Genomic DNA, 288358 nt, shown 5'->3' on the forward strand with positions numbered 1-288358 from the left:
TTAACTGGCTTCTCCAGCTGCTGAAAAATAAATGGCTGATTTTTACTTTGCGAAAAAGGAATTTTAATGGTCTTTGCCAGAAATAGCAGGAGCTGAAGTGTCTTGTGCAAAATAATAATTTTTTTAAAAGCACTCAGGATGTGAGTCATTATTAACAGCAGGATAGTTTAAGCATTCTTCATTTTCCTATTGTTACAACATAAAAAATAGAAGTTTTGATACAGAAAAATATAGTTTCTATAGGCTGACCAGAGATCATGTGACACCCCCCCCCTTGTCTTCAAATCAGTGCATTTCATTTTCCACAAATAAGTTGACAATGCAGGAAATAAAAAGATAGAAAACTACACAACACTGTGACAAGTTTACTAATTAACACAGAGAAGGAAAGTGAAACGCACAGATTATAAGCTTTAGTATTTCTTTGGTATCTTCACAGCTCATAATGATCCACAGTAAGAAAAAAAACACATTATCACAGTCTGCATGGAATGGAATTATAACTGAAACTTATCTATCTAGGATTGACTGGAGTATCATCAAAAGTTTGAAGAACTTCCGCACTGGGAAAAAAAAGGTGAACCTGTACTGCTGAAATATTAATGGAGTATTTGCTTGCAAGTTGTATACAACCCATACATAATGTCACATTTTATCAGCTCCTAGTATTTGCAGAAAATATTTTGTTTGCAGTAGAAGGAAGGAAATTGATAATGTTGGGCAAATGAAAATGTGGCACTGTACCCAAAGGCTCACTGTGACACACAAGGAATGTATATGGTGGGGCATCTGCTATCGTGATCATCTCTTGCGAGCTGCTTTGGGGACCCCTTTTAAATGACATTACTGATTTGATGTATAAATAAATCACAGGACAACGAATGTTTTAAATCATTGCATCTTCACAATTAATCCTAAACTAATCTAGCGGTAAGAGTTTAGGTTCCAAAAATAGGGTTGCCAGGTGTCCACTATTTGAGCGGACAGTCCACTTTTTTCACATTATGTTCACTATTTTTTTTTCACAAAATAGTGGACATTTTTTTTATTCAAAAGCTTTATGATGAAATGGTACATAAGTTTTGCGAGTCAGAATTCCATGAAGTTTTGCGCCATGTTCCAACACATTGGTTAAGTTTGTTTAAAGGGGTCGAAAGACTTCTTTTAAACTGGATACCTCTAAAATCGTATTTTATTTCTCTTGGATCTGATGAGTGCCATAAGGTTATCTGAAACCTTATTTCGGATCAGGAAAATGAACTCGCAAAGGACGATGAACCAACAATTTCAGAATTGTATTTATATTTCACGCACTTCTTCATGTCAATAATGCAAGACACCCTACTGAAGCTGGAAAGCAAGAAAATTCTTGCATGTGATCTTCACATTATCATGTGTAAGCTGCGTGATTCTTTGCAAAAAAAATACGATGAGCAGTTTTTTGGAATGAAAGTTTTATTTGCCTTACGTAAAAAACATTGCCTGAGAATGCCGTGCAAAAGTTCAAGAAAGAAGCCATCAACGTGTATCAAAGAGCCACTGCGTACCTAGAAAAGTGGTATAATTTCACCGATTCAGTATATGAGACGCTAAGTTGTTTCAATCTAATTGATCGCAATAATCCTCCAACTTTAGAAGAAATGACGAACATCTGGTTATTATCACCATGGCGAGAAGGACTTCCACCCAACACTCTCTTTGATGAAATTTCTGCCTTAGAAGAAGTTTATGTTCATCTGCAGGGCGATTCATCCCTTGATAAGTGGACGTACTTTTTCAAGAAAGAGCCAACTCCGAGTTTACTGAAACTGTTCCAGTATTGTGCATCAATTCCGGTATCAAATGCAAACGTTGAACGAATTTTCAGCATCATGGGAAATTTGTGGACTGACGAACGTAACCGACTGCTTGTACCATCAGTTTGAAGTGAACTTTGTATATTTTTAAATATTTCTCAACGTTGTATTGAAATTAAAGAATTATTCCTTAAACACAAAGAATTGATCAAAGCTGTGCAGTCAAATAAAAAATACACACGACAGCAAAGTAAAATGTAATTTAATAGTTTACATATTATTATATTTGATGTTTTGAATTTTAAGTAAAGTTTTGAAGTGATTATTTTAATACGTGTGAAAATGTTTGTAAGAAAATTATCCACCACCACCACCCCGCTTGTCCACTATTTTTTGGAAGCAGACCTGGCAACCCTATCCAAAAATGACACAAAGAAGGTAGCAGAAACTGTTTCTTAAGGTAGTTCTTTTGGAAAAATAAAAGATTCGCCTGTGATTCCGTTTTCTTCTTAGCTTGAGAGTACTAAAAAAAAATCCTGTCACATAATGCATTTAAAATATTTAAAACCAATTAAACTAAGGAAAGAAATTAATCAAAGTGCAACAGTAAATTCAGATACAGGTTACTCATCTATTTTTAAGCTTGACTTCTCTCTGAGGATATAAAACAGGCAGCTTTAGGAACTTAGGATAAACTTCTGATTGATATCAGGCTATGCTTTTTAAGCACCTGAGCAGGACTTGTATTTAAAAACAATGTTTAAACTTCATTTGAAAGAGCGTCTGCTAAGGAAAATGGATTATCTGACTGGTGCTGAAGGTCCTGCAAGTGTCAGCTTTTATCTGTAAGCCCTCTTCTATTAGCAGAATTTTGCTTGACAAATCTAAGTAAGTTTCTCCTTTAAGGAGGAGTAACTTCAGTGGTGGGTTTCAAAATTTTTTACTACCGGTTCTGTGGATGTGGCTTGATGGGCGTGGCAGGGGAAGGATACTGTAAAATGTCCATTCCCACCCCAATCCAGGGGAAGGTTACTGCAAAATCCCCATTTCCTCCTGATCAGCTGGGATTTGGGAGGCAGAGAATAGATGGGGATGGGGCCAGTCAGAGGTGGTATTTACCGGTTCTCTGAACTCTAAAATTTCCACTACCAGTTCTCCAGAACTGGTCACAACCTGCTGAAACCCACCTCTGAGTAACTTACTCTACAAATCTCCTTGCTACCACCATTTCTATACTTCATATGCTGCCTCTTGTATTTAAACTTCTCAACTCTCTGCGTACCACACAAATGTGCTCTGGAAAGTTTTTTAGTAGATTTGGGGGGGGTAGAGAGAAAGAAAATGAAATTCTTGCCTAATAAGCAAAAATTGGTTTGTATAACCTGAGCAAGCTGATTAATAGTTGGCAGGAATCCATCAAGACTCTTGGCTGGACTGGACTGGGAAGTTAAAAAAACAACAACAACCCAAAAGAGGCAGTGGCAAAGTTACTTAGATAATGAGATGGTATTGCCTTAATTTAATTAATTAAATAAATACTTTTGTACAGTCATCCAGAAAATTACCCAAATGAATCCTTAAAAGGTTTCAACAGTAGAGTATGAGTCAGAGAAAACTGTACCTGAATTCCTCAGTGATTATGGAGGAGGATGGTCTTAAATCTCTTATTCTAATCTAAGCTAATGTGAATACTTTTAATAAATCTCTCATGATGTTACCTTGCATTCACAAGATTGACAGCTGCTACCCAGATGGGGAATACACATCCTTCTGTCTCAAATATGAACTCCTTAAAGGAGAAACTTTCTCTACAAATCTCCTTGCTACCACCATTTCTATACTTCATGTTGTCGCTTGTCTTTATGAGAAGTTTATTCTCATCTCTCTGTGAGTTTTTCATCAACTCCATTCAATTCAACTTTTTTGCTCTTCCCCTATCCTTCAAGCAATTCATCTAGTGTGTTGGCAAATGTTTAAGAATCAGTTCTGTTGGCTCCATTGTCTCTGCTGTGCCACTAACCATGGAACAACGGATCAACGCAAAGGGTACTGTAGTTTAATTCTGCTTTCAGTTGGCTTGCAAAATTCATGAAAATTGGGAAAAAAATGACACTTTGATTTTGGGTTTTCTCAATTAGACATGTTTGTTGTTATAGAACTGGGTAGTTTATATTATGAAAAAGTAAAAAGCTGAGGTTTGATGCTATTATCTTATTCTACTGCACCAAAGGGACTTAGAAGTCAATGCTTTTTCTTTCTTTTTTTCCCCTTTGCCTTACACTTTCCTCTTCCCCTTTCCCTTATTTTCCTATTTCTTGTGTTTTATATTATAAATTAATAAATAAAATGGAATATGGGGGAAGTATTATTCCAGTGAACAAGGGCAACCATAGAAAAATTCCAATATGATGACAAAATTTAAAGGAAGGAACCTGGAGCAGGCACTCCTGAGGCAGATGTTTTTGGAGAAGGCAGTCTTTCAAATAATTTAATTTTAGGCCACATAAAACTTGTAAGGTACCCTTCAATCACATTCGGAGAGCCTACTTGCAGCCAGTGCAGCTTGCAGAGTGGCAGGGTATATTATGCAAAAGTTCCATAATTCAAATCTATTTCCTTTCTTGTGACCTTTCCATAAATTAATATATGTGTAGTCCACTTTCTTTTTCACAACTATATTTTTTCAATGATCTGTTGAACAGCAAAAAATTGCTCTGCAGAAAGCCATACTGTAGTTTGGCTGAACTTTTGTTTGCATTCTTAAATTTAAATTCTGCTAACACCTTCCCAGGCGTACTTTTAAAAAATCATTTTTAAATGCGCACTTTTTGTAACTTTGTAGAACTTCAAAGAACATGAATGTTTCTAAATGTGTAACATGAAAATGGACCGAACATAAATGCAGATACTAAAACGCTAGAGAAAATATAAAATTAAAGCTAAATTGCTCAATTGTTCAAGTACTGTGTATTGTAGAAGACACTACAATATAAAATGCTAATGTATTTAACTTCCAAACTATTAAATGCTAAAATAGTTGATTGTACTTTTGTGTCATTTGTTAATAATCCAAATCTTTCACCTTTAAATTTAATATATTTGTCTAAAATTCAGAAACTTCAGATAATTAACTAAGAGAAAACATAAAGCTATTGCTATTGCCAAAATACATAGCTGGTTCATGGCTCCCTTTAAATTTTTCCCATTATTATTGCCTATGACTACTGCAGGTGGGATCCAATAAAAAGAATGAATGATACACACCAGAATGAGCAGAGTTTTGTTTTATTTAAGGGATAAATCCAGTACACACACAGGGAGGAGATCATTTCCTGATCGTGATTGACATCAGTGGGGGAAGTTTTGACATTTCTGTTCAAAATTGCTCCATTCTCTTTTCTTCTCCAAGCTGTCCTCTCATAAGGTTGAGGTACAATTGCTACACTCTATGTTTGAATGTTGCTCAAGTAAAAAAATCCCTTCTCGTTTCCCTTTTTGATCTTATATCAAGATCATTTACTTGAAAAAAGAGAACCAGAGGATCTTCTGATTAGAGGAAAATGTAATTTAGACAGTTGCATATCTTTCTTAAGAGGGGAGAAATTAGTAGCTTTACTGTCAGTATTGGAAATGCTTCCGATTGTTAAAGCTGTGAGTGATTTTGTTGGAGAATGTATCACAGGGAACAGAAGAAGTACTGAAATGAAAATGTATTTAAATTCCTATCATTTAATTATAAAATGGATTTGTGTAATAGTGCCGAGAAAGAGCTAACTTTACTTTGCTTGGTGGGATCCTGTTGCTTAAAAACCATTTTATCTCACCCATTTAAATTAGAGAATTATGTGCTCATTATCCCACATTATCCCAAGCCTACACATAAAAATACCTAAGACTTTTTAGTGCTTATATATTTCAAATACCATGAATATTTAGGATTAATGTTGCAGCCTTCAGAAATAGATCAAATGTATTAATATCTCTTGAGCAGCGTTGGTAGGGGCAGATGTCTCAAAAGTTTTTTTTTTTTAACAGAATACCAGTGTTTCTAGCATGTGGTAGCCTAGCAGTTAAGACTGGAAAACTGGAAGGTTGGTAGTTCGAATCCAAGTACTGTGTGATGGGGTGACCTCCCATCCTTGCCGCAGCTTCTGCCCACCTAGCAGTTCAAAAGCATGCAAAAGTGAGTAGATAAATAAGTACCATTTTGGTGGGAAGGTAACAGAATTCCATATGCATCAGTGTATAGTCATGCTGGCCACATAACCATAAAAGCATCTTTGGACAATGCTGGCTTCCTCAGTTAGGAAATGTAGAAGAACACTAAAGTTGGACAAAATTAGAGTCAGACAAAACTTGCTTTTACTTTTTTCTTTTTTTTTTTAACCATAGTTTAAGGTATGGTTTTATATATTATTTCTGGAAACTTTTTTAAAATTCAATTTGGAGCCTGGATATTGTGAGAAATTTAAATCAAGTAAACAACTGAATATATCTGAAAGGAAGATGCTCAGAGGAGAAATTCCTGTATCTGTATCGCCCCTATTTGTAGAGATTATAGCTAACTTTGTGGGCTACTGCTGCATAAACCTGAGGAGGACCATCAGATGATAACTGAAAGCCATAAACATTTGTCTTCCTAAGGAAATAAGGTTCTCCGAACTACTCAAAATTTCCCGGTTCTCCAGAACCTGTCACAACCTGCTGGATTTCACCCCTGCTTCAGACTCTACAGACGTTGAGACAAAATGTCTATAGATATCTGGCCTAAAGCAGGTTGGAGACGTACCAAGAGCATACTGATAATACCTCTTTCAAATCTTATAGATAACCTCTGTTTCAACCAGATGGCGAAACAGGGATAAGGAGACTGAATCCCGCTGCATCATAAATAGGACTGCCTACTGAGTCAACCTCTTTCCACACCATTGACCAATTCTGCTCTTATAAAGGAATGGAACCACTGCAGAACAATTTTCCTACACTTACTTTAGATGGATGCCATAACAAATAATGAAAGGTCAAGAATGGGAGGGCCTATTCCTCTCGTCCAGGTCCTGATGAAAGTCATCCACCTGTTGTGACCTAGGCTTACTGAGTCACTACAAAACACAATTAGTCCTAAACAACCCTATTTTACTGTAACGTTCATGGGAATATTCATTCCCAGTTGAGTCCCAATTAGTTGCAAAACAAGTCCTTTAGAAGAAAAACCTTTATCTTCTTTGACACCCTGCCAAAGGCCTTACTTGGCAAAGCCCCACAAAGTTCAGAAACAAACAAGAGATGTCGACTGGAAACAGAGTTAGCAACATTGCTTTCCTGCAAAAGGCCCAAGTGCCTTTGTTTCTCTTTTAAGCCTTATGGGAGGGGACAATCATCTCCTGGTCTTACTCCCGAGTCGTCCCTTTTGCTTTAGCTGCTCTTGCCTTCTGGCAGCTCTGCACATGCATGCACTAGGAACAGGGTCCTCCTGTTCCTCTGCCTCTCTGCTGTCCGACTCTGGAGCTCCAGAGTCCGTGCATCACTCCCAGATGGCCCTGGCCCCATCTCTGCCTCCGATGCAGAGCCCTCATCCAAGCCTTCCCCAGATTCCAGGACTGGCCCATGTTCCTCCTCAGCCTCCTCACTGTCCGACTCCGCTGCCAGCTCCACAGACTGCTGGCAGACCACAACACCACCAGAGCAACCAACGCCACTTCTGTCCCATGCTCATGCCTGAATCCTAACTGAAAGGGTTCTAGATAATTTATCTGAACTACTTTGTAATTAAAGCCATACCACCTTCTCAATAACCTTTCCTAAAAAGGTTGTATATAAAGCAGTAGTTGTCCAATAGAGGATGGGCCTGAGAGGATGCAGCACTACCTCTTTCCCAGCAAGACTCCATTTCCCAAAGAGGCACAGACCATGTCCCAGATGAATCTATTACCACAGATGCCAACTGAAGAAGCAGGCAGGGACATGGATCCAAGCCACAGATGGCAAAGATTGAATCACAATACTTTTTCTGCTTCATCTGAGATGCCAAAGCAAATCCCAGATCACCCTACAAAGTGCTACCTTAGCAATTCGGGTCCCAACCATGGAGACAAGACTTAAACTAATCTGTCTCTGTAGGCAAAATGCCATGCAATCCCATCAAAGCAGCATGGTGGCAGATATTCCTGCCGCTCATTTCCAACTGGAAGGGTCCCTTAAATAGTGCTACTGGATACTGGATGATGACTCACTGATAAATTTAAGGTTGGAAAAGTACTGATGCTCTTCCAAAGTGTGGACTTGAATATGAGCTTGTACTCTTGTTTGGTTATGATCACTTTTTGTTTTCATTCCCTGGCACTTCAAGCATTTACTTGTCACTTCAACTTCTGGAGCAACTCAGCAAACTAAGGAGCACCTGAGGTCAGAAAATAAGAGAGGCTGCTCAGAGGCAATCATGTCAAATGCAATGCTCACCTTCTAACCATAATTCTTAACCAAGTACACAACAGAAATTCTTTCCCTGCAGACAGACTGTAAGCTTATTTTATGTTGGCTTTCATTTTCATTTGGCTACAAAACTCAGTGCTTCTCTTGTGTGATTCTATAATTTGGGATTATAGTTTGCATTTATCTTAACAAGTGAGACCATGATTAGTTTTATTTCATTAAATTACTAGTTCAATAATAGTTTTAAATAACTGAGACTTCCCTCTGTGGATTTGTTTCAACATATCCAGTTTTCTTACAAGCATATTTGTTCAATTGTAACATGGGATGTTTGATTTTTACCTACCGTGTTTCCCCCAAAATAAGACCCTGTCTTGTTTTTTTTTTGAACCCTGAAATAAGCGCTTGGTCTCATTGCCATGTGCTCAAAAGCCCGATTGGGCTTATTATCAGGGGTTGTCTTATTTTGGGGTAAACAGGGTAGCACGATATATGAACAGAGCTGTGTGGTTGGTTTATGCACTGATGTTTTATATGAACAACAAATCAGATTTTCTGCTCTTTTGTGAAAATGTCAAGGTTGGGGGGAAATCACTGTAGCTTTCTTTTAAGCCATTGCTGTCTTGCTGAATATTCTTCACTGCCTTGATTCAAAGCTTTCTGTCACTTTCTTCAAGCTGAGACAACTTTTTTTAAAAAAATAAATAATTTGCCTACGCAATTTGTACAATTTCAAAAGGCTTTATCTATTCACCATGTTATGTCTTTTCCTTTTTACCTCAACAAAAACATTAATGTTACCAGCTATATTTCAGCTTCAACTGAGACTTAATAGCCAAGTTGTAATATGCAATTTTTATGACATCAAATGGGAATCAGCAATTGCACAATGTGTAGAAAGTTACCATAATTATGAGCCTGTCAGCTATAACCATATGTCCACAGAAACACAGTGTAGGCTTTCAAAGGAAAAAAAGATAAATGGGCTATCAATAATACAAAAAAATTAAAAACATTCAGACAAAAGATGCTTTCAAGTAGAAACAGTATAAAAATTGAAAACCACTGGTGTATGTATTTATAAAAGTACACAATAGTCCTTAAGCATGATTCCCAAGACTACTTTTTCCTAAATGTTCCTTATACTAGACTACAAATATAACAACATATTGGACATGAGTTGCATTTGTTTTGTTGCTTCCTTCTGTCCCACCCCAGCAACAACTCATACTATTTCTGTTTATAAATCTTGGAGAGTTTGAATTAGGAATGTGTCCTGAAAACACAGCAGGCCAATCAGTCACTAAAGACTTGATTTTTATCACTCTCAGCCTTCTGAGACATTACATCATAGTTAAGGAGGTTTTGTTATACTGATCTTTGTTTGTCTTTAGCATGGGAGGAAAATGTCTATGCTTTCACAGTTGGAACATAAAAAATATACAAGAACTTCAGCAAAAAGTTTTTAAAAATGACATTTTGCAACTTTCCTAAAGGGAGGAATAAAAATATTAAGAACAAAATTGCTTCTTCCCAATAACTTAGCACAAATAGTATTTTCAGTCTGAAGTCAAAATTACACTCATTAAAATCTTTGGGAGATTCCGAGACAAGGACAGTTAGCATCAGGCATCTTTGCTCCATTTTCAGAGCCCACTAAACGATATTTGTCAATATTATTTCACTAACATTAAAACAAAAACAACAGATAACCGTGTTTTGTTATTACTAAACTATGTAATGATAAATATTGTGAATTTATTTATTGGATTTATACCCTCCTCTGTAACAAAAAAACCCCATCCTAATCTCTTAAATCCATTCAATTAACATATAAATGACAATTTATGTTTACCATCAAAAGCACCCAATGCCAAGGAAAGCAAGGATAGAGAAGGAAGAGAGGAGTTACTACTGAATCATGGCAAAATCTGTCCATCCAGAGACTGGATTCTGAAGACAGCCAATAAATACATTCCTTCTCTGAAATTCCCTCTTGGATTAATGCATGAAGCATGGAAACGATTGCTTCATCTGGAGCAAATAAAGCAGTGTTTAAAACAATGGTGATGTTCCCCACCCCTCCTCTATTTCTCCAAACTAAAACCATGTTTATTCTCCAGTGCTTGGGAGAGGCAAGATGCCTCGGCAAGCTGAGTGGGGAATCATTCATGCACTCTCCAGTCTAGATGCTTCCCCTTGCTGTGATAGAAATCTTTATAACCAACCTCCACCACTTGTTCTCCAACTTAATAGACCAGTTAGTAGTCTTAGATGTAGGACAATTTCCCCCAAACTACCGTAGTAATTGTGGGAATACTTGTTTTTTAATCTACTCAGTAATGTTACTGGAGGATCACTATCTGTGAGTTTCTCCTGCCCGCCCCCCCCCCCCAAGAAAGTGGTTTTTCTTTATATAGTAAAAAGCCAACAGCATTTGAAATCAATCAATAGCTCAAAAATTATCAAAATTTCCATGCAAATAAACTTTTTAAAAAAAAGGTTGCGGTTACATCTGAATTTATAAAAAATGTTTAGCCACACACACAACTTAACATAGATTGCTGACACGGTGGCACAGTGGTTAGAGTGCAGTACTGCAGGCTACTTCCTCTGACTGCTGGCTGCCTGCAGTTTGGCAGTTCAAATCTCATCAGGCTCAAGGTTGACTCAAGATTGACTCAGCCTTCCATCCTTCCGAGGTGGGTAAAATGAGGACCCAGATTGTTGGGGGCAATATGCTGACTCTGTAAAACTGCTTAGAGAGGGCTGTAAAGCACTGTAAAGCAGTATATAAGTCTAAGTGCTATTGCTATTGCTGTATTTCAACAGTACTGACTTCCTCAAAGGCACATTCACTAAAAACAAATTGGCTCCTTCAATTGAATATGAAAGACAGGGAAATTAATCATGCAAGTCCACCATCCTTTAACCTGATTAGGAGAAGGCTAGCTACTAATACCTTGCTATGTTCTGTCCAAAAGCCTTGATTCTAGAGCAAGTACAGGATTTCTTTTGTTGCCTTTTACGGTTTCCTTTTTGAAGATTAAGCTACAAATGAATGCTCATTTTGAAGAAAGGGTAGAAGCAATTCTGACAATTTCTCACTAAGTCCTCAGAGTATTTATCTGAAGCGGACCGATTAGAGACGAAACAAGGCCATTGAACTCAGAGATATTTACACCTAAATAAATAGATTCAGGATTGTATTGATGCTGAGAGGGAGGATGCAAGTAGTACAAGTGGGAATTCAGCCAAGACTCAAGATATATAACCCTATATATTACAAGTCTTCCACATGTTGCTGAATTGGTATAAATTGCTGGATCCGGTATTAAGAGAGACATAGTTTCTCCAGAATGCTATGAACCTACTTACTTAAAAGAGGCCTTGTTTCTTTTAATATAATTTATTAGCACAGATGTTCTCCAGTTTAGAGTCACAGCAAGGTAGTACAGTTGAGTGTGGGACAATATTTCCTAAACTAATAATTGTGCAAGTGCTTGGTTTTTTTTTAACCCTATTCATTAATATTGTTGGAAGATAATGTGGGTGGGCTTTTTTCTCCCAGGAAGTGATGCTGGGGGCTTTTGTCCATACAGTAGAAAGTCAACAGCATTTGAAAGCAATCAATAGCTCAAAAATGATCAGAACAAAATCCTCATACAGACCACTAAATAAAGAAGTTGCCATTACAACTTCAAATAGCAAAGATGTTTACCCACATATACAATTTAACAGATTGTTGACTCTGTCTGAACATATTTCAAGAGTATTGAGTTCCTGAATGGCACATTTGGCAGAAACAAAGTTGAATGCTTGACTTCACCAAGTTTGATTTCACATTATTTTTAATATTTTCCATTTCATGTTTCTTATATTTTGATTCCGCATATTTTCCTCACATAAGTCAATTTGAAAACATGCACCTATTTTTGTGAGCTTGTCTCCTAATATATGCATAGATATAATATATGCAACTTATTTTCCATAAATATCTATTTTTGTTGCACTTATCTTCAATATTCAGTTTTGTACACTTAATTTGAATTGTGAACTTCATCATAAAATTCAGGTATTTGGACATTTTCTTATAATTGCATACTAGTTTGTTGAACAGATTTTTGGATGTGCAAAATGTATAGGCTTCATAAATATGTTTATAGTACCCATGCTCCTAAGTGGACATATGTGAAATTTAGAGTGTCTAATAAATTATTATGAATTATGTACACATTTTGCAACTATAGGTACCTAAACATATATTGCATATCTGTACTAGTCAGCATGGTAAATGTGCCAAACATGATTTTTTTTTCCATAACTAATGTTCACATGAAAGGATCTAGTATCTTAGATATATATATTTGGTAAAATTTCATTTCATACCTCATAAAAATAAATCTCTCTCCCATCAGAAAACAAATGTGATCAGAGCGCCCTCTTGTGTTTAAGCACTGATATTGTCTAATAAAGAAAATCACTTCCCAGCAAGTTGCACAGTTGAAATGGATTCTTATCTGGGGCTGCCATCTGCACAATGCCATATAAATTACCTATTTAAAAAAGATGAAGTACAGTCTGGTTTGAACTGGATTGGAAAACAAAGTAATTCTCATTGTTAAAAAGAAAAACTGGACTGGAAAAATGCAAACTTGGTAAATGTTCTTAAGATTTGATTTGCTAATATATTTATTTTAAATTTAAGTTTCTTAATTGTTTATTCCTGAATAATGTGTTTAAGGATACTTACATAATTGAAAAAGAAAGAAGGAAAAAAAGCTGATCATTATGTACAATATCTATGCCAAGAGCAGGAATACTTTTTTTTTTTGTCCCAAGAGCTGTTAAATTCTTGAGCAAAGTGAAACAGGCTTTAAACTTTAAAGACACGTAATCATGTTTGGGACTTCTGCTTTGGGTTCCTTACAGCAGAAAGGGCTGAAAATACTATCAAATTGCACTAACTGCTGTTTCCAAATCTTAAGGCTAAAATGTGTAAGGATCTCTTTCGGTAGTTCGGCTTGTCATATTTCCCAAATTAACTTTAATTCTACAGACAAAGACCACAATAGACTTTTCAAGTCTGTGAAAGTTAGCAAGAGTTAGAACTTCTACGCAGAAGAATGCTTTGGCAAAATTTATCCAGCTATGTGATCATTTCACCTGGAATGATATTTTCCTCCAGCATATCTAAGACATGAATGTAACCATCCCACCTTTTCCAGAATATCATGAATATCAGAATATCAATTAAGAAGAGGTCATTACAGGTAGTCCTCGACAACTAACCCCTCAAAAGCTGCATTTAACATCCAGCTGCCTGCAATTACTACGAGTTCGAATCTCCCCAGGCTCAAGGTCGACTCAGCCTTCCATCCTTTCTAAGGTGGGTAAATTGAGGACCCAGTTTGTGGGGGCAATAAGCTGACTTTGTATAAATATACAAAAGTATGAAGGCTATTGCTTAATGCATTGTAAGCCGCCCTGAGTCTCCGGAGAAGGGCGGCATATAAATCAAATTAAAAAAAAAAATTATACTGTTAAGTGAGTCATTTGTTAAATCAATTTTGCCCCATTTTATGACCTTTCTTAGTCTCAGTGAATCACTGTAGTTGATAAATTAGTAAATCTGGGAATCTGGCTTCCCCATTGGCTTTGCTTGTCAGGTGGTCACAAAAGGCGGTCACATGATCTTGAGAACACAGCCATGGTGATAAATATGAACCAGTTGCCAACCATCTGAGTTTTGATCCCATGACCATGGGATTGCTGAAAAGGTAATCGTAACTGTGAAAACTGGTCATCAGACACTTTCTCAGTGCCGTCGTAACTTTGAATGGTCACTAAACGAACTGTTGTAAGTCGAGGGCTACCCGTATATCGCTGGGCTGTCCAAGTCAAAAACCAAATTTAAGGGGCAACGTTACGGTACCCAGCTTATGTTAAAGGAGCAAAAATTCAACACCCGCATTCTTTATTAACTGTCATTGTCCATCCAGACCTTTTCTTTTTCAAGTCAGAATAACACCTGGATTCCCACTGAAGCCTAAGACCAGAGCTCCTCTGCTTCCCTTATGTGGGAGAAAGCCACTTACACCCCTAACCAAGACAGAAGCTATACGAAACGAAGGTCAGCCTCCCTCCCCGGCATTAAAGATGCTTTGCTTTGCGAAGACATCTCCAAACCAAGGAACCTGGCCATGGTGCCAACTTCTCTTTGCGTGTGGGAGTGATGAGCAGTTGTGTGGGATGTTAATGAGCAGGGCTGCAAAAAAAAAAAAAAAAGCCCTCTCTCTTCCCATCCACTAATTCCGACAGCTATTACCAGTAAATAATAATAACAGAAAAAGAAAAAAGAAGGGGGCGAAACATCTCAGACACTTCTCCCCCCCCCCCCATTCCATCCATCCATCCAAACAAACACTTGTTCTGCAGGTTTAGAAGCCAACAGCAACTATCTCTAAGCAAAGACAGCAAAGCTAAACGTAAAGCCAGAAAAGGGGCCATTCATTGCCCAGGTACAAAAGAGGCCGGGGATCTCGCAGCACGGAAGTCGCCATTTTAACCAGTGGAACAGCTCGCCTTCATAAGTAGTGGGTGGCTTCATCCCTGGAGGTTTTTTTAAAGATACTGGACAGTCACTTTTGTCTAAAATGGCATAGGATCTTCCTGTTTGAGCAGGGGCGGGGGGGATGTTGGACTAGAACAGGGGTCAGCAACCTGTGGCTGTCACTCAAAATATGCGTCACAACAGCCAATGTGCGACACCCACCCGCACACAATTTATTGAGCCCTTCAACCCCCAGTTAGGCCAACCATGGATAAATCCAAGAAAAGTTTCAGAAGAAAACAGAATGTTTAATTCAACTACGAATGCTAGTTTTGTGGCCGCTCAAGAAATAGTCAGGCACGGGAAGGGTTTTGTGGCTCCCGGTGTTTTCTTTTTCTGTGGGAAACAGGTCTAAATGCCTCCTTTGAGTGTTTAAGGTTGCAGACCCCTAGACTAGAAGACTGAGCTTGTGGATCAGAAAGGTCGGCGGTTCGAGAATCCCTAGTACAGGTCTCCTGTGTGAGCAGGGGGTTGGACTAGATGACCTCCAAGATCCCCTCCAACTCTGTTACTGTTAAGGTCCCCTTCCAGCTCTATTCGGATTCGGATTCTGGTTTGAGCAACTACTAACTACTTGTTATAAGGACAAAGAAGCCCCCACCTCCCACGCACCTTCCCGGTCAATCGCATCGGGTTTTTGTCAAGTTTACTTCGGAGTAAATGCCGCAAGGAGGCATTTGCTTCGGAAGAAGCGAACCAACGGAAGAGGATTCAATAATAGGGGAGGCCGCGATCTCGCTCCTTAGCGCCGGGGGTTGGCTTCGGAGCAGCCATGCGGAGGGGCCTGCCCTGCACTTCCTCCTCCAAAGCTACTTTTTGTAAGTTTGCGGGGGGGGGGGCAGAAAGCCCCCTCCTCCCTCCCTCACAAGGGGCCCCCACCCTGAGATTTCTTCCCCCCCCCCCACCCGCGCCTCCCCTGGGAGACTCGGCGGTCGGAGCTGCAGCCACGTCAGCCCGTTTTGCCTTTCCCAACCCCGCCCGCCGCCTCCTCCTCCGGCCGCGAACCGGATCCGCCGCCTGGCTTTTCCTCCCGTCTTCGCCACTGCTCCAGGCTGCAGCTCCGGCTCCTCCCCCGCGCCGGCACCAGCAGGCAAGGATCCTCCAGCATCAGGTAAGGACTCCGGCTGCAACTGCAGCTGCAGCTGCCTCCGCTCCACCGCCCGCGGCCTGGGAAAGATAAAAGATAAATAGATAGAGCCACCAAGCACCCCTGGCTTTCCGGCTGCCCCGATTCTCAGTCCGGCTGCTTGCGGGGAAAGTCTCCCGGCTTTCCTTTCTTTAGTTGGAGGGCTCGATTTGTCTCCCGCTTCTTCCACTCCGCTTTCCTTTTCCGCCCACTAGCTCTTCTTCTGAGCGTAGTAGGCCTTCTTTTCTCCCACCGCATCCTCCGCAGCCCGGGCATGCCTTGCTCGTTTTAAATCCCCGCCGCGGCTTCTGCACGGAGGCATTTTCTGGGGGTGTTTTAAAGCCTTTCCCCCATGGTTTTCCAAGCCTTTAGGCCGGGGGAGCCCTTGCATTGTTTCTCCAGACGCTCCTACTCCGCTTCCTATCCGCTATTGATGGCGCCCTCTTTATTTATTTATTATTTTTTTTTGTAGGAATAAGCCAAGAGTTTTGCAATTAGAATGTGATTTTGGCTGGTTTCCCTCGGTCCTCCGCCCCACCCTAACCCCAGTGGGGGTGCCAGCAAGTGCAACTTTCTTCTCTTTAAGGATTATGGAGAGAGAGAGACAGCCAAATTAAAGTTGGAGCTACAGCCAGTCCTCGATTTACGGACTCCCAGTTGAGTCCAACATTTTGGTTGCTAAGCGAGACCAGTTGTTAAGTGAGTTTTGCCCCCATTTTCTTGCCCCAGTTAAGTGAATCGCCGCAGTTAAATTAGTACGACGGATTTATGGACTTAACGTTGCTAAGTGAAACATTTGTTAAGCAAGATGTGACTTTTTTATTGCCACTGTTAAGTGAATCCCTTAAGATGTTAAGTTTAATAACAGTCGTTAAGTGAATCTGACTTCCCCATTGACTTTGCTTGTCAGAAGGTTGCAAAAGGGGGATCACATGACCCCGGGGACGCTGCGACGGTCGTAAATATGCATCAGTTGCCAAGCATCTGAATTTTGATTGCATGCTCATGGAGGTGCTGCAATGCTTGTAACTGTGAAAAACGGTCCAAAGTCACTCTCTTCAGTGCCTTTGTAACTTTGAACCGTCACTAAATGAACTGTTGTAAGTCGAGGACTATCTGTATAGAGAGAGAATTGCTTCGGATGATGGCTTCCATAATCCTTTGCCATTGTCTTTGCTGGCTTGGACCCGTGGGAATTGCCTAAACATGCACCTGGATGGCATCAAATTGCATGCCCAAAAGCAGCGTTTGTATTGTTTCATCAGTCCCCCACAAAGGCAAGGTGGATTATTAGTGCTCTGGAAAGGACTGAAGATCTATTCAGTCTCAAGATGGCAGCTTTATTAATATTTTTAAAGAACCAGGTTTGCAGCGACTTGGCTTTCAAGCCATGATCTAGGATGGAGGAATGTTAATACTTAAAGTATCACATTTATACTTCCCTTAGTTTGTTCAAAAACTTGTTTTTGAAGATTTTAGTATGTAGTCTTTCACTCATACTGCTGTTGATTTCTCCTCAGGATAAACTACATGTGAGTGCATTTGCTCATTTCCTGTAGCCACGCTTCATCTGAATCTTGTAAAGCTGCTTTGCTGGAGTGCTTCTGCCTTTGAAGCACAGGAATAAATAGGTGAGCCTTTTCCTTACTGTGCAGGCATTTATTCTGGCAGGGTGTAGCTTTGTGTGCAAAAGAGCACATGCTCAAAGGCTGAGAAAGTGTCGTGTAGAACTTCTGATAAATTACTGTATTACTGGGCTAGAAGAGCTAATTGCCTCAACCGTCTAACTCCATTAATCCATGTATTGAATGCTTCACAGTTAGATTGTTGTAATGCAGTACAATGTGTGCTTTTGCTCTTGCTGGATCTGGAAATAGATGTGGAATGTAATATTGGAACACCAAATGGCTCATTTGGCCATATCCTCTGTTAAAGCAACTGTATTGAGTACCGGTTAGTTTATCAAGCTAGGATTAAAATTTTGATTCTGGCAAACAAGAGTGTAAACAAACTGGGACCAGGATGTAGATCCTATCAAACATTAGAGAAGTCCTCTTGAAACTGCTGGGTTTGGCAGAATGCCATTTTCTGGTTACTCATAGTCGAGCCTATGGTGGCCCCAGGTTTCTAAAATGATCTTCCCCCTGAAACCTATGGGGCATTTATATTTTGTTAGTAACAGTAACAGAGTTGGAAGGGACCTTGGAGGTCATCTAGGCCAACCCCCTGCTCACGCAGGAGACCTGTACTAGGGATTCGAACTGCCGAACTGCTGACCTTTCTGATCGACAAGCTCAGTGTCTTAGCTACTGAGCCACCTAGATCCTTGTTGAAAACTTATCTCTTCATTCAAGCCTTCACTAAATGAACGTTATACACAAATGGTTTTATTTTCTTCTGTTTTTCATAGTTTTCATTATTTTATTATTGCATTTTAAAAACACAGAAATAACTGATTTAAGATATGGCTAAAGGGGAAACAATATAAAAATCAATTGAATAAATTAAATATAAGGCAGCTTTTTAGGGTTCTTGATAATCCCGGAATCCTTCAAGTTTTGAATTTGATTGACAGATGATTCCTCCCTAATTTATAGCAAACTGCAGGGCTTGAACTGGCCCAAGAAAGAAGATTTGTTTATGCATTTCTACATTTTCTTTGGTTGGTAACACTTTCCTCAAGTTAAAGTACTTAAAGTCCCATCTCTGCCTTTCGGGAATGATTTCTTACGATTTTTTTCTTCCTAGCATTTTTTCTGCAAGTGCAAGGTCTGCTTTTTTCACATCATCGGAGTGCTGATACTTTGGTTGCAACAAGATTTGTTTAGCTGGCTTTTTTTTTTTAATTTGATTTATATGCCACCCTTCTCCGGAGACTCAGAGCGGCTTACAGTGCGTTAAGCAATAGCCTTAATAGTTTTGTATATTTTTATACAAAGTCATCTTATTGCCCCCAAAAACTGGGTCCTCAATTTACCTACCTTAGAAAGGATGGAAGGCTGAGTCAACCTTGAGCCTGGCAAGATTCGAACTTACTTTAATTGCAGACAGCTGGTGTTAAATTACAGTGCTTAGTCTGCAGAGCTATCCAGGCTCTTTTAGGTTAGGCTTGTCTCCTAACCATGAACTGAGAAAGAGTGACTGGCCCAAAGTCTCCCAGCCCGCTTTCGTACCCAAGGCCAGGCTAGAGCCTATAGTTTCCTGGCTTCTAACCTGGTGTCTTAACCAAATTGAATAAAAACTGGTTCTCAATAATTTATTACATGGAGGCCACCTTATTCCAAAACCAATTAATTGTCTTTCTAGGCAAGTGCTGGCAGATTCTTTTGCAATGGACTTTCCTGTCACTTGCTTCATGGTTCCTTAATTACATTCAACTGATTATGTAATTACATTCAACTGATTATGTAAGGAGAGAACCTGGAACTTTCTTCCAGCGCCCAGTATATGCTTTGTCACTAAGGTTATGATTCTTCCTCTTTCTTTCTCTTTTGACTGGGTACTCCTAATATATGGCCTGTTTTACACTCAATGAGAATACAGAATAACAGAGTTGGAAGGGAACTTGGTGGTCTTAGTCCAACTCCCTACTCAAGCAGAAGGCCCTATACCCGTAATGGGGAACCTATGGCACATGTGCCAGAGGTGGCACCCATCACCCTCTTTTATGGCACGTGAGCCGTTGCCCCAGTTCAGCTCCACCGTGCATGCGTGCATGCCTCCCGCTGGCCAGCTGGTCTTTTGGTCTCTGCCGCACCTGCTTGGGGATGGAGCGCATGGGGGGATGCGTGCGTGCATGTGCAGGGGGAGGGAGCATGCAGGGGGGTACTGCACACACTGCATTTTGGGGGTTTCCACGCACACACATTTTGGGCACTCAGTCCGGAAAAGGTTAGCTATCACTGCCCTATACCATTTCAGACAAGTACTTGTCCAGTCTCTTCATAAAAATCTCAAATGATGGAGCACCCACAACTTCTGAAGGCAAGCCATTCCACTAGTTAATTGTTCTCATTGTCAGGAATTTTCTCCTTAGTTCTAGGTTGAATCTCTCTTTGATTAGTTTCCATCAGTTACTTCTTGTCCTATCCTCAGGTGCTTTGGTGAATAGGTTTGACCTCCCTCTTCTCTGTAACAGGTCCTCAAATATTGGAAGACTGCTATCATGTCACCCCTAGTCCTTCTCTTCATTAGGCTAGACATTGCAGTCATAGCTTCTTCTGCTCACTCCAAAAGAAAGGCTCATTTTTGTACTTTTGTTGTACTGTCTATTATCACTATTGCACTATCAGTGCAGGAAATTTTGGGCCAAGAAGGATATGAACAATTTACAGCAACAAAGAAAAGAAATTAAATTTGAGGAAGTTCCAGTTATGTCTCTCTACATGCACAGTTGCAGAACAAGATAGAAACAGCAGAGTTGTGTTGAATGCTTTAGAGAAAACGGGGGGAACCACTGAGGGAACTCATGTCATGAATTTGCTGTAGAACATAAAGAACCTAAAATCTGTTTGTTGTTTCCCCTAGGCCCAGTCTACTTAAGCATACATTTCTATGCTTGGATTATGACAGCAAAAATCCTACAAGAAGCTTCTTCAGAAATATATGCAGTCCAGGTTACATCAGAGTGAGAACTGTTAAATCTGCTGTGAAGTATACTTGACTAAGATATTCATAATGGAGACTTCATTTCCCAAAAAACAATGCGTCAGAGACTTTATAAAAATTGTCTCCTTGTGTTTCCTTTTAATATTGCTTGTAGCTTTAGTTGACCCAACTCAAGATTATTACAGTTTACTTGGAATATCCAAAGAAGCAACAAGTAGGGAAATTAGGCAGGCTTTCAAAAAGTTGGCTCTAAAGCTGCATCCTGATAAGAACCAGGTAGGTTGGCTTGTCAGAAAATATTTTCCTGTTAACTAAGAAATGTAAATGCAAATGTTTAAATATCTTGTTGTAATACATATTTCATGATTAATTGGTATAATTGTTTCAAAAAGTACAATGTGTTACGTTATAGTTGTTCAGTCTTGAGCTTCCTATATAATCGAAAGGGAAAATACCCATGAAACCTACAACTTCCGCAGTTAGCACTTCTCTTTTTTTTTTTTTCTGCTTCCAAGAAACCATTTCTCTTCATTAGCATTAGCCCTTAGACTTATATACCACTTCACAGTGCTTTACAGCCCTCTCTAAGCGGTTTACAAAGTCAGCCTGTTGCCCCTGACAATCTGGGTCCTCATTTTAGCCACCTCAGAAGGAGGGAAGGCTGAGTCAACCTTGAGCCTGGTGAGATTCGAACTGCCAAATTGCAAGCAGCTAGCAGTTAGCAGAAATAGCCTGCAATACTGCACTCTAACCTCTGCACCATCGTGGCTCATATTCATATTCAACCTGATGCTTCTTAATTGTGGACTGCAGTTCCAGAGGTTGTAGTCAAATCTATTTGATTATATAATCTATACCAGTGTTTCTCAACCTTGGCAAGTTTAAGATAAGCGGACTTCAACTCCCAGAATTCCACAGCCAGCATCATAAAGTTGCCATGGTTGAGAAACACTAATCTATAGCTTCAGGGTAAATAATAATAGATCCATGAAATGTAATGCAGCAAACTACAAGGATGCATGATAAATCCATTATTTTTGTAATCAGAGCCCCAGTCAGCCATCAGTAATAATAATCACTGTGACAACACTGTGCATGCGTTTCTATAAAATGAGCAGCTGGTGTTCCTTTTGAAATAGTCAAATCTTGTGCAGGTTTGCTGTGCAATGTGACATTTCTTACTTGAATTACACACCCAACAATAGAATCTGTCTTAATGCTGTGGTATACCCATAGCCATATACCCATAGCTACGTTTGTTCTACTTCAAGCTCAGATCCTGAAAATGTTGGCCAATGAGGAGGAGGAGGTGAGATTTCTGCCAACCTATCCTTAGCTGTCTTTCAAGTTCTCTGAGAAGTTGCCTGTGTGATTTGTGAGCTATAGATAGAGAAATAAATGAAAAGGTTCCGAAAGGAGCAAAATTATACCAACATGTATAGAAACTTGAAAGTCATATCAGCAACTGCTTGTTAATTCTCATGCTACAGTTCACTTAAAAAATTCATCCAGACACACTCACACCCCCTACTGTAACAAAGTTGTGATATTGCTGATGAGGTGGTAATAGGCAAATTATCTTCTGCCTTGTCATAGCCCATCCTGCCTAGCACTTGTCAGAATCCTAGGTAATGTCTTCAGCTGAAAAAATGTAATGAGTTCTCTCGATATGTGTATAAGGCAGTTAAAAATTAATGCAATGCCAGTGTCAGTACATTTTTGAAAATTGAAATGTCCTGAGCAGATTTCAATGTTTTTCCTCAATATTTTAGTTTTAACACCAGTGCTCTTTCTCCAGAACAATCCAGAGGCACATGAAAATTTCTTGAAAATAAACCGAGCATATGAAGTATTAAAAGATGAAGATCTGAGAAAGAAGTATGATAAATATGGTGAAAAAGGTCTGGAAGATCACCAGGAAGGAGGTCGCTATGAAAGCTGGCACTTTTACCGCTATGATTTTGGTAAGATGTTTTCTTGTAGGCGAAACTGAATCGTAACCTATTTTCTGTGGTTCATTTGTAAAAAAAAAACAAAAAAAAAAACTTCAAAGGAAAATATTGCCCTAATTTGCACACTAAAGGTGTAGGAGAATTTAAGTCTTAATTAGGAGTGTGGATGTTATGTGATAGCATATTATGTATATTTGGCTTTTTTAATTACTTTGGGAATAGGACATCCACTATATTAAATTTGTTTTGCCATCAGAGTTGTTAATGAGTTGTTTCATAGTAGGTTCTCAGACTGCTTTCAGATTGAGTAAGAGTCTCCATTTAAAATTGCTTCTTGGTATGGATGGCCAACTGGCAGTCCATTAAGGAGCCATACATACATACATGCATATCAAATATATGCCTTCTGTGTCAGATAATGCAGACAAAGAATGCGAAATAGCAAGCAAAAGAAATTAAAGGAGCGGTGGGGAGGCTATATAAGAGAAAAGGAAGGCAAACTAAATTTGGTTTAGTTTGCGACCTAGCCACAGGCCGGCTATGTCACATGTTGGCCATGCCCACGCCCAATTTAGTGAAGGGGAAAAGGGGAAAAAAGTTCCAATCAGTCTTGTGACCCCGCCGTGACGACGTGAGTTTGACACCCCTGGTTTATACTAATAACTAGCCATTTTATCTTTCCTTACTTTCTGTCCTTGCGAATTATTCCACTGCATCCTTACATTGCTTTGTGTATTGTCTGTTATTTTCTTACACTTCTAACCTTCTCTCTAAGGAACTCTATATTTAACCATAACTTTGATAGTCTTCCTTTTTCCCTTAAGCTCTTTCTTCATATATGTTTCACAATTCAGTTCTCATTCATTCTCTTTTAGAGTTAAATGAACTCAGCGTGGTTCCCTTGATTTTGTGCTCTGCCTGCATTTATTCAACACCCAGAATCATTTGAGAGTTATTGTTCATGCTATATTTTCTTGTTGTACCATACACATTTTCTAAATATCCTGTTCCTACTGCATGTAACTTGCCTTTATGTCTCTCCTGATACACACAATTCTCAATTATCTGCATCCTATTACAAAATGGACAGAGGTATACTCTTAAACCAGCCATCTCAACAAACAACATTCCATGCCCTTTTTAAGGTAGATCTCTGTTGCTGGGACAAAAATGGGAGCCTTTCAAAACAATAATAAGCAGATGGATATTTCAGTGTAAGTCTTATCTGGCGAAAAAGATGGTTAGCCCTTTGGTCTCACAAGGGAAAAAGAAGTTCAAGTGTGTCTCAAACATTGTCTTAATATACTCACAAATAAGTGCTGGACTGGTGGTTTCTTTTCAAGTTTTTGTATTTTGTATTCTTGACAATAAGCCAAATTAATGAGATGAATCTTTTTTTCATTGTTCTGTGCTGTTAGAAGCTTGACAATATTATTATGTGTGTCAGAATGAGCTATGAAGCTTAATTTCACTTGAGCCAAAAATAAAAATGTACACTGTATGTATGAATGAAATGTAACTTCCCTGCTTTAAAAAGATGTATTATAGTCACTATTGATGAGTTTTTGTTATTATAAAATATTCTAAGAAAGAAAATACTAGAACCTAAAGTCTCTCACTATTCGTGGATTAATGGTCTCTTAAGTATATATGAGCAGAGGAGTAGTAATTGGTTATTAGTTTTTAAATGTTGTATAGCTGGATTAAATGGACTTCTAAAAATGCTAACTGAATGGTTTTTTTACCAGGTATCTATGATGATGATCCTGAAATCATAACATTAGATAGAGGAGAATTTGGTAAGTGATATGTGATCTTGTAATTTCCTAACATTTCTGCTTTCCAATTTCTTTATTGTGTTGTTTTTTTATGACTTTTTTGTTGTAACTGTACAGATAGCAGAATGTCATTCAGAATCCATGTGAGGTGATCTTCAATTTTTTTTATTTGCACCCTCTCATTTAGTGATTGCAATTATTAAATTGGAAGTGAAACAAACACTGAGTGAAATGGCCATTAGTTGACTGAGAGAGACATACACACTTTGTGAAGATCACTGCTTGCTGTCATTTCATTCAGATAAAATTCTCTGATCAGGCAATATCAGCATTCTCACTCTGGCATCAGTTGTTGTCAGGCGTAGAAATTTGGTCATATGTGCATCCATTAGTTGTAACATGTTTTTTTTAATGTTGTATTTGTGAATAATCGCTAATCAAGGTGGTTACTAAACGAGGAGTGGGTGTATTACATCCTGCCTTTCATTTTGGAGGTCAAAGGGCACATAGCTCTCCTCTTTCTCCTACATCAGCAACCCTATCAGGTTGAGTAGACAGAGAAAGTGTGATAACGATCGAGCTACTGTCACTGAGGCTGAACTTAAACATTGGTCTCTCTGCTTTTAGGCCAATACTTTAACCACTAAGCTCATACTTCATGCTCTTATGCCCATAATGCTGTTTTCATCCTACAGTAGACATATTAATATTAATTCTTTCCCTTTGTTTCTGTTTTTGCCCTGCCAAATGAATATGGTATGCATCTTAAGTTGACTTTTAAGTGAGCATATATTCATAAGATTCATAAATTGGCATGATGATTTGTAAGAAGTGGAATGCCAAAATATACTCTGGGCAACTATAATTGAGATGCCAGGCATGATCTATGTATTCCTTCCTTTGGTCCAGGATCTGAGCAGTTCCACTTATAAAGAGCAAGGTTCCCATCAACTTTTATTCAAAGGGGAAACTAGGGAAAAGAACTTCACTCCTCCATGACAGAGTGTTCTCAACCATTTTTGTAGCATTAATTTGAGACCTGTTCTTCCAGCAGTTTTCTTAATGTATACCAGAATAGTTAATTGAACTGTAGTAGGCTCTGCCAAATCCAGCATTTAGTTTTCAAAAGTACCCAGTACTTTTTTATTTCTTATTAGTGTTTCTAATATAGGCTAACTTTCAGTGGAGGTGTTAGGTTCTGCTGATCTGGTCATCTTTAAATCTACGGTAATTAGCCATGTATTGCGTGTTTTAAATTAGGGGAGGGAATCTAGTTTCTTCTCAATCAACAAGGCAAGTAACTTTGGCTGATGGGAGTTGTTGTTCAACTGGAACTTGCAAGTTTCAGTCTCATTTTAATACTTACATTCTGTAGGCCAAGGGTGTCAAACACGTGGGCTGAATCCGGCCCACAATAGGCCACAGAATTGGCCTGTGGGCCATCCTGTAAACAGCAAGGGACGGCCCCTGCTACTCTGGGACCAGCCATGCCGACCAAGTCAGCCACGACAACCAGGCCACACCCACCCCAGCCCCCAAGGACAAACAAAATCACAATGCGGCTCACAACGGGTTTGAGTTTGACACCCCTACTGTAAGCATATCACCCTCCCCCAATGTTGATGGGCTATGGAGATACTCCAATTCCTTCCACATATATGTTCCTTCAATTCCCATCATCTCTAGATCAGCAGCATGTTGACTGGAAGACATGAAAAGTTTCTACTCAGCTGGAGGATGTTGGTTTAGGAGAAGACTAGGCTAATCCTCATGCTCCCACTATGTTTGCCTGGAAATTATTCAGTGGTAAAAATAACGTTTTTCGTCATCATTCTTTCTTTTTTAATAGATGCTGCTGTTGGTTCTGGAGAACTGTGGTTTGTAAATTTCTATTCTCCTCGATGTTCACATTGCCATGATTTAGCACCCACGGTAGGTTGCCACTGTAGGTGTGTTGTCATTAAATTTATGTCCCTGTTTGTGTGTGTGTTTGTGTTTGTGTGAGGATACAATCCTAGAGGGCTGATTGAGGGGAACAGTGAAGACTTTCCTTGTGGCATGAGAATAAGAGGAAGCTGCATTCTTCTGACATGGAGCAGGACTATATTTCTGCAATACAATGATCTCCAGTTTGGCCCATGTGAAGCCCTATTGCATGTTTTGGCAAGAATATAGGCAGTGTCTTGCAGTCTGCCACCATTTCTTCTGAAATAGTTCTGCTAGGAGTCATATAAAAAATTATTCTGCCACTTTGACAATCCATGAGAGCATGTAGCAATGTAGAACAAGAATAAGGAATGTGCTTGTGTGTGTGATGACCTAACCTAAGAAGAAAAAGTGGGTTTTTGTAAACAATACTAGCAAAGCTATATTTGAGTTACAATTAAGGGAACATATATTGAAATCATACTGTTTTTTAAGCATCATAATGTTTTTTTAAGCATTTCTAAATGGGGTAAAAAGCTGAAAAATAATCATATATTTTTTTCTCATTTGAAGTGGAGAGAATTTGCTAAAGAAATGGATGGATTAATACGCATTGGCGCCGTCAACTGTGGTGATAATAGAATGCTTTGCCGGAATAAGGGAATCAATAGCTACCCCAGCCTCTACGTGTTCAAAAGTGGAATGGTAAGTAGGCACAGAACCTAGCATCCCATTCCATTCCATAGAGGAGCATTTGAAGTAACTCCACTGTACTCGGGGATCTCTGGGAGGAAAAAAAGGCTTTCCCCATTTATTAGAGACTTGGGGCCAAAGCTTGTCCTAGTTACATGGAGATGTGTAACCTCAAGCCTAAGTACTATTGCGAGAGGGTATCTCAACATTGAAAGGAAGGTTTCTTAAATGAGAAGGTTGTCTTAGATTTTCTCAGAATATGCAGATTTTTTTTTCTGTCCCGTTTTCAGTGGTCATAAACTTAGAATTGCCTTCTTTTGAAGGAAGTACGATAGAAGGCATTTGATGCTGAGAGGAGACTTGAAACAGTAGGCCTGTTCATATTTTGATACTGAAAAGACTTAAGACAGTGCACGAAAGAGGTACAAGGTATCCTGCTCCCCAAATTTTTTTACAGTGTTTGTCCCCAACCTTCATATTGAGCAGAGATAAGAAGGATTCCCCTTGGTTCCAGAAAATGGGAAGAAAAGGCCCTACATAATCCAAAACCCTAAGCAATTTAAACCCTGAATTTTTCCAATTGCAAAGAAAGTGTCAAATCTGTAAAGGCTAAATGGACAGGATATAGCACAGATTGTTGCTTTGTTCTGCTTAGGCGCAGCTGTTTGTATTTTGTAGATCCTTTTAGTGTTTCAACTAGGAGAAGAACTATAGTATCAATAAGGTAATAATGTTATGTATTCAGTTTCTATTCCAGATTCCTCTTCTAAAGTCCAAAAAGAAACTTTCTGTAGCAAAGATCAAGGATATAAATAAGTTCCCAAGGATAATAATGGTTAACGTGTGTGACCACAAAATACTGTTTTAAAATTGGATGCTTTTCTAAATCTTTTTTAGAATCCAGTGAAATTTTATGGTGACAGATCAAAGGAGAGTTTAACAAATTTTGCCATGCAGTATGTCACAAGCACAGTGACAGAACTATGGGCAGGTAAGCATTTATTTATTTTTAAATAAGTATTTGTTTTCAAATTGCATATGTGTTTCTTTTAGTGTTTATTATGTTAGATCACCCAAAGCAGAGTCTTGGACAGTGAGTAGATGTTAAACAAATAAATAGTTCACTATTGGATCAAATATAGGTGATTATATTTTAGACAAATATTCTTCTTGCATAAATTATAAAATATGTTTACAAAAAATATATCTTAAAGTTGTGTTACAACTAAATCATACTATGTAAGCCTTATGAATAATTAAACAATAGGTACAAATTCCTAAATCCAGTCTGCTCTTTTTTCCCCTAGGAAATTTTGTTAACACTGTTGAAAATGCATTTGCTTCTGGTATCGGCTGGTTAATTACATTTTGTACTGAACAAGGAGGTAAATTATATGTTTGCTTATGAAAGAATGGATGAGAAATTCTAATTCTTCTAACAGCCAAAGAAACTTAAAATTGAAGCTAAGCTGGAAAATATTTAGAATTGCATCTAGAATAGGAATTTTTAAATTTGTTTTCATTCAAATATTTTGAACCTCAAGAGGCAGCGTTCTGTAATTAGATAATATAACCCTGCAGGAATAGGTTTTGCTTTTTTTAACAAGTCTTTTGAAAAGCTGTTTTTAAAATCTCATCTCTGCATTACTATTTTCTTTGCTCTTTCTTGTTAAGTTTAGACCTTCTCTATTATTGTAAATCTATCTTTTCAGAGGGGTGGAGGTTATTAGCTCTTCCTCCTTCCCTGAGTGTCAAACCAATCCTGGTGTCAAACCAAGGCAGGGAACCATATATGAAATTTCAGGCCCTCATACTTCCCTGCAAAGCTTTGGGTGGTGTGTGTATGTGTTAATATTAAATAAGAAAAATAGGACTACAATAGATAGTTAGAAAATGATTTAGATGCTTTACTGCCTTGACTTAGTATGTTCTGTATTTCAGTTGAGACACATGAAGAAATCTTTCCTATTTTTCATAGGATTCAATGCCAAGTATTGTATAATCTCTTTGTGCTGAGAATATACCTTAACAATTTCCCCCAAAGAATATTTAGCTGTGCAATGGTATTTGAACAGACATACAAATATGTAAATCAAATGTGTGTACTTCAACTCCCAGAATTCCCCAGCCAGCACTAACTGGGAAATCTGGGAGTTGAAGTCCACACATTTTAAAATGGCCAAGACTGAGAAATGCTAGTGTAGATTAATATAATATTTTTAAAAATATGTTTACTTATTTTAATGTAATTTATCTAGATTGTTTGACTTCTCGAACACGCCTTAAACTGGCTGGCATGTTGGTAAGCATTGGTGTTTTATTTTTATTTTTATTTTTTTAAAAATATTAAATACACCAGTGAAATTTGGCCCAAAGGAACGCTCACTGACTTCAGTGGGAGAGAGCTAAATACATACTGGAATCCTCTATCTCAATTTAACTTTGCTTTGGCCATTATTTCTAACTCCTCCCTGGGATGGAATTGTTTTGTAAGCAAAGCATGAACTGAATGGCAAAGTATGCCTGCCGTTCAAATAGATGTGTGATATATCTCTGTTAGATTTCAGTTTTTCATTTTTCTTTTGTTTTTTGATACAGGAAGGCCTGGTTAAAGTAGGCTGGATGGACTGTGCCACCCAGGGTGAGCTTTGTGATAGTTTGGATATCTCATCTAGCACAACAGCGTATTTTCCACCTGGAGCCACCTTAACTAATAAAGAGAAAGGAGGTGTTTTGGTATGAGTTTTACCATTGGTTTGCCTTTGCCTACGCTGAGTAGTTGGTGGTGGTAGAGGAGATGAAGGAATAAATATCTTAGTATTTTTTTCTTCCTAGGTTTTGCTTATGCTCAGGTGGTATTTGTTCCTTTTTACGTGTTTGGCTATTGTTGGCATTCCAGGGAAAGAGTAGAGTTTTGTGTATTGGAGAACACTTATCCAATCTGGCACCCTTGAAATATGTTGTTCTAAACTACCATCATCCCTAGGCAGCATTGTCCATGATCTTGCTAATTGGACTGCTCAGCTTTCTCATCCATCATACCTGGAAGGTATCAAATTGGAGCCCTGGTGGCGCAGTGGTTAGAATGCAGTGTTGTAGGATGATTCTGCCCACTGCCAGGAGTTCGATCCTGGCCAACTCAAGGTTGACTCAGCCTTCTAAGTTTCTGAGGTCAGTAAAATGAGGACCCAGATTGTTGGACTCAATATGCTAACATTGTAAACCAATCACAGAGTGCTGCAAAACACTATGGGAACAGTATATAAGATTAAGTGCTATTCTATTACTTCTATAGAGAGCATATACCTGTACTAATATCATGTAAGCATTCTGGCAGTTAATTGTCCTGAAGATACTAAAGTGTCCAGTGCTTAACTATACCACTTTATTCTATTTATTCTATTCTTTTTCTAATGTTGGACAAAATATAAATATTTAGGATAATTAATATTGGTAGATACTGAGTAACTGATGTAGTGTTTAATGCATCAGGCTAGAAAGCAGAAGACCTTGAGTTCTAGTTCTGCTTAGGCACAAAACCAATTGGGTGATCTTGGACCAGTCAGTTTCTCTCAGCCCTAGGAAAGAGACAGTGGCAACCTACTTCTGAAAAATAATCGGGTTTTTTTCTCTCTGGAATTCCTTTGTGTATTCTGAAATTTTGATAGGATCTAAGTAAGGGTAAGAAGGAATACATAGTGAAAAAAAGTTATCTAATTTCTACAGTTCTCTCTAATTCCGGGTCATTTCAAGAAGACTGAAATGTTTTAATGAATGAGGAGATATCAGAAGTGTCAGTAAACATAAGCTATGCAAAGAAATAAAACTTTTTTTTATTCTTACTATTACATTTTTTTTTCTTCATCTTGTCTATTCAAGAGAGTGCAGAAATGGCTCCTGAAATGCATTAAAAATTACTAAAACATTACTTCAAACAATTAAATTATGGTAAATAAAATATCTACCGTACAGTTGAATAACATTTATATGATGATTTTCCACCCTTTTCAGCATGTGAACTCCTTAGACGCAAGAGAAATATATTTGGAAGTCATGAAGCACCTTCCAGACTTTGATACAATCCTGGCATCTACTTTAGAGGTAAATATTTTAATTCTCAATCTCTCTCTTCATTGCAACACATTTATTCTTTTTGTCTCCTAAATTCTCTCATTTTTTTTTTTTAATTTGATTTATATGCCGCCCTTCTCCGGAGACTCAGGGCGACTTACAATGCGTTAAGCAATAGCCTTCATTCTTTTGTATATTTTATACAAAGTCAGCTTATTGCCCCCACAAACTGGGTCCTCATTTCACCTACCTTAGAAAGGATGGAAGGCTGAGTCAACCTTGAGCCTTGGAGATATTCGAACCAGCAGAAATTGCAGGCAGCTGTGTTAATAACAGGGTGCACTAAACCACTGTACTATCAAGGCTCTTTTCCCCAATAGGTCACACCAATCCTCTTTTCTTAAATCTGGGCCATGTTTTCTTTTAAACTGTAGAATAGACCTGTACAACATGAGGCCTTGTGTGGCCCACTGGCATTTTTAAACATATCAGTAAATTCATTGCTGCCAAAGTTATCAGGAAGTCTCTGCCCCTGCCCTCCTGAAACAGACTGCTGAGACTCTCACATGTCTCCATGCTTTACCAGAGTTGCCAACTCTATTGCTGCCATCAGTATGGCCCATTCCATCTACAAAATGTGCAGGCCTTCTCCTGAGGTTTAGTGACGGCCCTGGTTTAAAAGGTAAAGGTTCCCCTCTCACATAGAGTAGGTTCCCGACTCTAGCCGAAGAGCCAGTGCTGTCCCGAAGACGTCTCCGTGGTCATGTGGCTGGCATGACTAAACGCCAGAGGCGCACGGAACACTGTTACTTCCCACCAAAGGTGGTCCGTATTTTTCTACTTACATTTTTTACATGCTTTCGAACTGCTAGGTTGGCAGAAGCTGGGACAAGTAATGGGAGCTCACCCCGTTACACGGCACTAGGGATTCGAACTGCTGAACTTTCTATCGACAAGCTCAGCATCTTAGCCACTGAGCCATCACATCCCTGGGTTTACACCTGGCTTAAACCAGAATGTAAAAAAGCAGGGGAGAAAATAAGATCTGTTTTGTTGGGAAGCTCAAACTCTGCCATTTTAACAAAAAGTCAATATGAACATATTATTGGTAAATTTATTTAATTTGCTATGCCATATGTTTGATGCAGCATATGCATAAGTAAAGCACATTCACCCATGCATATGTTTGGCTCCACAGAAATACACATTTCAAACAAACTTCCATAGAATTGCATCGTGAATTAAGAAGAAATACATATTTATAGTTATTCAATGGGAGAAAGCATGCATACAATAAATAATATGGGGAGCTACAGATCACCTGACATGTTATGTACACCTGGGAAAAATCATGTAATCTATTTGATCCCTTTCTCTATTCTCTGTTTAATATGTTTTTCCTTCAAAAAGCCTGAGTTGGTTTTCTTTGCCTTTTCCAAGGATCATGTGGCCCACCATCGATGGTTAATATTCTTTCAGTTTGGCAAAAACAGCAAGTCAGATTCCCATGACCTTAAGAAGCTAAGTGTTCTCCTTAAAGCTGAAAATATTCAAGTAAGTGTGCGAAGCTCAATAATCTTTGATTTAAAGGGACAATATTGTTTTATCTAGTGCCTTTTTCTTCAAACCCTGATCATTTTGAAGCGTTCTGCTATTTTTATTTATTTATTTATTTATAATTAAATTTATATACCGCCTTACTCCCAAAGGACTCAGGGCGGTGAACAGCCAGAAAGTAAAATATACATAATACAAACGTTAAAAACCATTTAAAATACATTAAATACTTTGGCCAGATTTAAAACACCCCAATTATAAAACCAATTTAAAAGCAATTAAAAAGGGAGGTTAGGCCAGACCAGCCTCCTGGAATAAGAATGTTTTGAGGGCGCGGCGGAAAGTGCGCAGATCCAGGATCCTCCTGGGGGAGCTTGTTCCAGATGGCAGGTGCCCCCACAGAGAAGGGTCTCCCTGTGGGGGCCGCCAGTCGACATTGTTTGACCGATGGCACTTTGAGAAGACCCTCTCTATGTGAGCGTACTGGTCGGTGAGAGGCTATTGGTGGCAGAAGGCGGTCTCGTAGGTACCCCGGTCCTAAGCCATGGAGCACTCTAAAGGTGGTAACCAAAACCTTGAAGTGCACCCGGAAGACCACTGGGAGCCAGTGCAGCTTGCGCAGGAGGGGAGTCACATGGGAGCGCCACATCGCTCCCGTAACCACCCGTGCGGCTGCATTCTGGACCAGTTGGAGCCTCCGGGTGCTCCTCAAGGGGAGCCCCATGTAGAGAGCATTACAGTAGTCCAGGCGGGAAGTGACGAGGGCATGAGTGACCGTGCGTAATGAGTCCCGATCCAGAAAAGGATGCAACTGGTAGATCAGGCGAACCTGATAAAAAGTCCTCCAGGTCACAGCCATCAAATGCTTTTCTAAAGACAGCCATGAGTCCAGGAGGACACCCAAGTTGCGAGCCCTCTCCGTGGGGGCCAACGACTCGCCCTCAATAGTCAGTGATGGCACCAACTGACTATATTGGGATGTCGGAAACCACAGCCACTCGGTCTTGGATGGGTTGAGCCTGAGTCTGTTTCTCTCCATCCAGATCCGTACAGCCTCCAGGCACCAGGACATCACTTCAAGGGCATCATTGGGGTGATCCGGGGTGGAGTGTCATCAACATACTGATGGTACTTCACCCCGAAACCACGTATGATCTCAGCCAGAGGCTTCACATAAATGTTGAACAGAAGGGGCGAGAAGACCGACCCCTGTGGCACCCCACATACAAGGGCCTTGGGGTCGACCTCTGCCCCTCTATCAATACAGACTGCGACCAGTCGGAGAGAAAGGAGGAGAACCACCGCAACACGGTGTCTCCCACCCCTAACTCTTCCAACCGGTGCAGCATGATACCATGATCGATGGTATCAAAAGCCGCTGAGAGGTCTAATAGGACCAGGACAGAGGAGCAACCCTGTCCCGAGCCCTCCAGAGATCTGCGACCAATGCCGTCTCCGTGCTGTACCCAGGCCTGAAGCCCGACTGGAACGGATCTAGATAAGCCGATTCATCCAGGTACTGAGGAAGCTGTCGCGCTACCACACTCTCAACAACCATCGCAACGAAGCGAAGGTTGGAGATTGGACGATAATTGGCCAACACTGCCGGGTCCAGGGAAGGCTTCTTGAGGAGAGGCCTCCCCACCGCCTCGTTCAAGGCGGTGGGGAAGACACCCTTACTCAAGGAAGCATTAATAATCCCCTGGAGCCAGCCTTGCGTAACCTCCCAGGAGGCCAGCACCAACCAGGAGGGACACGGATCCAATAAACATGTGGCTGTGCTCAGTCTACCCAGTATCCTGTCCACGTCTTCGGGAGCCACAGAATCAAACTCTTCCCAGGTAATATTCTCAAGACCTGCCTCCATCATCCCCCCTGAATCTACCTAGTCAGAGTCCAGGTGTTCCCGAATCTGAGCGATTTTGTCATACAGATACTGTACAAAGTCCTCGGCTCTACCCTCCAAGGGGTCCTCCCGCGCTTCCTGGTGGAGCAGGGAACGGGTCACCCTAAACAGGGCGGCCGGGCGATTATCTGATGACACAATAAGAGCGGAAAAATAATTACATTTTGCCGCTTTTATTGCCACCAGGTAGGTCTTAATATAAGACTTTACCAGTGTTCGGTCGGATTCAGAACGGCTGGCCCTCCAATTGCTCTCCAGGCGTCTTTTCCGGCGCTTCATCTCCCTCAGCTCCTCTGTGAACCAAGGAGCCAGGTGAGACTGGTAACGGGTTAGAGGCCGCAAAGGCACGATCCAGTCCAAAGCTCCAGCGGCCGCCCTATCCCAGGCGGCCACTAGGTCTTCAGTCGAGCCATGAGCCAGAGCCTCAGGAAATGGCCCAAGCTCCGTCTGGAACCTATCCGGGTCCATCAGGCACCTGGGGCGGAACCACCTCATCGGTTCTGCCTCCCTGCGGCGGGGTGTGGTGGTTCGAAGGTCAAAGCGAAGGAGGGAGTGATCTGACATGACAAGGGCTCAATCACTATATCCCCTATCTCAAGATCACTCAACCACTGACAGAGACAAAAACCAGGTCCGGCGTGTTTCCCCCCGTGTGAGTAGGGCCATGAACTAACTGGATCAGGTCCTTGGCCGTCATGGAAGCCATGAACTCCCGAGCCATCTCAGACTCCTCACCGACGGATGGCAGGTTTAAATCCCCCATGACCATAAGCCTGGGGATATCAACCGCCACCGCTGCTATAACGTTGAGCAGCTCGGGCAGGGCCGTCGCCACGTGGCAGGGAGCCAGGTATGTAACCAGCAAGCCCATCTGCGCCCCATGACCCTACTTCACAAGGAGGGACTCACATCCGGCCGTCTGAGGAACAGTGGCCTCCCTCGGACCAAGACCCTCTTTAATAACAACCGCCACCCCCCGCCCCTCCCCTGTGACCTTGGCTGATGAAATGCACGAAAACCGGGTGGGCACATTTCAACGAGGGGGACTCCCCCCTCCTGGCCCAACCAGGTCTCCGTAATACACACCAGGTCCGCTCCCCTCTCCTGAACTAGATCACAAATGAGGGGGGCTTTATTTACCATGGACCTGGCGTTGCATAGCATCAGCCAAAGGCCCAGGGCCTGAGGGTCTGTGCAACCTGGGGAACAAGAGGAGCATTGGGGGCCGGAGCGCGCCACCGCTCGAAGACAGCGAGCGTGCACTCCCATTTTCTCCTATTTTCTTTTAGTCTCTTGCTTCCCACCTTCATCTGCTCACCCATGCCCTTTTCTTAAAGATGTATCCTTGAGGTGGGAAGACTTGAATTAAACATGTTTTCCCATACTGAAAATCAGCAGCTACTTGCTGCTTCATTGAGAATTTAGAGCATGTGCTGAATCAGCATCTAAAATAATAGTCTTTCTCCTTTCAAGTTGGGATAGATTTAGAAGCACACAGCAATAATATTAGAAAGCTCTGGATGTTTCTTCTATAATGGAAAATATAATGAAGTTGCAAGATAGCCTCAAGATTTGAGATTCTACCATAACTTGCACATTAGAACAATGTGAACATGCTTTGGATAAAACTAGGCTTTGATTGCATTTAAGGCCCATTGGCAGAACTGACAAGTGCTATCATTAGCAAAAAAAGAAAGATAAGTTCTTACTCAACAAAGATCTTGAGGAAAAAATGGACAAACAAGAAAAGGAAAGTAGTTTAAAAAATGAGAGTGAACGTAGAATGTTTACTTTGTGGAAAATTTGCCTTAAACTTAACTGTTTCTTTCACAGGTTGGGAAGTTTGACTGTCTTACTGCTGCTAATATTTGTAACAGTCTGTATGTTTATGAACCATGTGTAGTGGTCTTTAAAGGACGGGGAATGGATAACTATGAAATCCACCATGGTAAACAATTTTTATATAGAAAATTTACATTTATAACTGGGATAGGCAATTTAGTTTTTACAGGTATATTTAACTGCAGCTTCACAGTTCCTTGCCATTGACATTCTAATCAATTGGAATCAAAGTACAAAATGAGTAGATAGCTTCTTTCTGATTTATTATGTTGTGGTATTTGATAACCTTTCTTTAGGGAAGGGTTGTATTGTCTTCTGCTCTCCCCCCCCTTCTCCCCCTCCCCTTTTGCAACACCCATTGAAATCCTCCATGAAGTTACTGAGGACATAATACTAAGATTTTTTTCCCCCCATTTTCAGGATTCTGGAGTCAGAAAGGTTGTGTGATAACAACTTGTGCAGATTAAGGCATACCCTGCTACCCTTAGCCCCACCCGCAAACCTCAGGTTTATTCTTTACTAGCCAATGACACAGCCCCACACATACACATAAACATTTGGAAAAGGGCCAACAATCTTGGTCTAGCCATTCTGATATTAAATATAATGTGATATATAGAAAAGATAAATGGCTTCCAAAACAAAAGGTCTAACCACAGTGGGAAAATAAAAATCTGCATGTACCAAATGTCATATTTAAGATATACATCAAAAGCAAGCTTGGACACTGCTATTGTTAAGCGAAGATACGACTAGGAGAGTTTTCAGCTGTTTCTGTATTGGTCATTTTTCCATTCTGAACCATTTCCTCCCTCCTTTGCTGTCATCCTCTAAACTGCTTGCTTTAACACAGCTTGGGAAATAATTTGAGGTATGTGTGGCCCTTTGAATAAGAAAATGGCCAATGAATCTTTTCCTTTTGCTTGTTTTGCTCCCCTACTCAAGATTTATAGCTTTCTAGAACTGTTTTTCATTTGGTGGAAGATGGGATACCATTTAATAGATATTCCTTAGATTCATCATAAACTGATTTGGTTCTGGTTGATTTAACACAATGCCTAGTTTGTCCCTGTACTGGAGTTTTCTGGTGCCCAAATTTTGCTCTCAGTTCACCAGAAGGAGAATTGATTTTATTTTTGCTACTTTTAAGTTAAAAAATTAGGATGCTGTAGAATTCAGGGATGATTATTCCATAAGGTTGTTGGAATTAAGCTCAGGGTGGTTGAAAGAGGCTTTCTCACAATACTGGATCATTCATCTATTGTAGCTTTCCTTAACTAGCTGTCTGTTGGAGATACTGGTCTATATTGATGAGAGTTGCACTCTAAAACATACTTCTGTAGACAGACTGACTTGTAGCATTCATGTGGTTTCTTTCTTTTTTAAAAAAATATTTTTTTATTATTTTTTTCTTTAAAGACAAAAACAGAAGAAAAGTTCCCATTTTACAACAGTTCCATATCAGTGTGGTTCCCTTATTCCTTATCTATTGTATATACTACTCCTTACTTATACATACTATTATAACATGTTTCCCCAAAAATAAGACCCTGTCTTATATTTTTTTGAACCCTGAAATAAGCGCTTGGCCTTATTGCAATGCGCTCAAAAGCCTGATTGGGCTTATTATCAGGGGATATCTTATTTTTTGGGGGAAAGGGTATCTATATATTACTTTACATACATTGCATATTTAATATCATTTTATTGATGCTTCCTAATTTCTAGATCATCTCTATTATATATTTTCTTGCTTTCTTTCATTAGGAGTGGTATATTTATTATGACTTCTTTAAAAAAAACATTAAACTCCCTTTTGGGAAGCAACGATCTTGCAAACTTGATTAACCTTCCTCAGAACGCATGTTCTTTATTTTTTTTTATTTTATTTTTTTTGTTTACTTCAAGCTCTCTTTCTCATCTTCATCTGTCTTTTGCCTGTCTTTTGCTGAACGAACAGTAGGTGGCTGTCTACACCACATCTCTATTTTTGTTTCCTTTTACAGGGAAAAATATTCTGTATGATTTAGTGGCCTTTGCCAAGGAGAGCGTGAATTCCCACGTCATTACACTTGGACCTCAAAATTTTCCTGGCAAAGAGAAAGAACCATGGCTTGTTGATTTTTTTGCACCTGTAAGTATTTCATCAAGAGCCAGTTTTGTGTGGTAGTTAAGTAACGAAGGTAGAATCAAGGATACTGTGAGTTCTAGTTCCACTTTTAATATAAAGCCAGTTTCGCTGGTTTTCCTTGATGCCCAAAAGGCATTTAATCATTTGAATTGGAAATTTTTAATGGGGCAATTAAAATTGATGCAATTCGGGACAAAATTTGAAAAAATGATAGGGAAAATCGATACAAAACTAACGGCAAGAATAATTATGAATGATGGCACTACAGAACAATTTGGCATAACAAAAGGGGTAAGACGGGGATGCCCACTCTCTCCACTTTTGTATATATTAACATTGGAGGTGCTCTTGAAGAATGTCAGAGAAGGTCAAGAAATAAAAGGTTTAAGGATAAAGAAAGAAGAATATAAGGTCTAGGCCTTTGCCGACAATTTGGTGTTTATAGTAGAAGAACCACTGGAATCAGGACCAAAACTAATTAAGAAATTAGAAGAATTTGGAGAAGTAGTGGGTCTTAAGATAAATAAAAATAAATCAAAATTAATAATTAAAAATCTTACAAAGAAACAGGAAAAAGATTTGGAAAACGACATACAAATTCAAGTAAACAAGAAAATAAAATACCTAGGGATTTGGTTATCGGCAAGAGGCTCCTCAATCAAAGAGGACAATTATGATAAAATAGTAATACAGATCAAGAAAGATTTGGACAATTGGAGAAACTTACAGATATCATTATTGGGAAGGATCGCCACCATAAAAATGAATATTTTGCCAAAACTGTTATTTCTATTTCAGGTCATACCAATAAAATTGGGGAAAAAAGTTCTTTGAAACATTAAATAAAATAACATCCAAATTTATATGGCAGGGAAAGTGACCAAGAATTAAACTTAAACTCTTACAGGATACAAAGGATAGAGGGGGAGTAGCACTCCCAGAATGGGAATTATATTATCAAGCTGCTAGAATAACCTGGTTAAAAAAATGGATAGAACTAAGGGACAAAAGAATATTAGCAATAGAAGGACACGAGTTACAAGTGGGTTGACACGCATTCCTTTGGGACGGAAAAGACAAAATACATAGTTATTTCAAAAGACATATATTAAGGAATGTGTTACTGCAAATTTGGTTGAAAATTAAAAAACAACATTATACAAAAATACCAATTTGGCTTTCACCGATAGAAGCAGTAAAACATCCAAACTTAATAGAATTAAATAAAATAATAAGATACAGAGATGTAATAGAACAACAAGGAAAACTGAAATCAAAGCAAGAATTGGAATCGGATCTAAACAGAGATATTGACTGGTGGACATACACACAGATCCAATCTAAATATAAAGAAGATACAAAAACATGAAATACAAAGAGAACAACGTGAATGTGATAAAATTATACTAGGGACAGATGAGAAGTTAATTAGTAAGATTTATAAATTCTTATTGTGATACAAAATGGAAGAGGAAATAGTGAAACACAATGATGAAATGGGCACAGAACTTTAATTATATAATAGATTTGGAGAGATGGGAAACAATGTGGCAAGTAAATTCAAAATTAACATTATCCACGGCATACAAGGAAAATGAGCTGAAGATGTTTTATAGATGGCACCTTCCACCAACAAGACTCCCAACGATGTTCCCAAATAATACCTCAACCTGTTGGAAATGCAAGAAAACTCATGGAACATATGGTGGACGTGCCTGGCAGCAAAAAAAAATTGGACAAATATAAAGAAATGGCTAGAAAAAATAGTAGACCAACCAATCGAAAGAAAGCCGGAAACATTCTTATTAGGAATATTCATGAGAACATACACCAAAGAAATAAAATATCTGATTCTACACATAACAGCTGCTCAAATAACATATGCACAAAATTGGAAACAGGAAAAGACTCAAACAGAGGAAGAAGTGATAGAAAAAATTTTAGAATGTGCTGGGATGGACAAACTAACAAAAGAAATTAAAGAAAAAGAAGACACAGATTATTACATAATTTAGAATAAATGGTATGAATGATTTGGGAATAGAAATAGAGAATAATAAATATAGGGGAAAATCTAAAAATGTAAAAAATGTATATAATATATAGAAATGTATAAATATAAGGTTATTAGTGTTAGAAAATACAATGTAACCAAAGAAAAAGGAACAATGAAGAAAATGAAATAATAAAAGTAACACGGGGAGAAAGATATAAAATGGAGAGAAGACCATTAAGAAATTGTTTAAAAAAGAAGATATATTTATATGTTGTATGTTATATGTTTGTCATATTGTGTTACAAGAAAATATTTTAAAAAATTTTTAAAAAACCAAAAATTATGGTTCTCTAGTGACTGGGGAGATTTGTTTCTTCTTCATTCTCTCTTTGATATTAGTGGTGTCCTCCTTGCCGGGCTTTATTGCCAGAACTGAGGAAAGCATCAAAGCATTTGTATGGCCAACTCAAGTTTGGGACATTGGATTGTACGGTTCATGAAGGGATTTGCAATTTGGTAAGTTCCAAGTAACATTACTTGCATACACTTACACTGGCATACGCTTACACATATTAACATACTATGATGGGGGAATCGAGAAATTACATCTTTTTTAAAGTTTCTATTTAGATGAAAGACTGTCTTCTACACATATACTTGCTGGGGTGCACATGCACAGACACACTAGTTCTTTGAGGATCTTATAACTTTTAAACTTTATGAACCTTAAACCTTGAAAATGAAGAATAAAGTGCATAGAATGTAGGCAGAATAGTTTACCTGATTTTATAGAATTATAACTTTATAATAGATAAATATCCAGATAACAGATATCTCTGGACAAATCTATTGTTAAAGCTCAAGAGCTTGGGTCTTAATAATCAGAAAATATGTTTATTTCCTTAAGTTAAATTCTACTTCTAAAAAAAAAAGTTCAAAGCACGTCTCAGAAGTTAAAATCATGTTCTTTGAATTACAATGTGTAACTTTGAACCTGTAGTCTTATCCATGTTTGTTGGGACTTAAATATATACAATTGCAATATAAAACTTTTTTTTTTAACCTGACTAATATTTATCCCATCTGACACCTGTGTTTTGTTCACTTCTGTTTTTTTAAAATAAATGACTGCAGTGATATAGGATATGGGTGCTTTGGTTTAGTTTTCAGAAGAAAGCGCTTGCCAGAGTACTGAATGAAAGGAGGCCTAGCTCCTGCCATTTCTCAAGACCTTTTACTTCATGATCTTTTATAGCACAACATTAGAGCTTATCCAACCACTGTGGTATTCAATCAGTCTCACACGCATGAATATGGAGGACATCACTCAGCTGAACAGATCTTAGAGTTTATTGAGGTATTTATTTATTTATTTATTAACATTTTCTACCACATTGCAATCTGACAGGAGTCTCAACAGCTTTACAGGAAAACAAATATAATTAGAACATCAATGGTCCAGTTAGCATCATACAAAACCTGAAGTATACAAGCCAGAAATAATTCAAGGATGTGTTAGACTCTTTGGCCTGTAAGATATGTATGAAAAAAATGGCAATTAATTTTGATCCTAAATTCATGTAATGAAACTTTTATATTTTAAAAAAATGTTGCAAATGTTGCTGCGATACATTAAAAACATTATATATTATTACATTTAATAAATAATTTTAATTTAAAACAATCAAAGTAAAATATAAATAATCATAAGGTCATAAGCAATTACAAGGAAGGAAATGTAAACTGTATAACACCAATTTTTCCTATTTTAAACCTTGATATAGTCATGAGAAGTGCTACCTATACCCCCAGAGGAAGTGTTGCCTAGCACCGTTTGGTGAAAAGGAATTTCATTAAATCTTTTCCATTCTGTGTTTCAGGATCTTATGAACCCTTCAGTGATATCCCTAACACCAGATACCTTCACTGAGCTAGTGAAGAAAAGGAAGAATAACGAAATCTGGGTGGTTGATTTTTATGCTCCGTGGTGTGGTCCCTGCCAAGCTTTAATGCCAGAATGGAAGAAGATGGCAAGGGTAAAAGCAAATATTGCTTATTTTTAGTTGTCTTAGAGTGCATACAGCATTTTCCCCCCAAAATACCATCCGTGGAAACTCCCTCAGTGTTCCGTAACATTTAATTTTAATATACTTTGTCTATCATAATTTTTTACATATTTTTTGTCTGTGATAAAAGAACTCCTGTCCTGTTCCAGGGGAAGCATACACAAACCCCTAGAGAGATGGTTGCAAACTTTACTGATACATCCGTGAAATAAATAAACAAGAGGAAAAGGAAATGCAAGTGCAGTTGCACACATGCCCAGAGCAGAGGAAACAAGTTCCCCAAAAGCTTGCTTTAAAGTTCCAGTCCAAAAGAGCAGGTACAAGAGTGATCAAATGAAGTCCAAGGGTTGTAGAAGATTCATCAGCCAGTTCCAGGTCCAAGCTCAAAGACAGAGTAACAGAGGTGGAAGGGACCTTGGAGGTCTTCTAGCCCAACCCTTTACTGAAGCAGAAAACCCTATACCATTTCAAACAAGTGGCACTGTCCTGTCTCTTCTTAAAAGCCTCCAGTGATGGAGCACCCACTACTTCTGAAGGCAAGCCATTCTATTCAAATTGGGAGTCAAGGCTCACACAGTCAGAGGAAATTAAAAGTTGTTGCCAACAGAGAGGCCTGAGCATGCTGCTCTTAAATAAAACAACCCCAGTGTTGGAAGGGTAACGTTCCTTTCTCTATTCTGCTCTCCACGTGGCAAGCCCTTGTACTGGAGGGGCGAATGATGATAACTTAGGGTCCTGATCTTCCGAGATTGGCAGCAGCTGTGCCTGCTGGTTTTCCTATACTTCCTCTGAAACTCCTCAAGCAGCAGTTAGTCCAGCAATTATGGAACTGGCCACTCAATGTTGGTTTCCTCATCTGAGTTTAAGCTTGCCATGACAACTATTGATTTAGTCCATTCAGTATTTTCTTCCCTTTCTGTCATAAGAAGTAGGCAGATAATAGACTTGAACATAAGCAGGGTCCAAGTTACCTGCTTGCTCCTATGAATTGCATTTTTGTAGTGGATACTGATACTCCAAAACAACTAATTCCCTAGTTTGAATTCATTGGAATAGTGCAACAGATTTTTAAATGCAGTGAAAATAGACATTAAATAGGGTTATGCTTTTCTTTTGAAATTATTGAAATTCCATATCTGATTTATGGCTCTGGTCTGTTTAAATTCCTCAGTTATTTTGAATAATGCATTGCTATTCATGGCATAGAATGTCGGAGAAAAGAAACCCAGAAAAAGAACATTAACTCATGCAAACTACGGGGGAAATGATAACTTCTTGGCTGGTTGATTACAATTGCAAAATATTGTCTTTAGGAACAGGAAGATGCTACAAAGAAACATCTCCAAATTGCTTTTTCCCTTAACTTTCGTACAAGCAAATTTGGACTAGAAACTCACTGGAGAAACTTAGCTAGATGAACATCAGCTGTAGTTCATCCGATTACTACCATTTCATCTTTAGTTTGTTTTCATAATGAGATCTTAAAGGTTTGGTTTACTATCATCCCCATAACCATTATTCACATATAGAAACTCCCAATTCACCACCTAGGACACTGATGGCTAACCTTTTTCTCTTCGGGTGCCAAAAGTGCATGTGTGCACGTGCAACAGCACCCATAATGCAATACACACGCATGTGCACACACACTCCCGTACATGCACCCCCCACACGCTCCCCTACGCATGCGCACAAGGGGTGAGATTCAAAAATTTTAGCAACCTGCACCACGGGGAGGGGGGGAGGGTGCGTTTTCGGCCTCCCCAGGCTCCGGAGGCTTTCCTCGAGCCTCCAGGAGGGCAAAAATGGCCTTCCTCAGGCTCCGGAGGCCAGAAATGGGCCTGTTTCTGCACTTTTGGAATGCGTGCAGTGCTCCTCACGCGCACGTGACCCCGTGCATGCATGTGTCCCGCCTCCTGCGCATACCAAAAATTAGCTGGCCAGTGGGAGGCACATGCACATATGTGCAGTGGACGTGAGCTGGGTGACAGCTCACGTGCCCACAGAGAGGGCTCTGCGTGCCAGCTGTGGCACACGTGCCATAAGTTTGCCATCGTGGACCTAGGACATAGGCTCATATAATTCAGAGGCTTTTCATTTTGGAGAAACAGAGAGGTGTGCATTCTTTCCTTTCACACCCAGTGTGGTGTCTTAACTGAAATCCATGCAAAAATAAAGATAGTCTGGGGGCCTTTTCTAACATGTATGTAATTGGTGCACTACATCTCTTACCCTGCCTATGAGTGAGATAGTCTTAAATTGTCCTTAGTTGTACTGGTGTTAAAGAGGTATCTTTCCACTTATTCTGACACTGCCAAAGAACAGCCTCAAGCTGTATAAAGTCTGTCAGGGTTTGTTTCCTGTTACATTGGAGGGAAATTGAGTGAGTTGAAACAGTCCATCTATAGAGGGATGATAAGGAGACTACCAAATTTCATGCCAGTATACTTTCTTGCTAACTCAAGCCCTGGGTACATGCCTGGGGAGAAACTCGTAGCAAACTCTTCAGATGACAAGGTAATTGGGTAGGTTTTCTTTAAAAAAAACATATTTATTTTTTTATTGCAGTTATGTTTGGATGGTTTATTGGAGCAATTTTTACAACTCAACTAGAATAATCCAATCCTTTGTTTTAGTTGCTGAATGGACTGATTGTAGTCGGTAGTGTGGACTGCCAAAAATATTTTTCTCTGTGTCATCAAGAAAATATTCAAGGCTATCCTGAAATCAGGCTGTTCCCACAAAAATCGGCTTCCTCTTATCAGCACTAGTGAGTAATGCAGTTGTTCCTATTCCAGTCTAAATTCATGCAAAAATGCTTTAGTTAAAAATGCTTGTATGTGTGGTGTATTTTGAAGATTTGAGCAAGTATTTATTTATTTACTTATTTATTTGCTTTAATTTATATGCCGCCCTTCTCCGGAGACTCAGGGCGGCTTACAATGCGTTAAGCAATAGCCTTCATCCTTTTTGTATATTTATACAAAGTCAGCTTATTGCCCCCACAATCTGAGTCCTCATTTTACCTACCTTTGAAAGGATGGAAGGCTGAGTCAACTTGAGCCTGGTGAGATTTGAACTTGCAGTAATTGCAAGCAGCAGTTATTAATAACAGTGCTTTAGTCCACTGTACTACAGGCTCATTTGGGTAGATGAGAAAAATAATGATGGTCTAATATAAAATTCAGTGATTTGGATTAAACCCTATTCATTACAGTTGTGTACTATTTCATAACTGAAAGCATATTAGTAATTTGGCATGGCTGGAAATGCAACTATAGCTGCTACTTGCAACTCCTTACATCATTGCATCTTTTTCCAGGATTGCACAGCAGCTGCAGAATACAACCACACAATCCAGGGGAAGTGTACAACTCCTTTAAAGAATTGAATATAGGTGCTATATAGGTGCACCTTACGTATTCCAAAATATCTTTTTTTGTTTGTTTGTTTCCGAGGTCCTGTTGCTCAATATTTGAACAATAGGATCTGTAGTAATTTGATCACTCTCTTTTTAAATATTTATCAAAAAGAAAATGTATAATATGACTTATATTCAAATGTCACTATTCATATTGTGGATCTCACCGTTAACTAAACTAAATGAGCGTAGTGATGTAGGTATCCTAGCGTAGTGCTTTGTTGTTCTTTGGAATAAATCTCTTTCTGCACCATTTTTATTAGCCAGTTGTATTTAACTACTCACTTGTGGAATTCCTGCCCTTGAGATGTGGTGACAGAATCTAGTGTAGGGACTTTAAAAGATGTTTAGATAAATTGGGGTGAAATAGATCCCAATAGCACCTATTAGGGATGACTTCTGTATGAAACGCCAGATGAGGGCGCACTATTAGTCAGATTCCGGGTAAGGATATTTTTATGCAGATCTTCTCAAAACTGAATCTTTTAGAAGAAAGGTAACTTTGTTTTTTTTATATGTATACCTTTCAACAGTAGCTACAATGGCTGGCATCGAGATGCCTATTCATTGCGAAGATGGGCACTTGGGTGAGTTGCTTAGCTCTACTTTTTCACAACTTGATCAAACTTTTTTTTTTTTTTTTTGCTTTAAAAAATCAGTTTGCCTGATGAAGAGTTCTTAGAAATGTGGAAGTTTATAGCAATGGTTATAGCAATGCTTTTCATACTATATTGTAGGCAAGTGTATAATGCATCTTCTAAAACCAGTAATTCTGGCCTACCCTAGCTCCTTTTGATGAATAAATTTTTGGAGTTGATTCAGCATTTAAATAGTTAGAGATCTTCAAAATTTTATTAAGATTCTAATTAATCTTAATTAGAATTCTAATTAATCTTAATTAGAATTAAGAATTGAGTGATTATAATCGCTCAAATAAAGTAAAATGTTACTTTTTTCTGAAACTCAGGCTGATCAGTATTTCAGTAAGTGCTCTTCATCTTTGATGATGATAAATGTACAGTCAAATGAACTTTCATAAATCTCTGCTGTTAAGAATATTGAGTTGTTTGTTGTACTCGGAGATTCTCTGAACTCCTTCACATGAAGGTACTAACTTCATTGTTGATTTCACTGGAATCCTATGGCTCTTCTGTTTTTTTAGTTATCTGCCTCAAGTGTCTCTGGACCTGACACCTCAGGCCTTCAGTGATAAAGTTCTGAATGGAAAGGAGCATTGGGTCATTGACTTCTATGCTCCTTGGTGTGGCCCTTGCCAAAATTTTGCTCCAGAGTTTGAGATACTCGCAAAGGTAAATTTTTATGGTTTTCCAGCATCAGAAAATATTTGTTCAATTTAATTTGCTTGATGTAGACCCAAAATTATATCCCAACCAGGATATCTAGCATTTTAACCTCTAGATTATTTTTCTCATTCAAATACAGTCTCCTGTAGAAGAAAATATATGTAGCTCAGGGTTGAAATGTGGAATCCTTGGTGCTTTCTAAGCTTGCTTATTTGTGTGTGGATGTTTCGTTACTTAAATAGATGACATCAACAGTAAGCAACATCACTGATGAGCAATATCATGATGCTCCTAACATCACAGCTAGGTCACTGATGGCTAACCTTTTCCAGACCGATTGACCAAAGCGCATGTGCGTGCAAATGCACACACATGCACCCGAACCCCCAAAATGCAATGCACACCCGGCCCCCATGCATGCCCCATGCTCCCATGCATGCACCCTGCCCCCCATGCATATGCAAACAGACCCTCACGCATGCGTCCCTCGCAAGCACACACAGCCCATAAACATGCACCCTGCGCATGCGCGGCAGAGACCCAAAGACCAGCTGGCCGGCAGGTGGTGCACAAGCATATGCAACAGAGCTGAACTGGGGCGACGGCTCGTGTGCCGTCAGAGAGGGCGCTGCATGCCACCTCTGGCACACATGCCATAGGTTCGCCATCATGGACCTAGGTAATGTCAATCTAGCTAAGGTCATTAGTGAGCACCAAGGACTTCAAATATAGTCTCTCAAAACTCAAAAGTTGGCAATAACGGTTGAAGCAAAACAATAAATGGAGTCTATGTCAGAAATAGAAATGTTGACAATACACTTACCTAAGCATAGTTCTTTTCTGGCAACTAAATTCTCTATTAGCATCTAGAAAAAATAATGGCAAACTTCATTAGCTTATTTGGTTTGGTGGTTAAGGTGCTGGCCTAGAAACCAGAAGACTGTCACTTCTAGGCTTTCCTTGAAAGCTAATTTTGTGGTTTTGGACCAGTTACTTTCTCAGCCCCACTAACCTCACAGGATTGTTGTGGGGAGTATAGGAGGCAGGAGTATGAGGTATTTTTGCCACCTTGAATTACTGTATTTATGTGCAGATAAGCCAAGATCAGCTTATCTCTGAATAGGTATAGCCACAAGACTATATGGTGGTATATATAAAAAAGGTGGGATAAAAAAATGAGGAGGAGATGATCACGAGCAGGGATAGTTTGTGGGATAGAAAGTGTCTGAACCTGAACTTTGAAAATCAGTTTCAGTCATTCAAACTCATACATGAGTGTGACTTTCTCACAGGAATTCACTGTATAATAGATAGTTCAAAGGCCGCTTTCCCAGGATCTGCTTGGTTGATTTATGTCCGTATTAGTAATGCTAGAACTACTTTATCATTCCAAACAAACAAAACCTCTTAACGGCAAATCCTCAAGCGAGGAATGGACTACATTTTGGGGTGGGATGGAAGTTCTCTCCTTTCCTTAAAACAGCCTAAAAAGTTGAGAATGGCTGAACCAAGATCCATTGATTTTGAAGCTCTTGAGAACTGATTAGTTAGGAAATCAGTTATTTGGGATGACAGAAGCATTAACTGCACAGAGTTATGAGACTGGAGTGTTATAAAAGTTTGAATGAATGAATGAATGAATGAATGAATGAATGAATGAATGAATGAATGAATGACAAGTTAACTGCTTTCACCTAATTGCTTAGTAGTAAAACTAATTGTTAAACTAATGGACTTTAACATGCAGCTCCTTTTCTTTTTTCCCCCGTTTTAAAAGACAGTTAAAGGAAAAGTGAAAGCTGGCAAAGTTGACTGCCAGGCCTATGCTCATACGTGTCAATCTGCTGGCATCAGAGCCTATCCCACAGTTAAATTTTATCCTTATCAAGGAACAAAGGTAAGCCATCTATATCAGCAGTTGCAAGGAGTAGATTAGAATATTTGAGGGTTAACACCTGTGTCATCTTGCCATAGTCACTCTTTTATGAAAACCTGCAGGAAAGCCACCTTCCAGTGTAGACATGTGGTACTAGATGCCTGGTTCTCTATCTTAATAAACCATGGTTTGCTAAGATAGATATAGGATGGGCATTTACAAGTGTTTTTAGAAAATACATATGTGTAGATTAATATATGTTCCAAAATAATCTTCTTGTGTTATCTTAGAAATGCATCCAATAAAATGTACCTGGTCATATGCAGAGCCCCACTCACTGACTATAAGTTCACCTTTTAAGTACTGTAAGCCAAAAAGAGGTTGTGGGGGGATTTCTTACTCCTGATCTCTCAATATTAAGCTATGAAATGTATTTGAATATAAGTAGCTCGGGTTGGTAGTTGGGCTGTCGGTGTAAACTCCGAGCTTGGCAATTTGGTTGCAAACCTTTCATCGCCATTCGAGGAGACATCATCAGTGTGCTTTGAATTGTGCTCATCTGTTAGAGCGCTGGCCTTTAAATACCTTTTTATGTGATGCAAATTAGTATGGATGTTGTTTGTTCCGCTACCATGACTCAGAAGTAGCCAAACAAACAACATCCACACTAATTTGCATCACATCAAAAGTTATTTAAAGGCCAGTGCTCTGACAGACAAGCACAATTCAAAGCACACTGACAATGTCTCCTCAAATGGCGACAAAACTTTTGCAACCAAATTTCCAAGCTCAGACCAACAGCCCAAATATTAAGCTATTCTTTATTTATATGTATCACTTTGTTTTTCCAAAGACAACAGTATCAAGCCTACATATACATTACAGTGGTGGATTTCTACCAGTTCACCCCGGTTCACGTGAACCGGTAGCGGCTGGAGATTCCACCCATCCGCCCAGACGTCTTTGCCCATGCGCAGAAGTGGCGCGCGCAAGTGAGCACATGCCGACGAGCGAACCAGTAGTGACAGGATTTGAATCCCACTACTGATACATTACCTACATAAGCAACACCAAATATTACTATTAAACCATCTGTAAATCTGCTTGTTCCTGTATGTGCATGTATCTTGAGCAGAGCTGATCATTCTTTCTTGCTCTGTTTTTAAAGAAAAATATTTTGGGGGAGCAGATTGAAAGTCACGACCCAAAAGTCATAGCCGAACTACTGATGGAGAAAGTAGAAAGCCTTAAAAAAAAGAAAAAACAATCTTCCAGAAAAAAGGTGGGCAATATTTTATAAGATATTTTTTCAAAAACATACCTTAATGTTATTATCTTGTACCAACCATATCTTTGAAATTGTTAAGAGCTTTCACATTTGGCCTGCAAAAAATCAGTGTAATGATTAGATGTTAACAAAGAGATTTTCCTGAATATTTACAGCCCAGATACGGTAGTAGTTGCTCCTGAAGGTCGAATAACTTTTCTGAATATTTGATCAGATCACTGAAATTTGGGCTTCCCATCTTATTGGATGATCAACTACTAATACGAACCCCTCCTTCATGCCCTCCAGATATGTTGGCCTTGGTGACTGGAATTTGGGTTGCTATATGCGTGCCAGGTTTGAGAAACTGCCAAAAAGCAAAAATGCCATGTAATACAAGCCTGGAAAAATGCATCCTATGAACAGAAAACCACTTTGTTTCCAAAGGATGGCATTCTTACATTTCTTTTCCTTTCCTTTTTCAATTTCAACATTTCATGGTTGAAACTGAATCATTTCAAATATTTGCAGATCGGTGGAGTTAAGAAGGTTGACTTTGAATGGGACTGCAACCCAAACAGGTGGCAGTAAACAAAAATCTGATATGGGAGTCCTTTGCAATCCCTGGGAGATCATTGCAAAATAACACAACAGTATGTTCATGAAAAAGAGTGAGCCATAAGATTTAATCCAAAGAGGAAAGGGACCGATATTGAACAACTAGGAAATAATTTAATACATTTGTAACAAAGTTAATGAAAAGAGTTTTCCTCTGTTTAAGATGTAACACAGCTCATATTACTGTAGCAGGTAGGACAAGAAGCTGGGTTCTGAGACTACGAATGCAATAATTTCTCAGTATTTTACTCGCTCAATTGTGTTTCTGTTCTTTTCTTCCCTTTTCTGAAAACCAGGATGAACTCTAAATTAAGAAGTGAATTCAAATCATAGTGAATCTGCAGCAGTGGTCTGATCAGATCATGTTCCTCAAGAAGAAAAGGAAATGCACTGAAATTCCTGGGCACATGAATCTTCTACAACTATTAAGGAACATGTTCTGAATCATCCAAAGTGTACATTTAGTAATAGAGACGTCAACTCCGGCAACCAGTTTGGTACCCTAACTGCACCTCAGGAAGGCTGTTCTTCTTTGATTGTGGGCATGGGACTTGATAGGTAGTGGGATTTTTTTCTTTTTTCTTTCCACTTTCCCAATCGTACTCTAGAGAATCATCTTTTCTTGTGTTGAAAAAAGAACCTCAATAAGATGGCAGGTGAATAGTCTTTTCTTCAATATAGAAAGACTAAGCAAATCTTTTCGTCTCTGAGGGGAAAAGACTCAACTTCGGTGTCGTCTCTGAGAGAAAAAGGCTGAACTTCGGTTTTACTGTTAGTGTGCTTTGTCAAGGATTCACTGAGTAAGCTAAAGATCTAGGAATGATCAATTCCCTTTAACATTCAACCCTCTTTATGTAGAATATGAGTTATCCCAATCTCTAGACTATGTTGAAGGACACTCAGATCAACACAAACAACTACATGAAGATTTCAGTGCATGGCAGCTAAGAGAAAACCATGCTTGGGTTGGTAGAACATTTTGTGGAACACCACTGTAAGTGTTCAAAGAGCAATGACATCTCTAGGGTCATACAGTGAACTCAATTCAGCAGCTGGCAGTACATGCACAAGGTTGCAGTGTTGCAAGCTAAAGCAGTTTGGTTTTTCATCCCAGGCTAAAGGGTTTCCTTCTTCAGATTGTAATAATATATCTAAGAACATTAATGAACAGAGGGATTATCCATCATGGCTTCTGTCATGATCACTTGAAGCAACAGTGAGATACTATTGGCATGGAAATTCATTGATTTCAGCAAAACTTGCTTCCAGGTAAACAACTATAGAAGACCAGTTTAAAGCTTTTTACATCAAAGCAGATACACATTTTAAAAAGCAAGCCCATAAAAAGATATATCTGGATGGAATTTTTCCAGTTCAGAGTACACCTATTTCAGTTTGTGCCACAGCAGAATTATTCTGTTTTTTAGAGCAGGATAGTCAAACCTGCATCTGAGGCGTGCAGTGTGCTTTGTTGCCAGCCTACTCCCTATGTCTTAAGAAGCAGAATTATAAAACATAAATGTATGTTTCAAGTGCCTTCTGAACATTTACTGATGGTTATGGTTACTTTTGTGCAGCTTGTAATATTGGGAACCTACTTAAGATAGTCTCATTAGACTTGTTCAAGGATTGAGAACAGTGTCCTTGATGCAGTATAATAAATACTCATCTGATGCCAAATCAAGACCTATAAAATTATGAAACTTATTTCAGGTTCTTAAAGTCTTTATTTCACTTGTTCTCACACCTTTCCTTGCAACTCTCTTGCTAGTTACTTGAAAAAAAAATTTTTCTCTGCTTAAAAATGAAGTGTGGTGTTTTAAGATTTGACACGAGGCAGTGTTATTTTAAGATAAGGACACCACTTTTCACACTTACAGCTTTTTTTATTATATGTCATCAAGTTGAGGTCAATTATTGGTGACCATATCCTAATTGTTATTGACTTCTTGTATGTGTAATATTTTTCTGCATATGGAAGGATCAGGTAGAATATATGTACTTCCATAAACTGAAATATCCATTCCCAGATGTAATCAGTGATAGCTGAGCTAGGAATGCATACCTTGTTATAAAATTTCCAGATATGCTTCTTCCAAGGCTAAGGTTACAGACATTGCTGGTGAATAGAAAGCAAAACAAGAATACGATTTTGTCTGTAATAGAAAACAATAGATAAAATGACTACATCTATTGATAAATGTTTTTATTCATCAGTTTCTCATATAGCCTATTCGGGATGCAGGATTCATTAATGTAAAAAATATTTTAAAATGCTACCTTGCAGGAAGAGGGAAAAAAAGCTGCCTGCCATTTACTTTTACTCTTAGAAATTGACTTGTATATTATTTTCTGTATACCTGAGAATGGGTTTTGCTAATAAGGAAACTTGATTTATGACAGGGTTTGGAAGATCTCTTAGGCTTACCTACCTTTGAGCTCCTTGATGATACAATCTAGGCCAAAGATTCGACACTGTAGGAAAACACTCCTATATTCTTGAATGATTAAGTATGTAGTCATACTTTTGGATATTAGACTGGAAGAAGACCAAGCAATTGAAGAAACACAGAATAAATATTTGATTAATTGGGCTTGCATTTGAAGAAGACTTAATGTAAGTAGCCCAAATTCATTTGTGAAAAGGGCCCATTATTGGCTACAGTATTGGGAGTCAAATATATGTGAAGGCACAAAAGCTAAAACAACTTGTCTGGGGAAAATATATATACCGTACCTGTTCCTGGGTGCCTGTACTTCTGTGTACTATAAAGAGGACCTTTATAAACGTTTGGTGTGAGAATGGCAATTCTGTTTTAAAATCAGTTGTAAAGTTTACAAATAAAAAACACTATTCTTTTTAGCCCTTTTAAGCAGAACAGATACAGAGCTACACTGTGACTGACAAAAGTTCTTGTCTCACTCACTCCATGATTGTATTGCAAACCAGAGTTTATGATAAATTAAACTGTATTTCAGGATTCAGGTGATATGTAATGTTTGTCAGATTTTTTTTCCTGAATGTGTTCTTAACTGTCTTGCTTCTTTTCAAAATTCTGAGAATCTTTAATCAAGAGGCAAAGCTCTAGTGATGGAAAATGAACTGTGTCTGAACTCCATCCATCCACTGCCCTTAGTTTCTCAAAGATCCCACAGCAAGTATCTGTGGAGCAGATGTTGAAACCCTGATTCCGTACTAGCTCTCCTAAAAAGGGAAAGTTGGAGCCTAGGTGGAAGTTGCCCAACATGGCTGGATTTCAAGAGGACACACCACCTTCAAGGGAAGTGGCATTTTACCCTCCCTAAAAGTGGCATTAATCACTAAACATGTCCTATCAGCCATCTTAAGGAGCTAAAGGACCCTATTCCCTTCCTCAGATTTCACCAGTCCAGAAATAAATAGGCCTATTAGTTCCAGCAAAACAGGCTTAAACCAGATCTGTACACAGTTTTTATATGAAACATTTTGAATATCATTACTCGTATTTTTTGTTGAAGTATTATAAACTCTGCCCAGTATTTCAAATGTGGTTTCATCATAAATTTCCATTTATGATGCCATCATAAAGTGATACAACCATTAAATATCCTTATGATGGTAGCTGCTACATGCAGTGATGTATTTGTTCTTCTGGTTGGCGAATCAAATAGGCCCAAAATGGATGCCTGGTTTTTCATTTTGAACAAGAGTGGTCGATCCAAGTATCAGGGACACCTACCTGGCAGAGGAAGGGAGATCAAAATTTGCAAGATGGACAAAACCTCATGATCAAAATTGCCTTTTTAATGCATGTGACATTGATGAGTCACACTGCCATCTTGCAGATTATCACGCACAGACAGATGTATGCACAATGCTCATGCCATTGCAGATACCTCCTTCAGTGTCCTTACACTCCCTATCCAACCTCCCTCTTACTATTTTAAGTATATTTATTGAAAATGTGGGACATCGCTCAGCATGTTTCAAGTCGGTAGCCATTTCCAGTATTGTTTTTACCAAATGCCACCAGATCTCATTGTAAAAGGGGAAAAATGATGGGTGGTTGTAACCCAGAATATTATTTGGAATTATGACTTGAGAAAACACAGTGGGGGGAGGATTAGAGTACAGTGAGGAGAACTATACTTACTTTCTACTAAATATCTTTTATCAGCCATTTTGGGTAGAGTCCCTCAGCCATTACACATCAGCTATTTATTTATTTTTTATTTTTTTTGAATATCCACAGGATTCTCTCAGAACTAGAAATGGGCTCTTTTGGCCTAAACCAGTTGTGCTATAGAAACACTACATGGATATCATGAATTTAAAATTTCCCGAGGAAGGTTTGATCCTTTTCCTAGAAATCAAAGAACTAATCAAAATGCTACCGCAGTTGTTCCAAGGATTTTTTTTTCCCCAAGTCAAAGATCATCAGTCACAAAATCCAGGAAAGAAAGACTTGTTGCTTCAGCCAAATAAATAAAAGACTTTGTTTTCGTGCAGGAAGACAGGCTATTAGAAGCCAAATTCCCAAAGCAGACACTTTCAGCAAATACAACCTTCAGATCAAGCATCTGTGACATGTCCAGAAAAAATAAAGATAACTGAACAAGAGAAGAATGTATTACACTTGCCCAACATGTTTTGTAATACTCTGCGAGGCAATGTATGAAGTAGCAAGTCTGATGGGGGCAATTAGTAGCTTTTGATTCCTTATGGAAACTCCTAACTATATTTGCACACTTGGACACAAATCTGCTTGTCGTGCCTCAGAGAATACCTAGGCGTTGATCGGGGTGGGGGGGATGACAGAAACAGACCTGTCTATTAAAAAAGAAGCAGCCATCTTGGCTGAGATCTCAGGCTTTTAAAAAGTTTGGGGGGAGAGAGAGTGTCACCATGGCTCAACTGGAGTTAAGAGACACTGGATATGGTGATGGTAGGCTTAGCCATCTCCATTCCCTTTCCGTTTCACCTTCCCCCTGCGTAGGAGTGAAAAGCAAAGCCAGATGCCCTCCACCCCCCATCTTATTTCATATTTTAGGCCCTTGTCCCTAGAAGGAGATTGAATCTTGCATTGCCTCTTTTTTTTTTTTTCCAGGTTCACGTGACACAGCTGAGCAGGGGGAAACAGTTTAAACTAAAACAAGCCTGAGGCTATTTGGGGAGAAAACTAATCCTCTCTTATCCTCCTGCTGACTCAGTTTTTTGTGTTCTGTTGAAGTGTATTGTGCAAATCTATTAGCCTTGTCACATTCAGTGAAATCACATTATCCCTTGTAAGGGCAATAAAAGAGATTTCTGGTAATGTTTAAGGGGACCAGATTTTTGGAAACAGAGGAGGGAAGCAAATATATAGACACAAGTACAAAGGGGTGAGGCAGTGCATATTTGCAATTACCCCCTCCAGCTCTGTTTATCTATTTGGCTGAACACTCTTGCCTTAAGAGTAAGCCATAATGAGTTTGCTCATCATGCTAAGTCAAAAACAAACTGCAGAATCATAGAATTAAAAGAGACTTTAGAGGCCATCTAGCTCAGGGCAGGATCTACTAGAAGCTCTCTGACAGATGACCCATAACATGTCTGATTGACTCTCACACTTTGCAGTCTAGAAACTCTTGCCTCAAACTTTTTTTTACATTTTCTTCTGCAGTAATCAAGACCTAAACTTGGGCTTGTAGCAGATGTAGTTTTGAGTTCTCTTCAGGCAAGGAGGCAACACTGGGCTCCTTGCAGATCACAATACTGCAATTCCTTTGCAGTACTTCATGAGATTATCATCATTAGTTCACCGTGAATAAGCATCAGTAAACTGCAGCCTTTCACCCTCCTTGGTGCTTCCTTTTTGTTCTGCCTCTTCCAACATCCTTGCCAAAAAAAAGCCAATGCAGTCCTAAGCTGCCTCGACAGAGGAACAGTACAATGGTGGGATTCAAAGTTTTTTACTACCAGTTCTGTGAGTGTGGTTTGGTGGGCGTGACAGGGAATGGATACTGTAAAATCTCCATTCCCTCCCCACTCCAGGGGAAGGGTATTGCAAAATTCCCATTTCCTCCCAATCAGCTGGGACTCGGGAGGCAGAGAATAGATGGGGATGTGGCCAGTCAGAGGTGGTATTTACCGGTTCTCCAAACTACTCAAAATTTCCGCTACTGGTTCTCCAGAACTGGTCAGAACCTGCTGAATACCACCTCTGGAACAGTATCAAGATCATACAAAGTGTTAGTACCATTATATATTGTTTTGAGAAGACCACACTTGGAATACTGCATCCAGTTCTGGTCACCATGATACAAAAAAGATGTTGAGACTCTGGAAAGAGTGCAGAGAAGAGCAACAAAGATGATTAGGGGGCTGGAGGCTGAATCATATGATGAATGGTTGCGTATAGTCTAATGAAGAAAAGGACTGGGGTGACATCATAGAATCTTCCAATATTTGAGAGGCTGTCACACAGAAGAGGGGGACAACCTATTTTCCATACCACCTGAGGGCAAGACAAGAAATAACGAATGGAAACTTAAAGAGAGATCCAACCTAGAATTTAGGAGAAATTTCTTGACAATGAGAAAAAGTAATTATTGAAATGGCTTGCCTTCAGAAGTTAGGGTTAGGGTTGGAGTAGAAGATTTCCAAAGTCCCTTCCAACTCTGTTATTCTATATTCTGCCAAGATCTTCTTTGGTCTCCATGTTCACAAGTTCAAGCTTGGTCCTTCATTTTGATATAAGTATCTATAGTCTAAGAACACTGATGCTAAAACCTGAAGATCCAGAATGTGGTGTTCATATAAATATGAATACATCTCGAGGCATTCACATAATAATCATGCTTTGAGAGCAGCACCAGTTGTCAGTTGGCTTCTGTCCTCAAAAGAAGGCGCTTGCTTGTCGCCTTTAAAAACCCTGCATGTTTCAGAGCCTGAATATAACTGGGCATACCTTTTTCCATTGATATCTCTCTATCTTATAGGACCTAACAAGGCAAGCTGCTTATGTAGCTCCTTAGTCAGAGGGGTCTTTTCTGTTGGTCTCCCTGTCCTCTGGAATAGTCTCTTTCTATATCTTCAGAAAATTGCTGAACCCTAGATTATTTTGTGAAGTCTTGTGGCCATGTACACTGTATATACACTGAGAGCTTATGCACTGGAGACAAATTCCTTGTGTGTGTCCAATCACACTTGGCCAATAAAGAATTATAAGACTGTCCTGCAGAATCAACAACTATTTTAATAGTTGCTGGTGGGTTTTTTATATTTGATTCCTGGTGCATATAATTGTTTGTGTTGTGCCCTTCTCATTTTAGTTTTTAACTATTATGTATTTATTTTCATCCAAATTACAAATTGGAGAAGTCGTATGCCACTCAAAATTGGTTGATTGAAATGACCCATAGGCCTCCAAATAAATAAGAAATCAATCTAATCAGCAGTGTCCACAGTGTAAAACAAAAAGATTCAGAGTGATCCAACATTATCACAATGTTGCAATGTGGATCCTACCTTTTTTATATGTGCCATAATATCACATACATGTACAGAAGGGCAGAACCTATGATGTAATTGCTTTTGCCAAAGTGTGAAAGTTGCTGGAATGAACATAAAAAGTCCTATAGCGTCTGAGAGGGATTAAATAAGTAAAATAACTGGTTGGCAAAGAGTAAAACTCAATTGACTGTCACAGTTACATATTATTTTACGCTTTGTAAAGCTTGTTCAAACCCCAATAAAAAAAAGGCACAAAGCGAAAATTTCATGAAGCCAGTATAGATTTTAAACTGCTATGCCAGATGAACTAATAATCATTTGGCAAGGAGGGGAGTTCAGATTATATTTATTTAGTATGATAAGTAAACTGAATCATTGTTAGAAATTTTAAAGCCCAAATATAGGTAAGGCAGCCACTTTGGTGTAGTGGTTAAGGGACTAGGCTAGAAATAGGGAGACTGAGTTCTGATCCTGCGTTAGGTATAAAACCAGCTGGGTGACCTTGTGCCAGTCACTCTTAGCCCCCCAAAATAAAAAATGGATGATGGCAATACTTGTTCTTAGCTATTTCCAAAGTTGGTTCTTTATTTTCCCTTGATAACTGTCTTCATAACTGTCAAGACTATCAACATGCAGCAGCCCTTCTTTGCTTTCTGCCAGCATTATATCTATGGAGAGTCTCAGTCAACCAGGTCATGGTTGTCCCAAAGGTGCTTTTTCAGAAAGTCCAGTCGCCTCTTGAAAAAGCACCTTTGGGACTGCCAGCATTATATTCTCCCAAACGCTCCCCCCCCTCATATAAAATAAATTTTGCAACCCAAATACATTGACAATTCTGCTCATAAATTTTTAGAACCTTATTTTTAAGTGCTACATTACTCAAACTTGTTTTCTTCCTTCTCTCTCATCCAATAGACCACTTAGAGAGGACTGTAAAGCACTGTGAAGTGGTATATAAGTCTAAGTGCTATTGCTATTGATATATATATATCCAAGCACTACAGATTTCATTAACATCCTTCATTATCTTGTGTGCAATTGGTTTGCCTAGGTTAAAAGCTTGTTTTGGGACTAGGGATCCTTCCCAGCTTCAGCATGATATAATACGTCAACTTTTGCTTCTAGTGTTCAGGATTGGACCATGTTGATGTCCATTTTGACACCACATTAACAGTGGTGCCTATTTGCAGGTACAGAAGTCAGTGGAAGACTGGACACAACAACTGCCCAACATGATAGTAAATATGTGAGTGAGATATTTTCAGCCATTTTTTTTTTTTTTAAAGAAAGAGGTAAGAAAAACCTTCCAGTTCTGATTGGTGACTCTCCCTCTCTTCAGCATTCTGAATGATTGGTTCCTGACTGGTGAATTTAGTTTCATTGTTGTGGATTGGGATAAAATAATGTAAGGCCAGAGAACAATGTAAAACTGAATGTTGAGATTTTATTGGTAGGATTCCAGCTGGGTGGCTTTTGTTTGACTGCTGGCTTCTATGAACATTTTTAGATTTTGTAGTCCTGGAGTTAGTTCGCCCAGAGAAAGAGTTTTAAAAAAATCTCTTCAGTTCAATTTAAACCTTCTGAGATAATGGACTGGATCCATAACTCAGTTTTCATATTCACATTTTACGGTGAACTCTCACATGACTGAGTTAAGCATGTTATAAGGAGGAGGCACAGCCTGGTATCTTCTAGAAGTTTGGGCTTTTAACAGTCATCTACCTCAGTTATCATGCCCAGTGGCAAGGTATAATAGAGCTACAGTTCAAAATGTCAGGCAATCCAAGGTTGTCTATTGCTGGTCCAGAACCTAGATCCAGGCAATGGATTGCTAAACTGCCTTTGTGTCCTGCAGCCAGGCCAGGCAATGGGTTTCTTCTAAAGATGTGCAAAATGCTAAGGTATTTTCCCCTTAAGGGCTGCCTCCCTTTGGCTCTCTTGCATCTTTTGAACCCATTCCAAAAGACTGTACCACAAACATTGTACCACCATTTGGCAGACACTGTCACAGTTGGAGCTCCAAACTGACAACTGGGATTATTAGTGCCAAGCTGGTTTTAACACCCAGCTTTGAGAGCAAGGTAATATCTCAGCATCTGGTGTTTTGATGTCTGGTTTGGTTTCCAGTCTGTCTGTGCAAAAGAAAACAAACTCACAGCTGAACAACTACTTGACATTATCCCAAAGGACTGTAACTTGTTACTGAATAGAACGTTAGTCATTCTGGTTAGAACTATACAATCAAGATCCAATTTCCCTCTCAGGGACAAATAGCACCATTTTGGGGAATGGGAAGAGATTTTGTTGAACAATTTGCCAGGTGTCCACTATTTGAGCGGACAGTCCACTTTTTTCACATTATGTTCACTTTTTTTTCACAAAATAGTGGACATTTTTTTTATTCAAAAGCTTTATGATGAAATGGTACTAAGTTTTGCGAGTCAGAATTCCATGAAGTTTTGCGCCATGTTCCAACACGTTGGTTAAGTTTGTTTAAAGCGGTCGAGACTTCTTTTAAACTGGATACCTCTAAAATCGTATTTTATTTCTCTTGGATCTGATGAGTGCCATAAGGTTATCTGGAACCTTATTTCGGATCAGGAAAATGAACTCGCAAAGGACGATGAACCAACAATTTCAGAATTGTATTTATATTTCACGCACTTCTTCATGTCAATAATGCAAGACACCCTACTGAAGCTGGAAAGCAAGAAAATTCTTGCATGTGATCTTCACATTATCATGTGTAAATACGATGAGCAGTTTTTTGGAATGAAAGTTTTATTTTCCTTACGTAAAAAACATTTGCCTGAGAATGCCGTGCAAAAGTTCAAGAAAGAAGCCATCAACATGTATCAAAGAGCCATTGCGTACCTAGAAAAGTGGTATAATTTCACCGATTCAGTATATGAGACGCTAAATTGTTTCAATCTAATTGATCGCAATAATCCTCCAACTTTAGAAGAAATGACGAACATCTGGTTATTATCACCATGGCGAGAAGAACTTCCACCCAACACTCTCTTCGATGAAATTTCTGCCTTAGAAGAAGTTTATGTTCATCTGCAGGGCGATTCATCCTTTGATAAGTGGACGTACTTTTTCAAGAAAGAGCCAACTCCGAGTTTACTGAAACTGTTCCAGTATTGTGCATCAATTCCGGTATCAAATGCAAATGTTGAACGAATTTTCAGCGTCATGGGAAATTTGTGGACTGACGAACGTAACCAACTGCTTGTACCATCAGTTCGAAGTGAACTTTGTATATTTTTTAATATTTCTCAACTTTGTACTGAAATTAAAGAATTATTCCTTAAACACAAAGAATTGATCAAAGCTGCGCAGTCAAATAAAAAATACACACGACAGCAAAATAAAATGTAATTTAATATTTTACATATTATTATATTTGATGTTTTGAATTTTAAGTAAAGTTTTAAAGTGATTATTTTAATACGTGTTAAAATGTTTGTAAGAAAATATATAATTTAATTGTATTTTTTTTTACTACTTAAACCCCCCCCCCCGCTTGTCCGCTATTTTTTGGAAGCAGACCAGGCAACCCTATGAACAAAAATGGCATGGGATAATCTGTTCAAATCTTCTTTGCCACCCTAAACTCATATTGCAGCCCTAGTTCTAATCACCTGCTCTTATGGCTTCTATGTTAATTTACAAAACGTTGTCAAAATGTGTATGTTTTGTATTTGTTTTACAATACCTTGTTTAATTTCACCTTCTAAAAGAAGTTTGTTTTCAGGATTCGTTGTCCTTCAATTGATTTTCTCCTTTTCATCTCTATTAGAAGGGGCTTTTATATTTTTATAACAATTTTGTTCTTTAAGCAAACATTTTTATTAGGATTAAGGACAAAAAATGTTAAATCCGTGTAGTTGGTAATCATATTTTTCACTAGTAGTTTTGTCAAGCAGACTATCAAAAATTTATTAGAAAATAATATTATACAAAGTCTCATAAAACTTCTCCAGAGGGAGCATTTTTATAGATGTTGAGAATATTTGAGAGAGAGATAACTAGAAAAAGAGGAAGGATAGGAGAAGTAACATCATTGGAGTAAAGGGTGAAAAGAGATTGTATAGCAGTTAACTGATTTCTAAAATCTTGCTAAAATACAACCAAAATAGAGAGAGGCACCTACTGGAGGACAAATTTGGAAACATGTTTAGAATTTACAGAAAAACCTTTATTATGGACTCTCAGCAAAGATTAAAACTGTTCCAATATGTTCCAAACATAACCTAAAGCAATGAACTGCTTAATCAGGATGTCCCATTATATTGTAAGTTGATATCTTAAATGCTCTTGAAGCCAGTAAATCCTACTCATGCCATGTTAGATACATTTTACTGCAATTAATGTGATTTCTGTATGGTTTTAAGTTACCTTTGGGATGGGAATAATTAGAGTCAGCTGGTAGCATTTCACCTCTCTCCCACCCCACCTCGCCTGGCAGCTGCTTGGCTGTTTAGCTTTAGACAAGTCTTTCCTTAGTAGAAAGGCTGGAGGTGATGTCCAGGTTATGGTCACTTCCTCCTATCTCCTCTTAGGCTTGGCTTCTTTCAAACAAAGCCCGCAACAACTGGGATGGACTTATCAAAGGAGGAATGGGGTCCAAGGCTAAAGTAAGAAAGTATTTCCATCCTTTTGTTCAGTAGGTAAATAGACTACAGATCCACAAGAACAGGTAAATGAGGATCTGTGTTACATGGGAGCCCATATGTTCTCCCAGAGAGTGGTGGAGATAGGAGCAATTACAGAGAGGCTCAGCACATTATCTCACAATGGAGCACATTTTCTTTCTTGATTTACAACTCTATAATTCTTCAAGTGAAACCTTGATTTCTTAAATCTCCCCACAAGGAACACAACAGGCCAACTTGCCATCTGGATATCTCCACCGAAATTACAGACAGGACTGTTTCCTATGAAGTAGTCCAGACAAGGCAGTTAAATGGATGTTAATTTTACAACATCTGCAGTGATTTATGTGATTTGTTTAATGACATCATTACAAAAATAAGGCAAATTGGGTAATTCATGGCTATTTGCATCATTGGTATGATTAAGTTATTACACAGATGATGCAGATTGACACAAATGATGTCAATTATCATGATGACATCCTTTCAAATTTAATAGACCTTCTGGAATGGTGAATTACCTCCAAAATGATCCATGAATGAGGTTTCATTGTGGTTTGATAGGGAATAAGCAATTTGTCATTTACAAGGTTATAGATGTTCATGTTATTTCCGCTGGGGGGAATATATATTTATAATAAAATGTTTATCCATAAGGCAACACAAATAAATTCAGTATTATTCCTTTGTCCACAATAACATTATGATTCAATTAACTTGAACTGTAAACATTCATGCATTCATATGTTCTCATTTCTCTCCCTTATTTTATCTGCATATAGGTGTATGTGTTTTGCTTGTAAAGATGATAGAAAGCATAGAAAAATAGAGTTGGGGAAAGGAGGTTTCAAATGTGTTACAGAGAGGCCTCTGTATCATTATTAAGTCCTGAATTTGGGGGAAGTCTATTTCCCCAAGGGATAACTTGGAGATGACTTCAGCAACCTTAGCAGGAAAAAGTGACTATATAATTTCGCAGCTCATTAGTTCAATATATTTCACATGGCCAGGCAAACACTCACAATATGAAACAGGAATAAGGAGAACCAATACCAATTGATTTTCTTCTTCTGTGGGATATTGAGATGACGGCCGTTCTCCACCCACCCCTCTTCCAGTCCATGGCCTTTGACATCTGAAGCCTAAAGGTGATTGTCTGACTTTCTTCCCTATTCATCTTTAGCATTTCAGCTTGGTGAGAGTGAAGACTTTTTTTTTTTTTTTTTTGAGATTCTTGGGATTGAAAGCAGGGCCAAAGTGGAAAAGATCTCAATTCTGTTTACTGCATGGCCTGGGGAAACCAGCTGTTTCAATCGAGGTGAGATATAAATGTGAATAATACATTTCTCTAATCCTTTTGTATAATATGCTTAAATTAACATGGTTTACCTTGACAAGGATTTCTCAGTTAGACTAATGGTGTACCCAATATGCTAAATTCAAATGTAGTTTGCTACTCTGTGGCTCACTGTTTTGTCTAAATCCAGTCTTTGAATTGCTTTTCATGCTCAATTATTCTTTTGAATGACCCTTCATTGTCCTTTGTCTGAAGAGAAAAAAGTGAGGCTGAGAACGAATCATTCTGCTGAAGCTTCCAACTGAGATCATTCTGGGAAGAAGATCAGCTCATTCAAAGTCATAATCCTGATCGGTATATAACCATTAGATTGTTGGGCAACATTTCCCCCCTACTATTGGGAGAATATGAGGGTTTCATGTTTCTGCAGTTATCCCTGTTCTGATAACACATCCAAACAGCCGATCCTATGTAACTGATGGAGCAAAAAGAATCGCCATCTGTAACATTGACAGCAGAGGAATTGGAGTTGTATGTGAACCCTTCTGGTACATAAAAGCCAAAAATCTACTTTCTGAGTGGCTGAAGTAGAAATGGGGTGGACACCCCATTATTCCAGAGTTCAGACAGTCAGGAGCAAGAATTGAAGCTCTGAAAATAGTTGCTGGAGTACAAAACCATGAAAGGAAATGATAGCCCTATATTTCTGCCAGAATGTGGGTCTCTTCTTTTGACCAGTCTCAGGGGCATTGCTTAACAATTTCAGTTTTTCCTCTTAATGGATTTTCTCTGGCAAGAGAAAAGATGGAAGAAGAGGTAGACATGAGGGGAGGATGGACATGAGGGCAGGGTTACCAAAGGCAGCCAGCATAACAATCTGTAAATAAAGCAGAGGTATTGCACAATAGCTTTGTGCAGGAATAGCAATGGTCCAGCCTGCAGATTCAGGATAATCATTAAAGGGAAACAAATTCTGATCTAGCAAAACTCATCACATAATCTGTGTAGCTCTGTGAAATGCAGTTCCATTCAATACCACACATTCTTTTAGGAAGTGGCAAACTCCTATCAATGAAGTCTGTTTTATTTTGCTAAAATGGTATTGCCATCAGAATCCAGATGTTAGCAACTGCACATCATAATCATTTGGTCGTCTTGTTGTCTTGTAACTGCGCTCACTTAGGACATAGTACATGGCACAGATAATAGAAGACAATTCCAGCCGTGTCAAAATCTGAAAGGCTTGCAGAAATGTAGCGTCCTAACATTCAGTGCCTGTTCAAAATAACAATAGGTCAGTGTTTTTGAAATAAATGCTTGAAAGGAGGAGAACATGCTCCAAATATACGTAACATCCAGATGCTGTGGCTTATGAGATAATATGTCTAAGAACTTCCAAGCTTGCGGTTAATCTTTGTTATTGGAATTCATTTTCTACACCAAAGCCTGAGGTTTTCAGAAGATTCTGAAGACATTTGGGACTAATTGGCTATTTTATGATAAAGAGAAACAGATTGTATCAGGGAAAGTCAAGGACATAGCTCCTAAATTATAAAAAACAGGAGAAGGAAAAGCTTCAACTCTTACTGTGTTTGGGGTTTTCCATTTGCTGGAACAAAGAAAGATCATATCTTACAATGAATATATTGCAATTAGATGACGGGAGAGAGGGAGGACAACGGGGAGGGGAAAGAAGGGGAGAGGGAGAGGTAACTTTCTATAAAACAGTCAGCTATTCTGTGCTTAAATTAAAAAGGTGCAAACATACCAAATATCATATAGAAATAGTGACATCGTTATACTTTTCAAAATTCAGAGTTATCTTGTTTCACACTGAATTCACTCAACTTAAAACTAGTTTTAGGAAGTTGGTTTCTGTGCATTCCATCAGAACTTGGCATCACAAAAACTGGAGTCCATCGGTTTCTCCCATATATTATCTGTTCACAATAATGTGAAATCACAGCTGCCTGTTCTTTAGCTGGTGTTCACCCTCATACACCACTGAGTTCTTCCAAAGAACCGAGGATGACGTAATGTATCAACATAGTATATATCTGGATAGAGTGTGGCCTTTTATTATTGCTTTTTAAATTAAAAATAAATAAAACTGTTTCTGTTAAACCAAGGGCTAGTTTTTGCCTGCACTTGACTCCCCACAGACATTCTTAAAAAATAAACATGGTGGAAGGCTGTATTTCAGAACTTATATGGAAGTGTGCAATTAATTCTGATGAATTACAAAGAACAATTGTCTTGATCTTCTAGATATTGCTGAAACAGAAAATTTCTGATCTGGAGCTTTTAATAGGTTTAGGGTATTTTTATTGGGATGTGCAAAACTTTAAAGCTACTACTGAAATAATTACACAAAAGCTGTGAAATGTTTCACAAATGTATAAAGAAATTAAAGAAAATATTTTAAAAAGTCATATGAAAAAGATTAGACAACTTAAAGGTAAAGGTAACACTTGTTTTAGGTAAAGGAGAATATTCAAGAAGAAAATGTCCATTAAAAAAGAATTGTTCCACAGAAGTAATTTCAGAGGTCCAAATATTTCTTTCAACGCAGAACAAAGTCAATTGTAATGGACTTTATTTTTTTTTTTACACTCCACCTGAAATATAACGTAAAGATGGAAACAACAAATCCTGTTACTTTCTGTGGGAAGCCATGGGAATGACCTTGGAGAAGGCATCCAGAAGCTATATTAGGAGAGCAGTAAATGCAGAAGAAGCTTAGGCTAAGCTCAAGAAGGCAAGAGAGCCTAAGAAAGAGACTCTGACTGAATGGATAAATGATGGTCATATAATAACTAAAATATGCAAATTGTTATTAAGGTTTGATAAAGAGGATGAACAAGTTAAAGACTATATGGTGAAATGGGATCCAATCTTTGGTTATAACATACTGTAAATATGGATATATGGGAGAAATGTGGGGAACTGGTGTCAAATTTACCTTGTGTTTTACTTTGAATACAATGATGTACCAATGGTATATATGACACCAGCCAAACCATCAGAAATTTAAAAAAGAATATCAAATCAGTGTTGAAAGTGTGAAAAGAAAGAGAGGGATTTTTATCAAGTGAGATGGATTTATGAGAAAGCAAAGAAATTTGGTGCAGAGCCATACAATGAAGCAAAAGATATTGGAGACCAGAATCATGAAACCAGAATTATTCCTAGTGGGTTTTGTGGACATGCAATTAGAAAAGAATTATGGCTAATTTGGAGGCTTCATACCAACTGTGAATGAGCATCACGAGAAAAGTGCACACCAAAGCCAAAATGGCCAAGCTACCCCACACAAATAATACTTACCTACATATCCATCTTTCCACTCATGCTTAGCATATATTTCTTTCTTCTCTCTTACTTTCCAATTCTCCTTTGTGAGATGCATTTCTTTATGGCATCTGCTTCCTGGTGGTCCTTGGCTACTTTTTAGTATTGGAACTGAACCTCATGAAATGGGTGGGGAAGCTCTACATGGAGAAATTGCTGAGACCAAGATAGTTGTTGAAAATCAAAACATGTTCTCTCTCATTCCAGGGAGCCCGAAACGATCATGGATTTAAGGTACAGCAAGGCAGATTCTGATTCCTAACAGCAATAGCAATTTGACAATGGAGCCACTTACCAGAGATATGGGGCATATCTCAAACAGAAGTTAGTCAAACAAATGTTTGGAATGCTTTAATCTGGATTTCTGCACTGAACAGGGAGTGTGAATTAATAGTCTAAATATCTGCATTCTAGATCTAGGATTTGAGTTCAGTTGCCCATGTCTCCAGTGCATGCCTCTGTCTTAAAAATAAATTTGTTCCAAAAATAACAAAAATTACAGGGGAATTGTGATAAGACAAGCTTAATGGCATGCTTTGGGATGAGAAGCACAAAGAACTTTGGCTTCATGACAATTTATCCTCAAGGGTACATAGTTAACAGGAAACGATCATTCACAACGTAACAGCATCCTGCTAATTAGCCGGAGAAGATGTAATTACACATTTGCTCCCTGAAATAATAATACCCAGATGCAAAAAGGTATGGATTTAATCAGCTGCCTCGATAACCCAATTCATCCCACTTCACGTACATTTTCATGCATTTGCTATATGATAAAACAATTTGCACACTTTGCCAGATCGCTTGTCAAAGCGTTATTGTCAGTCTGTCCAATCTATCTGTATTTCTTTGTCATTTAGCAGCACGAGCTGATTTTATTTTTAGCCACACTAGAAATAATATTTTTGCCTTGAGGCTTGCTGTACTGCTTCATCATGGTGGGAAATGGGCAGTGTGTGTGGGGGGGGGTGTCTTGGGAGGGATGAGCGAAGAATTCTGGGAATGTACTCCAGGAGAATGTATTTCCAGCAGGATTGCCCAAGGCCTGAAGATCATCCCAGCTGCCCAGCCTAAAGTAAGCAGGCAAGTACTGTATATCTATATTGGCCAGTAGCAATATAGGAAGATCCTGGAGGTAAATGATACAGTTGTGCTCGTAAGTTTACATACCCTGGCACAATTTATGATTTCTTGGCCATTTTTCAGAGAATATGAATGATAACACGAAAACTTTTATTTCACTCATGGTTAGTGTTTGGCTGAAGCCATTTATTATCAATCAACTGTGTTTACTCTTTTTCAATCATAATGACAACAGAAACTACCCAAATGATCCAAATGTGCAGGAGAAGGCTTTTTTTTTTTTAACCAAGAAAACCAGACAGACAGAAAATATAAAGAAAATATATCAGGTAAACTTAATCTCACCTTTTTAAATGCCATCTAGAGAAGCCCTGTGGTAAGATGGGTGGCAAAAACAATTTAATTTAACAATAATAAGAAACTTGCCAAGAGCATCCTTAGAGACTACAATGGGTTGTGGGCAGGAACTATACAAATTTGTCTTGTAATAAAAGGGTATTTGGCCATACCCACCATGTCAACAATTCGTGAGAATGCTTGTAACATGCTGTCAAAACTTAAAATGCCAGTAGTGGCCCAAAGGGCTGGCAAATTCTATAGTGAAAAAGAAAAATAGAGCAAGATTAATGGTGTCATTCATTATTTGAGCTAGGTAGCTGTGTTGCCCCTTTAAAAATCCACCTGAGAAATTGCAAGGGGCAAACATCCTATTTTCTGTCTCTATACCTGTTCTCTGTCTCACCTGGCAAGATGGAGATTCTAAGGAGAAATGTAGGAGGTGACATGGCTAGAATGAATGGCCAGTATTGCTCATTACATCTTTAAGAACAATCACCAGCATCCCATAAAGAGGTGGCCAATCTTGAGCAAATTACCCTAGTTCAGAAGAGTTCCATCCTAGTTCATCATCATCTTCATTTAACGACCCCATAATCCTTTGTGGGGTGGAGTCTGGGCAACTGAATGGAGCTAGCAGAGTGTTTTAATGGCCGGATGCCCTTCCTCTTGCCAATGCGGAGTTTTGTTCAGCATATTCTCAGTGTGCCCACAGACAGAAATATCTGCCTCTACCTAGGATCAAACTCACAACCTCCTGATTGTAAGGTGAGAGCTCCACCTCTAGGCCACTCCATCACTCCACAGCTTCATCCTAGTTGCCCCATGTTAAATGGCTAACATAGAAGTGACAAAGTAAGAGAGACATCCTATCAGGAAACAATGGAGCTAGCAACTTTGTTGTGCATTCCAAGATTGCGCAGAGACCACAGGATTGCCATCAGTAAAGTTTTATCTTGACATAATACATTGTTCCACAAGTACAGCATATTTATGCCTTTTTTAAAAAAAAAGTAACTGGCAACTGTGCACTTATATAAAGTACATTTAGAGCTGCACCCAAGAAAAAACAATGTCAATCATTATTGAAAATAAAATCTGCAAAATATCTGTATCTGATTCATTTTTAGTCATGCAATGAGTATGGGAAGCTTTTTCATATAAAAAAAATGTGTTGCATCTTGACCTTGAGACACATTTTAAACCAAAAGGGTATAAAGTAGGGGTGAAATCCAAGTTTTTTTACTACTGGTTCTGTGGGCGTGGCTTGGTGGGCATGGCAAGGGAAGGATACTGCAAAATCCCCATTCCCTCCCCACTCCTGGGGGAAGGATATTGCAAAAACTCCATTCCCATCCCACTCTGGGGTCAGTCAGAGGTGGTATTTGCTGGTTTTCCGAACTACTCAAAATATCAGTTACCGGTTCTCCAGAACCTGTCAGAACCTGCAGAATTTCACCCCTGGTATAAAGCTAAGAATGACTAGAGAAGTAAAAAATTGGAGGAAGGATGCAGACAAAAAAAAAAGAAAAGAAAAAAATAGAAAAAAGGGAGAATGACAACCAAAGTTAAATATTGCATGTCACTTCCTCCTCAGAAAAGATTCCCCCACCCCCCGGGGTTCTTTTTTGGGGTCATATTGAAATATGATGAAAATTATATCTAACCATTATCATTTTGAAGCCTTACGTATGCACTCAGTCTAGTTTAAATTAAATTTAAATTTAATTTCTGAATGATACCACCATACTATTACATGCCAAAGAAAGACATGCCATTTCTTTTTTTGCTAAAATAATTGTTTTATTTCAATTCAGAAAGGGAGAAAGATAGGAATTACAACTCCAAGCTATTGGCACTGCTACAAAAGACTTAAAAGATCTGATCATTAGGATGATCTGTTGGCACTTATTGAATAGAAATATGCATTGTAAGTTATTTAAAATGTCTGCTGATTGCAAAGAAGTTGATGCTTTTATTTGTTACTGGTAAGGGTGAAGACCCTATGGTTCTCCAGCAGTGTTAGACTCAGACTCCCATTGTCCACAGTCAACATGGTAGGAAGTTTTAGTCCAATAATAGCTGAGGGATCACCCTTTCAGCTTCCTCAGAAGAATTCATCCAGATCCCCAACATTGACCATTAAACATTCCAGTTGCATATAGATAATGAAATACAATCAAAAAAGACAGCCTGAAATGATAAAATGCAGATCTATGCTGAGATGGAGGGAGATGACTGCTTGTATTCCTATAACTTGGCAGCAACAATGAAAAGGAGGGAGAAGTGTTAACAGAAGACAAGTATGGGGTATCTTTGGGCAAGATTTTAACAATTCTATACAACTTTTCCCAGAAGGATTAAGACTTTCAAAAGTAAGTCCTTGGCGCGGTCTTTGTCATGGCTAATGTTTTAAAACAAAGCTTCATATAAGTGGTTTATTGAAGCGGAATTGACATTTATTAGCAAACCTACTCTAAAAGGCTGGATTCTCTTGGTATAATCTCTTTGCATAATCTAGGCTGCCATAAAGAGTATCCATATGAGTAAGGAGAAGGGGGCAAACTCTTTAAAATTAATCAATTTTTCCACTTGCCAATTATAAAAATAGTTTGTGTTTCCCAGATAACAACTTTTAGAACTCATTTGCCTTTTGGCGTTTTATTTCTATTAGAAAAGGCCCATTAAAATCTTAATTTTTCTTAATATGTGGGGTCCTGATATTCTTCACATTCACCTCATTCTTCTTTATAACTACAGGGGAATTTGGATTATGTTTCTTAATACAACCTAAGAATTGTGGGATTCGTTTTTTTAAAAAATGTCCTTTCAGGCAACTTATTTATGCATATAAAGAAAGTATTTGTGGCTTTTTAGACTGAAAGAACTGTATACAAACAATTATCATGAGCATCTAATAAAATCAATTTGGCCATTCAAAGAAAGAAAAATGTTTGTCAATGTAATTCACAGATAGATGTTTGTGAATATAATATACCTTTCTTTTCCAAGTGTTTGTATTCCTGCACAATGCAAAAGGCAAAAAAACAAGAAGGGAAGAAAAAAAAACAACTAACATTGGCTACAAAATGAACTCATAGTAAACAATAAAAGGCAACGTGCAATAGTGCAATTTCTCTTTTGCTGCTTCAAGAAGGCAAGTCTTTTAATTTATACAAGTCCATGGATTAGTTTTGGCCTCAATGTATTTTTCATCTCAGTTGCGCCTTTGTCGTGGATTGGTGCTTCTCCCAGATTTGGGAGCAGAATCACTTTGTCCAGGTTCATTTCTGCCTTTGGCAGGATGACGGAGTTTCTGGTCCCAGCGCTGTAAGATTAAAAAGAAAAGGTGAGACTGCCACAAAGGCAGTTCAATTTTCTTCCTAAAGATGTGATTCATCTCTCATCTTTTAATAAAAAGCGATTAGCCATTTATATCAGAATTATATTTCTATAATATACAATTATGTGCAACGCTAGATAAGCAGTCATTGGTTCTTTCACTTTATTTGTAGTTTAAGGGATTGAAATGCAAAATTAATGGCCACATTCTGGTTTAAATAATTCTGTTCTAATGATCTGTTGTGATGCATATCTATCTATCTATCTATCTATCTATCTATCTATCTATCTATCTATCATCCATCCATCCATCCATCCATCCACCCACCCACCCTCTTTGCTGGAGTTCCAGCTCAACATTTGTGGCACTCAAGAGAAAGGAGCAAAAAAAATCTCAGAGTTACCAGTCTTCACTTCCGATATCCTCAACATGGCTGCTGAGATTACAGGAGGAAAAGAGTCTAAACATCTGTGAAAGTGGTGGTAGAAACCTGGGCTGGATCATTCAGTACTAATAACTGCTTTATTTTAATAATTCAACTCTTCTTACTTTAATGTTAGAGATCTTATTAATAGAAATGAATTAGGGAACACCAGCATAAGATGACACAGGCTGAAAAGTGCCTTGCAGTGAATTTTTTTTTTTCAAATAAAAACTAAATGAAGCCAACTGTGGCCAAACTGGAGAAAAATGAAAACAAGCAGAGACACTAATACAAACACAAATCTCCACTGACATAAAGTGAATACAACAATTGGACAGGAAATGACAAGGATGGACAAACTACACCAATTCTCTTATCCTTCAGTCATCCAGCTTCCATTTCTATATGCATTCCCTTCATCTCTTCTCCTTCCTCCTGGAATTTCAGGTGTCAAAATATAAATGTCCAAAATTCAAATAAATAGCATGAGAAGAATGCAGGTATCCTTTTTTTAAAGGTCTCCTATAAATTAGAAAAAACATCCTAAAACTTGCAAGATAATCAATAGCACAGGGAGGACAATCTCTTTTTTCAGCCCATTTGCTATCTGTTTTTTAGTCATATTCAGTCCTTTCTTGAATAAAAATTTGCAGAATAATGTTCTGAAAAGTGCAGAAAAGAGTAAGAAATAATAAGCAAGGAATTAAATGTATGAGATAAAAGAAGGAAATATAGGGCAAAATCTAATTGAGACAAACACCATTCTCCATACCCTTCTACCTTTGCAAATAGCTTGGTTCCAACATTGCCTTCACTTTTATTTTCATTCTATTCATTGTGCTGGATGCTCCTTGTTTTAGTTTTGTCACTCATGAGATCAAAGCATTTTTTTAGATGCTCTGCATCTTCTCTGGCTCTTTTGATCCTAACTTTTTTATGTATCAATAGAAGAGAATATATGTAGCTCATGGTTGAATTGTGGTGCTTTCTGAGTTTGCTTGGTTGGTTGCTTGCAGAGGTTTCATTACCCAGTTGGTGGGATTGTTATTTTTTTCCTTGGTAGTTTCTTGTTTAGGCTGTTGTTTACTGCTTGATTGATAACCTGAGTTGGAAGTTCCTTGATTAAGGCATTGTTTACTGCTTGTTTGTGTGGTGTTGCTCCTGGTGTTAATCCCTGCTTATCTGGATGTTGATTGCTGGAGAGGGGGGTCTTCTTAGCTTTTTGTTTCCTTTTTAGATTTTTTAATTGTCTCTTTTGAATGAAGTGTAAATTTGGTTTATCTTTAATAAACTTCTTGATGGCTGATTCCTTTGAGTGCCAACCTTCTGGAAATTCCTTAGCTGTTTTGGATTTTGCTTGGTCTAAAAACTAAAGTGAGTTTTACAGTTGAAGCTATGATTAAGTCTGTCCATGTGTAATGAGATTAAGGAGTTTAAGAAATCAAGGAGGACACAATGACACTGTCTCTCTTGAACAATATTCTTGATAACTATCTTTTTCTCTACATTTACATTATACAGTATATTATCCTAATTTTTGCAGCAAACTTTCTCTTAAATTCTCATCCATAGCTTCTTTCCTCATTCCACCAAGTTTCCATTTTCATATGTCCCACTAATCCTAATCCTAACCCTTACCTAACCATAATTTCGCGCACTTTGGTAGCACACTGAAGCATAATTCTTTTCACTCATTACCAAACCGTTCCCACACCATCTCCTTAACATATCCATCTTTTATTTATTTTATTGGAAGATTAATCTACCTTCTAATAATTTTCAAACAAAATATACTTTCTCTTCATTTATTTCTTTCACTTTTCTTTTTTTTCCCCAATATCCACTTATGATAATACCAGATAGTGCTCTCTATGGTATTACTACCTGCATCTTTTTTGTGATTTCTGCTAGAGAGAGTATATAATGTGGCTTCTGTGAAGAGTGGAATCAATTAATTTTATTACTGAAGTGCTTTACTTTATAGGTAATTAATTTTAGTAAGTATTTATGAATAGTTTATACATTTAGTTTTTTTGGTCCTGGCCCTCTCCTTTTTTGAAGTATGGCTTCTGATAGGAATACAGATGCATACACCTATCTACGCACACATACAAAAGCATGTTGCATGCACAGATTTATATATACATATATCTTTCTGAGGGTGGGAGATTAGATTCTTTTTAGGTAAATATTAATATCAATAGCAGATTTATTAAGCAGAAGAGATACACAGAGAGATTAATCATTTTATTTTTGGATTTTTGGATTTGTCAAGGCTGCCCATCTCCAAGAGGTCTCTGAGCTCTTTACCATAAGTGCAATGCACAATAAAAACACATGATTGTAGAGACCAAAATAACAATCTGTAACCTGCAAAAATTCAACAGGGGCTCCACAGACATCCATAACCTCAGGCTTTGGAACACAACCAGGTCTTAAAAGACTTCAGAAAACCAAGGAAATGGAAGCTGTATATCTTTCGCAGGGAGGTGGGGGGGGAATGCTTCTCTAGAGAGCAGTGGCTGCAATAGAGAAGGCATGCTTCCTCAGTTCCATAAGATGACAACTTTTAATTAATGGGTCATAGCTCCCACTCTGACTGAATGCACCAAATGGGCAGAAACAACCAGAGATAGGCAGTCTCTCAAAAAACTAAACACTATTCCATGAAAGGTTCTATAGGGGATGACCAGCATCTAAAATTAAACCTGGAAGCCAACTAGATAACCAATATAGTTCATTTAGCACAGGGGTCCCGAACCCCCAGGCTGTATCTCAGTACCGGGCCATGGCCTGTTCGGAACTGGGCCGTGCAAGTAGTGGGTGAGTGCACAGTTCCATTTGCACAAGCCGTGGGCAAGTACGTGCATGCAAAGCTCCATTTGCGTGAGCCAGAAAGGTTGCAGACCACTGACTTAGAAGCTACGGCACATCAGCATAACCAGAAGCATTTGTTTCTATTTGTGCTGAGCTTCCAAAGCATCTTCAAGCAGCCCATGCAAGAGTGTGTTGCAGTAATCTAATCAAACCAAACCAAACCACAAGTGACTGACAGTTTAGTAACACTAACTTCCACCTACCTTAAAAAAAAAAAGCCATTTTCTCACCTATAGTTAGTTTTTCAGGTGGCTGTACATTTTACTGCTTTTCCATTCAATTCTATTTTGCTTTTATCTTTTTAATCAAAGAGCCTCAAAGCCACCTCAGCACACCTGGGTGCCATCGCATACACTTTTGTCTAAAACTGTTAGGTAAATGGAAATTTTTGGAGGACTTCATTCATAACTGAGAGTTTTAAGTTGTTACGCAGTTTTAATGTTGTAGGTTAAATATTTAGGAAGAAGAAAATGCAAATTTTTTTGGTCACAGAGAAAACCAGATAACGCGGTTTCCAGGCCACTTTGACCTAGAAAGTGATCAATACTATTAAACACAGACTGCAAATGGAAAGTTAACTCTTATCAAATGATAAATTGAAACAAAGATTTGAACTTTCTGCTGCCTGTGTTTTTAACAAATCATTTATAACATGTCAAAATAATGTTTCAAAACATTTTTTGACTTATGTATGCTATTTTTAGGACAAGATATGTAACTGTGTCTTACAGATGACTCCCTTATAAGGCAGAGGTGGGGAACAATTTTAATGGATTGTGGACTTCAATTCCCAGAATTCTGGGAGTTGAAGTCTACAAGTTATAATAGGGCCATTTTTTCCCCACCCCTGTGTTGTGAGTCCGACCCCCGAGCCCGTCTTATCGGAGGGAGAAGACTCCGAAGGTGAAGGAGAGGAGTTGGTCAGGCCTCCCTCTCCAGGACCCTCCTCTCTGGCAATGCCTCAGGTGTCTCCCGAGGGAGAAGAGATTGGTCAGGAGCCAGGTATCTCCGAACAGTCACAGTCGGACAGTGACGGAGATAAGTCTTGGATGGATCCACGCCAGCGTCGGAGAGACAAGCGCACGCAGCAGAAAAGGAGGCGTGCCAGAGATTAAGCTGAGTCACTGGACCACACCCCACAGGGGATAAAAGGGGGTGTGGTGGCCATTCAGGCTCTGTGACGGACAAAATTAAACAACTGAGCGAGTCGCATTGTATCTCTGAAACTAAGTTATCTGCCTGCCTTGGATTTAATATGGACTGGACTTGACAATTCTTTGACTTTGTGTGTTTGTTTTGGTTTATCTGACGGAGGAGGAACACCTCCCTCTGTGAGTAAAGTTCTTGGCAAGCAGCTACTGGATTGCTGCCAATCTTGTTATTGAAGGAATTTATTGTCTGCAAGTTTTATTTAAACCCTTGCTGACTGTTTGTGTGTGTGTGTGAGACGGGGACAGAACACCTGTTCTAAGGCATTTCTGTTGCCACATGTCTCTTGCTACTATACATAAACATGATCGCTAAGTATTAAAAAGTGAGTGATTGTTACAAGAATGGCAACATTTCATATCAAGGACAATAAGTCCACAGTAACAGAGTTTTTCAGAAAAATATCAGCCATATTTTATGCTTAGAAAGCACCCCAGTAAGAGATTGATGCTGGTCACCAGTATATGTGGCTGAAGGCTATATGTTGAAATGAATATGATGGCTACACGTTTAAACACCAGCGTGGGAAAGTGGACTGTAACATTTCCTTCTTTCAGCAGTGAGAGTAAGAAATAATCTATGTTGCATAACAGATCAGATTTTAAACCCTGTTATGCAAAGTGAATCTCTGGACACAATGTCATACACAAAACAAAGCTCAAGCGAAAGAGCTCGCACCATTGTCCTCCCCACATTGCCAATTTGAAAGGATTTTCCTGGATTCAAAATAACCTTCCATAAACCGAGAAAGAGCAGGAGCATGTTCAAAGCTCAGCATGTTCTCTTCTGGTGTCCCCTCAGACATGTACTTAAAAGTTTCTGACTTAATAGCCTCTTAACCCCCGTTGAGATGGATTGAGTGGACTATTGTTTTGTGTTTTGGCAGCAGTTTAAAAAAAAGAAGAAGAGAAGTAAAGACAAAGGAAGCCTTAGCGGTAGTGCTGACAAGATCTCCACAGCCTGTAGATATGGCCAATTCTCAACAGAAGGATAAGCAAACGGTGTCAGGGGTGTCGCTTTCTTTTCTGACACTTAACTATTTTGAAAAGCTTGAATTGGGTTGATGCCATTGCAGAAGGAAGTTTACAGTCAGTGGATATTTCTGTTAAAAAACGTAGTAACTAGTGCTTTTACCAGGATAGAGACAACTCTGAGCAAAATGCCTTCTAGGAACAATTATGCTCTATGAGGCTATAGCAAATATCAGTCATTTTATGTCTGAAAAAAATCCAAGAGCACAACAGAACATATATGGTTCCTCCTGCTCCATCTTCAACCTCAAACTCCTTGTGAAACCAAGAAGCTGGCCAAGTTTGGAAATTGGTTCCACTTTTTTACACAACAAAACAACACTATTCTGGATCAAAATATAATTATTACTCTGAAATCATCAACACTTAATCCCACTGGTACCACTCTGTAACATGGAGATCTTAAACTAGCAACTTTTTAGACATCAACATGACCCACAGTTCTTCAACAATATCTTCCAATTTGTTGCCAAAATTACAAAATGAACGGTCTACAGCGTGGATGGCATCAACACAGGGGTCAAATCCAAACTTTTTCCCTACCGGTTCTGTTTGTGTGGTGGGCGTGGCAGGGAAAGGATATTGCAAAATCCCCATTCCCTCCCCACTTCTGGGGGAAGGATATTGCAAAATCCCCATTCCCTCCCCACTCCAGGGGAAGGATATTGCAAAATCTCCATTCTCACCCCAGTCTGGGGCCAGCCAGAGGTGGTATTTGCCGGTTCTCCGAACTACTCAAAATTTCTGCTACTGGTTCTCCAGAACCTGTTAGAACCTGCTGGATTTCACCCCTGTATCAACGGTATTCAGTAACTGCTGTCAACTGCAATTGTCTTTGGGATTTTTTTCCCTGCACATTCTGTAATTCTTTAAAAGGATCTGGAAAGTATCTTGTTACTGTTGCTTCATTACTCCAGCATTCATTCTGTCACTGACATTCCATTCTAGCAAATATTGTATTCATCGGTCATAATACATACTCCTACATGTTTTTCATGTTCATCTTAACATGGGGTACATCACTAAGCACAGACAATTGATATACAGGTAGTCCTTGATTTACGACCATTTGTTCATCAACCCAGGGCCTTCCCCACCTTCTGAGACACCCCATGCTCCACATAGCATCCACAGTGGGGAGAGTCAGGGTTGCATGGATGCCTTGCTTTATGACTGCTATAACTTATGACCATAATTCTAGTCTCAATTGTGGCCGTATGTTGACTACTACCTGCAAAGAGTTGTGTTGAAAAGAATCCTAACCTGTTCCCAAAGTGCTGTCCCTAAAATTTAATCATACTACATAATTATCCATGCTTCTTTACTCATTTTCTATAACATGTGTTTTAATATTTTTACACCATTCTCTATGATATAATTCTTCACCTCTAGTTTGGATTGCCTCAGTTTATATATTCATTTACAGATTTTGGAATTTGTTTTGGCATGGGAGATACTTGGTATAATGAAAAGGAGATTCAGTATGGTATACAGTAGAAAAAAAACTCATTTCTGTGGGGAAAGGAGTTGCCTGAGGCTATATTCTCACTTAAGCAAGCTAGACAGTGAAGCCTAATTGTTTGTTTCCGAGTAAACAAACAGAATCCAGCAACTTGTTTAGAAACGAGCCAAAAAAAAAAAAATTATAACAACATATAATCAAGGTCAAATGTTAAGCAGTTAATTAAATTTGTCTTACCTTCACTTTTTTACCGAGACGATCCTTCCATTTCTCAGCTATGGAGCCTTCCACTAAGAGTAGTCTTTGCATTTTAAAGAAAAAGAACAACAACAATTATATATAAAAAGTAAAATAACTCAGTTTAAGAAGAAAGAGAAAACTTTATGTTCAAGGAGCAAATGCAGATCTAGTAAGGACCACTATTTGGGACCACTTAAGTCCCATAGCAACAGCCTACTTTTCCCACTTGTACAAATGTTTGTTAATACAATCTATACTCATGGAAGGAAAGCTAGCTATGGATATATAAGTATACGAGTATGAATAGTACATAATACTACAGTAGTTTAGCTGTATCCTGCCTTAGCTATTCTGAATTTTAAAAGATGCAAGAAAAAATGCAACTCATTGCAGTAATAGACTTTGATAGATTTAAGACCTTCTAAGAAATAGAACCATTTTCATGGGTGGCTTTGTTTAATTTGTGACTCCAACATAACAAACTACAATAAATCTATCAAAAATATAAAGGTGTCACAAGACTGTTTTTGCATAAAATTAGGCAGAAACATATATAACAGAGGTGTAGATCTTTGTAATTAGATAGCCCTTGAACTGATGTAATGTGACAATTTGAAGGACTAGCAGAGCCAATGGGAGGAGTTAAAAGAGGGATCAGTTTAGAGTCACTGTGGCATAGCCACGAGGTAAGCCCACCCTCCCTCCCCAATGCCTTTGACTCATATCTAGTTCTAACCATTAGTTGAGAAGATTCCTATACATAGGCTTTTAGCAATAAATCAGTTAATTTGGACCTTCACATGTGGAACTGTTTTTTTGTGCCTGACACAATTTTAGCTTAGGGAAAAGGATAAGAAATCAGCTAATATCACATTTATCTCTTGCATTTGAAATAAAATTAACCTCACAACAAAATCTGATGTAATGGGCCAGGCACAGAGATTCACTTGACCAGGTCCATACAAGTCTCTGATTCTGAAACATGAGTTCCAACCAAGATCCCATTTTTTTTCAGAATCTGTCACTCAAGATGTGTTAATAGCCTGTTGCACTTCTTCCCTCCCCCCCAGATGTGCTAGAACTGCAACTTCAAGAATTTCCAACCAGAAAAATGCTGAGAATACTAGAAGTGCATACCTTACAGTTCATAAGGTTGCAAAATGGGGAACTATGACCATTGGTTATAAATTAAATGACTGATTGGGTAGACTTTCATGACCAAGGACAACAACTGAGGAAGCCAAGATCTGAAGAATGGGAAATAATGCACACACACGGACAGGACTAGTTTGGGGAGAATGTAAGGTTTGCTTTTGGGGGAGTGCTATGATATACCTATTTTAAAGTTTCTTTACCATGGTAGGAAACCGTGCTGCAAACTCCACAAAACAAGGGTTCAGGAACTGAGGTTCAGAAACTGTCTGAGGCCAGCATCCAACAAGACAGATGGATTACAGCAAGCCAATGAGTGAGTCAGAACTATGGTCTAGACCACTGAAAGCTTTGGCAAGCTTGGTTATTGCAAAATGCAAGCTGTCTGCATTAGCTGAATAAAAACCATTTGATCAGATCTGAGAGGTTGTTCTTGGTGCCAATTACCTTCTTCAACAATCCAAGGGTTGTTTTCTATTATTAAATCCTGATTACTGATTTTTATTGTGCATGCTTCCAAGAAATGTCTGCATGAAGTAAGCTGGGCATTCTTAATTTCGGGCACCATTGAATAGATGGGAATTTTAAAATCTATCACAAAGCATTATTTTTCTGGGCAACTGGGAATGCACTTGATAGAATTCTGAATAATGATCACCTACCATTTTTATTTTGCAAGAAAGTCAATGAACTCCAAAAACACTCTTGGAAATAAAGATGGAGTATTAAAAAAAATCAGATAAACTTTTATATAAAAATATTAAGACAGTGAGGGAACCAAGAGGCACAAAGTATGTTCATTTGTTTAATAAAAACATATATAAACAAAGATCTCATCTACAAGAAAACTCATGAGACAAATGCATCTGTTTACTAACTTTCTCAAAACTATGCCAAGTTTATTAATCAGAGGTGTAGATTTTTTCCTCCAGCTATTCTTCTCTTCTTTTTAAAAAACTTTTTAAATAAAAATATTAATCAGCCATAAAATAGCTTGTTTTTGATAGCATTTAGTCCACAATCAAGATTTAAGATTTCTCTTTTGGTTTCCTAATTTTACTCAGTTAACTGTGTTTTGGTGGAACTAATTAAAGGGAGGAGCCCATTATTACCTAGAACGTTCCTCATCTTCATAGCCCATGATGATATATTCTTCATTAGCGTTAAGTGGTGGGCAAAGACAGCCAGAGTTTGTATATAAATTGACCGTGTCCCTAGGAATGTTCACCAATGAAGATTTTAGAATTTCTTTTACTTCGACCACTGCAGTGACATCATGACATTTGGTCTTTACCTCCTTAACTTTAGCCCGAATAACTGAAGAAAAAGAAGAACAGAGGTTAAAATGAGGACATCTAATGCATCTTCCAGAATATTTTGTTCTTTTCGACCCTGGAGACAAAGCCTTTTTTAAAAAAGGTGTAAATTAATTGAAAACATAATAAAAGAGTTCTTATTTTCTTAAAACAATAAGCACTGCCATTAGCACCAGAAGAGTAGTTTAAGAAAATGACAGTCTTATCACTTGATTATTAGTGATGAAGAATAACAATACCTGCCTTCTTGAAATCAATATTCTTGTTTTTCTTTTCTAAAGAAGTGCTTGCATTTGTATCTAATACTTCTGAAATTTCCCAAATGTATTTGGTTGATCTTGTTCCCTCCAGAAAGCTACTTATTCTCAAAGGTTTCAGGTGAAAAAGTAGGAATGCCAGGTTCAAATTCCACTAAGCTTCGAATCTTTTTAATTGACCTTGGGATGGTCAATCTTTTTGGCAGCCTGAACTACCTAAAATTGTTGTTTTGAGCGTGAAACAGGTGAGGGAGGAACCTGAGCTCTTTTAAAGTCACTTTCAGCAGACAATTTTTGGTCCCCAACAGCTGCCTGCCTTTGGACATAACAATTGGCTGAAGTAGCTACCCAAGAATCCCTTTCTGTGAAATCATTTCTGTTTTCATTTAAATCTTCTCTTCCTCAAAATTTATTTCTTGTCCTCATGCCACACTTACCATAGTTGTAATTGTTCCGAAGGTAGGTCTTCTGGGTAGCTTTTATAGGCTTGCATTTGCAGCGCTCTAGAAAACAGAATTTCCCTTCACATTAGAACTAAAAAAAGGAAAGGTATGTGATTTGGCAATAATCACAAATAAACTGTGTTGTCAGTAGGAATTGGTTTGTGTCTCACTCAGCCCATTTGTTGACAGGGAAAAAAATATAAGTTTATTGCTTATAGACAATATCCTGCAGATTTATTAGAAATCTTACTGTCAAAAGAAAGCTGTTATAATCATTACAGGCATTTCTTTCTGCATACAGTTAGACACAGCATAAAATTGAAGTTTGCAAGAAGTTATTTTCCCAGGATCATAAAACAAGACAGGATTTGTCTTAAGACACTGATTCAGAGCAGAATATTTCTATTGGGGAATGCAGACCACGAAGATTCCTTGGTATGTCTAGACATGACCTATCCCACCAGCCTACCTCTCCTCCCAGATTTTTCCCAACACCTTCCTCTACTACACAATCAACTGCTGCTATCCCAAGGCAAATCCAAATCTACTTCAATGATATTTTCTTGTTATCCTTATAGATAACAAAGGACCAAGGTTCTTTGATACAGTGATCGGTGGGATGTAATGTTCCCAAAAGTCATGAACCGTTCATTCTAGAGGAAAAGATTAACAGATTAACAGAGTTGGGAGGGATTTTATAGGCCATCTAGTCCAATTCCCTGCTCAAGAGGAGACCCTACACCATTTCTGACAAATGGCAGTCCACTCTTTTCTTGGAAGTCTCAAGTGATGAAGCTCCCACAACTTCCGAAAGCAAGCTGTTCCATTGGTTGATTGTTCTCACTGTCAGAAAGTTCCTCCTCATTTCTAGGTTGAATCCCTCCTTGGTCAGTTTCCATCCATTATTTCTTGTCTGGCCTTCAGGTGCTTTGGAAAATAGCTTGACCCCCTCCACTCTGTGGCAGCCTCTTCAAGTATTGGAAGACAGCTATCATGTCACCCTGTTCCTTCTTAAAAGGCCACCCTACTTCCCTTGGGGGGGGGGAATGTATTTGAGATGCTTAAATAACAGAACAATGCAGAAGTCAAGTTTCCATGTCCCTAATGCTCCATATGCTTTGCTTCAGGCAAATCTCTCCTGGTGGATCACTTATTAGACAGGAGAGGTGGAACAGTAGGTGAAAAAAGTGAATGAGGGCACCTGTACTTTTATTCTGGCAAAAAAAAAATTAAATACTCTCCTTTCCTGATAAGAAACCCATAGCAAAGAGTGGAATTCTTCTAGGATACAAGCAGCCTGCAGGTCAATGATTGACTTTAATAGCACCTTCAAGTTCACATTGTCTACTGTTTCCACAGGCTGCTACCAAAGCAAATCTTTCCCACTCCATCCTTTAACATCTTCCACACTGACGGTAACTTTTAACATTTGGAAGATCGAACATTCCCTCTTCTTGGCTAAGGGGAAAGGAAAACAAAGCAAAATGAGCTGACAAAAGTACAGGTAGTCTTCAACTTACAACCACAATTGAGCCCAAGATTTATGTCGCTAAGTGAGAAATCTTTGAAGTGAGTTTTGCCCCATTTTACGGCTTTTCTTGCCATATTTGTTAAGGGAATCACTGCAGTTGTTAAAATTAGTAACTCAGTTGTTAAAGTGAATCTGGTTTCCCCATTGACTTTGCTGATCAGAAGGTCACAAAGGGGGATCGCATGACCCAGTGACACGGCAACCGTCATGTGTGTCCGTTGTTTAAGCATCCGAATGGTAAATCACGTGACCATGGGAATGCTGCAACGGTCCTAAGTCTGAAAAATGGTCCTAAGTCACTTTTTTTCAGTGCTGTTGTAACTTTGAAATGGTCACTAAGTGAACTGTTGTAAGTCGAGGACTATCTGTACTGCTACTCCTCACTTAGCAACCATTTGTTCAGCAATTATTCTAAGTTAAGCTGGCACTGAACTTGGTTGCACTGAACAAATGGTAGTTATGTCAGTCCCTGAAATTATGGGTGTTGCAGAGTCCCATGGTCAAGTGATCAAAATACGGGGAACTTAGCAGTTCACCTGTATTTATAGAATTATAAATACAGTAGGACAGTGGTGAAATCTAAAATTTGTTACTGCTGGTTCAGTGGGCGTGGCTTAGTGGGGGTTAATGTGACTGGGTGGGCGTGGCCATTTATTTTTTTTAACTTTTAAAACCATTTTTTCTACAACCTCTTTGGCATTTTTTCGGCAGAAGAGGTTGTAGTAAAAATGCTTTTAAAAACTAAAAAAACTTCTGATGATTGCGCAGCTCAGCTGGGCATGGTGGGGGGGGCGCAGGGATTTTTGCTACTGGTTTTCCAAACCACCCGCCTCCATCATTACCGGATTGGGCGATCCGGTCCGAACCGGGAGCATTTCACCCCTGCAGTAGGACCTCTGGTCACAAATGCTTCTGACCACGACCAAATCGGGTTCCGACCAAAAAAATTCCAATTTTTTTTTGTTTCGCGGCCGATTTCCCCTTCTGTGGCATTTTTTTTGCAAGCGCCAAATTTCCAAAATTAGATTCGGGTCACACCCAAATCGGGTTGCAACCAAAGTTATGGAACAAATTATGGTTGTGACCAGAGGTTCTACTGTACAAGAATTAACCACAGGACCTCTTTAACTCCCCGCCCCCCACCCCCTTTGCCACTTATCTTCCATCCATCTCTACCCTTTTGGCTTCCCTGATGTCTGCCTCTTTGCACTCCAATGGCTTTGCCAGCCCCAGTTTATGTTTGCTGTTTTCTTCCTCCTCCTGATGATGAATTGCACCTTCTTCCTGAGACCATATATACCCTTATCCAGTGGTGGGATTCAAATAATTTAACAACCGGTTCTCTGTCTTAATGATTTCTTCCAACAACCAGTTCACCAAACTGCTCAGAAAGTTAACAACCGGTTCTCCTGAAGTGGTGCGAACTGGCTGAATCCCACCACTGCCCTTATCCAAACCTTCTTCCTGAGGCCACACATACCCTTATCCAAATTGCACATGGCCTTCTCGCAATAGATTGGAGGAGTTGGAAATGGCTTGGGTGGGCTCTTGCCTAACAACAGGGTGGAGTTCAGTTAACAACAGCCAACAGGAGTGCCCGGACTGCCGTTGTGAGGTAATGCGGCCATGTGACACAACTGCATCTACTTAGTGATGTATATTCTGGTCCCAATTACTGTTGTAACTCAAGGGCTGCCTGTAAATTCAGGACAGATCCTCACCCACATAGTCAGCTACAGCTGATCTTTAGAACCAAACTTTCCTATCAGTCCCAGCCATCTTCTCAGTATGATCTGCATTAGTGTTTTTTTTTTCCCTCAAAAAATGCATTTTTTCAACAATGACTTCTTCTGTTCTGATAAGGCAAGATATTACATTGCAAGCTTATGCACTCTGTCAACTTGCTTAGTTAAATTGTTAGTTTGCTGCCTGATAATTTGTATATCACTAAATATAAAATAAAGAAAACACTGCAATAAACATACATGCATACTTCCAAGACAATGTTATATGTTTTTACATGTCTTTTTGCTCGCGATTTTGCCAGTCAAGATAAGAAATATATCAATAGAGATATGTAAGAACATTTAATTTAGCTTTCACCTGGAAGAAAGCTTACTTGCCTTCTTAGTAATAACAAAAATAAAAATCACAACAGGGCTGTTTGTGTCTTCAACCCAGAAAACATAAGTATTTGAGTGCTACAGATTTTCACATTTATTTGCGTGATTCAAAGCTGAGAAATGTGCAAAATGTTTTAAGCTCAAAAATACCCTGTTTCAAATTGAAAGCAACATTTCTTGAAGTATTCCAAGCTCAAAAGATTTACAGGATAATCAGAATATCAACAGATGCTTTCAATAAGATTGAAATAAACTGCTTTGAGCTCAGAAGCATTTTAAATTCAGAACATTTTGCACCTCCAGTGGAATTCTACCTTAAATTAGCTAAATTTTCTTAAGCTGCCACTGCAGGAGAACCCCCATTCTTCAGTCACTGCACTAGTTTCCCCTAGACTTCCCAGTCCAATTCAAAATGCTGGTTTTGAAAATGCCTGATCTGATACAATACGGTGCTGGGTTTTCTAGGAGCCAAATCCTGGTATGTCATCTAGAAAAGCTATTCTGGGTCCTCCCCCACCCCCACCCCCATGAAATAGGGGTGGCGGAAGGAGGTGGACCACAAGATAGTGGTAATCCTGTGTAGCATGCCATCTCCAGCAATATCCTTGGCACTTCCCCCCCTTCTTGGCCGTTAGTAGAAAAAAAAAAATAAAGTTGGCATTTGACAATTTGAAGCCTGCTGGGAGAACAATCTGACCAAAAAGTATTATAAAGGATGTGAAAAGCAAGTAAAAATGAATGGCTATGGGCCAAAGAATTAGAGTAATGTGTAAAAAAGGATCCGCTATAAGTGTATAGGAATTCTTCCAAATTGGATGTGATATCTCACCAAAAGTGGTTTTTTTTTTAAAGTTTCATGTTTAAATCTCCCAAAATGAAGTTGTCTATAGCTTTGATGTCAAAGACGAGTTCTAAACATCCTAGGGATTGACAAGTGAGAGGGAGATGTCCAGGCATAAGGAAGAGTAAGGGAAAACTAATTGCACTATTTAAGACTTAAGGCACTAGAGCTAGAGAAACAATGGACATTGCAAATGCAACTTTTAAGAATATGATTTTTTATCGGCATAGTTTATTTCTTTTAGAATGCAATAACCTACAAACCTACAAAGGGATGTGGTGGCTCAGTGGCTAAAATGCTGAGCTTATCGATTGAAAGGTCAGCAGTTCAGCAGTTTGAATCCCTAGTGCCACGTAACGGGGTGAGCTCCTGTTACTTGTCCCAGCTTCTGCCAACCTAGCAGTTCAAAAGCACATAAAAAATGCAAGTAGAAAAATAGGGACCACCTTTGGTGGGAAGGTAACAGCGTTCCGTGCGCCTTTGGCATTTAGTAATGCCGGCCACATAACCCTGGAAACATCTTCGGACAGCGCTGGCTCTTCAGCTTTGAAACAGAGATGAGCATCACCCCCTAGAGTCAGGAACATCTAGCACATATGTGCGAGGAACCTTTACCTTTTAACCTACAAACTACAGCAAAAGCATTATATTTTTAACATAAAAAAGGTTGGGAGAAACTTTTTAAATTTCTTGAAACACAAACACACGTTTTGTGAAAAGGACAAAAATGTTATTTCCATTCCAGAAAGAACGGGTAATTATTTATACAAAAAAACTTGCCAATTGTCTTTGTCAGGGATTACTTTATTAGATATTGCCTAAAGATATTATTCACCAGCAAAAAATACACTATGGAGCATTTGCAATGTTTGTTAGAATAGTTCAGATCCAAGACTTTTCTTTGAACAACATCCACAGTGCCCCTTGTAACAGGGTATTGAAGATACATAAAAAATGATAGTGCTGAAAACTTCCATGTTATTTTAGGGAATGTGAAGTGCTTCACATGGGATCCAGTTCCTGGTGTAATTTTTACAATAGCCTGATACAACCTGGCTCCTTCCCAATGGGTTGGGATTATAACTCCCAGAATTCCAACAAGCATGGTCTTTGGTTACAATCCTTCACACTTCTGTGCTACAGAACCTGCCTTGGGCACTTCCCATTAACAGGGAACCATGGAACTTGGAAAATAAATTACAGGAAGGTTAAGAAGGTCAGATGATGATTGGGAGTAATAATTGGAGAACAAGACACATTCATATGTGTATTATGGGGAAAAGCAAGGATTAGCTTTAAGGAATTACTGCATGAATATAAATCATGTTTGTAGGTATACATTTAATTTCTATTACCCGTTTCTACTCTGGTGAACACTCCTGGGAGCTAAAAAATTATGTCCTTTATGTATATAACAGATTTACTGACTGGATTCAGTGATCGAAAATCCAGGAAAGTCTTATTCTAAAGATTTGAATTTCTTAAAACAAACAGAAAATCATTTATTCTCTATGAAACTTTAAAAGCTTCTTTAATTCATTTCACTTCTTTCTTTTGTAAAATGATGGACCGACCAAGCCGTGTGTGTGTGTGTGTGTGTGTGTGTGTGTGTGTGTGGTGGGTTGCAACCCCGGTTTGAACCGGGGCGAACCGGTAGTGGTAGCGGCAGGAGGTTCTGCCCACCCGCCCAGATGTCATCGAAAACGCTCTGCCCATGCACAGAAGCGTCATGCGCTCACACTACCGATATTGAACTGGTAGCACCAGGATTTGAAACCCACTACTGATATGTATGTATGTATGTGTATATATATGCATGTGTGTACATATATATATATATATATATATGTATGTATGTATGTATGTGTATATATATGCATGTGTGTACATATATATGTATGTATGTATGTATGTATATATATATATATACATATATATACACATACACACACACACACACACATATGGATTCAAGACATAAAGCATATGAAAAAGCATTATAAAAAAGAATGTCAAAGGAAAAGCAGTATTTGCAAAATTAACAGTCTTCTTGGATACAATACCAGTTGAACAATTACCACAGAACAGAATCTTATCTAAATATATGTTTCTACTCTGCCATTGTTTTATCCAATTTATCACTTTCCTCCATGCTACAGAACCGGGAGTAATAGGTAAGTGAGAAGGAACTTGTAACTACAAGCAAATAATTTTTGTACCATACAAAACATCCTGACACTATTAAGTTGCTTCTATTCTGTTGAGGCCTGAGGTCAACTAAACAAAAAGAGTAAAAAGCAAAAACAAGGTATTAGATAAAAATGTACTCACCGGCATTGGTGCCTCTACAGTTCCCATTATTAGAATCCATAGGGAAATCTGGCATGAATTGTTAAATATGCAAACAAGTGTTAGTATTTTTTAATACTGGATTATTCAACACAGCCACAACAAAATGCTTAATTTTTCATCCATTAAAAAAGACTTCCCCAATTTGGTATCTTTAGAAGAGTTGGCCTGAAACTCTCAGAATCCCCAATATAATACAAGTACTGTAAATTCTAGGACTTAAAATCATGGAATGAGGAAGACTGTATCGTTAGTAAGTGGAACTAAGATTACATTTGCCTTTTTAAAAAAATCAGACAGGATGGGGAGCTTTCTCTCAGGAGCCAAGTATAAGAGTCTAATTTCCTATGACCGTGATGGCGAACCTATGGCACGGGTGCCACAGGTGGCACGCGGAGCCATATCTGAGGGCACACGAGCGTTGCCCTAGCTCAGCTCCAGCACATATGTGCTCACTGGCCAGCTGATTTTCGGGCCTTCCGGGCCCACCAGAATTTGGGAAATGGGCTGTTTCCGGCCTCCGGAGGGCCTCCGGGGGGGTGTTGAAGAAGGCCATTTTTGCCCTCCCCAGGCTCCTAGAAAGCCTCTGGAGCCTGGGGAGAGTGAAAAATGGGCCCACTGTGCCATCGTGTGCCAAAAGCGGGAGGAGCCCAGGGGGAGCATGCACACATGCGCGGGAGGGCAGGGCATTGAATTATGGGTGTGGGCACACACGCGCACGATCCCCCCGCTCTCCCCCCACTTTTGGCATGCGACGGCAAAAAGGTTAGCCATCACTGTCCTATGATAAAAAGAATTTGCCATACAGACAAGTCCTCAATTTATGAACAGTTGTTTAGCAGCTGTTTAGAGTCACAACCAAGCCAAAAAAGGGGACATACGACCTGGATCCAATGTTCCAAAAGTCACCCTCCTTTGGCGGTCCTGCATTTATAGCCGTTTGCAACATCCTGAAATCACGTAATCACGTTTACAACACTTTTGCCAAAACTGACACTTACTTCTGGTTTTGGCAAAACTGTGTCCACGTTTAATTTAATGAGTGCGGCATTCACTTAATGGTCGTAAAACATCATAATACAGATAGTCCTCCACTTATGACAGTTCGTTTAGTGACTGTTCAAAGATACAACAGCACTGAAAAATGTGGCATGACCGTTTTTCACAGTTACAATCTTTGCAGCATCCCCATGATCATGTGATCAAAGTTCAGATGTTTGGTAGATGCTTCATATTTATGACCATTGCTTGCTTGCTTGCTTGCTTATATTTTATTATATTATATTATATTATATTATATTATATTATATTATATTATATTATATTATATTATATTATATTATATTATATTATATTATATTATATTATATTATATTATATTATATTATATTATATTATATTATATTATATTTATATACCGCCCTTCTCTCGAAGGACTCAAGGCGGTGAACAGCCAAGATCAAATACATAAATATAAAAGTTAAAAACAATTTAAAACCAGATTAAATACTTTGGCCCACAATTAAAAACATCCCATTAAAATCCAATTTAAAATTTAAAACTGTTAAAACCGCTTATGTCCCGGGGTCATATGATTCCCTTTTGCGACCTTCTGACAAGCAAAGTCAAGGGGGAAGCCAGATCCACTTAACAACCAAGTTGCTAACTTATCAACTGCAGTGATTCATTTAACAACTGTAGCAAGAAAGGTCGTAAAATGGGTCAAGACTCACTGAACAAATGTCTCACTTAACAACAGAAATATTGGGCTTAATTGTGGTCGTAAGTCGAGGATTACCTGTATTTTATGACTGCCATGACATATGTGATAGTGAAAAGCTGGACTAGAGAACACAAGAACTGCCCACAATGTTAAAATAAAGACATTATTCTAAATTTATTGTTACTACTGCTATTCAACGTACAATATCCTCATCTTTAAGGATCATCCCTAAAAATGCTTTAGAAAATGCTTTTTTCATACACTGAAAGACCAAGAACAAAGAATAGAATAGAATAGAATAGAATAGAATAGAATAGAATAGAATAGAATAGAATAGAATAGAATAGAATAGAATAGAATAGAATAGAATAGAATAGAATAGAATTTTATTGGCCAAGTGTGATTGGACACACAAGGAATTTGTCTTGGTGCATACGCTCTCAGTGTACATAAAAGAAAAGATACATTCGTCAAGAATCATAAGGTACAACACTTAATGATAGTCATAGGGTACAAATAAGCAATCAAATGATATTAGGAAACAGTCAATATAAATTGTAAGGATACAAGCAAAAAAGTTTCAGTCAGTCATTAGTGGAAGGAGATGGGTGATAGGAACGATGAGATGATTAATAGTAGTGCAAGATACATGCTCTTTAAATATCTATTTTAAGAATGAGCCTGGAGCCCCATCTACAATCTTTGGGCACTGAATTTGCATACCTCAGCTCCAACTTTAATAGCAATTCATAAAACAGTGACTAGAGCTATTCTTGTTAACTAGGGCCAGGAGCAAAAAAACAACAAACAAACAAACATGAAAAAAATATGCAAAATGTTCTTAACTCACTGGTCTATTAGTTCAACAATGCCTGCATCATTAAAACTGGCCAAACTGATCAAGAAAAGCTTAATTAAATTATCATTAAGTCTTGTGGCTGTATCAACATATTAAATAAATATTGTAAATCTTTCATAAGGCAGGATGCTATGAAAGGATAGAAGAGAAAATGGAAATTTCCAATTTCTTCCAGAAGTCTTTTTGGATGTATCCTGCCGTGGAAATGTGCCTGTTAACGTAATGCATTGCCTATTTATAAAAGAAACATTGTTTATGGCCTTCAGCCTGCAGTTCTCCAGATGTGTAAAGCTTATAGTTTATCCCTGAATCCTCAGCCAATAGGATCAATGGTTCGTGCTGGGCGGCTATTAATTAGGGTGACTATTAATTCATTAGAAATGTAGTCTCCATAATTGCAATGGTATTCTCTTGCAAACTGCTAATTCATGGTATTTCAATGTTCTTTCTCCACCTTGCCTGGACAAATTCATTCAATATGTTTTGGGCTAAACTCCCATCACACCCAAATACCATGCTTGATAATATGGGAGCTGTAATACATATATCTGGACACCTTCAGATAAATGAAAGCAGTATTAAAACAATAGGGCAGATTAACACCGTTAAAGAATAAGAGCCGTGGTGGTTCAGTGATTAGAATGCAGTACTGCAGGCTACTTCTGTTGGCTGCCAGCTGCCAGCAGTTCGAATCTCACCAGCTCAAGATTGACTCAGCCTTCCATACTTCTGAGGTCGGTAAAATGGGGGCCCAGATTGTTGGGAGCAAGATGCTGACTCTGTAAACAGCTTAGAGAGGGCTGTAAAGCATTGTGAAATGGTATATAAGTCTAAGTTTTAGGTTTTAGGTTTAGATTTTATTAAATTTGTATACCGCCCTACTCCCGAAGGACTCAGAGCGGTGAACAGGCACAGGATAAAATACAGAAATACAAAAGTTAAAAACAATTTAAAACCAAATTAAATGATTTGGCCCACGACAATTAAAATCCCAATAAATTTAAAACAAATTAAAATTTCAATTTAAAATTTAAAAGGGGAGAAAAATTAGGCCAGGCCGGCTTGCTGGAATAAGAGGGTCTTAAGAGCACGGTGGAAGGTGCGCAGATCCGGGATCGTCCGTATCTCCGGGGGGAGCTCGTTCCAGATAGTGGATGCCCCCACAGAGAAGGCCCTCCCCCTGGGGGCCGCCAGTCGACACTGCTTGGCTGACGGCACCCGGAGGAGCCACTCTCTATGAGAGCGTACCGGCCGGTGGGAGGCTATTTGTGGTAGTAGGCGGTCCCGTAAATAACCAGGTCCTAAGCCAGGTCCTAAATGCTAATAACTATTGCTATTCACTGAACAAATATCAAGAAGGCAATAGTGATGCTACGTATTCATGCTTGGGATTTTATTTTATTTATTGATCAAATCTATATGGCACCTGACTTGCAAGACTCTGGCATCTAAAGACTCTGCCATCAGTATGGAAGATGTAACTGCCTGCAGCTTGAAAATCAATCTGTTGTAGAATCAGATTCCCTCTGCCAAAAGAACAGGCCAGGGTGTCTTTTCAAAAAGGGAAATGGCTTCAGACAAAACAAGCAGAACTTCAGTGGGAATTAATCTCTTATCTCTAGATTCTAGTCATAATCTTTAAACTGCAATTACAGACCACTTCCTAATATAAGAACCCAATAAAATCAGGAGGTAGAACCATATATCATCCTTACCTTACTGTATTTCTTTTTATTTTTTTCAGGAGATGGAGGAGAGAATAAAAGTTTGAGCCTTAGCACAGCCCTCTATCCCTGTCCCAGTGCAGCTAAAAGGGGCCAAGTTGAGAAGGCTGGGCCAAAGTATATATCTCTTCTCAGAACACTGCACACAATTTATTCTTAAATGTGGAAGACTTTGTTTTCTTCCTTTATTTCTGTTATGTTCAGGTCATCCGCTCCAATTATTTGTCTGTTGTTTAAGATCATGGGCGTCTCAACATCTGTGAGCTTTACGATTTGGTGATTTTCCACATTATTAAATTGCTTTTGTTGGATGGTGCTAAGACAGGATTATCTGTATTGGACAATATTGCTTGTACTTGCTAAAGTACAAGCACGGCTAAAATTGTAGCATGACTCCCTAACTCCCACTAAGAGATAAAAGAAATAGAAACCACAAAACACATTATATGTTTTGCTTTGACTTTTGCCAAAAGTAGACTGCAGATAGCAAGAACGTGACACCCTCTGCCTGGTTTTTCTGTTGACGCAAGACTCCTGCCATTAAAAGTATACAAGAGTATACTCAATCAGTCTCCCACAAAGCCCTTTATCTTCCATATCCTCCTTTCTCCAGAAAGAATCATAACTCTCCAAGAGAGATAACATCCTGAGCTATATGGAGAAGATTGTTGCTGAAAATTCCCTGCTTCCATGATTCACTTACAGAAGCCTTCTATTGGCAGAGGGACAATAGTTGGAGTCATCCCCAATACACTGGGAGTCTTCCTCAGATATCCTTTTCTACCTCTTGTGAGTATAAATATACAGTCCTTGACTTACAATAGCAATAGTACTTAGACTTACTATATATACTGCTTCACAGTGCTTTACGGCCCTCTCTAAGTGGTTTACAGAGTTAGCATATTGCCCTCAACAATCTGGGTCCTCATTTTACTGACCTCGGAAGGATGGAAGGCTGAGTCAACCTTGAGCTGGCGAGAATAGAATTCCAGGCTGTCGGCAGAGTTTAGCCTTCAATACTGCATTCTAACCACCGTGCCACCACGGCTCTTACACAACCACAGTTAGGACCAAAAAAGTGGTTGTTAAGTGAGTTAACAAAGTTATGATTTTTTGCCATAGTTGTTAAAGTGAATTATATCATTGTTAAACGCATCATGTGGTGGTTAATCCAAGTTCCCCCATTGACTTTGCTTGTTGGAAGTTGGCAAGGAAGGTTGCAAATGGCAATCAAATGCCCTTGGAATGCTGCAACCATTGTAAATACATGCTGGTTGCCAAGCAACCATTGTAGGGCTGTTATAACTTCAAGTGGTGGCTAAACAAATGGTGTAAGTCAAGGACTACTTGTACAGTATTAGGAAGACCCACCTTCTCTGAAATACCACATAATCTACCTAGAATGCATCTGACTGGCTACTGTGTAATGCTGGACACAGGTCTTCATTTGCCCTTCATCTGTCCTTATGTAGAATGCATTCAGCTCTAAGGCCATGATGTGGCTTTTTAGCACGCCATTATGATTTTCTCAGCAAAACGCTGCCAAAATAAAACCTGGCTTCCTAGATTTTTTGGGGGGGGGGGTCTTTATTATTGACAATTGTTAAATCTGGGATGTTGTGTGCCTGGCGCTTGCCTGTTTGAATTCTAAAGTCTCAGAGCATTTTAGCTTCATTTTGTATTACTTCGTCTATGTTGTGGTCCCATCAGTTCTTGCTTGCAGGCAAGTGGTATTTCTTGCTGATTTTCCAATGCACCATTTGTTGCTACTTTGTCACGCCATTGTTTGTAATCAGTCTGTGTGATCTTCTTGCTGCAGCTAACCAGGTAGTCCACTTTTCTTTAGCTTCTTTGCATAGGTGGCACTTGCTATCTGTTGCTGTCTTCTGAATTCTGGCTTTGTATGCATTTGTTCTAAAGGCTTGGTCTTATGCAGCCAGAATTAGCCCCTTTGTCTCTTTCTTCAATTTTACTGCTCTTAGCCATTGCCAGGTCTTGTTATTATCTGCTTTGCCTGCTGGGTTTTTTTAAAAATGTACTAGCCATGTAATATTTTGTCTTCCCGTGTCTCTTTTTGGTTCTTTATTTGGTTTTTCTTGTAGGCTAGTTTGGTCTCTCCAGTACTCATAAACCTTCCTGGCATACTACTGTAGCTTCAGTGCATCTTCTTCACTGTCCTTCGGATATTCTTCCAAAGCCTTTTTCTCTTCTTCAACTGTCTTGGGTCCTTGCAACCTCCCCCCCCATTTTCCTTCGTAAGTAGAGTCTTATTATTAATGGTTGGTCACTCAGTCAGTCGGACGTTTAGAATGGCGCGCGGCCCCATTGCGAACCGGTAGTAAAGGTAAGTAGAACCCACCCTTGCCTACAGCATATGATCCACATGGAGATGCAAACTGAAGTTGTGGAAGAGACTGAGGGGTTTGCTGGGGAGGTCCCAGGGCCCTGGAGTGTTTAAGCACAAACCTTGGGTCCATGCAAACAGGTGTAATTGAGCCACAAGTTACACCAGTTTGCATGGACCCAAGTCTTGTGCTTAAGCAGCCCAGGGTCCTGGAACCCCTCCTAAAAATGTCTCAGTCTCCCACCCACCCCCACCCCAATTTGAGTTTGAATCTCCATTTCCCAAAGTTTTAAGTCACTGTTTAGTCTACTTTTAGAAGATGAGGAATTTGTATTCCTGGAAGGAGTGAGGCGGGGGAGAGGAGTGGGAAGAGAGGTGGCTTCAGCCTAGTGGCCAGCATGTTTGTTTAGTTTAAAAAACATCTCAGCACCAAGAATGTCATCATGTTCCCCCGTCAGTGAAAGAAAGCGTTCATGGATTCCACACTGGCTTTATTCAATGAAACTATTGTGCTCTTTCTGGTCCTCCGTAATAGGTAACTTCGGAGCAATCTGACAGAAAACCACTTCTCCATGGCTCTGAATATGACGGTTTCTTAATGGCTGTGAGTTTTGCCAAGCTGGATTTCAGTGCTGATCTGTTCTGAAGGCACTTTGGGAAGCACCTCCATGCTTAGCGAGGCTTCAATGTGAGACATTCACCCTCCCCGCCCCCACTCTGCCATTCGAAACCACTTGCCCGCAGAGCTTCCCAGCAGGTATCAAACCCAAGGCAGCTGAAACAACAGTCAACACTCTGTCTGTAGATGGATCTGGGGAGTGAGGTTTAGAATGGCTGAAGCTTGAAGACCAGTTGTCAAAATACGAGGCGAATGAAAAAAGGGGAGTGGGATGAGCCTGAGGAGGGAGACGGGCTGCCCCAATTGTCTCAGCTGAGACAGAAGGTGCAAATTCAGCTGTGAGGTGGAACTAAAAAGGTACAGTTAGGAACACACTGATCGGATTGCATGGCGTACTTTTAGAAAGGCACAAGAGAGAGCAAACCTATCTTGAGATATATACCTTCCTTTCTTATAAAGACTCTTCTAGCTCTACTGTTTCAATTCATAAGCTGGTGTAGATTTTCAAATGAATTCTCAACTTTCTGGTTCCCAGACGATGTCCAAAATAGTTCCCAACCATTCCAAAACCTGGTTTAATGGAAAAGCAAACCTCTGCAGTCTGCACATAACCATGAAGTCAATCAAATAGTGAAACTGAGGACATAGACAACCAAGCCTGAAATATGGCAAGTACTTAGCAAGCCAAATGTCAAGCCAAAACATACAACTTCCTTAGTCCCTGTAAAATGGTCAATAGAACACTTTTTGGGCATTTATTCTGTGCATTCTGCAGTTTTTCCATCTTAATTCAGAGCGCTCTAGCCTTACAAGAGTATGGTATGAACCTGGAAATACTTGTGACTTTTCAAATTCAGCAATTTTCCTCCATTCCTGAATTAGAAAATCCTTTTTTTTAAAAAAAAAAATAATAATTAAAATATAATTTTTAGGTTCCACAAAAATGGTATAGAGCCATATTTGAAATGCCCAGGATTGCTTGATCCTGCTCTAGAGCTAAGTATCCCTGGCAAATTAAATGGATAAGTCCCTGCAGTTTTCTTGGCAACATTTTCAAAAAAAAGTTTGCCATTGCTTTCTTTCTTGGGATGAGAAAGAATGACTGGCCCATGTTTTACCAATTAACGTCTAATGTCTAAGACAGGATTAGAACTTCCTCACTCTTCATCCAGCATCTTAACCACTAGACCAAGCTGCCTCTTGCTGTGCTTATAGATATATCTTTATGCTCAGCTGTCTTATTTGAAAGGCATGCATTCTTTTGCCAGAGTCTCTGTCAACTCATGTGGCTTTCAAGCAATTCCTTATCAGGTTAAGAATGTAGATCCTATAGAGCCCCAGATGTTGTTGAACAACAACTTCCATTGCCTTTCAAGATGAGAGCTTGTAATTCAGTAATACTGGCAGTCCTCGTTCATTTAGTGACTGTTCAAAGTTACAACATCAGTGAAAAAGTGATTTGTGACCAATTTTTCACACTTATATCCCTTGCAGCATCTGCATAGACAGGTGATCAAAATTCAGACAGTGGGCAACTGGCTCACATTTAATGATAATTGCAGGGTCCCGGGATCATGTGGTCACCTTTTGAGACTTCCTGAACAAGCAAAGTCAATGGGTAAACCAGATTCACTTAACAAGTGTGCGATTAATTTAACAACTGCAATGATTTACTGTGTCAAGAAAGGTCGTAAACTGAGGCAAAACTCACTTAACAAATGTCTCGCCTAGTAACATAAATTTTGGGCTCAATTGTGGTCGTCAATTGAGGACTACCTGTATATGAGAGATTATGGATTTTTCCACCTTTTCAGTATGGAAAGGGTTTCCCTCTCATTGGAACTTTTGGGAAATGGCAGGATACACCAGAAACTGCATCCCAGAAGCCTTAAGCAAAGCAAACAAACTACAGTGCCAGCTAATACAAACAATCTTGGTTTTGAGTATACTTTGCAGTTGAAGGCTTCCATTTAATTTCATTGCTCCAAGACGTAAAAGAATTTTAAGGGTCATCTGCCAATACTATCACCTGGTGAGCTCCACAGCCAGGAGACTATCAGCATAAGAAAGATCTCACCAAAAAGAATTTTTTTTCTTCCGGGATGTTCTGTATTCTGGATTTCGTGCCTGCTTTTTATAATCTTGCATCATAAAAATTTAAACATACTGGAGAAATGCAAGGGGAACAGTTACACCAATGAGTAGCCAAACCTAAAGAGGTTACTTAATCATCACTGATCAAGATTTGCCAAATGAAATTCCTCACATCTCTCATTTAATTGTGGTAGGCTCTACCTATAGCAGACACAGGTAAAGTACCCCTCCTGGTTTTCTTACTATGTCTATATGGTAAATTAATAACTGGTCACAAAAAGCTACCTTTGGATTCCAATACACATTTCTCTTGGAGTCTCAAACACTCTCATAGCCTCTGAGCACAAATCACCAACTGTTTCCTAATTTCTATTCAATTTCCAAAGGGACTGAGAATAATACTATGTTGACATGGAAATGGACAAGATGGAGATTATTTATGGGGATTGGCACACAAATCTGAGACACTTCCATTAGATAAGGCTGCAAACAATTATATGCATAAACATTCTCTCATTAAAGAATTAAGTAACCCACAAATTTGTGTAGTGGAAACCTTTAAAACCTGTTCATTTAACTCTACCATGTAAAGGAAGTTTTATTTCCTTTTTAATGAATGCACTTATGTACAATATTCTATTTTATACCCTTTGAACAATTATCTATTAATCTTTATTTAAAATGCTCATATTTCCTCTACATTGCTCTGTAATTCCAGGCAGGATGTGTTAACATATTTTTCATACAATTTAAAATACAATCAATAGTAACAATGTTTTTTGTGTGTATATGCCTTTGAGTCACCACTGACTGCCAGCAACTGCCAAGGCTAATCCCTGTACTTTTCATGGCAAGATTTTCAGAAGTGGTTTGCCCTTGCCTTCTTTTTAGGGCTAAGAGACAGTGACTGGCCCAAGATTACCCAGCTGGCTTCATGACCAAGATGGGACTAGAACTGCATCCTAATGCAGGATTTCCCAACCCTGGCAACTTTAAAACACATGGACTTTAACTCCCAGGAGTCCATGCATCTTAAAATTGCCAAGGTTGGGAAACCCTATTTTAATGGAACATTTTTAAAAACAAAACAAGACAATATCTGTGAAATGCCATGTGTAGCTGAGAAGTATTGTGCAGCCACCTGATTTACAAAGTGGCCAAGAGGTATTTGTGCCATTATTCTAATTCCACTGTGCAGCCACCTCTTCATAGGTATGCAGTCTCCCTGGCTTTAACTAGAATCCAAGGGAAAACAAGAACCCATTCCATCTATGGAACTTCTTCAGATCAAGAAGTGTGAGTAGCAAGGGAAGCAGCAGAAGGATGGAGGTTCTTAAGACAGAATCTAGCCGTTTCATTTTTCTAGCATCTTCAGCTCTAGCATTTTTCAGAACCACTGCCAAAATAAATTCAAAAGAAAAGATACAAGATCCTAATAATAAATTAGAAAGTTGCAAAACTTTTGCAAAGAATTAACTTTGGGGAAACTGATTTTACCATTGTAGTGATAGCCAAACAGCAAAGGAAAACTAGGATCCTTAGTGAGAGTCACAGTTGGTAATCAGGTGCCGATTTACAGATTTCTTTTCATAGAAGACTTCAATTGGCTTCAATACTAAGCAAATGTTCAGATTATACATAAAACCAATTATCTTAGTTCATCCAACAGAAAAGAAACCTGCAAGCATGGGCAAGCAACAATGTCTACAATTGTGAACAAACTGTCAAGTGTCCTAGATTTCTTTATCTTCCAGGGGGCTTAGAGAAGACAACTCTACTAAAGCTGGTACTATCGCCTCTTCACTTCCCTTGCAGACTTAAATACAGTTTTAACATTTTGAATGAGCCAAGAAAAAGCTAACAAGCATTTTTAGTTGATCACAAAGAAAGTATTGTCCAAAGACTAAGATTTTTCTTGCAAAATTGCTTTTTTTTTTTTTTTTTTTTGCTATGCAAGTTTTACAATAACTCAGATGGAGAACAGAATTTGAGACATTAAAGGAGGTTGCAGGTTTTTTAAGGGGCTGGGGCTGAAGAAGCTATGATTATGGAATGGAAAGGCAATAAGGGAGTCAGTTCAGAAGACCTGGTTTGCTGGAATTGTGGTTTACCAACATCAGGTAAAGCAAATTATCATGGTTACACACTGGAAATGGAGATACACCCATATGCTTAGAACAAGAAAATTAAAGGCACTTAATTGCTTTAATTGCTGGTGGAGGCCAACCCTCATTAGCCTCAGGCAGTAACATCTGGGGACCACAGGTTCCTCATTTCTGTTGAGATGTATCAGACATGATCGATAAGGATTTGAAAAGTAGATTAATCATTTCATAGTTTTTATGATTAAGTTCATTTTCCAAACTAGAGATTTATAAAAGAAATCAGCATCGTTGTGGCTACACAAAGGTACAAGGATAGTTAGATGATTATAAATGACTAGAAAGGAATTGGCTTACTTTTACACAGATCAAAGAGTTTGATAGGCAAGATTGGGAACTCAAGGGATTGCCATAGCAAGGTACTGCTGCTTAAGTTGTAGGCAAATATAGAAAATAAGACCTGGAAATACGAAACTAGTGGAAAGGTTTACTTGGAATCAAGGAAAAAGATGGGTAATTGGGGAAAGAAGACAAGGATTGACTGACAGTTAATGTGGGGTAAAATAAGAAAGGCCAGCAGATTTGAGACAATGGTTGTTTAGTTGAGGAGGAATTCTACAGGTTCTTTTAGGAAGAAGGAACCCTGAGCGTTTATTTTCCCCCTCCCTCATAGTACACACTCCCCCCCCCCACAGTGGTTCTGGTTTCTCCAACTCCCCATCCCAATTTCATTTGTCCAAGAGGCCTTTAGACAAGGTGATGGTGGAGGAATTTTAAGGAAAATGTGCGATTCTGAACTTGGGAGTCTCCAGGGATCCAGAAAATCCGTAGAATTGGTCCCAATTCTAGCCAGGATTAGAGAGGTGGAAGGGAAATGTCAGAAGGAGCAGAAGGGCAGGGGCAGGGGCAGGGGCAGGGCTCCCAGGATGGTGTCTGCCTCTGGGGAGGAAAACTGAAGGCGACTCACCGGATCCTTCGGCTGTGACGATCGCCTCGGGGGAAATGCAGACCCCTCGGTCGTAGACCGGCAGCTCGTCGCAGGCCAGGCTATCCGGCCAGGCGTGGCCGTACTTGATGAGGACCGGTTCGCAACCGGCCCGGGCCCTCTCGCAGACGGACTTGCAAGGCTTGATGGGCTCGTGCTGGAAGTCGAGGGTGCAGATGGGCGCGTACATGGCGCAGAGGAAGAAGAGCAGGTCCGGGCTGCAGTGGATGCCCAGCAACCCTTCGAACTGCTCCATGGCCAGGATGGCGTTGGCCTGCGTGCTGTGGTGCAGGTGGTTGGGCATCTTGGTCATATTCCAGGGCAGAGATTTGCACAGAGGGATGCGCACCGGCTCGCAAGCCGCGCCCCGCGCCAGAGGCGCCCAGGAAGCCAGTAGCCCGGCCAGGGCAAGCAGCAGAGCGGACGGAAGCAGCAGCATCTTCCCAGAGCCCTGGCCCCAGCCCAGAGACATCCTCTCCCCACCCACCTCCCGCTTCGAAGCCCGCTTTCTTCCCGGCGGAGGTGGCTGCTGGATTCCTCCTCCAGCCGCCCAACTGCTCGGGGATCCTCTCCGGGCGACTCCTACAAATAGTCTGGCCGCGGCGGGGGCGTTGCCGAGAGCTGGCAGAGGAGCCTCTCCCAAACTCTTCGCGCACAGCCCGGGCGGGGAGCGAGGTCGCGCGATCCCTCTCGCCTCCAGGCTCCAGGTGGGGGATGGGGGGAAGAGCAAGGCTTCCTTTGCGTCCGCTGAGGGGATCCCGCTCGGGCGGAAGGGAGCAAGCAGCGGGCTAAGAGACGCCGAGTGAAAGAAGTCGCGCTTGCGGGGGGCCGGGAGAGGCGCGAGGTCGAGAAGTTTCTTGAGGGAGAAGGGAAGGGAGCGCGCCGGCGGACGAGCCCGGCTTCGCTGATGTGTGACTGGAATTGCGCCGCTGCTTTTTCACGCTCTCCCGGCCGGAGAGCCCCACCTCCCTTCTCGAGCCGCACCCGCACCCCCCACCGCCGCCCTTTCCCGGCTCTCTCCCTCCCGCGCCCCCTCCCCTTTTTTTCCTGGGAGGCTCAGAGGAGAGACCTGACCTGAGGCTGCCTCCGCTTCCCTCCCGGCCATGCGCCCCCGCTCCTTTTCTGTTTATCCATCTGGAAAGCGGCCGCCTCTTTCGCTTGTTTCGCGCCGGGTTTTTTTGGGGGGGAGCAGCTTCTGGTTCTGGCCGAAAATGAGCCGCTCCCTACTGAGATTCTTCCCCCTTAACTGGCAACTTGGTTTAGGAAAAGTAAAGCACCCTAATCCTCCCGCTCCTCTCTCTGAAACCAGCCTTAAATTCCTCAGGGAGTTAAGGGAGAAGTGTGTGTGTGTGTGTGAGAGAGAGAGAGAGAGAGACTCGTCATTCTTTTTCTTTCTACTTTTCCTTTTTACAACTTTCTGCTACCTTTTCTTTCTTTCTCCCCAACAGCAGAAGCAGCTCATAGAGTTTGCCTTAAAAGTCCCCCAAACCTTCCCTTTTTTGTCTTTTAATAAAGGCCGCTTTCGTTTGTCCTGGCTTTCCCCCCACCCCACCCCATCCACAACCCACCCACCCCCATCTTTGGGAAAACTTTCACTTAGCGGCCAAAGGCAGCTTTTTCCACATGGATCCAGATGCTTTTGATCTTCAGGAACAAATAGAAAGCAGACCTTCTCCCCTTGCTGCCACCTCCGCCCTTCTCTCCCACCCTTGGACCCCCCTTCATTTCCTACTGATCTCTGGGGCACGGCAGACACTGGCCAATGCGCACCCTCCCACCAAACAAGGTGGAAAGCAACCAAGCAGGGCAGCAGAATTCCCTGCAAGAGGCAGCCTAACAGGAAATCACCTTTGCTCCTCATCTCTCAACTATGCTTTTGTTTTCACCCTCTCCTTTACACTCAGCCAAGAGAGATGAAAATAGAAAGGAAACTGCCACCTCTCCCAGGGCATTTCTGCGCCCTCATTTGGCTAGAAGGAACAGTTACAAAAGAATTTTTTTTTTACTTATTTTTTTTAATTTGATTTATATGCCGCCCTTCTCCGGAGACTCAGGGCGGCTTACAATGCGTTAAGCAATAGCCTTCATGCTTTTGTATATTTATACAAAGTCATCTTATTGCCCCCACAAACTGGGTCCTCATTTAACCTACCTTAGAAAGGATGGAAGGCTGAGTCAACCTTGAGCCTGGTGAGATTCGAACCTGCAGAAATTGCAGGCAGCTGTGTTAATAACAGGGTGCATTAAACCACTGTACTACCAAGGCTCTTTTGAGTAGTAATTTTGAGTGAGGGTCAGCCCTTCATTGCTCCCGGTGTTTAATAATGGCTTAAGGTGGTTTCCTGTATGGCTATGGTACAAAAATTGTTAAGTTGTACTCAGCCCTCTGCTTTTTCCAGTGGCATTTTTATAACTCTACAGTGGGAGAAAGTATGCAATCATCCTCTTGATTGCTTTAGATCAGGGGTGTAAAATTCGATTTCATTGAGGGCCTCATCAGGGTTGTGTTTGACCTCGGGAGGGCCGAGATGGCATGGCCGGGGTGGGTGTGGCCAGCTTGATGTCACTCGTGTTGGGGGCGCCTGTGGTGGCCCGAGCACTCTGCCAGTGAAAACGGGTTCCTGAACTCCTTTCTCAGCTGCAATGGCCTCCTGCAACCCTCTGCCAGTAAAAATGGAGCTTGGGAGGGCTGTGTGTGGCCTTTCAAGCTGTTTTCACTAGCAGAGGCACTGCGGGCCAGTTCTTCACCGTTTCCAGGGTAGCCCCATGGGCCAGATCTAAGCACCCCGGAGGCCAGATCTGGCCGCTGGGCCTTGAGTTTGACACTTCTCCTTTAGATTATTTTATTGCCTACTCTTGTTGCTGTACAGTTAGTTCATGGTTAAAGATTGCAGGCTGGTGCTGCATTTGCATCCCTGGACACCCCAAAGCACCAGTTTGAATCCAAAGGGCTGCACAGTCCTAAAAGGTTAATCTTCAAGTTGAACTTGACTCCTGATGTCTTCATGGACATGTCCAGGTTGTTTTCTCGGCAACAATAAAGTGGGTTCCCATTTGGAGTGTTTTTCAGCTTTCAGAGTTTATAGTTTCCTGGTTCCTCCTATCCAAATACCAATCAGGTCAGACACTGCTTGGGTTTTTCAAGATCAGACAAGGTTAGCTAATTGCTACCAGGTTTTGGGGAGGGGGGGCTTTAACATGGGGCTGTCATTTAAACTACTCATACAGTAGTAGTCAGTAGATCATTGAGGGAAATTGGGAGGGGGAGGACAGGACAGGATATCTATGTCGGGAATATAGTCTCATTTTCCTTGGAGGGTGTATGAAATTAGCTTCGAGTGATATTCCTGCTTTCTAGCAAATTTGGGCAGTCTGTGGCTGTATTGGAAAATACAAAACAATACTAGTATATACTATGACACAATAAAACAATCCAGCATTGATAACTGCTTGATAAATCCTCAGGGGGGAAAAAGTTCTTTGCAACTTTCTAAAACTTGCAGTTCTCCAAGGACTCCAGAGCAGGTTGGCTTTCAGTTAAACCGTAGATACAAATGAAATTACGGACATTTCATATATAAATATTCATGATATTCTGGTAGGGAAATTTAAAATGGCATGTGTAATTTGTTACAGGTGCAACCTTTGTGTAATGTAACTTAAGACAGTCACAAAAAAACCTCCAAGGCCAAAAAGAAGGTCAAGTTGGGAATGATATGCAGCTGTTGTCAGCTTCCTATTTCAGTGGTACTTTTTTTCTTTTAAAGGTATACCGAAGACTTGCCTAGTGTTTTCCTATAGTTACTTTTTTCTGTACTGTGTATGGCTGTATTGCAATAGTTAGAACAAATAATCTGTATTTGAATCTAATGGGAAGATGTAATAAATAGACCTTTTATATGGTGGGCCAAGAACAATATTTCTGGAAGATTGTTTGTTTGTTTGTTTCTATTAACCTTTTCCAATTTAAAAAAATATTTGGGCTTGTGTCTCTGTATGGACTGGAATAAAAATTCCGAATGAAATAAACTGGCTATCAAAACCCTACGGGGATAGCTAACAATATGAATTCTACATTTGATAAAATATACTGTTTCAATTTTAATTTTAATTTCCTTGGAACTTCTGCAAAAGAAATATGCTGAGAGTTTCCTTGAACATTGCCAAGGGTCAGTAGTTGATCAAATAGTTTTTCATAGTGATATAGCAAGATGGATCGCAACATCTTTATGTTACTTATTGCCAATGTATGCTCAATTGCTTAGGAAGAAAATACACTGAGTTCAACAAGGTTGTCTTCTGAATAGGTCTAAGTTACAGGAAGTTTAAACTTCCTGAACAGATGGACAATGGCACGTTACCTAGAGGAGCAATGGCCAGGGGCTTTTGACCAGAAGCCACCTGATCAGGATTCCCTCATTCTGAATCTTCTGTGTTAAGTAGTGTCTTACTTTAAATGATTTATAAGATTCCCATTATAAAGTTTACAGATTAAGTTACAATTGGTCAACTTCATCATGCCACTAGATAATGCTTGATTTATAAGCCACGACTGGGTTTACATAATATAGTAAGCAATGAATAACCGAATTCTGACATCCAAAGGGAGAGCCTGTCATAGGCAATAGGAATAAACTTGAGGAACCCTGAGTAAAAGTCCTTTAACTCGATCATTTACAAAGCCCCATCAACTATTGCAGAAATAAAACAACCAACTCATTAAGGGAGTTTTTTTCTGCCAACCAGATGATACTATTGGAATGAGGGGAAGAATGTAGTATGATTCCTCACAGTTTTATAGGTTACATTTGGGGGAAAGCCCAAGGCTGCATGAATTATTGATTGCTTTCATTCATAACAAAGTCACACAGTTCAGGACATATCAGAGGATTTACATATGAACTTATTAATAGGGGGGTTCAGTTCCAGTCACACCAGTATACTAGAGAATAAAACTTCAGCAATTGTAGGGATCACCTGTCTGCAAGTTATAACAATTACCATTTACAACTATCAGTTTCCAAACTCTGCCCACTGCCTGCATTTAATTCTACACCTCACCTTATCAAGTTTCCTCTTCAAAACAACCTTTGCCTAATAGGTTGTGTATTGACTTATTTCTTCATCTCAAAGTCCATGTCTTAGCTGGAAATTGTTTAGCAAGGAGGCTAATTCAGTTCTTACATCTTTCATATTTATTATTCATCCTACAGGGGCATCTGCCTTTCTCTAGACCAAGGGTGTCAAACTGGTGGCCCGTGGGCTGGATAAGCCACACGCAGGCCATGCCCACCCCAGTTCCGCTAAGGGAAAAAACATCGTGCTACATCATGTGACAGCAACATGACGCAGCAAGTTTGATACCCATGCTCTAGACTTTAAAGGTGTTTATTATTAAATTTAAAACCCCTGGACAATATCTGACTTGTCAGTAGGATGGTAGAGAAATAGGAAATAACATGGAAAAGATGAAAGGAGAAGGGTATAGATTTGGGAAAGGCAGCTGTTTTGCATATACCAGTCTCCAGATTCATCTTCAGATACAGGTAGTCCTCAACGTACGATACAATTGAGCTCAAAATTTCTATTGCTAAGTGAGAAATTTGTTAAGACAGCTGGACACAGAAATGGAGAGCAACTGTATGGGAAGGGATCCTTGCTTAAAAGTAAAACATGGGTTCTAATAAAAATTTCAAAGGGTAAAGAGCCATAAGACTGTAAATGGATTTTCAAAACAAAGCTTGAGGTTCATGGGAATGTGCAACACCATAGGTTAGTAGCAAAGGGGAGTGCACAAACCTATCATGGTGATTGTTTTTTGTCACTAGCCCCTCAGTCAAACTATATAGTTTCCAAGAATAAGCCAATTTGTTTTTCTACCTAGGAGGAAAACCACAAATAACAAAATCAGCTGCTGTATTTTCAGACTCTGTCTAATGCAGTGTTAGTCCTGGTGGAGTGAAAAAATGAACAGCTTTAATTCAGGACTCTGATCTTTCCTAATAACACAGTCCATTGTTTCATTATAATAAAGATTACTTGAGCTGGATAAGGATAACTTGAGACAAGGCTCTTCCTTCTATATATCTCATCTTTAATATTTACTCTAGTTTGCGATTAACTAAGCACCTCTAATCTTTTTTTAAAAGTACACATATTTGCATCTAAATTGTTGTTAAATAGTTGTTTGTTGTTAAACAGTTCTGTTTGCCAGTCTCTAAGGTATACTTAACTCATTGGTTTACTCTAATCCCACAGTATGTACTTTCTATTAGTCTTGCAAAGTCAACTTGACTTAAGGACAATGACAGTATGTGCTCTAACACCTCACATTTTCTACACAAGCTTTATCTTATCTTTAATTATCAGCAGCTAACACAACAAAATCATTCATTCAACTTGAGCTTCATTACATCAGCAAAAGCCATTTTTGTAAGTTGGCAAAATGAATCAAATATGGAACTCAAAGTATATGAGATGGATGCCTATATAGATTTAATTCATAAATATATTTATAAATTTGAATTTCATACCTGCTTTATGTACTTTTTTCATTTGATTGTTGTGCAGCAGCCAGATTTGATTCTGAAGAGATAGGAGGCTATGTAAATTTCATAAAGCTAGGGAACCAGTTCAATTTTATGTGTTGAATTTTAGGAAATATTCAAGAGCATAGGATTTCAGTACTATATTTCTTGGAATCTCTTTGACCCTTTTACTTACACTCACATTGAATGGCCAAAATGCTGTGGAAAATGTATGCAATTTTTTTTGCATTTTTAAAGTGTTGGCTTGTTCATGTGTGAACTAATGGCAAAGGATTGGCATAAACAACTGTTGGACTGCATTATGATTATTACGCCAGGTATTCAAAAGTAACTGAAACGTATGTTACCAAAAGTTAGGGGAAGCAGGGAATGAATTTTTTGCTTCCTTTAGTTACAGTAAGGAAAATGCAGAGCAACCTGCAATGCTAGGTGTTTTTAATAGATTAAAAATATTCAAAAATTAAATACTCTTCAATCAACAGTACTGTGATCATAATCTTTAGAGATGATAATAAGGGAAATACAACTTGTATTGCTCTTTCTTCTGTAGATGTTAGAAACTAAAAATATATTCTGTACAAAAAAAGTCAAACATTATAGAAATTCCTAGATAAAGATACATTAAAATTGTGTCAGTTCAGTCTAGCTTAGTATAAAATAGCAAAATCACCAGCACGTTTCAGTGTAGTGTTTATTGTATGTAATGGAAGATACACTTGAATTTCAAAAATTTAAAACATATAAAAAGTGGTTAAGGGCTAACATTTTATCAACATTTGATAAATGCATAAGAATGTTTATTATACAGGAGGATACAATGTAGTGTTAATGCCAATGGGGCACCATGGACATTAGTCTTAAAAAATTTCACTATGTAGGCTTTGTACAAACAAAATCACTTTTTCTCATTTCAGATTGTATGGAGAAGATTGTTTAAGGATAACCAATCCTATAACTTCTTTTTAAAATATTAGATAGCATCTGTCATTAATCTGAGTGAGTGTTTCAAAAAATAAAGTAAAAATGTTGTAGTTCACAGAAATGCACATCCAGATCTTATTTCTGATAAGAACAATAGGTACAGGTTGTAAATTCTCCCTATATGAAATAATTTACACACAGATGAAAACGAGGAACACTAAAATAATCACTAAATAGAGTTCTTCATGGAGATAAACAAGCCATTATGATTTCTGCATGATCAAATATGAAAAAAAACCCATAACTTCAGCATTTCTCTTTTGAACAGAACTGAGACTCTAAAAAAGAAAAAAAAGGAATAATTTCAGCAAATGTGCAACCTAAAATCAGCCAAGCTTATATTGTAATACAACCATATTAAGAAACCACTGGTCAGAAATACAACTGCATTGGGAAAAAGTTTAGAATCCACAAAACTCTGCCAGGCCATAAAATAAAAATAGCTCCACAGTTTACAAGTAAAACTGAGGCAACAGAGAGGCGTGCTTAATTGGTCTCCAGATAAGTAGCTATTCAGGCAGAGGATGTGACACTTTGTTTGTACACAGCATGGTACGCATTCCGTAGCAAGACGTAGGGAAAGCAGGACTCCAGAAGATCCATAGTCAGGAAGGGAGACTCCTGCACAATCTAAGATGAAAGAGGAAATCAGTCAGAATCGGGGCAAAGAGTAGAATTCAGGATGCTGGTAAAATTGGTCTTCCTATGTTTATGGATGCCCCTATGGCACACACCAACACACCCACACCCACACCATTCAACTAAGGCTTCAATACAAATGGCATTTTGGGGGCAATGTCTGACAAGGAGATTCAAGCTGCTGGTCTAGCTCCCAGTCTGTAAAGCCTGTAAACCAAATAAGTTAGCCTGCTCCTTCTGGATGCATTATAAATTACTCTCATTCATTGGGCTGAATGAGATGTGCACAGATCAATTTAGATGCAGAAATTATGTCACATTGCTAGCAGACTTTGACCAATAGGAAAGAATCGCAATGGTTAACCTACTACTTTTGTTCTCTTTATAGTTTCCGAGTGAGCTGAATGACCATGACATCACAATAATAAAGTTACTTTCAGAAATGCACTTGATAATGGTGTATGTACTGCTGAGAAAATTTAAATGGGAAACTGCTGGAGTGAGAGACGACACAGAAGAGAAAGCAAAGACAGTATATAATATTGTGGGCTCCTACTGTACTGAACTAAGAGTCACAAAATCTGCAACCAGTATATGTCCAGTTTGAAACAAAAGTAGGGGGAAGAAGGCTGGTGTAGAAATTATTTTAATAAGTTGAACTTGTTGAGCAATTATTTTTCTGTGATCCACAACAATCTCTCTCTGCTTACTAGCAAAACAGCTTTAAAGAACAATAGTTAGGATTAAAGCTTACCATGTCAAGAAGTAAGTAAACAGATTCTCTGTTCCTTGTAGTGGTTTTGTCTGTCTCCTGGCCAATTTTTAGTAGACTGGAGGAGGCAAGCTGTAAGGTGCACACATTAGAATGAGAATTCTTTATTGGCCAAGTGTGGTTGGACACACACAAGGAATTTGTCTCCGGTGCATAAGCTCTCAGTGTACATACAAGCAACAAGTGATAAATCATGATCATATAAGAAGTGATAAATTATAATCACATATAACTTGATTAAACATAAACAAAACAAGTTACAGTTCCTCCTACTTTTAAGGCATACTATTTCATTCAGCAATGTCTGATACAAATACTATGTAAGACTAATGGTAATTTGCAATGCTAAAGAATGTAGCAAACATGGGAAATATAGAGTAATGAGTAATAAAGAAATGAATGGGACTAATTGAACACTATCTGAATGGTTTCATTTGGGTGCTCGGATCCCTGGAATATATTAATTCTAATGAAATGCAATAAGCAAAGCAAAAATGGACATTCACTATAGTAAACCCCCCCTCCCTCAATATTATCAGGATTGATAACAAACAGTGTAAATTAAACACAGTATAGCTGCAAACTTTGCAAAAGACAGATTAATTTCTGGAGCAGGTTATTTTGGAAAAAATAATTGTACATACAGCCAAAAATTCTTTGAGACGATCTTCAATGCTTCCCTTGTGAATGGTAAATAAGGCTGCAGCAATCTGATTGATTGCTTTTGCCAGGCAATGGATATTGTTACAGTGACCTAGGCAAAAATACATTTGTATTATTTCATTTTTTTCATACACACACACACACATTTCAGTACTCGTCCAGATAATGCTCATTACTGTTTTTCATCTTATAAATACTTCCACTACAGCAGGGATCCCCAACCCCTGGTCCATAGACCGACACTGGTCCGTGGCATGCCAGAAACTGGGCTGCGCAAACAAACGAAGCCCCATCCACAGGATGCAGATAGCACACAAAACCATGCCCCCTCCAGTCCACGGAAATGGTCCCTGGTGCCCAGAAGTTGGGGGATGCTGCACTACAGCTTAACATTTTCTAATCACTAATCTCTAAAAACCAAGTAGATTGAAGCAAGAGATTGACTTTTTGAAAAGTACCACTGTGAGATAAAAATGACTTGTTATTCCACACCAAAATGCAATCACCAAGACCATAAATTGAAATCAATAGTTTCAACTGAATAGTTAACAGATTCTCTCCATGAATTCCCACAAATATTACCTTCAATGGCAGGACTGTATTGAGACATCACATTACTAGCCAAAGTCGGTAAGGAGACTGCCACAAAGACCATCAGAAGGCAAGCAATTTTATATTCCTCCTCTGGACTAATATTTTCTGAAAATGAATTCAAATTAAAACAATAATTTATTGGGGAGTGGGGGGTCCAGAAAGAAACACACCCTAGTTTAATCACTGAAAAGAAAACTCAAGAAAAAAAAAGAAAAAGAAAAACGAATTGCCATAACATTAATGTTTTTAAAAAAGGATACTAAAGGGGAGACCAGCAAAATATATAGTATATAGTTCGTTAAAAGAAGACATGAAGTTATTGAGAATTGGAAACTTAGGATGAGTTACAAATAAAATGTTTTAAGGACCCCGTATCAGGGGTGGGTTCTAAAATTTTTTACTACCGGTTCTGTGGGCGTGGCTTATTTTGTGGGTGTGGATTGGTGGTGGGGGTAATGTGACTGGGTAGGCGTGGCCAACTTTTTTTTTTTATACTTTTAAAAGCATTTTTTCTACAACCTTAAAAGGTTGCAGAAAAAAATGCTTTTAGAAGCCTCTGACGATCAGGCAACTCAGCTGGGATCGCCAGAGGCTTTTAAAGGCATTTTTTTTCTACAACCTCTTTGGCCAAAGAGGTTGCAGAAAAAAAAATCTTTTAAAAGCCTCTGACGATCCCAGCTGAGCCGCAGGATCATCAGAGGCTTTTTTTAAAAACTTTTAAAAGCATTTTTTCGGCCGAAGAGGTTATAGAAAAAATGCTTTTAAAAGTAAAAAAAAAAAGAAGAAGCCTCTGATGAGGTGGGTGGGGTAAGCGAGTGGCAACCGGGCTGGGGACTGGTTCAGGGGCGTGGCCAGCCAATGTTATTACTGGTTCTCCGAACTACTACAAATTTTTACTACGAACCGGGAGCAGCCCACCACTGCCCCATATTCATTTCAACTTGGTTCAAATGAAAACACATGACATTTTGTATCCTAGATAGGGGCTAAGATGAATAAACTTAAATCAACTTGGAAACAACAGCCAACAACTTAATAGCCGGCCATCAACACCCCAATCAACAACTAAAAAGTCACACACAACTAGGCACCATATAAATTACCACACATAGAATAGTCCAAAGCACACACTCTGTTAGAGAGAAGTTCCTTGAGGATGGGCTCCAGCACAAGTCCGAAAGCTCGGAAGACTAAATCTCTGGTCCCGGTGACTGACCCAGATTGGATCCTGCAACATTATCCTGGGACACATATATTTGCCTTCATTCATGAAACTTAAATCAAGACCAAGCAATTAGCCACCTCCTCTAGCTGCATGCATTCATGGGGAAATATATTTGTATCAGTTTTTCGCTACTTTTTCCCCCCGCCATAAATAAAGCATACAAATAATAGCAGTAATCTTGAAATATTTTATCCTGTAAATAGAATGTTGATTGAAAAGAAAAACCCTTTGTGTGCTCTAAAATAAAGGGAGATAAAATCAACAAGTTGATTTGACGACAGTAAATGGCTGAATGCAGAAGTATCACACAACACTCACTATCCACATGAGTTATAATCTTGCCTGATTTTTGAGAAGAAAGAGCTACAACCAGGGCAGGATCTATTTCACATGGGAGTCCTGCAGCTGATGAGAGCTCATATACATTCATTGCAACCTGAAAAGCAAAACACTACTGTAGAATGAAATATGACTATATGAAATTTCATTAGATTAAAAACAGAATTAGGGAAAAGTGGAAAAACTAATATGATTTGAAAATTGTTTTCGAGATGCACTAACTGAGAATCTAAGTAACTTCAGGCACTTGTGCTGTAAATGCTTCTTGTCTCATATAAAAGAATTTGATTCCAGATGTCTCCTGTAAATCAAATCTGATTTTATTTCAAAGCAAAAATCTATCATTTTAGAGGATGAATGCTCATTATCCTAAAAACTACATTTCAAAATTCGCTGCCGTGTATGAATCATGCAATTATGTACATTTATTAAATAAATAAATAAATAAATAAATAAATAAATAAATAAATAAAAAAATAAAAAAAATCATCTTTCAAATTTCTTCTTCTGCTATGCTACTGGTTTAGGGGCTCCATGATAGAGAACAATTCTATCCCAGTGCTTGTCAGAAAAACCACCTACCAGTAACTATTGAGCTGCAAATTCTTACCATCCTATACTTGTTTGCATCTGTGTCTTAGAACTCCTCAGACCAAAATGATTTTAAAATATCCATTTATTTAAGGAATATTTCAACAACTATAAATTAGAAATTCTTGCTAAATGTAAAAGTAACAATAAATGATTATTCTCTTTCCTCTTTTCTAATCAATCTTAACTTCCCTTTTTCACTTTCTTCCCTGGTACTATTCTATTCCCTCTACTGATGACAATTTCTCCCCAATCTTTCCTAAGACATCACTTAATATTTCTGATTACTATAAATAGTTCTTCTTTACTTGTGTTGAAGATGACAAAATGTGGAATTGTAAATGATCACAATACTATGATTCTTTTTATCATGTTAATCAAAACCACCCAGACATTCCACAGCTACTGTGGTGTATTGCTTTTATGATTTGATATATAAATATTCTTTATTGGAATTAAATCATCCACTACTCTCAGGAGAAAATTCTTACCTTCATATCAGTCTCTCTTGGAATGTGGTCCTTAAAGTCTTCAATTGAACTTACAAGGAAAGGAATGTGATAGGATAAAACCTAGGATAAGGGAACACAGAAAAATAATTTCTTTCTTATAACTTTTCTCCCTTTTGACAGCATTTTATGATTTCTGCATATATTTATCCCGTGCTGTCCTCAGTTTATGCATGGCAGTTATGTTAAGGCTACAGAGACCTTATTTACCTCATTTACAGTTATTAGCACTTAATTACATTTACTTTTGTAATATATTTCATTCAATTTACATTAAGGTAAATGAATGTGTTTTACAGAAGAATTACAATGCACAACACAGTACTTACATCCCTAAGCGCTTCTTGTGCAAGTGATCGGAATGATAAAATAACACCAATAATAGTCATCCTCTTCAAAACACTATCCACAGCTGGAAAAAAAATGTAAAGACTGTGAAACAAATTTTCATTAATTTATGCTCATAAACAGCATTTCTTTTGTCTGTGCTAAGTTCTGTAGGACAGCAGCCCCCAATTTTTTGGGCACCAGGGTTCCGTGGATAAAGGTTTTTCCGTGGACCAGAGGAGGCGTGGTTTTGCATGCTGCCTACATCATGTGAATGGGACTTCACTTGTTTACGTGGCCCTGTTGCTGGCATGCAACAGCCGGTGCCGGTCCATGGACCAAGGGTTGGAGGACCCCTGCTGTGGGAGGTGGAGCATGAACCAGGAGAAAAATATTTGCATTTTAAAATCTCATGGACATACCTGCCTGGCCCAAAATCTCCCGCCACAGCGAGAATTTCTGGAGGAAGACCATTGCCTTAAGCTATCAATGGAAATGAACTAGTAAATCAAGATACAGTCCCATACAGAGAGAACTACAACCAAGGTGAACTTCATTCCATGTACAGTTCCCAAAGGCTGCTTGTAAACTGCCCGTTAAGATTCCCTCTAAATTTCTCAAGCACTGGATTGATCAGACATTGATTTATGCTCAAGGTCATTTGAGCCTTACTTAACATTACTACCTTTAGCAAGTGTGAAAGTGAAAAAGGAATAGGTGAATTTCAGAGAAAAGATGTGAAGTGTAACTGAAGTATAAACTTCAGAGTGAAGTATAACTCTGCCTTTGCATGTCCTTCAGTAACCAAGAAGCACCATTTCTCACAGGTGAAGCCTCCAAATTATTTTCAAAGGTGGTCTACAGCACAAATGCAAGATTATTTATTCATATCCTCATAAGGAAATGATGATGGTAAAAAAATCATTTTGAGCTGATAGCCAATGCAAATGCTTGGACTTTGGGGGAACAATACTATTTCTATAAATACCTTCTGTTCACTATACCTGCTTCCAGAAGCATGTCTATCTTGTTAGTAGTTTCTGTTTGCCAGTGCTCATAAGTTAATATTGTCTCTATACATTGGTGAGGCCCTGTATACCACCGGCATGCTGATTGTCCCTGGCTTCAAATCTTCACATGATTCCATCCAGCCTTTCACATGGATGTTACAGAATACAAGAGGACAACATAGACCCCTGCAGTACCTCACAACTAGACCAAACAAACCATGCTCAACAGTACAGTTTCATCATTATCAGAATGACACCAAATCCTACATAACAAGTAGTTCTAGGAAATTAATGTAATAAATACAATTTTTTTAAAAAATCAAGACTTCTAGAAAATCAACAGGGCTGCATGCTCTTCTAATAAGGATCATCCACCAAAGCAGTTTCAGAACTGAAACCAGGCCTGTATCAGATACATATCTACCATAGAAAATATATTTCACTTAAGCATATCAAAGTAGAAGGCCATCCTCCACTCTACCATCTCATCCAAGAGGAAAATAATTGCTACTAAACAGTAGTAGTCCAAAACCCAAGAAAAGGAAATTTGAGAAGGTGGCATGCCACTTCCTCTTTCAGAACCAAGAGAAGAACTTTTTCTAAAAAAAAAAAAAAAATGTCTGCAGGATCTCCAGATAACCATTTCCATTTGCCCCAATCCAGTTGGCTTTTTGCAAAGCTTTAAGAACTTGAGTATATACCTGGGTCTGGGGCTCTGAATGTGTTAAGAGCCTTGTTACTTGGCTTTACCATTAGTTGATTAACCATCATGGCTGCTGCCTGTATTTTACTGATTTTGTGGATGATTTTATTGTTTTAATTTTTTAAAATTATTTTAACTGTACCATTTTAGAATTGTAGGCTGCCCTGAGTCACCTGATTGAGTTGGCAGCTATAGAAACTGATGAATGACTCGATTAATAAATACATCTCCAGCTGGATTTAATTAGCTAAGATGATCAAGGGTAAAGCACAGACAGTGGAGTAGCCTCCATATTCTGTTTAAAACTCTGGGTTGTGGAAAATAAAAGTAATCCCATATAATTTAGCAAGACAATGACCTAATTACTTCAGCTCATACTGCAGCTTTCTCAAACTTAGCTCCCACCAGTCATTGGCTCCGAATTCTGAATGAAAGGTAACAAACTAGGAAGATTAAGTTAAGTCTGTGAAATGGAAATCAAATCTAAGAATGAATGAAAAGGAAAGAATGAAAAAAACGAATGCACTTTTTCCAGAAGCTTGTTTAGAATCCACTTTGATGACCTCTTAAAATTCTTACAAGCTTTTAAAATATTTGTCTTTATACAGTTTTATTTCTGAGTTTCATTCAGCTAATGAATTAAATAGGCTGTTGTATCAGCCACATATGACTGTTCATAAATTTATGCAATTCGTTAATGAAAGTGTAACTTGTTAATTTTAGTCTTTATTTGAAAGTGTTGGTCTATTTTGACTATTTATTTATTTTTGTCACTGAGAAACTTTTATTATCCATTACATTACCAAATATGAATATTTACATCTTTTATTGATTAAAATACTTACACGACAATCTTTTGAAGAGAGCTGCCATCTGATCTGGTTTATCAAAACTGGTCCTCATTTGTGTTAGTACTTCAACATTCTCAACCACAAGTTTCTAAGACGAAGCAAGATCTCAGGTCAGGCACAGATCTGAGTATAGTAATAAGTGCATGCTTTAGAACATTTCAGTGAGGCAAGCAGGAAACAGCTCATGAAATCCAGATCTTCCTAGTATCTGACCAGAAGAACTATGTCATTACACTATTTTAGCCTAAATACACAGCAAACAGAAAGCTTTGAGTGTAATAATAAAAGCTCTGTCTGCTTCATAAAGCATTTATTGTTCTAATCATCTCACAAAATTGGCCAAAGCTGGTTTGGAATAACTGGATTGCATTCCTCAATCTGGACTAAGATGGCCTAAAAAGAAAGTAGAGCAGAGCAGAGCAGAGCAAAAAGCACAGCAGAGAGAATAGAGAGCAAAGCAAAATAAAGCAAATTATAAATAACATTCTCTGCATAATATGCAAAGAAAATTGAAAGCATAAATACAGCAGAACACAATATCCAATACAGTACATCATTGGTTCACGTCAACATCACTTTTACAGGTTTTCTTCATGGAAAAATAACTTACATTTTCTGAGTTTGGTCTGGCTAGAGCTTCAAAACATTGCCTTCTATCATTTCTTCTTCTATTTTGGCAGGATTTTTATAGTAAATTTTTAAGACTAATTTATAAGATATAGGTAATTTGCATTCAAAGAATTAAAGCTATAGCTCTAAGGTTACATACCATATCACTCTGCATGATACTACATTTCAAGGATGAAGTTTCCTGAATCATTACTGGATTTCCTTAAATTAGGGATAGACAACTTTAAACCAGTCACATTTTGGATTTCAACTTCCATCAAGCAGCCAAGGCAAGAAGTTGTGCTTCAAAGTATCAAGGGGGCATTCGTTAATGCACAGCTGGCCCAGAAAGAAGTGGTGCAAACAGTTTGGGGCACATTATGTTATGCCTGTGACACTCTTGTTTTATGCTGCATTGTTGCAGTGGATTTCTCGATATAATGCAATGTGCTGGTAAATCACTATAAAACCCTAAATGGGTTCAGGATACTTGCAGTCTTTTGTATTCACCCCATCAGAACAAATAGCACTGGCATGCACCAGGCCCTGTCCATAAAGAAATATGACTTTTGTGGGTTTCAAAGTCATGCCTTCTCTGTCATGGTACCTGCCCTGTGGAACAGTATCACCTCAGATCAGCAGGGCCCTGACCTTTCTGGATTTTCATAAAGGCCAGGATGTTCTCCTAGGCTCTGAGTCAGGAGGTTAAACTAGTTCTATTGGTGGATTTGCTGTTTGGTCACTATGGATTAATATTCAATTTTTCGGTCTGATCATTACATATTATTATAAATTTAAGTTTCTATTTGTTGCATTATGCTGCGTTGAGTTTATTACTTGCTGTGTGCCCAGAGTCACCACCATGAGGTAGGAGGTCATACAAATTGTTTAAATAAATAGATAGATAGGGCATATGGCAGCCACAAAACAGAAAGTTATATGTAATCAGATGTAAAAGAGCTGTCCAGCCAATCCCAGGCATTTATGATCTACAGAGATATGTTGTTTGAGTATAACTGATGGTTAAACCAACAAGTTTGTGCACTTTACGAAACTACAAAAAAATTTACTGAATTGAAATGAGTTTGCCATTCAGATGAAATGCAGGGGGAAATCCTGATGAATAAGGACAAAAGATGGTACTAATTTAAATCATTTGAGGGATACCTTATTTCAACACAAATTTGACTGTTAAACTATAAAAACAGTAACCATGCAAGATTATTGAAAAGCTACCTTGAGTTCAGCAACCTGTGAGGAAATATGCCACATAAGACTTTCACTTAAGAACTTCATACCATATGGACCAAGAAGTTCTGATAAGGCTCTCATTTCTAAGGAAGAAAAATCGCATTCATTTGCTTTAATATAATGCCTTAATATAATGCATACAGTATGTACTGCTATTCTGTTTTGTAAGCATCTTAGATATGTACGCCGCCTCAAACACCCGCAATAGAAAATAATTTACAATCTATTTGCTGCAGTGTAAAAACAAAACAGGTAAATGGATTGAGAAACTAGTCAATTTGATCTAGTGGTTAGGGCACCAGGCTAGAAACTGGGAGATCATGAATTCTAGTCTCTTCTTAGGCATGAAAGCCAACTAGGTGACCTTAAGACCTGTCCCTCTCTCTCAGCCCAACCTATCTCACAAGGTTGCTGTTGTTGTGGGGAAAATTGGAGGAGGAAAGTGTGTTGGATGTGTTCATTGCCTTGAGTTATTTTAAAAATAATAAAGGTGGGATATAAATAAATAGACACTCTGCTCACTATAAAAACAATCCTATTCTCAACTTTTGCTTCTTACGCCATCTCCACTCCTCAGCTCCCTCCATCACATGTGTCAAAGGTGCAACTTTTGAAGACCTTAGGGAAGCCTCACTGTGTGACCTGAATTCTCTTTATTCCTCTCTGGTTTCAACAATACAGCTTTGCTATCTGACTTCCCAATGTAGTATTTATACTTAAGGGTGTTACTTGACAAAATTACCTGACAGAAAAACTCCCAATATTTTCAAACAAACATTTACAGAAAACCTACCTGAGATGTCTGAATATTCTTCTGCATTAAATGTCAGCTCATTTTCAGTAGGCAAGTTGACAAATGCCTTCATTGCAGGGAAATAAGCTATATGGCCATTACTGACTTGCCGTAGCAAAGTTTCCAGATACCTTAACAAAAGGAAATTTATTTTCACAGTAGAATTCATACCATATCAACTCTGGCAAGATCTATATGAATTTTTGTCCTTGCTAATTCACATAAAACAACCGAATGTATTAAATGCCCATCTTCACAGCATGTAATATTCAGTTAAAATCAATTTGCAATTTCCTTAATAGGAAACTAAGAAACTTCACTTCATGAAATTCAGTAAGCTGATATACTAATTAATATCTCTGGTACAGCCTTTGAAGCTTTGAGTGTATTGAAGACCTTTATTGAGGCTAAACTGACAATTTATTACTTTTTAAAAAACCTTTGGACAATATACAAGAGATTTGGAACACATAATTGGGGTAACCAAGGCTGTCAGCTTCAAGGAATATTATCTTTTTCTGTAAAAATATTATCTTTTTCTGTGTAAAAGAATTTAGAATCTACTGAATCACTCAGAAAATAATTTTAAAAGATTGTCTTAATCCTTTCTACATAGATGTTATGAGTATACACTGGTCATTCTATATTGGTTAGGAGTTATTTCTATAGTGAACTATGTTCTTCTTGGAAGGCAGTTGCAGTTAAAAAATGTTAATATTTTATTATACTGTATCTAAAAATGTAGAATCTTTTAATCTATGAAGCTCTTAGGATATACTTTTGGAAAGAAAAGGTGATTATGTATTCCTAAAAGAATATATGGGTTCTTTGGGATATATATTGGTTTGATAAAATCTGGCAACTCTGTCTCTGAATTTGCTTTGAACCAAATCAAAAGCAAGACTGGATACTATTTGGGTTTAATTCACTGTTAAAAATTGAATCTTAATGTGGAAATAGAAGAAAAGAAGTTTTCTTCTTTCCAATTTTTTCAAAAATATTCATTTAGGACTAGATATAATTCAGGTAGGTGAGGTTTTTACAGTTATTTTAAAAGCTCCCCCCCTCCTGACACTGTCTTTGAGGGATGCTTAATGGTTTTTTTTTTCTCCTTTTGGGAGCATGCTTTTTCCTTTCAGTTTTTTTTTTTTTTAAAATAAGGTCTCTGAGATATTCAGTTTCAAGCTGCATACTGAAGCAGGGCACACTGTTCTCTTTCACTTGGGCACTCATTCTCAATCTTTTTTTTAAGTCTGAAAGTTCGCCTCTTACAAAACATAACAGGGAAAACAGTCATTCAAATTCTTACCAATTTGTGTATAGACTGGTGATGGTTGGCTCCCCATGGCTATCTAAATGTTGGGTTTGCTGAAGAAGGACGTTATTAAACACTCTTGTGATGTCAATCTGTACATAATTTTCTATTGACTGGAGCACTGTCATATAAGCTCTGACACTCGTTAACAATTCTGAAGGTTTTGCAATTTCTTGTGTTGCCTGATTATACATTGTCATCCCAACAATTGACCTTTGTAAAAATGAAAGAAGTTATTAGCACATTAGTGTCATGCAGATAATCTACATAATCTAAATGAAAAGTTTTCAAAAAAGCAAAACCTGACTTTAAATTACTATAACACAGTTATTCATATCATCTGAACAATCTGATGTTTGCCTGCTTTTCCGGTACCAATAAAGGATTGGTACTCAGCTCAGGGTTGAAATGATGGGTTCTTGATGCTCTCTGAGCTTATTGTTTTCTTGCAGAGGTTTCATTATCCAAACTAGTAACATCATCAGTGCTAGTAAGAAGCGGGCTTTGCTCTCAGTTTATATTTATAAGTTTATAGAATACAAACTGAGAGCAAACCACACTCCTTACTAGCACTGATGATGTTACCTAGTTTGGGTAATGAAACGTCTGCAAGAAAACAACCAAACCTCATGGGTTTCTAATGACGCCGATTGCTTCGCCCACGATTGGCATTAAAATGTTTAACAGGCTAGAAGCTCCCATACAGAGATGATGAAGTATGATTTAACTGAACTGGTGGGATTAATCAAAAGCAACAGCCTCTCATGTTTGTAAAAACGATGGAGGTGCCTATTGCAAAATGTCAACTGACTTAGGATCTTTCTAAGATTCAATGATTCTTACTTGTTTTGATATTAAGAACAGGCATTTCCCACTATGTAAACTTAAGGTATTTGTCATGAATATCTGATTGCTATGATCATAACCTTGATAATACTATAATCCCTATAAAGCGACAAAAGGCAAAGCACAATATAATTGCATGACTGAAAATAAGCAGTTGCGCAACTATAAAGTTGACCAGTACCTAATGCAGAGTTTTCAAACTGGCGGCTTCATGTTATCGTCACATGACATATCATGACTTTCCCCCCCTTTGCTAAACTGGGGGTGGGCGTGGCTATTGCCTGATGCATCCGGCCCCCAAGTTTGACACCCCTGACCTAATGGAACAGACACATGGAAGATTCCAAAGAAGTATTGTTCATGACAGCCAAAGGCAAAGATTTAAAACTGTTAATAGGACTTACTTGGTAAAACGAATTTCCAAGTGGGATGTTAAATACTCCCTTGGGGTAAAGGTGTGTTCCCATACAATCATGTTTGGAACGTAATTGATAGAAAAGCAGAGTTCAGAAAGTGCTGTGTGCAATTTGTCCAGGCTTGAGTAGGTGAAAAACAAAGAATATACAAGTCACATAAGAAAAGATAAAACTACATAAATCTAAATGTAAATCTACATAAATCCCAATCTAATATATGCTATTTGAATGCAATTGTATAATTCTTTGAGAGTGGTTAAGGCATCAGACTAGAAAGAGGGAAACTCTGAGTGCCAGTCTTGCCTTAGGCACAGAACCAGCTGAGTGATCTTCAACCAGTCATTTTCTCTCAGCCTTAGGAAAGAGGCAATGGCAAAGTACTTCTAAAAAAGCTTTGCCAAGAAAACTGCAGGGACTTGGCAAGGCAGTCTCAAAGAATCGGACTTAACTGAACGGAAAGGGGAAAAAAGTATATTAAGAAGAGTAGCACAGGGATAAAAAGAGATACAATTCTTTTGTCCTATCTTGTGTTAAATGGAAAGGAGAAGGTTAAAATACAGAAACAGCTGTTTGTTGTGCAGATTCAGTATTGGTTAGAGTAGCCCTCCAACATATGTGACTTCACCACAAGCAAATTTGAGTATCCTTGGCAAATATTCTGCTCTCCAATTTGCCTTGCATGGCTCCAATATCAGTGTAGTTGAGAAGAACAGTGTTATGATTGTTCTTCTCAAAAGAGATGGAGGGAGCTCAACCATATGGACTGATCTTGTCCTTTCTCAGCCATCATCTGATGAAAGTAGAAGTTGCTACTGCATCCATGGGTAAAATTTAAGCCTGACATAGAAGACATGGCAGACCAACATATTGTTGCTTGCGTCTCATCAGGATATGAGGACATGAAGCACACTGATACCTACGCAGATTGTAGAATGCTATTACTATTTCCTTGATCTGTACTGTATGCCAGGAGCCTCCAACCCATTAAGCTCATTAGGAACCGGGCAGTGGAAGTGGTGGATGCATGTGTGAAGCTGCATTTTTGAAATTGGCATGCAGGCATGCACACAAAACCATCGCCTCTTCCCTGCTGGCATCTCTCTGCTGAATTGGAAAGGTTGGAGGCCACTGCTGTATGCCAATGAAGATTTTTAAACAGGATTCTCATTGATAAGATCCAAGAGGTGACAAACTAAATTTGGAACATACTGTTAAGTTTAACTGGGTAGGAAGCATGCAGACCAATTAGTGCTCTGTAGCAGTAATTGAGGTAAAATATGAGAAATGTTTCCTTTGTTGATTCAGAGAAAACATTTGATAAAGTGAATAGAACTGAATTCTGGAATATTTTCTGCAAATATGCAACTGAAAATCGGATAATTAATGTAGTAACACTAGTATATGACAGAAGAACATGCGAGAGAATGGAATGTTTAGCAAATGATTCAACACAAAATCGGGGAGAAAGACAAAGATGTGAAATGTTCCCTGGTTTTTTAATATATTTATGAAAGTGTTTATGATGATGTTATAGATTATGTTTGTTGGCATTATGAATGTCCACATGCTTTTGTAAAACACAATAGAATCCTGAACAATGCAGAGAACGGCAGGTAGATATATGGTGTAAATTAAAGCATGGGCCTGAAAATTAAACTATCAAATTAAGTTATTAAACACCAAGGTGAGTGATAAATAATTATAGACTGAATACTGTACATGAGTGCAAAAAAAAAAAAAAAAAAAAGGCAATGCTGTGATGGTTTGGTCATATATAAAAGGACAGCGCCTGATTCAAGAGAAGATGGATAGGCTAATCTTACCTCTCCTGTAAGAAAGGTGCGGTTGATGGAGTTGATTATATTCTCAAAAAGGAAGGAGTGAATAGGGAATGAAATCATGTGTGACACGGTAGAAAAAAGGATGGTTTCAAGGATAGAAAGCTATGGGGAGGTATAGTGAATGGTACAATTGCAAAATATATTTAGCTATATTTCCTCTCCTTCCTTTTATCTTGTGCTTTTAAGTAGTTTCTTTTAACTATTCCTCCCTCCTTTTTTGCCTTTTGCACAGCACTACTTAGCCTGAAAGGGAACAGCACAATATTTATGTATGTATATAAAAGACAGAAGAAAATTTAAGACAAATATCTACTTAAATATAAATGATCTCAAAATTACTCACTTGGTCACTACCAGCCTATTTTTTCTCATGCTTTCTACTCCTGGTTTTTCTCTTTCTGGTTCTCCTTTCTTACCCGTCTGTTTCTTTGACTTTTTGTTCACTGCTTGGCTAATAGTTTTGGCACAATGTTTTGGCAGTAACTTAAAAAAGGAGAGGAAAAAAAAATTCAAAAACCAGTTACAATTTACAAAAAAACAAAAAACAAAAAAAACCCCCATCCCTAATTTCATTTGGAATACTGCACTTCATACCTTCACTATCATTTTGCCTTTGAAGATTTGAGTAAGACTGTCCATTTCCAGGATTTTACCCACTTGCAATGTAGTAATGACAACATTTAGGATTGAAAAACGATTTTATTCTAATTTCTATCTATTCCAATTATGAAAGGCTATGCTGGTTTCTGATGGATATAAAGACTGGATTATTATGAAAAAGACTTTATTTGGAATTTAATATTATATTATGTAACAATATCTAAATTGTTAGGATTGTCTGCTCATCTATCCATCCAATTTTATGTCTCCCCCACCATAGCCATGTTGACTTTGAGTGGCTAACAAGGGTTAAAATGTTACAATACGGAACATGGTAAACTCAAATATCATATAGTAAAACACATTAAACCAGAGACTAGGCACGCCCCTTTATTATTCCAGCAGGTTTATCAACTGGCTCACATCAGAACTAAGGCTTCAGAGTCTTCTTAAAACTTGCCAGGGGTAGGGCCAATTTAGTATTGGGGATGTCTGTTGTTCCATAGGGTAGGTGCTTTAACAGAGAATATGCACCCCATGGACCCTGGGAGGTAGTTCCGTTTAATTAACTGGACCTGAAGCATGCCAATCCTTTCAGATCTTGTAGGATGAACAGTTAATTGGAGATAGATGATCTCACAAATATTCAAGGTTTTTTTCTTACTTTATATATTTTTCATTTTATGTAGGTGACATTTCACATAGAATGGAGGGGAAAAAACAGGTTTGTGCCCAAAGGGCTTTTCAATGTGAGTGGGGGACAAGGTAAACTATGGAAGACAAGGGTTTCAGGCAGGGATAAACAAAGAATGTGTAATTATTGCATAATACCAAGTTTCATTTAGTTACAGTACAAAATAACGAGAATTAATTCTCACCTGATCACTTAGGGTACATTGCTCTGTACAAATATCTGTGATAAGATTCCGGGCCTGTTTAGCCATTTCATCCAAAAACATGTTACACAAGGAGAGACTGCGATCACCAATGTGGTGTCTCTATCAAGATAGATAAATCAATTCTCAATTTATTTCTACTCTTTTAAAATTAGGAGATCATTAATACTCATTGAAAATAGCTTTTAAAATTGATTTGAATTAATATCACGGCAAATAGGTATTATTCTTTATAGTTTAGTCACTATATTAAAGTATTTGGTTATATACATTGAGCAACAGGATATAAATCTAACGCATAAACAAATATATTGAGTACACATGGCTAGACCTCCCTTCAAAAGTATTAACATTAAAGAGATGACATGCATTCTTACTATACCTCGCTAACCTCTTTCCACCCCAGATATATGTGAACCAATATGAATAATTTTATACCACACATTTTTAAAAATCCTTAACTTAGAAGGAATGAAACTAATCAGCTAAGAATTATCTGTCTTTTCTGAAATCTTGCTGAGTTGGGGGATGATACAGAAATGCATTCCTTACTTTCTGACGTATTACCTCTAAACCAATTTTGCCCCTTTTCTTCAACATTGCCACAAGCAGACTAAGTCAGGCTGGTCTGATAGGAACCATGATTTTCTACCTGAACCAGTCTTTGTATCATGTATCAACTTATGTCCCATGTATTTTAAGTTTCTGCTGTCCAAAGGGTCACTTATGGAGATGGAAGGTGTAAATGTTTTAACAAACTAGTTGGCACATATGAACACTGATTTAAAATGTAATGTATTTATCTATATGTGTGTATGAGTTTATTCATAACCAGCCCTCTCTGTTTTTTATTTGTCAAGAATGGAGGAATTTCTAATACAAGACAAAATTTTGAACTGTGTTCAACCAGATTCATTGTGGCTAATGAAGCAGACACCCTAATCTAGTCTTGCCTTTATATACATAAAAACAGTATGATCCTCCAGCTTCTCTCTCTACTTATGCAAGGGATACTTTAAGTCACAGTATTACCTCTTCTGGGCACAGTTCATGGGTACAGCTCATAAAGTGAGTGCAAAGCAGCGGAAATGCAATTGAGTATCTGGACTGGGAGGGCAATTCCAAGCACTGCTGAAACATCTTCTCAAAAGCACGACTGTAAAAACTGTTCAGAATCATGAATCATTTTCATTTTACTTGGAGAAAGTGTTTTATATCAATAAACAGTATAAAACATGCTACTAAGTGCATACATTTAACATACCAGAAATTGTATCCTATATTCTATTTATACAATAGCTGAAACCATCTAAAGATTGAAACACGATATGACTTATTTTAATACAATAGAATTATTCTAATAAAATTAGAGGAATAAATATATTTAGAGCAATAATAAATTACAACAGAATCAATCTCCAGTTCAAATGTTTCTAAAATAAATAAGTCATCATGGTCCTCTTAAAAGAAAAAAAAGAGCAGAACAATCTTTTAAAAATTCACCCCAGTATCAACTGCAGAAGAATGTTTCTGAGTGGATTTTGATTATAAAACATAAAAGCAAAATAATGAAAAAGGGTATACCTGTGTCCCATTGCCTGTTTGGTATAGAGGTTAAGGCACCAGTCTAGAAATGGGGACATTTGAGTTTTATTCCTGGCTTAGGCACAAAGTCAGCTGGGAGACCTTAGGCCTGTCACTATCACTCAGCCCTTTTTACACATCCACTTTTTTAAAATGCTGCCAAGAAAACTGCAAAGGGCAGTGTCCAAGAGTCAAAACTGATTGGATGGCACAATTTCCCCCCCTTTGTTGTTGCATTCCACCACCAACTGCCAAACAGATAAATGGCATGGCTGGCAGCAATGACCCAACTCTACACCCATCGCTAGCCGCCTTGTCTTTGGCAACATCCCCCTTATGGTCTCCACACAAGATATATTTCTTCCCACCTCAGGTATGCTACTGTCAACAAGTATATAAGCAATAGCATGGCAGAGAGGCCAATTTAATCAACTAGATTAAACCGATACAACTTTAATAAAATCAGCAGCTGTATTCCCACTCTTTTGTTGTATCAAAGGACTAAAATCCAGATTAAAATGGTTTCTTTCCAATCTCTGAATAGAAGTAGCTCATAATATGTACTAATATGTGCATTCTTTAACCTCTATTCAAACATCTGTTCTATTGAATTAAGTGGGTCCTACACAAGAATAAATTGCAATTTCGTAGCAAGAATGCAATGTAATCATGTTAACAGCAGACATTTTACAGTATTTCATAATTTGTACATTTTCTTTAGAGTTGGACAAATATTAAAAGTTCAGAACTAAATTAAATGACGTACCAAAATATAGAAAGATCTGATGTTTCAACCAACATTTCAACCAAAGAGTCTACCATTTTTGTGTGGAAAATTATTGTATTCATCATCTTTCCAAGTTCTCTGTGGTCAGCAAGACTAAGTGACGCTTTGGACACACTAGTATAAGCCTGTAAATGTAAAACAACACAAGGAAAATAAACAAAAGATGGATCCCAGGTTAAGACCTCTGAGAGAATCTGTCACCATTTATATGGAAGTATTTATGTAATAAAATGGAATGAAAAATAAAACAAAATATGCTTTTGTTATATTTTGCTTAACTTGGGACAGATCACTTTTTATCAATCTCCATTTGGAAAATGTCAAAATGCTCCTTAACAACTTTTTGTGCATAAACAATCTATTTTTACAATGGTAATTACAAATAAGTAAATTGATAAGAGTCATTTGAGAACCTAGGAAGACTATTTTCCCAGTTACTTTTATTTATCAGCTCAATCCAGAATTATGGAAACTACTTATTTTCCTTATAAAAAAGCATTTATTGCTTCAATATTTTTATAAAGTGGGATGAAATCCAAATCAGATCAAAATAGTAATGTGCCAATTAGGAATGAAATAAATGTTACTTGAAACTGTATGTTAAAAAATTCTAAGTTTGTTTACAGCCAAAAACCTAAGTCCAAATGCAGAATTAATTTTTTAAGCATATTCTCCTGTAGTATTTGAAAAAAAAAATTCCAACATTAGATAAAAAGACTAGTATGTTCTTCCAACTCTTGTTCTTTGAACAACTGAGGAAAACCAGACTACACATTATCTCAAAAGCAACTTACAAGGAAAACTGATTTGGGTTTAACAACGGGATCTTTCTACAAGGATACACTTGGGGTACGTGCAATAAATTAATCAAGAACAAGCCACAAAACTTTCTCTAAACTGATTTGGCTATACAACTGTTATTACAGATCTCTATTTGTAACACTTTATTTCACATTTCTTCAAATAATCTAGTGTTACCCTGTCCTTTTGCTTTAAACAAGGGCCACGTCTAAATGACTAATAATGTTTATTTTATGAAATGGCTTGTTCTCCAGATTAAGATGACTATGCATTTTAGAGCTTCTAGAAAATATAATGCCAAAATTATATAAAGTCTAGCACACAGACTTATATACCGCTCCATAGGGCTTTACAGCCCTCTTTAAGCAGTTTACAGAGTCAGCATATTGCCCCCAACAATCTGGGTCCTCATTTTACCGACCTCGGAAGGATTGAAGGCTGGGTCAACCTTGAGCAGCTCAGAACTGAACTCCTGCAGTATTGTTCTAACCACTGTGCCACCACGGCTCACATATTCAATACTCCAAAGACTGACGCGGTGATTTGTAGATGGTTAGAGAAGTGACACTAGCTTGTCACGTTACGTAAACATAAATGAATGGTTCATATACTTATGCAAATGCTTCTTCTGCCCAGATACGGCTAGCACAAGCAATCACAAATTGGAAGCAGTTCTGTCAATTGACCAGTCTCTACAAGGCCTTGCCAGAATAGCTTGTATTTTTACTGAAACTCTCTCACAGAGAATCAATGTTTGATTTAATAGCATCCTACTTCCTGACACCAAAGCAGTTTTTTAAAAAAATCTAATTTGAACATTGCTCTTAAAGCCCAATACAGGATATTGGACTACCATGAACTCTTTTCAGCACGTCCAATAAGAATCAATGAAATCATATAGGGAAGTTATGCCAGCACAAATGAGTGTAATGCCATGTAACAGCAATAAATGTAGGAAGACTACCACAGCAAACCAATTCATGTCAAAGATTAATCAAAGAACTTTTTGTCTTAAAGCCATGAATTATTGCAATATAAAACATATCCTATGCTTATGAGATGGGAGATGATTAATTAATCATGGACACATTGATTTGTTTCGCCCACCATAAAAGACACAGAACGAAATGTCCATTAAAATCTGGGCATATTTCACATTTAAACCAAGATATAATTGGTTGAATCAGATCAATGTTGTGTATTTTTATTATATACATATATATTTAATTGCAGATTTTGGAATATACTTAAAAATTAACAACTGAAAATCAATAAAATCTTTGAGAAACTATCCTTCCTATCACCAGGCAGAGGCCATGTAAGCAATCTTAGGCTTTTATATTCTGCTCTCTAACTATTTGAATGGATAGTATGTTTTATCCTCACATTATGTGTATTATATGAAACAATAAAGTAGGCAACTTCTAAAAACATCTCTATTTAGGAATTATCAATTCTATTGGAAAAATTCTAGATCTAGGCCTGTTAATTTTAATTTGGATATTATTTTGTTCCAAATAACCAAACACAGCTGGTCATATGCAAATTATTCGATTTACCATACATGCATGAGAAGATATTACAAACATACTTTTTTGCTAGCAGAGCAGGATGGTAGCTTTAATCATTTAAGTTCTTTTATTATTATTTAATAAATTAACATGCTCAGGAAATATAGATCGGAAAAAAAGAAATCAAATACTTAAAAATTATTAGCTTGACTGAAAATGATTAGACTCTAGATCAGAAAAAAACCCAAAACGTTGCATTTAAGTACAATAAGATAATTCTTACCTGTAATCTAAACCAATCAAGCCTCATTCCTCTGAAGTCAAATACCTCTCCATCTTCAACTGCAGCAAAGAAGGAAATGAAAAATTAACTCTGTAACACACTATTAATGCACAATGAAGATAATCCCTCAATTCTTGTATTTAATATCAGAATTTTGCTGATTAATTTTAGTCCTATGCAAAACTCTCTACACTCGCTAAATGGACATCAGTTTATATAACTAACTGAAATTTAAATTGAGAAAATCTAAGTTTCAATTTAAGCTTTTAGAAACTTCAGATGATTCTTATCAGACAACTGTCCTGAAACACTGCTGGTCAAAATGTTCAGGGAGACAGAAGTTATATCTGTAGTTTTCTATAGAGAGTTCTTAGTTCCTGAAAATACTTTGCAAGGAATCTTCTGAAGTTAAAGTCTGTGCCAATTTTACCTGCATTGGACATCGCACAAACACTTGATAGTAAATAAAACAGATCAAGCAAAGGCAAAGATAATGCCACATTAGCTTTGAAGATTAGGGTTATCTAGAACTAAGTGAGTTTATATTTGAAAATAAAAGACTGACAGCTCAGTTTGTGACAGTGGGCAGTTGCTTTCAAAAACACATGCAGGAAAAAAAGAATGTTGAAGACATTTATTATTCAAAATTGTTCAAAGAGACTTATTCACTTGGTTAAAACAGCTGCATGAAACATATACCTCTCTCTATGTTTGTATGTATAATGTTGTTCAGAATGATAAAAGGTAGGAACCAGCAATTTCATGCAAGAACACTTTCACTGAATGAATGAATAATAAATTAATAAGATATACTAAAGGTTCAAACACCACAATATCATTTGTATATATTAAGATCTTGAAAGATGTGGATAGCTGACAAAATTTCTATTCTTCTCCCATTCCATGGTGTAAGGGAGTAGATTTTAATGAGAAATAAAGATTATGGAACTCACCTAAACCATACTCCTTTTAAACCCCCCCCCTCTCTCTCTGTCTCTGTCTCTGTCTCTGTCTCTCTCTCTCTCTCTCTCTCACACACACACACACACACACACACACACACACACACACACTTACCTTGTTTCACACTCAAGGAGGTCATAGTGTTTACAAAAGAGGACATAATGATGGATTCATCTTCAGGGCACACTGAAAGATTCTAAATATTCAAATGTATAAAACGAACAAGTTATAGCATTGGTTAATTCTGTAATTTTATTTATTTATTTTTATTAGTCCAATTTATATGCCGCCCTTCTCCATAGACTCAGGGTGGCTTACAAGGCATTATAGCAATAGCCTGCACACTTTTATGTATATACCTGCTTATTAGGGCTTTCAGCCCCCCCAAGCGGTGTTGTTCTATACAAAGCTGGCTTATTGCCCCCACAATCCGGGTCCTCAATCAATCACTAACTGCAAGTTACCACAAAAGGGAATTCCTTATATGTACACACAAACATTCTCTCTCACACATTCTTTCTCTATATATTATTTATTTAAAAAGTGCTTGGAAACCTACGTAAGTGTGGCTTTAACAAGTGCCTACAATTTTTTAAAAGCAACGATTTCTTTTCCTAGGATTGTTTAGTTGCCTATTGCTTTAAACTGATGTAAGAAGTTTGTTGTTTTCCTTCTCACAAAATCCAAGCATGGAATCTAAAGTGCCAATACACACACACATATTAGGAAGTTTTTCTTCCTCATTATTTGCATCCCTTGCCAGCTATATATGTAGATAAATTTTAAGTGGTACTGATGCATGCAATCTTTGTGTAAAAGAGTTAGGGTGAGTAATAAGGAGAGTACATAATTTTATAGACAGTATTAAAAAAATAAAATCAACAAGTAATATTTAATCTGAAAACTGTTCTTATTATTCTTTCATGGCTATCAGGCTAAAATAATTTAATTACAAACAAAAATGAACTATATTTTTAACAGTCCCCATCCTGATATCTATATATTGTAATATAAAGAGATTATTGATGAAAGCAGGAAAACTAGAGATTTTAATTAAACATAGTTGAGAGCTTTTAAAAGTCAAAGCTGGGATCCAGGGATAGCCAACCTAATAATTACTATCAAATATTTTAGACCATTTGTCTTAACAATGCTAGGTAGAGCTGAAATTAGAGGTGGGTTGCTCCCGGTTCGCACCGGTTCACAAGAACCGGTAGTAAAAATTTTTAGTAGTTTGGAGAACCGGTAATAAGATTGGCTGGCCATGCCCCCGAACCGGTTCCTGGCCCGGTCGCCGCTCGCTTAACCCACCCACCGTCATTGCCCGCATGCAGCCCCGGGACTCCGCCCTTTGCCAGCCAGGAGTGCTGCCGCCAGTCGCTCCCATGCACCCTTTTGCCTGCCTGCCTGCCTCGTCACCGCCACCATGAGGAAAGGCCCCGAAGTTGCGCTGCCTGTGATCCACGCCGCAGGGAGAAGCCAGGTATGGCTGGGGGGACACTGCCCGGAGCTGAGTTTGAGGCTGGCAGGAGGGTTGCCTCTTAGCCGGCTCAAACTGTCTGCTGCCGAAGCCTGTCGCCATCTCCTCTCTCCTGCCAGCTGCTCCTGTGCGAGAACCACTGCCGCCAAGGGCGAGGGGGCGGTGGTGGCAAGGATGGGCCGTCCGGGGCTTCCTTGTCTCCCCGCCCGAGCAGACTTCTGGCATAGCCCCAGGTCTCTGGAGGGAGGGAGGGAGGCCCTGGCCTGCTGTTCCTGCCACCGCCACCCCCTTGCCCCCAGCAAGAGCGGTTCTCGTGCTGCCGCTTCTCCAGCAGCACCAGGAGCAACTGCCGGGTCAGAGAGGGCGGGGCAGGCTGTGGTGGCAGGCCGTTCTTGCCGGGTAACAGACAGGCTACTCCTGGAGCAGCCAGGAGAAGGAGAAACTGCCAGCGGGGAGGCAAGCTGCCCCAGGAGGACCGGAGGAGAGCACAGCTTCTCACTCATGGAGAACTACCGGTGGGGAAGTAGGTGCGGTAAGAAATGCGTGAGCCAGGAAGCGGTTATGCTCCCTGGCCAGAGAGGGTTGCACAAACCTTTGCTGGAGTAAACGTGCTACCCTCTCCGGCCAGGGAGCATAACCGCTTCCTGGCTCACGCATTGTGCCAGACAAATGACTGGTTTTTATATCTCTATTATATAATTACAACCTGCTTATCTGCAGGACTATCTCTTTTTTTGGAAGCTAATCAAACATGGAGAAAAGGCCTTCTAAAAACACCACTAATGGCCAAGGTTCACTTATAAAGTACTTTTAAAGAGTTGGAGGCTTCTTCAATTCCATTAAACATATTGCCTCTGTTTAGATGCGCAGTCACGATGGATTCTTTCCCCAGATTTTTATTAATTAACACAAATTATGTGTTTTCAACACATTAACTTTTTGCCTATAGTTTGTTGTTCGATTTCTATTACCCATCTTGACAACCCAGCTAAGATAATAAATCAAATAAAAAATAATAATCAAAGTTTACTAAACTACACTAACAAAAGAGGGGAGAGAGGCACAAGCTGTTTACTTTTACTGTTTTCACTTCTGCTGTGATGCCCTTACATGCCTTTTCCTTATTACAAGAACCTTCAACTTTATTATATGCATTTATAATTTTAAAATATAAACACACTCATAACTATTTTCCCTTCTGAACATCTTAATGAATCTTTGGTGAAGGACAAACATTGAGCCCCATCTAGTGGACATTGGAAAAAGGTGATTTATTGTAAGAAATTTTGTCTTTTCAGACAAAATACGGAGACCTTAAAAAAATTTTTGTCACTAGTGTATCTTTTTATGATGACTAATAGGAAACATAGGCTCTTACACTGACTTGGAATTTCAAAAAATAAACAAAGCAGTATTCAATCCAACTCTTGTAAATTTTGTCAGATTTCATGGCAAAATCTTTACCACTCACCTGTACAAGTTCATTTAAAACAACTGCATCAAAACCTGATAGATATTGAACATAATATCTTTGCATCACTGGGCCATATTTTCGTACGTGTGCTCTAAGCTCTTCCATGTAGAAAATCAGTTCTGCTATGTGCCTGAAGGAACAGAATAAAACAGGCGGTTGACAAGTGGAAAAAACAATAAATTTGAGTGGGTGGGAAAAGACCAACAAGCTCAGATGACTTTGCTTTTTCGCTATTAACTTAATATTTTTTTCACTGATGAATTGTAAAGAGAAGAGAATTAAACAGGGTATCTCATGAAAAAATTACATGAAAGTCTCTTTTCATATAAAATGTAGGAGCTGAGGAGGCAGAGCTGGGATGGCGGAGTTAAATGCATCATCAATTTAGAGCCCTTGTGTTGTCCAGCCCTCCTTCAATTCTGCTGATCTTTAGCACCAATTTAGTGTTGACTGTTAGTTGACTAGGTTCTTGAGTATACATTTCACTAGTTCATTTATGCTGCCATCTTATAAATGGTCTTGATTTTTTGCCCCTGACAGCAAACGCTTTATTACTGAAAAAGCTGTATGTTTGTCCCTAAATAATTAAGAAGAAAAATATTAAAAAGTACAATTCGAAAGAAGTGGAGAGCGGACAAATGGAAGGGATGAATCATCTAGCATCATCACTTGTCTTCCAGCTGAATGGGAAGGACGATGTAAGGGAGCTAAGGAGAGGGAGGGCCACCAGTGATGCTATGGTCTCTTGAGATGTAGGCCCGTTTCCTGTGGCCTTTGGAGACCCCGTCTAGGATTTATTTCCTGCCAGTTTCAGATATAAAACATGTGAAAACTGTATAATAAACTTCAAAAAGTAAAGGGCCCCACCCACAAACAAATGTGTGGATTTGTGATGTGGTTCCACCCATTTGGAACCATTCAAGTCTCTTAAAATGCTGCTCTTGACAACTAAGAGGTTGCCCATTTCTGTTATAGAGAAAAGACAGAAGGGAAAGGTTAAAATGTTCCTACTTTAACAGGCCAACTGAGATGGATGTCTAAAACAAAACCTCTATGATAAATAAGGCATTTACTAAACTACTGGCAATTGATTAAAAACGATAGCATATATCCAAGAGCACAGGGAATATTCCCATACAAGGAGTCTTCCCTTTTGAGAGAAGCAATTCTGCTGGAAAATATCATGCCATTAGTGAATAGGTCCATAAGGTCCCATCAGCCTAGCCCTAGGGACAATTTCCACAGTATTTTAGTTAAGAATTCAAGGACTGGCTTATCCATGGATGGGCTTATTTGTGCGCACGCACACATTAACTTTATGTATAATGTGTTCAGTTAAGTTTTTGTTTGTTGCTGACTCATCAAATATCACAACAGAACAAACTGGTTTTGAGATCTACTGTAGTTTAAAGATTGGCTAACAACACAATAATCATGTATGTGAATTAATTAGCATAAATATTTTAAATCTCTTTAGGATATTGAGAACATTTTTGAGAGCTTTTGGGTTGAGAGATATTGGAACATTCTTCACACTGACTCACCCAGTGTGCATTAGTACGGTATGCACAGAATTTATATTTATACTATTTATTTATCTTATTTAGATCTCATCTTTATTATTTTTAAGACATTAAATTAATTAACATTATTAATTGATTATTAATTATTATTAATTGTCAGCAGCCGTTTCACCATCACTGCAATAATACGGTAAAGATCTGCTGATGGGAACATGTTTCAGATTTCACTTTAGCTATCTAAGTGGTGATAGCGGAGAAAACAACAGCAACAAAAAACCCCTATTAAATACCTTTATTAATATGACATTTTCTGTTAGGGCCCCATTACTTTCTTGTCTGTTCACTTTCTATAGACAAATTAATGCTTTTGGGGAAACAAATTAAAGCCCCTGTCCAGTTTCATTTAATTAATACAATGTTATTTTCAATTTGCATTTTATCTCTTATTTTTCAACTTTCTAAACATTGCTAGTAGTTAGTATTTTAAATTCAAGAAACATTTGTATTGTAATCAAGCTTTTATACAGTGCAGTAATGCAGTTCTCGATGTAATACTGGTATGGCACATATTCAAATCACCATGTCATATAAACCCTGCTTTATAAACCTTGATATACAACTTTCAATCAACATGCACAACCATGTTTTGATATAATTTCATTTTTACAAGGACCCCTCAGGAGCTATGTTACAGAGAACATTTATTTAATCTATCAAGAGATAAAAGCCATCTAGGGATCACAGTGTACAAGTAACACCCAGTATCAAAAAACAAACATATCGTAAACTGCAAGAAATATGGCCCCACACAGTTATTCCAGCTATTGCCTTACTTATCTATGAAATCATCCGTGCTTTTCTTAGGCATGTTATCAGCATGTCGAAGCAGCCAAATAATTTCATCACGAGCAAAGGATAGTGCCATAAATACAAATAGGGCCTGAAAAGAAAGAGACACATTTATTAATCCAATTCATTTCTAAAGTAGGTATGCATATCAATATCCAGAATTATGAAGCCACAGAATTAGTAATTCTGAAGAAAAACATTTCTTTTCCTCTAGCATTATCTGTTTACCTTGGGACCTAAGAGTCCTGGCTGATCTGACAGGACAGTAGCTAGCTCTTTTAGTGCAGACCGTAAAAACTTGCGCCGTTCTCTGTGCATTGAACCCCTGTTTGAAAAATGCAAACTTTATGATTAACATTACCAATATATTGCATTTCAGAAATAAATCTCAAGTTCTATGGGAATCTCTGGTCTCATATAATTCCGCAGTCTATTATTTTTATGTTAAAGCCTGTTATTTATAAACACTATTCTTAATGTTTTCTATACAGTTTTAAACAATTCAACCTAGAATTGTTTAACATCTATTTTGTAATTCTGCTCTTAAAGCGTTTAAACAAAAATATACAAATTCAACAAACTATGGAAGATAGCAGAGAGTGAGCTGCATGATAGAAAATATACACTGGGATTCGACAATCCAGCTGAGAAAGCCAGAGGATAATTGTGTTCGGCCAGAAAGGGACATGTTAATATTCTCCCCCTTGAAACAAATTCCACAAAAGAAGACACCCCCCCCCAATAACATTTCTGAATTGTGTGGTTCTACAGCTGCAGGAAGGGGAAAGGAAAACAAAAATCAGAATGGCCTTCACTTTGTGAAATGGGATCTAAATCTATCTCTTAACTTTATTGATAAAGCTATAAAATTTAGATGAGTGTGAATACGTAATTAGCAGCCTTCTAAAATTGTTACATGTAGTATACTTACGCATGTGATACAGCAGCTTCCTTGCACTCTCTTATGTCATTTATACGCTTGTTATAGCTGCAAATATAAATAAAATGTGTAAACATAGTGGTGATGTACATTTTCTGTGGTTCTAGTTACAAAAGACAAGTAAACCTTCCTTTACTTAATTTCCTCAAAGCCCAAAGGGTTACTTAATATATTTAAATCCAATATAAACACAGAGAAAGAGAAAAGGGATTATGTATCTTTTTCTTTGCAGAATCAGAAGGCATAGAATAAGAAGCGCACATTTTAAAGTAAGATTTAATTTAGAGCTCCAAGTAGTGCCTACTGTTTTTATATGTCTTTGCTTTTTGATTCTCATACTTTTGTATTTTATCCTAGCAGTCAATTCTCTTTTGGCTCTTCTAAGGACATTAATCTTAAAATCTCCAGGCATTACTTCAGGATATATTCAGTCCTTCTTACATAGTAGAAACCACGCCTATCTTACTTTTCAATTTAAGAAACAGTTTGCTATTTAGAATGAAAAGGGTGAGCTTTAAAAATATAGTCAGAAAACCTTCTGGGAGGAGAGGATTAGATAAACACCGTTCTAGATATGATCAATGAAACATTTATGTACTTCAATAATGATCAAATGAAATATGTACTAGTAATTCAACATGCCTTTAGGTTCAATCCTATGAATACTCTAAATTTAAAGTAAAATGAAACTTATTAATGAATATTGAAACATGTACCTAAGACTTCAATAGATGTAATTCTCTCTGGTCTTAAAGGATAGGGCAGACCAATTACTCTGATCTTCCCTTCTAATTTCATGAGTGTTGAATTTGTTAATGCAACTAACAGATATATCTATTATGGAACCTAATTAAATTTACATTCTAAAATAACTTTAAAAGCAACTTTAGATTCATCTTAACAAGACTTGACGAGGATTAAACATTATGAAACATCTGAGTATGGTAAAGCTACAAATGAGTGGGGTGAGATGGAGGATAATGCTGCTGTTTCTACCAATCTGTTAATGAAGAATTATCTGGACTTTCTCCTATTTTATCATATAATATGCATAATTAAAAAAAAAACATATACCCTCTTATGTTTACAAATAAATCTTCAGCAGCCTTATGAATATGAAAAACTTCATCCCGAAAGAGTGCCAAGCAAGAGCTGCTTTGAAGAGCGAGTTTCCAAAGAGTCAAAGCTGTTGTGTCATTATTCAGAATTCCGTGGCACAAAATAAATCCAACTTTAAAAAAAAAAAAAGGGGGGGGAGAGGAAAATCACATAGTTATAAAAATAATAATTACTAAGAGCTGAAGCAGAATATTAAGATAAAAATCCATTACATTCCACCCACAAAAATAAAAAATAAAACAGATCATTCATACTTTTTACTGCATCCGATTATTATATTTTCAATCTGCTTGATCTTAAAAGATAGTTATTTTAACATCCCTGTACAGTTTAAAATAATCACCATGCAGTCCTCACTTAATGACCACTCATACAGTGATCATTTGAAATTACAACAGCTCCGAATGAGAGGAATGAGCATTCCCATGGTCATGTGATCATAATGCAGATGGCATTATGGCAACTGGCTTACAATTATGACACAGCATTTTTTGGTCATGTGATTACCATTTGTAACCTTCATGGTCAGTTTCTGACAAGCAATCAATGGGGTAGCTGACAGAAGACCAATGGCAATCACATGACTGTAGGAGGCAATTGGGATTGTTGCAACTGACATTGTAAATTGGCATGGTCACATGACATCATGCCATATGACCACACTGTTTGGCAATGGAGGTCCTGATCCCAATTACAACCTGTAAGCCAGGACTACCTTTTAGTGTTTTTTATTGTTTCAAAATGTTTCTAGTATTTCTAATTATATATATTTTTTATTGTAAGCCACCTAGAGTCATTGACTAAGATGGGTGGCCATAGAAATTGAATGAGTAAATAAGTAAATATCTATTCAGAACATACAAAATGACTTTTTACAGTCTGTGCTCCCTAGAGCCATTCTATCCCTGATCTGAATTTCAATAGTACTGGGTGATTCCCATTGTTTAATGGAGCAAAAATGTATGGCAAGCAACCATATTACCTATAGTTAATTAAAGCTACATTGGCACATAATCAAATAATTTTTTTATAATGGCATTATCCACTTTGAGAGCCTAGCCTTAAGGCAATACCAGATGCTTTAAAAAAACCCTACATACTCTTGGTTTAGGAGAAAATGTCATATTCTATTTTATGTTGAAACAAAATGTGAAAAACCTTTCCTATCTTTACATTCATTATTTTCTTCAAAAAGAGGCATTCTTGTTTGGTCTCCAGTAGAAATCAAATCCCTATAAATGCAAACAATTTGTATAATGTTGTGCACTAGTAAGTATATTTAAAAAGCCACTTCCTAGCTTTTATATCTAGTGCATCAAAAACTTAAATTCTATGAAAAGAATAATGGTTTTTCAATTGGCCATTCCAAAAATGTTTCAGGTAAGGATTAAAAACCTTCCTCCTCTGGCCAACCTTAAACAGCCATACCATCTCCGCAGCAAAGCATTCTACCTCTTATAATAGCTGGCTAAGAGATTCAGGTGTTTCCAGACATTTCAAAGAGAAAATGCAAGGATAATAAGCTCCATTGCTCCCTACTTTCTCTCACATGGAGAAATTGATGATGTCAAGTGACAGGTCTTTTGTGACTTTCTCCTGTTAGTCCTTGAGTTGAACTCGTTTCTTAAAGAGGTAGCCATAAAATCCTGCTTTGGTTTCTCAGTGTTGACATAAAAAAAGAATCTTGTCATTTTAAACTCCTATTGATTTCCAGGGAAGACATTTAAGCACATTCTTAATTCTCTTCCCACTAACAGCAATGGAACTCTTTTGGGTCTTGTCTATAAGAATTGTTAAAAACTGAAAAATTAAGAGTTCATGCAGCTGTTAACACTGCTTGACCCTAACAAAAGAGAAAGGGATTGGAACTAAAGCTTCAAGTAAGTACATTGTGTAGTATGTGCCAGCCAGTGTAATTAACAGAATTGTTGTGTAGCTCAATTTTAACTCTCTACTGGTCTTGGGCAGTTCTTCAGCAATAGTCTGTAGCTTTTTTATGACCAAGTCCAACTTCCAAATCTGCCATGACCAAAATTTGAAACCAAGAACCTGCTAATTCAAGTTTTGCTCTATATGTATTAGAAACGAAGGATGTATAGTTTGGGACTGGGTTGTAAGATGGTGGTACACATGTTTTATTTTACTAGTATAGTCAGCTTAAAATGTTATGGGAATCAGGACTCCATTTTTTCTTTCTATTACTTCAGTTACCCTCTATCATTCATTTATGGCACAATAAAAATTAACTACTAGTAATAATCACTTAAAATTGTCACCTGGATTTGAAAAGCCTAAAACATGAGCTGAAGATGAAATAATGTTTAGCATCATTTTTTATGCCACTGTACTCAAAAAATATGGTTAAAGCTATGAATATCTTGGAGCAGAGAATAGCACAATTGTTCTGTTCTATCAACAATTTCTTACACATTGATACTGTGACATCACAGTAAAAAACATTAATTGCAAGCACATCAGTAAAATTTAAACTTACAAATTATCCATTTTTCCATTGTATCCAGAGAGAGATATTCACATGGCATCTGTTTAAAAAAGCAAATTTTAATCATCAATGGAAAACAACAATTTAGTTAATGTAAGATTCGTTTTCATCTAAGAACTACTTACATTTTAAAGAAAAGCAGTCTTTCAGGAAAATATAATGTACAGATAATTCAGGATTATAAAAATGGTTTAAAGTGTATTTTTTTAAATACAGATTAAGCTAAAATGGCTTAATCTATATTTTGCTTTAAATGTAATGACTGTTACAATACCTTAGTTTTGGACTGGCATGATCAAAATATAGTATCAGGACAGTTTAGCTATAATTCTACAAGGCAGTGGGAAGGGAGTAAGGTAGTTTAATAGAAGCACACATGTTGTTATGATCTAACCACTACATATAAATACGCTAAAAGCTCTCCTGATTTAGAATTGTGAAGACCTTTAATACTTACTATTCAATTTGAACTCAGAGACATACTTTCTAACCTGTATTTAAGGATGAGCTAACTCTTCTGATGATTCTCTTGGGAGCCCCTTGGAAGTATATAATGACTTAATCACCACAATTTTGCCAACTACGATAGCCGCAGACATAATTCTAATAGATTAGTGCTGTCCAACGAAGCATAACTAAATATACTTATTGCATATATAAACACAGTATGTAGATATGTGGAATGAAAAAAAAATAAGCAAGCACTATTTATAGCCTAACAATTTGTTATTTACTTTGATTCTGTAATTTAATCATTTAACATCCACAATATAGAAATCACAATTCTATGCTTAATGGCCCAAGTGTAATCTGTCTTGCAATAAAATTAATAAAGAGAACTAGAGATAGAAGCATTTATGAGAAGGTAATCTTAACACGGTGCTTGCCATTATGATAAGGTTGAATAAAATTTATTCATGATGTAAAAATGTAATGGGAATAACCCCCCCCCCATAATAATATAATACAGAGATCCTCTACTAAACTTGAACAGGAACAGTCAAAAATAATACTCATTTACATAATGATTGGTTAAAATATGGAAAATTCATTGCCATCTGTCCCAAAGGTGATATTCCTGTCATTTAAAAAAATTTTTTTACTTCTCATCCAAGAAGCTTCTTCAGTTCTTGGATGAGAAGCAAAATATTTTTAAAAAAACACGCACCAAGAAAGTACAGAAAACCACCTTTGGGGCAACCAGGACATGGATGATTGAGACTCTCCATAAACATTCACTGCCATCTGATTTGGTGATATTCACTAATTTACATGGCTTTAAAAATGGACTGGACAAATTATTTGAGAGCAGGGTTATCCATGATTACTAATGTCGATAGCAGAATCTGATACATTCAGATACGTCCTGACAGTAGAAGGGAATTCTGTCTCCAATGTCCATTTGTAAGCCTTCAGAATGCTTCTGGTTGGCCTCAATATTGGAATAGACAGTCTTTCAGTTGGCCAGTAGATTGCTTTTTAATTTACATATGGAAAAAATCCACTGATGTACAAAATTAATTAATGTACACAACTTGGCATTAATAATAATTTGTTTGTTTAGGTTTAGTCCCCGTTTTACCACTTTACAGTGTTTGGGGCAGCTGAATATTCCCAGATACCAGACCACTATATTAACTGGGTTAATAGATATAAGCCGCTGTTTGGAAAGGAGATTGGTTTTTACCTCCGTGGTGCCTCGGCTGAGACCATCATCAAGGCCTACTTTAACTACGATTGCTGAGGGAGGATAAATTGTTGCGATATTTAATTTCACTGAGAGATATTGGATCAATTATCTACCAAAATGGTAAAGAAAAGTAAGAGGCAGAGATCTTACTCTCTCTCCCCAAAATCTATGACAGAGTTTAACTACTCCAAGCCTCTTAAACAGCTTAAATTGGACGACTTTATGGAGAGGTGTAATCCAGAACCCCAAGCCGAACTTCGAACTTTGTCTCCGTCGACTGTATCATTGGGAGAGGGAGATACAGAAAGGGAGCTTTTTTCCCGGATTTCAGATTTAAATTCGCCTGCTAGAATGGATGATTGTTCAAGCTTTATCCCCTCTCCTACTTCTAGCTGTTTAAGAGAAGTTCCAACATATTCAGACCTCAGAGAGATGGTCTGTACTCAGAGTATGTTAACTGCGCATACAGTAGATTCAATATATGACCTACTGACATCGATCAAAAGAGACATCGAGAGGATCTTTCAATATTTAAATAACCCTCACCCTGCAGCTAAGGAAGGTGAGACTGCACACCTTCCCGATGCGCGGAGAGAGTGGAAGGGTTTAAGATCTCAATCCAAACAACAAAGCATTCCAAGAACTGATGTCAACCCTAATCAAGGAAGAAGGTTGTTAAAGAAACAAATTGCTTTAAGGATAAGGAAAATTCCATGCAACTTCAATGGACTTCAAAGGAAAGGATAATTCTCTCACTTGCACAGCTATTGAAATCTGATCCTTTATTAATAGATCTACTCAGATACGAAAAACTTCCCCAGCATAGCAATTGTGTTTGACTAATACTGCATTTTGACAGCAATACTATTCCGAATGCTGTAATGAAAAGAAAAGGATTCCTGCTCAGATTTGAAGTCATTCCTACAAGAGTCTTCTCGAGTGGGTCTATTAAACCACTTTTACAAGGACTCAACCAAACATCAAAAATGGTATCTAGGAACCACTTTGCTACCTCCAGGGTCTTTCCTCTAGAATCCGGAGAAACTATGGAGACAGACCAGACCAGGGAGGTCCCACATATGAAGGCAAGTACCGATAAACCCGAGGATGTTATAATCAGCGAATTAGTCTCCTTGTCTCCAAAGGAGCAAAAGTCAATGTTAATTGAATTTGACTTGTTAAGATCTTCGCTAGCAGAAGCCTGCAGTTTAACGAGAAGGCTGTCCAAGTTGGAAGAACAGGGAAAGCATGATCAGACAAGGCCTAAAGTTGTTAAGTCCGTCAGTGGGATAGAAGGGAAGGCAAAAGACTTTTCAAAGAAACAAAGACCATGAACGTAGCGGCAGAAGTTCACCCTCCCCCAAGTGTGCAACTGCCCTCACCTGTCTTATCTTCCTTAAGAACGGGTGAGACACTTCCGCAACAACCAGAGGCCACTTTTGACTCCTTTGGCACTCCAGAGAAGGCGGTGGTAGTAATTCCGGGCCCCTCCTCCAGAAGGGTGGAGGGTGAGACACAAGGAGTAGTGCCTCGGGGTGATTGACTAGACAACAAATGGCCAATAACTAGGGCATCTTATGTCCCTAGCCATTCCCTCCTATCCTGGAATATAGCTGGCTGGAAAGGCACTGCAAACCGGATGGATCTTATAAAACTGATTTCAACACATCATCTCATCCTCCTTCAAGAAACCTGGCTGACTACTAATGATCTACAGATCAGCTTACCGGGCTTTGCCTCATGGCATAAACCAGCAGGCAAAGTCAATTTAAGAGGGAGGACAATTGGGGGTCTAACCACCATGGTCAAAAGGGATATGGGATGGAAGGGTGAAGAAATTTCTTTAGATCCTCAATTCCAATATATTCTGCCTATTAGATTTTCGCTCAGGGGGATGGACTTAATCTTAATTAATGTATATATTGCTCCTTTTTCACTCCACCTTCTAGGAAGGGATTTGTGAGATGAATTGGATTCAGTATTAAAGGGACGCTTTCCCCAAGCAAAAATTATATTAGCTGGAGATACTAACGCAAGACTAGGCCCCTCAATGAAGAGCTATGTTAAGCGAGGCCTGGTACCAACTGGATATTTTTATAATGAGTTCACCTGGTCCTCAATGGACAAGAGGGCCAATAAATATGCCCAGAGGTTAATTTCTCTGCTGTTTATGAATGATATGCAAGTACTTAGTGGCCTGAGTGAGGGGTATATATATCCCTATACTTTCTCGTCCAACAAAACATCAACCTCTATTGATTATATTTGCACTTCCTCTAGTTTAGTACACCATTTTTCAGATGTAAGAGCTATATTTAAAGAGGAAAGTGACCACTTTCCCATCACGGCTCTGGTTTCACTCTCTTCAGAAGTTAGGCCTCATTTAAGAGAGGAAACTGACATCTTAGTAAATGCCCGAGTTTATAACTACAAAAGGTTATATTGGCACAGACTTGATGTTGAATCTGTGACCACTTATCTGGGCTCAGACGAAGCCAGACAGCTAGCGAGGGAAATTTCCCAATCTAAGCCCGGAGACAACACCCCAATAACAGCTTATATAGAGTTAACTTCTACTCTTAAGAACTTAATGATCCAGAATGATAGCAAAATAGATGGGATCTCTAGAAAGTGGTTTGATGACAATTGCCATAGGTTGAGAGCAAATCTAAGAGCCGCAGTTAGGAAAGTTAACTGGTCCAGACAGGATGGTGATTATTCAAATATGGTTCAACTCAGGAGAGCATACAAATTCCTCCTGAAAAACAAGAAAAGTAGCTATAACATCAGGATATGGAAAGAGGTAGAAATGGCAGCGAAATCCCAATTCCCTACGATCTTTTGGCACAAGATAGCCGGTATATTAAAACAACGTTCCCCATTCATGGACACTGATATATTAGCAGTAAAATGGGAGAAGCACTACCATGCTTTATTTGACGGTAACAATACAACGAATGTCTTGCAACTGGATATTCTCCAGCAGGAATTAAGGAAATGTCCGGAATGGACACCAGTTACCTCTACTGAAGTTAAACATATAATACAATCCTTAAAGGCCGGGAAGGCCTCCGGAGAGGACTTGCTGCCTCCCGAACTCTTTAGGTCCAATATTGATTTTTGGGTACTGATGCTGGTAGCACTGTTTACTTATATCGATAAAGTAGGGATAATCCCTGAAGGGTGGAGGTTAGCTATAGCTTTTCCAATTTTCAAGAAAGGTGACAGAGCCGCCCCATCTAACTATCGCCCCATCAGCCTTCTCAATATAATTTCAAAAATGTATACGAAGCATCTGCTAAATAAAATAGAGGACTGGTGCTTGGATAAGGAAATTCTGGCAAATGAGCAGGCAGGTTTTAGATCGGGTAGGTCTACCATTGATAATTGTTTTGTCCTTTCCCACTTAGTTAATAAATACAAGACTCAGGGGGAAAAGCTGTATACCGCCTTTATTGACCTTACCGCTGCTTTTGATTCTATAGATAGGAACCATCTGTGGAGGAAACTACAAGCCATGGGGATGGACCCCAGACTTATTTTGTTGATCAGGACTCTCTATACTAATACGACAATTAGAGTCAGATATGCGGCAAATGGGGCCTCAACAAACAGCATACCGACAACTAGAGGAGTGAGGCAGGGCTGCCTGCTGGGCCCTACTCTTTTTAACCTTTATATAAATGATATCCCACCGCAGATGGAAGATCTTCTGATGCATAGCCCCCAAATAGGCTCAAGATTTATTAATGTATTAATGTATGCCAATGACTTAGTGCTGTTTTCTAGAACCCAAATAGGGATGTGGAGACTTCTCGCCATAAATGTAGCTAAATCAAAAGTTTTAGTCTTTGGCAATAAGAATAAAAAGCATAATTGGCATATTAATGACACAAAGATTGAGCAAGTTACCCAATATACCTATCTTGGAATTGTTTTTTTCCAGTGCAGGTGTTTGGACTCCGCACCATCAATACCTTTCTCAAAAGGTCAGAGCTGGGGCAAGCCTTGTATCCAAATTAAGTAAACATATTCAACCAACCTCGATTTTACCAATTCGTAAAGTCTTTCAGGCTAAACTTGTTCCAATTATGCTCTACGGTGCTGAAATCTGGGGTCTTACAGAGGCCCCCATATTGGAGAGAACTCAAAATAATTTGTTAAGGAGGATGCTGGGAGTAAACAATTCCACTTCGGCGGCAGCCGTCAAGAGCTGAATTGGGACATTTTTCACTGCACACCTACACAATTACTAGGGCGGTAGCCTACTGGCTAAAAATGACTCAGATGGAAGCCAGCAGACTTCCCAAAATCTGCCTAGAGGAACAGCAGATTTCAAATCCTCAAAGGTATTCCTGGCTAACTCGGCTGTCAGAAATATTGAATTGATATGGCGTAGGGTTCCCATTGTGTGACACACTGAAGCAAGTTAAACAATGGATTAAAGATATACATGGGCAAATGGACATGGAAACTCTTTCAACTAATCACTCCCTTAAGCTTCTGACAGCAGTTAAAACAATTTTACCCTGGAAAAATATTTACATCTAGAAATGCCATCAGTGGAGAGAGAGCTATTTGTCAAATTTAGATTTGAACTTTTAGATACCAACGTCAAATTCGGCCGTTACCGGAAAATCCCGTATAACGAAAGAACTTGTATATGTGGGGCAAACGTCGTGGAGGATACGGCGCATATAATATTTGAATGTAGGTTGTATGAGGAAGTAAGAAAACAATATCTGTCCCCAATTATAAATAAATTTCCCCACTGGAATGTAAGGCATAAATTATCATTTCTATTGAAGGCAGACTCTCCTCCCCTGGTAAGGGCTATTACTCGCTATCTTAAAAGGCTGACAGCAATACGAGCCAGTTATATCGAAAAGAATTTCATTAATTGTAAGAAAGATGAGCTGAGTTAGAGAGGAGCTATCTTATTTCGGTTATCTAGTTTTGGAAATCTAGTTATTGAACTTCGATATTGTTAAATTTTAAATGTCATATATCATATATTTTTAGATAGTTATTTCTGTAACTGTTTGTTTTATCTTTTTCTTTTTCTTTCTTTCTTCTTTCTTTCTTTCTTTCTTTTTTTTGAAAAGGCCTTTGGGCTATTCAATAAAAGAACCATTAAGTACTGGGTTAATATAAGATAGCCCATCTAAGTTAAAAGAGCAATGCAAACTTTATGATTTAGCATGTCACTATCTCAGCCAGTATTTTAAGCTTTTTAATTAATTACTTCTTCACATTTCTGTATTGCCCATCTCCCTCAAAGAGGGACTCTGTACAATAAAACATTAAAACACAAAAGAGTATATATAAAAGTTAAAAATATTAAGAGGAGGCAAGAGATTAAAGTTAGTTAAAAGGAGAAGGGAGAGCTTTCAGGGTTCTAAACAGCTCATGATTGTGGGCTCCCCTGGGTTCTCCACATGAGGCTGCAGAAGCATATTTTAACGACTTATAAATAAGTATAGTTATTTGCCTGAATATAAGATGTTATGCAAATGCATCACTTAATTTATGTTAACCTACATTTAGGCAAAATATATAAACTCAGCGAGCAAGCTGAATTCAAAGGATAATTAAGGTTCGTGGATGAAAGTTCTCCATTCCTCCCCACACATCATCAGAGCTGCCCCTTCCCTATGGCATGAGGAGGAACCAAAGAAGGAATTATTTCTGGTTTCAAGGCATAAATATAACACAGATCAATCAAAGAGTTACATACTGTGTCTGACTGTGCAGGATTAAGCATTGTGCTGGGAGCACTGATGAGGCTCAAGAGCTGGGCATTTCTCCACTGATCAGCTGAAAGGTTCCGACGAGGATAGACCATCTGAAGTGAGATGAGGGCATCTGAAAGAGCCTAGAGCGCAAATTAATAATAAATCAATATATATACATTTTAAAATCTGATAATAAATAACATTTGAATCTAACATCACCGATTCAAACATCCAATGTCACTCATGTTTAAGAAATTCATAGCAGAACTTGAACGTTGACTCCAATTTGCATGCTAAAAGTAGTATTTACATGACTACATGTAAAATGCACCCTGCTGTTTTTAAGTGCCTGTATATCCAGAGAACCGGCAAGCTAAGCCTGCGTCAAAACAGCTGTGATGGGATATATAGTAAATTCACATTCTATCTCTGGCTGAAAGAAAACAGTATTACTTATTGCTATTTATTACAAAGGCTTACACATCAGTCCAAATGTATCTGACTCTAAATGGCTTACACATCCATATTCTGCAACAAGACAAAAACAAATAAAATATGTTCAATGTATCATCATCACCTCATATACAAAGAGCCAAAATCCAATTAAAACAGTATTTCTCCTGTGGGAAAGAGAGAAACTCACAACACACCAGCCTCTGTAGCCCTCTTAAAAAGCCATACATATTAGCTTTCTAAAATACCAAGTGGGTTGGGGCTAATCAGATTTCAACGGGGGGGGGGGGAGAAACTGAGACAGCTCACCCCCACAGCCTTTGCAATGAGAGAATAATCTGTTCACAAGTCTTCCCTCCAAATCTTATTGAACAAGCATACACCACAGGGAAGTTTTGGTTTTCTAAACACTCAACTGCTGAATCATGAAGAGTTTTAAAGTACTTTGAATTGCACTACCAGCCAACCCATGCAGCTCTGAAATAAGAGGCATTACATGGACAATCAAGTGGCATCCATAACTGTTGCATTTTGGATTGCATCTACTACCTAGGTATCTTTAAAGGCATGTAAAGTGCATTGTAACAGCATTCTGTGTGCCTTTGGCATTTAGTCATGCCGGCCACATGACCACAGAGACATCTTCGGACAGCGCTGGCTCTTCGGCTTTGAAACGGAGATGAGCACCGCCCCCTAGAGTCGAGAACAACTAGCACATGTGCAAGGGGAACTTTTACCTTTACCTTTAAAGTGCATTGGACTACTGTAGTCGAAAAGTAGTCAAGGCACATTAACTATGAGGAGGACATTTTGATTCAGAAAAGGCCGTAACTGGCACACAAGATGAGAAGGTCCTCCTTAAATAAAGCTGCCTCTTGTTCTTCAAGTCAAACCAGGGAATCTAGGAGGAACTGCAGGTTATGAAACAGTTCCGCACAAGAGATGCTGATCCTATCCAGAACTAAAGATGGAATATTTATTTATTTATTGAATTTATATTGTTGCCTATTCACCCATGGTAAATATAAAATGGATTCTGAATCCAAAGTCATTCCAACTTTTGGGAACTGAGCCTGCTTTTCACCATCCAGACATTAATAATCCAAGCCTTAGTTCAAGTCTTTAGCAAATGTTCCAATTGGTTTGGGGGGGGGGCACAGAATATTTGACTGAGAATCTTATGTCACCTCCATAAGGTAGACCAGACTAAGAAATAAATTTTAAGTGTAGACTTAAAGCTATTTTTATTAGAACAGGTATAGTAACAGAATCTTGCAAATCTGAGTGTGTTTCCCTTCCTCCCTCTTTTATCTTAGTGTGAATTTGTAAGGGGCAGGGGAGGAACTGTCTGAGTAATTTTCATAAATCACTTTCTTAGGTTCAATTTTTTTTTATTTGATTGATGCCTTGGCAATGAATCTTCCCTTTGTACCTCAAGGACATCTTCTGTACTCACTAAACCAGCATACCAACAATTCTTAACTTTCTGTTTATGGATGACTTCCTCCAGTGGCTTTATATAGATGTTAAAAAGATTGTAACAGTGTCCAGTCCAGTAGCATTCCACAACAGAACACCCTAGGCCTTGACTTCTTCCACCACCAATGTCTGGAATTGCCCCCTTAGGAAAAAAAGATCTCAACCCTCTGACATACTGTAGAAGGACAGCAGAATCAATGGTACTGAAGGCCACTGAGAAATCAAGCAAAATTTTGAGGGTTGCACTTCCCCTATTCCAATCTTACCAAGGTTCACTACCGAGGGAGATTAATGTGGTCTTCCAAGCATGAAAGAGTCCAAAAAGCATCCAAACAATCTGTTTCATGCAGGCTCCTCTGCAACTGGAGGCCTATCTTCTCAACAATCTAAGCAGGTGTTTTGAGCTGTACTGCATTAAATTATTTATGAAAAATGTAGTAAGTAGATAAAAAGAGCCAACTGGAGAAGAAAATCTAATTCATTTCCTCAGATCCTGGCTCCAGGTCATATCAACAAATGTAATTCTGGTCACTTCTATAGTGTTTGTGTAGCAGATTTTCAACTTCCAAATAATTTTTTTTTAAAATTTGATTTATATGCCGCCCTTCTCTGGAGACTCAGGGCGGCTTACAATGCGTTAAGCAATAGCCTTCATACTTTTGTATATTTTATACAAAGTCAGCTTATTGCCCCCACAAACTGTGTCCTCATTTCACCTACCTTTCATTTCATTTCATTTCCTTTCTGGATCAGGACTCGTTACGCACGGTCACTCATGCCTTTGTCACCTCCCGCCTGGACTATTGTAATGCTCTCTACATGGGGCTCCCCTTGAGGAGCACCCGGAGGCGCCAACTGGCGCAGAGTGCGGCCGCGCGGGTGGTAATGGGAGCGTCATGGCGCTCCCATGTGACACCTCTCCTGCGCGAGCTGCACTGGCTCCCGGTGGTCTTCTGGGTGCGCTTCAAGGTTTTGGTTACCACCTTCAAAGCGCTCCATGGCTTAGGACCTAGTTATCTACGGGACCGCCTACTACCACCAATAGCCTCCCACCGGCCAGTACGCTCTCATAGAGAGGGATTCCTCCGGGTGCCGTCAGCCAAACAGTGTCGGCTGGCGACCCCTAGGGGGAGAGCCTTCTCTGTGTGGGCACCTACCGTCTGGAATGAGCTCCCCCCAGAGATACAGAGGATTCCGGATCTGCGCACCTTCCACCGCGCTGTGAAGACTTTTTTATTCCATCAAGCGGGCTTGGCCTAATCTCCTCCCTCTTTTAATATGTAAATTTTAATCTGTTTTTAAATTATTGGGGTGTTTTAATCTGTCTGGGCCAAAATGATTTAATTTGATTTTATCTGGTTTTAAATTTTGTGTATTTATGTATTTTATTGCTTGGCTATTCACCGCCCTGAGTCCTTTGGGAGTAGGGCGGTATACAAATCAAATAAACTAAACTAAACTAAACCTACCTTAGAAAGGATGGAAGGCTGAGTCAACCTTGAGCCTTGGAGAGATTCGAACCAGCAGTAATTGCAGGCAGCTGTGTTAGTAACAGGGTGCTTAGACCACTGTACCATCATGGCTCTTTGAGTGATTTTATTTCCCAATTCTAACAGCAGCCCAAGAAATTCTCCTCTATTGCATTCTTTGTGGTTTATTTGAACAGGACAACTAGGTGGTAATTCATACAATAAGAATGCGAGACATACTACCATTTTGCCACTGTTACTGCCACAGTGTAGGCTTGAACCTATGTTCTTATCTTATTTGATCAGATTCACACTTTTTTTTGGTCAGCATTGCTATATGCATCTCTCCAGCAGCCACTTCATCTGCTGAAGCTCTCAGTAAACTCAGTATTTCCCCTAGATCAACAGACAAGCAGAGGTCACTCAGGTACAAGCCTGTCTAAGGTTGCGGTTGTCTCCACAGTAAATAACCAAGGCCTCTCCACAACTGTCTTCCAGGGCTTCAGTAAATTATTTAAGAGTCCTCTGGAAAGCAGATGGATCCATTAGACATCTGAGAGAGAATAAATGAATAGACCCATTCATCCTACAAAAGATTGGTAGTACTAATTAACTCCATAGCAATCAAAGAGTAGTTTGTCTATGACAAAGGACAGATGATAATATCCTCCATTCTCGATTCATATTGCATCTGCTCTGAGACACAAACTAAATCTAGCAGAGAGCCCAACTGCTTCCACTGCCTATGACTTATTAAGGTACACCAACCACTTGGAGCAATCAGAACCAGATGGTTCATCTACTCAATCCTCTGCTCTCTCCAGGCCATTAATTCATTCTTCTTGTACTCCATAACATCTTTGGTTACCTGACCCTGTCCAGTACTCCAAACCAGGGCTTGGCATCACACAACTCCCAAATGTGTCCCTTAACATCTCTGCTCCATCACAAATACACTTCTGTTTACTTTCATTACCTCCTACTGTTCCTTTTTGCAAAGTTACTGCTTTAAACCAGTTTGTTTAAAAAAAAATGCAGTGAGCTTTTTAAAATACAAACAGTGACAGATATTAGAAGCTTTAAAAGCCATTTGGTTGCTGGCTAACATGATTATATCATCTTGTTCATAAAGAATGAAACTGGTTACTATAAATTCAATCCAAATATACAGCAATCAGAGAATCTTTAACAGAGCTTTACGGAATGCAGGGAAAGTGAGTTTTATTTCCCTTTTGTCTTACAATTCCCTCAAGATTCATTCCATTAACTCTGATTAATTTAAACATTCCTCTTCATATGCTTGCGAATGATTACCATTGCCATGCATACTTGCATTCAGTAAGAAAGTGATAATTATGAATGTCATATTTTTAGCAGAGTGTAAAATTCTTCTTTAATGGGACTACTGCAAGCACAGTCTAGAAGGTGAAAACTCTATGTCCCAAAGTATCATATATAATTATTTTTATATTTTTGAGAATAATATATAAATATTGATATATTTTTATATTTTTGAGAATACTGAGAAAATGTGGTAAGCATACATGATACCAAAAGGGACAATGAAGGCTAAAATATTGAATTGAATAATGACTATGAAATGTTGGTTATATTCCAAGACTTAATAAGTGGCTGAACATTATTTCACTATAAAATATTTACAAATTCAGAAGTCAGGGAAACAACATAAAGAAATCACAATAGCACAGCAATTTACACATTTTGCTTACAAGGGACAAATAAAAAGTTTTATCTATTTATGCAACTGGCCTAATTAACAATCTAATTATTTTAAAATCATTAAAGAAAATAGTGACAGACACATTATAAAGCATTTAACTGAATTTTAAAAATACATTTCAGCAAACAGAAAAAATCACACATACTTTACTATGTGGTACAAATTCTTCCATCATTTTCTTCAATGGATTCTCATAATCCACAATCATCTGGCCAAGACGTGGGTACTCTCTATCACTGAAAGCAAAAGAAGAATTCAGTGTAAAAATACTTGTGCAAAGTGAATGAGGTCCCCAAAGACCCCCAGTGTATCAGATACCTTGCTCCATGTGTCATTTCATGAGCATAGTTGTACAATCCTATGATGGCTTTCCGTTCTTCAATCCGAGACAGCAATATCATTAATGTTGTGTAGGTTATGATTAAGTCTAGATAGTTCTTTGTTAAATCAAAGTTTACGGTCTGAAATTAAAATTCAAAGAGAGTTCTTTTTAAAAGGTTATGCGAAATGTATCAATTCACTGATTAAACAATGCACACTTTTTACGGCAGATTACTCATACCACATTCAAGTTCTTACTCTTCATGCATTTTTCCATGCCCATTGACCCTGATGTCTGTGACTGACACAGGCCCAACCATTTGGAGCTCTCAGATTTGGTCTGACTTATTAACTTGTCCCGGCCAAAATCTTCTACCATTTTCCCAAAAATAAGACATCCCCTAAGACCAATCGGGCTTTTGAGCCAATGGCAATAAGGCCAAGTGCTTATTTCAGGGTTCAAAAATAAATATAAGACAGGGTCTTATTTTCGGAGGAAAGACGGTATGTGAGCTCATCCAATAAAATAATTGTCAAATATCTCGAAAATACATTTCTGGCTTCCAGATGTAAAAGTAGTTAATGACAAAATTTAAAGTTCTTTCAGTAGCTGATATCCTAATTCTCCATCCTCTTCCTGACAAATCAGTTTACTGTTGCATGGAACAGTCAGAAAAGTAGGATTTTTTATTTTTGTGGTAGTTTGGGGGAAATTTAAAAGAAAAACCTTTAAAGATAATTAACCCTATTGATTTATTATAGGTTTAACCTATTCAGCCAATGGTTTTGTTTTGCCAAAATTCATTAGGAAGCTCCACAGTTCAGCAGTTTGTCATCAATGATCATTGCCTGAATTTTTAACAGCTTCTAGAGCTTGTATTACTTAATTTTAAAACATAAAAATTAAATACCATATTGAACAGATATTCCTGATCCAGCATTATTTAACAGTAATTTAAGCAGAGGAACCACAGTAATTTGACGTATGAACCCTATGTCCCATTTTCAATCCTTTAAAAATGTAAGAAACAGGTCCAGCTTGATATAACTGCAACAATACAACCCTGATATTCCCTCATAATGTTTCTATCTTAATTGTTTCAAAGATTCATTTTTTTCAGACTTACAATATCAAAGAAGACTTGGCAAACATCAATAGTATTCAATAGTTCACAGACATGATCCTTTGAAATAAAAAGGAAGAGAAAGGTATGATTGTTTATTAGACCACAGCATTTTACAGTAACAAATAATTTATGATAGGCTATATATAATTCTCAAAGTAACATCATAGGGAATGATTTAATCTATACTTAATGGGAACTTTTAGCCTCTCAAGAAAGTTAAATCTATACTTAGACCTTTACCTTAAATTCCATAACATCAACAAAAGTGAAGTAATATAAAGCCAGATTCTTCAAAATTTCTGATTTCTCTTTCTGCAGCTGAGCTAGCTGTTGCTGTAAATTAAAGAAAAAATATATATTTAGACATATATACATACTTTTATGTATAAGCAATAGTTTAGTTTTGGTAAATCAAGGAATCATATTGCAAGAAGCATGTGAATCAGGTTTTCCATAATTTCTTTTTACTGATGATTTTACCGTATAGCTCTAATATCAAATTGTATTTTATAGGAATTTTACAAAAATCAATAAATAGCAGGATGCAGTCTTTTCTGCTAAAAGCTCAGTGGAGTTCTCCCTCTGTGAATACAAACATCTACCATAAGGCTGGCTGTTAGGGAAGCAAGAGGGTGGATGGAATAAACATTTTTTGCATGACATCTAAATCAAACAGATTACTTCAATGAAATGTATCTACTTTAACCATTGTGTGTGGCTTTTTGTTTTTAAGACCAAAGCATTACCTAAACCCAGAAAGGATGGTTCTTCCAAAGTAGCATGAATTGGAATTTGAAAAGGTTAATTATTGATATTTTTTTCTTTCTATCTACTTATGCACAGACCATGGTTAAAGAGCAAGCAAGTCAGGAAAGGAGATGGTACCATGTGTGTATCTGTTAATCAGTCAGATTGGTTAACATGTCATGTAAATCAGATCTTTGTTTCTTTTCTTGAAATCTCTGGCTGAACCAAAGTGTTAAATATTGAGCACAAACTATGTGTGTATATAAGCCAGCCAGCCACCCATTCCAAATAACAAGTAGCTCTCTGTGATACACAGTGTGTGTGCACACATTTCATGAGCAAAGGTATGCACACACACAAAAAAAGAGGACTCCACTGGGCTCTCTGCAATCTTTTCCTGAGAGCTGACAATGATTCAAAGCATATTTGACTATTATCTTTAATTAGTCCTGGTTACTAGGTAATTAGTACCCATTAGTACAAAAACTGTGACATAGGCACAGAAGATCTAAATATGAAATTAAAAGTGTTATGTATTGGTTATACAGATAATTAGCCAAAGCAAAACAATTTATGAGCACAAATCAGCATGAGGAAAAGAAGGACAGATTTCTTGATGTGGGAAAGATTGGTGATAACAGAGTTTACAGGTTTACTACAGAAAAACAATACACTTTTAAAATTCAGAACTTACCAAAAAAGAATATCCAGGCAAAGCCACGTTAAGCATGCAAAATAAAATGTAGATACAAACATAAAATACGGTAACGGTTCTTTAACCAGGCCAATATAACACAATATACATTGAAACACAAGCAACAAAAGAAACAAAGATGAAAAAGAAGCAAGAGGCTAGCATGTTAAGACATTGGTGAAGATATGGAAGAGCAAAATATGAAAACAAGAATATTCAGTGAACATAAGCTTTCACACAGTATTTTTCAGCAATATTACCTTTGGGGATGCTACATACATTACCCTCTGGATGCTATGATTTTCTTAAAGCTTCATACTATGACAACTATGACAGTTATCATGATTGTCATACATTTATGACAACTCATGAACAGTGCCATAGATTTGAAACTGTATGTATAATATGCTATGTTAATTGAGGATGGGAAGTAACAGTATTCTGAGAGAAATGATATGTTCTTTTTGAGAGATGGTCTTAAGTCAGGTCAATATACAGGTGAAACTCAAAAAATTAGAATATCGTGCAAAAGTTCATTTATTTCAGTAATGCAACTTAAAAGGTGAAACTAATATATGAGATAGACTCATTACATGCAAAGCGAGATAGTTCAAGCCTTGATTTGTCATAATTTTGATGATTATGTCTTACAGCTCATGAAAACCCCAAATTCACAATCTCAGAAAATTAGAATATTACATGAAATCAATAAAACAAGGATTGTACATAGAACAATATTGGACCTCTGAAAAGTATAAGCATGCATATGTGCTCAGTACTTGGTTTGGGCCCCTTTTGCATCAATTACTGCCTCAATGCGGCGTGGCATGGATGCTATCAGCCTGTGGCACTGCTGAGGTGTTATGGAAGACCAGGATGCTTCAATAGCGGCCTTCAGCTCTTCTGCATTGTTCCGTCTCATGTCTCTCATCTTTCTCTTGGCAATGCCCCATAGATTCTCTATGGGGTTCAGGTCAGGCGAGTTTGCTGGCCAATCAAGCATAGTAATCCCATGGTCATTGAACCAAGTTTTGGTACTTTTGGCAGTGTGGGCAGGTGCCAAGTCCTGCTGGAAAATGAAGTCAGCATCCCCATAAAGTTCATCTGCAGAAGGAAGCATGAAGTGCTCCAAAATCTCCTGGTAGACGGCTGCGTTGACCCTGGACTTAATGAAGCACTGTGGACCAACACCAGCAGATGACATGGCTCCCCAAATCAACACAGACTGTGGAAACTTCACACTGGACTTCAAGCATCTTGCAGTGTGTGCCTCTCCATTCTTCCTCCAGACTCTGGGTCCTTGGTTTCCAAATGAGATGCAAAAGTTGCTATCATCAGAAAAGAGCAATAGACCAGTTCTTTTGTCTTTAGCCCAGGTAAGACGCTTCTGATGTTGTTTGTTGTTCAGGAGCGGCTTGACAAGAGGAATACGACATTTGAAGCCCATGTCCAGGATCCATCTGTGTGTGGTGGCTCTTGATGCACTGACTCCAGCCTCAGTCCACTCCTTGTGAAAGTCCCCAACACTTTTGAATGGCCTTTTGCTGACAATCCTCTCCAGGCTGCAGTCAACCCTGCTGCTTGTGCACCTTTTTCTTCCACACTTTTCCCTTCCACATAACTTTCTATTAATGTGCTTTGATACAGCACTTTGGGAACATCCAACTTCTTTTGCAATTACCTTTTGAGGCTTTCCCTCCTTATGGAGGGTGTCAATGATGGTTTTCTGCACAACTGTCAGGTCAGCAGTCTTTCCCATGATTGTGATTGCTACTGAACCAGACTGAGAGACCATTTAAAGACGCAGGGACCCTTTGCAGGTGTTATGGCTTAATTAGCAGATTAGAGTGGGACACTTTGAGCCTAGAATATTGAACCTTTTCATAATATTCTAATTTTCTGAGATTGTGAATTTGGGGTTTTCATGAGCTGTAAGCCATAATCATCAAAATTATGACAAATCAAGGCTTGAGCTATCTCGCTTTGCATGTAATGACTCTATCTCATATATTAGTTTCATCTTTTAAGTTGCATTACTGAAATAAATGAACTTTTGCATGATATTCTAATTTTTTGAGTTTCACCTGTATGAGGGCAATACAGTTTTTCAATCCGTTCACAAAAGTCAATTAGAATGTTATCATTTTCCATTTTTTCATAAACATTCAAGCAATTCTCTATTACTTTCTCCTAAAATACCTTAATTAAATGCAGATAAATTGCACCTGAAAATCATTAACAGGAATCATTTTTGGAAGCATAAATAAGAACTGACGTTGATAGTTGTTACTAGTAATGGATGAAATAAGACATGCTGAAGGGTTTACAAGGATAACAAATGCATATTAATGGAATCTGTTTTAGTCAACCATGGAGAAATATTTATTCATTTATATCATTCAGAAGATAAGATAATCAGAAGAAACAAAAACAGGTAACTTTGGTTTTAAACAGACTATAAAAGAAACATGAAGGCCATATTTGGTTCCATTCTCAGGATATATCACTTGGATTGAGATAATCTAAAATGCAATTCCACAGATACTGAAGTAAAACTGTTCACAGAGTACCATAGGTTTTGGCTAATTACAGTTTAGCTACATATCTGTACAAACTTAAAGACTGCATTTTCTTAACTGCATAGTTGCAAGGCAATTGTGGTTTGCTTTTTAGCTTGTGCTGTCTGAAGATGGTATGACAGTTTTTTTCAGCTGAAATAAAGTCAACAAGGGAAAATTAAAACTGGTTTTCTTCTTCCCTATTCAGACTGACAGCAATCTAGAAGCAAATCCGGTATGGATAACCTGAAGTTGCATTATCTGAAAAAGAAGCTGTAAGTAGTACCTAGGATATAAAATCAATTTGAACTAGGACTGCTGTCAGTAAGTGATTCGGTCACAAAATGTGATATCATGTGACTGTACCAATTAGCAACAGCAATTCTGCCAGTCCTGGCAACTATCGTAACTTCAGGATTGTGCAGGTTGTTCAGCAGGAAAAAGCTGCAGTCCCACATAAAAGAGTGTAGAGCAGGGCTGTCAAACTCGCATCGTCACGTTACGTATCATGACTTTTTCCCCCTTCACTAAAACAGGGGTGGGCATGGCCAGCGCGTGATGCATCCGGCCTGCGGGCCACAAGTTTGACACCCCTGGTGTAGAGGATGTATGGGTGTCATGAGTGGGGAATGGGGAACGCCAGCAGGTCAGGAATCATGATCATCTGGCCACAGGGATTCTACGATGGCCACAACTTTGTGTAGCTATTGTAAGTCCCCTTGTACAGTACCAGTATAATTTTGAATGATTGCTCAACAAATGGTTGCAAATTGAGGACTATATTATATTTCTACATAGCTTTTATCTACTTGGAGTATATCTGATGAGTCAATACGTATAAGCAGCTAATGTGAGATGATTAACTAAGCAGGAAAAATAGATAGTCATTGATTAAATAAAGATGCATTTTAAAATGTTTATTTTGCAAAGCTATTATATTGTTCAACCTGTATAATTTGGTTTGGAATAAGTAGATATTTTTCTGTTTTCTCCAGTATTAAAAATAATCCTATACTAAAATGGACTCAAATTTAAGATATTTATAACATCTTTTCTTAGCCAATGGATGACTATTGTTGTATGACTTAAGTGTTTCCACAGAAAGTACTGGAGATGATTCCAGCTAAAAATAATTTGGAAATACATCTTATATAAAAGATGTTTCTATCTTTTTTAGAAAACTTAGTATAGTTCCATTAAAATAAAATTATAAAATATCAATATATTTGATATTGACGGGACCTTGCCGATTATTTAGTCCAATCTCTCCAAATGCTTAAATCCACAATTTTTAATAAGAGTTAATAATATTTTCCATTAAAAAAATGAAGCAAGTTGTGACTAATTTGTGCTAACTGATAATGCACAAAAAAAAAAAAACTGATCAGAAAAAGAATCAATAAAGGAGAATATGTGTAGCTCAGGACTGAAAGGAGGGTTCTTGGTGATCTCTAAGGTTAGTTGTTTTATTGCAGACGCTTCGTCATTAGTGCTAGAAAAAGGATCAAATATGAAGGGAGTTAGTCATGTAAAACAAGAGTAGAGTTGCTTTTGAGGGGTTGGACAAAAGTCTTTTAAAAGCCATGCTTTTCCTACTTTTTTTCTCTAGTATTTCTCTTTCTACTCAGCTTTCTTGTAATTTGTAATATGAATCTAGCTTTTTTGGGAGGAGCAATTTTGGTTTTTTTACATATGCAATAACAGTACCAGTCTGATCCCTCATTCTAGATCTTCAGGTTAGTAGTCTACAGGGTTAAACAAGAACCTTTTTCTTCTACAAGCTGGAGCTTGTACAAAGATTAATTAAATGGAAATATAATGCTGTTGCAAGCAGCTTTGCTATTCTACAGCTTATTATTTTTTATTTACTTTGCATGATTCCATAATTTAGCTTCAACTGTAAGAAGTATAGCAAACGTTTTACACGTCATCAATGAATAATATGCAAAAGATCCAGATTCTATTTCTAAAGACACATATTACATTAAAAATGTTCATTTGTATTCTAGAGTCTTTTAAGGAAATCTTTCCAAAGTGAAACTTTTTTTTGTTAAAGTCAATATATTCTAGGTAATGTTCAGGGATCTCCATTTTAAAAATCCACGCAGAGCCAAAAAAAAAAAAAATACAAATGTGATTTTATTTACATAAGATAGCTAACATGTATTTAATAATTTTTCTTTTCTAACAGTTTAAATAGTATCTCTAGCAAGTTTCTGAGAAGTTTCAGGGACAGCAACCTGCTCCTAACATATCACAATCAATACTTAACTATAATATATCAGGAAAAAACTTGGTAAAATGAAAATAATGAAAATGTTTAAGTAGATCATATTTTTAGGTTTTAAATGAATTATTTTCTATTCCATTCAATGTGTTTAAGTTTTGAAAGGATTTGACAAATTTATGCTTTTATTTCTGTTAATTTTACTTACAGAAATTAATGTTTAGATTCTACGATTAATAATCTCTAAAATAGCAAGATGTTCATTTTGCAGTTCGCTGGTATAGTTGAGTCTATCTAATGAGTAACAATTCAAGGAAAGTAATGAAAGGGTTTTTTTTTTTGACAGTCCATCAATCAAATATTTACTGATTAACTTCTGCAACACTTCTACCAGTTCCTTTTTTATACCCCAAAGGAAGGTTATTATTTTCTGGGACCAACCCTTATGAAAGAAAAATGGTTAAGTCATGCAAGTAGAACATTCTTTCAATGTGATTTTATAGTCGGTCATTACTGTAACTATTGCCAGCAGTCTTCTCAACTCTGGAGCTATGGGAATGGGTGGGTCAGTGATATGCCCTATTTCCTTCCCACGTGAAAAGAAAATATTAGTAAAGTATTTATTTCTCATTTCTCCCTCACTTCTTTTAATAAATCACCACATCTCCAACTCAGAACATCTTAAGCATGCCACAGTAAAACTATCAACTTAGTCAAGCATTATATTTGAAATGGGAAAGAGACCAAAGATTATTCTTAATTGGGAAGGGATATATAGTACAAATTAGCAACATGGAGAAAGAAAATTTACTTATCACCATGATTTTTGCCTTGATTATATAGCCCTAGAAAGAAATAGGGTCAGACTCTACAATGCTGGAGGATACATGAACATCTGAGGCTGCTTGTCTACTTCATGCATAACCTGTAAATCTGGTCTGTGCAATGGTTGGCCCATACAAAGTAGTAATTACCACAGGCAAGAAACTACTAGGAGTCAAAATTTAAACTGAGTACATATAACAGGAACTGCTACAAAGCTTCTAACTGAGATTAGAGAAAACTTGTTTTTGCATAATCATTTACTAATTTGTAGCCAGTATATGATGGGTTGTTTAACTGATCAAATGTCAATCAACCTGACATTTCATTTGGATGATTCTAAAGTAAGAAACTCAAGTTTATATTGTTGAATGATTACACCTTAATTTTCATGTTTCATAAGAATTGCGGGAAGAGTAACACCCCAACAACAGAACATTTGAAATGTAATACATTGCCTACTGCTATGATAATTCACATGGCTTGAGTTATGCAAATGTATTTTTTAATATATTTGTGTAATATTTAAATAAATGATGTATTGTGGATAAATATAAGTTGTCTTTAAAAAACTCAAACTTTTAAATCTTTTTTACTTTTATTTTTATTATTTCTTCATAATCCAATTCACCAACTGAAATCATGACCATAAAGATCAAACTTGTATCTTTAATATTATAGCATGTTTTCCAAAAATCCTATAGATGTAGCGTAGGATTTTTCCTAGGTAAATAAACTTACTGAATATTTATTTTTCATATTTAGGATCCACCTTTTATCAAGAGCCTTGATGGTACAGCGGTCTAAGCACCCTGTTATTAACACAGCTGCCTGCAATTACTGCTGGTTCGAATCTCTCCAAGGCTCAAGGTTGACTCAGCCTTCCATCCTTTCTAAGGTAGGTGAAATGAGGACCCAGTTTGTGGGGGCAATAAGCTGACTTTGTATAAAAATATACAAAAGTTTGAAGGCTATTGCTTAACGCATTGTAAGCCGCCCTGAGTCTCCGGAGAAGGGCGGCATATAAATCAAATTAAAAAAAAAAAAAAAGGAGATACCCAACATTCCCTCCTCCAATTTGTCCTAATGACAACAATCTGGTGAGGCTGGATAACCTGAGAAGAAAACAACTCCAAATCACCCTGTGAACTTTTGCAGTAATGGGTGGAATTGAACCCAAATCTCCTGTCAATATTATAATTGTTATACAGTACTACTGAAAATATAATCATTGTTCTACCTAATGACCTCATACAAGATGATATTTTGAAAAGTCAGAATCTGAAACACGCTTTACAGTTACATTTAACATTAGACCCTCTAATAATTTCAGATTAAACACGATTCTTTTTATTACAGTTTCATATATTCAGTTGCCTCTTTATTTATAAAATAGAACATAATACTGCTGAGCAAACTCTTCAAAAAAGGTGCTATGTAATTTGTGGAAGACTTTCTCTTGAAAAAGCAGTGCTCCCCACCCCCAAAGTCTTGCATGGCTCCCCACAGACTTATGTTTCCCCCAGTAAAATAGTTATGCATCAAATGTATGGAAAAACAGCTGGGAACTACTTACTAAGAGGTCACATGACCCTGGCAAAGGAAGTGGCTATTAAAACCACTTTAGCACTCTGCTCTCAAAGGACTGGAGCAGAAAGCTACAGAAAGTACGCTCCAGTCAGCAAATATAAATGGGAGACGATCATTTAGATATGGACCAGTCCCATTTAATAATCTAATAGATTGTGAATGGATGTAACTCAAGCAATAATTATGTCGCCTTAATTGCAGCATCCACCATGAAAAATATATCAACCACTCAGCATAGTCACGTTCCCAAACCAATCCTAGGCAATTCATTTAAACATTGTGTAAACGATTATCTCGGTGAAATAAAATCTGTTTTTAAAGTGCATTTTAAGTTTACTCCTTAAATAACAAGAATGCTTAACTTAATGATTTTCTTCAGTTAAATGCAAAGTAAACAAATATATTTGAATAATTTTTACATTGTGAAAATCTCCTGGAAGGTATTTGCATCATGTGGAACCACATACAGTACTCACCGCTTCTAAAGCAATTGCCCCTCCCCCCCCGCCCAATCATGCACAGTTGCTTAGTCTGTTCCTATTTGTCTTTGGGCACAGCAGCTTTGTTAAAAAAAAGTGATGTATCTTTTTTAAAAGATTTTTTTTTCTTAATATGAACAACCATCCTTCCTATGTACTACGTATACTATAAAACACTTTGGAAAGTTTTGCATAGCCCTAAAATGTTTTTAACTCTTCCTGTTAAGTATTATTAAGCATTGCACAGAAATCAATAATTGTTTTTCTTACTACAGAGTTAATTACTGTAAAATGTTAGTAATATATAAAATACTTTCATTTCAGCTTTCAATATTTTTTCCATCGTTATTGTAATATTCTGACTCTGTAAACCGCTTAGAGAGGGCTGTAAAGCACTGTGAAGCGGTATATAAATCTAAGTGCTATTAATCCCAAATCTTTCTCAAGTCTATCACATATATTTTTAGTAATTTGTTGCCAACAAAGTAGCCAAAAGGCAAGATATTCCTGAGTAAGTGAAACAATACATTTCTGATTATAATAATGGTAGACTGTATCAATTAAAACTGTTCTATGATCAGAGTTGCCGAAAATATGTGTGAGGGAAAATTCACTAGTAAGAAATGGAATGTAGTTTCCCCCCAAATCATATCTACAAATCAGATTTCTCAGTGCTACTAGGAGAGTCAAGGGGCAAAAATAAAATTCAGAAGATAAAATTTCTGGTCATCACCAACAAATTCATTTTGACTGTATTGTCGAAGAGGAATATGCAAGGTGTTCGGTGCTCTGAAGCTCTTTTAAAAAGCTGGCTTTGGATCTTGCATTACTTCACATTCCAGTTCTAGTTCTGTTCTTGAAAGTTGATATTTTGGAAGATACTGTACAATTCCTCTTTCCATTTGCAGATTCCCAACATACCTTTGTACTCTGACAATTCCAAACCTCCATCTTGATCACATGATACTATTCACTTACCCAAGCCCATAACTAAAACACCTTTAAGTCGTTACATAGGCAATTCTCAACTTACAACAATTGAGCTGAAAAATTCTACTGCTAAACAAGGCAGTTGTTAAGTGAGTTAACTTTTTACATGTCTTTTTTTGCCACAGTTTTTAAATGAATAACTGAAGTTGTTAAGTGAATTTTGCGGTTATTTAGCAAATGTGGCTTCCGCAAATGATTTTGCTTGCCAGAAGCTGGCTGGGAAGGATACAAATGGTGATCACATAACCCTGGACATGCAGGTTTCCAAGCATCCGAATTTTGATCATGTGACCATGAGGATGATGCAATAGTCATAATGGTGAAAAGTGGTCATTAGTCACTTCTTTTCAGTGCCACTGTAACTTTGAACAGTCATTAAACAAATGGTTGTAAGTCAAGGATTACCTGTATACAAGTGGAATACGCCTTTTAAGACAACATATCCCAATAGCAATAGCAACAGCACTTAGACTTATTATACCACTTCACAGTGCTTTACATCCCTCTCTAAGCAGTTTACAGAGTCAGCATATTGCCCCCAATAATTTGGGTCCTCATTTTACTCACCTTGGAAGGATGGAAGGCTGAGTCAACCTTGAGCCTAGTAATATTCAAACTGCCAAACTGCAGGCAGCCGGCAGGCAGCAGAAGTAGCCTGCAGTACCGCACTTTAACCACTGCGCCACCGTGTAAAATCTATAATGCTTTATCATCCATTCTCTTAATGGCCAGATCAAGTGGCTTGTAATGGGTGTGATCAGAATTTTATTTTTAGATTTGATCACTACCCATAGTTGACTGCAATCATTTCTCTTCCAGCAAGTGCCCTCCCAATTAGCACTATGCCTCCTAGATTCTCTTCATTTATGTCCTGTCTCTTCTCTAATTTGAAAGAGCTATTGTGGCCCGCCAGCAGAGCTGGTGGCAGACTCAGACACTGAGGAGGTTGGGAAGGAACATGGGCCAGTCCTGGAGTCTGGGGAAGGTTCTGATGAGTGCTCTGCGTCGGAGGCAGAGATGGGGCCAGGGCTGTCTGACAGTTGTCAGCTGCATTCGGAGTTGGACATCAGTGGAGCAGAAGAGCTTAAGCCTGTTCCCAGTGTGCACATGCACAGAGCTGCCAGGAGAAGGGAACAGCTAAGGAACAAGGGTTGACTTGGGAGTAAAGCCACAGGTGGACGGTGAATGGCCCCTCCCATAGGGAATAAAGAGGAGCGAAAGGGGAGGGGAGTTTGCAGGAGACAATTAATTTGCTTAATTGGTTCGTGACTCTCAGAGACTTCTTTCCAAGTTTTGAAGATATTGGCCTGGAACCTCTCCAAGCCAGATAAGGTCTGTGACTGTAAATACTCCCTTGAAAGACTTTCCTGGATGTGAATGAGAGGAATTCACAGTAACTTAATAAAAAGGAGTCTGCTTCACGCTCTTGGGAAGCCTAGGTCAGAACAAGAGCCTTCTCCAGGCTGCCTGAAAGTACAGAGGAGAAAAGCAGATCTCCACTACTTTATTTAGCAAAGAAGAGGCAAATCTGTACAATTCTGTTTTAACGCTACTCTGAAACAACAACATTTCTGCTATTTTATTTGGAGAGGTGGGGATGTATTAAGTGCCAATTCACTGAAACAATATTCTGATATAGTGTTAAGAGTATGGTTTACATATAGCAGCTGTAATTTCCCTCATACACTATCCAGAAAATAAAATATGGTATCTGAAAAATGCTTTTGTTCTGTTTATTTTCCAGTCTTCCTAGATTAGTTTCACTCCTCTTGAAATAAAAGATTGGCTAAACAATTTTAGTCTCTCAGTGTCAGTTTTTCCAGATTCAGAATCTTCTGTATATGCTTGCCCAATTGTGATAGTGTCTTGCTTTCCTGCTCTCTGGGGTTATCCCTGATCTGATGTTTATGCTTTATTTCACTTTTTTTCTTAATCTTAAGGTAAAGCTAAAGGTTCCCCTCGCACATATGTGCTAGTCATTCTCAACTCTAGGGGCGGTGCTCATCTCTGTTTCAAAGCCGAAGAGCCAGCGCTGTCTGAAGACGTCTCCCTGGTCATGTGGCCGGCATGACTAAACACCAAAGGTGCACGGAACACTGTTACCTTCCCACCAAAGGTGGTCCCTATTTTTCTACTCTATTCTTTAATCTTAAAGCGATGTCCAAATGGTGTGTGGGAAGAGGGGCACACAAATCTGTTCAGAAAGCTTTAGCTAGAGACCATAAGACAGCTTCTCTCTGCTGACCGTAGACTTGCTGAAAGGGGTTAGCAGCAAAGCCAGACTGAGAAACCAGGATTCCCTCATTTGATAGGATCTCAGAACAGAGGCAACAGAGACACGATATGGCTTAGTGTCAACCGAAGGATCAGCAGATAGCATTTTATCCCAACAGCGAACCAAGCCTCATAGAAATACTGCATTATTTTTGTTATTATTTTTTCATTTGAATTCCAAAAAGGAACAGAAATTCCATCTAATTTATACTTTATAACATATTTTTGTGCATTTAAGATAGGAATACTAAACAACTGCTGTTTGTATACTTGGGAGATTTTTTTAAAAAACAAAATTTAAAAGAAATCAATTCTATTCCAGCCATAGCATTGAATTTAATTAACACACAATTAATGTACCTGTAATACAAAATAAGTGAACAGTTAAAAATTAGTTTAATATCCTTCTAAAAATTACAGGGAGCAAAAAAACCAAATCAAAACTCAAGCCCAAACCCAAAACTACGGTAATTAGTTCCAAATTTTTAAAACTTCTTTGGTATAAGGACTTTACTTAATCACTGCACCCAACTGCTATTCTCAGTGCATTATATGCAATGCAAATCCAGTTTTGGCTACTTTTGCTGACACTTGAGATTTTGTTCTTGTTGCAACATTTTTGTCTGATGCACAATATTAAGCAGGTAGAACCTGTCTAACACCACCCTAAAATTACCTTTGAAGGATACTAAAATATAAAGCAAAAATATATACACATATACCGCCTATATAAAAGCTTAGTTCTGATATCCAACTTTTCGTCTTTTGTTACAAAAAGTAATCATATGATGAGGAAAATCCAAACTAAAACTGTGCCTTTCTCTCCCATGATCTGGAGATTTTACATCTTAACTCTTGGGTGGGGTTCCTACACTCAAGACCAGTGCATAACCTGTGGAACAGCTTGGACTCATTGCTCATGCTCAAATAGCAGTGAAGGCCAAGAAGACCTTTAGTCAGCTACAAATGGTGGTCAATTGCATCCATTTTTAGAAGAGGAGCTCTCCAGAAGGTCATATATGCCCTACTCACCCCACAGTTGCAATTCTCTCTACATGAGGGTGTACTTGAAGGCCATTCATAGTACCAACAGTGTTGGATGTGTCTGGAACTGCGGGCTGTCTACCTGGCTCTTCGAGCCTTTCAACACTGCATCTCCAGCTCACACGTCCTTGTCCTCATGGACAATATTACGGCGAAGGCCCATATCAATTGCCTAGGGGGCACACAGTCCCAATCCCTGATGTCGGAGGCGATGAGATTGGGCCTTTGGTCGGAGACTCACCTTGGCTCATTGCGGGTGGAACATATTTCGGGCGTTGCCAACGTACAGGCGGATTGGCTGAGCCATCAGCGACTGGACCACGCGGAGTGGCGTCTTCAATCTCACATATTCCGACAGATTGTTGCGCACTTTGGCACTCCGGTGATCGACCTCTTTGCCACATCGGAAAATGCTCAGCTTCCGCGCTTCATCTCGCGATATCTATTGCCGCATGCGGAGGCCACCAACGCCCTCCGCTCCCCATGGCCGCCGGGGCTGCTCTATGCATTTCCTCCGATCTCCCTGCTCTCCCGGGTTATCTGCAAGTTGTTGCTGGAGCAAGAGGAGCTCGTCCTTCTGGCCCCGCATTGGCCACACAGGCCTTGGTTTGCAGACCTGGTATCCTTGTCAGTGGCCCCGGCTTGGCAACTGCCTACGCAGGAGGACACCCTGACTCAGGGGGCAGTACGGCATCCAGACCTGCAGTGGCTCCGTCTGACCGCTTGGTGGTTGAGCGGTGCGCCCTGGGGGGGGGGCAATATTCCGACAGATATAATTTGGACCATTCAGGCATCACAGAGGCCTTCTACAGACCGCATTTACTCGGCTACCTGGAGGGGCTTTTGTACGTGGTGTGATCGGAACGGGGTTCAACCCCTCCAGGCCTCGATTGTCAATATCCTGGTTTTCCTTCAGGAGGGCCTCTGGCTCTTAATACATTGCGACGACAGGTGGCAGCAATCTCATCGATACCCCCCTGTGGTTCTCTTTCTTTCTTGGCCCAGCACCCCTTGATTCGCCGGTTCCTGCGGGGCGCTACCAATCTATGCCCTCCTGTTCTACATAGGTACCCAACCTGGGACCTTTTGATAGTTCTTAATTCTCTTACAGGTGCCCCATACGAGCCCTTGCGGACGGCTAGCCTGCGGCTATTAACGTGCAAAGTTGCCTTTTTGGTAGCTATTACCTCAGCTTGTCGCATCTCAGAGATTGCCGCCCTCTCCATCCGGAATGACCTCTGTGTGTTCCACGCGGATCATGTGGTACTCTGATTGGACCCTACATTTGTACCCGAGGTCAATACGACTTTCCACCGCATGCAGGAACTTATCCTGCCCAATTTTTGCCCTCGCCCGGCTCACCGGCTCGAACGGCGGTGACATTCTTTGGACGTCCGGAGGGCACTACGTGTTTACATTAAGCGGACTGCGGACTTCCACAGAACAGAATCTCTCTTTGTCTCCTTCCTGCCGGTTTCTCTAGATTACAAGGTGTCATCTACGACCATTGGACAATAGCCACGGCCTATGTTCCCTACTGAGACCTCCTCAATTGACTGTGCATTCTACCCGCAGCGCTGCGACATCGGCGGCTTGGGCCACACAGGCCTCATTGCTCGAAATCTGCAGGGTGGCAACGTGGACTTCGCCTTCTCCCTTCATCCAGCACTATAAACTGGATAAGTTTGCTTCGGCGGACGCCACCTTTGGTCGTAGGGTGCTGAAACGGGTCCTCTCGGGGGAGGGTTCTTCGGACCAGCCTGGTCCCCCCCAACTGTAGGGACAGTGATCTTTGGTATGTCCCATCCTGGCTGCTGTCTCCACCCACAATGGAGAAGGGGCATTGGTCCTACCTGAGACGCACCTTCTCGTTGGGTGGAGACAGCAGCCAGGCCCTCCCTTTGCCAGTCTGGTCTCTCTCTCTCTCTCTTTCCATTCCTTTCCTTTCCTTTCTTTCTTGGTCTCCCACACACCGAGCCTGTCTTCTTGTCTTTGCCAAAAGCTGGGTCTACCCAGTAACAAGGGCGGGACTTAACAACTATGACAGGCTCAGTCTATCAACCTGAACAGACGAGCACACCCCATCCTGGCTGCTGTCTCCACCCAACGAGAAGGTGCGTCTGAGGTAGGACCAACGCCCCTTCTCTCTACATGAGGGTGTGCTTGAAGGCCATTCATAGAACCAACCAGGGGTGGGTTCTAAATTTTTTTACTGGTTCTTTGGGTGTGGCTTATTTTGTGGGTGTGGCTTGGAGATCATGTGACTAGGTGGGCGTGGCTAGCTGGTCAGAGTCATTTCTGGAAGGTCCTCGCACTTACGACCAGTCCTCGCACTTACCCGACTCATTTGTTTGCTTTTAACACTGATCAACTGTAGGACGGCCCTTTGAAGCCCCGCGGCAAGAGTTTAAACAGTTTTTTTCCCTCTAGTCATCAGCTGGGACTCAGGAGGCAGCAATAGATTGGGGGTGGGACCAAATAAAAGGTAAGAATAATGTGGGGGGGTGGGGGTGGGAGGGCGGGGGGGGGAGAACCGGTTCGGTGACGTCATATCATCACCGCTACCGGCTCGGCCGAACCGGACCGGACCGGGAGGAACCCATCACTGGTACCAACAGTGTTGGATGTGTCTTAGTATGCCCATGTGATACCACTGCTTCATGAGCTTCACTTGTTGTCTGTGAGGTTCTGGGTACAATTCATGGTATTGGCTCTCACCTAGGAAGACACTCGTGGATAGGGCCAGTTTATCTGAGGAACCTATCTCTCAAGGTTTCTGTCTATCTGGTAAGATTTGGAAGGGTTCATATGCTTCAGAGCCCCTTGATTAGAAATGACATCTAGGAGGACGTACAAACTAAGGCTTGTCTAATATGGTATCTTCTCTGAAATGATATTTCCTGCCTCCAAAATCCATATGGTTTCCATCCCAATGATGTTCTAGAAGAAAATGATTATTTTCCCAGGCCGTGGGAATTAATCTTCGGTGCAGGAGTGGCCAGCCTTTGAGCAATCATGTCACAACTCCAATTCCTGATCTTCTCAGGACCACATGAAACCATGCAATCACAAGATGATCCCAATGGAAGACGCATGGCTAGAACCCATCCCCATCCTGCTCAAAGTTGTACAGGACAAATCCAGATATTTTGTTATCAAATTTCAGCAGCATTATCTTCGACTACAAAGGAACTGCTTTGTGTCTATGTCATATGGAGACCAGACCACCAGTGGTTTGCAGTGGGACATAAAAAAATCAGAGAAATGTTCTGAATGAGTCTTGAAGGAAAGTGTATATCCTCAGACAAATTATGTCTGAGGTTGGGCTCTTCTAAACACCACTTTTCCATTGGGTAATTAGTAATCCTTTCATGGGTATGATGCTTTCCACTGTGAAAGTATACATACAGATCATGCCAAAGTCATTGCATTTGAAAGTTACAGATATTCCTGTGGCTTGCAAAACTACTTATTTGAAATGTTGACAATGTACAACATTTGAATCAGAGTTCATCGTTATTAAAGTACATCTATAGAAATCAATGAGACGTTAGCTTTACATAACTAATAAGCCTTACTGATTTCCAATGGGCCTTCTCTAAACAGAATTGTCTGGATGCAACTTATAGCAAATATAAAATACATCTGAAATAGTTTTAGATACATAAATATATTAATATTGCCAAGTGGGACCATAAAAAGGAATATAATTACTGAACTTAATAACTGCATCAGAAATAGGAAATTTCAAGCAGTCATGCAAACTGTTCCATGCACAAATCATGCAAGCCCATTACCTGCCTCCCCTTTCCACCTCTGAGAAGAAAAACACGTAGGTAAGACCATCTTCTTCCCAATTTTCCATTATAAAGAATTACAAAATTAACCAACGGAGAGCTTTCTATATTTCTATCAGCATTCAGTTAAGATTATAAATATCTTTAAAGCAGTGTACACTTATTTTATTGAACAGAATTTGATAATGTAGCAATAACACCACTGAATTAATTGAAATAAATATAAAGGTACAGAAGAGAACTGTAAAAGGCATCATTTGGGGGTATTTTATTCCATCCTGCTCAACAGATGGTGAAGCATCCATTTTCACAATACCAAAAGAACAGAAATACTTTTGTGCAATTACCCAAATTGAGAGCTGGGCTATTAGAAATATGGTATCATTCTGGGGGATGATTCTATTTTATTTATTTATTATATTTCTAACCTACCTTTCAGCATCACCACAAACTGGTTTATAAAACTGTAAAACAATATAAAAACACAACACATATCCTACCCCTACCCCCTATTCAGTATCTTTGAAGATGCTCTGCTATCAAAACAAATTAAGAATTTTCAGTAAATCAATGGATTAATGGATGAAGTGGTGGAATTGCCAGAGATGGTGAAATTGACAGATTTGATGAAAGCAAAGACTTTGACAGATATTATTTCTACTTGAAAATCACTTTGTGGACTTGATGATTAGAATTATATGGGATTATGGAAATAATGTAGACAACTATTAATCTTAGATCAAAAGTTTGATATATTTTACTTGCATCTGTATGGAAGAAGTTGGAAAGCCTTTTCTATTTTCCTTTTTTTTTTTTTGCACATTCACTTTTTCTGCTCTGACCTTTTTGTTTTCAGATCTTTTTTTCTGCTTATCTTTTAACCAATAAAGTTATATAAAAAAGAATTTTCAGAAAGTACCATGACTCACTTTCTATCCCAGGTTATAATGGAATGACTAGTTTAATCAAGAGGCAGGATTCGATGTGAAATTCTTTTACAAATATATTTATTTCATTCAGTTTTCCTCTACAGTTAATTTAAAAGAGTGATGGTTGTGCAGCACTCGAAAAGTATTTGCTAATATATCTAGTTGCAATTCTTTCAAAATACTTTCTAATTCTCCACTGAGTTTGAAACGTCTCAAATATACCCACAATAAACCCTAACACACTCAAAAGGTTCCACTGAAATTCTTTTCTCAGAAACTATTGTAACTGCTTAGTATGGTCATATCCTAAATTAGATAAGCTCCTAAACAATATAAAAGTTTTAGGACATAGTAATATTCAACACAGAATGCTTCTCCTATTATGTCATTAACAAAGCTACAACTATTTAATGTCAGTTTTTCATCTAATATAGTCACTACAAAAAAGTCAACCTGTGTCATAACTAATATTATGGAAACATCAATAAATCCCTAGCAGTTGCATTAACAGAATTGATTAAAGAAGGAGACATTTAAGAAATTCAATTATTTATGGAATGTTTCATTACTTACATTATTGTTGCGTGTCTCTACAGCTGGAAATTTTCTGACTATGAATTTAACAGCTGATTCCAGATTTTTATCAACAAGATATGAAGGTTTAGCTTTTGGGTCTCCACAAGCCTATGGAAGAAAATAAAAACAAGAAACTAAAGATATACTCTTTTCGCCAAGCATTTATTATAAATAATCTGCAATAAAGAAATAGAAATATCTCTTTGGCTTCATAGTGAAGTGAAAAAAAATGAATGAGGATTGTCACAGCTGGACAATGCAATGAGACACAATACACAATGTTCTCCTACTGGAAAAAAAATGTGTGGACATTTCAAAGCTGTTAATGCAGGGCAGTAGTGAACTGAAAAAGCAATCTTAAAAGAAACTGATATTTTCCTTCTATCAGAGGGTGAAGTAGGTTTATCTTTAATCGCCACCCTGAATTAGTGAAACTTAAACAGTGGCAAAAAAAAAATCCTGGGCTTACTACATTTTTATGTCTCACCTGAATCAAAAAAACAAGCAGCGTAGAGTTAGCATTGGTCTGTCTACAATTTGAACAATCAACACTAGTGTGCATTTAAAGGTAAATGAAAGGTAAATGAAAGCAAAAGTCTTAATGAAGTAGACCTATTTAAACAGTGTTTATCAAAGTTACCTTTAGGCACAAGTTTTGCACCTGCAGCCACATTCAGTATGTTCTGACCTACAAACACACCACAAGCCCCACAGAATTATTTCTATCATAGTAATCAAATCCTAAATTGGGCTGGGGATCCAGTCGTACTACTCTGAAATGTACTGAATATCACTATGGTGGGTGGTAAGAACAGTTCTCAATTTGACTAGTACTGATAACCTGTTTCCAACCTAAAGAATTATATGTTAATTTGGGTAACCTTAATTTTATCTAACCTTCTAATCTCCTCAAATTTGTTAACATAGTAATGTTTCAATGGTTTCTTATGGGATTTTGTGATGACCCAGCTGGCCATCACTTTGCATAATGCAGTTATTATCCTTAACAGCTAAAGGTAAACATTTTCTTAAAAGTACAAGGTTCTAGTTTAAAATGAAGTCAATCTGGGAGAAGTGGTGCGTAGTAAAACTATGCCCAAAGTACAATTAGCAAATTCAAATTAACTACTCTGAAGAAAATTATGCAATAATTCTAATTTGGCTCCAATAGCTTTTCTTCAACATAAAAGTCTCATGTAATCTGTCTCATGCAAATTGTAACATGCTGCACATTTCTATACAATATAGTGAAAAGCCAGGATGGCAAGTTATTATTATTTACAGTTGTGAATAATAGAGAGAGAAAAATCATGGAAATATGAGGCTGATCTGAAAGCGGGCAGAGGGAAGGTGAAAAAGCTTTGCAAACCTTCCATACTTGTCCTTGCTGGGGAAGCATTGTAACGAAACAACAACAAAAAAGAGAAGATTACACATAAACAAAAGGGTTTTTTTTTTTATTCCCATAAACATCACGTTCAGGAATGCATACTAAAACTATTAACAGAGTTAAAGCAAAATATTGCTGCTCACAGTCAACATTTTATCTATCTCCATTTACATATAGGTTATTTAAAAGATGTAAATCAGAATTTTCAATACAAACATGTCTCATGTCACACCCAAAGTACCATTCTGAGGGACAAGGAAAGGGAATTAATAAATTGATAGCGCAAGAAACTTTCGGGAAGAACTCTTAGTGAAAATCTTACATACCTGTAATAGAAATAAAGAGCCAAGAATGTGGGGGTGGGGTGGGGAAATCCCAGTCATTATAGCAGATTTATAATCTTTATTGAATATAATTTGCCGTAGGAGCTTCATGAAGATATTTAATATCAGGTAAATTTTTCTCTAAACAACTAGTCAATATGCCTGTTTCATATACAGAAGTAAAATGCTACTTGTTTTAAAATCGACTACATACAGTTCTTGACTTACAACCATAATCAAGTCCGAAATTTATATTGCTAAGCAAGACAATGGTTAAGTGAACTGTGTCCCATTTTACAATCTTTTGCCCAAAGTGGTTAAGCGAATCATTGCAGTTGTTAAGTAAACCATCCAGCTGTTAAGCAAATCTGGCTTCTCCCATTGATTCTGCTTGTTGGAAGCCGGCTGGGAAGGTTACAAATGATGACCCCAGGATAGTGCAACTGTCATAAATAATGCCAATTACCAAGCATCCAAATTTTGATCATGTGACCAAGGGGATGCTGCAACTGTCATGTAAAGATCGGTCATAAGTCACTTTTTTCAGTGCCATTGTAACTTTAACAGTCAATAAACAAATAGTTGTAAATTGAAGACTACCTGTAATCTTATATCAAAGTACTTTTTTAAAAAATTGAAAACAACTTTTTAATTTAACACAATTTTCAAAATTTTCTGGATGGGAATTTCAGTGGGAACAACATACCCGAAGGAGACCAAAAGAAGACCAGTCTAATTCCTAAACAGTCACTGATAGAAGACCCTAAAAAATTCTACTCTCTCTCTCTAGACAACAATGTCTGTCATATTCATGCATAAATGAAGTGCTTTCATTCAGACATGGAAAATCTGCCAAATTGTAAGAGTAACATATTCTATCTTGCAAATTACTTTTGATCTATTTCACATAATTTAAATAATATATTCCAGAGAAAAAATGAGTAATCTTATTGCAGATCACTAAATTTTTTAGTCTCTCCTATTTAGTATTTTAAACCAGAAAAATATTCAAACCAATGAAATTAAGTTAAAGTTTATTTGAGAAATATCAAAAATGCCAAAATTATGCCAAAATATGCATAATTATAATAAGCAATATGTATAGTGAACTGATTTTAATTAAATATTCCTAGATTCTAAAACTAACCTGAACGAACTAAGGAAGACAGGATGAAAACTAACAAACTAAAAGCTATTAAAAATGTACGATTTTGCAGGTTTTGTTCATACTATAAGAACGTTTTGTAATTATTTCTGTTTAAATTGGATCAATCTATGATTTTGGATTGATCTCTTTCTTTTATTGATAAGGATATTCTTGGATTGAATTTCAGCTTCAGGAGCACTGAGAAGTTTAAATCCAAAATATGTACCTGAGTGTAATACTTGTTATGACTGACCAAATTTTTACAAAAAGTGTACAACTTCGGCTGATTAATTCATGAAGATTCAAAAGCTTGCACTTTTGAAGTCCACTGTGGCATTTCTGGTTAACATAATCAAGACATAACCCAGTTGGGGATTTTGGATTTCAAAATCAATTTGGATTTTTTTAAAATATTTCTAATTGCAGGGTTAAATCACAGGGGAAAAAAAGGTTCTGAAATAATTCAGCTACGCTCCAGAAAATCATATCTCTAGCTACAATACCTCTGTTCAAACTGCTGACTTCCTTCTAATCACAGTATGCAAACCACTTCTGAAATTCAGGACTGTTTCAGAATATGTTTGTGGTAAGGCATGTGGTTCTGCTGTGGTTTAAAAAAAATCAGAACCAAGAAGCTTGACCTATTCAGCTCTCAGTCACATCTTAAGTATTCCTTGGTAGGCTAATAGACAAAAATTATTTGTAAAAAAAGCTTATACAGTAGAACCTCCAGTCACGACCATAATTCGTTCCATAACTTTGATCGCAACTCAATTTTGTTGTGACCCGAACCTATTTTCCCCATTGGATTGTATGTAAATATGATCAATCCGTTCCAGATCCCTACAAACTGTAGTTCATTCATATTTCTACATAGGCACTTTCTTAGACACCTAAAACATAGTCTAAGTAACGGAAGTCCATGTTTTGTAGTTCTCTCAGGTGTTCTTGTCAATTTTCCAGCGTGCCGTGTGAAGAAATATTTTCCAAGGGACAAATCAGAAGAACTCGAAAGAGGAGGAAGCGCTGCTCTGGCAGCTGCGAATAGACTTAGAGAGGCATGGGGCTGTAAGGTGGCCAAGAGGGTGGCTGTTTCCCCAGCATGATGGAGCCGAGGAGGGTCCGGGAGCCGGAGAGTGCTGGCAATCGGCTCTTTGGTCTGCAGTTGAGAAGACCAGCCGAGGCGGGGGCATTAATGGCAGTCTGGCTGGGGCAGGGACAGCAGTGGGGGCATAAAGGGTGAGGGGGCCCAGTAGCAACAAGCACTGGCTGGGGAAAGCGAGGGAGAAGTGGCTTTTCGAGTAGGGTGAACCTTAGGAGGTGCGTTTGGAAGAAAGGTTGGGCATCTTGGGGGGTGGGCGGTGAGAGGAATTGAAGGCATCATGACCAAGTGAAGATGAGGCAGGATCCATCACCAAGCCAAAAGGGTCTCATTTGATCAAAAGCCATGGTTAATTGCAAAATAAATGCAGCAGCCACACGTGGGTCGCTGTTGTTTGTAAACAAACAACAGGAAATTTGGTGCTTACAAAAAAAATGGTGCGGAAGGGAAAATCAGCTGCGGCCATGTTTGATCGCCACCCGAGTATGTGTTTGTGACCAGATTCAAAAATTTTGTGAATTTTTTGGTCGGAAGCCGATTTGGTCATGGTCAGAAGCGTTCGTGACCAGAGGTTCTATTGTAGTTTAGAAAACAAGGGCCATAAGACATCTAAGGGTCTCTTGTTATTCCATTAAAACATTGTTTATATATCATGCAAAGAAGCATTTTAATTAACAACTCAGGAAATAGCATTTTAAAACTAACTTTATTACAAAGGAAAAATTGCCTTTTCTAGTAAAGCCTGAACCCAGACTTTTATTCAGGGTGGATTTGATTTAAATCAAGTTGATTTAAATCACAATTTAAATCATGATTTAAATCACTAGTAAAAAGGCTTGATTTAAATCAACTCGATTTAAATCATAATTTTTAAAGAGCAACTGTCATCTCTGCTACTCCTTTGACCTACTGTTGACTCACCGATAGTCCCAGTGTTGCAGAATATACAGCCTCATGCTACATAACTAAGCTCCATTTCATGCTGAATAAACTAAATTATTTATGTATCTTAAACAGAAAACTATCTTACGATAGATTTTTACCCCAAAAGTTTTTTATTAAAATAAATTCGATAAAAATCAAAAAAATCTGATTTAAATAAAAAAAATCCGATTTAAATAAAAAAAACTGATTTTTTTGATTTTTTTTAAAAAAAATCATTGATTTTTATCCACCCTGCTTTTACTGTTCTGAAACCAGTGTGTTTCATTCTGTAGGGTTAACGATTACTGTGTTTCTTTAGTGCACACAATCAGGCAAGAATGCTGGAACATGAAAACCACAGGAGTGCCTCCTAATAAAGATTTCACACCATCTGCATCCCAGGCATAGACTGGTACAAACAGCCCTTTCGCAAATATAACTTTGAAAGCTTCAGATACTGTTTTGAGTCTAAAAGGCAACTGAGCTTAACATATTTCAGAGGAAACTGCAACATCAGTCCATAGCTATTATTCATCAACTTTTCCTAAACCTTTATTGAATTCAGCAGAAGGAAACTTTAACGACAGCAGTAATACTAAAATTCCAGTATTTTAGTAGCTACTACACAAGTTACTATAGGTTTTCAGCAAGTATTTAAATCAGGACATAGTTTTGCATGTTGATCAAGTTTATACATTTATTTCTATATTTATTTTATTCCACCTTTAACATTTAAATAACTCAAGGTGGCGAACATACCTAATATTCATTCCTCCTAATAAACCTTCCTCTTCCTGTTTTGTCCTCAAGAACTCTGAATTGAGTTGAGTTGAACTGAGTGTGTGTGATAGGACCAAAATCAGGCTTTCATGTCTAAGGCAGGACTAAAATTCAAGGTTCCCCAGTTTTTATCCTGGTGCCTTAATCACTAGAGCAATTACACATTGCGCTAAGCTATAATATGCTTTATTTGGTTTTCTCTTTTAGCATGTTGCTATGAACTCAGGTATTATGGTTCACAAATTATGGATTCTCACTGAATATATGCAAAATGAGAGTTCATTAAATCATGGGTTAGCACAATCCATTATGGGATTATATTTTAGAGTGAAAACCTAAAGTGTCCAAAGCAGGCCCAACTAAGGTCTCTGAGAAATCCATTAACCTAAAGTATCTACTAACTTTTAGCTTCCCGTAACAAAGCTTTTCAGAAATAAACAAATTTATATTAAAAAGTGGCTTAAAGAAAGGGTTCCTTCCAGGTAGAAGCAACATATATGGTGTTGCTGTATCCAAAATTAATACTACATTGAGAAGTGAACATGGAGAATGATAATGCTAAAAAATCTACATTTCTCACATTATTTAATGTATACATACATACTCAGATTCTATTTGGATTCTAAAAATGTACTATGTACTGCTAACATCATATTTTAATTCACTTACAGACAGTGCACTAGACAAGATAATATCAGTTGCAAAATAAGTCCCACTAGTAATTCTATATTTCCCATCTGATTGTTTTAAGTATTAAAGACCCAGCATCAGTTAGCAAAATTGCTGAAACAAAGTTCTTAAAATTATGGATTACATGAGACAAAAAGTTTATCTCATTTACACTGTATATAATCCTAAAACAGACTTTTAAAACATTATTTCTAACATAGTATGACCAGGCACACCCACAATACTAAGCCATAATAGTGGGTTCACACAACATACAAATACAAAAAACAAACCACATGTATAATTTATTATGCATGTTATTTAAAACCTAAACCATAAGTTATGAATCTACAGAATCATATTTTGCCTTCTATATACTAGTTGGAGTATTATTCAGAAGCAGGAAATTCAATACCAATTAACAAATCAGGAAAGCCTGACTGCACTGGTTCAGATGTTCTTGAGAACTTTAGCTTCATGCAAGTTAAAACCATTCTTAAGATATCAGAGATGAGAATGTAAAGCATTTATGACATCTATAGTTTCATAAACTATGATTTATGAGGCCTGAGAATCTAAATGCAACCATAGCACTGCTCATCTTTCAGATAAAGTTAATGCAAAAACAGGAACAACTTTCCTCTTCTACCAAATAAGAAAGCACATAGTACTGAATTACTAAAGTTCTTTCAATAATTAACTCCAATAATTTATTCAAATATTCTAAACCAGAAATGGAGGATCCTGATCTTAATCTCAATCACCAACATTTACTGCCCCTTCCCACTCTTAGCTGTTGTTTCAAGACACTAGTCAACTTTTAAACAACATTTCTATGTCTTTGTGCTATCTTTTCTTTTTCCCAAATGAAGGGCAAGTAAACCTACTTTTGCCTGGTTCCTGAGTGCCAAGAAAGAGATGCTCGCCAAAGCCATGTAACAGTTGTGACTGACATTTCAGGAAATATAGAAACTGGCCCTATCCATTGTCATCACTTGGTCTCGGAAGACAATTTGGAGGAACAATCTGACTCTTGGTCATATCCTGTTTCCTACCATTGACGAAAAGTTTCTAAATAGTTATTTCATTTTTTAACTAAAAATATTGTTCTGCTTTTAACAGAATGCTAAAAGAAAAGAAAGGTTGCTTCTTCAACTCTTATATGGCCCCAGAAAATAGGCAAGCATAGAGTGGGCACTAGATAAAAAACCTGAAGATTTCAGCTGCTTTTGAGTTAACTTAGTGACTTGTATCAAAAAAAAGAGAAGAGGAGAAGGGAGAAAAAGGATGCATATGTTAACCATGGAAATACTATTCTAGCCATTTTCCAAATTTTATCAGAGAAGTTACACTTTCTAGCAAAAATTAATTTGGTTTCAAAATGTTTAACTTCATTGGGGATCAACCAAGTGTTACCACTGATAGCCTTAACTTCTGCTTTTCTGTTTAAAACAGCCAATTCATCTAACCACAATACCACATATTGCCTGACAAACTTTTGTAATCCTACAAAACAAAAATCAGCTTGAATATCATTAGAAGCAAGAACTGTGGTTTTACTTTCCTCTAGTCTAGTAGAAAGTCTAAACAAGTCTCTTGTTTTATATCAAAACTCAAATCTATGACTTTTACCCTCCTAAAAAGCCAGAAACCCAGAACAAATTCTGGCTTTTAGATTTTGGCTTTATCAGAAAAGTAAATAGGGATCACAGGGATTCCAGTTTGGAAGCATCATTAATCCATACATAGATGATTTCCTGGTTTTGTTACTTCTCTCACTGATTATAATAACAAAGTAAAAATAAATTAGATAGGATACACTTGAGCACTTGCTTATTCCTGATAAATGGAAGAAGACTGTCATGGCAAAAGATGATATATGAAAAAAAGATCCCTGGAAAACTACAAGGCTCCTTTCATATGCAGATATTTTCCTGAATAAAGGATTTGCAACAGAATGAAAAATAGCAGTCTGCACTCTTTAGAATCTCATCCATTCTGCTCTACCAGATCACATCAGCCCAAACCAATGAGAAACAAGGGCTTTAATCAGTAGTTCTAGTTACCATAGTGATGAGTACTGTATAAAATCTAGATACAAAATTGCAATTAGCATTTCTGCAAAGGAAAATTGGCAGAAGGTGAATTGTACTAAGCCCAGCTGTTTATAATGCCTATTATTTTTTTTTTATTCAACAGCTGGTGAACACAATTGTCTCAACTAAAATATGGTTGGCTAGTTTGAGGCTATTTGAGTAATGGGAACCCCAATACTGTAATTTACAATTCAGTGTGTTGTGCAAATCCAGAAAACTGGATTGAGTACACCATGGTTCTGTTAATTTGGATGCAAACATCCTAATGGTGGAGAACTGGGTTTTATAATTTTGGTTGAACTGCTTGACGTTATTAGGTGACTGCAGAGAGGAGCAAAAGATAATGTCATGATATCACTTATGTACTACCATCAGATGTCATTCTGTGACTGTTTATATAATTATTTCATTTGAATAATATTGTGCATATTTTTGCATTACTATGGTTTGTAACAGTGGCCTATGTGAAGTTATTAATCAAAGGTAATTGAGGTGGAACTGAAAGATATTCACTCAAGTTTTGAAGTTCTTGGGAGTGATGTAACTACATAGGATGCTATTCCTTTATTATGAAAAAAAGCACTGTCAAACTTTCACTTTCAGTTCAAGCAGTATTTAAGAGCTATATAGGTAATCCACGTATCAGTTGACTTGAGACCTAGATACGCATGGGTTGCCTATTACTAAAAATGGTGGACAGTATTCTCCTTCCTTTAGCCACTGAACTGCTGAAGCCGCACAATGCTTTCAGGAGCCGCTGAAGCTGCACATTTTTTATATACAGCCTGTTTTTAGCAGTTCCAGAAAGCATTACATGGCTTTAGCATTTTGTTGGCTCAAGGAATGACAATGCCACCCGCCATTTTTAGTAATAGACCATCCATTTGTAAGTACAAGTTCTGGCATACATATAAATCTGAGTGTTATGAATAGAATATCTTCTTAACCCAGGGACTGCCTCTATGTATATTTTATGAACTTGGAGATGCTGTAATATTTAACCAAATCACTATTTTGACAACTACAGAACCTTTAAATATTTGAAAGCTGCTTCATGGATAAATTTATCATGATTACTAACCCTTCTGAGATTTTTTTTTTTTTTTTTTGGGTGCGGGTGGTAAGAAACCAGTAGGTTTTTTTAAAAGGCCTTTTTAAGGCAACATTTTTAGAAGCTATTCTTTCTTATGGTATATGAAGTTACTGTAACAAGTACAAATTGTCAGTATTTCCTACCTAATGAAGACTCATTAGCACATTTTTATGATACCTTCCTAAAATGAAACACATATTCTTTTGATTTGTCTTATATAGACATTCATAAATAGAATCTCTTATGGTCAATGGTTAGATTTTAACGAAGAAAAAGTGTTTGATCCGTTGTATTTAATATAACTTGACTGTTTTATTTACAATAGCTATGGTTAACAATATAGTGAGGCATCAATCTTTACAATCTAGGAGATTGATTACAATCTCCTAGAAATATAGTCTTTGAAATTTAGAGCTGTACTCCTGATATCTGACTGGTATTATGATCCAGCAATGTTAGCACCCATTTTAAATGCTAATATAGGTAGCCCTTGACTTACAACCATTCATTTCATGATCATTGTTACGATGGCACTGAAAAAGTGATTTATGACTGTTTTTCACACCATTGTGGCATCTCCACAGTCATGTGATCGAAATTCACTTAGTAACTGGCATGTATTTATGGCGGTTGCAAAGTTCTGGGGTCATGTGATCACCTCTTGCAACCTTCTGACGAGCAAAGTCAAGGGGGAGGCCATATTCACTTAACTACCATTAACAACCATAAACACAATTGCAGTGATTTACTTAACAACTGTCTTGCTTGGTAGTGGAAATTTTGATCTCAATTGTGGTCATAAATGGAGGACTACCTATAGTATTAAGATAATCAGAAATTAGCCAATATCCTGCCAGAACATATTTTAACTTTTTTTTCCAACCCCACTTTAAAAGACTAGAAGTCTTTTAACTAAGCTACCAGATAATTAAAGGACTCTGATAATACAAACATTTACAGGAATAAGGTAGTGAAACATCTATAAAGTTGTTACATGGAGGGAGGGGGGAATCCACCTAACGACCACAATGCTAAATACTTTATTAAAAGCAAAAGGTTTTATATCAGTGTTATATCACATAGCAATTTTTATAGCTAAGATGCCCCAGTACTTTTACACATATATTTTAGTATCTGTTCACATAATGATGATCTAATATCTTCATTCAAATCAGAGCAAAAACCACTTGATTATTTTCCAATTACATTTCAATACTCTTAGCAGGAAACTCTCAGAACACACCATCAGAGCGAAACAGAATTACATATTGAATTTTGTAGCATGTTAATGCTGCAAGTTGGTAGTCAAATATCAGCAAATCAATATTTGAAGCAAGGTCTGTCAAGAATCTCACTTCTCTTCCTTTATGATCAGCCCACCTAGCAATCAAGGGGAGCCGTTAGAAAATCCTAACATAAAAATGTTTACTAAGCAGCAAATCTACCATCTTTCCAATGAGCATTTTACGTCAAACAATAACGACACAGGGCAACCAGCAATTAACGCAATACTTTTTATTACAATTTGGGCAACAAGAGTAGGAGACCGAGGAGAAAAGTGCAGGTATTTACATATCCAGTTTTGAGATCTCCCTTCATACAGAAACGTAGGCGTACACGCAAACATACATGCATACAAACACACACGGATTACTAGCCACTGCATCGGGTTTCGGAAAACGGTGGCGAAAACATTCCCTCTCTCCAACATTATCTTTGACTCTCTACTTCCATGGGGCAAATGGGATAAATCCAGAAGATGCATCCGGCCCAATCCTGGTTTTACACCCTTCCCTTTCTCTTCCTCTCCACTCACTCTTTGCGTAAAGGAAATGGGAATTTAATAAGAATAATAATAAAAAAAAAAACAACCCCGGGTCGGCTTCCTTTTGCATTCCAGGCCTCCGCCCCGGGAAGCAAATCAGTGCCCACACCTTGCAGGCCTTGCTGAGTAAGAAGCAGCCATGGGGTTGGGAAGAAAGGCCCGGTGGGTTGATGTGGGGGGGGGGGAGCGGGAAAAGAGAGAGAGAGAGAGAGAGACTTCGCCCCCGGTGCTACGGCCGCCTCTTTTCCTCCCGCGCCCCCCTCCCCACCTCTCCAAAAGCAGCCGGGAAATGCTCCTTGCGCGCGGCCTACGGCTCGCACCTTTCCCAAAACCAGGCCGGAAATTCCCGCAGCTGGCCGAATAAGCCAGTGTGGAGCGAGACTCGGAGCCCCAAGGCCCGCTTGTCCCCGCACGGCTTCGCCTTCCCTCCCTCCCCGCAGACGGGCCCGCGCACCTTCTTAATGTTGTAGAGGCGAGTCAGCATGCCGACGCCGCGGTCGTTGAGGATGGTCAGCTTCTCGGCCAGCTTCTGCTGGCTGGGCTGCAGCACCGAGCGCGACATCCTGGGAGAAGAGAGGAGAGGCGGCCGAGGCTGCGGCTGCTTGCGGGGAAAGCGGCTCGGCGCTGCCCTGATGGATTCCCCCCTCCCCACTCCTCCTGCCTCCGCCAACCCCCGCCCGTCAAGCAGCCCGGGCCGCGCTCACAGCGCCTCCATCTCTCCCGCTCACTCCGGCCGCCTCCTCCACCCGCGCCGGGTTTTTTTTCCCCCCCCCCCTCCACTTCCACCGGCGCTCCTCCCAATCTGGGTCTTCGCTAGGCGTGGCGGCGGCGGCGGCGGCAGCACTAGCAACAGCAGCGGAGGCTCTCTCGCCCGGCCGCTGCCCACAGAGAGGCCGGGCTCCTCCGCCCCACGTGATGCGCCTCTCTGCTGCCCCTCCAGGGTGGGAACCCGGCATAGGAGTTTCCATTTCGTTGGCGCGCGAGAAGAGGAATAATAATAATAATAATAATAATAATAATAATAATAATAATAATAATAATAATAATAATAATAACAACAATAACAACAACCTTACTCGGAACAGCTTACATCCTCCGACGATACCTTAACAGTTCCTAGGTCCTTGGTTAGGACTCGAGCTGCTGAGCTATTAACCAGCCTCAAAGGCTGTGAATCTCACTAAAGATTAACCAATAAATAATAATAATAATAATAATAATAATAATAATAATAATAATAATAATAATAATAATAATAATAATAATAATAATAATAATTTGGACTTGGTCCACAACACACCTGACATAACAATAGTTGAAAAGAAAAAAAGTATGGTTCGTTGACATTGCAATACCTGGTGATGCGCGGATTGAAGATAAGCAGCAAGAAAAAAATCACAATGTACCAAGACTTGCAAATTGAAGTTGAGCGACTGTGGAAAAAGAAATCGTGTGTTGTCCTGATTGTAATTGGAGCCCTTGGAGCAATACCCAAAGGGCTACCCCGCTATTTAGAAATTCTAAATTTACTGGACTTGAACATTTTGACTTTACAAAAAAACCACCTTCCTCGGTACAGCTTACATCCACCGATGATACCTTAACAGTTCCTAGGTCCTTGGTTAGGACTCCAGCTGCTGAGCTATTAACCAGCCTCAAAGGCTGTGAATCTCACTGAAGATTAACCAAAAATAATAACAACAACAACAACAACAACAATGCGGTACCTGGAGACAGCAGAATAGAAGAACAAGAACTGGGGAAATCACAAAATGCCAAGACCTGCAAAGAGAAGTAGAACGACCGTGGGGGAAAAGAAAGCGAAGACAGTACAAGTAGTAATAGGCACCTGGTGTGCAATTCCAGAACATCTGGAGCACCGTATGAATACCGTTGTCGGCATTGACAAAATTACCAACGCTCAATTTCAAAAGGCGGCTTTACTGGGAACAGCTGACATCCTACAACCGCTTTTACCCCAGTTCTTTCTCTTTTACCTTTACCAACTATTAAAATCTGTCTATCCCAGGTCTTTGGGAAGGATTTGATAGGTGGATCAAAAATGCCAATCCAGTATAAACATCTGGCTGGCTGTGTGAGGAACCATAATAATAATAATAATTGCTACCATTATTGACTGCAAAAATCTAGAGGATTAAGGGATAGCAGCAATTTTAACTCAATATGGGTTGGGATTTTTTGCAGCCCAGATTTGGTTGCCGAGGTAGTAATAAGTAGCAAATCTAAGTCCTTCAGCAGCCCATTCTGAAGTTGGGAAGCACAGCTCTCCTTTTTAGATAAATTCTCTCCTCTCCTCTAATTTAGTATGCTAACCCTTTTTTTCAATCTCCTTCCACTGCTGGGTTTTTCCAGCAGTATTGACTGCAATTTCTGTAATCCCCATAACACAGGGGACCATTGTTGGCTGAATTATGAGAATATTCTCAATAGAGTTGGAAAGATGCCCCTCTTGACAGGAAACTTGGTTCTCAATGAAAAACCACACTAAGGGTGTAATATTTATGAAGGCAAACCTTCATATGCATATATACATTTATTTATCCCATACATTTATATATGTTGGATCCATTTATTAGCTGCACTAACTATTTGGGAAATTAATACTTGAATAAAAGTAGAATAATGACTAAGTTGGGCTGTTGTAGAAGAAACCCAGGTTCAAATCATTAGGATGTGGCACTCATTGGTTGATTGTGAATTAATCATCCAAAGCTATCTGAATAAAATAAGGAGACATCCCCTGCCATTCCACCTTGACATCCTAGAGACTGAGGTGAAAATTCCATAACAAATGCAAGGAAATGGTTCACTTCACCTATATTTACTCCACGTCTGTGCTATGTAGTCTTTAAATTTGACGGTGCAGTTGGGTTTGCTTGGAATAACATCTAGATCCATGATGGCGAACCTATGGTATGCATGCCGGAAGTGGCACACAGAGCCATCTCTCTGGGCACACAAGCCACCGCCCGTTGCTCTTCTGGGTTCCAGCGCGCTGGCCAACTGGTCTTCACATGCGCAGGAGTGCTGGAAACTGGAAGAGCAGCCGCCCGGTGCGCATGTGCATGTGCATGCCGGAAAGATGGTCTTCCAGGTTTTGGTGCGTGCATGTGCACCAGAAGATCAGGTGGCCAGTGCGCATGCACGCACCAAAAACCGGAAGACCATCTTCCTGGCACATGCATGCACACCGGGCAGCTGCTCTTCTGGTTTCTGGCATGCTCGTGCATGCACATGCGCACGCTCCCATTTTGCAACTTGGTGCCGAAAAGGTTCGCCAACACTGATCTAGATTAAAGGAATCCAAAATAATATTCATAGCTGCCCATATAAATTAAGTTAAATAAAATTTGAGTATGGCTCATAAACCCTCAATTGTGGCCCAAACATATCCTCATAACTGTTTTTATGCAATCTCCATGATATTGCCTTTGCCTTATCCCCAATCCACAGCTGAGAGTTTAAAGCATCCTTAGCTGTTCCAGGTGACCCAAAAGTTTTCTTTTCTTATTCTGCTCTGGACAGGATTTAGCATGCTTGTCAATCATTTGTTTGAGGATATGGTCAGGAGCTGGGATTTACCCCATTTCTGAATGCTGCTTCAGGTTGCTGCAATTACAGCCTCTTTTGGAAAGAAATACATGTAGTGGGATTAAACTTGAAAGGACATGTTTATTAAGGTTTCTTCCTTATCTTGTCAAGGGAAGGTGGCCAGTGTTAAGCTCCCAATCCAGGCAATTCAGCTGCTCATCTTTTCCAAATAATAAGATAAAGAACAATTGACGAAATATTCCTTCCATTGTCTTATTCCTTGGTAGCTATGGAGAATGAGCTTGCTTATATGTGCATACTCTCCAGATACTCCTAATCCTACCTGAAGCTTCTTATGAAAAAAACCACTGATCCAGTGATTTCCTAACATCAAATAAATGGAAGACTGGGCTTACAAATTCAAAAATAAAAATAATTATCCACAATAGTTATGTCAAGATTTGACATGTTACAGATAGGATTAAAAATTCTTGCTTTGCCTAATCCCCTTTATGGCCCATTTCATACTCATCTCCTGCAACAAACAGGTTCACTTTAACCTATCCAATACTTCTGGTTGTAGTTAACCTGAGACATCTAAATTAAGGTAAACTAAAGATAAAAATTCTTCAAGTCAAGCTCAGTTTCTACTGATTTCATCAATGCATCATTTTTTGGCAGTAATGCAGGAATGATTTGCCATTGTTTTAAGAGATTTTTTTTAAAATTTTCCAATCCTGCCAATATTCCTGATAATACATAGTGGTCTAATTACTAACTAGGTCATGCTTAACTTTCACACCCATACAAAAAACAATGGCTATAAAATATGATTTCATTGCTTCCTCTTAATCACATTTCATCACAAAATCCAAGTTCAAATACTACAGTAATTGACCTACTTTAAGCCATTTCTAATACTGGGTTTCAATTCATTCTACTTAGTTTACTAGAGTTTGGGTAGATTTCACTGATCTTGTTGAATAAAATCTTAAATTTGCTTTCCTTATAAATTGCAATACAGTAATATAATCCCTTTTTGGTATAAGGTTTTCCTATTCACTCAGCTGTTTATACTCAACAAAATATTTTTTTAGTCAACTTTGAAGCATTGCCAAAATATCTATCATTTTATAACTAAATCAGAAATACTCTACTACTTGCATTCTTTCAGAAAATCTCTGGGTGAGAATTTCAAGCACCTACATGTCTTTAAGGTATTCTTATTTGTTAATAACAAACTCCTAGTGTTTATCCTGTTTGTACAAGTACCAATTATGCAACAGCTTCTCTGGGCTTCTGAATTCTCTTACAGATGTAGATTTTCTCATAAACCACATTCCTCTTGGGGATGAAGTGGATATCAGACTTGGCCAGAACAGTCTTACAATTTTGTTTACATTCCTGTTTAGTAAAGATAAAGGATTTATAAATATTGTTGGCGCTTTTTCCTATGAAATAAATGAATAGAGTTTCACTTCACCCCTCCTAAAACATGAGTTTTTTGGCTATGGATAGTTAACATTCCTCCCACTTCCCGCCCCCCCTCCCTCCAAATTCAAGACATATTGTACATTAATGAAATATTTTGTAGGGAATGATGCTGGCTAGAAATTCGTATACAGGTAGTCCTCCACTTACCATCATAATTGAGCCCAAAATTTATGTTGCTAAGTGAGAAATTTGTTACATGAGTTTGCCATTTTATGACCTTTCTGGCAAAAATAATAAAGTCAAACACTAGGGAACAGATACCCCCTCCATGTAGCTCCAAATGTTCAAGTACCAGTACCTGATGAAAGAATCAGGTCAGGACCTTGTAAAGCCTGTCAGGATTGGGGACAACCATTTTTTTCAATGGGAGGAGGAAAGCTACCTATTCCACTGGGAAAGTATTATGTGAGAAAAGGCATGCTTTCTGGGTCTGAGACAGTGGTACTCTTTAATTGATGGAACCTATAACATGCCAGCCTATTGGATCTTAAAGAAAGGTCTCTCAAATGGTCTCACAACTATCTAGGTCTTAGGGCATTAAGGGCTTTTTAGGTGACTATGAGCATCTTGAACTATACCAGAAGTCTAGTGGTAACCTGTGAAGTTCCTGAAGTAGTGTTATTACATGGATGTACCAAGATGCACCCAAAACTACGGTATTCGCATTCCTATGTTTTGGACGGCTGTAGTCTCCAAGGTATTACATTATTATGTAGATGTAGTTGTTATGACTTTGAAATTAAAAACTGATCTAAGGCTACAGGAAGGAAGAGAGAATATCAGGTTCTCTTTTTGAAAATATGAACTGTGATTAAATCTGGTATAAATTCAGAATATAAATTTCAGCTGCAATGAGAGATTAGACAAGAAGTCCTCAAATTACCAATTCTTGAAGATTCCTCTTCTAGAATCAGGTGGAGGGGAGGAGGTATCATATCCAGCTAGTGTGAACCCTGATAGAGTAAAAGAAATCTCAAATTCCTCTCTGAGAAGATATCTGGATCTAAAATATCCTGCTGCTTGGAGTAGTATCTTGGTAGTTATAATTACCAGCATGTATTTTCACTGTACAAGCTTCGCAATTACATTTTATGCAATTTGGAACTTTGGTTACATCTAGATAAAAAGCAAGCCAGCATCAACTTTTATTTTATTTTCTATTTTTTTTCTACAGGAGAAAAAGATACTTTAAGTCACAGATTGTGATGACCTGCTTTATATTTTAAATTCCTTTGGCACATGTTATATGTTTTTTAAAAATTCCTTTGAATGTTTGGCATCTGATTACATAGAGTAAAAGGGATTTTTACATTCTATCTTTTCCTTTTAAAAACATTTGATTCTGCTAGTCATATAATCATAATACTCGTTCAACAGTACAGAGCAAAGAGATTGTTCCATAGAATTGATTTCCTTTACATCATTTTTAAAAGTTTACTTGCCAGCTATGACAACAGCATACAGGATCCCTATTTCTTTCCCCTGCAATTAGAGGGAAGATGCCAGGTGAGGATTTTCCTAGAAAATACATGCTGGTTGGTTGGTTAATTCTGAGACTGCTGATGGATGGAAGAAAACACCATTTTGTCCCTCAGCCTGTTCCCAAGTGCAATGTTTAAAAGTCCAGTACATTTCTCTCTCTAGGAGGAGAGGGGCTGAGGGAATCTCCTGAGTATCTGTGCTAGAAAGAGCATGAATTCCATTGAAGATGTTCATTCAGTATCTGTAAATATCCACTCTGGACTGGCAAGAAAGGTTAGTGAGTGCTGTGAAAGTTGACGATCTGCTTATGATGCCATCATCACCATCATCATCATTATCTCTTTTATTCATTAAACATAAAACTCAAGTCAATTGAACATTTAAAAATGTGTCACAAATATGATTGACTGGTGCTAATGGTTGATATGGGTTGCTGCCAGCGCCCTAGGTATCAACCAAGTATCTTCTTAAAATATATGATGTTCCGAGTAGCGCAATTTTTTGCAGTTCTGCTGGTGTTATTGCAGAAAGCTGCAATTTCTTGATGTGTTTTGTAAAATTCTTGGACATGGTACCGAGTGCCCTGATGACAATGGGTATCACTGTTACATGTTTCATCCATAGCCATGGAGTTTCGATGGCCAGGTCGCGATATTTTGTGATTTTTTTCCAGTTCTTTTTCTTTGACTCTGGCATCTCCTGGTACAGCGATATCAATAAACTGTACACTTCAGCCCTCAACAACTGTGATATCTGGCTTGTTATGTTCCAAATGACAATCCACACTAGATATCACGGTTGTCATGGTTGTTATCATCATCATCATCATCATCATCATCATCATCATCATCATCCAAGTTATTTATATGCCACTTTTATTATTTTCTGCAAACATTCCTCCTGTTTTATCCACAACCACCCTGTGAGGAGAGTTGTGCTGAGAGAGAGTGGGACCAGCCCAAAGTCACCAGCTGGCTTTCATGCCTAAGACAGGACTAGAACTCACATCCTCCTGGTTTCTAAAGCCAGCACATTAACCACTACACCAAACTGGCTCTAGGTTTGTATGTTTGTATGGGAATATCTCTGAATATTTAAGCACAAGGCCCAACAACTCTCTCTCCAGCCACAGTCTTTACAGTAAATATGCATAGAAACCCAAAAGCATTTTTTTTATTGAAAAATTTTATGAAAAGTACAAACATTTTCACCTCCCCTTCCCCCCTCAACCCCCCCTCCCCTTCCCACCCTCCCTTCCCCTCCCTCCCCCCACCCCCCTCCCTAGACTTCCCAGAACGAGCACAGGGTATAGCATTCACAAACCAAGAACTAAAATGTGCTAACAAATTATTACATTTCATGTTCTCCCTAGGTCCTTAACTCCTTATAACTCAGAAAAAACAAACATAAACTACTTAATATTATTTCATTCATAAGCTATATGAATCTTCTTATTCGGATACTTCTTCTGTATGTAATCAATCCATTTTGTCCATTCCGATATATATCTCTCATTTGAATGGTCTTTAAGGTATGATGAAATTTTTGCCATTTCCGCCAAATGCACAACTTTTAATGTCCATTCCTCAAACCCAAAAGCATTTTAAAGAGGTCATTGTATTGTATTTATGATATATAAGTACTCTAGTCGGCCTTAATAATAATTGCACCTTATTGTGACATTGGGATCACTGGAATTTGGAATCAACTGAGTTGTAGCAATGGCTTGCTCATACCGTGTTTTCCCAAAAATAAGACCCTGTCTTATATTTTTTTGAACCCCAAATTAAGCACTTGGCCTTATTTTCCAGGAGGTCTTATTATTTTGGGGCATATGGAGCAAGATGGGGCTCCTCTTGCCATCTTACCTGATTTCCAGCTCTGCGTTTAAATATTTTCGGGGAGGGCTTATTTTCAGGGGGAGGCTTATTTTAGCGCATGCACTCAAAAGCCCGATTGGGCTTATTATCAGGGGATGTCTTATTTTCGGGAAAACAGGGTATTGCTGAGGCAATGTAGAATGAGGGCTGCCTCAGCGACTAATTTTAGAGAACATATGTTTACCTACTCTGGTTGACCAAATATAAATGTGAGATAAAAATATAATGGTAAAAATTGTAGGATAGACTTGTTTAATAACATTGTTTAATGTTGTTTCCATTACATTTTTATCTCACATTTATATTTGGTCAGCTCAAGATGGCATGAAGGGCCAGTTTGGTGTAGTGGTTAAGGAGCTGGCTTACAAACCAGGAGACAGTGAGTTCTAGTTCCACCTAAGGCAATGAAAGTTGGCTGGGTAACTTTGGGCCAGTCACTCTCTTTCAGCTCAACCCTCCTCACAGGGTGGTTGTTATGGGTAAAATAGGAGGAGAAAAGAGTATTTGACACGTCTGCTGCCTTGGGTTCCTAATAAAATAATAAAGGCAGGATAAAAACCTGAATAAATAATTAAAATTAAAATGTTGGGGGTAACTGTTCTGGACTGAGGAATGAGGACTGTGGAGAAGTGAGCCATAATTGATCCCCATTTCCATTGGGCCCATAGTCAAAGCTGATCTCTGTTGCTGTTTGTGCATTCAGCGATACAAATACTGTGCTGCACATACTACTTTTTCCTAACTGTAATATGTTTTCTCTGGCCCCCAGATCCAACTGCTCTACATTTCACGCTTGTCATTTTCTTTTTAAGTCTCTACTAGTCAGCTCTAAGGAAGTTCTACTTCTATGAACATAGTTACCCAGGTTAGATAGACCTGACTCAATACATGGCCATTTCACATATTTCACTCCTAAAATCAGGTGTATTTTGACTTTTGATTGTAATAAGATAAGGAGGGTGTTGCTGAACTTGACTCCTGGTGATTACATAGCTATAATTTTTCTTGGTATGATGCAGAAGCAGTTTGCCCATTGCCGTTTTTACAGTCCAATCTAATCTTGCATTTGCTGGTGGTCTCTTCTCCAAACAAAGCTTTCACTTATTCATCCCTCCCTCTTAAAAGTGGGAGAAGCACTTGGAGAAAAATAAGGGACAACTAGGTGGAGAAAAGAAGGAACACGAGGGAATATCTGTGAACATTTGAGCACAGGCCCAACATCTCTCTCTCTTTCTCTCTCTCTCCAGCCACAGTCTTTATTCTATGTGCTATACACTGAAACCCAAGATCATTTTTAAAAGGCCATGCATTATATTATATTGCTTTTGCTGGAATTTTTTGTAACATTTGTCACCCCTTATTTTCCCTATATTTTCCTTTGTCCAGTAATCTTTCAGGTAGTCCTTGACTTGCAACCACAATTGAGCCCAAAATTTATGTTGCTAAGCAAAACATTTGTTAAGGGAATTTTGTCCCATTTTACAACCTCTCTTGTCACAGTTGTTAAGTGAATGACTGCAGCTGTTAAGCTAGTAACATGGTTGTTATGTGAATCTGGCTTCCCCATTGACTTTGCTTGTAAGAAGATCACAAAAGGTGATCACATGATCCCCCGGACATTGCAACCCTCATAAATATGAACCGGTTGCCAAACATCTGAATTTTGATTGAGTAACCATGGGGATGCTGCAATGGTCATAAATGTGAAAAAGGGTCATAACTCACTTTTTTCCGTGCCGTTGTAACTTTGAACAGTCACTAAATGAACTGTTGTAAGTCGAGGACTACCTGTATACATTTTGCAAACATTGATTTTGTTTAGGAGTTTCTCATAAAATTTTTACAACATGCTTGATACGTGGGCGTATAGCTATCCTTGAATTGGCACAAGGCTTTTTAAAACTTCTGTAATTTGATATTACAGAAATTACAGAAATCCAAAGTATCTTCTTTTCTGTTTTCCTAGCATTGGGCAGAAGGTAGAAGTCCTGCCTGCAAAGTCTAAGAACACCTTGGCTGGGAAGACTGGGTAGACTCCAGAGAGGCTGGTTTGGTGGAGAATAAGATGGGAACACTGCCAGGATGTGCTTACGTCTCCTCCTTACTTCCTCCTTTTCTTCTCTACCTCCAGGAGAAGCAATGGAACAAACTGGGTAGACGAGTCTAGCAATAAGGTACAAACAGTGGAAATTCAGGATCAGACAGTACCAAAATAACTTCTGTAGGAGACGAGAAATTAAAGCACAAACCACACTATTGAAGCAGCTGGAGGATGAACAATTATTTCCTATCTTGTATGGAAATGTCTGGATTTGGCTTTTTTATTCAAAGCCCCCTGGGAAAATCTTAATTGTGGAAATATTTTAAAAACACACACACACACACACACACACACACACACACACACACTCACACACACTATAAATAGTAGTCACAGAGTCCCCCCCCCCCAAAAAAAGCAGTATGGATCATTTACTGAAAAGTTTGGAGAATTAACAGCTCTTAAGTTAAAAGTTTCATTTACCTTAATACAGATAGTTCTTGACTTATGACCATGATTGGGAACAGAATTTCTGTGGCTAAGTGAGGTAGCTGTTAAGTGAGCTGCACCCAATTTTCCGACCTTTTTTGCCATGTTTGTTAAGTGAATCGTATGGTTGTTAAGCAAATCTGGATTTCCGCATTGACTTGGCTTGTTGGAAGACGGGCTGGTTAAGGTCGCAAATAGCAATCCCACGACTTTTAGGTGCTGCAACCATCATAATTACATGCCAATTGTCACTTTGGATCACGTGGCCATGGGAATGCTGTATCCATGGGACACCAGTTGTGTCACTTTTTTCAGTATCATTGTAACTTTGAATGGTCACTAAACAAATGGTTGGAAGTTGTGGACTGCCAGTGAGGGCTGCATTCACCCAAATATAAATGATCTGGCATGGCGTACTGAGCAAGAAATAATGGGCTCCTAATGAACTTACATGACAGAGAAGAGTGAGATAGAGATGAATGTTAGTTATAGTCACCTCTCTGTTTCTCACTTCTTTATGCATGTGTACATGTGCATCAGAGGAGCCCAGAATCGACAATGTGAGTACCCCCGCTTGCTTCGCTCGTGCACACGCACCTTGCACACATAAGTGCTGCATCAGAAACACAGCAATTGTATAGGACAGTATAGCTTCGATCACACGCACGCCTTAAGCACATGTGCGCTGTGTCAAAAACATGGCAATTGTATAAGACAGGATAGCACCAAGATGGGTGGGTAGGCCCAGCCACTGGCCATAACTACCGGTTCGCCAGAAGCAGTCCAAACCGGCTGAATCCCACCCCTGATGTGCATGCATGTATGCACCACCTCTTCTCATATACACACCCAGTCAATCCATCCAATCCAATCCAATCCAATCCAATCCAATCCAATCCAATCCAACCCAACCCATCTCTTCTTGGCCCTTCTCTCCTTCTAGTTTTATTCTCCAGGTTTTCAGATTTGTCTCTTTATCTCTCCTACTCATGCTAAGCTCTCATCTGCTTCTCCTCCACATCCAGGTCAACCCTCACTAATTCACTGAGTGCCGTGCCTCCAGTTGCCACGATTGTTTCAAGAAAAAAAAAAGTGAGAGATGTGGGGAAGAAGCAGGTGTACTTGTGAGCTAACATTTCTATAGCAGTTCTTGGTACTATGCTCCATAGTTTTACTTTGGAGCTCTTCTATGCACCCCTCTACTGGCATTTTTCTTGATGTTGTTATGGTAGCAGCAGAAGCTGATAAGCAACCCAGCAGACACTGCAAAGAGGACAACAGTTTGTTTCGTGAGTGATGTACATATGAACTAGGAGATCAAAGGAGTGTGCCAAATACAGCCTCACCCTGAAAGCTGCTAAGCTGCTTTAGCAGCTGTTCCCCATTCAGGGCTAGAAATCCATATGTGCACCTGCCTGTTGATCTCTTTTCTATTTTCCTAGCAACCGTGGCTGCCATGGCAGAAACAAGAATGTTGGAGCTGGGGAGGGAGACAATAAAAGGGTTGGAGTGTGTTGAATTTTCCTGAGAAATAAAGTCTATACTGTAAAAGGATGCATGCCACCTCGGAAAAGCTCTAATTTTGGACAAGGACAGCATTGGGCATGCAGGTCTTGTCTTGTTTTTGTCTGGTTTAAATATTTGACACTTTGAATGTTGACTCTTCCCTAAGATGAGTGTTCTTTAACAAGGGTGCTGTCACTGAAAAGTTTCTAATGATGGACTGGAATGAACTTTTGTTGAAAGAAGCAAAAATGGATGTGTCTCAGACTGCTTTTCTGCCCACTTTGTTGAATAGAAGTGAGAGTTAGGTATGTCAGAAGAAATATAAATACCATATTTTTCGGAGTATAAGACGCACCGGAGTATAAGACACACCTTAGTTTTTGGGGAGGAAAATAAGAAAAAAGCTGATTGGCAGGTGGATCAGCCTCCCAGAATACCCCCAATCAGCTGTTCCCAGAGGTGAATTTTAGCAACAGGTTCCTTGTTGTGAGCTCTGTGTCTTGCTTTTTTTTTCTTTTTTTTCTTTTTTTTCTGCCTCTGAAACTTCTGAAACTCTGTTTCAGAAAAAACTTTTTCCTGCCTCTGAAAGCCTCCGAAACAGAGCTTCAGAAAAAAAGCCTCTGAAGCTCTGTTTGGGGGCTTTTTTTCTGAAGCTTCGTTTCTGATGCTTTTTTCAGCCTCTGAAACCTCCGTTTTGAGAAGCTGGGTGGGGCTACATTCAGAGTATAAGACGCACCCAGATTTTTATTCTCTTTTTGTAGGGGAAAAGGTGCGTCTTATACTCCAAAATATACGGTAATTTGAGTGCAGTGGGAAGGAGGCGCTTAAGAAAAAGGTGTGCTAAACCGGATCCAATATAGATAAAATAGGTAATTCAGGGTTGAACGCTTGGTGTTCTTCAGATTGATTGTTTTCCTGCAACCAGTTATTGGATCCTTGCATGAATGTACAATGAGTACAAAAGACAATGACCAGTAATGAAGTAAGTTGAGGTGGTTTCTTTCATCTTTTGGAGAAAATGAATGAGGATCGAATGACAAAAGAAATGCACATAGGAAGATGAAAGGAAGATGAAGACTGAGAAGGTCATGACTGGATTGAGTTGCTAAAATTTTCACAAGGGACAGAGGAGAAGGTTCAAGAACACATTTTAAATATCTCTAATTTATAATTCAGGCAATTCTCACATTGCAAAAAACATATTACTACTACTAAATAGGATAAGGAAATCTCTATGATTGTAGCAAAATTTTGTACAATCACTATGACAGAAGCTTTTGGTTCTAATAATTTTCTCAGATGAATTTAGTTTGGGTATTAATAGGCTTTTATTGGAAAGATGTTCTCTCGCTTTCTCATGTATGTATGTATGTATGTATGTATGTATGCATGCATGTATGTCTTCTATTTATTTGGTCTATGACTGAGCATTTTAATGAACTAAATGAAAGAACAAAAGTAAATGAACTAGTGTGCAGATGTGGTAAAAGGAAGGATGGAAAGAAATGTATGGAGTTAATTACTGGTGTTTGTGTTAACTAATTTTTTCTGTTTCCTTTTCTTTTTACTATTTCATGCTTTCAATTTCTTTTGGTAATTACTTTCAACTCCCTTTCTGTGTTTTACATCATGCTGTTTACTCTTACTGAGCACAGTGCAATGGGTATGTTTCTGTTATAGAGGTATGCTTCCGAAGAGAAAGCAACGATAAATGTCCTGTCTTTAAATCCCTTTTTGCCAAAGTAACATCAGATTAAAAGAAGGAAAAATGATGTAAAATGTATTACTTGGCCACATTCACAAAATATTTTTTTTCCCAATTACTCCTAAAGCCACCAAAATGAGGGATTAGGAAAAAAATGTATATGTACAGAGACAGGTTCATGTAGATTGGCCTCACCTATAAAACCTGTGAACCTTGGAGTATCATGAGTAGAAGGACACAAAGGAGAATTTAATTTTTTTTTTTGACGACCCAGTCATGACTGAGTTAGCAGAAGAGTGTATCTAAATGACACTATCTACCTCCTTTGCACTTCCCTATTTAGTTCTATTTTAAGTCACTGCAGGTAATGAATGACTTAGCCCTGTGAAGTAGTCCAGAGAAGAAGCACACCCAGGGATGCTAGCTTTATTTTTATTTTACAATTGGCATTAACAGTCTTGTAAGACCGAAAATATTTCTCCCAGGGGTGAAATTCAGCCAGTTCTATCCAGCTTGGGCATACTGGTAGCGCCAACGGCGGGAGGCTCCGCCCGCCAACCCGGACGTCATCACATCCCGTTTTTCACCCTCTGTGCATGTGCAGAAGGCTCTGCGCATATGTGAAGGAGGCGCGCACGCTCCCATTTGCGAACTGGTGGCGAAGGTAAGTGAATTTCACCCCTGATTTCTCCCCTCCTTTCCTTTTAGTCTCTGGAAAACTAGGGAGGGGCCCTTCTGAGACATTTCCCATGCCATCTCCCTTCTGTGGACTGAGACATCTTTTACATGCCGGTAGTCCAGTCTGTGGCTCTCTGTCCTGTCTCCCAGGGTCATTCTTACATACTATTGCAACTAACAACTCATCCATACTACTGCTTTGCCATACTTTCCTTCTCTGCCAAGTCTGAAAATGCTTTGTCCCCACAGCCTGCCCCTAATAGACATTCAGAAATGAACATTCAATGTCACTGTCCATACAGCCTCCTTCACATCACACTGTAATGGCAGCAACGGGCAGCTTTCCCTGGCAAATTTCCCTGAAATGTGAGCACCACCAACCACAGGGAGAGTCAACCTCAATTGCCAAACAAAAAGAAAGGGGTGTCAGAATGGGACTTGTGTGCTCGGGGCACTCCATCCAATTAATGGTTTTTCCTGGTTTTCTCCTAAAGATTGTTGCCTGATCAGCCACCAGATGGCAACAAAAAGTTTGTCTTTCTAGATTTCAGTTTTAGCTTGTGCATGGATTTGGGCAGTCAATATGTGAATGTTTTTTATTTTATTTTTATTTATTTATTTATTTATTTTGTCAAGCATGTATTAGATAAAACATGATTATGAATACATGAAATGGATATGTTCCTGAAGCCGGAGTTCAAGAAAGGGATTTTAATGTATGCGAGGGACAAGTTTAGCTGTAGGACACTCTCAGGTATACTCACAAAATTTCTCCAAAGTTATTGACTTATTAACCTATCAACAAGTAGGTGGATGTAAAAAGTTCTGAGTTTGTCTCTAAATGGATGCTGTTTAATAGTTTTCCACATTTGGGTAGCAAGGTGTAGATGCTGCATATCATCCAAGAGATGGAAAATTGATTTTTGTTAAATCACAGTGTGTGTGTGTGTGTAAATATAGCAGGTAATCCTAGATTTATGACAGCAATTGGGTTTGAAATTTCCGCTGCAAAGTGATATGGTTGTAAAGGTCGACCATGTCACTTAATGATGGCAATCTCTGCAATTTTGATTGCTGTCATTAACCAAATCCCTAAAGTCACCTAAAAAGGGCCTGGTGGCTCAGCAGACTGATAGCATTGTGATTAACACCAGCTATCTGCAATTACTGTAAGTTCGAATCTCACCAGGCTCAAGGTTGACTCAGCCTTCCATCCTTTCTAAGGTAGGTGAAATGAGGACCCAGTTTGTGGGGGCAATAAGCTGACTTTGAATAAATATACAAAAGTATGAAGGCTATTGCTTAACGCATTGTAAGCCACCCTGAATCTCCGGAGAAGGGCGGCATATAAATCAAATTAAAAAAAAAAAAGTCAATGGGGAAGCCGGCAAGACGTTGCAAATCCCAGGCCCAAAGGCAGATAATTGGCTGCTGTTAGGTGGGAAAGGAAGCAAGGGGATGGGCAAGGGTCAGGGAGGGTGTGCAGGGATGCTTTAGCAGTCTGCAGTCTGCGAACACAAAGGGGCTGGCGGAGAGTGTGTGGCCAGGAGAGACTTACCTCGGTAACTTGCGATCTTCCCTTATTGACTTTCTGGGGAAGCCTACAGAGAAGGTTGCAAATGGCAATCATGTGATTGTAGGGCACTGCAACCAGTTGTAAGTGCAAAATGATTGTCAAGTGCCTAGTTCATGTGATATGGGAGTGCTGGGATGGGCAGAACTCAAGAGGATGGTCATAACTACAATTCATTCAATGCTCTTGTAATTCCAAACAGTCATAGGTCAAGGACTGCCTTTAAATACAAAAGCTACTTTGGTGTGGCGGTTAAGGCCCTGGCTTAGTAACTGGGAAACCATGCATTTTAGTCTTCCTTAAGCATGCTACAGCCTTTCCTTAAGCCAACTATAGCCTTCAGAACTCTCTCCCAGTCCTAGGAAGGAGGCATAGATATAAACCACGTCCCCAAAATATTGCCAGTAAAACTGCAGGGATTTCTCTTAGTCACCATAATTCAAGATTGATTTGAAAGCACTCTGCCTTATGTCCACCAGAGATGGAAATAAGCTTTGAAAAGCTTTTCAAAACAACATTCAGGAAAGAGGAACTGAAGTCAGGGCTTCCCTGAGTGTAGTGACTACCGGTACTAGGAAAGGAATTCTGTAGCTGCAGAAGCATAAGAGTGGAGACCTTTCAATTATATGCTTCAATTGGGAATAGATTAGTTACTTTCAGGGTATCTCTCTCTCTCTAGATTAACCATCCAACTAATCTGTTGGAAAAGGGAATCAGTTTAATAAGTTTGGTGCAGTGGTTAGGGCACAAGGCTAGAAACCAGGAGACTGTGAGTTCTAGTCGTCTCTTAGGCATGAAAGCCAGCTGGGTGATCTTGGTCCAGACACTTTTCTCAGCCCTAGGAAGAAGGCAAGGCCAATCACTACCAAAAAACCTTCCCAAGAAAACTACAGGGCAAGTCCTTGCAGCTACCAGGAGTAAAAAAAACTAATTCGAAAGCAAAAAAACTAATTCAAAGGCCTTTAGAGGAAGTCAGAAAAGATGGGAGAGGAGTATTATCTTGATCTGGGAGTGAGACAAAGAAATGGAGACATGCAGGAAAAAAAACATACTTATGTCAGACAAATGGGGAAAAGTTTCTTTCCATTTCATTTTATTCTGCCCACGGTTCAGTTTAAGCTGCCTAAAGATATTTGTCATCCAGTGGTGGGTTGCCCCCGGTTCGGACCGGTTCTATAGAACCGGTAGTAAAACCGGTGGGAGGCTCCGCCCACTGATCCTGACGTCATCAGAAGCGATCTGCGCATGCGCAGAAGCAAGGCACGTGCGCCTGCAAAGCGAGAGAGAGAGCGCACGATCCCGTTGCGAACCGGTAGTAAAGGTAAGTAGAACCCACCCCTGTTGTCATCCCCATTTATGTGATTGAGATCCTTGAAATCCATTACATGGGGAACTTGTACCTCTCCAGATGCTGCTGAACTGCACCCCCAAAATCTCAGCCAGCATGGCCAATAATAAAGAAGGCTGGCAATTATAGTTCACCAACATTTGGAGGGAACACAGGTGCCCAGTTCCTGTAACAACCTTTTTTTTTTTTTTTTTGGTCTCATCTTTTGAGAATAATCTCAAATGTTATTTGAGAGAAAGCTGTTACTATATAAATCAGTGGAAAACATCTGGCCCTTTGTATTTTTTCTCCTTTTTTCAATTCTACCTAGGTATTTTGTTTCTCATTTTTTCAATCATGTATAGCCATAGAATTGCTTCACTCCTCCATATATCTAGTGGTGTGTGTGTGTATGTGTGTGTGTGTGTGTGTGTGTGTGTGTGTTTTGTATTTGGGTACTATTTTATGAAGCTGAGTAGGAGGGCAGCAGACTGTACTTCTGCTTCTCTGTACAGTAGTGGGCATGAAACAGTGGGGCTCCCTTGGTTACAGTTGCTATGGAAAAGAGACTATAAATTGATATTTCAAATATGATTAAAGTAGTCTTCATTTATCTAAATTCCCTGGAGACCTCTGTCTTGCAGTCACCTTGTGAGGAGCAACTGTCTGGAGCACTTGTGGATGATCACAAATCCTCTCCCTGTTTGGAGAGGAATGAAGAGCCAATCTACTCACCTGCAGAGCACCTGGAAGATACAATTTAAATCTCGCTTTCCCTGAAATCTCTTCCAAGCATGTTATCTAATTAAGCAACCTTCAGTGTGTCTCCTGGTTCATCATTCTGAAGTAGCTGAGCTGAGAAGAAGAGTTTTGGTAGCAATGGCGGTCTCCTGGATGGAAGTGGAGTGGCAGTAGCCTTTCTGCTTCCTATGGCTATGTGGCTAGTCTATCATGTGGCAAAAGTCAACAGTGAATTCAGGAAATGGTGGCAGATAGAAGCATTCAGGGAAGATGACAAGAAGGCAATGGGAGAAAAAGGAAGCAGCATCAGCAGCTGTGTGTGCTTGTGAGAGATATTGTCCCAACTAGTTTTGGCTTAAGACTCTAAGACAGGGCTGTCAAACTCCCAGCCGGCGGACCAGATGCGTCATGTGCTGGCCATGCAAAGGGGGAAAACGTCCCAATACGTCACGTGACACCACTGTGACAATATGAGTTTGACACCCCTGCTCTAAGAGCTCCTTCCTAGTAGGAAGATGCATTCCAGTCCAATATGCTTACCCATAATTTTATTTCATCATCACCATTTTTTTGACTATTCATTTTCATTGTTTACAGACCCCTCAAATCCACTGATTTATTGTGTTTTCATAATTATGCATCATCTGAAAGCAAATCCTTATTATGTTATAATGCATTCCTTATATAAATTTACAAATATAAAATAAATTTACACTGCTAAATGTTGCCAGGTATCAGTTTGTATCAGAGTAGATATAATTACAGTTGGGTGTCATTGTAGTGAGAATCCCATATTTGACAGGGTTTTTGTTTTAGAAAAGCTGGCTGCATTTTGTTTTGACTTACTTTGCACATAGAATAAAAAATGGATGAATGCTGGGTAGTTAAAATGGCTGCAGGTGATATAGCAGATGGTATTTATAATAATTTGGCTTTTAATTAAGCAAATATAAAATCCTATAAAATATTGAGTTTTAAAAAGCAACAACAAGTAATGTGGAACAGATTGTCCCCATTGCATAGTTAGATTATTCACACATAGAATTGGATACCCCCACAAAATAGATCTTGTTAAAACATGATTTAATAAAACACCAGCAATGAATTGTGTGTGAACAGTCTTTTTTATTACATTAAAAATGAATTACTACTGTGTTTAAAGTTAACTACTTGCTTAAGGGGTTATCCAAATCAGTCTGCATTAAGCTCACAGAGGAATTTATCCTGATTTTCTAATTTTACAATTACATGTTATTTCTTTTGTTATAGATCATTGAAAAAGCTGAATTCTAATACGACTTATGCTCCGGTAACAATATGTGTACAATTGCATGGATTTGTCTCTCTGTTCCTCCCTCCCTTCTCCTAATGTAGTCATAGAAGAGTATCTTTGTTGAAACTCAGTTGGGAGAGAAATTCTCTCCCATGTAGATTTGCATGTTGAAGCTGCTAGGCTCCTTCAGTTCTGCAGTAGAGCAGATATGTCTTTTTTAAAATCAGCATGTCTCCCCCCCACCTTGTGTATTATCAGTATCATAAAATGAATAGCTTACCTTAAAAATTAAGTAGGACAAAGCCTATACAGTATGCTCCTTGGAAGGAAGACCACTCCAAAATCTGGTGGTATGCTAGTCTGTGAACTTACGGTATATAAAATCTTAGGAAAAAAACAAAGGCAAAATATTGCCATAGTGTTTCCAAAGTAAATCATAATGTCCATGGAGAAATCTGATATTGAGATCAATAAAAGGCTGTCTTAGTTTTTTATAATAATAGTAGTAACTATGATCCACTGGATCATTTCAGAGATATTTTCTCATCTGACACCCCTGCACACTTTCCCAACCTCTCTCGAACCCTTGTGTGCCCCCTCGTACCCCTCAGTCAGCACCCATTCACCCACCCATACACCTCCAGACCAGCGGTGAAATCTGGCCAGTTCTATCCAGCTCGCATGAACTGGTAGTGCTGGTGGTGGGAGGCTCTGCCCACCCGCCGGGATGTCATTACATCCTGTTTTTGACCCTCTGTGCATGCGCAGAAGGCTCTGCACATGCGCAGAAGAGGCGCGTGCGCTCACATTCCCGAACCGGTAGCAAAGGTAAGTGCATTCACCGCTGCTCCAGATCCCCCCTTCAACCTGTATCACATCCATGCACAACCTTTCTGACTTGCATAACAACCTTTCAAGCATCCCCACACAACCCCACACACCATCCTTGACCCTTGCAGCAATTTTGGTATATACTCCCCATGACCCATTTGCAGAATTTCACACTGCTTCAGAGAGAATCTGTCAGTCTTTTAACATAGTCCAGATAGAAAACCCAAAGTGTAAGTACTACCATTATTGTATGGTATTATTGAGTACTACTGACTGTAAAAACTACCATTATTGTAAAATTATAGTAACACAGTCTTGCAACTCTGAAAGTACTTCTTCTCTCCCTTGCTTTTACTTTCCAGAGAATTACAAAGGATCTCTTCTGAGACACTTTCTCTACCCCTGTTCTTTCTATGGGCTGAGATATATCTTAACTGACTAATGCCCTGATTACAGCTCTTCCTCCTGTCTCCTAAACTTCTCACAACCCCTTCCAGATTCAGCCTATACTTTTGTGAGGAATCAAAATATAATGATTTGTTCCCGACCCTTAAGAAGGCTTTATGAAATTCTAAAGGATGCACACTTTTGTATAGGCTAAGTCTGGACTTATTATTATTATAACTTTATAACTTTATTGTCATTGTACGTATATACCCATACAATGAAATTCACAAATTCACATAACACCCAAAGACCACACATAACAATCCCCAAACACCTCCCTCCACCCACCACAAATTCCCCGCCCCTGAACATCCACACAACAGACCAAGTAATGCTGTCCAACAGCTCACTGATGGTGACCCTTTAGTTCATTGAGTGCAATTATAGGTCTGGGATAAAAACTATTCAGAAAACATGTGGTCCGAGTTTTAATTGTTCTATATCTTCTGCCAGAAGGCAACAGTCCAAAAAGATTGTAAGCAGGATGGGAAGAGTCTCTGAGTCTTTGAGTCACTTCCTCAAACAGCGAGATTCGAAGATGTCGTCCAGGGCTGGTAGCTGGAGCCTGATGATATTCTGGGCAGTTTTAATGATTCTCTGTACAGCTTTTTTGTCTGCTGCAGAGCTGCTCCCATACCATGCAAGAATGCCATATGTCAGGACACTCTCAATGGTGCTACAATAGTAGGACAGAAGTTGATGCCGAGATTCTCAGAAAGTACAGCCTCTTCTGTTTATACAGTATTTTGGTTCTTATGCTATGGTCTAGTCCAAAAAGTCAGGGATTTTCCAGGATAAAAATCTAGATTTTATTGTATTTGCACGTACATTTAAATAGAATAAAAAATATGCTAAAATCTGATTATTCTCCAGATCTATATTTAATGATTTCCCTAATACATTAAACAAGATCATTTGAAACAACTTTTAGCAGTGTTTTCTATCACACAGCTCCAGGTTCTCAACTTGTGTTTGTCTGTCAGAATGAAGAAAAAAAAAAAAAGAGATACAAAAGCATTTTCCAAAGGATTTGAGTTATGTAGCAAAACAATGAAGAACCTTGCAAGACATTAAAGACTAGTGTAATGTATTTATTATCTGCAGAAGTGGATTGAATTCCTCCTAAGTGACAAAGCATACATGATAATAAATTTGTCAGTCTTTAAAGAGCCATAAAAAACCTTGTTTCTGGAACCGAGCAATATAACATCTATGGGGTAGAGTGGAGACAAGGGAGGGTGAGTCATTTTTAATCATCATGAGTAGTCATGGATGGTTATGCATACAAATATTAGTAAACTACCGCACAGCACTGTAATTTTCCTATTCAGTCCAATAATCCAAACCTCTTGATTTGGTGTTGTTGTAATAAATTGTTTGGAGAGCTGTTTAAGATGAGACAAACCCTGTGCAGATGTTTCTTCAGGATAAAAGAGTCTCCAGTGCTGGAACCTAAATAGATCTAGCTTTAAAAAAAAATAAAATAATAATAATAGATATTACTACAGAGGTAGTAATACCGGTTCGGACTGGTTTGGGCGAATCGGTAGGGGCGACTCCGGGTGGGCCCGTTCACCCACCCCGGCATAATGCCATCCTATTTAGCCATGTTTTTGAGGCTGAGCGCATTCGCGGAAGGCGTGCGCATGAGCAAAGTGCATGTGCGGAAGGCTGGGTGCATGCGCAGAAGGCGTGCGGGCGCACGGCGAACTGGTGGTAAGAATATGTGAAACCCACTGCTGTATTAGTATTACTATATTCCCAAGAGTTAGATGATTAGGAAATGCCATGTTTTTAATTTCCCCAAGTCTCAGAAATAGAAAAAGATATGACCGTTTAAAAACAAATGAATTATTTTTATAAAGATTCCTGCAAACAGTTTTTTCATTGTTACTTTACCAATAATAATGTTATTAATATTTATTTAATTTCTGAGCAGCTGAGAACTTCCAAGATTTTCCTGGCTTTTTACCCCAGTGGCATTTCTGTAAGGTAGGATTTGGTCACATACAATACATTCACTTGAGAGTTCGAAAATATCAGGCTCAAAACTCCCATCAAATAAGTAGGTGATCCAATAGCGCCATGCTACTTACCATTGTGAGCAAAATTACCTCTTCTTTTTCAGATTCAGTTCTCCTGCAGAGAATCCCTGCTGCTTTTCTATGGATGGAAATAAGGTTTCAATACCTTGCACTGTTGGAGTACAATAAGCAATTAGAAAGCCTTCAAGATTAGCACTTTTGCTAAACCTTGTGGGTTTTTTTTATTGCACAGCTGGGAATCCCCAACCCAAACTTTTGTCATGTAACCTACAAATGTATTTGCTATCTACTTAGCTTTTGGAACAGAGAAAATATCAGAGATGGATCAGGGGCGAAATGCTCCCGGTTCGGACCAGATCGCCTGATCCGGTAGCGATAGCAGCGGGTAGTTCGGAGAACTGGTAACAAAAATCCCTGCCCACCCCCATCCCCAGCTGAGCTGCGCGATCATCAGAGGCTTTTTTTAATTTTTAAAAGCATTTTTTCTACAACCACTTCAGCCGAAAAAATGCTTTTAAAAGTAAAAAAAAAAAGTCTCTGATGATCGCGCGGCTCAACTGGGATCGTCAGAGGCTTTTAAAAGCATTTTTTCTACAACCTCTTCGGCTGAAGAGGTTGTAGAAAAAATAGTTTTAAAAGTTAAAAAAAAAAAGTTGGCCATGCTCACTCAGTCACATTACCCCCCATTCACCAAGCCATGCCCACAGAACCGGTAGTAACAAATTTTACATTTCACCACTGAGATGGATGTTGTGAAAGGGGCACCAATAAAGGTGATACTACAGTAGATTCATCCGAATTTTGAGTTTGGTTTCAGCACTATAAAAATGATAGAAGCCTCTCCCAATATTATTTAATATTACTAATATTACTAATGCCCCAATGATGAAGGCTTTTATGTCCCTTTGTTTGCAGGCCAACCTTTAGCATATCTTGAAAGGAGATTTGTTAAGTGCCCTGTTGAACAATGTTTCTCTTCTTGTAGTGTTGGTCAAGAGAAAGATATTAAGTCTACCACTGTTTTAATTAGAACAAATGGATGGGAAGCGTATTCAAGGGCTCAGACTTTGAACAAGTGAATTATCTTCTTATAGATGTGTTTTCCACTATTAGTGCTCAAGTTGCTATCTTTGCTTTGTTGTCATTTAAATTTTGAACAAAAGATTGAAGTTCATATTCATAGGCCTGATTGTTTGTGTTTTAATCTTTTTGTATCCAAAACATTTTTTATTATTTCATTGTTATTTCAGTTTATTGAATTTTAGGCAATTTCCCCTTATTCAGGGGTGGGCTTCAAAAATTTTAGCAAGGGGTTCTCTGCTCGGTTGCTGGGTGAGCATGGCCATGGTGGGCATGGCCTAGTCGGCCTCCTGCACCACAGGGGGGGGGGCGTTTTTGCCCTCCCCAGACTCCGGATGCTTTCCTCGAGTCTCCGGGAGGGTGAAAACGGCCTCCCAGGCTCTGGAGACTCTCTGGAGGCTGGAAATGGGCCTGTTTCTGGCCTTCCCAAATTTCTGGTAGGCCTGTTTTTTACCGTCTCTGAGCCTCCGCGCGCACCCTGCACTTACCTGTATCCAATACAGGCCGCGTGGTGATTCCTGGGAGGGGAGGGGTGGGGTGGGAGGGGCCAGCCAGGAGTGGGATTTGGGGGTTCTCCGAACTGCACAGAATCTTAGCTAGAGGTTCTCCCAAACCTCTGCGAACCTTCAGCAGCCCACCCCTGCCCTTATTACAAAAACCCTCAGATATTCCTAAGTGTTTTTCCCTTGACTGATCTTTCTGTAGCGAGGTCCAATTAGCTATTTCTTTAAAAAAAACAAAGCTCTCCAAAATGAATTTACTCTCCCCATCTTCAAAGAGTAAAGCCATAAAATATCAACCCAGATTCCACGGGCTATGCCTTCTTTTCCCCTTCTTACCCAGCCTTTGTGCTCTGATGACAGAGCAGCTGCATTGTGTTTACAGCAGACAAATAGAGGTTCATGGGAGAGAGTACAAAAACCATTTATTTTATTTTTCCTGTGGTCTGATTCTGTACGTGTACAATTGTATTTTACAAGCAAACACTCCTTGCTGGCTTTCAAAGTCTTTTTACAAGGGCTAGCTGTGCAGATACAGATTCTCACCTTGCATAGGTAGCACAGAGTGCAACCTGGGAAGGATGCCCCATGAATTGCTCAATTTGGGACCAATCTATCTACATCTAAGTGTTGCTGCCATATGTCCATAAATGAAACATAAATGAGGCCCTGCTGAAAATGTTAACTATTGTACTGAATGAACTTTTGTAAAGTATTTTTTAAAAAGCAGTCATAGCCAAGGTAAGAGAATGCTTGGAGAAATTGTGCAATCTTTCTGGAATGCACAAATGTCATTCATCCCCATTTAATGAAATATAAGCTATCTTAATGTTGCTGAAAATTTACCATTTGCCATGTCTTAAGGGGCATTACCTCACGAGCAAGATTACTTTCCAGAAAAGTATTGGTAAATACCAAGATATATCTCACCTATATTTTCCTGTTCAATTAAAAGCATGCTGTGAAATATAAAGATTAGTAACTAAGTTTAGTTGGATCTTAAGAAAGGCCCAATTTCTTCTACAAACCACTGACCTCTTATTCCTGCTAGCGCTGGCAATCTTATTGTGCTTTACTTGTACCTCAGGATGATGAATGTTCTTCTGTATGGAAGAACAGATGACTTCTGAAGTGTAAAAATAAAAAGTTATTGTGAAGAGCTCCATAAAAATCTCTTTCAAATGAGAAAATGGTTAACTAATTAGCACATACAGTGTAAAATGTGGCAAAAATACTTTACTCCATGTATACATTAATGAGCTGAGCTATCTGGAAAAAGATCTTGAGACTATAGTAAATAGTGGCCGAACCAAGATGTCTACTCTGTTTGCCACAGCCATAAAAATATAAATTCCATGCTAGAGATCACATGAAAAAAGACTGAAATAAGCATTAAAGCTACCACCACTTTAATGCTCTTAAGCAAATCTAAGATGCATCTAGAGCTGTAGTTGCTCCATCTGGAAAAAAAATTGTAACAGAGCAGGAAGAATTATAGAAGAATATACCCAAAATGTGGTTTGAACACCTTGCTTATGAGAAAAGCTAGAACATTTAAGCCTCTTTAACCTAAAAATTTGGGGACATGATTGAATGATTGAATCCTGCACAAAGAAATTAGGAAGGGAACTTCTCTTTCTTTCCCTAAATAATATGATTATGGATTGCTTAATGAAAGCAACTGGAACAAAATGAAGTATTTCTTGACACACTGGATAATTAATTTACAAAACCTACCATGACAAGATATGGTTATGGCCATATGTGAATGACTTTAAAGAGGGATGGGAGGGACCAATTCATGGAAGGCAGATTTTTCTTTTTAAAAAGAATTGTTTTATTGAGTTTCCACAATTTTTTTTTTAAATTTAATTTATATGCCGCCCTTCTCCGGAGACTCAGGGCGGCTTACAATGCGCTAAGCAATAGCCTTCATACTTTTGTATATTTATACAAAGTCAGCTTATTGCCCCCACAAACTGGGTCCTTAATTTACCTACCTTAGAAAGGATGGAAGGCTGAGTCAACCTTGAGCCTGGTGAGATTCGAACTTACAGTAATTGCAGACAGCTGGTGTTAATCACAATGCTATCAGTCTGCTGAGCCACCAGGCTCAACAGACTGATAGAATTAAACAATTCTTATTCACTTCTTGTGCATGACTGTGACCATTTACATATCATCACACTACAATTCACCTATACTCTGTACATTTTTACTAAATCTACCATTCTATTTTGTCTGTTTTCCCCCCATTTTTCTATTTTCGATCCAATTGTACCATTTCTTCCATATTACGTAAAAATCCGAGTCATTATTTAGGAATAATGAAAAGGAATTATGGAAAAAAATCCATATATCATTTTACACATGACAACTGTGGCAAGACTGGCCTTTGTGCAATGTTGGAGAAGCACAAATACACTCTCTGAAGACTTAATAATTAAAAAAGTATTGGATTGCGCTGAAATGGACAGATTGACGCTTGAATTGAAAGGATTGATGGACTCGGACATGGAAGGCAGATCTATCAAGGTTTTTCAATCTCAAAGCCTCAGTGCTACTTCTGGGTTAGAGGGAGCATATCTTCAAATATCAGTTGCCAAGGACCAACAGCAGGAAAACATGTTTTATTAGAACACTGGGTGGACTGAGCCACTGGAAGAAAAAAAATCCTATTTGTCTAATCTACTAATGCTATCCTTAAAATATTAAAGGGTGAAATTACCAAAAAAGTTTCTTCTTCATCTCCCAGACTTGATTGAAGATGTGGGAAAAGAATGGTTTTTGATTGGGCTTTCAGGCTTGATTTACAGTAGTTCCTTGCTTGTGTTGTATGTGCTGTCTTCTGATATAGGAATGTGATCTCTTCAGATCAAATCCCCATAATAGAGAACAAAGAGATAACATTTGTCTAGCCTTCAGGTTCTATAGAAAAGCATCAAATGTTCCCTGCTGGCAAACCCACTACAAACTAAAAAATCAATCAACAGTTAAGTAGAGTTATCTATATGAAACACTTCCAGATAAGGCTTTAATGCCCAATTGTCCTGTTTTATTCATTATTTTTCACTCTTTCTCGGGTCTTTTTCTTACCCTAAAAAAAAATCCTTAAAGTGTTACTTGGAGCCTTTTATTGGAAAGCAATTTTATGGTCTTTCAAATTCCCACTGCATATAATCTCACAGATCAATGTCATCTTTTATATTTTACCAGTTTTCTCTTACGTATTTAGGAATCTCAGTAATTTTTTTTCTCTTCCAATGGACTCGTTATATAGTCCGGAATCCATTTTAAACACTGATACCCAGAACTAGACACATGTACAGTAAAGTAACTGCTATCCATTCATCTTTTGAAATCTTTATATTTCACTTAAAATGCAGTCTATATTTTTCATAACAATTTAGCCATTTAAAATGCAGTCTACGTTTTTCATTAAAAATGAAGATCTAAGGATCTGAATCTAAGGATCTGAGAAGATCTTATTTTATGCATTTTGACTAGAAATTGGCAAAACTCAGCTGATTTGGGAACTGAATGTTCCAGAGAATTATATTTCCCATCTAGGCCAGGGGTCAGCAACCTGCGGCTCTGGAGCCACTTGTAGCTCTTTCATCACCCTGCTGCGGCTCCCTGTTGCTGGTCAGCTCCACAATTGATAGGGCTTTCGGTTAGGACAGGTAGAGGAAAAAGGATGCCGTGCTAGGAGGAGACTCTATGGTGGGGGAACAGACTTCCAGTCGGCAGAGGAAAAAAGACGCTGTGCTAGGAGGAGACTCCATTGTTGGAGAACCAGACTTCTGGTCAGCAGAGGAAAAAGGACGCTGCACTAGGAGGAGACTATGATGGGGGAACCAGATTTCCGGTCGGCTCCAGAATTGAACAGGGGCTTCCGGTTAGGACCTTTGTGGCTCTTTGAGTGTTTAAGGTTGCTGACCTCTGATCTAGCCCATGCCAAACCTTCTCTAGACCAAGCCGTTTTCAGAGGGACACTTTGAATCCCATCCGGTTTGGAGAATGACTGTTCTTTGGAATGGCTCAGTCAGTCTGAAGGTTTTTGCAACATTTCTGTGCATGCGCAGAAGCATCCGGGCGGGTGGGCAGAGCCTCCCACTACTGGTTCGCCCGATCCAAGGTGAACTGGTAGCAACCCACCACTGATAATTCCAGAATCCAAAGATTTGTCCAATCTTTTTTCCAATCTCCAATCTGTCCAATCAAGTCTCCTTTTAAAAGCAAAACATACATCTATTGACAGCATGATCTACTACACCAGGTAGATTACAAATGGCTAAACCAATGCCTTTGCTTAGAACTGAGTATCTTGTATTCATATTGTTATTATGAGAGTGTTCTGGAGAGACGTGAGGCCCTGGAGTCCAATGACATAAATAGAAATAAATTTCTAAACAATTCTTACACAATCAAATTCAAGAAGTATTTGTTTTTCTTCAGTTTTCGGGACTTAAAACTATTGCTATTTTTTTTTTTAACTTATCTGGTCTTGTATCCTGTAAAGGTAAAGGTTCCCTCGCACAAATGTGTTAGTTGTTCCCGACGCTAGGGGGCAGTGCTCATCTCCGTTTCAAAGCCGAAGAGCCAGCGCTGTCCGAAGACGTCTCCGTAGTCATGTAGCTGGCATGACTAAATGCCAAAGGCGCACAGAATGCTGTTACCTTCCCACCAAAGGTGATACCTATTTGTCTACTTGCATTTTTTACGTGCTTTTGAACTGCTAGGTTGGCAGAAGCTGGGACAAGTAATGGGAGCTCACCCTGTTACGCAGCATTAGGGATTCGAACCACTGAACTGACGAGCTTTCGATCGACCAGTTCAGCGTCTTAGCCACTGAGCCACCACATCCCTTTTGTATCCTGTAGACCTAACTAATTACTTGTTCTACACCAAGTATATTTTATTCTGCAAACATTACGTATATTGTCATGGTTATAAGCACTGTCTTCCTTTTCAGGGTTATTTAAGTGTGTTTTGTCTCCCTTAAATGTGTACTCAGTTTTATAGTTTGAGCGTGTTTTACTTGACACAAAGAATGAAAAGTGAGGAAATGATTTGCATTGAAACTGAAATGATGGATTATTGGAAGGCATATATTAGAGATTTCAATAGGAATAGTGATAATTTGAAGAAAGGAATTGAAATAAATGCTGCTCAATGTCTGTGTCCAAGAAAAAAAAAAAGACGAGAACATAAGCGTGGCAATATTAAAAAATGAAAAAGCTACAGGTACTGATGGCATAATTGATAAAATGTTGAAGTACATATAGATGTTAGTTTACTTTTAATGTAAGTGAGAGTTATGTGTATGTGAAGAGTGTATTGGGCAAGATGCCTGAAAAGCAAAGGCAGGAAGATGTCAGCAAAAACTATACAGAAAATAGTTTAAGTTTGCCTACGAGGGTGTTTGGCAGAATTCTGATTAAGAGAGAGAAAAAAAGAAGTAATGATGAGCAAAATTTGGGAACTACGTTGTGGCTTTATAATAAGCACTGGGTGTGTGGGCTGAATTCTTGCTCTTCAGAAGATAAGTGAAAGAATAGATGAAAGTAGTAATAGTAGTGATGATATATAGACTGTCAGCACTGAAAGAAGCAAAAATAGATGTGTATTGGAATGTGTTATATACAACTGAATGCTGGGTCAAGACAAATCTAAACTTAAGTGAATGCAGTAGGAATGTGGGTCTTAGAGGTATGTATAGCAGGACATTTTCCACTCTACAATCATTGTATCTGTTGGTGTTGCAGTTTGGGCGCAGGCATGGTCTGGTTCCTCATTCGGTGACATCAAGGAAGAAAGTCCAGTTGGCTGGCCAAACCAGAGGACAAAGAGGAGCTCTTGCCATCGGCACTGGCTGGTGCCAAATTTAGAGAACACCTCTGGAAGTATGGCTGTAGTTGGATAAAGGATAAAAAAGTATGGTGAGATGTGGGGCACGTCAGATTTAGCTATATTTTCTTTTCTTTTTTCTTCTCTTGCATCTCTTTGTTTTCTGATCATTTCTTTTGCCTCATAGCACTTTAAGACAAACAGATATTACATACAAAAACAATATGAAAGTGAGAGTGGAGCAGAGCATGCGTGCATCTGTAAGCTGTTTCAGCAACCCTGGAGATTTCGTGCTACTTAACAGAAAAAGGGCTCTCTCAACCAATCCAGAAAGGCTTCTCTATAGCCAATCCAAAACTCTTTTACACTGTTGTCTGAGAAAAAGGAAGCATAACAGGCAAAGCTTCAATGCTGCTTGCCAATTGTGCTTGAAGACTCGCCGAGGAGGGATGTGTGTTTGTTTAGGCAAAGCTGAAAGACTGGGAGCGGATCTACTCGCAAAAAAGAAGAAATCAAATGCAAAGAAGCTTCTCCTTGGCTTTGCTGCTGCCCACTTGAGGGCTCCTTTTCTCATGTAATGCACTCACTCACCCAAGAAATCAAATCCTTTTCCAGGACTAATTTGAAAAAGCAATGCACCAGAGTCACAACTTTATCTGGAAAGAGACTAATCGAGACCTGGAGGGATGCCCAGATGCAAGTGGTGGAAGTGGCTGATTGTAAGGAGGGGGATGCCTGTGGTTATGTGCAGGACCTGAGCCTGGATCTTCAAATTGGGGTGATTAAACCATGGCTCTTGCTGGGTATGTAGTTTTTAGCTAAAGCAGTATTAATAGTTAAGCATATCTGTGTGCACTGGAAAACTGTGGGTGTGTATGCATGGTTGTGCGCTGTGGCTGTGCATGGTGGATGTATGTATGTGTTTGTGTATATACTGGGATAAGAGACTATATGACTTGGCACCAGGTTTTTGTTGTTTTTAATGTGCTTAGTTTCATAGCTTTATTAAGATTTTTAGGTTCTTGCTTTTGACTGGGAGCCACCCAGAGTTGGTTATAAATGAGTAGCTACTGCTTTGGGATCATAATGGTAATAGTGTATAATACAATAATAGTAATAATAATGCAGTGATTCTATTAATGTACTACTTTCAATACATAAGATTAACTCCAGAAATGAAATCTGTAGATCTTCAATTGGTAATAATTGGCATAGCTAATTCAAACTGGATCCATTCTAAAAAAGGGTTTTTTCCCCTTCTTGGCTGCACCCATGTCTTGTATATATGTAGACTGTACATATATGTAGTACACATGCATGCTTGTGTGTAATAATAATTTACTTAATTTCATCAGAATATACAGTATTCGGTCTTGTTGTCTGCATGTAATTATTTCCCAAACTTGGTGGGATAACATCTGTCTTTCACAGGTTCCCAGGATGCTGCTCATGACCTGGAAATAATGAAAAAATATAAGGTAATGTATGGATTTTTTTAAAAAAAGCAGTTGCAGCTGATGGTTAACACTAGTACAACTCTGGTAATAGAAAATTGACTACATTTGGGTAAATCTTTGGGCCTTTTTTGCCCTTAGCCTCTCACAAAGCCCCAACACGTTCTTGCAGAACCTAGAGTTTTATGGAACATAGTTTGAGAAACTCTGGTTTACTGGTTTTGTATTGAAATATACTTAATCACAACCTTGCAGCTGATTTCATGACAGAAGATAATTGCGTGTTTGCCATTCAGAACATGAAGATTATAAAAGCAAGTGTATTCTGAATGTGACAATATCATTCCTTCTAACTGATGGGTTGGAGACAATAGCATGTTGGCTTTCAAGATAGTCTGTAGATTAGAGCAGCCCCCCTCCCCACCTTTTGGGCACCAAGGACCGGTTCTGCGAAGAGATATTTTTCTGTGGACTGGAGGGGGCATGGTTTCATGTGCTGCCTGCATCCTGTGGATGGGATTTTGCTTGTTTGCGCGGACCGGTTTCTTGCCTGTCGTGAACTGGTGCTGGTCCACAGACCAGAGGTTGGGGACCCCTGGATTAGAGACCCCAACTTCCTCAGAGTAACATGAGCATGCTTAAGATAAAACTGGCCATTGGCTGTGCTTGCGGAACACAGGCCATATTATGCCAAACTAAACCAATTTATTTTCTTACTGTTGGTAATGCTATCTACATCTTATTTATGTTGCTAAAATATGTTATATAAAAGCCTCAATCGACCAAATTCATGATGAATGGTGACCCCCCACTGGTAATCATCATAGTATGCAAAGTTTGTGACTTGGAATGTAAGAGGAGAAATGATCATGAACTAATGAATGAAATGAAGTAGAAAAAAATGTATTTGTCCAACTAAGAGAGTAAGAATTTAACAGATCTGAATGAAGGTGCCACTCTGATCTTGTGACTGATGAATGGAATTCCTTTGAAGTTGCTATCTTGATTGTATGCCTTTTCTGTTTTAGGTTACCCATATTCTAAATGTAGCTTATGGAGTTGAGAATGCCTTCCCCAATGACTTGATATATAAAACTATCCCTATTCTTGACCTGCCTGAGACTGACATCACCTCCTATTTTCCTGAATGTTTTGAATTTATTGAGCAAATCAAGTTAAAGGTAAATAGTTGTTGCAAGGAGTGATGCTTGGCAGTATGTGTGTGTATTAAATTAATCCACTTTTTGCATTGATTAGTTAGGAGTCTTTTAAGACACGTCCATACTAAAATCAGTTAAAGTATCTTAAGGTTGGAACTGCCTATTTATTCCCATCCTTATTTGAACGAAAGTTTAAACTTCAATGTAAATAAATTAATGTGCTATCTGTAGCCACATACATATGTGTGTATCTCCCTGGCAGGGAGATGATCTTCTTTAAAAATAGTCTCCAGTCAAGATAATCATTTCAATGTAAAGCTTAATAATGTATGTTAAGCCTTGCAGATCCCAAAGGTGTGGAGTGTGATTGTGTACTGGAAATCAACACTGAATGAGGACCCTTGAAATGTTTCTAACTCTGTACTGAACTGTGGCACTGAACTGAATAGGAAATATTTAGATTTCATACATATGACTAGGATTTTGTCTACAGTATAACCTGTCAAAAATAAATGAGAAAAATCATTTTATAAAGATAGTGCTTCTATACCTAAATGCGCGTATAAGTAATCTGATGTCTGATCTATTTCATATAACTTCACTTGATGCTACAACCTGTTAGTATCTTGACATTTTCAAACCTGTTCCAGGTGCTTCTGAGTTTCATCATGTTCATTATTTATACAGTTTGAAAGAAAGGAAGATAACTTTGCTCCATTACCCTTTGTCTTATTTTAGAAAGAAGAATGTGGTATATTATTAACAGGTTACCTGAAACGTGTCTTCATTTCATGCTCTCCTGAAGGTTTCTAGTTACTGTTTCCACTTCATTTCTAAATTAGATTGGCCATTCTAAGATCCTGGTGTTACTGTTCTGCCTCAGAAGTTTTAATTTTTCAGTTAGCTTTGTATACTCAAGATTGCTTTTACAGTCTTTCTTTTTTTCCTGATATTTCTGGTACTTCATAATACAAAATTTCTTTATTGCACAGACAAAAACATTCAATATTTTATTGAAGGCACCCTGCCAGGCAAAGCAGGACAAATAAATAAAGTATGAGATCACAAATTGCTTCATTAAAGCAAACAAACCTGCAACAGAATACATTTTCTATATTCCCATTCATGACATAGGCTTTTGAGATAAAAAATTCACAATTATAGAAGTTTACGACTACCAAATTATCTTTTTGTAGTGTTGTTGTTGCTGCACATACAGTAGCTATATGAATTTGAGGGGTAGGATCACAAAACCTGCATTATGTAATTTTAATGATAACTTTAATTCTTAGAGTTTTAACTTCTCTATTTTAAAGGTAATCCTAATCCTAATCCTATTTGACCCCCATATTTAAATTCTTAAATCCCCAATTACTTCTAATCTACACTAGAAAAAAACAACAACCAGAATTACCCATTCTGATTTCAAATAGCATATTGTTTTTGTTACATTCAGCATGTGTACATTTAAATTTTCTGATTATTGAAACATGCCATCCTAATAAAATGGATCTCCGGTAACTGGTTAAGCCCTCCATGGCAGATCAGACCATCATTACAAATATATACAGCAGACCGTTAAATGTGCTTGCTGGCATAAACAGATGACTTGTCTGTCATAACACAGCCATACCATCAGTCTCCAGCTACCGTAAATCTCATATTTCTGCTGGTGTGCTGAAAACCATGAAATGTTTGCTGCGAAGGGAGAGAAAAATAAATAGTAGAAGATCCTGGTCATCGATCTGAAAAGAGAAGCATTGATTCTAATTTGCCTATTGGCCGTCTTCAGAAAGGGAGAGCATTGACTAAATACTGAGATGGGAAGATTGAATCTAGCAAAATCTACGCAATCCACAGGGATTCTGGTAAAAATAAATGTATGTATGAAAGAGAGTATGCATATACTAAGTTATACCTCTGAAGACTTTGTAGAGAGCTTGCTTAAAATGCCTTGGTAGTAAAAGAAAATATTGGTGTCTCCATTTTGATGGAAAATGAAAGCTTAAATGTGTCTTTCCTTTTTTTTTCAAAGAATGGTGTTGTGCTTGTTCACTGTAATGCAGGAGTTTCCCGGGCAGCAGCAATTATCATAGGATTTTTAATGTACTCAGAAGGACTCAATTTTGCCATGGCTTTTTCTGTGGTGAAAAATGCAAGACCTGCTATTTGTCCAAATTCTGGCTTCATGGAGCAGCTCCAGAAATACTGTCAATTCAATCATTAAAAATGGAAACTCAATAGGGGAACGATGAAGAATGAATTTTATGGTTGTGTTTTAATAAGAGAAATGGACTTTTAAAAAAATTGGTGTTAATAAAAGTTGCACAGCATTACAGCTCTATATCTATCATCAAAAACTCATCCTCGTTCTTACAAGTAATATTGAATCCATCACAGATGCATTTTGCCTTTTTTATTTTAATCTTAATAAATGTAACGATTACTCTGGAGCAATGGTGAAATCCAAATTTTTTTACTACCGATTCTGTGGGCGTGGTGTGGCTTGGTGTGCATGGCAGGGGAAGGATACTGCAAGGGGAGTTTTAATGGTTTTAACATTTAATATTGATTTTATCTGTTTTATTGCTGTAAGCCATCCTGAGTCCTTTCCGGAGAAAGGGCGGCATATAAACTAGCTAGCTAGCGCTAGCTAAATAAATAAATAAATAAATAAAATCCCCATTCCCTCCCCACTCGTGGGAGAAGGATTTTTTCCTTCCCTGAAATCCATTTTCCTTCATTTATAAATGGTGCCCAATGTTCCATATTTTAAATATTTCAGGGAAGCATTTGGCCTTCTGGCTTTAACATCCATGGCAACTTATACAATAACAAGAAAATAAATATGTCTAATATCTAGATGTCAAAACAAAATGAGTTTGAAAAAAATATGAAGTTTATATTAGACATTGAAGGATGTTCTGCAAAGAATGATCTTAAAGAGAAAAGTAAAATTAAAAATTAATTCTATTGCCTACTCTCAACATTTGTTTTGAATTTAAATCTTAGCAATCATGTTGTCAGTGAACATGGTCACTCTAGATATTTTACATTTGCATCTTGGTAACATCTTTCAATTGTGTAATAAAGGGCCCTTTTATCAGAAATCCTAAGCTGCATCAGTAATGGCTGAACATGAGACAAATCTCAACATCTTTATTAAGTTATCATTAAAAATACATACTCATTACAGAATGGTTACAACCAGTTCCATAATGTTAAAATTTAGGGATAATGCCTTGGTCATGTTGAAACGGTATTAAGACTTTCACTTGCCTGACCCTTCCTGTACTTAGAATATATGAATCCCAGTATTAAATCACACTATAAAATGGATCTTTCAAAATTCATGCAGACTCCAACTGCCATCTATTCAGATTACATGAATGCCTGAAAGATCATCACTGTAATGTCACAAATAATCTATCATTGATGTCATAATGCAACTAACAATTATATAGTATGCATCATTAATGAGATGTCATGACCTCTGACATCAGTATTGGTTCACATAATAGCACTGTTCACATAAATTACTATAGTTATTCTTTTTTACCATCAGATCCTTCCCCAAAGTGGCATTGCATGACTGATGGCAATTCTATGCAAATTACTGAGGTTTCAGAACTAGATCTTTTTCTCTCTCATACAGGATATTTGAAACTGCGGTTAAAATAGTATTTTCTTTGAAATGTGGTTCTGGAGCTTGTGGATGGTTAGTGTTTTCTCTGCAGATATTCTCCCTGCACTTCATTTCCTAATCTTAAACCATTTTATAGTCTTTCAAATGCAAAAGAAGCCCAGAATCGAGTGGATGTGACTCCACTGAGCTAGGGCTGTAGAAAAATCTTGGTTACGTAGGAAAAACCTGGCTAAAAGAAAAACATATATATAGGTGGAGGTGGAGGTGGAGGTGGAGCCATCCCAGAATACCAGCACCAGATTTGAAATTCCAACGTCAATTAGTGCAAAATGACTGCTAACATAAGCCTGATGATGGCAGATGGGATTCTGCCAAAACGTCGCTTCTACCCTTTTAGGGATATATCCACAATTACACGGGAAGAAACCCGAAATACTAACTATACACACACACACACACACACACACACACACACATATATATTTATACACATACACACGTACACATACATTACTATTTTGAATACATAGCAGAGTTGAGAGTTGACAAGGTTGTTGCTATAGATCTCACGTAATAAAATAATATTTTCTATTATCCTAGAGCAGGAGGTATTGACGATGCAATTTATGTTTTAAATAACTTAAATTCCTTATTTTTCTGCACATGAATAGAGTAGAATAGAATTCTTTATTGGCCAAGTGTGACTGGACACACAAGGAATTTGTCTTGGAGCATTCCCTCTCAGTGCACATAAAAGAAAAGATACATGGAGCTTGAAAAAGTAAAAAAGCTTTTATCCCGCCTCTCATCTTCCACAGAAGAGTGGCTGTCATGAAAAAAAAACCGCAGCTTTCAAAAAGCTTTTAATTTCTAACTACCCATAAATAAGGGCCACTCGCTTCCTCAGACCACAGCCCCCCCCCCCGGGCCAAGAGTCAAGGCCGGAAATTGAGCCAGGCAATAAAACCCAGGCGGAAACGGCCTGCAAAAAAGAAAAGTTCCCAACGCTTTTCGTTTTTCCCCGCATTCCAGAAAGGGAAACGACCATAGAGTCGCAAACCTATATAGGAGAGGCCGCTAGGCATCTTCAACTTTATGGTCCGTTCTTGTGAGGAAGTGGCGTCTGCCTTTTTTTTTTTTTTTTCTCCCCACCGCGGGCAAGAGCGGCACTTCCGCCTCATTTGAAAGTGACGGGCTGAGGCAAGAAAGAGGCGGCTGCTGTGCACGCGGCCGGTCTGGCAGTGGCTGCTGCTTTCCCGGCGGTGGATGGCTGCCTTCGCTATGGAGCTGCCGCTGTCTTCCCCTTCTCTGGGTGAGCCTCGTCTCGGGTTAAGCCTAATGAAATTAATTAAATGAACGTTGAAGCGGACTTTGTGAAGGAAGGCGGGAAGGGGAGACGTGTTTCATGCCGGTCGTTTCTCTCTTTTTTCTGCCTCACGTCCATTTGGGACCCAGTGGGGGGGTGGGGGGATTCTAGAACGTCCCGAGTCTCGCGGGGAAGGGGGAGGAGGGTGGGAGTCCCCGATTGTGACGTCACTGGCACCTAGACCTGCATGGCGAAATCCCGGAAAGGTTGCAGGGGCGTCTGAGGAAGGAAGGAAGGAAAGAAAGCAGGTCGTTTGTATACCTCTGAGTCGAGGAGAGGGGAAAAAAAAAGCAAATGAACCCCCAGTACGGATTCAAACGCGTTCAAAACACGGTCCGGGAAGCTGTTTTTAAACCTGTTGGCTCAGGTAGGCTGTAAAGATCCCCGAAAGTCTCTTGGCTTTAAAAAGTTACTGGGGGGGGGGTTGGAGGTGGGTGAGAAACTTTTGCTCTTAGGACTACTGGCAGCCAAGAAAAATTAAAAGACGCTTGCTCCTGGGGAGGAAAGCTATGGCAGATCTAGACAGCATTCTAAAAAGGGGAGACAGCCAACAAAAGTGCGTCTAGTCAAGGCTATGGTTTTCCCAGTTGCAATGTATGGCTGTGAAAGTTGGACCATAAGGAAGGCTGAGTGCCAAAGAATTGAGGCCTTTGAACTATGGTGCTGGAGGAGACTCCTGCGAGTCCCTTGGATTGCAAGGCGATCAAACCGGTCAGTCCTAGAGGAGATCGACCCTCACTGCTCTTTAGAAGGCCAGATCCTGAAGAGGAAACTCAAATACTTTGGCCACCTAATGAGAAGGAAGGACTCACTGGAGAAGAGCCTAATGCTGGGAAAGATGAAAGGCAAAAGAAGAAGGGGAACGGCAGAGAACGAGGTGGCTGGATGGAGTCATTGAAGCAGTCGGTGTGAGCTTAAATGGACTTCAGAAGATGGTAGAGGACAGAAAGGCCTGGAGGAACGTCCATGGGGTCGCAATGGGCAGGACACGACTTCACAACTAACAACAGCAATAACAAAATCGTCCCTTGTTTGTTCAGAGGGAACCTTGTTCTAGGGATAAAATAACTTGGATTCAAATATTTGCGTTTGCAACCAGTGCAGGTAGTCCTTGAGTTATGACCATATTTACGTTGAGACCCACATTTTGAGCCCCACATTTTATGTTGCTTAACAAAACCATTTGTCCAGTGGGATTTGCCCCAGGCTACGAAGTTTCTTGCTGCAGTTGTTAAGTGAATTGTTGCAGTTGTTAACGTTAGTGCACGGTTGTTCAGTCAATCTGGCTTCTCCATTGACTTTGCTCATCGGGAAGGTCGCAAAAGCTGATCGCGTGATCCCGGGACATTGCAACTATCATAAATGTGAACCAGCAAGCCAAGCGTCTGAATTTTGATTATGTGACATTGAGGATGCTTGCTGTGGTCGTAAGTGTGAAAAATGGTCATAGGTCACTTTTCATTTTGCTGTTGTAACTTTTAGCAGTCATTGAATGAACTATTGTAAGTCAAGGAATACCTTTATGGTGGTTGCAAAGAAGGTAATGCTTAACAGGGCAGTTGTATTCAATAGGAAAGCTATATTTTTGTTTGTTTTGTTTTAAGGCAGGGGTGTCAAACTCATGTCACGGCGATGTCACGTGATGTATCGGTGCTTTTTTCTCCTTTGTTAAACCGGTCGTGGCTAGCGCATGACACATTCAGCCCGCCTGCCACAAGTTTGACAGCCCTGTTTTAAGGTCTCAAAATTAAGAACCAGCTACAGATAGTCCTCGAGTTGCAACCACAATTGAGTCCGAAATTTATGTTGCTAAGTGAAACATTTCTTGAGTTTGTCCCATTTTACAACTTATCTTGCCACAGTCGTTAAGTGAATCATTGATTGGTTAAGTTAGTAATATACTTGTTAAATGAATCTGGATTCCACATTGCCTTTGCTTGTCAGAAGGTCGCAAAAGCCGATTATAGGACCCCGGGACTTTGCAACTGTCATAAATATGAGTCAGTTGCCAAGGGTCTGAATTTTGATCATGTGACCATGGGAATGCTGCAAAGGTAAATGTGAAAAACAGTCATAAGTCACTTTTTCCAGTGCCGTTGTAACTTTGAACGGTCACTAAATGAACTGTTGTAAGTTGAGAACTACCTGTACTGAAGTGTCTTTGGTAGAGGCTGAATGTAATTCTTATGTGAACCACCTTTTGTAACACAGGTGCTGAGCCAATGGCATTAGGATCCCCTTCTTCACCAAAACCAGGTGCTGGTGCTCAATTTCTGCCTGGATTTCTGATGGGTGATTTGCCAACTCCAGTGACGCCACAGCCTCGCTCTTTAAGTGGTCCTTCAGTTGGTATAATGGAAATGAGGTCACCAATGCTTGCTGGTAAGCTGGTTCTGAATTAAAATACTTTCCTAGTAACCCCAAATGACAAAAATTCACCAAGAATATCTTAGAATAGTATTGCGGGTGGGTGTTACTTGAAATAGGGGTAAGTGGTTACTGGTGTTTGCTGAGAACAGGTTTTGCTATTTTTTTTAAATTAAAAACATTAAGAAGAAAGCTAATTTTGGCAGGGCAAAAGGCCACCTGTGTGTATTGCATTGTAAGTATTTTCTAGGGTGAATCACTTGAAATAAACTTTTTGACTGTTCACCTTGACTGATACTCATGTTACTGAATTTCCAAAACACTGCATTTAAAAAAAATCATAACTACTATAACTAACGTTATAGTATATAGTATATATATAACTAACGTATATATAATGTTCTTCTCTGAGAAAAATACTTAGGATTTATAATCACAAATGCAATTCCCACAATTGTAATTAAGAATTTTTTTTCTCCTTAAGAGAACGGATTTGTTTTGGAGCACAATGATACTGTCAATATTGTACAAGTTGTTCTTGATTTATGACTGTTTGCTTAATGACTGTTTGAAATGACAATAGACTTTCCTATAACTACTTATGCAACTGTGATTTGCAATGTTTTTGTCCGTTTCCAGAGTTTCCAGCCTTTGATTTTTGACAAGGTTCAGAAATAGTTACGCAGCTTTATTCATGTACAAGATTTTTTTTTATTCATGATAATCACTTTAATCAGAAAAAAGATAGTAACGATTACAGAAAACTCCATGCTAATTAGTTCTAATAGTATATGTTTACTTAGGTGGATCTCCTCCACAACCAATAATGCCAACACACAAAGATAAAGGTGGTGCTCCTCCAGTTAGAAGTATCTATGATGAAGTTGCTAGCCCAGGTCTTGGATCAACACCTTTGACTTCACGAAGGCCTGTAAGTAATTCCCCTGAAACTGCAAAGCGAGACTGAGACTTGCAAGTGATAAATATTAATATTTTTCTGCATTGGCAATGTTGTAGAATTTCCATTGAAGAAAAGAGCACAGTGATGAGAAATGGCCAAGCTTTATTCAATGATCATTGGGTGCCTGCTTTGTGAGAAAGAGGGACTCTGAACCATAGAATGACATATTTTTATGCATTTTGGGGTTGAGGGGTGAGAAATCCAAAAGGCCTGATTTATGGTCACATGTGGGATAAGTGAAATAAGTGTTTAAACAAAGGAAAACATATTTTTCTATTGTAAGGCAAAGTTGCTAATTATTCCATTAGTGAAAGGATGGAATGTTGAGATAATTATATGCATGCTTGATTAGAATGTGGTTTTTCTGTGGCTTTTCATCTCCTGCTTCCTGGATGAACTTTTAGGAGCGGTCTCTATTTCATTTTTCTCCTTGTTGATAGGATTAAAAAGGTTATCTTGGCATTGAAAACATAGTCGTGTTTACCTCTAGGCGAGATGAGTGGCATATGTTTAATAAATGTTTGGGTTGTGCATTAGTCTGGGCCTGGCCAGTTTATGTATGCAAGTGGTGGGGGGAGCAGGAACAGCAGAAGAAATTGGAAAAGCTGTCTACAAAGGTAGAGAAAGGAAGGGGGAAGAGTTTGTAGCTTTATTTTATAACTCCTTTATAAAAGCCTTCTTACAATTGGGTTAATCTTTCTGGAATGTGAATAGAGCATACAAAACAATTGTGATACTATGCCATATTTAATAAGAATCAAGCAAAAGAAGTAAAATTCTCTTCCTTCATAGTTCTGGGTTGCAATCTATAACTTTCATTGCCTAGTACAGTGATGGCTAACTTTTTTGCCATCACGTGCCAAAAGCGGGGGGAGCGCAGGGGGGTTGCGTGTGTGTGGGTGCCCACACCCATAATTCTATGCGTCCCGCCCCAGCACATGTTATGTGTGACACACACACACACACACACACACACGCTTCCCTCGCTTTTGGCATGTGATGGCACGGCAGGCCCGTTTTTCGCCCTCCCCAGGCTCCAGAGCCTTTCTAGGAGCCTGGGGAGGGCGAAAATGACCTTCTCCACCTCCCTGGAGGCTCTCCAGAGGCCGGAAATGGCCTGTTTGCCAACTTCCAGTGGGCCCGGAAGGCCCGAAAATCAGCTGGCCGGTGTGCGCATGTGTGCCAGAGCTGAGCTCACATGCCCACCGATATGGCTCCGTGTGCCACAGGTTCGCCATCACGGGCCTAGTATAAGAAGTGAGGTTAAATTAGCCATTCTCTTTCTTAGTGGATCCCATTTGGCTATATTGGGTGTCAAACTCACGGTGTCATGTTTTTGTCACGTGACATATTGTGACTTTCCCTTCACTAAAATGGGGGTGGGGATGGCCAGTGTATGATGTATCTGGCCCCTGGCCCATGAGTTTGACACCCCTGGGCTATATTAATACATAGCAATGGCACATCATTGTTCCCCTGAAATTATAGCACAACTAAGTGTATATGATGAAATTATATAATTGTAATTATAACAATTATCCTTGTTATCAATCTTACTTCAGTGTTAATCACATGTAAATATTTTTATAACTATACTTGGTAGTGAAAAATGCATTTATTGTTTTGAGAGCCACTGTATTTCTCTAATGCATAAAGAAATGTGGAATGTTTTTGTGATTCACTGAATCTTGGAAAAAGACATAGAATTAATGGAAGAACTTGCTATATTGAGCCACAAAGGTACAATCCTCAGAAAACATTCCTATATGCAGCCAAAGAACACAGTCTGGATTTGAATGCATCAACATTAAATTCATGGGGTTATTTAATGTTGCACAAATAAAAACTTTTGCCTTTGGAAGAAAAAGGGTTGAAGGAAGAGTATAATACTTTGCTGGCTATTATAGGCTTTGCTGATCTTGTATGTGCCACAGTATGTTAAAGATAGTATACATTTGGCTATGTGTAATATTTTTATGCAATTAGTATTTTCAGAGATCCAAGCCTGAGAACTGAGAAGTGGTTATATACATTTATATTGGAATCCCTGTGTTTCTGGAAAATTATTTGTATTAGTTGACATTGCAGTAAACATTTTATTCCATACTGATGACCTCATCTGATTCTACAGTCCATTGAATTATCGCCTATTTTAGGTCAATATTGGCCCAAATTACTCAATTTTGGCTTCTGTTATTACTCAGTAGAAAGTAAATGTAAATTGCATATGAGATCCTATAAAATAATAAGCCCTATATAGCATATTCTGCTGTATAGTTCAATCTTGGGATTTTATTTGTTTTTATCAAAAACAAACAACATGCAAGTGTATTTTTGAGTTGAATTGTGCTGGTTAATTTTAAAATAAAATATTCTACTTAAAGAGTTTATTTTCTGGCTTTTAAAACAATTTCTAATTAACATTGTACTTTCATGCAGGCTACCTTTTCTGTAATACAGAGTCCGAATGTTGGGTCTCTGCCATTAACTCCTGGAACAGGTATGACATTTTCTCCTCATGATATTTAATTAAGAATTTATCTGCAAGGGGAAATTTCAAGAGTATCTGATCTATTTAATTTGTATATGGATCATTACACAATTTATGGGCTGATACATAATTCCTATTGAAATTATACCAACCCAACTTTTACCAAATTTTAAAAATTCCTGCTCTACTTTATGTCTGACACTGATAGAAGTCTTCCTCTTTAAAGTTAGTTTGCTTTCCATTATATTTATGGAAATATTTATATATTGCTTTGTTTGCTTTCCATTATATTTATGTAAAATGCTGGCAATCAGGATAAAAATTTTACTATAAATTTATAAATCTTAAGTATTGACAATAGTAACATTTTACTGGCCTTGAGACACCACGTTATCATCGTCACCATTTCTCTTTCTTTAGTATAAAACACTGTGAATTTGGTAAACATGAATTCAAAAATTAACCAGTAAAATAGTTTAATAAGCTGTGCCTTTCTTTTATTTTAGCTTGGAGTAACTAGTTCATCCTTTAACTACGAGGTCTTATAAGGACATTTCATTATATTTTGACAGGGGCAAGTGTGTTTAGTCCAGCAAGTCTTGCACAACCTAGAAAAACTACCATGTCACCAGCTCAGCTAGATCCATTCTATACTCAAGGAGATGCTTTGACATCAGAAGATCAACTTGATGACACCTGGGTAACAGTGTTTGGGTCAGTGATTGGCAGTTTCATATAATAAACAGGATAATTGGCTACCGTGGTTTAATCGGCATAGTTTTTGCATTAGGGATGATGATTCTGTGGGCGAAGAGAATGAATTTTATAAAATGCGAGAGTGAGATTACGTAGGTTGCAATATACATGTGCAGTTTTTTTAAAGCTGAATAAGGTGTGCTTAGATTTTCATAAATATGATAATTGGTAAAGCAGTTTACATAATGAAACAAGGGAATAATCAAACTCCTGAACAGATTTATTTATAGTTGTCATTACAACATTTAATTCTTCCTTTGTGCATTGAAATATTGAAGTTTGGACCCAGAAGTAGTGTTGGCTGCTGTATTAGGGAGCAGCCATTAATTAGCTAGAAAGAAAGCAGATGGAGTTTTTAGACTGAAAGGATAAAAACAAGCAGGGAAAGGTTAATCCCTTAGTTTCTATTGAGGAGAAAAAGTAGACGGTTACTTTGAAGGCAGAAGCATTAAACTGCTCTCTTTTTATGTGTGGTTTAGTTTGCCCATCTATAAAAATATTCCCCATGAGATGATGCTATTCCCCAAAACTACTCCCTTGATTGTAAATTAAGATAGCATTTTCCACCTAGACTTACTTGCTAACCCATTATATATAGCGTATCATTTGCAAGGTGAAGCTAACTTTGCAAATGATACGCTATAAAATGGGCTAGCAAGTAAGTAAGGAGCTACACAGTACTTGTCAGTGACTTGGGCTGTATTTGTATGCACTTCTGAGACTCTTGTCAGTGATATAACGCTGAGGTAGACTGAATACTGCATATTTTATTTATGATTTCAAATAGTGATACAAGTCTTTTCTACTGATATTACAGATTTCCACAAGCATCTGCTTCATATATCCTGCTACAGTTTGCCCAGTATGGAAACATACTAAAACATGTGGTGAGGCTAGATGTGTAGTGTTTGCTTTTCTTTCTTTTCTTTTTTTTTTTTAATGGCCGTTCTCAGTTTGGCTTTGAAATTTTATTCTTCCTCATTGTCTATATAGATGTCTAATACAGGAAATTGGATGCATATTCGATATCAGTCAAAATTACAGGCTCGGAAAGCCCTGAGCAAAGACGGAAGAATTTTTGGAGAATCTATCATGATTGGAGTTAAACCTTGTATTGATAAAGTGAGTTGTTGTTATATGGTTTTTGTCAGCAAGGGACATAGCCCAAAATAGGATGGGGAATGCAGAGTCATAACCAATCTTTGGTAGTAAATATGATTAACAGTATACGTAGTCTTGACTTACAACAGTTCATTTAGTGACTGTTCAAAGTTACAACGGTACTGAAAAAAGTGACATGACCATTTTTTCATACTTGCAACCATAGCAGCATCCCTATGGTCACGTGACCAAAATTCAGAGGCTTGGCAACTGACTCATATTTATGACGGTTGCAGTGTCCCTGAGTCATGTGATCATGTTTTGCAACTTTCTGGTAAGCAAAGTCAGTGGGGAAGCCAGATTCACTTAACGACTGTATTACTAACTTAACTGCAGTGATTCACAACAACTGTGGCAAGCAAGATGGTAAAATGGGGCAAAACCTACTTAACAAATGTCTCACTTAGCAACAGGAATATTGGACTCAGTTGTGGTCGTAAGTCGAGGACTATCTATACTGTACCTCTTAAATCAGGAGAAAAAGCTAGAAGGAATATTATTAAGAAATGGAAATAATATAATTATTTCATTTTATTGCAGATTGTATGGGTAGCATTTAATATATTAGAAAATTAATATGGAAGTAAATAACGAATGTGAACTTAACACAAGAAGTGTGTCTAGTCCAAGGAAATCACTATTTTCATCCAGTTTAGTTCAGAATATTAAATGTTTATTGATATTTTAAATCAGGTTTTTCAATGATACCTAATTTAAAATCTATCCTAAGGTGCAGGTGGTCAACCTGGGAAACCAAATGGCCAATTTGTGACTTTTTTAGTGCTCTCATGGAATTAGAGTTGGAGGGAGAGATTTGGGCTCCAGAGGCCTGTCCTCTCTAGCTGCAGGAATTTAAATTAAAGTAAGCATATAGCAGGAGTGTCAAACTATTTCATTGAGGGCCACATCAGGGTTGTGTTTTACCTTGGGGGGCCAGTGTGTGTGTGTGTTGGGCGTGGCCAGCTCGACATCACTCGTCAAGGCTCCCTTTTCGGCCGCCTCCTGCAGCTCCTTGCAGCTCAGCTGGCAGAGACACCGCGGGCCGGTCCTGCACTGTTTCCAGGGCGGCCCCGTGGGCCAGATCTGAGCACCCCATGGGCCGGATGCGGCCCGCGGGCCTTGAGTCTCTGGCATATAGGTTGGCTCTTCATCCTTTACTTTAACTTATTGAAGCAGAGACTAATGCACTCCATCATCTTCCAACATTTTTTAAGCTTTAATACTGGTTAGAGACATCTCTAAATATATTCCTTGATCTTACTTGTAGAATGTGATGGAAAATATAGATAGAGGCACTGTATCATCCCCAACTTCAGTCTTCACACCTCCAATGAAATCGTTTGCTACCCAAGCACAGCCTTCAAGCACACAAAGGATTTCCACCATGAGACCTCTAGCTACTGCATACAAAGCATCAAGTAGTGATTACCAGGTATTTTTGTATTAACATAGTGAAGAAATACTAGTCACTATTTTTGGATAAAAGCTATTGACCTTGGTTAAAAAGTTATGAAACAGCTACTTATTCAAATTTGTCTCTCTTGTAGGTAATTTCTGACAGACAGACTCCAAGGAAAGATGAAAGCATTGTGTCCAAAGCTCTGGAATACATATTTGGTTGGTAGTCGAGAAAAAATAGAGTAAGCTTGGTTAGAACATATAAAAGACTGCCTGCACTTCTGGTTAGTTATATAACCATTTGTGATAGTATCAGTTCTGCCTTCTAAAACTTTGGCACAGTTACTTGCACTTTAATCCACAGCTGGGTTTATACTTGACTCATATGTTTAAAACGGTTGCAATCAATGTTAAACTTATTTCTATAGTAATTGCATGATACAACCTAAAATGGACAGGTATACAATATGTGAGTTTTTTTTCAATACATGCTAATACTCTTCATAATTTTCCAGTTGCATGACTTACTTTCTACTTCAGGAAATAACGTATTTCTTACTGCAAGATAAATTCATGGATATTATTATACAAAACGACTGGGATAGATTTTGTCAATTTTAAAATTGAAAGCTGTTCTAAATATAACCATTTAAAGGAACTTTGGACAAATTGCTTCTAATTTGGAAGGTGTGCTTTTTAAAAACTAAATAAAAATTGTGGTGCTATTATTTTTTTGAGCTGATGGTGGCTTTTGTAAACTATCCAAATATACTATCAATGTATACAAATACCACTGCCAGTATTGTTATGTGGCTTTCTGTGCATTGGGACACGTTTAATTGCATAGATATTTTTAAATTTAAATGCTTTTATATGATAACATGAAGTGCTTTATCTAGGGCTTATTTGGAAGCTTAAATTTAGTTCTGATAATTCCCCTTCTAAATATTATGGAACACTGGTCAATATTCAGTTTTACATTTCCCATCCTGCAGTAGTTTTACTTCCAGTGTTTCTAAAATATACACGAGGAATTATCTCATCTTTTTGAAGTAGATTTTGGAGGGGTAGTAGAATATGTTTTGCTGATGCTGTTCTGTGGGTGAGAAAATACAGGATACCTCTCCAAATTATCTGAATGCTATTAAATATGTCCCCATTTTATTTGGTAGTTGGTATAAGAATTATTTATATTCTTGTTTTTCAAATACGTAAAAATAGCAAGACAAACTAATATTACATACATCCTGCTGAATGTTGAACTTGCACCACTATTTAGTATCATAAATAAAATATGTAGTGTTAAGTCTCTTTTATACCTCACCATTATACCATTTGTAGAATTCTCAAAACTTTATACCAATGCACCATGTGCAAGTCACTAACATAACTACTTCCTCTTTTGCAATTTTCAACAATATTCTATTTTCAATGGATTAGTCAGACTCTTGGTGTAGAATAGATAAATATGACAAATCACAGAACAGATCCCTTTGGTTATATGGCTGTCTTTCTAGCAGATTTTAATATTCTCATAGTATTTTTTAAGTACAAACACTGATTTACTACATTTATATCCACTTTTTTGTCTAGAAAGTTTTTATCCTTCATATTCTTGCAGCAATAACACTGGGAGATAGATTGGACTGAGAAACAATATCTGGCCCAAAGTCAGACTCCGTGGACATATTGGAATTGTACTTGGGTCTCCATGCTTCCAGTCCACTATTGTATCCACTGCACCACATTGAGTCCTGTTTGATGCTGCTAAGATGGAATTCAATAGTAAACATGCGCTTCAGAACTCTATTCAGTAGATAGTAGGCGGTTATTGAAAGAGGAAGCAAAAAGGATTTAAACATAATTTCAGAAAATGTTTCTTTCCTGGTTTATACTGTTTATTTTCATCACTAATATATACTTCCATGCTGATGGGATCATGTTCTTTTTTGTACGATATAACTATTTTTTTAAAAAAACATTGTAAATCTGTTGTAAAAATGAATTTGTTCTTCAGAGAAACAGACACCAACACACTTCATGTATGGACATTTCTGCCAAAATAAAACATGCTAACCAAAATAAATGCTACCTTATTCTTTGGTTTTATTTACCACTTTAGATACATTTTTTTTTGTAGCTGATAACTAGGAAATGTGTTGGAATTAGATTCAGTTCATTGGTAAGATTAATGTATTCGATGGTGAATGACACTAGAATGAGAAGTTATTTTGATCTCATGCAAATATTACTGTAATAGCTCTAGTTCTTGAGAAAATTGTGAAAATGGATGTTGTATTTTATCTTTGTAAAGATTTTTTCCTGTTTGCCTTTTGAAAGGCATCACATTGACTTCAACATTTAAAGCTTTAATAAAGCTTTATACTGTAGTAAGATACTTTGCATAGTTAATGAGCCATTTTCTGGAGCTGTAACTCCTCTGACACTTTTACTAGCGGTTTTTGCAATGTGTTGCTGCTGTTAAAACTTTCATTTCTGAATAAATGAGATGCTGTTACATGGTCAGAACCAAGATGTTATGTACTAAATTTTTTGCTCTACCTATCTGTCAAAGATCTGCATCACATGTAAATGAAATTGTTTTCTGCTTGTTGTGTCTTGTCTATAGCATGTACCAATGAAGTAGACTTTCGTTTCTCCTGAAGGTTCTCAACCTGCTGTAAATTTTTAGGGGACCTTGTAGAGCTGATTTACTGTATGTGGAAGGCTACTTAAAACATTTATTACTTACAATATTTCTAAATTAAGGAAAGGGATGAGGATTGATTGATTTCCTGAGACATTGAATGTAAATAGCCATACGTACTTCGAAAAGAGGTGTGCAACTGCCAAAGTGACTTATGTTTTCCAATTGGAGTGTGGGCTCAAGTAGGATTGTTTCCCCCCCTCCCCCTACCATTCAGTCTCATGGATTGTGATTGTCATCATGGCAAGAATTTCACAAGGATAAGGGAATCAGCAAATGCTTGTAGCAATTTAGCAAAAGGATTTCTATTGAGAGATATCTTTCTGAAACTTCAATTAATGTATTGTGAGAAACTAATGATTAAACTAAGATAAACTTCTGAAAAGTAGTTTCCTGTTTCATCCTAAGTAATAAACTATTGTTTAAACTAGTACAAAAAAAAATGAAATTTTCCAAACATGGATATGGCCTGTAGATGATACATGTTTATGATTGTAAGATCAAGCCAATTATTGAAGGAAGATGAACGGTTATTTTTTGTTCCACTTGCAACTTTTTTTCCAAGTAGCTTCACTAAATGTACTGTTTAATGCTATGACAACATTTTGAGGTGTGAATGCCTTTGAGTCAGTGTTGACTCCTGGCAATTGCCTGGTGAAAATTTCTTGGCAATGTGTTTATTTTTTTTTGGAAGTGTTTTGCCATTTCCTCCTTCCTTGGGCTGAAAGGGAGTGACCCACCCAGTTGGTTTCCTAAGGTGTTCTAGCCCCACCTTGCCTAAGGTAGGGCTAGAACCCCCTGACGCCTGGTATCCAGTCCGGCATCTTAACCATCCACCAAAATGGCAGTAAAACATTTTATTCAGATGAAGATTCCCATTGAAGATGCAGAGAGAATTGTTTGCTTCTGATTGCTTCAATTGCGTCTTCTGATTGAGCCAAGGAAGGACCGCTTAAGCATCACAGACTAGACAAGCTGTATGGACTGGTACTCTCATGAGGAAATATGTTCTCAAAAATACCTTGGATTATGAAGCCATATCACCCAAGCACCAAAATATCTTGTAGCAGTGGAGAATCGTCAGCATATTGGTGACACCTCAGTCCATATGTGGGCCTTTCCCAAATATTCCTAGCCTTGTGTCCTTGGTTTTGGTTTGGTCATTGGTCATTGGTTTTTTGTGTTTCATGCAAAATTTGAGTTTCAAGCTGTTCTGTGGGCAAAGCTTTATTTCAAAAGGCTATTGAAATAAGGGTAGGCTTATGTGATTAAACACAGCTGACTGCCACCTTGTGGCATCCATCTGAAGCTTTCCCACAACATCAGCATTTTAACATCATTTAATCCATCTAACCTTGAATGTATTCTTTTCACATTCTGAATAAATCACCAGAATATTTTCCAGGAGTCATTAAAAAAAACAAAACAAGATATAGCTGGATTGACAGCAGCATGAACGTGACTTTACTTTCATAAAAATGTCATAATTCTGAAGCTCTGATACTGCAATGCTTTTCAACAAGTTGTTTCTTTTGAACTCTTTATGAGCCTGTTAATCTGGAGTGGGCAAGTCTAATGTGAGATCTCTGGTTTAAAAAGACAGTCTTGGATGGCCTTCTGCTGGTCATTCATCTTTCAACAAGGGTATTTCTCATTTGTAGATCTGGGGAATCAGTTGCCCTTGTCAAAGTTTATAGTTTTAATCAGGGATGAAATCCAGCAGGTTCTGACAGGTCCTGGGGAACCGGTGGCAGAAATTTTGAGTAGTTTGGAGAACCGGCAAATACCACCTCTGGCTGGCCCCAAAGTGGGGAGGGAATGGGGATTTTGCAGTATCCTTCCCTTTGGTGGTGCCACGCCCACCAAGCCACACCACGCCCACCAAGCCACGCCCACAGAACCGGTAGTAAAAAAAATTGAATTTCACCACTGGTTTTAATGTGTGTTACCATATACAGGCCTGGGAGAAAGGGAGTTGTTTTCCTGTTCATACTGGGATTTGTTTCCAGCCATCATTTTGCAGTTTGCATATGATGATTAAACAAAGAACTAAGAAGTTCTTCATGCAGAAATTAACTCCCAGTGGGTATGTACTTTTCTTGATATATTGTCATTGCCTTTGCTCCAGGATGTGTTTTCAATTTTTTTTCAGTCTAACCGTTGGACTCTAACCTATAAACCTGTAACTTCTTGGTGTCTCCTCCCTTCCACATCCAGGTCCAGATCTGCTTACTCTTCTTCTCAAGAGCTTGGCCCTAAGCGTTTCCAATATATTTTATAATATATATATATATATATATATATATATATATATATATATATTGTGTGTGTGTGTGTCTGTATAGACACACAATCCTTAATCACTGTCTGCTTGGACTACTATTATGCACTCAACATAGATCTGCCCTTGAAGTCATTTGGAAGATGCAGTGGCACAGAGAGCTTGATGGCATATCTTGGTATACCCATGTAACAATTTTACTTTGTGAGCAGTACTGGCTTCAGTAAGCTCCTTGATGCAATATAAGAGTTAGTGGTCATCTATAAACTGTACATGATACAGGGCCAGGTGATTTGTGGGACTGCCTTACTTCAATTATACCTGCATCAGTGGTGGATTTAACATTTTTTTACTACCGGTTCTGTGGGTGTGGCTTGGTGGACGTGGCTTGTGGGCGTGGCAGGGGAAGGATACTGGAATATCTCCATTCCTACCCCACTCCAGGCGAAGGATACTGTAAAATCTCCATTCCCTCCCCAATCCAGGGAAAGGTTACTGCAAAATCCCCATTTCTTCCTGATCAGCTGGGACTTGGGAGGCAGAGAATAGATGGGGGCAGGGCCAGTCTGAATTTTTACTACCGGTTCTCCCAACTACACAAAATTTTCGCTACCGGTTCTCCAGAACTGGTCAGAACTTGCTGAAACCCACCTCTGACCTGCATGCCTCCTCAAATCCAATAGGGTAGGCATGCCTTAGGTCCTGCCTTTGAAACTATGCCATCTAGTACAGCTGTCCCCAACCTTTCCAGTTTGGGGCGGGGGGGGCATGTGAGTGGCAGGCATATGCATGCTTGCATTGCTCCATTTGAGCAGCGGGCACACATGCCCTCCCCTTCCACAAGCACCCTCTACTCGTGTGCCCTCTGCTTGTGTGCCCTCTGCTTGTGTGTGAGCGCAAGTGCCCTCCGCTCATGGCGAAGGAGCTTTGCTTGCCCGCTTGGCCATCCCTCCTGCGACCCAGTTTCGAACAGGCCACCGCCCATGGGTTGGGGACCTCTGATCTAGTGGAATCCAGGAAGTATGCCTGCCCTGTGAAACAACATGTATTCCTCTGCTCCCAGCCTAGCAAATTTGAGTCAGAGGTTCTACAGGTCCTTTTAGGTTTGAAAGCACTGACTCCATCAATAGGAGTCTTTAAGACTTTATTCCAAGGCAGCATAATAAAATCACATAATTACGTACGGTAGCAATCAAAGAATATTCAAGAAGCCTGAAGAATGTAACGCAGCACATGACAGCAATTAAAAATATACAAGAACATAGTAAGACAATGAAAGGCCTTATGCTCCTTCTGCCAATCAGGGAACCTTAGAGAAAAGACATCAGGCAGACCCTTCAAAGCCAGCAAGCAAGCACACTCTCGTTAGATATGCATCAAAGCTTTATCCCATGGAGCTTCTCTGACTATATAAACTTTGAACCATAATTAAGCACACCTGTATTTTCGGTGGCCTCTTTCTCATCTTCAATCTTGAGAAACAGATAGTCCTTAACTTTGGGATGGTCTCATTACTGCCCATTAAAAAACAAAGACTTCTTAGCTTTAATGGTCTCTTTCTTGACAGACCATCCTACTTAACACAGGTATTTCACCAAGAACAAAACAATGAATATGACCAGTGGTGGGATTCAATTTTTTTTTACTACCAGTTCTGTGGGCGTGGCTTGGTGGGCGTGGCAGGGGAAGGATACTGCAAAATCTCCATTTCCTCCCGATCAGCTGGGACTCGGAAGGCAGAGAATAGATGGGGGCGGGGCTAGTCAGAGCTGGTATTTACCGGTTCTCCAAACTACTCAAAATCTCTGCTATCGGTTCTCCAGAACTGGTCAGAACCTGCTGAAACCCACCTCTGAATACGACCCTTTAGTGAGTAAAAGAAATACTTACTGAATTCTGCACGACAGCACTGAATTATTACAAAGTCATATAGAGAATTATATAGAAAATCACTATTAAATTTATCTTCTGCAATCTTCACATGGAACCTCCAGCACTAAACAGCATCTTTGCTTAGATCTGGGCGGGATTGGCCCTGTTGGAGACTGTCTTTTTCCTCAGGGCTTGGGGCCAGGCTGTTAATACAGCCTTACACGTATGGTTTGATTGTGTTGTAATTATCAGGGGGCTGGGCTTTGTTGTAACATTACTTCGTTTCTTATTTTTATGCTTGCATTGTGAGCCTATCAGATTGACAAGACTGAGATGGTCAGTTTAAATAAATAAATGAATACATCAAACCAATTTTTGTTTTTAAGACAGTATTGGCTTAATTAATCCTGCAGTATTGGTTCATTATTCAGTTCCTGAATGTTGACAATAAAAGGAAAAGATTGTACTTGGGTACAATTCTATTACATAGCTAGGCAATTATAAACACAACACTTTCAGAGCACAATTCCTTGAGATAGCAAGACTATTCCTGTCTCTATGTTTTATTTTAAAGAAATTCCATCAATCATGCTTCTTGAATGTCTTGGTAGAGAAGTGGACAGTACCAGTGGTGGGTTCTAACCGGCTTTACTACCGGTTCTCTTCATGCACACGCTTCGTGCGCAATCGCCAAACAAGCACGTTATGAGTCTGCCCAGCTGAGGTGCGGCAATCCACTCTGCCGCACCTATTAGCTGGGCTAAAAAAGAAGAAATAAAAGGTAAGAATAACGTGGGGGCGGGTGGGAGGGCCCAGCTCCCGAACAAAGAGAACCGGTTCGGTGATGTCATTGTCATCGCTATTGGCTCGGCCGAACCAGGCCGAACCGGGAGGAACCCACCACTGGACAGTACCCCTTTTTGGTACAGCCTGAATACAAACTAGGTGCAGCTTTAGCACATTATCTGACTGTGAAGAGTAATTTCTATTACAGGTTTTTTTTAAAAAAAATCCTCTGAGCTCTAAAATAAAAATTGAGGGGGGAAATTAGTTCCAAGGCTGTTTTTTCATGTGTGATGGAATCCATCAAAGATCAATGTCCCTTTTGGCACTTAGCAATTGTTTTGTCCCTTGTACCTTACCTTTCAAAGAAATTATAAGGTTGTTTGGATAGAAACATAGCAGAGTTTTTAGCAGAAGCTATTTTTGCACACCACGTAGTGGCAAGAAGTCTCAGAAAATATTTTACAAATGTCATTTTATGAAGCAAAGCAAAACAAAAGAAAGAAAACACCTGTTTTACATACCTCTGAAAAAGACTTGCGGTTCTCTGGCAAGGTAGATGCCAGCTACTAAACTTTGCAACGTTTAATACAAATTGATTTGATTTGCACTTTTAGATCCAAGGAGTGGATAAGAACATCAGAATTTTGCAATTCACATGTTGTGATTTGATTCTTGTTTCCCCCCACCCCCCCAATATATAAATGTATTATCAGATTGGAAATACATTTCAAAAATATGCATTTAAGTATTTATTTTTTTTTAAAAAGTTAAATGTCGTGGGCTAGAAATATGCTAATCAGTATGTTCCTAAGATAGACATCTCTCGCCCTCTCTCGATTTATATACTTTCTTATGCAATTTAAATTTAGAAGAACGATTAACTGATAAAGAAAATATATCCAGCTGGTTTAGCTTCTTTCTTTGGAAAAGGAATGCATTCATATTCTTCCTTCTGAACGGATTGGAAGCTGCATCATTCTGTATGTCTGATTTTCATCATTGGCACTTTCTGAATAGTTAAGCCCTGCTTTTTTTAGGCCAGCAGGATATTTAAATAATGTCCCCCAAACACCCAAGAGCACTAACATTAGCATGTTATAATGCCTTCCCAACAGCTATTCACAAGAGCAAATTAAAAAAAAAGTAAGAAGTAAAATTGTGCCCTTGAAGGGAAGGATTCTTTGAATCTATAGTTCATGTTCTGTTGGACTTCACTTTCTATAAGGCAGGGGTGAAATCCAGCAGGTTCTGACAGGTTCCGGAGAACTGGTAGCAGAAATTTTGAGTAGTTCGGAGAACCGGCAAATGCCACCTCTGGCTGGCCCAGAGTGGGGTGGGAATGGAGATTTTGCAATAACCTTCCCCCAGGAGTGGGGAGGGAATGGGGATTTTGCAGTATCCTTCCCCTGGAGTGGGGTGGGAATGGAGATTTTGCAGTATCTTTCCCCTGCTACACCCACCAAGCCACACCCACCAAGCCACACCACGCCCGCCAAGCCAGGCCCACAGAACTGGTAGTAAAAAAAATTGGATTTCACCACTGCTTAAGGACACAAGGGCCCACTTCCCAATCTCCCAATGTAATGAAGTTGGTAGACAATTCTGATTTACAGGTAGTTCTTCACTTATGACCATTTGTTTAATGATTGTTCAAGGTTATGATGGCCTTGAAAAAAGTGACTTATGACTTGTACTCACAATTACAACTATTGCACCACCCCTACAGTCAATGATCGCAATTTGGGCACACGGCAATTGACTCGCATCTACCCCTTACCGCATCCTGCGGTTACATGATCGTGATTTGTAACCTTTTTTGCTTATTTCCAGCAAAGATGCCCATTGGGAAAGCTGGATTTGCTTATCAATGCATAATTCAATTAATGAGTGAGTGATTCACTTAACAACTGTGTGATTGGCTTAGTGACCTCTGTACAAATGGTCATAAAATTGGGACCAACTCACAATTGCAATGTCTTATGACAGAAATTCACGTCCCAATTATAGTAGTAAGTCTTCGATTTACTACTTTACTTCTCACTAGCCAAAGTCGCCAGGACATTTGTCCTTTGTTCACTGCAGCAAAATTTTGTCTTACTTTGTGAGACCCAACATGCCTTAAATTGCCTCAGTTACAGTTTTTAAATGTCTATTTTATTTTACCTGAAGTAGAAACTATTTATTGTAACTTGCAGAATTCTGGTCGGAGACTCTAAAGAAGAACTGCAGCCACCAGAGCCCAGGAGTCAACAACTTTTCAGGTACCAATGACCATGCACAAATGTATCCAATATCATGGCTGCAAGAAAAACAGCTCTTAAATTAATGTTAAGATATGTTATGTATATGAAATGGCCTAGATCTTAGGTACAAATACAAAAATTGTGAGATTTGGCTATCTCGTGACATTTTTGTCATTTTAAATCACTGTTTTTAAATTCTATGCTCAGTAGATGCTGCTTTATGGTACCAAGTATCTCTCCAGACACGAACTGTTGATCCCAGCCTTGGGCATCCATGACTTTACAGAAGTGGGTCTAAGAAAGTTTGCTATCAAATCAGCTGGATGCTGAGTTCAAGAACTCTAGAACATCCAAGCACCCAGATAGACAACACAGGCTTATATTTCAATAGACAAAAAGGGCCATTTCACCTCTGTCATAGCAGCCCTGTAATAGACTATTGATTTCAAGCACCATTTTCTATTTCTTTGTAATTGAATTGTGCACATAAACATAAGAATCTGCAGGATGAAGACAATAAAGGGAAAGTGGCATTGTGGGATCAGATTTATGATGGCTATACTGGAACACGGTGAAGTGAACATTAATTTTCTCATTGTCTTCTGAATGGCTATTATTAGAAAGGAAATTTGTGTACACTTTAAATGATATGTGATTTCACTCCCTAATCTTAAATTAGACACCATACAATTATTTAAACATTCAATTCCTTTTTTTTAATGGCATTCATATATACCCGTTTCTTCTTCTTTCAGATCCTATTGATTTTTTCCTGCAAGCACTATTTTCATTTAAGTAAAGGAAACATCAACATCTCTTTCCTTCCCCCCCCCCTTTTCTTTTCTTTATTTCCTGTACAGCAAGTGAATTGTTTGCAGTAAAAGAAAGCGAGGCTGCAGCATTTATTCTAAAAGTAAAGCCAAGGTTGATTCCAGAATCCTTTGCATTTTTTATTTACCAACCTCCTCAAAACCTTGCTGAATTCTGTGATAGTCAAGATGGATTAAAATCATGTGTGTAAAAGGTGAGAAATAAAAGACATTGGAGGGAAACAAGATACCTAAGGACACTAAAGGATTGTGAACTTGACGTGTCATTTAAATGGAGGAAAGTTTCGTAAATGACCTTGTAAGTATACATAATGCAGGCGATCTGCTGGTATAGATGTAGACAAGATCCTCAGCCCAAGGCCTTTACCATATGCAGCAGAGAAAGTATCATTCTTCTTTGCTGTAACATTAACAGTATTACAGCGGTGGAAGAGACCTTGGAGGTATTTGGGCTCCAAATGGTTGTTTTCCTATTGCCATTGGTGATGTTGGAGGTAATGCATCCAGGTAGGGTGCTATACTTATTTCATTTAGAGTGCTATCAAAATGGTATATATGGTCACCTTCCCTTCCCTTCTCAGAGCAGAGAAATACACACATTACATTACCTTAGTAGACTTAGAATAACTTTATTGTCACTTTGACTGGATCAGCATACATTAAAATGAAATTTCGTTGCATACAAAAATACTGTTTGAGCTTGATTATTTTCTCACAGATGCTTCATTACTCGACTAGAATAGAATAGAATTTGTTATTGGCCAAGTGTGATTGAACACACAAGGAATTTGTCTTGGTGCATACGCTCTCAGTGTACATAAAAGAAAAGATACTAGCAATATCATCAATGCTAGTGAGTATGGTCTTTGAGTTCTATGGTTTTATGCAGGGGTGAAATCTCCTTACCTTCCTTACTGGTTCGGAAGTGCACGCGTATGCGCAGAAGGTAAAAAAACACATTACTTCCTGGTTAAAACCAGGAAGTAATGACACCCGGATGGGTGGGTGGAGTCTCACGCCGCCATCGCTACCGGTTCTCCGAACCACCTGCCACAATCGCTATTGGATCGCTCTATCCAGTCCGAACCGGGAGCATTTCACCCGTGGTTTTATGTATCAGAACATACCTATGGAAGCAGTAAGGGTATATTTTGTTTTCACATATGGCTTCTCCATTTTGGTTTTTTATTTTTTTGGTAAAAGAAATGATGACATGGTGTCATCTGCTAAGGAGCAGATGATTTTTACCATGTCCTGAATGATACGTGAAACCATAGAATTCAAAAGAGGGTCTACTTTCTTTTTCACATGACTGTATGTCATACCTCAGTATATGGTTGTGTTGGTTTTTGTTTTTTTTACAAAACTCCCCAGTATTGAAAAGGAGCAGGGTGTTCTTTATTTTTATGTTGCGTTTACCTTGGGTTTATCTTGGGTTTATCTTGGGTGTCCTTTATTCTGAGAATTGAAGAAGCTTCTTGGATGAGAAGTGAAACGTTTTGAAAGGGAAAAAAAAGCAGCATTGGGACAACCATGACCTGGATGATTGAGACTCTTCATAGAGATTTATCCTGGATGGCATTTGCAGTTATACTGACCACCAGGAGGCACCATGTAATCAATTTTTTTCATTGAATTCAGTGCAATTCCCAATCAAATGTCCGAATAACATCTGGCTCCCTACATTTGGAGAGTCCCAATAAGGCTGAAACCAATCAAATGGTGACTCCTGTTGGCCAGTGTTACTTCCCTTCATTACATGTACAATATCAAATTTTACTCCCTGTCTTTCTTTCAGATGAGAGAGAGAGAGACAGAGAGAGAGAGAGAGAGAGAGAGAGAGGGAGGGAGGGAGGGAGGGGGAGAGGGAGAGAGAGAGGGAGGGAGGGGGGAGGAGGGAGAGAGGGAGAAAGAGAGTCAGTCCTTCGGTTTCATTCTCACATTATCCCAGTAAATTAGATGAGGTCAGGATATAATGTCTATTTCATTTTTATAATATTGGGAGATTTGAAAGTACCTCTCTCTGGTCCTAGACTGGCATTACATTACATTGACTAATGCAAATTTGTATAATTCCTGCAAATATCAAAATAAAGGTAAAGGTTCCCCTCGCACATATGTGCTAGTTGTCCCCGACTCTAGGGGGCAGTGCTCATCTCTATTTCAAAGCTGAAGAGCCAGCGTTGTCCGAAGACGTCTCCGTGGTCATGTGGCTGGCATGACTAAACGCCAAAGGCACATGGAATGCTGTTACCTTCCCACCAAAGGTGGCCCCTATTTTTCTACTTGCGTTTTTACGTGCTTTCGAACTGCTAGATTGGCAGAAGCTGGGAGCTCACTCCGTTATGCAGCCCTAGGGATCTTTCAGTCGACAAGCTCAGCGTCTTAGCCACTGAGCCACCGTGTCCCTTCAATATCAAAATAAGATCCTGCTAATCAAATCTAGACCAGAATCATACCCTTTATTAGGACCAATTGACATGCCACTGAATAGTAAGCAATCGAAGGGCCAACGTGTTACGCAAAATAACACAAATCTGGGCTACATGACTTCATGTTCTTAGGATGTTATAGCAGCCTTCAGTGCTACTTTTTAAGGATTAATATTTAAGATTTGTGTGCCAGGATGTCTTTGAGAGGGGAGGACAAAGGAAAACGGGTGAGAGGGAATGATAACGAAAACAAATTCTTTGTAGCTTTAAAAATCCTTCAAAACAGGCTCTATTCTGAAGGACTTTTAAAGCTACAAGGAATTTGTTTACATTTTGGTACCCTAACACTGTATGTTGCATAGCTTGTTTTTTGGTCCTCCAGTCACAATTTGGTGGTGGTACTTTGGCCTGCTTATAGAGGGTGTCTGCACATCTACCATGGCCAGTGCAAATTTGGGTCAAAATTTTTTTTTTTAAATTTGATTTATATGCCGCCCTTCTCCGGAGACTCAGGGCGGCTTACAATGCGCTAAGCAATAGCCTTCATCCTTTTGTATATTTATACAAAGTCAGCTTATTGCCCCCACAATCTGGGTCCTCAATTTACCTACCTTAGAAAGGATGGAAGGCTGAGTCAACCTTGAGCCTTGGCGAGATTCGAACCTGCAGTAATTGCAGGCATCTGGTCTTAATAACCAGCTTAATAACAGGGTGCCTTAGACCACAATATTGTCCATATTGCATGGGGCTGGTCAAATCCAGGTGATTTTTCCAAGATGCAAGGCAAAGTTTGACCTTCTGGGGGACAATTTTCTATCCAATGTTATTTCCTTAGAAGAGATGGCCAAATTAACTGCTCTGATTAAAGAAAATAACAGAATTAACTTTATTTCTACTTGGAAACCACTTTTGGACTTGGTGTTTGAGGTGGAAAAAAATGAAACTTTGATTTTGGGTTTTGCTGATTAGGTCTGTTGTTATAGAAACAGTTTGTATTATTATATAAAAGTAAAAAGTTGAGGTTTGATGCTATTATCTTATTATGCTGCACCAAAAGGAGTCAGAAGTCAATGGTTCTCTTAATTTTTTCCCCTTGTCCTACACTTTTTCCTTCCCTTTCCCTCTTATTTTCCTATTCTTTTATATTTTATGTTAATAAAATTTTGAATGTGAAAAAAAATCCAGCATTGTTTCCACATATTCTGTATGTTAATCTTCTACAGGTACTTTAACAGTAGAAACAACTGGATGTCTAGAAATCAGCCTGTTTTGCTCAAGGCAAGCTATGTTGCTCCATATTGGCAGCTGGGAGTTATCAATAATCTTTGCTGATTTCCTGGCTGTGACAAATGAAGCAAAAATGATATCTGTGACTTAGACATATACATTTATAATATTTCAGATTTTATGTTTCATATTTTATATTTTTATCTCTTGTGCTTTTATTGAAATGTGATGTGAATGTGCCATACGATGATGACAGTGGTGGAATTCAATTTTTTTTACTACCGTTCTGTGGGCGTGGCTTGGTGGGCATGGCAGGGAAAGGATACTGCAAAATCTCCATTCCCACCCCACTCTGGGACCAGACAGAGGTGGTATTTGCCAGTTCTCCAAACTACTCAAAATTTCCACTACCGGTTCTCCAGAACCTGTCAGAACCTGCTGGATTTCACCCCTGGATGATAATGATAGAAATGAAACTGGATTGCTTTGAAAAGGGCAGCTAGGAAGCCCTCTGAAGGGAGGCCTCAGATGTTCAAATTTTTCTCAACCTCCATCATATTCTCTTGACTAGGACCCTATCAGACTCTGTTCAAGTGGATACCTACAATTCCCACTTGGCCAGAATAAGGGTTTCAGGGTAGAATTTGAATTATACTCTGGCATAAGAATGGCTCACATTCATCAGAGAGGCTAACTGCCAGTGGCAGACTTGAGGCAGCAGCTGTATTTCTATGGCCTTCATTACGTGTGTTTCAAAGGCCCAAGAAAATATCCTCTCCCCTTCTTGTTTCATACTGCTCAGATGATATAACTGATTTGCTTTACTTTGGAAAGGAGAAAAGAGCCTGAGTGAAGGTTTAGAAGGATAATATCATCTAATAAGAAGTGGAATTCAGCCGGTTCGGACTGATTCAGCAGAACCAGTAGCGCTGACAATCAGTTGACCCCATCCACCCTCCCCCACTCTATCCTGTCCTTTATTTCCTGTTTTGTAGCTCATCTCAATCGCGCGGCACAGCTGATTGCCCCCCTCGCTGTTCTACTTACCATTGCTGACTTGGAAGGTAAGCAGCTGAGTTTCTAAATGCTCCATTTTCAACACTGCGTGCAAGCGCTTTAAGCGTGCATGTGCACAAAGTGCGTGTTCACCAAACCAGTTGTTAAACCAGCAGCATTCCACCACTGCATCTAATGAATATTTGAGCTTGCTGGTTATTTCAAAATAAAGCGGATGGGTAGAAAGGCAACAAAAAAACCTGCTCATATCTTATGATATAAGAACTTTTGAGAGTCCTTAGAAGCTATTAAAGAAGTTCTGGGTGACTTCATATGGCCGGTGGATAAAGGGCTCTCCATCCCTGTATTAAGGACTAACTGGTTGAATCAGGGCCCAGTAAAACAATGGAATAAATAACTGGTCAGGCATTGAGGAGAATACAATATATAATTATTTTAAACAAAAACAATATGATGTCCTTATTGTAATTCTGGAAATAAATGAATTATTATTCATTTTTACATTATTATTATTACAGTGGAGCAGCACAAGTGAGTTAGCAGGTATCCTTGCCAAGCATGCAAAGTTGTTGCTGGTTTTTTTCTTTCCTTTGCAAGATGAAGGGATTTGCTTCACACAAACTATCTCAAAATAGCAGTCCTGTAAGAGAGATCAGTCAGTCTTCAGCTGATGTTAACTGTTCCTCATCAAAGGCCACCTGGAAAACTGGTATTTGAATCAAAGATCCCCATATGTGCTTATTACAAAGAGCTATTGTTACTTCTCGCTGGATGTAACTTTAGATATGATGCAGGAAGGCACTGATTTAATCTTCTCTTCCATGTTGTAAATATTCTCCTATCGTTCAAAACAGCTCCAGTTATGAGAATCATTTGCAACAGGAGATTGGCATAAAAAGAATTAGTTCACTCATCTCTCTTCCTTCTAAACCACAACTCTCTTCATTCTAAACTCTTGGTCCAGTCTTAATTCTCTCTCCCCCTTCTCTGTGTCTTCTTTAAAATCTGTTTTCTAGTTTTTCCCCTTAGCAGCTCTTTAGAAACAGCAGTAACAACTGGTAGTTTTACCATGACCTTAAGTTCATAATTTAATGTCTTATTAATGTCTTATTAATGTCATATCTAGTGTAGTTTCTTTCAGCAAAACTGGTCTTCAACAAGCTGGGTTGTAGGCTGCACATCTGGAGGGCAACTGGTTAATTTATTTGATTGTTTTCTATATTGGCTTCTACCTAGCTTGGAACTTGCTCATAAGATATTTTCATGACTGAAGTCTGAGTTGATAGATGCTTGACCTTGACTTTGATGTTTCCTGAACTACTTTCAGACAAAATCTCAATAGTTTTCTCCTATGGAGAGAGAGAGAGAGAGAGGGAGGAAAGTATGCCCTATATGGGATACCGTATTTCTCCAAAAATAGGACAAGGTCTTATATTTTTTGGGGCTCAAAAATAAGCACTAGGGCTTATTTTTGGGGGGTGTCTTCCCTCCCCCCCCATATACAGGAGGCCCACTTCTTCTTCTTGCTCATGGCCACAATGAACCAGGAGGTTGCATGGCACTCTAGTCTTGCCACCATGAGGCGGGGGTGGAATTGCCCCATGTGCCCTGCACAGGCTTACTTCAGGACCCCGCAGTCAGGCCACCCACAGCCCCATCCAGGAGGACCCTGCATGGCTGCCAGCCCACTTCTGTTGCTCTTGGCCGCAACGGAGCAGGCAAGTTGAGAGATGGTGGGATGGAGTGGGTGGGCGGCCATGGAAGGTGCGTCTTCACATCTCTCAGCTTTCCAACAGCCTGCACGTTGCATCAGGATTGCCTGCCTTCCCCCCTGCACCTCTGCCTCCGTCTGCTGCCAGTGCTGCCGCACAAAGATGAGCCTCCTATAGCTGGCCACCCACTCTGGCCCACCGACTCACGGCTTTCCTGCATCCTACACAGCATAGCCAGATTGCATGCCTCCCCCCTGTCTCTGCCTCTGCCTGCTGCTTGGACAGATTATCAACTCACCTGCACTGCACAGGCTGCAGTTGCTGCTGGATATTGTTGCCCTCCCATGCCCTCGCCACCTTCGGTGCTGGTCATGTCCCACTGATGATGACCTTAAACAGGGCTTATTTTGGGGATAAAGCTTATATTAGGAGTATGCTAAAAATCAGGCTAGGTCTTATTTTTGGGGTAGATCTTAATTCAGGGAAACAGAGTATATGGGATTCACCTAAATAACTATCTACCCAGGGACCTTATGATGGAAATCACTTTAAAAATACCCCCATAATTTAACACAGGTAGATGTGGATTTTTTTGCTACCAACTTTTTATTATTATTATTGATTTGCATTCTTGTACACCTTCCCTCCCTACACCAAAATCCCTGGTAATATCCATGTGAGGTTCTTTAAGGACAATTTGGAAGAAGATCTGATATTGATCTGTTCACTTTTAACAAGGTCTTTTTGAACAAAAAGATTAGGATCCTTATTCTAAGATTTCATCATACTTCATTACTCCTAAAATCTGGAAACTGAATGCCACTGGCATGAGAATGCATTAGCTGATTTTCTGCAGTGCTGTCTATTTTGATATAATGCTGATGCTGTTATTTTTTGCAATATATTCCAACTGGCATGGGAGTTGAAGGCATAATTTTCATTACATGCCGCTACACCAGATAGCAAAAAGCAACAACCCTGATTAATCCTTGGATCTCACCCAATGGTGCAGCAAGCTAATGTGGTTTTGAAAATGAAAATGAGTGCTGCCTCACTCATTCAGAAATACAGTTCAGTAAAAGCCACAAAATAAATATGAGGGTCCTTTATTATTCATTGTTCCGGTAGGATTTCTCTCTTTTTTTTCTTTTTTACCTTTAAATTAAAATGTTTGTGAACTCTGAGGAAGGACCCTTCTTATTAATATTGCTTTGTATATTGGAAAAGCTGTAAACTGAAGGACAAATTGGGCCTTATTTTTATTCTGAGGTGATGCATTGGCTTGGCAGCAGCAAACAATAACAGTAAATGAAATTTCCCCAAGAGAAGTTGTCCACAGAACCTGAGCTGGCTAGTTTTGTAAAACAAAGAAAGTTCTAGTCAGCAAATTTCAGCTGCCCTTGGACTCTTCCTCATGGCTAAATTAAACTATTAAATCCACCAGTTTTTAGGCAGAAAATTATGTCAGCATAAATTGTGCCGTCTCAATTGCAATCCTTATTTACCAGACAAGCGAATGGTGCTGTCAGCTTTGGAAGCCATATTAGGCCGGAAGCTTCCATGCTGCCACCTTCTCATGTGTGGGAAAGTAGGAGGGGGGGTTTAGTAGAGGGGTTGTCTTTAGACATAATAGCATCCTTCCTGTAGGTCAAGGTCAGGGCGATCCTGCATCTGGAGGAGTGGTCGGAGTGCTGTCTCAAGATGGGATGGATGGAGATTGGAGCATGTGATTGTCTGAGGACTGAAGGGATGGTTTTGGGGTTTTTGATTTACTGAGGGAAAACCCGGACCTCTCAGATTTGGGTTTTCCCAGATGTGCCAGTTTGCCTATTCTAGGAAATAGAACTTTGAAAAATGCTTGCTTCAGAGTTTTACTTGGAGTTGGGGGAGGGGGTTTCTGGAATGCTGACAGGTGCTATATTTATAGTTATTTGAGCCAAGTTTATTTTATTCTTTTTTAAAAAAATATTTATTAAATTTTTATGCCACCCATCTCCCCTACAAGATGATTCTGGGCTAATTAAAGGAGTTGGGTTTGCCCTCCTTCATTTCTCCTTCCACCAAGCATCACCTGGTCACCTATTGTAGGCAAATTTAGACTAGTGCTTCAAATGTTGGTTTAGCTCCTTATCACGTAGCTCCTGTCTGTACCTGGAGCATTAAACTTATGATCAAAATTAGCCTGGCTGATAGATAATAAGAGTAGGAGGTAGAGGGAAAAGTGAGAAGGGACAATCAGTAATATCTAGCCCCATCTCTGACTAGTGCAGGGAATTAATGATCAAGAAATCTAGTTCTTGCCAAATGACCAGCAGTAACCAGAAATATCCAATGGATGCCCATGGAGAACCTGCATGCTCAGGCATAGTTCCAGAACTACTGTTATGTGATTGTGATGAGCATAATAGTAACAATCACAGCATATAGCGTCATTAAAGTCAGAATGCAGTAGTCTATGGTCTTGCTACAAAAAAACTGTGAAAACTGCAGTGGCATGACATGATCCTAGGAGCATTGTTGTCAAGTGTGAGAAATCAGGAAATCCAGGCAGTTCAAATGAATATAAAAGTTTATCGCAAGCTGAAGCTCTCTACAAGAATCGGAACTACTAACATTCAAAAGCAAATTGGTGGTAGATAAAAACCAATGGAATCCGAGGTGGGCTGGACTTAGATCTCTTGTGGGTATTTTTTATTTTTATTTATTTTTATATGCCGCCCTTCTCCGGAAACTCAGGGTGGCTTACAATGTGTTAAGCAATAGCCTTCATACTTTTGTATATTTTTTATACAAAGTCAGCTTATTGCCCCCACAAACTGGGTCCTCATTTTACCCACCTTAGAAAGGATGGAAGGCTGAGTCGACCTTGAGCCTCGTGAGAATTGAACTCGCAGTAATTGCAGGCAGCTGGATGTTAAATGCTGCCTTAGTAGGAGGCATTAGTCTCCTACGCCACTCAGGCTCCTGTATGAAGGAACTTGAGACTGATGACATGTTTGACTCCTCCTTCAGGTTCAGCCTGATCATCTGCTATATCTGCCTAGTTAGAACCCCTCCTTCAAGCTCAGCCTGGTCATCTCCTACATCTGCCAACTGTTCTTCCGATGGTGACAGAACTAGCAGCAGAATGCAGCTATATTTTCTGGTTTAAATCAACCACTTCTCCCCCATGTTATCTGGTCATTCCACATGCTCCAGTAGGTTGGATACACTTCAGATCCATTTCCTGAAACAATACCACTGACGGGATCCAGGAGACATAGCACTTCCGTGGTAGCACCTGTCCTCTGGAATGGTCTCCCCTGTTTCCTGAGATATAACTGGTTCCAACCCTATTGGCTTTCAGAAAAGCAGATAAAAAAAGATTTTTTTGGGGGGGGGAGGGCGGGATAGGAGGATTGATGTTTTCTCCTTTGGAGAGGGAGGCAAATTGCCTACTAATGTATTGGACTTTGAACTAAAACTGTTTTGTTTTTGACTTTTGGTATGCTTCCAGGGTTGCAATGCCTGAAGCGAGCAGATATTATATGCATATGTGCATATGTATATATGAGTAGATACATGCATATACATCAGTGGTGGGTTTCAATTTTTTTTACTACTGGTTCTGTGGGTATGGCTTAGTGGGCATGGCATGGTGTGGTGGGCATGGCTTGGTAGGCATGGCAGGGGAAGGATACCATAAAATCTCCATTTCCACCCTCTCCAGGGGAAGGTTACTGCAAAATCCCCATTTCCTCCCGATCAACTGGGACTTGGGAGGCAGAGAATAGATGGGGGCAGGGCCAGTCAGAATTTTTACTACCGGTTCTCCAAACTACTCAAAATTTCCGTTACTGGTTCTCCAGAGCTGGTCAGAACCTGCTGAAACCCACCTCTGATATATATCAGTGGTGGATTGCTACCGGTTTGCCCCAGTTCAGGTGAACTGGTAGCAGCAGCGGCGGGAGGCTCCGCCCACCTGCCCTGACATCAAATACGATCTGCGCATGTGCAGATGGGGTGTGTGCGTAAGCGAAGCGAGCACGTGTGCACGAGCAAACTGGTAGCAAAGGTAAGTGAAACCCACCCCTGGTATACATATATACAGATCTATATAATATCTTCTGTCTTTAGCTACCCCCCCCAACCAATTTAGCCTGTAACGGGAATTACATTGGCTCCATAAGAAGGGATTGGTTGCTTAGCCTATAGCTTGTCAGCCTAGAGAGATAGCAATGCAATTCAACTCCAGTTACAATCATTGTGGGTGACACTTCTAGTTATCCATGCCTACCTTTTGTTGCTTTTGTTGCCACTGGGTATAGAAGCTGGTGTTGATATTTAGAACTTAACCCCACAATTTCTTAAAAGTGGTTCTCGGTAATGGAATTCAAGTTTTCTATATCTTAAAAGACTTTTGTTGGTGGTGATGTTGGTGTGTCCTTCTCTCTCTGGCCCCTCCCTCCCTCCCTCCCCCTCCCTCCCTCCCTCCCCCTCCCTCTCCCTTGCTGGCTGAATAGCTATTTATTAGAAGATATGACAGTTTAAATGGCTCTTGTCAGCAACTGCTCACTTAGGAAAGAGGCAAGCTTTGCTTATGGTGCCATAATGAAAACCAATCTCCAAAGAAAAATCTTTTACAATATGAAGCAATATTTCTAATGTGTAGTAGGCGAAAGGTTGAAAACTATTAAAATAAATGCATCCAATAGATCTGTGTGGAACTTGTCTTCCATTTAGTCTTTGAGGTACATTTTCCGCTTAGTTTCATGTAATAATTCACTACAGGTAGTCCTTGACTTATTTTTTTTTTTAATTTGATTTATATGCCGCCCTTCTCCGGAGACTCAGGGCGGCTTACAATGCGCTAATTATGACCACAATTGAGCCCAAACTTTCTGTTGCTAAGTGAGACAATTGTTAAGTGAGTTTGGTCCCATTTTACCATCTTTCTTGCCACCGTTGTTAAGTGAATCACTGAAATTAAGTTAGTGACACGGTTGTTAAGTGAATCTGGCTTCCCCATTGATTTTGCTTATCAGGTCGCAAAAGGTGAATCGCATGACCCTGGGGTACTGCAACCATCATAAATATGAGTCAGTCCAAGCATCTGAATTTTGATCATGTGACCATGGGGATCCTTCAATGGTTGTAAGTGTGAAAGAGGGTCATAAGTCACATTTTCAATCTCATTGTAACTTCAAATGGTCACTAAATGAATTGTTGTTAATCAAAGACTAGCTGTATATTGGCCAAGTGTGCCTTTTACACAGAAGCAACTGCATTACCCTGTTTCCCTGAAAATAAGACATCTCCTGATAATAAGTCCAATCGGGCTTTTGAGTGCATAAGCTTCCCTCCGAAAATAAGCCCTCCCCAAAAATATTTAAACACAGAGCTGGAAATCAGATAAGATGGCAAGAGGAGCCCCATCTCACTCCATGCACCCCAAAATAATAAGACCTCCCCGAAAATAAGGCCAAGTGCTTATTTTGGGGTTCAAAAAAATATAGGGTCTTATTTTCGGGGAAACATGGTAGTTTGAAGTTGCAAAAGTAAAAGAAGTAGCACTTGAAAGATTAATCAGAAATGTATTATTTCTGTAACTTCTGTGGAGAACAGACCTCTTCATCAGACGCAAGGTGCATGATCCTGAAAAAGAAGTTATATAAATTACGTCTAGGAAATGCAGCCAGTGGCAATTACCAAAATACAGCATCGATTTATAACAGAGTTTTTGGATGTGATACAGACTTCCTTGCACGGATGGGCCAATACTAAGTGTTTTTCCACTTATAAGTAAAGGTGGATGTGGGAGATTAGAGTCTTCTTCTTTGGCTAACATGATCTCATTGATTCCGGCCTTTAATCAAAACCAGCAACAAACTCGAAGCAGGGTAAAATAAAAAGCAAGTGGATAAAAGTATGATTACAAACTGAAATAGTGATTTTCATCAGAGCTCAGTGGGGTTCAGCAGAACCCCTGGACATATCTTTACCCTGCTTCCAAGTGTTGAAGGATAAATTCCCCAAACATTCACTCTCTCAATAATGTCAGCCCCTTCCTTAGGAGCCATTTTCTCATTGCCATTTGCTAGCATTCGTATGTTGTGGGTGATAGTAACTCCTGCAATTCCTCCTCCTGAGTGAGGCGTTAGTACATTTGCTATAACCTTCCTAGCTGGCTGCCCTTCAATTGCGTGGGCTGGTTCCCAGAGTGCTCAGTAATAACCATGCTGCCAGAGGAATTCTGGGAGTTGAAGTCTACATACCTGGGTGACATCTAGGTTGAAAAAATACATTTCTGTGTTCTGCTCAGTATAATCCACTTGAATTTATATCAATAACATTTTGCAATGGGTGCTGGTAAATATGTTGCAGAAGATGCACCAAAGTCTTGTTTTCATCACTATGATACATCATGGGTTTCAGCAGTGGGTTTCACCTATTCCCGTGATGGCGAACCTATGGCACACATGCCCAAGGTGGCACGCAGAGCCATCTTTCCAGGCATGTGAGCTGTCGCCCAACTCATCTGCAGCTGCACATGTGCACACGCCCCAGCTGGTGTTTGGGCCTCCGGTGCGCATGCGTGCAATTCAGGGGGCCCAGGTGGTCTTTGGAGCTCTCCTGAACATGCACACGCATTTGCGCATGCGTGTGAGAGTACTTGCACGCAGCGTGCGCATGCACAGATGGCATTAGCATGCGTGCATTGCACACGCAGAAACCACATGCATGCACAGATGGTGGGATTGCACAGGGAAGCCACGTGAAATCTGCGCGCATGCACAGATGGTGCGATTGTGCATGCAGCGCACCGGGGAGGAGCCACATGTTAGCACTGATGGCACGCGTGATTTGTATTGAAGTTGTCATTTTGTAAGCCGCCTTGAGTCCCTAGGGAGAAAGGCGGCATATAAATCGCAACAAATAAATAAATAAATAAATAAATAAATAAATAAATAAAGTACACAACGTGCATACCTGTTCAGCACTCTGTGAGTAAAAGGTTAGCCACCACTGTCCTATTCTTACCAGTGGTTCTCCGCACGCACATTCGCTTCACCTGTGTAGCTTCCATGAATGCGCCCGGCCTTCTGCGCATACGCCCAGCCTCGAAAATGTGGCTAAATAGGACGGCATTACGCCGGGGCAGTTGGGCACAGTCCACCCGCAGTCGCTGCTACCAGTTCGCCCGAACTGGTCCAAACCGGCTGAATACCACCTCTGATGGGTTTCTTAAAGAAGCAATTGCCTGTTTCCATTGCTAAGTGTTGCTTTCCACTCTTATCTTTTAAAATCTTATTATACATGCTTGACACTGCCAGCTCAAACTGGCAAAATTGAATTGAATAGCAATTTTCAAACATATCCATCAAGGTGTCAATATCTCACCATTTATTTTTAAAGTGGGCAACTTTAAAGAATAAGGGACTGACAATGCTACAATTACCACTTTCTCTGTATCAGTTATGATTTGCATTGATCTCACTGTGCCAGGGTGCTTTTGCTATCATTCTGCTAGGTAATTAACTAATTTTGACCCAAACAAGTCCTGTCTAGAAAAGGCCAAACTTTGCAAATGAGCCCTGGATTTTCTTGAAGCTAGTGAGGAAGATCTCCTCTGGAGTCAACAAGCTTGCCAACAATTGTTGCCAAACTTCTTGGTACCCCATACATCCATGATTAGTGGCAGCAAAGCATAACATTCCCACAAAAGCATGATTATGGGTATTCTTCAGGGTGATGTCAAGTGTGACCTCTCCAAAAAACAAGAGAAAAAGTAAAAATAATGGTTTTGTCTTAAACAATTTTTGACAATGTTTCTCTTTAACCTGAGTTGGGACACTTTCTGCAGGTTCATCACAACTTGCTATTTTTGTGTTGTCCTTTTCTCATCCCCTGTCTTAATAGATGTCCAGAAAAATATTTTTTAAAAAATATTGTTGTAAAGACCTTGAAGATATATAGTTGAAACTTGGCAGGCTTAATGTCCTATAAAGAATGAAGCATTCCTATTATTTTCATCTTATTCTGCTAAAAATAAAGCAGTGGCAGGTTTTTAAATGATTCCCTATTATGTCTTGTGGATTAATCTTCTCTCCCCTCACACCATTTCAATTCTGAAGCTGCTTGAATCAGATACGTTTGTCCTTGAATCTCAAAGCACAAATTCAACTTTGATCAGGTCCTCCTTGAAACTTAAATTTTCATTAGAATTGAAGTATTCTTGATTTTCCTAGGTCTTGAAGGTACCAGTGTGGCTATTCCAGGGGTGGGTTCTAATTTTTTTTACTACAGGTTCTGTGGATGTGGCTTATTTTGTGATGTGGCTTATTTTGTGGGTGTGGCTTGATGGTCATGTGACAATTATTTAGGATTTAGCAGAGGTACTGGTCTACCAGGCTGTACCGATCTACCCATTTATTTATTTATTATTTATTATTCATATTTCTATGCTGCCCATTCTCTGAGGACTCTGGGCGGCTTACACCAAAGACAGTATACTAAATAGCATATTGCCCCCAACAATCTGGGTCCTCATTTTACCTACCTCGGGAGGATGGAAGGCTGAGTCAACCTTGAGCCGGTGAGATTTGATCCGCTGATCTGCTGAATTAGCAGTCAGCTGAAGTAGCTGCAGTACTGCACCCTAACCACTGCGCCACCTCGGCTCCTCGGCTCCATTTATTTTTGCAGGCACTGGTCTACCCATTTATTTTTGCAGGCACTGATCTACTCATGTATTTTTGCAGGCACCGGTCTACTCATTTGTTTTCTTTTAACACTGATCAGCTGTAGGGCGGCCCTTTGAAGCCCCGCAGCAAGAGTTTAAACAGTTTTTTTTCCCTCTAGCCAGCAGCTGGGATTCAGAAGGCAGCAATAGATTGGGGGTGGGGCCAAATAAAAGGTAAGAATAACGCGGGGGTGGGGGTGTGGGTCAGGGGGGTTAGAACCGGTTCGGTGACATCATATCGTCACCGCTACCGGCTCGGCGGAACTGGGCTGAACCGGGAGGAACTCACCACTGGGTCATTCCCTTCCTCCCCAAGATTGCAAATCATCTGCCAGGTCTTCTGAGGGGACGTATGACCAATTTAATTCTACAGAAGCAGAATTGATGACTGCAGCAAAGACCAAAAAACCAATGAGTACATCAGTTCCTTGTAACTTCTCCAGACAAAGAGAGGGCAGGAGATTGGCCACATGTGCTCTAGAGAACTGGCCCTCCAAGGCAATCACAGAACAGTGGCTTTCTGTGGGTTTGTGTACAAAGAGATGAAGGGATTAACCATCTTTCTCACAACAGCGACAGAACCTTTGAAAGAACACTAAGTTCGCCAACCTCTCTTTCTAATCAGCTTTTGAAATTGCCTAATATTCATCTTAAAACTATAAGAGACCTTCATCACGACAAGTTTGAAAAGGCATTGGAAAGTTTTATCTTCAACTCTGGACAAAAGAAAAATCAATTTTAAACTGAAGAACTTAAAGAATTGGAAATAAACAGCAAAAAACTAATTGAGATTTTGATCTAAGAAAGTTATAAACAAATTGAGGGTCCAGATAAATTTGGAATATTGACTTTTACAAAAATGTTTTGGAATTAAGTATAAAAAATAAGCTGCTCATGGGAAACATGAGGCTTACTTTGTCTATCTTGGCTATTGTAATCAGTAAGAACAAGATACTTCATAATTTTAGAAACTGGATACTAGTAGGCACTAAAGATTCTAAGCAAAAGTGAGGGGAAATAAATGCCTGTTTTTGATGTCAGTTAGTACTGGACTTATAAAATGACACAAAATGTTATAACATGAATAATGTTAAAAGAGATCTTTGAAGAATGGGGACAGAAATTAGTATTTACGATATCACACTGCAGTAATAATATGTGCTTTTATGGATAGACTTGTTCAAAAATTGTTAATGAAGGAATGACAGATGTTGAACAAATTTTATCTGACAGGCAAAAAGTTCTGAAAGTGGAACTACAAATGACAGGCCAAGATATTGATTGAGAAAGGGTATACTACAAAAAAAAATGGGTAAAAAGCTTAGGAATTAAATGAGAAATACCAATGATATATCAATAAAATGACCTGGACAATATTTTCTTATTGAATTTACAAAGGCTGGTAAAAGCCTTGAAAAAATCTTCAATGAGTTAAAAAGGAATTGAAGAAAAATCAAATTGTATGATAATATTTATTGAATTAATGATTTAAACTGTTTGAAATAAAAGGAAGGAATATAAAGTTGGCTTATTTGATCATGGTTAAAATGAGACTTTTTTTTTTCTTGCAAGGTTCTGGGAACACTTTATGGACTTTCTGCTGATACCAGGATTGAAATGTTGATGTTTAATGGATTTACTTGTAGATAAGGAATGAGATATGAGATGAAGAGATATCTGTTTGTAACTTTTTAGGGGTGAAGAGTTGCTAAATTTCTTTATACATCTTGTGATGAAGGTTGCTAGTAAGTTCTTTATATATTTATTTTTTATTTATTCTTTCTCTTCTTTTTCTTCCTTTTCCTATTTTTTTCTCTATCTCTTAAATTTAGTTTGGATTAGTTTTTATTATTACAATCAAAATTATTCATAAAAATTATATTAAAAATAAACATCATTTATGATTGACACATGTTTCTACAATAGGAGTCATCTGATTAGCTTCACTATAGACTTGAGAAAGGATCCAGGAATATTTAGCGACTTCTTCCAATTCCACTTGTTCTCTGTCTGGCAAATTCCATGTTTCAGTGAGAATTTAATTAATTAATTAAAAAACGATGAAGCATTTTTCATTTTTTACAACTGTCCACTTGCACGTAATTTATAAAAATGCTTCTTATCCTTCCATATCCCTTTTGTCTTTTTCATGGTTCTATTTCCTCCAATTTCTAACTCTCCTTAAATATATATTTTTATCCCCATTTTTCTTGCCTATTTGAGTGCCTATCACCTCTGATTCTTCCAGTTTTTTGAGTCCTTTCTTTTTATTCTGCTTCACTGGTCAGTCTTCTCCTGCCTGTTATTTTTTTCTGTCCTTCCTTATCTCACCTTCTCTTTCTAGGCCTTTCATTATGAGAAGTTTAAATGAATCTCCTAGCCTTTGTCAGTAAAAAAGATGTCAATATACATTAGCTTTCTAGATTGTGTCCTCTAACTTTTTACATATTTAAAACATAATCCTGATCACTTCCCATAAAAGATCACTTTATCTTAGCTCCCTGGAAAGGGATGATGAAGCATTTTATTTTTCATACTTTGTTGTTGTTACAGAGGTAACCAGCTTGTTTAAATAAGAATAGTTGCATTTCAAAAACAGGAAGGATTGGTATAACATTTTATAAATTCAGGGTGTTTTATCAACTCTAGTTTTCTCATATTTCAAATCTCAGGTGTAATCTGTAGTTTTTCAAAATACAAAATAATAAAGATTGCCTTTTTTAACATGTTTAGCAGCAGCCATTTTTCAAGACCCTCATTTTAAAGAAACCTATTTCTTGCCGATTATAACTTAACAATGGTGCCTTATTGGTTATGGATCAAAGTTTAGTAGCTGTCTTTGTTATCTCCGAGACCAAAAAGGTATGACAATAAGTCTTCCTTTAGTAACTAATCTTTAAAAAGCAGGATGGAAACATTGGTACCGTAATGGAATTCTCTGACTCTGGGAATGAGAATGGATGTTTTCAAAACAGCGTAGAACAAGAACAGATGGACTTTCCAATTTTCTAAATGGGTAACCAACTCTCTCTTAAATCAAGATTGTTAGAAGGAAGATCAAAGATATCAAGGAAGACCTACCTCAGCACACTTGCTAATAAAAAGGGAGCTTAAGTATACTTGTATCCAGTTCTTAATGTTTTGTAACCTTTATTACAATTGTAAACCCCTTTTTCTTGCAATAAACCTGGCTAATAATGCTTTGTAAGAATCTATTTTTTTTTATTACTCATAGGAGACCTGACAGTATTTTTATAGATATACTTGATGGGGTAAATTATATAAGAAGAAAGGAAGCCTTAGGTTATAGAAGTGTGGGAAGCCCCCCTCCTAGAAAATGAAATATTTTGGGGAATATTAAAAGAGGCATAATATTATATTTCTCCAAAGGAGAAATGGAGAAACGTATTCTTAAACAAAGAAAGCAGCCCCAGTCTCCCTGCCATAGGAAAATAAGCCTCAAGCAGAAGAGACAGGTTCTCGGCTCCGTCTGTCATCCAGACCGTGTCCACCAAGAAATCATCAGAAGCAGCGTCCTTTTGGAATGGAGATTTGGTACCCATTACAAAAGACTGTGCCAATCTATTCATAAACAAAACACCTTCAGCCACAAGTTCCCACAGAAGGCTGGAGCTGGAGCTGATGGGATTTTAAAAAAGTAGAAAAACAAAGACTCCTAAAATCTACATTCCCCCCACCCAAATTCTTAGGACAGGACCTGACCTTTACGATATAATAGGATTTACCCACCATCATTAGAATAGCAAAAGACACAAGATTCACTACATTGCACAACCCCCTGAAGCATCTCAATCACCAAACCCCAGAACCCTATAAAAATCCATCCATTCGGAGGAACCGGAAGCATTGTGGCGATACTGGCTGGGAAATAGCAAAGCTCCGATGGGCTTCGTGAAAACCCAGCCAGACAAACCGTTGTCGAGGGGTCTTCGGACTGGAACCGTCTTGGAGGGACGGGGGAGAAAGAGAGGTGTCTCCAAAGATCAAAGATCAAAGATCAAGCTCCTTGGAAGGTCGGAGACAGCTCTTTGACCTGACGGTGGGGGAGGCGGCCATTATGTCCACTACAAGCTGGGGCAACCGGATTAAGATGTGAGCAGGAGTGGAGAATGAACAGAGTATTGTTACCCAGTGAGTAATTGGCCAACTCACAGGTAAGAAAAAAAACTTTAAAAAGCTTGAAAGACGTCCCAGTAACTAATTAGCGGCTAATTGGCACTCGGGAATTTAAGTGAAGGAACAAAAGGAATTTCAAAACTAAAACTAAAGCCTTAAAAGGAACCTTTCACTGGGATTTAAAACTGGATTTGGATGAAATTAAAATAAGACAAGAAAAAAGGAGATAGAGAAGTATTCTTTGAACAACAAAAGGATTTAATTTGGAGAAGAGGAAATAATCATTTTCGTGGATTTACAAAGGGATATTTTGTGGCTGTAGGATTTGTGAATTGAAGAGAGATATCTGCTGGTGGAAAGAAAGTATCGTACTAAACTTATTTATATCATTGTCAGAAAATTCTGGAAGTACTGTACGAGAGTTTTGTTTATATAACTAGAACGTGATTGCAAGAGGAGCGGGGAGAACAAAGACTGAAAGTGGAATGGCTCAAAGGAATGTTTGAATTGGACACTATCTGGAAAGATAAAAAAGAAAAAAGACACTACATGGACTTTGAATATGAATTATATGTAAAGGAATAATAAACTTAAAAATCCTCTTAAATTGATAACATGGAGAATTGGGAAGGAAATAAATGAAAATAAAGATACAGATGATTACACTGGGATTAACAGTGAAAGAATAAAGAAGATGATTACACTGGGATTAACAGTGACAGAATAAAATGGATAAGGGGGAATACATCTCAAAAAGGAAGAGAAGAGAAAGAAATGGGGAAGAAAAAGGAGGAGAAGAAGGCAAGGGAATGGGAGAAAAGGAGGAAAGTGTCAAGAAATGGAATTGTGGAGAAATTAAAAGAAAATAGGAGATAGTAAAAAGGAATTTAAAAGATGAATATGCTAATTGAAGAGAAGGATGTTAACTTTAGAAATCATATGTAAAAAGCAATTTAGAAGGAAGATACAGATTATTGTAAAAGGGATATAAGTAAAGATAAAATGAAATGTGAGTAAGTAAAAAAGAAGAAATACACTATTTGGTGTAAAATAGATCAGTAGATGCAATGTGAATGACAGAATGGACTATATATTTTGTTGTTGGAAGATGTACAAGTTCGAGAGAAATAATAGTAACAAAAGAATTAATTGAAATTAAGGGGAAAATTGAAATGCCACTGTTCCTCAGATAGCCGGATGTGAATCCCTCCTTGTGAAGTGGGGTCGGGGGATTCAGATGGGCCTACTGATTGCGTACCTGGCTCCCTGCCACGTAACAGTGGTCCTGCCTGAGCTGCTCGACATTATAGCCGGGGTGGCGGTGGAAACCCCCAGACTTATTGTTATGGGGGATTTTAACCTGCCATCTGCTGGTGAGATGTCGGAGATGGCTCGGGAGTTCATGGCTTCCATGACGGCCATGGACCTGACCCAGGTAGTTCAAGGCCCCACCCACTTGGGGAATCACACTCTGGACTTGATTTTTGTCTCTGATCAGTGGCTGAATGATCTAAGAATAGGGGATATAGACATCAAGCCCTTGTCATGGTCTGATCATTCTCTCCTTCACATGGACTTTCAAGTCACTTCCACCCACCGCAGGGAGACAGAACCAACCAAATGGTTCCGTCCCAGGCACCTGATGGACCCCGAAAAGTTCCTGATGGAGCTTGGGCCATTTCCTGAGACTCTGGCTCACGACTCGACTGAGGACCTGGTGGTCGCCTGGGACAGGGCGGCTACTGGGGCCTTGGACCGCGTCGTGCCTTTGCAGCCTCTGACCCGATGCCAATCTCGTCTAGCTCCTTGGTTTTCCGAGGAGCTGAGAGAGATGAAGCGTCGGGAAAGACGCCTGGAGAGCGATTGGAGGACAAGCCGATCTGAATCTGACTGAACACAGGTGAGATCTTATATTAAGACCTACCTAGTGGCGATAAGAGCGGCGAAGTCTAGCTACTTCTCCACTCTTATTGCATCTGCAGAGAACCGCCCAGCTGCGCTATTTAGGGTGACCCGCTCCCTACTTCAGTTGGGGGTACGGGAAGATCCCTTAAAGGGTCGAGCTGAGGATTTTGTACAATTCCTGCATGATAAAGTTGCTCAGATTCGGGAAGGCCTGGACTCCGATTGGGTAGATCCAGGGGAGGAGACGGGGGCAGGTCTTGAGAGCGTTATCTGGGAAGAGTTTGACTCTGTGGCTCCTGAGGACATGGACAGGATTCTGGGCAAGCTTAATGCTGCCACATGTTTATTGAACCTGTGTCCCTCCTGGTTGGTACTGGCCTCCCGGGAGGTTACACGAGGCTGGCTCCAGGGGATTATAAATGCTTCTCTGAGTGAGGGTGTCTTTCCCGCCGCCTTGAAAGAGGCGGTTGTGAAGCCCCTCCTCAAGAAGCCTTCCCTGGACCTGGCTATATTATCAAATTATCGTCCAGTCTCCAATCTTCGCTTTGTTGCGAAGGTTGTTGAGAGTATGGTGGCGCGACAACTACCCCGATACCTGGATGAAGTTGTCTATCTGGATCCGTTCCAGTCAGGCTTCAGGTCACGATACAGCACGGAAACGGCATTGGTCGCATTGGTGGATGATCTCTGGAGGGCTCAGGACAGAGGTTGCTCCTCTATCCTGGTCCTATTAGATCTCTCAGCGGCTTTTGATACCATCGACCATGGTATCTTACTGCACTGGCTGGAGGGGTTAGGAATAGGGGGCACCGTGCTTCGGTGGTTCTCCTCCTTCCTCTCTGACCGTTTGCAGTTTGTGTTGGCAGGGGGGCAGAGGTCGACCTCGAGGCACCTTATTTGTGGGGTGCCACAAGGGTCAGTCCTCTCACCCCTTCTGTTCAACATTTATGTAAAACCGCTAGGTGAGATCATCCGTGGTTTTGGGGTGAGTGTTCATCAGTATGCTGATGACACACAGCTATACATCTCCACCCCAGACCACCCCAATGATGCCCTTGCTGTGATGTCCCGTTGCCTGGAGGCCGTGCGGATCTGGATGGGGAGAAGCAAGCTCAGACTCAACCCCTCCAAGACCGAGTGGCTGTGGCTTCCGGCGTCCCGGTATAGTCAGCTGGTACCATCACTGACAATAGGGGATGAGATCTTGCTCCCCACAGAGAGGGCCCGCAACTTGGGTGTCCTCCTGGATTCACGGTTATCTTTAGAAGATCATTTGACGGCCGTGGCCAGGGGTGCCTTTTATCAGGTTCGCCTGATCCGCCAGTTGCGTCCCTTTCTGGATCGGGACGCCTTGCACATGGTCACTCATGCCCTAGTTACCTCCCGTATGGACTACTGTAATGCTCTCTACATGGGGCTCCCCTTGAAAAGCACCCGGAGGCTCCAACTGGTCCAGAACGTAGCCGCACGGGTGATTATGGGCACAGCTCGTTACGCCCATGTAACACCTCTCCTACACTGGCTGCACTGGCTCCCGGTGGTCTTCCGGGTGTGATTCAAGGTGTTAGTTATCACCTTTAAAGCGCTCCATGGCTTAGGACCTGGGTACCTACGAGACCATCTTTTGCCACCAATAGCCTCCCACCGACCAGTTCGTTCTCACAGGGAGGGACTACTCAGGGTACCGTCAGTCAAATTATGTCGACTGGCGACTCCCAGGGGGAGGGCCTTCTCTGTGGGGGCTCCAACCCTTTGGAATGAACTGCCCCCGGAGATACGGAATATCCCTGATCTCCGTGCTTTCCGCCATGCCCTCAAGACCCTGATGTTCCAACAGGCAGGGCTAAACATACAAACATGTGAATGATTTTTTAAATGTTATCTAATTCTGGGTTTTATTTAATTGACCAAACTAAGTAATAATTTTAATTAGCAATTTTATGATGTTTGTGTGTCTATATTTTTCTTGACTGTACACCGCCTTGAGTCCTATGGGAGAAAGGCGGTATAGAAATATAATAAATAAATAAATAAATAAATAAATAAATAAATAAATAAAATGTAAAATTGAATAAAATGGAAATGTTAATAAATGATGCAAGTAAGAATAAAACAATACATGTAAGAAATAAAATAGAAGAAAGGTATTGTTAAGGGTTGGAAGGTTATACTAGTAAAGGATTTAAGATAAAAATGGAATAAGTTGAAATACATTGTTAATAATTAAAAGATAAGGGGAATTTTGAGAAAATAAATGAAAGAAAAGTTGGGGTTTCCTGGACACCATAGTGGAAAATAGAAAATAGAAAATAGATACAACAACAGAGAGAGATGAAAGAGGAGTAGAGGGATGGAAGGGAGGAAGAAGGATAGAGAGGAATGGGAAGAAAGGAAAGAGGGGAGGAAGGAAGGGAGAGGAAATAAGAGTAGGAGAGAGGGTTAGAGTAGGAGAGAGGGTTAGAAAGGGAGAAAGAGAGGGAGAAAGGAAGGGGAAGTAGAGAAGGAGTAGGAGAAGAGGGAAGAAGAAAGTAGAAAGGAAAGAAAGGAGGGAGAGATTGAGAAGAAAGATTGCTGTACAATGAAAAAGATAAAATGGAAGAAAGACAACCCCGAACATGCATAAATATACTAGGATAAAGCATGAGTTATTAAAAAATAAAAGAGAATAAATATGAGTTAAAACAGAAAAAATAGAATTTGAGGGAGAATTAAGATGTTGTTTATATAAATAAGCATAGAAATTTTAAGACATGATTAAAAATGGAAAAAGGAAATTTTGGCAAAAATTGTAACTGAGTAAAATGTACTTGAATATGTTAAATTGTATAAGTTATGATATGGCCAATACTCTATTCATAAAATATGCGGGGGAAATGGGGGGGGAATCAATAAAACTTGATTAAAAAAAAAAATCCCTCCCATTCACCCAGCCAATTGGTCAGCCACCCTCGAAATAATGCTGCTGTCACTGAAGTTTCTGGAAACCAAATAAACGGAGACCTTCTTTGCTTGTAGCGAGCCTCCATTTTATTTCCAGCGTTTTTCTCCCACTTTGGAACCAGACTGAATTTTTCTTCCAACAGAAGAAGGACACTATATGGTCTACATTTATTTGAGATTTATTTTATCAAATCTGGGCAGCAAAAATCCACACTACTAAATGACAGCAAAGAGGGAGTTCTTATAGCTCTTTGCTGCCATCCAATAGTTTCCTACATTTTTTCATAACAGAGTGAATGATTGATGCAAAGTCACCCAGAGAACTTCAGAAGTGAATGGAGACTTGGATGTCTCCCTATCCTAGTCAGCTCCCTATCCTAGTCAGCTGTTGACACCTTTACAGAATACTGCGGGAAGCAGAATAGTTGAAAAGTAGTGATTGTTCATCCCCCCAACTGCATTGTATTGGAGTTATAATGATTGCTGTAATGTTTACAAATTTATTAGCTTACCTAATAAAGATCCTTATTTTTCTTTCGCTATCACAGATAACTACTAATTACTCTCCATTTTAAATTTTAAAAAGCAGGCTGATTTTTCTTTTCAGATGGGCCTTTCATACGTGTTGTCCATTAACCTTCAACACAATACATTATTAATGCCTATGGTTCTATAATAATGGTATAAAAGTGCTCAATGAATGAATAAATAGTAAATAAATAAAAAATATGTGCAGTGATTTTACATCATTTTGTATGTCTTGATATTATTTAATTATGTTTTAAAGACAGAAAAAGAAGCAGGGGCAGAAGAAAAGGACCATACCATTTTATTTTATTTAATTAAATTAGATAGCATATTTGTTCATAAGAAAATGCCTTCTTTTTATGGATGTCAGTTTCAAAATGAATATGCTTTTTAGTGCTAGGAATGATTTAATAACAGATTGAACTGACAGCATATTTCCAAAATACTTCAGTTTTTTTTCTGTGAAAAAATAAGATATTTTTAATCTGCCATGTAGAGGAAAGAAGGACCATTGCCTCTCTCCTTTTTAAAAGAAAAAGATTCTGCTGGAACTTTGAAAAAGCAAATAAATGATCTTTTGGCCAGGATAGTCCAATTTGCTTTTCCAGTGAGAAAGAATTGGACTAGTAAAAAAATGACGGTTGGCACAATGAAAAGAAATTTTGTCACAGACAAAACGGATATAAAATATGAGGCTCGGGTTTTTATAGATGCAAGGATCAGAAACCTTGGATTTAATATAAAGATTTCTGAAATAAATGAAAGACGAACTTTTCCTGAGTTTAGCATTCAATGTCATGAATATAAAGTTAAGGAAAAAAATAATTTCTTTTTAAAAATTCAAAGCCAAGAAATGCAAAGTTAAGCTATTTTTTAAAAAAACATATTCATAAACCACAGTTCTACATTTTCTATGAAGAAAATGGATTTTTTCCCCTTTTACTGATGCAGTTGGCCAAACCAAGAAACTGACAGAGTCTATCCAATTGTTAGCTTTTTCTTCAAAAAAAAAAAAAAGCCAATTATATACAGGAATGTGCCTGCTAGGAACTAATGTGCCGACATTTGTCTTGCAATTTCTCCAGAATTTTCTTACCCTGTGAAAGGGACTTTTGCATATTTATCTTACTTGAATAAACTGAGGGTTTATTTTCAATTTCTTGAATGCAGGAGTTTTGGATGCTTTTGGATTTGGTTGTTGGCAATGCTGTAGGCAATGCCTGTTTATGGAGCAGAATTATCCTAGGAGGCATTTTCAATTTCTCTTGGTGATTTATAAAATATTCTTTATTTGGGGGAGATATAAGAGGGTGCTATAATTGCTAAAGTGGTTTCCTCAACACATCTTTTCAATAGTCTAAAGCCTTCTTGGCTGCCCACCCTTTCTAAACTGAAGGCCCTTCTTTATGTCTCCCTAACTACAGCATAAATATGCCATGGTACCTATTTTTTTCTGAAAAGCCTTCATGAAATTACCTTCCTTTCATCACCAGCCAAAAGCTGCCACAGTTTAATGTAATTTTTAACTGTATCAGAGTTAAAATAGTGCAGTCCTTCTTATTCCAATGTGTTTTTTGTTGTAGTAGTAGTAGATACAATTCGGCGTGTTTGATTGACAGGGTGCTTGCTAATGTGGTCAGAGATGGAATCTGCCCAGGTCCCTGATAGCTACTTTAGGCTGTTGTTAGCATGCCTCTCCTTTCTGAGAATTTTCATCCACAGCAATATATGGTAGCTTGAACTGCAGGCGAAACCAAACACCTGTCTTTGCAGAGGCATCTGGCTGTTTGAAGCATGACTGCTGCTTCCATCGCATTTGTCAGATGTTACAGGAGCTGACTTGCCACTCTTTTGAAAGAATGGTAGAGATATTTCAAAATAACTTGCACTGTTTTCACAAATTCAGCATTGTTTGGAGAGCGCTGGTCCTATGCAACCTTAGAAGGTGGGTTTAACCTGTGAAGGAGATTTGAGTTCTGCAGCTGTGTCTTGCTAGCATTGTCTCCACTGAGTACATTTCCCATTGCTACTGCCAACAAGGAGTTGGGGAAGGAGTGACACTTATTTGCCTACTCCATGTTGGATGAACCATTTCCATCAGACTGGGAATATGCTTGGTGCAAACTAAACCGAACACTACCCATACATTTTCCAACACTACATTTTAGCTTTGGGGCCACCCACTAATCACTTCCAGATGCTTTAGGCCATAAACAACAGAGCTGGACTGGCACTGATGTTCCCATTCAGCTCTATCTGAGGATGATATTTACTTCTTATTAACGCCTCTCTCCTGTTTATATCTCACCTTCCCCTGAAGCTTTGTACTTTCAGCCAAGCTATTTTTGGACATGGTTTTAGTTTTTTAGGTTTTTTTTTTGTAAGATCTGTACAACTGTGTTCGTAGCCCAATTCACAGGCCACTGGTGTGGAGTTTCTATGTATCTGCAAACTTTTTTGTCAAGCAACTTAACAGATAGTTAAACACACTTATCCCAGCTTCTATTTACATTCAACTAACCCTGACCTATTCCATATTAAAGAAAAAGATTGGTGGATATAATAATAGAGGATGCTTGGTGGGATGGATAACAAAGCTAGGGATCCATCCATCCCTTTCTTTGATTTCTTTCACAATAAAATGGTGAAGAAGCACCTTTCATTGCTAATTAGTGTGGAGAGCAGGAATCAGCAATTGGGGGAGGGCACATTTCATGCCAGTATACTTCTGCTAACTCAATGACTGCTGGATGGCATATAGAATAGAATAGAATAGAATAGAATAGAATAGAATAGAATAGAATAGAATAGAATAGAATAGAATAACAGAGTTGGAAGGGACCTTGCAGGTCTTCTAGTCCAACCCCCTGCTTAGGCAGGAAACCCTACACCACTTCAGACAAATAATTATCCAATCTCTTCTTAAAAACTTCCAATGTTGGAGCATTTACAACTTCTGGAGGCAAGTTGTTCCACTGATTAATTGTTCTAAGTGTCAGGAAATTTCTCCTTAGTTCTAAGTTGCTTCTCTCCTTGATTAGTTTCCACCCATTGCTTCTTGTCCTGCCTTCAGGTGCTTTGGAGAATAGCTTGACTCTCTCTTCTTTGTGGCAGCCCCTGAGATATTGGAACACTGCTATCATGTCTCCCCTAGTCTTTCTTTTCATCAGATTAGACATCCCCAATTCCAGCAACCATTCTTTGTATGTTTTAGCCTCCAGTCCCCTAATCATCTTTGTTGCTGCACTCTTTCCAGAGTCTTAACATTTTAATACAGTCATCTCATGGAGTAGAAGCCATAGGAAGTATTTTCCCCCCATGATGCATTCTTTTGGTATGCAATTGACTCAAAGGTGTCAGGGAGGCTGAAGAATTTTGGAGCTATGATTATACAGTGAACATTCGTGTACTCCTTAGCCCCTGGTGCCTAAATACAGGAATACCACATTTGATTATAAAATACCACATCCAAGAGAATTTGGTGGATTTCTCTTTGAAAAAAAAAAAAGGAAAACAAATTATGCTTCATCAAATTGAATCAATGGTAGAAAAAAACGGAGAATTTGTCTTCTTGGCATTCCTAACAGCATAGGAAGCTGAATTAGAATACAGATCCAAAGATCCCAGGATTATCCAAACTGACTTGTAATTGCTCTTCAAGATTTCAGATGGGTCATTCCGAGCTCTGCCCGGTGAAGCTGGGGATTGATCCTAGAGCATTGTGCATGCAAAGCTATGGAAATTATCATCCTTTTCCAATAGTTTAGGATAGACTTTTTTTTATACCAGTGAGTCCTGTCAAGAGTAGGATCTATAAAAAAGAACACTGGGAAAATTTTTTAGAATCAACATTTTTTTCTAATACCGTACAGTACGAAGTCACAGAATGTGGTCCCAATTACATAGACAATGGAAGGGCCCATTTAATTTTCCATTGTACAATTATATGACCCTGCGTGCAAAGTCATGCTCCTCGGCTTATTTTTGCTCTACTTTCTTCATACCAGCCAAAGAAACAAGCTGTATTCCCATATGCCACATTCTGATCTAGGCATTGTTGTCATGTATTCATTCTAGAAATGGCACTTTTGATGCTTATGTCATCATTCTGTTAGACTTAACCTGGTAAAGCTGAGTGTTTTTTAGCAGAAAGGTGAAAATAAGGGCTACACTAAGAGAATGATAAACTTGTTTGACACCCTGGATAATTCAGTTCTCCAGAAACCAAGAGACATGTACAAAATGTACAGCTGAAAGTGAAGAATTGGGAAGAAAAATGAATGTGTGAAGTTCCATTTCTGAGAAATGATACAATACAGCAGAGAAAACAATAGTTGGTGATTTATAGTTTTTTAAATGATGAATTAGCTGACCAGTAGAGACAATGAGAACAAGAAATGTACAAAAGCAGTAAAATGTAGAAGAAATACATTGTTTGGCTGAAAGGGTTGGCAATGGAAGATTCCCACAATCCAAAGGGGAAGGGGGAATAAAAAATCTGCAATCTTGTGACACCACAGTAACCTCATAGGAAATTCTAGTGTGGGGACCAGGCCAATATCCGGAATAGCTCCTGGCCAAAAGGGCTGCTTAACTCTTTTCTAGTTTATGTTGGATATTTTTCTGAAAAAAGTTTAGTTATTGGATCATGACCAGGGAGACAGGAGCAGTGGCTCGAGTGGCAGGTGATTAGCAAGCTCACATTTAAGACCCAAGAGCTGACATGGGATGGGGTTGAATTCTTGGCCTTCACCCCAATTCCTGTTGGGGACATGACAGGAGCTCACAACTGAGTGTCTCCAGGGCAACAGTGATATCACTGGCTAATCCTTTCAATCTGGACGAAGGTGACAAGCATACCTAATGCTCCTGCTTCCTATTTTAACCATGTCAATCATCCTGTGAGGTGAGTTGGACCAAAAAAGAGAGATTACTAAGAGCCTTGGTGATGCAGCGGACTAAAGTGCTGTTGAGTAGCACTTAGCTGCCAGCTGCCTGCAATTACTGCGAGTTCAAATCTCACCAAGCTCAAGGTTGACACAGCCTTCCATTCTTCCAAGGTAGGTAAAATGAGGACCCAGATTGTGGGGGCAATAAGCTGACTTTGTATAAAAAAGGGCCCCCCCGAAAGCCCTACTAAGCAGGTATATACAAAAGTATGAAGGCTATTGCTTAACACATTGTAAGCCGCCCTGAGTCTCGGGAAAAGGGCGGCATATAAATCGAACCAATAAATAAATAATAAATAAAACCCAGTGGTGAAATCTACTTTTTTTTTTTACTATTGGTTCTGTGGACGTGGCTTGGTGGGCATGATGTGGGCTTGGTGTGCATGGCTTGGTGGGCATGGCAGAGGAAGGATACTGCAAAGTCCCCATTCCATTTTCCTGGGGGAAGGATATTGCAAAATATCCATTCCCACCCCACTCTGGGGCCAGCCAGAGGTGGCATTTGCCGGTTCTCTGAGCTACTCAAAATTTCTGCTACTGGTTCTCCAGAACCTGCTGGATTTCACCCCTGGATTAACCAAAAGTTACCCTGCCAGCTTTCCTGCCTAAGGGAGGCCTAGTATTCACCATCTCTTTTGTAGGCTTTTGTGGAAATTGAGCGACTTTGATTCACTCATCCTTTTTTTACTTTACCTCCTTTGCAAATGATAAGGAGAAAATAAAGTAGAGCCCTATGAAAAGTGCTCTTTGCTCTTTGAGGAAAATGGGAAAATATGGCGGGGGGGGGGAACCTCCCTGGAGCATCTGCAAAAATTATCAATAGTAATGAAAAACTGGTGGGAATATTGAGTGAAAAAGTAGTGAAAAGTGAGCAGGTTAAAATATCGTGAAATTTCTAAACATAAACTAATAGAGTCTTACCTAACACAACACATATAACTGGTTGAAAAAAAAAAGGGAGTGTGGATAATTGACTTGGCAATACCAGGAGATAGTAGGAGAGAAGACAAAGAATTGGAGAAGATCACAAAGAATCAAGATCTGAAAATCAAAATGGAAAAATTATGGTATAAATGGCAGCTGTGGTAGTCCCAGTGGTTATGGACATGTTGGGTAACATACCAATATTGGACAACACTTGGAAAATGTGCATGGACAAAATTTCCACCTGTTAATTGGAGAAAGGCACACTGCTTGGATTCACATATACTGTTCCATACATTGTGGCATCCTAGGTTCTTGGGAAGAACTCAATAGGTATGAAGACCAACATCAGCTAAAAAACTGGTTGCTGTGAGCTCATATTTTGGAGTAAACAACAACAACAGCAGCAACAACAACAATAATTCCCCACTGTCTAATTAATGTGTGAGGGGATGTCGAAAGTTTCAATTGAAAAATACCCATTTCCTTCTGGAATCTTGCCAGAGCCTCTCATTTAGCATTATTCCAGGCTGTCAAATCTGAATCGATCTCCTCCACTTTCCCAGCATTTCCAATTATTTCCCACTTCACTTCCAGCCCAAAGCTGTTCTGTTTTAGCTCTGAAAGGAGTTCCTGACAGCTTCCAGGGTCCAGCTTGCCACATCACCACATTTTCTCTTCTTCTAAAGAAGACCAGTTGGCTTTCTGCGGAGACACACAGAGCTTCTGAAGGAGTTGCAAGGTAGCCTGGGGACAAGGTGTTTCAAGACCATGCATGGAATTTCCCGTTGGATTTAGCCAGCTCCTTGGCTTGAGTTGATAGACTGCCTGGCTGGTATTCAGAGCTCTTGCATTCTAGCAGATCTTTGGCAATGGACTGAGGGAGAAGTAGATTTATTATGGTGCAACCATGCAGCAGCCCAAAGTCCTTATCGAGGGAGGGGGGGGAGGGAGAGAGGAAAGGAAGGAAGGAAGGAAGGAAGGAAGGAAGGAAGGAAGGAAGGAAGGAAGGAAGGAAGGAAGGAGGGAGGGAGGGAGTGCTAGCAAGAATTAGTTCTTTTACAGCAGCAATATTTGATCTCCAGAGAGGAAAGGAGGAGGTTTGGAGGAGATTGAAAGATGAAGTATAAAAGATCCACTTGAAGCAATGAGTGATTCAATTGGCTGTGAGGCAAAATATGGTCTTCCTATGGGTGAAGAAGGAAAAGTTAAGAAGCTAAAAGATCTGAAGAGGTGGTATATTTTGTTAAAACAAAGCTTTAGAGAAAGGCCTTAGGAAGCATTTGAGGCTTAGATATGGTCTTAATATGGAGATGTTTTCTCCCCCTAACATCTATTGACTTGCATGTCAATATTCTCCAGTATTGCTTGAAGGCCAGTGATGCAAGTATTCCCTTTGCAGAAGCCATGTTATTCCATCTCCAGCAAAATCTCATATTGTTAAGGAACAAATATTACATGGATTGGGTTCCTGGGAAGTGAGCTTTTAATGAAGTCTGTACTTTGGCACTTCCATTCCTGAAGTTACTTGATGTCAGGATGTTCATTTACTTTCATTTGACCATTTCACATATGAATTATTCAAAACCTTGTGATATAATAGTGCCTGGCTTTGATGATATTTACTTTTGAATGGTTCTAAAGCTGAATTTTTGGTTAGCCGTATAGATGTTTTGCTAATCAAAGACAAAATCTATTCTCAGTACATTTCATTTGAATTCATGTGTACTTTCTCAGCTTTCCACCCCTCTTCTTTTGAGGACTGAGATTTTCTAGTCTTTGCATGCTTGATTTCTCACTTCTGATGTACCTGTGATTGACTTTTAGATATTTTAGATATTTATTTATTTAAATATTTATCAGCAAGCTTTTGGCAGTTTGACTTAACATTACCTTTTTTTTTTTTTTGTACATTTGGTCTTATATTTTCTTGCTTGGTTCCCAAAACCTCTATCTATTCATTTGTTTGCTGTTCTGATCTCCCTTGTTAATATATTTCTGGCCTGATTGTACAGCATTTTCTCACCTTTTCTGTAGGCTTCCTCTTTGGAATGACGTAGCTGCTTAAGTTTAGCTGTGAACCAAGGTTTGTTGTTACTGTATATTCACAAATTCCTGGTGGGTACACCTAGGTCTTCACAGAAGCTGACATATGATGTTACAGTCTCTGTGAGTTCATCTAAATCTGCAGAGGTACTTTCAAAACAATTCCAATCAGTGCAGTCAAGGCAGGCCTGTAGCTTTAACTTTGCCTCCTCCGTCCAGGTCTTCACTGATTTAATTGTTGGTTTTGTGGTTTTAAGTCTTTGCCTGTAGGCAGGTACAAGGTGAATCATGCAATGATCAGAGCGTCCCACAGCTGCTCGTGGTAAGGACCGATAAGCATCTTTTAGTATTGTTTCCTGATTGCTTATTTGTAACCTATGACTATCATTAAGTGTTGTACCTTATGATTCTTGATGAAGGTATCTTTTATTCTATGTACACTGAGAGCATATGCACCAAGACAAATTCCTTGTGTGTCCAATCACACTTGGCCAATAAAAATTCTATTCTATTCTAGCCTGTATCTATTAAACACAAAGACGAGAAAGTTCTATTAAAAGTATAAAGCCTTATTCAAAGAATAGGTCTGCTGCATGGTTTAAGCAAGCCAAAACAAAAAAAGGACATTTGATGAGTTAGGGTTCTTGCAATTGAAGCTTCTGTGTGCAATTGTTGTCCCTGACTTGCTGACTGGGTTCACACATTGTGCTAAATTATGGTATGTTTCACAGGCCAAACTGGTATGCTTCATATATATGCTAAGGCTTAAATAATGTTTTACCAATCTCAGTGACTGGGTACAAACTTTATACCAATCCAAAACATATGAAAATGGAGCATAATATACATATCATTGCATTTTTAGCCATCATGTTCCATTTTTAACCTCCTTTTATCTTTTCCAATATTTTTTATTGTCAGAAAAAAAAAAACAAGGAAGGAAAAACAGAATAGCTGTATAAGATATTTTTACTGATACTCATTGATACACTTTGCCTGGCATCTATTTCTGTGACCTTTCATATCATATATGCACATCTCTATGTGCATATCTGATGTAATCACATATTGTTGATTCATTTATCTGATGTGTTCTTTTTCTTATAGTGCTTGAGCAGCTGGAGAAATGTACATCCTATATCTGTGTAATTTTTATTCCCATCTCTAGGTAACTTGTACATACTGTCACTGAAGCTTGCCTATTAGAGGACAGTTTGAAAATTGGAAGAGTTATCTATTTCTTGTCTTAATTTAAAAAAAAGAGGCAAGTATCTTTTCAGTAGAATAGAATTTTTTATTGGCCAAGTGTGATTGGACACACAAGGAATTTGTCTTGGTGCATATGCTCTCAGTGTACATAAAGAAAGATACGTTCATCAAGTATTATAAGGTATAACACTTAATGATAGTCATAGGGTACAAATAAGCAATCAGGAAACAATATCAATATAAATCGTAAGGATACAAGCAACAAAGTTACAGTCATACAGTCATAAGTGGGAGGAGATGGGTGATAGGAACGATGAGAAGATTAATAGTAATGCAAAGTTAGTAAATAGTTTGACAGCGTTGAGGGAATTATTTGTTTAGCAGAGTGATGGCATTTGGGAAAAAAATGTTCTTGTGTCTAGTTGTTCTGGTGTGTAGTGCTCTATAGCCTCGTTTTGAGGGTAGGAGTTGAAACAGTTTATGTCCAGGATGTGAAGCAGGGGTGAAATGCTCCCGGTTCGGACCGGATCTCCCAATCCGGTAGCAATGGCAGAGGGTGGTTCGGAGAACCGGTAGCAAAAATCCCTGCCCCCCCTCCATGCCCAGCTGAGCCGCACGATCATCAGAGGCTTTTTTTTTTTACTTTTAAAAGCATTTTTTCTATAACCTCTTGGCCGAAGAGGTGGTAAAAAAAATGCTTTGAAAAGTCTCTGACGATCCCAGCTGAGTTCCTGATCGGCAGAGAGGCTTTTCAAAGCATTAGAAAAAATGCTTTGAAAAGTTTTTTTTTAAAAAAAGTTGGCCACGCCCACCCAGTCACATTACCCCCCCACACACACCAAGCCATGCCCACAGAACCGGTAGTAACAAATTTTACATTTCACCCCTGATGTGAAGGGTCTGTAAATATTTTCACAGCCCACTTTTTGACTTGTGCAGTATACAGGTCCTCAATGGAAGGCAGGTTGGTAGCAAATGTTTTTTCTGCAGTTCTAATTATCCTCTAAAGTCTGTGTCTGTCTTCTTGGGTTGCAGAACCAAATACACTACACAGTACACACTAAAAATACACTTCTGGCAAATATATGGGACCCGACATAATAAACAAGACATGGTTACCACTGTTACCACAGATAAATAAAGTAGCCACTGGAAAAAAGCCTTCAACAACAGTGCAACATAAAATATAAAAACAAATAACAAGAGATAAAAGTTTAAATAGTTAAGGTAATTAAAATAACAGACAAAACTGAAAACAATAGCCAAAGTGATTTGCAGTGGCAATATCCTTGCTTAACCCAGTACAATATGGCTGGGGTGGGGTGGGGTGAGTGCAGGGGTGAAATACTCCCAGTTTGGACTGGATCGCCAGATCCGGTAGCAATGGCGGCGGGTGGTTTGAAGAACCAGTAGCAAAAATCCCTGCACCCCCTCCATGCCCAGCTGAGCTGTCCGATCATCAGAGGCTGTTTTTGTTTTACTTTTAAAAGCATTTTTTCTACAACCTCTTTGGCCAAGAGGTTGTAGAAAAAATGCTTTTAAAAGTAAAACAAAAAACTTCTGATGATCGCGTTGCTCAGCTGGGATCGTCAGAGGCTTTTAAAAGCATTTTTTCTACAACCTCTTCAGCCGAAGAGGTTTTAGGAAAAAAAACGCCTTTAAAAGCTTCTGACGATCCCAGCTGAGTTGCCTGATTGTCCGAAGTGGTTGTAGAAAAAATGCTTTAAAAGTAAAAAAAAAAAAAAGTTGGCCATGCCCACCCAGTCACATTACCCCCCTCACCAAGCCACGCCCACAGAACCGGTAGTAACAAATTTTAGATTTCACCCCTGGGTGAGTGGGTGGGTGGGTTTGATGGGTGAGAGGAAATGTGTGAAAAAAAATTCAAGATGGCAGCTTTGATAGTTTTGGCTGTTTTCCTGTGGTCATCCCTGGCTGAATCTCTGCATTTCTTGACCAAGTAACTGACTAGTTCTTAGCAGTCATCCCCAACTTGGCAAACATGCCAAGGTTGCAATTCCCTGAATCCTTAACCAACATAAGAGATTCTGAGTGTCGTAGTGCAACACATCTAGAGTAGCTCTAACATGTATTTTTGGGATTGTTACCTGAGCACTTGAAATTGGTTTTCCCTGGCAACATGGCCCATTCCAGTTATGTGCCCTTATGTCAGAATTCCTTTGAGTAGACAGGAGAAAGGGGAACAGTTTATTCAAAGTCCCTTCCAACTCTGTTATATCTGCTTATATTCTGCTTCTGTTGTATCATACTCCTGAAACAGGGTTAATTTTTCTCCCAGCTGGCCTCTTCTGGATGAACTCTTCACAGTGTAGAGCTCTTGGCAACCCAGGGATGACATGGCATTGATAATAGCCCTATCTTGCATGACCTGGGACAAGGACTATTGTTTGAGTCAATAGCAGAATTAACACGAGATTCACAGGCTCAATGTATTATGAGACAAGGTGTCAACAGCTCTCTGCCTTTGCTCTTTCAGCCTCTTTTATAATGGCAGGTGCTGCTTGTTGTGTTCCTGTTTGCTTTCTCAGATGAATAATGTGATGTTGCCTCAGGATAACAGAAGCACAACTGTATCTCAGCGTCTTTCTAGTTAGCATAGCAGGAGAGCATGACATCTTTGCCCCCTGCAGTGGCTGAGTTCTTGACATTCAAAACATATCCACTCCTCAACTAGACACGAGGCCTTTGTCACCTGAAATAAAGGGCAACAATGATAAAAAGTCCTAGGTTTCCCATATGTCTTCTTTAAACGTCTCTAGAAAAGTGGATTCCATGGATTATTTGAATACATCCTTTTTTTAGCGTTTTATAAGAGATAGTGGAAAATATATTTTCCCTTGTAGTACCCAAATGAATTATGCAATATTTATTCAAAGATAGGAGCTAATGTTTGGCAAATATGTTTAGGACTGCAGTCTAACATTTTGGTCTGAAGTAAGAAGAACTTTTGAAGTTGGGAGTGAATTTAGAATTATAACAGCATATGCACAGACCATTCACTAAACGGGCCATTTCTGGCTTCCAGCGGGCCTCGGGGGAGGCGGGGTTGGGTAGGCCATTTTTACCCTCCCCAGGCTCCTAGAAAAGCTCTGGAGCATGGGGAGAGTGAAAAATGGGCCTTCTGGTCCCACCGGAAGTTGGGAAATGGGCCATTTCCAGCCTCTGGAGGGCGTCCGGGGAGGTGGGGTGGAGAAGGCCGTTTTCACCCTCCCCAGGCTCCTAGAAAGGCTCTGGGCCCATGTGCCATCGTGTTCCAAAAGCGGGGGGAGTGTGTGGGGGTCACACGCGCATGCACAGGGGGCAGGGCACATAGAATTATGGGTGTGGGCACATGCACAAACCCCCCCGCTACCCCCACTTTTGGCACGTGATGGCAAAATAACATGGAATGAATGTTATTATCCTGAGAGCCTGCAGACTTTACCAGATAGGAATTTCACAGTTTGTGTTCTGATAAGTTAATGTTTCATAAAACTGGCCAAACTCAGTGGTGGGATTCAAATTTTTTACTACCAGTTCTGTGGGCATGGCTTGGTGGTCATGTGACTGGGTGGGCCTGGCCAACTCAATGTCACTCATGTCGAGGGGTGCTTCGCCTCGCCTGGCCTCTCATGACCATGGGGATGCTGCAATGGTCGTAAGTGTGAAAACAGTCATAAGTCACTTTTTTCAGTGCGAGTGTAATTTTGAATGGTCACTAAATGAACTGTTATAAGTCAAGGATTACCTGTACAAAAATACAAAAAGCTTCTTTGCTTGCAAAAAGCTGCCCTAAATACCAATCATTGGACTAGAAATACCTGCAAGCCGGAGTTACAAATCAGGCAGGGTACCAGAGCACCTTGAGGAATTAAAATAGTTAAAATGCAATGATAACTATCAACAGCCAACTTTTGCTCATAAAGTGAAACCCTTCAGCAGAGAGGTCATTTAAGCTTGCCAGAAAGAGCACACCCAGGAGAAACAGTCCTTAGATCCATTTGTACCACTTAAAGATACCAGCTGGTCTCACTCACCTCATAAGATATCCTAAGGAAATCATCCAGAAAGATCACATGCCCCCCAGAAAGGCAGTAAAAAAAATCAGTGCCAAGCTTACATCCTGCCTCTTGGAAGTACACCCCAAAAGGACAGTGCCAAGAACCACTAAAGCAGTGAAGGAAGACCTCCTCCCCAGATAGAAAAAAACACTTGAGATAAGCCTAACTACAAAGAAAGCAATTAACACTAGAATAAAGCAAAGGAGTGAACACAGTAGCTGTTGCTTGTTAAACTAATTACCAGAACAAATAGACACAGGAACTAGCCAGATTTCTGAAGCTGCTTCTTTTCAGGAACAGAGATTAACATTTTTCCTTCCAAACAAAGCTGAATAGGGAAAATTATCCCATCAATAAACACAGGATTAAACATCACCAAGCACAGAATTAAACTTCACCAAAAACCAGTTTTAGATCAAAAGTCAGAAAGGGTATGTAAACTCACTTTTGAATGTCAATCTTTCTAGCTAGCCAAGAAGCCTTGCTGAGTGGCACTCATCTTGGTTCCTTGTCATTAAAAGCTTCTTTCCGGCAGCTCTGTTTCATTATTCAATTATTTTTTCAAAGTGCTGATTGTTGCATCCTGGCTGGAAGAACTCGAACAGGGGAATATTTCCTCCCAACTGCAGTGTAAAAAGCTTAAAACAACTCTTCCCGTTTAAGAAAGTCAGGCTCCAGTAAAGTACTAACAAAGAAAAAAAAAAAACTCTGGAGAAGCTCATGCGACAGTAAGTCTAGGTGTACTGCCAAGAGTGTAATAAGGGTTATGGGAGAGGCTGTTTCTGTAAGCAGGTCAATAAAGATTAGGCTAGAAACAACACCAGAATGTTGTAATTCCTTGCAGGATTAACCCTGTAAAGTGGAAAAAAACAAAAGGAGATTTCTTCTAACAACCGGTTCTCCGAATTGCTTAGAAAATTAACTACCAGTTCTAGCAAACCGGTGCGAACTGGTAGAATCCCACCTCTGGCCACACCCAACTGTTTTGTAAGTGTGCAAACTCCCAGAGGGTCCATTGGAGTGCTCAGATATCCAATGAAAAAAAAAACAAGATACAGGTAGTCCTCGGCTTATGACCACAATTGAACCCAAAATATTTGTTGATAAGTGAGACATTTGTTAAGTGAATTTTGCCCCAGTTTATAACTTCTCTTCCCACTTCATTATTCAGTGAATTGCTGCAGTTGTTAAGTTAGTAATGTATAGTCATCGTTAAGTGAATCTTGCTTCCCCATTGACTTTGCTTGTCAGAAGGTTGCAAAAATGATCACATGATCCTGGGACATTGCAGTTTTCATAAGTATGAGTCAGTTGCCAAGCAGCTGAATTTTGATCATGTGACCATGGGGATGCTGGAATGGTGTGTGAAAAATGGTTATAAGTCGCTTTTTTCAGTGTCATTGTAACTTTAAGTGGTCATTAAATGAACTGTTGTTAAGTCGAGGGCTATCTGTACTGTTTTAATGTACTTTGAACAATGTAATTTACATGAATATCTTGATAATCCCATCCCAGTTTTCTTCAACCAATTCCATCTTAATGTGTTGGGATTATATTGGCCAGACTGGCTGGGAATTCTGATGACCATAATCCTAATGCTTCTTCTGGCATCCAGGTAGGAAAGCCTAAGCAAACTCAGTTGTTAAAGTAGAGTGCTCCAAATTTGGGCAAATGGCACATAGCTACCATTGGAAATATATGTGTGTGTCTGTGTATATAGCCTTCTCTTTTTCTAGAATCACATTTTCATATTAAAACTATTGAATATTCAATTAACTTTTTAGCTCTCTGCAGCTACTCACTAAAAATGTACTCTTAGCTGCAGAGGCTGCCAGACATTGTATTTCTTTGTGATAGCAACATGCTTACAAATGCCTTATCTATTTCACGCTTTTGTAACTCCTGAGAACAAGTTTATAAATTGAAGTGTGGAGGAGTTCTCCCGAGCATTAAAATTTTGCAGAAAAACTACTACGCCTGACAGAAATATTTTAATATACCTTTTCTTTCCTTCCTTGGATATGTTATGTTTTTCTAAGGAAAGAGGTATTTAAAAAAAAAAAAAAGGAAGGAGAGGGGACTGTTTGTTTATGTAAATTTGAATTTGTGTTTTGAGCTGTATCAGAATGTCCTATTTCAGGCCAAGTGTGTACACACAAAGATTAGGTTTTAAGAGTGGGCTTCGGTTTAAAGCAAAGCACACACAGAGGCAGACAAATTCAAGTCCCAGACTTGCCTTCAAATGTCCAGAGCAATGGACAAAATCATTACTGAGTCACAGTTCAAGAGTTTAAGCATTTGTGGATAGTTGTCAGCCAGTCCACATTTCGAATACCGGAGTTGCAAGAGGCAAGAGGTTCAAACTTTCAAGTGCAAGGATTTTAGGTTTGAAGGATTGCTCCAGGGGTGGGTTCTATTTACCTTTACTACTGGTTCGCAACAGGAGTGCACCTGTTCGCTCACTTTTCTCGTGCACGCTTCTGCGCATGTGAAGATCGTCTATAATGACATCCGGGCAGGTGGGTGGAGCCTCCTGCTGGTTTTACTATTGGTTCGCAAGAACCGGACCAAACCAGGGGCAACCCACCATTGGATTGCTCCCTAAGTTTGTGCCTGGGCAGGGATGGCTCTTATATTGACCTATTGCAAGGAGGAACCCAGGAGATGCATGGAGAGCTTTGCTTTGCTTGTTGCAGAGAATGACACTCTTGGAACCGAGATCAGATTCCTGTTCATCTGATTGTGGGCTGCTCAGTGTGATTGCTGTTGGGGTCAGCTGCAGGTGCTCCACTGCTTGCTAGTTCCTGAGATTCTTTCTCTTTTGGTGCATCCAGAATATGCTCCTTGGCACCTAAATCATCCAAGTCTGAAATAGGCATGACACCTAAGGGCCACTACTTCTGCCTTGAGAATCAGAAGTGGAGTCTAACAGAAAATAAATTTAGAACTCACTTGGTTGTTGTTAAGGGGAAGAATGTTTCAGTTATGTAAGAATGCAGTTAAGTTCTGTTAGAATGCAGTATTGCAGACTAACTCTGCCTACAGCCAAGAGTTCGATCTGACAGGTCATGAGGTTGACTTAGCCTTCCAACCTTATGAGGTCTTTAAAATGAGGACCCAGATTGTTGGGGGCAATATGCTGACATTGTAAACTGCCCAGAGATTGCTGTAAAGAACTAGGGAGCGTTATATAAGTGCTAGTGGTATTTCAGTTATGGAAGTATATGACATAATCTAGTGCAGCCCTTTTAGAGCTTTTAAGAGAGAGAGTGTGTGTGTGTATCAGTGGTGGTTTCCTCCCGGTTCGCACCGGTTCACAAGAACCGGTAGTAAAAATTTGTAGTAGTTCGGAGAACTGGTAATAACGTTGGCTGGCCACGCCCCCGACCTGGTCCCTGTCCTGGTCGCCACTCGCTTACCCCGCCCACCTCATCAGAGGCTTTTTTAAAAAAACTTTTAAAAGCATTTTTTTCTACAATCTCTTCGGCCAAAAAAATGCTTTTAAAAGTAAAAAAAAAAAACCCTCTGATGATTGCTCAGCTCAGCTGGGATTGTCAGAGGCTTTTAAAAGCATTTTTTCTACAACCTCTTCGGCCGAAGAGGTTGTAGGAAAAAAAACGCCTTTAAAAGCCTCTGGCAATCCCAGCTGAGTTGCCTGATCGTCAGAGGTTTCTAAAAGCATTTTTTTCTGCAACCTCTTTGGCCAAAGAGGTTGTAAGGAAAAAAATGCCTTAAAAGCCTCTGGCAATCCCAGCTGAGTTGCCTGATCATCAGAGGCTTTTAAACCTCTTAAGGTTGTAGAAAAAATGTTTTTAAAAGTAAAAAAAAAAGTTGGTCATGCCCACCCAGTCACATTACCCCCCACCAAGCCACGCTCACAAAATAAGCCATGCCCACAGAACTGGTAGTAAAATTTTTTAGAACCCACCCTTGGTGTGTATCTCTCTCTGTGTGTGTATGTACACACACACACACACACACACACACATTTTTCGGTGTATAAGATGTACTTCCCCTACCCAAAAACGTGGGTGGAAATGTCTGTGTGTCTTATACAGCGAATGTTGCTGAAGCCCCACCCACATACCAGCCCCCACCCTTCGGCCTCTGCCTCCCAGCAACTTATCTCTTTGCAGCAAATAGCCTGGTCAGCTTCAACACAGCCTGATTTAGCACAAGCAGCTGATTGGTGGTTGGATCAGCCTCCTGGAATACTGCCTGCTGTTCCAGGCTTCAGGGATTGCCACTGCCCTTTGTTGCCGTCATCACCCATCACTGCTGCCACCTATTGCTGCATCGACATGCCCCACTTTCGGCCTCTGTGCGCCCCATTTTTGGCCACCACATGGCCCATTTTTGGCCCATTCTAGGCGGTGGGGATAGACTGCGGTGGCAGTGATATATATTCACATTAGTGAATGAGCTCTTTTTTGAAGTTTTGAAGTTTTTTGAAGTTTTGTCCAAAGACAGAACTGTTAGGGAGGCCATATTTAAGCTAAAGAAATCTAGATAACTATTGGGTGTCCCCAGAGAATTAAGATTTTCTGCATCACTTTGTGAGTATTTAGTGATTAACCTAATTTTTCAACACAGATATGATGACAACCTTAGGAACTGGAAATTAATTAACCAACTTCAGCAACTTTTTTTTCCTTTGAAAGACTGGTTTATACAAGGCACTGAAAGCTGGTAACCGACTTCAGCATTGTGAATGACTTAAGCAAACAAAACCCATTTCAGGTACGCTTAGTCATCATGCTCATTGAAACTATATGAAGAACTAATTTACCTTGACTCCATTTGATTTATATCTTCTAATTTGAGTGACTCTTCAGAGTAATATTCAATCCAGTTTTTTTGGGAGATAACTTCCCCAATTTATAGCCAACCTACCTGAGGAGATTGTAGCAAGAGTGGAATAATAATAATAATAAAAAGCCAGGATGGCAACCACAGCTGCAGCATGGAAGCTAACATTGATTTCACAGATATGGTCACTACCTTGACTCTTGTCCCAAAGGTGCTTTTTCAAGAGGCAACTGGACTTTCTTGTTTTTCTTTGAACACGTTTCACTTCTCTGCAAGGAGTATAAATCCTTTCATTTCCCCACCATCCAGTCAGAGCTGAAGAAGCTTCTTGGATGAGAGGTGAAATGTCTTCAAAGAAAAAAAGGAAGTTCAATTGCCTCTTGAATAACCATGGGACACCATGACCTGGATGTCTGAGAATCTCCAAGACATTTACTTTGACTCTTTTGACTTCTCATCCTTCCCTATAGAAGCTGCTAAAATGGATACAGATTGTCATGGTGATTATACTCTTTACCACTGAACAACTATCCTGTTCTATGGTAGTTAAACATATGAGATTTTAATTTCTGATATTTCACTAGTACCATTACTTCCAAGGGCAATTAGTCCCAACTGCCTTCTGCAGGATGGGATACTAAAAGCTGAATCCATAAATGGATGCAATGAAGAAACAATGTTTATACCCTTCTTTTTTCCTTGTATGCCTATAGTATCCTGATGTATAAGATCAATATTAGGCATTTCCTCATTAAGAAATTCCTTTCCCCCCCCTTCTTTTGGTCTCTCTGTATAAAGATTTTTCAGCATTCTCATCAAACTACAATCCTGAGGAATCTTTACAAAGAAATCAATGGGAATTAAAGTGGTAGAAGATATCAATATTTGTAAATGAGAAAAGCATAAAGGTATCTATATAGGCCATTGCTGTTTAAATAACAAGCATTTATTCATTTTGCCCACCAATTCATGCCCATGTTGATTAAATGACAAGTCCCCTGAATCACCAAAATAACATTTTAACAATTTTGTTGGAATCCTCTGCAGGATACATCTAGTTTTTAGTGAATAAGAAGAAAACCCTGGTAGAAATCCTATTGTAGATGATAGTGGAAAGCACATTGATTGTAATTTTGGAAGGTTCCTGACATTTCTAGCATGCTTGCATGGTAGTGCATAGAATTGGACATCTAGCACAGGGGTGAAATGCTCCCGGTTCGGACCGGATCATCCGATCTGGTAGCGATGGAGGCGGGTGGTTTGGAGAACCGGTAGCAAAAATCCCTGCCCCCCTCCACCATTGCCCAG

At 38.8% G+C, this 288358-nt stretch overlaps 5 protein-coding genes and 2 long non-coding RNA genes across 19 annotated transcripts; 4 read left to right on the forward strand and 3 right to left on the reverse strand.

Moving 5' to 3' along the window:
- The first annotated feature begins 15497 nt into the window (after nucleotides 1-15497).
- Nucleotides 15498-53962, forward strand: DNAJC10 (DnaJ heat shock protein family (Hsp40) member C10). Of its 2 annotated transcripts, XM_034428918.3 has the most exons (25): nucleotides 15825-15952; nucleotides 16440-16666; nucleotides 17488-17598; nucleotides 20495-20851; nucleotides 22374-22539; nucleotides 24276-24326; nucleotides 26155-26237; nucleotides 26805-26936; nucleotides 27822-27915; nucleotides 28232-28309; nucleotides 29183-29226; nucleotides 29523-29660; nucleotides 30936-31025; nucleotides 32436-32549; nucleotides 36292-36406; nucleotides 38307-38434; nucleotides 40827-40943; nucleotides 41683-41784; nucleotides 42308-42463; nucleotides 45130-45263; nucleotides 46448-46501; nucleotides 47077-47224; nucleotides 48996-49115; nucleotides 50263-50376; nucleotides 51276-53962. In XM_034428918.3, the coding sequence occupies exons 4-25, from the start codon at nucleotides 20645-20647 to the stop codon at nucleotides 51285-51287; spliced, it is 2397 nt and encodes a 798-aa protein (XP_034284809.2). In that variant the 5' UTR covers nucleotides 15825-15952; nucleotides 16440-16666; nucleotides 17488-17598; nucleotides 20495-20644; the 3' UTR covers nucleotides 51288-53962. The 2 variants fall into 2 exon arrangements, with proteins under 2 accessions (XP_034284800.2, XP_034284809.2); XM_034428909.3 differs by lacking the exon at nucleotides 16440-16666 and having other exon boundaries at nucleotides 15498-15952.
- LOC117672285 (uncharacterized) lies at nucleotides 41884-53133 on the reverse strand. The gene is made up of 4 exons (XR_004593160.3): nucleotides 53045-53133; nucleotides 50416-50477; nucleotides 48042-48084; nucleotides 41884-41956 (listed from the first exon to the last, which is right to left on the reverse strand). It is a non-coding gene; the product is annotated as an uncharacterized LOC117672285 (long non-coding RNA).
- A 16999-nt stretch (nucleotides 53963-70961) lies between the features above and the next one.
- Nucleotides 70962-103814, reverse strand: FRZB (frizzled related protein). Of its 2 annotated transcripts, XM_034428939.3 has the most exons (6): nucleotides 102215-103814; nucleotides 89765-89812; nucleotides 82933-82998; nucleotides 82035-82239; nucleotides 79768-79831; nucleotides 70962-72512 (listed from the first exon to the last, which is right to left on the reverse strand). In XM_034428939.3, the coding sequence occupies exons 1-6, from the start codon at nucleotides 102702-102704 to the stop codon at nucleotides 72402-72404; spliced, it is 984 nt and encodes a 327-aa protein (XP_034284830.2). In that variant the 5' UTR covers nucleotides 102705-103814; the 3' UTR covers nucleotides 70962-72401. The 2 variants fall into 2 exon arrangements, with proteins under 2 accessions (XP_034284830.2, XP_034284838.2); XM_034428947.3 differs by lacking the exon at nucleotides 89765-89812 and having other exon boundaries at nucleotides 102215-103325.
- Nucleotides 103815-109453: 5639 nt separating this feature from the next.
- Nucleotides 109454-187394, reverse strand: NCKAP1 (NCK associated protein 1). 8 transcript variants are annotated; one of them, XM_087882078.1, is made up of 32 exons: nucleotides 186914-187375; nucleotides 176480-176497; nucleotides 175108-175218; nucleotides 156624-156710; nucleotides 156384-156440; nucleotides 155254-155396; nucleotides 155081-155171; nucleotides 149796-149933; nucleotides 142360-142408; nucleotides 139821-139977; nucleotides 138738-138794; nucleotides 138035-138131; nucleotides 137791-137897; nucleotides 135432-135564; nucleotides 132595-132676; nucleotides 131518-131576; nucleotides 128902-129047; nucleotides 127584-127716; nucleotides 126534-126653; nucleotides 125399-125538; nucleotides 123203-123334; nucleotides 121947-122165; nucleotides 120638-120768; nucleotides 119830-119927; nucleotides 117979-118072; nucleotides 115423-115505; nucleotides 115076-115156; nucleotides 113997-114090; nucleotides 112418-112534; nucleotides 111817-111926; nucleotides 111155-111244; nucleotides 109454-110391 (listed from the first exon to the last, which is right to left on the reverse strand). In XM_087882078.1, the coding sequence occupies exons 1-32, from the start codon at nucleotides 187019-187021 to the stop codon at nucleotides 110275-110277; spliced, it is 3399 nt and encodes a 1132-aa protein (XP_087738204.1). In that variant the 5' UTR covers nucleotides 187022-187375; the 3' UTR covers nucleotides 109454-110274. The 8 variants fall into 8 exon arrangements, with proteins under 8 accessions (XP_087738204.1, XP_034284859.1, XP_034284876.1 ...); XM_034428968.3 differs by having other exon boundaries at nucleotides 113973-114090; XM_034428985.3 differs by having other exon boundaries at nucleotides 156624-156716.
- LOC117672330 (uncharacterized) lies at nucleotides 156378-163042 on the forward strand. Its single transcript, XR_004593175.3, has 3 exons — nucleotides 156378-156465; nucleotides 160591-160657; nucleotides 162956-163042. It is a non-coding gene; the product is annotated as an uncharacterized LOC117672330 (long non-coding RNA).
- A 29764-nt stretch (nucleotides 187395-217158) lies between the features above and the next one.
- Nucleotides 217159-222020, forward strand: DUSP19 (dual specificity phosphatase 19). The gene is made up of 4 exons (XM_034429019.3): nucleotides 217159-217756; nucleotides 218385-218431; nucleotides 219436-219588; nucleotides 221603-222020. Exons 1-4 carry the CDS (start codon nucleotides 217531-217533, stop codon nucleotides 221792-221794), a joined length of 618 nt encoding a protein of 205 aa, XP_034284910.2. The 5' UTR covers nucleotides 217159-217530; the 3' UTR covers nucleotides 221795-222020.
- Nucleotides 222021-224201: 2181 nt separating this feature from the next.
- NUP35 (nucleoporin 35) lies at nucleotides 224202-244657 on the forward strand. 4 transcript variants are annotated; one of them, XM_034429027.3, is made up of 10 exons: nucleotides 224739-224946; nucleotides 226791-226961; nucleotides 227750-227877; nucleotides 230347-230407; nucleotides 230971-231112; nucleotides 231972-232041; nucleotides 232148-232276; nucleotides 233583-233747; nucleotides 243555-243620; nucleotides 244358-244657. In XM_034429027.3, the coding sequence occupies exons 1-9, from the start codon at nucleotides 224874-224876 to the stop codon at nucleotides 243573-243575; spliced, it is 960 nt and encodes a 319-aa protein (XP_034284918.1). In that variant the 5' UTR covers nucleotides 224739-224873; the 3' UTR covers nucleotides 243576-243620; nucleotides 244358-244657. The 4 variants fall into 4 exon arrangements, with proteins under 4 accessions (XP_034284916.1, XP_034284918.1, XP_034284920.1 ...); XM_034429029.3 differs by having other exon boundaries at nucleotides 244463-244536; XM_034429025.3 differs by lacking the exons at nucleotides 224739-224946; nucleotides 243555-243620; nucleotides 244358-244657 and adding exons at nucleotides 224202-224525; nucleotides 233863-235799.
- The last annotated feature ends 43701 nt before the right edge of the window (nucleotides 244658-288358 follow it).

Source organism: Pantherophis guttatus, chromosome 1 (genome assembly GCF_059756535.1).
Source record: "Pantherophis guttatus breed Tessera chromosome 1, ASM5975653v1, whole genome shotgun sequence".
NCBI lineage: Eukaryota > Metazoa > Chordata > Lepidosauria > Squamata > Colubridae > Pantherophis > Pantherophis guttatus.

Excerpts from the sequence above, each read along its gene's own strand:
- DUSP19 (XM_034429019.3), top strand. The coding sequence starts at position 217,531 with ATGCACTCACTCACCCAAGAAATCAAATCCTTTTCCAGGACTAATTTG. Across the intron at positions 218,432-219,435 it reads AAATAATGAAAAAATATAAG|GTTACCCATATTCTAAATGT; the intron begins GTAATGTATGGA and ends TTTCTGTTTTAG. Across the intron at positions 219,589-221,602 it reads TTGAGCAAATCAAGTTAAAG|AATGGTGTTGTGCTTGTTCA; the intron begins GTAAATAGTTGT and ends TTTTTTTCAAAG.
- NCKAP1 (XM_034428959.3), bottom strand. The coding sequence starts at position 187,021 with ATGTCGCGCTCGGTGCTGCAGCCCAGCCAGCAGAAGCTGGCCGAGAAG. Across the intron at positions 142,409-149,795 it reads ATCCTGCACAGTCAGACACA|ATGCCATGTGAATATCTCTC; the intron begins GTATGTAACTCT and ends TTTTTTAAACAG. Across the intron at positions 119,928-120,637 it reads AGAATATTCAGACATCTCAG|AAATGAGAGCCTTATCAGAA; the intron begins GTAGGTTTTCTG and ends TTTCTTCCTTAG.
- DNAJC10 (XM_034428909.3), top strand. The coding sequence starts at position 20,645 with ATGGAGACTTCATTTCCCAAAAAACAATGCGTCAGAGACTTTATAAAA. Across the intron at positions 32,550-36,291 it reads TTAAAGCTGAAAATATTCAA|GTTGGGAAGTTTGACTGTCT; the intron begins GTAAGTGTGCGA and ends TTTCTTTCACAG. Across the intron at positions 46,502-47,076 it reads TTGCGAAGATGGGCACTTGG|TTATCTGCCTCAAGTGTCTC; the intron begins GTGAGTTGCTTA and ends CTGTTTTTTTAG.
- FRZB (XM_034428939.3), bottom strand. The coding sequence starts at position 102,704 with ATGTCTCTGGGCTGGGGCCAGGGCTCTGGGAAGATGCTGCTGCTTCCG. Across the intron at positions 89,813-102,214 it reads CGTCACAGCCGAAGGATCCG|ATTTCCCTATGGATTCTAAT; the intron begins GTGAGTCGCCTT and ends AATTCATGCCAG. Across the intron at positions 82,999-89,764 it reads CTGTAGAGGCACCAATGCCG|AGCGCTGCAAATGCAAGCCT; the intron begins GTGAGTACATTT and ends TCTGTTTTCTAG.
- NUP35 (XM_034429024.3), top strand. The coding sequence starts at position 224,874 with ATGAACCCCCAGTACGGATTCAAACGCGTTCAAAACACGGTCCGGGAA. Across the intron at positions 232,277-233,582 it reads TTAAACCTTGTATTGATAAA|AATGTGATGGAAAATATAGA; the intron begins GTGAGTTGTTGT and ends TCTTACTTGTAG. Across the intron at positions 233,748-233,862 it reads CATCAAGTAGTGATTACCAG|GTAATTTCTGACAGACAGAC; the intron begins GTATTTTTGTAT and ends TCTCTCTTGTAG.